At 40.7% G+C, this 261,568-nt stretch overlaps 8 protein-coding genes across 9 annotated transcripts; 2 read left to right on the top strand and 6 right to left on the bottom strand.

The window, feature by feature from the left end:
- Nucleotides 1-32,277: 32,277 nt before the first annotated feature.
- LOC137291097 (uncharacterized) lies at nucleotides 32,278-34,590 on the bottom strand. The gene is made up of 2 exons (XM_067822379.1): nucleotides 34,284-34,590; nucleotides 32,278-33,605 (listed from the first exon to the last, which is right to left on the bottom strand). The coding sequence occupies exons 1-2, from the start codon at nucleotides 34,588-34,590 to the stop codon at nucleotides 32,278-32,280; spliced, it is 1,635 nt and encodes a 544-aa protein (XP_067678480.1).
- Nucleotides 34,591-42,288: 7,698 nt separating this feature from the next.
- LOC137291801 (uncharacterized) lies at nucleotides 42,289-52,749 on the bottom strand. Of its 2 annotated transcripts, none has more exons than XM_067823332.1 (2): nucleotides 52,060-52,749; nucleotides 42,289-45,738 (listed from the first exon to the last, which is right to left on the bottom strand). In XM_067823332.1, the coding sequence occupies exons 1-2, from the start codon at nucleotides 52,367-52,369 to the stop codon at nucleotides 43,394-43,396; spliced, it is 2,655 nt and encodes an 884-aa protein (XP_067679433.1). In that variant the 5' UTR covers nucleotides 52,370-52,749; the 3' UTR covers nucleotides 42,289-43,393. The 2 variants fall into 2 exon arrangements, with proteins under 2 accessions (XP_067679433.1, XP_067679434.1); XM_067823333.1 differs by having other exon boundaries at nucleotides 52,056-52,610.
- A 2,861-nt stretch (nucleotides 52,750-55,610) lies between these two features.
- LOC137290943 (uncharacterized) lies at nucleotides 55,611-58,488 on the bottom strand. The gene is made up of 2 exons (XM_067822162.1): nucleotides 57,625-58,488; nucleotides 55,611-57,068 (listed from the first exon to the last, which is right to left on the bottom strand). The coding sequence occupies exons 1-2, from the start codon at nucleotides 57,887-57,889 to the stop codon at nucleotides 55,636-55,638; spliced, it is 1,698 nt and encodes a 565-aa protein (XP_067678263.1). The 5' UTR covers nucleotides 57,890-58,488; the 3' UTR covers nucleotides 55,611-55,635.
- A 3,869-nt stretch (nucleotides 58,489-62,357) lies between these two features.
- LOC137291799 (uncharacterized) lies at nucleotides 62,358-67,250 on the bottom strand. Its single transcript, XM_067823328.1, has 3 exons — nucleotides 67,088-67,250; nucleotides 65,463-65,925; nucleotides 62,358-64,992 (listed from the first exon to the last, which is right to left on the bottom strand). Exons 2-3 carry the CDS (start codon nucleotides 65,890-65,892, stop codon nucleotides 62,933-62,935), a joined length of 2,490 nt encoding a protein of 829 aa, XP_067679429.1. The 5' UTR covers nucleotides 65,893-65,925; nucleotides 67,088-67,250; the 3' UTR covers nucleotides 62,358-62,932.
- A 9,808-nt stretch (nucleotides 67,251-77,058) lies between these two features.
- LOC137291770 (uncharacterized) lies at nucleotides 77,059-88,721 on the top strand. The gene is made up of 2 exons (XM_067823288.1): nucleotides 77,059-77,710; nucleotides 85,596-88,721. The coding sequence occupies exons 1-2, from the start codon at nucleotides 77,353-77,355 to the stop codon at nucleotides 86,345-86,347; spliced, it is 1,110 nt and encodes a 369-aa protein (XP_067679389.1). The 5' UTR covers nucleotides 77,059-77,352; the 3' UTR covers nucleotides 86,348-88,721.
- Nucleotides 88,722-90,315: 1,594 nt separating this feature from the next.
- LOC137290873 (uncharacterized) lies at nucleotides 90,316-93,862 on the bottom strand. The gene is made up of 2 exons (XM_067822035.1): nucleotides 93,468-93,862; nucleotides 90,316-92,812 (listed from the first exon to the last, which is right to left on the bottom strand). The coding sequence occupies exons 1-2, from the start codon at nucleotides 93,781-93,783 to the stop codon at nucleotides 91,881-91,883; spliced, it is 1,248 nt and encodes a 415-aa protein (XP_067678136.1). The 5' UTR covers nucleotides 93,784-93,862; the 3' UTR covers nucleotides 90,316-91,880.
- A 7,920-nt stretch (nucleotides 93,863-101,782) lies between these two features.
- LOC137291234 (nucleolar protein 4-like) lies at nucleotides 101,783-223,467 on the bottom strand. The gene is made up of 10 exons (XM_067822531.1): nucleotides 222,826-223,467; nucleotides 193,485-193,628; nucleotides 174,460-174,726; nucleotides 133,447-133,552; nucleotides 112,653-112,828; nucleotides 108,833-108,976; nucleotides 107,381-107,584; nucleotides 106,809-106,928; nucleotides 105,508-105,826; nucleotides 101,783-104,389 (listed from the first exon to the last, which is right to left on the bottom strand). The coding sequence occupies exons 1-10, from the start codon at nucleotides 223,138-223,140 to the stop codon at nucleotides 104,229-104,231; spliced, it is 1,956 nt and encodes a 651-aa protein (XP_067678632.1). The 5' UTR covers nucleotides 223,141-223,467; the 3' UTR covers nucleotides 101,783-104,228.
- Nucleotides 223,468-248,619: 25,152 nt separating this feature from the next.
- Nucleotides 248,620-249,006, top strand: LOC137291964 (probable basic-leucine zipper transcription factor E). Its single transcript, XM_067823515.1, has one exon. The coding sequence runs from the start codon at nucleotides 248,620-248,622 to the stop codon at nucleotides 249,004-249,006; it is 387 nt and encodes a 128-aa protein (XP_067679616.1).
- Nucleotides 249,007-261,568: the final 12,562 nt, after the last annotated feature.

The raw sequence follows: 261,568 nt of genomic DNA, 5'->3' as shown, positions 1-261,568 counted from the left end.
GCCAAGAGCTTCTATGGATAAATCTCCCATTTAATTCTTTGAAACACACACTTTCATTTCAGGACTGCAGTCCACCTTATGAAGGGGTCTGAAATGGCCCCGAAACGTTGTGTTTCAAAGAATTAAAAGAAGATTTATCCATAAAAGATCTTGGTCATACATACAACTTCTAAATGCCGCTTAAAGACATCATGGTCCGTTGTAGTTAATATATTATGTTATGGCAATGGCGGCACCAATATTGGTGATGTCGTTCATGTTTACACATCGTGTTATTACCGGTATACTGATAAACTGTCAACTAAGTAGCTCAATTGTCGGTGCTATAAACATGGATTATCTACTCAACGGTGCGCGTGCGAAGGTTGAGGTCACGGTGACTTTTAGCATTCACTTACCATAAACACTTTAGTCTCGTGTTCTCGGACAGTGATGTATCGTATTGTGCGTTCTTAAGCGTTTATGTCCTAGCCGGTGAGGTATTAATTACAAGGTACTCTAATGAATTCCTTTATAATCCCTTTTCAGTTTCTTGATGTGGGATACATGTCAGTGTATCGCTGAATGTCGGGAGATGGGTATGACTAATGTAGCCTGATGTACCCTGGGGTAGCCTAGGGTAGTGTGCCCTCACCGACACCCAGTCAGTATTGCTGGCAACACGCGTTCTTAAGCGTTTATGTCCTGGCCGGTGAGGTATTAATTACAAGGTACTCTAATGAATTCCTTTATAATCCCTTTTCAGTTTCTTGATGTGGGATACATGTCAGTGTATCGCTGAATGTCGGGAGATGGGTATGACTAATGTAGCCTGATGTACCCTGGGGTAGCCTAGGGTAGTGTGCCCTCACCGACACCCAGTCAGTATTGCTGGCAACACCCTCGGGTATATACACGTAGGATGGGTTGAGAGATAAACATGGATGGGGAGAATCAGATTTCTTAGGTATGTAAGAAGAAAGAAGATAAAGCAGAGGAATGTGGAGGAAAGAGAGCAGGGAGAGAGAGAGAGAGACAGACAGAGAGAGAGAGAGAGAGAGAGAGAGAGAGAGAGAGAGAAAGTATGGGCGAATAGATGCGCACAAATAGAATGTCCCAGAGGGGTAGTTCCCTCCAACCTTTGGACTCCATGATTTATTGTGCACCTTCTTCTCCAAAATCCAGGATCCGCACCTGGAGAGGGGGACAGGGGGACATGGTAGTCCCCACACAAAGTTAATATGAAAAGTTGTTCTTATACACATATACTACAGTACATGTTGACGTCTGTGTTCGAATGTCCCTCCACTTACTTGGTGCATGTCATCGTATTCCAATCGTTGGGTTCGATGCTCATGATGTTAATCACTGGATTGTCAGGTCCAAATTCGAATATTTTTACAGTCATCATATAGCTGGAATAATGAGCGCTGCATTAAGCAGCAAACAAAATCCAAACAAACAAATCACCTTCGTTACACGGTCTCAGGTGACAGATATATAATTATGTTTTCGGATATCGAAGAAGAATCATTGAAAAGTAATGGCTTAGCCCCTTTCAGATCATCCTCCCGTCCGTACCAGGGGTCCCACGCCCCAAACACCCTCACACCTGGAGCTATCTCACAGGTAAATGTTTATGTCCCTACTTAAGAGGCTATTCCCACTGAACACGGCCTTTTGGACCACTGGTCATCCATCCTTTCATACAGGTCATGATCTGACGCCGCGACAACGGCTACCTGCGGCCACTGTCCAAATCAAGCCGGAGATCACACACACCGACAGCCTACATGTTCCACTTGTAAGACGCAGGGTTAACAGGTTAACACGTTAACACGTTGTTGTAGGAATGTAGGCCCGGAATTAACATACATGAGCATAATTGGAATGAACGTATGCCGGAAGACACTCAGAGGTCACTGCACACCGGTCTGCACATACTTGATTCTGAATGGTTAAGATGGGATCATATTATTTATTAATGGCAGAATTTAAACTTAAAACTTTACAGTTCTTAATGCCATTGTGTATTAAATTTGGTAGGCTCTCCGACATTATTGGTGCTGTATGTATGGTATAAGCGTATATTTCATGCTGCACTATCATCATACTCTTGTATGCCCTTTTTGCAAAGAAGAACAATGAAAAGTAATAATTGAACTTAAGTAAATGTCGTTTTTTACATGTACTAAATCAACATGTCAACAAGAGAGTCATTATTAGAGGTTCAGTAAGCTTGATTGAACATAGGTGTTAATATATTGATGTGACAGAATGTCCGTATCGAAAAAGAATTCTGGGAAAATATTACAATTTTCGAATAATATCTATTGAGTACGCACACGAGTACATTTCAATTATTTGAACTCTAATCCGTTAGAGTGATGTAATCCTGAATCATCTTCACAGCCTGTGGCATGTAGTAGATTGGGAAAAAGCGACTGAATGCGATTTTCATCTAATGGCAGGTCTTTGCAGTTAGGCTAAACGATATTTACACCGTGGGCTACATGAGTGAAATGTACATTTGATATGGTCTTTAATTTCTATTTTGTTAAGAAAAGCAGGAAAATATGAAATGGGCTTACTGTTAATGCCTGTTATTACAGTGAATCCTCGATCAAGCCAGCTATTGGAGCTGTGTCACAAGAGCTGTATGACTATTCGGCTTGCGAATTATGCATTAAAGTTGTTTTTACACAGTATTTGCAATGTGTATGAACAACGTGTGGCCTTAGATTTGCATGTTAATAGTTTCGTTAAGGTGTGATCACATTTAGTCTGTCAAGGGATATGATCATTGTTTTAAGGACTTGTGTTATCGTGAATTATGTATGACAACCGTCTTGATAGTCCGAACTGACATATATTATTTGAAGACCCCCAGACGGAATACCCAGAGAGAGAGAGAAATATCATGGGTCTAGTTAAATATTTAAATGCGCACAACTCGCTACAAAGAGTGGCATGGAAGGATGCGATTTGTCTGTGTTACGCATTACTGGGCTCCGTCTCCTCTGAATTATCATTCCCAACCTTGGCATAAAGTATTCATAGAGTTATGTGGATGCGGTGTCGATGCGTTCACAATCACGTTCCAATGGGATGGCGCTGTTTAATGGTGAATTCGGCGATGATATGGTATAATTAATACCCGTGAATTCTGTCTGTCCACATTGTCTCTCCCTGTCTTCTTCTCGACCTCCATCTGTCGGTTTAATGTTCTCGTAAAATATTTTTTGTCATCCTCATTCTCCCTTTTATTGTTTGTCTGTGTTTTCAGGTTTCTAATTTACTTTTCACGTTGGACGACTGTCTCTTGTTTGTTTGTCACTACGTGTCTCTTTTATAAATTTTCTGCTAACCGTCTCCTTCATCGTACAACGATACCCTCCTACGTTTATGACAGTTATTCAAGATTCAAAAGGCATGAAATATAATTCCAGATACGCACATGGAAATATCAATAATTTAAAGTAAAAAAGAATCAAGCAGAAACGAAGAATTGTAATAGATATGTCATGTATGGTTTGAACAAGGTGAGCTACGGAAGAATAGGTCACACCGACTGTCATCCTCATCCCCATCGTCTCTTATGTTGTGTAGTTGTGTAGACCAGACACTGCATGGTGTATGCATAATGGCCATGAAAGGGGTCGCACGGTGTCACGAAAGGTCAGTAGAGTAAAGGCCATTATGCGATGAGATTATAATACTAAGCATGTCTCATGATGTACATTAGATTGTTAGTGGGGCAGAAAACCCATAAAGTGTTAATGTAGGTTATGGATAACGCATTGTCACCTGTGAAGTTCATGGTTGATGGCTGGATTGTCTGGTTCAGACTCCATTGTTCTGGGACCTATACATGTAAAAGTGCGGCGTAAAACTAAGCTCATTTATTCATTCATTCATTCATTCATTCATTAACTGACTAACTCACTGTCCTCTGAACGAGTGTTGGTACTGTGAGGGAGCATTTTAATACACAAAGACCCGATGGCCTGATTTCATACCATATCCGAGTTTTCCTCTCAACCCGAGGAGTAATGCTTCGTACCACAATTTCAATCATAGTAACGCGCTATAAAATGTTCAATCACCTTCCCAAACGCGGATGAAAACAAGGCCGTTAAGCCAGGTGAAACTGTTGTTTCCAGAAAGCAGTGTCGTTTAAGAGGGCGTGACTGAAACGTGTGGAGGACAAACTATAAGTGCGCCAGCACCTTATACGTTCCAAATTGTCCATATCGCTAAAGGTAAAATGAAAAACAATTCCCGTTTCGTAATGTAGTTATGTCACTTCCTTTATGCATTTACGTTACGTATTTTTCCTGTAGATACATTATATAATGCTATATTCTCACTTACGTACTTTCTGTATTCTCATTTACGTGCTTTTCCTTCTGTATTCTGACCCAAGTACTTTACTTTCTGTATTCTGACCCAAGTACTTTTCTTTCTGTATTCTCTTCCACGTACTTTTCCTGCCTGCTGTTTCTCGGGTACGTACTGTTCTCTCTATTCTCTTTATTGTTTACACTTATTTGTTCCCTCTGTTTTATTGTCACCCATATTTGATCCCTCTGTATTATTGTTTACACATATTTTTTCCCTCTATTTTATTGTTTACACATATTTGTTCCCTCTGTTTTATTGTTTACACATATTTGTTCCCTCTGTCTTATTGTTTACACATATTTGTTCCCTCTGTCTTATTGTTTACGCAGTTTTCTTGAACTATTCTCAGTTACGTAATTTTTGTTCTGTATTCTCCTCACATATTTTTATTTATATATTCTAAACAGATATTCCTTTTTTCCAGCATTGGTTGACCCAGGAAGGTTCCAGTCTGCCACTAAGTCGACGATGTCAGGTGAATGGGGTTCTTCCGACATAAACTATGGTTAATATACAGCAGAAAGATGGATTGACTCAGACATTAAAACCGTATCAAAACCTTACTGCCGAAAACAGAATCCGAAACACCTAAGGTCTGAACACAACTGATACCTGTTTTACATACATCACCATCGGATACTGCTTTCATGGTACTTTCTCTCTTACCCACATTCAAACATGGGTGTGTACGTCGTTTGGTCCTCAGTTTATGTGGATTTACGAAAAGGTACCTGAACATATTTACATAGCAAATACACCATGTTGTGACAACAGCCATCATCAAGAATAATTACACAAAGATGTACGAATATTACTCTTGAGTCTGCGTCAGGTTTCGCAAAAAAGTTGTGCAGTCAAATTCAATTAACATATAAGGGTAGAAAAGCTCTCCTAACCAAAGGTCGAGGTGTGCTTGTTTTCAATTTGTTTAATTTCTCACACCATGAATCAACAGAGTGCGGTGCCGTCACATTGATCAGCTGAGTAACATCCTCACCGAAATGTCAAACTGGAAAACACAACTACAAATACAGGTAACATTAAGCCTATAATTATCGAGCGGATGACTCCAGGCCACGGCCCCAGTCCGCTAATGAAGACGTACATTGAGCGATGTCACTCATCAGAGACATTTACTTCCCCTCCCGCCTCAAGTGTCAATTTGTTTCCATTTTTAAATACTGGCCTTCGCCGCTTTTGCTTCAAATGTTCAAACATTGGTTAACTGTATCGTGTCTCCCCGGCTGTCGACGTGGTGCTTCCATGACTTGGCCTGCTACGGTATTGCCTACATTGAGCATGCGCCAGGTGTTCTGGCGGCAGTTGTTGGTGTTTATAGCAAATAGGCGATATACAGAGAACACCTTTAATCCGTTAATCTCATGAAACTGTTTGGATTAACAAAGGAAGGGTTTGATTCGGCTTTGCTTTTGTCAACTTGAACTGGTAAATATGAAAGATGATTAAACACCTATGACATTGCCATGATGTGGTTCCAAGTGTTTGTTTCACGGTGAACAAGACTTTGGTCTTTTTTAACAGTGGTACTGTTTTTCAAAGCATTTGTTGCTTTGTAATCTTTGATCTTGAGTTGGTATCTCAAGCCGATCTGACGTAATGTAAACACAGAGATGAAAACAAAATGTGACACAATTGTCCTTTTATTCACGTTTTTTCCATATGTCTGATTCGAGGCAGAATTGGTCCCAAAGATACTCTGTGTTCCTTAAAAGGGACAAAAGTAAAGTAAAGATGAACGAAAATACACTATACTGGTGGCAAAGCTGGGATCATTGCTCATATAAGCGCGTTTTGGCCTTCCCAACCTCAACTGTATTGACATTATGATTTCTGCCACATGTTTATCCGGTCTGTAAATGCTTATATTTCCACATATGTGTTTGTGAATTTCAAATGAACACCTCTCCTGTAGTATTTATAGTAATAATATGCCTCAAATGTGGCATGTCTGATTATGTGAGAGAGTTTTGTTTCCATCCATTTGTCTCAATAACCCAGCACTATCATTTTGCGCATCCCAAATAAATGCTCCACCTTCATGTACAGCATCTCGATTTCCTGTTCTGATCCGTCAATGGCTAGACCACTGTCTTGCCCGCACCCGAAAGCTGTACGCTTGAAATATTGTACTCGGTAACTGTCAAAATATAACATTTGAAAATCAGGACTCTTTTGCAATTGTGATGTTATATATTAGCTAATGCTGATTGTCTGTCAATCTTGATGTTACTAACTTGGAGGATGCATGTACAATGATGCTCATGATGTTGATCACTGGATTATCTGGTAAGGAGTTGATTGTTTTTGGGACCTCTTTCAAATAGCTGAAATATTTCTTAGTGCAGCGGTAAACAAGAAACAAACAATTCTAAATTAAATTCGGTGTTCTAAAATTGTTTTTGTTTCGTGTTGTTGTGTTGGTTGAGATGCTCTTTAAGCCGGTTGCAAAGTCACGTGGATATAACCACCGAGAAAGTCACGAAAAACTCGAATTTACAAAAAGTACACCGTCACAAGAGAGCTATCAAATGTTTTTTGTATAGTTGATGGCGGGTGGAAATGACATCAGCCTAATAACAATACAATAATGATATACAGAGGTCACCCCATGTTCTTTTGTACTATCACCTGTTGAGAGTGCCCAAAGACCTCAAGCTGCTGGAATATTGTAACACAATGTGACACAGTGTAACACAATGAGAACATGCCGTCATGGTCAAACAGTCAATGTGACCAAGCTACGTCACAGTCAGAGGTGGCCCACCATTGACAAAAGCTTGTATCCAGTTACAGATGTTGATCATCGTTGTAGAGGCACTGTAGAAATCTACAGTGTACATGTATAGAGAAACATTTACAGAAATATACTTATACAGTTTGCACGCATCTTGAAATCTTGAAGTTGTAGAGGCACTGTAGAAATCTACAGTGTACATGTATAGAGAAACATTTACAGAAATATACTTATACAGTTTGCACGCATCTTGAAATCTTGAAGTTGTAGAGGCACTGTAGAAATCTACAGTGTACATGTATAGAGAAACATTTACAGAAATATACTTATACAGTTTGCACGCATCTTGAAATCTTGAAGTTGTAGAGGCACTGTAGAAATCTACAGTGTACATGTATAGAGAAACATTTACAGAAATATACTTATACAGTTTGCACGCATCTTGAAATCTTGAAGTTGTAGAGGCACTGTAGAAATCTACAGTGTACATGTATAGAGAAACATTTACAGAAATATACTTATACAGTTTGCACGCATCTTGAAATCTTGAAGTTGTAGAGGCACTGTAGAAATCTACAGTGTACATGTATAGAGAAACATTTACAGAAATATACTTATACAGTTTGCACGCATCTTGAAATCTTGAAGTTGTAGAGGCACTGTAGAAATCTACAGTGTACATGTATAGAGAAACATTTACAGAAATATACTTATACAGTTTGCACGCATCTTGAAATCTTGAAGTTGTAGAGGCACTGTAGAAATCTACAGTGTACATGTATAGAGAAACATTTACAGAAATATACTTATACAGTTTGCACGCATCTTGAAATCTTGAAGTTGTAGAGGCACTGTAGAAATCTACAGTGTACATGTATAGAGAAACATTTACAGAAATATACTTATACAGTTTGCACGCATCTTGAAATCTTGAAGTTGTAGAGGCACTGTAGAAATCTACAGTGTACATGTATAGAGAAACATTTACAGAAATATACTTATACAGTTTGCACGCATCTTGAAATCTTGAAGTTGTAGAGGCACTGTAGAAATCTACAGTGTACATGTATAGAGAAACATTTACAGAAATATACTTATACAGTTTGCACGCATCTTGAAATCTTGAAGTTGTAGAGGCACTGTAGAAATCTACAGTGTACATGTATAGAGAAACATTTACAGAAATATACTTATACAGTTTGCACGCATCTTGAAATCTTGAAGTTGTAGAGGCACTGTAGAAATCTACAGTGTACATGTATAGAGAAACATTTACAGAAATATACTTATACAGTTTGCACGCATCTTGAAATCTTGAAGTTGTAGAGGCACTGTAGAAATCTACAGTGTACATGTATAGAGAAACATTTACAGAAATATACTTATACAGTTTGCACGCATCTTGAAATCTTGAAGTTGTAGAGGCACTGTAGAAATCTACAGTGTACATGTATAGAGAAACATTTACAGAAATATACTTATACAGTTTGCACGCATCTTGAAATCTTGAAGTTGTAGAGGCACTGTAGAAATCTACAGTGTACATGTATAGAGAAACATTTACAGAAATATACTTATACAGTTTGCACGCATCTTGAAATCTTGAAGTTGTAGAGGCACTGTAGAAATCTACAGTGTACATGTATAGAGAAACATTTACAGAAATATACTTATACAGTTTGCACGCATCTTGAAATCTTGAAGTTGTAGAGGCACTGTAGAAATCTACAGTGTACATGTATAGAGAAACATTTACAGAAATATACTTATACAGTTTGCACGCATCTTGAAATCTTGAAGTTGTAGAGGCACTGTAGAAATCTACAGTGTACATGTATAGAGAAACATTTACAGAAATATACTTATACAGTTTGCACGCATCTTGAAATCTTGAAGTTGTAGAGGCACTGTAGAAATCTACAGTGTACATGTATAGAGAAACATTTACAGAAATATACTTATACAGTTTGCACGCATCTTGAAATCTTGAAGTTGTAGAGGCACTGTAGAAATCTACAGTGTACATGTATAGAGAAACATTTACAGAAATATACTTATACAGTTTGCACGCATCTTGAAATCTTGAAGTTGTAGAGGCACTGTAGAAATCTACAGTGTACATGTATAGAGAAACATTTACAGAAATATACTTATACAGTTTGCACGCATCTTGAAATCTTGAAGTTGTAGAGGCACTGTAGAAATCTACAGTGTACATGTATAGAGAAACATTTACAGAAATATACTTATACAGTTTGCACGCATCTTGAAATCTTGAAGTTGTAGAGGCACTGTAGAAATCTACAGTGTACATGTATAGAGAAACATTTACAGAAATATACTTATACAGTTTGCACGCATCTTGAAATCTTGAAGTTGTAGAGGCACTGTAGAAATCTACAGTGTACATGTATAGAGAAACATTTACAGAAATATACTTATACAGTTTGCACGCATCTTGAAATCTTGAAGTTGTAGAGGCACTGTAGAAATCTACAGTGTACATGTATAGAGAAACATTTACAGAAATATACTTATACAGTTTGCACGCATCTTGAAATCTTGAAGTTGTAGAGGCACTGTAGAAATCTACAGTGTACATGTATAGAGAAACATTTACAGAAATATACTTATACAGTTTGCACGCATCTTGAAATCTTGAAGCTGTAGAGGCACTGTAGAAATCTACAGTGTACATGTATAGAGAAACATTTACAGAAATATACTTATACAGTTTGCACGCATCTTGAAATCTTGAAGCTGTAGAGGCACTGTAGAAATCTACAGTGTACATGTATAGAGAAACATTTACAGAAATATACTTATACAGTTTGCACGCATCTTGAAATCTTGAAGTTGTAGAGGCACTGTAGAAATCTACAGTGTACATGTATAGAGAAACATTTACAGAAATATACTTATACAGTTTGCACGCATCTTGAAATCTTGAAGTTGTAGAGGCACTGTAGAAATCTACAGTGTACATGTATAGAGAAACATTTACAGAAATATACTTATACAGTTTGCACGCATCTTGAAATCTTGAAGTTGTAGAGGCACTGTAGAAATCTACAGTGTACATGTATAGAGAAACATTTACAGAAATATACTTATACAGTTTGCACGCATCTTGAAATCTTGAAGTTGTAGAGGCACTGTAGAAATCTACAGTGTACATGTATAGAGAAACATTTACAGAAATATACTTATACAGTTTGCACGCATCTTGAAATCTTGAAGTTGTAGAGGCACTGTAGAAATCTACAGTGTACATGTATAGAGAAACATTTACAGAAATATACTTATACAGTTTGCACGCATCTTGAAATCTTGAAGTTGTAGAGGCACTGTAGAAATCTACAGTGTACATGTATAGAGAAACATTTACAGAAATATACTTATACAGTTTGCACGCATCTTGAAATCTTGAAGTTGTAGAGGCACTGTAGAAATCTACAGTGTACATGTATAGAGAAACATTTACAGAAATATACTTATACAGTTTGCACGCATCTTGAAATCTTGAAGTTGTAGAGGCACTGTAGAAATCTACAGTGTACATGTATAGAGAAACATTTACAGAAATATACTTATACAGTTTGCACGCATCTTGAAATCTTGAAGTTGTAGAGGCACTGTAGAAATCTACAGTGTACATGTATAGAGAAACATTTACAGAAATATACTTATACAGTTTGCACGCATCTTGAAATCTTGAAGTTGTAGAGGCACTGTAGAAATCTACAGTGTACATGTATAGAGAAACATTTACAGAAATATACTTATACAGTTTGCACGCATCTTGAAATCTTGAAGCTGTAGAGGCACTGTAGAAATCTACAGTGTACATGTATAGAGAAACATTTACAGAAATATACTTATACAGTTTGCACGCATCTTGAAATCTTGAAGCTGTAGAGGCACTGTAGAAATCTACAGTGTACATGTATAGAGAAACATTTACAGAAATATACTTATACAGTTTGCACGCATCTTGAAATCTTGAAGCTGTAGAGGCACTGTAGAAATCTACAGTGTACATGTATAGAGAAACATTTACAGAAATATACTTATACAGTTTGCACGCATCTTGAAATCTTGAAGTTGTAGAGGCACTGTAGAAATCTACAGTGTACATGTATAGAGAAACATTTACAGAAATATACTTATACAGTTTGCACGCATCTTGAAATCTTGAAGTTGTAGAGGCACTGTAGAAATCTACAGTGTACATGTATAGAGAAACATTTACAGAAATATACTTATACAGTTTGCACGCATCTTGAAATCTTGAAGTTGTAGAGGCACTGTAGAAATCTACAGTGTACATGTATAGAGAAACATTTACAGAAATATACTTATACAGTTTGCACGCATCTTGAAATCTTGAAGTTGTAGAGGCACTGTAGAAATCTACAGTGTACATGTATAGAGAAACATTTACAGAAATATACTTATACAGTTTGCACGCATCTTGAAATCTTGAAGTTGTAGAGGCACTGTAGAAATCTACAGTGTACATGTATAGAGAAACATTTACAGAAATATACTTATACAGTTTGCACGCATCTTGAAATCTTGAAGTTGTAGAGGCACTGTAGAAATCTACAGTGTACATGTATAGAGAAACATTTACAGAAATATACTTATACAGTTTGCACGCATCTTGAAATCTTGAAGTTGTAGAGGCACTGTAGAAATCTACAGTGTACATGTATAGAGAAACATTTACAGAAATATACTTATACAGTTTGCACGCATCTTGAAATCTTGAAGTTGTAGAGGCACTGTAGAAATCTACAGTGTACATGTATAGAGAAACATTTACAGAAATATACTTATACAGTTTGCACGCATCTTGAAATCTTGAAGTTGTAGAGGCACTGTAGAAATCTACAGTGTACATGTATAGAGAAACATTTACAGAAATATACTTATACAGTTTGCACGCATCTTGAAATCTTGAAGTTGTAGAGGCACTGTAGAAATCTACAGTGTACATGTATAGAGAAACATTTACAGAAATATACTTATACAGTTTGCACGCATCTTGAAATCTTGAAGTTGTAGAGGCACTGTAGAAATCTACAGTGTACATGTATAGAGAAACATTTACAGAAATATACTTATACAGTTTGCACGCATCTTGAAATCTTGAAGTTGTAGAGGCACTGTAGAAATCTACAGTGTACATGTATAGAGAAACATTTACAGAAATATACTTATACAGTTTGCACGCATCTTGAAATCTTGAAGTTGTAGAGGCACTGTAGAAATCTACAGTGTACATGTATAGAGAAACATTTACAGAAATATACTTATACAGTTTGCACGCATCTTGAAATCTTGAAGTTGTAGAGGCACTGTAGAAATCTACAGTGTACATGTATAGAGAAACATTTACAGAAATATACTTATACAGTTTGCACGCATCTTGAAATCTTGAAGTTGTAGAGGCACTGTAGAAATCTACAGTGTACATGTATAGAGAAACATTTACAGAAATATACTTATACAGTTTGCACGCATCTTGAAATCTTGAAGTTGTAGAGGCACTGTAGAAATCTACAGTGTACATGTATAGAGAAACATTTACAGAAATATACTTATACAGTTTGCACGCATCTTGAAATCTTGAAGTTGTAGAGGCACTGTAGAAATCTACAGTGTACATGTATAGAGAAACATTTACAGAAATATACTTATACAGTTTGCACGCATCTTGAAATCTTGAAGTTGTAGAGGCACTGTAGAAATCTACAGTGTACATGTATAGAGAAACATTTACAGAAATATACTTATACAGTTTGCACGCATCTTGAAATCTTGAAGTTGTAGAGGCACTGTAGAAATCTACAGTGTACATGTATAGAGAAACATTTACAGAAATATACTTATACAGTTTGCACGCATCTTGAAATCTTGAAGTTGTAGAGGCACTGTAGAAATCTACAGTGTACATGTATAGAGAAACATTTACAGAAATATACTTATACAGTTTGCACGCATCTTGAAATCTTGAAGTTGTAGAGGCACTGTAGAAATCTACAGTGTACATGTATAGAGAAACATTTACAGAAATATACTTATACAGTTTGCACGCATCTTGAAATCTTGAAGTTGTAGAGGCACTGTAGAAATCTACAGTGTACATGTATAGAGAAACATTTACAGAAATATACTTATACAGTTTGCACGCATCTTGAAATCTTGAAGTTGTAGAGGCACTGTAGAAATCTACAGTGTACATGTATAGAGAAACATTTACAGAAATATACTTATACAGTTTGCACGCATCTTGAAATCTTGAAGTTGTAGAGGCACTGTAGAAATCTACAGTGTACATGTATAGAGAAACATTTACAGAAATATACTTATACAGTTTGCACGCATCTTGAAATCTTGAAGTTGTAGAGGCACTGTAGAAATCTACAGTGTACATGTATAGAGAAACATTTACAGAAATATACTTATACAGTTTGCACGCATCTTGAAATCTTGAAGTTGTAGAGGCACTGTAGAAATCTACAGTGTACATGTATAGAGAAACATTTACAGAAATATACTTATACAGTTTGCACGCATCTTGAAATCTTGAAGTTGTAGAGGCACTGTAGAAATCTACAGTGTACATGTATAGAGAAACATTTACAGAAATATACTTATACAGTTTGCACGCATCTTGAAATCTTGAAGTTGTAGAGGCACTGTAGAAATCTACAGTGTACATGTATAGAGAAACATTTACAGAAATATACTTATACAGTTTGCACGCATCTTGAAATCTTGAAGTTGTAGAGGCACTGTAGAAATCTACAGTGTACATGTATAGAGAAACATTTACAGAAATATACTTATACAGTTTGCACGCATCTTGAAATCTTGAAGTTGTAGAGGCACTGTAGAAATCTACAGTGTACATGTATAGAGAAACATTTACAGAAATATACTTATACAGTTTGCACGCATCTTGAAATCTTGAAGTTGTAGAGGCACTGTAGAAATCTACAGTGTACATGTATAGAGAAACATTTACAGAAATATACTTATACAGTTTGCACGCATCTTGAAATCTTGAAGTTGTAGAGGCACTGTAGAAATCTACAGTGTACATGTATAGAGAAACATTTACAGAAATATACTTATACAGTTTGCACGCATCTTGAAATCTTGAAGTTGTAGAGGCACTGTAGAAATCTACAGTGTACATGTATAGAGAAACATTTACAGAAATATACTTATACAGTTTGCACGCATCTTGAAATCTTGAAGTTGTAGAGGCACTGTAGAAATCTACAGTGTACATGTATAGAGAAACATTTACAGAAATATACTTATACAGTTTGCACGCATCTTGAAATCTTGAAGTTGTAGAGGCACTGTAGAAATCTACAGTGTACATGTATAGAGAAACATTTACAGAAATATACTTATACAGTTTGCACGCATCTTGAAATCTTGAAGTTGTAGAGGCACTGTAGAAATCTACAGTGTACATGTATAGAGAAACATTTACAGAAATATACTTATACAGTTTGCACGCATCTTGAAATCTTGAAGTTGTAGAGGCACTGTAGAAATCTACAGTGTACATGTATAGAGAAACACCTACAGAAATATACTTATACAGTTTGCACGCATCTTGAAATCTTGAAGTTGTAGAGGCACTGTAGAAATCTACAGTGTACATGTATAGAGAAACACTTACAGAAATATACTTATACAGTTTGCACGCATCTTGAAATCTTGAAGTTGTAGAGGCACTGTAGAAATCTACAGTGTACATGTATAGAGAAACACTTACAGAAATATACTTATACAGTTTGCACGCATCTTGAAATCTTGAAGTTGTAGAGGCACTGTAGAAATCTACAGTGTACATGTATAGAGAAACATTTACAGAAATATACTTATACAGTTTGCACGCATCTTGAAATCTTGAAGTTGTAGAGGCACTGTAGAAATCTACAGTGTACATGTATAGAGAAACATTTACAGAAATATACTTATACAGTTTGCACGCATCTTGAAATCTTGAAGTTGTAGAGGCACTGTAGAAATCTACAGTGTACATGTATAGAGAAACACTTACAGAAATATACTTATACAGTTTGCACGCATCTTGAAATCTTGAAGTACAGTGTACATGTATAGAGAAACATTTACAGAAATATACTTATACAGTTTGCACGCATCTTGAAATCTTGAAGTTGTAGAGGCACTGTAGAAATCTACAGTGTACATGTATAGAGAAACATTTACAGAAATATACTTATACAGTTTGCACGCATCTTGAAATCTTGAAGTTGTAGAGGCACTGTAGAAATCTACAGTGTACATGTATAGAGAAACATTTACAGAAATATACTTATACAGTTTGCACGCATCTTGAAATCTTGAAGTTGTAGAGGCACTGTAGAAATCTACAGTGTACATGTATAGAGAAACATTTACAGAAATATACTTATACAGTTTGCACGCATCTTGAAATCTTGAAGTTGTAGAGGCACTGTAGAAATCTACAGTGTACATGTATAGAGAAACATTTACAGAAATATACTTATACAGTTTGCACGCATCTTGAAATCTTGAAGTTGTAGAGGCACTGTAGAAATCTACAGTGTACATGTATAGAGAAACATTTACAGAAATATACTTATACAGTTTGCACGCATCTTGAAATCTTGAAGTTGTAGAGGCACTGTAGAAATCTACAGTGTACATGTATAGAGAAACATTTACAGAAATATACTTATACAGTTTGCACGCATCTTGAAATCTTGAAGTTGTAGAGGCACTGTAGAAATCTACAGTGTACATGTATAGAGAAACATTTACAGAAATATACTTATACAGTTTGCACGCATCTTGAAATCTTGAAGTTGTAGAGGCACTGTAGAAATCTACAGTGTACATGTATAGAGAAACATTTACAGAAATATACTTATACAGTTTGCACGCATCTTGAAATCTTGAAGTTGTAGAGGCACTGTAGAAATCTACAGTGTACATGTATAGAGAAACATTTACAGAAATATACTTATACAGTTTGCACGCATCTTGAAATCTTGAAGTTGTAGAGGCACTGTAGAAATCTACAGTGTACATGTATAGAGAAACATTTACAGAAATATACTTATACAGTTTGCACGCATCTTGAAATCTTGAAGTTGTAGAGGCACTGTAGAAATCTACAGTGTACATGTATAGAGAAACATTTACAGAAATATACTTATACAGTTTGCACGCATCTTGAAATCTTGAAGTTGTAGAGGCACTGTAGAAATCTACAGTGTACATGTATAGAGAAACATTTACAGAAATATACTTATACAGTTTGCACGCATCTTGAAATCTTGAAGTTGTAGAGGCACTGTAGAAATCTACAGTGTACATGTATAGAGAAACATTTACAGAAATATACTTATACAGTTTGCACGCATCTTGAAATCTTGAAGTTGTAGAGGCACTGTAGAAATCTACAGTGTACATGTATAGAGAAACATTTACAGAAATATACTTATACAGTTTGCACGCATCTTGAAATCTTGAAGTTGTAGAGGCACTGTAGAAATCTACAGTGTACATGTATAGAGAAACATTTACAGAAATATACTTATACAGTTTGCACGCATCTTGAAATCTCGAAGTTGTAGAGGCACTGTAGAAATCTACAGTGTACATGTATAGAGAAACATTTACAGAAATATACTTATACAGTTTGCACGCATCTTGAAATCTTGAAGTTGTAGAGGCACTGTAGAAATCTACAGTGTACATGTATAGAGAAACATTTACAGAAATATACTTATACAGTTTGCACGCATCTTGAAATCTTGAAGTTGTAGAGGCACTGTAGAAATCTACAGTGTACATGTATAGAGAAACATTTACAGAAATATACTTATACAGTTTGCACGCATCTTGAAATCTTGAAGTTGTAGAGGCACTGTAGAAATCTACAGTGTACATGTATAGAGAAACATTTACAGAAATATACTTATACAGTTTGCACGCATCTTGAAATCTTGAAGTTGTAGAGGCACTGTAGAAATCTACAGTGTACATGTATAGAGAAACATTTACAGAAATATACTTATACAGTTTGCACGCATCTTGAAATCTTGAAGTTGTAGAGGCACTGTAGAAATCTACAGTGTACATGTATAGAGAAACATTTACAGAAATATACTTATACAGTTTGCACGCATCTTGAAATCTTGAAGTTGTAGAGGCACTGTAGAAATCTACAGTGTACATGTATAGAGAAACATTTACAGAAATATACTTATACAGTTTGCACGCATCTTGAAATCTTGAAGTTGTAGAGGCACTGTAGAAATCTACAGTGTACATGTATAGAGAAACATTTACAGAAATATACTTATACAGTTTGCACGCATCTTGAAATCTTGAAGTTGTAGAGGCACTGTAGAAATCTACAGTGTACATGTATAGAGAAACATTTACAGAAATATACTTATACAGTTTGCACGCATCTTGAAATCTTGAAGTTGTAGAGGCACTGTAGAAATCTACAGTGTACATGTATAGAGAAACATTTACAGAAATATACTTATACAGTTTGCACGCATCTTGAAATCTTGAAGTTGTAGAGGCACTGTAGAAATCTACAGTGTACATGTATAGAGAAACATTTACAGAAATATACTTATACAGTTTGCACGCATCTTGAAATCTTGAAGTTGTAGAGGCACTGTAGAAATCTACAGTGTACATGTATAGAGAAACATTTACAGAAATATACTTATACAGTTTGCACGCATCTTGAAATCTCGAAGTTGTAGAGGATATACACTGAATAGCAAAAGAAAAGTTTTAACGCAAATTTCGAAAGAAATGAAGTCCCCAAAAAGTAAGGGGTCATGTTTGTGTTTCCTATTTAAAAACTTGGAAAAAAGCCAGAGTTGCGTTTCTTTTGCTATCCAGTATTTTTCCTGGCTTAAATACAAAACTGAGAAGGTCATTTGAGCACATTTTGAAACATGCTACACATGAGACCTTGAATAGATCGTGAAGCACGAGACACCGTACTGATGACATGCGGCCTTGAGACTTTTATATACAAGCTATTGAATTGGCGCTGATGATTTGCAAACGTAAGATATATTGCGTTGATTTGGAACGAAAATATCAACGAGGGTGGGCACAGATAAAAAAATATATAAAAAAAATCAGAACGTAAAATCGGATTGACGCCTTTCGTGCGACAGAAATAAGATGTGCCACAAACATATTTAAACATGAGACGTACATTGACACGTATTAAGGGTATTTTGTGACAGTGGTGAGACAGTGGAAGGTCGTAACACATCGACTAGCTTGAAAACTTACGATCTTGGTTATCGATTATTATGTCCTCATACTATCAGTCACCTTTATCTGGTCCCTGCCCCCCTTCACTCGAATAACACTCATCGTATCATAAATATGGCCTATGACTCAATACAAACACCTGTTCTGTGTAAATGACAGGTTATCCAGCCACTGTCACAAATACCCAGTCTGTGTGGAACGTAACCTGACAACATAGCGTATAAATCTTATCGCACTTGTCGAAGACTGAATAGTATTGTTAAGGCGCAGTTGGCATTGTGTTCATGACGGCCGAAGAGCGATCGAAATCGGGACAAGAAGAAAGTTACAGTGAGCATCCAGCAGCAGCAGCAGCAGCAGCAGCAGTAGTAGTAGTAATAATATTAGTAGCGGTAGCGGCAGCAGTAGTAGTAGTAGCAGTAGTAGTAGTAATAGTAGTAGTAGCGGTAGCAGCAGCAGTAGTAGTAGTAGCAGCAGCAGTAGCAGTAGTGGTAGCAGCAGCAGTAGCAGCATACGTAGTAGTAGTAGTAGTAGTAGCAGTAGCAGTAGTAATAGTAGTAGTAGTAGCAGTAGTAGTAGCAGCAGCAGCAGTAGTAATAGTAGTAGTAGTAGCAGTAGCAGCAGCAGCAGCAGTAGTAGTAGTAGTAGCAGTAGTAGCAGCAGCAGCAGTAGTAGTAGTAATAGTAGTAGTAGCGGTAGCAGAAGCAGCAGCAGCAGTAGTAGTAGTAATAGTAGTAGTAGCGGTAGCAGCAGTAGTAGCAGTAGTAGTAACAGCAGCAGTAGTAGCAGCAGCAGCAGTAGTAGTAATAGTAGTAGTAGCAGCAGCAGCAGCAGTAGTAGTAGTAGTAATAGTAGTAGTAGCAGTAGCAGCAGCAGAAGCAGCAGCAGTAGTAGTAGGTGTAGCAGCAGTAGTAATAGCAGTAGTAGTAGCAGCAGCAGTAGTAGTAATAGTAGCAGTAGTAGTAGCAGCAGTAATAGTAGCAGCAACAACAGTAGCAGTAGTAGTAGTAGCAGTAGCAGCAGCGGTAGCAGCAGTAGTAGTAGTAGTAATAGTAGTAGTAGCGGTTGCAGCAGCAGAAGCAGCAGCAGTAGTAGTAGCAGTGGCAGTAGTAGCAGCAGCAGCAGTACTAATAGTAGCAGTAGTAGTAGGAGCAGCAGCAGTAATAGCAGTAGTAGTAGTAGCAGTAGTAGCAGCAGCAGCAGCAGTAGTAGTAATAGTAGTAGTAGCGGTAGCAGCAGCGGTAGCAGTAGTAGTAACAGCAGCAGTAGTAGTAGCAGTAGGAGCAGCAGTAGCAATAGTAGTAGCATCAGCAGCAGTAGCAGTAGTAGTAGTAGCAGCAGCAGCAGCAGTAGTAGTAGTAGTAGTAATAGTAGTAGTAGCGGTAGCAGCAGCAGAAGCAGCAGCAGTAGTAGTAGCAGTGGCAGTAGTAGTAGCAGCAGCAGCAGTAGTAATAGTAGCAGTAGTAGTAGGAGCAGCAGCAGTAATAGCAGTAGTAGTAGGAGCAGCAGCAGCAGTAGAAGAAGAAGGGGTGGTATTACCGTTAGTGCTCGGGACAAGCAGTCAAGGCTTTTAACATTAGGCCATAGTAGTACAGAAAAAGGATGTTTGTTATTTTTTGAAAACAGAAGAGGTTGTGACATAGCTAGTTGATTTCACCCCACCTCTGATGACTCTCTTCCGTGAGATAATTAGAATCGTTATTATCTATCACACATCCTCACCAGATGATCATCTTAATAAATGCTTTTGACCTTAATCAGTTAATAAAGGTATTTAGAAGTTGATGTAGTAATACAGGACAAATCTTATGGATAACAACTTCTTGAATTTATTTCTCACGACGTTTCAGGGCTTGTTCTGGTCCTATCATCAGGTTGAACTTAACAGTAACGCTGACCTGTTAACTCTGGTGACGTCACGGGCAGAGCTGCCCTGTATAATACATTATCAGTTTGCTTATTTTATCCCATTAAGGTAACAAGTGACCATATTTAAAAGGAATTCTTGGTCATCAGAGACAACTGGTATCTCCCTATCGATGCCAATAGCTAAAACTTACATTCCCTTCACCACTCTAACTAACCGCGAGCATACTGAAAAGTAGAAACTTGAACCCAAAATTGTCAAAATTCGTGTGTCTTGCAGTAGCTATGTTGCTGGTTTACATCGTAAATGACGTAGATTCATTACTCCATATCAAAGAAAATTTGATTATAGTTGCTTTTTACCTCAGGGGATCCAGAACGGTGGATCATGTAGGTCATCTTCTGTTTTCATGTACTATGGACAGGAGCTCAAGTGTAAAGGTCCGATTGACATGGGATGGGGTAGCCAGTCTCGAGGTCAAAGCGTTGGCGCGTAATGCCGAACAACCGGGTTCGATTCCCCGCGTGGGTACAATGTGTGTAGACCATTTGTGGTGTCCCTCGTCGTGATTTTGTTACAATGTTGATAACAGCGGCGTAAAACCTTACTCACTCACTCCTATCGACATATTTCTAATTTATTAAGATTCACTAAACATATCAATAATTGTTTATATATTATTTTATGATCATATTCATATCTCATCATATTGTACGCAATATTCCTGATAGCTTTTTCTGTGAAATAGCATTGTTTCATAAAACTGACAATAAAACATGGTATTAACATTTACAAATCCACAAACAATATGAGAAAACTCCAACCTTCTGAATGTCAATCGACACATATCAAATTTTATTGGTTTACGAAACACACAAAACATGCCCACCGCTCACAATACATAAATTATTTTTTCCAGAATAATGAAAATCCTGTTGTAAATATGGAAAAATATAGAAATACATATAAAAAGGTATATAAACAGATATAAAAAGGTACACGTCGAAGAACATCATAATCTATTCCAAATACGAACTTGACCTTTGGAGCTTGGAGCAAGGAGTGGTTAAACAGACCCCAGTTGACCAACGGAGCCAACAAACAGAAATATCAGCCATGGTCAATATCTGAATATGAAAACATTTCTCCACACCCTACACAACACACAAACATGGAATATAAACAATATTTTCTCCACAGAAGTTCCTTGTTCGCCGATTTACTTTACAGATGCCACGACAGGTGTCTGAAGATTTCATGTTATAAAAAATCGCAAACAGCGCAGAGCCATTTTCATAAGTCCATCTCCGAGACTACGTTCACCTGTCGTTACGAAAGGTATCCAGTGGGATCTAAGTCATTGTGTTTGAATATCGCATCTGAACACAGTCCGTCACTGTCAATATACACTAGAAATGTTAATACCATATTTCTCGGAGTTTTCAAACATATGCGGTATGAAAGTTATGATATTCCGAACGATGCAAGGTCAAGTGTAAAGGTCAACAATTGTTTCAGGCCTTTGAAGCACTGGTTTGAGGCAGGTTGGTGATTGTTTGTAAATTTACAATGAGAGGACATTCCTGGACATCTCAAACACGGACGGTGGTCACCACATTGAGCTTCCAGAATGGTCACGATTTCGAAGATTAGTGTCCAACATGAACTGCCCTTGTTTGCTTTTTTAGATGTATGATGAGAAACTTTCACCTACTGCAAGCGGTCTTAATATCAAAGGTTGTTAAGATTAACCCTATTATTCCATGAACTGCAACACGTGTGGATCTGTTCATTCATGTTGGGCATTCACACTTTGTTCCGTAATGCTATATGTATCATCTCACCCTGAAATCTTATCTGAAATACATATCATTCGAACATATCTAATTGTACTATTGTATGTATCTGTGAATAGACTAATAAAGAAATAGCTTCATTACAGTCTTAATATTGCTGTTACTACTACTCCTGCTTTCACGGTGCTACTATTACAGTCTACTAATACTATGTTTCTACTGCTACTGCTACTACTGCTGATACGTCCGCTTCTACAACTACTTCTACAACAACAACTACTACTACTACTGCTGCTGCTACTCTATCATTTGTGCTACTATTACAACCTACTAACACAATATTTACATAGGTACTTCTATTACTGCTGTTACGGCTACTTCCACAGCTCCTCCTCCATCCCCTCCTCCTCCTCCTACTACTACTACAACTACTTCTACAACAACAACTACTACTACTACTGCTGCTGCTACTCTATCATTTGTGTTACTATTACAACCTACTAACACAATATTTACATAGGTACTGCTATTACTGCTGTTACGGCTACTTCCACAGCTCCTCCTCCATCCCCTCCTCCTCCTCCTACTACTACTACAACTACTTCTACAACAACAACTACTACTACTACTGCTGCTGCTACTCTATCATTTGTGTTACTATTACAACCTACTAACACAATATTTACATAGGTACTGCTATTACTGCTGTTACGGCTACTTCCACAGCTCCTCCTCCATCCCCTCCTCCTCCTACTACTACTACAACTACTACTACAACTACTGCTACTGCTGCTGCTACTGCTATCATTTGTGCTACTATTACAACCTACTAACACAATATTTACATAGGTACTTCTATTACTGCTGTTACGGCTACTTCCACAGCTCCTCCTCCATCCCCTCCTCCTCCTCCTACTACTACTACAACTACTACTACAACTACTGCTACTGCTGCTGCTACTGCTGCTGCTGCTACTATTACTACTACTACTACTACTACTACTACAACTACTACTACTACTGCTGCTGCTGCTGCTACTGCTACTACTACTACTGCTGCTGCTGCTACTACTACTACTACTACCACTACTGCTACTAACTACTACTACTACTACTCCTACTACTGCTGCTGCTGCTGCTGCTACTACTACTACTACTACCACTACTGCTACTAACTACTACTACTACTACTACTGCTGCTGCTGCTGCTACTACTACCACCACCACTACTGCTACTAACTACTACTACTACTACTACCTACTACTACTACTACTACTGCTGCTGCTGCTGCTGCTACTACTACTACAGCAGTACTACTACATCAATTACTACTACTACTACTACTACTACTACTGCAACAACTACTACTAACTACTACTACTACTGCAGCAGTACTGCTACATCAACTACTACTACTACTGCAACAACTACTACTAATTACTACTACTACTACTGCAACAACTACTACTAATAACTACTACTACTACTACTACAACTACTACTACTTCTACTACAACAACAACTACTACTTCTACTACTACTAACTACTAATTACAACTAATTCTACAGTACTACATTTTTCATTATTCCAGCAGGACCTTTTGTCTTTTCACCACCACAACTTTTATTTCTTTATGTGGCAAATGACCCAGCCACTACCACGCCGTATGTTTAACAGCAAGTACAGACATGAGTGACAAAACCTGTGTCTTTCACATTTCCTCACAAACATGAACACGTGGTACCAATACGACCAAATTCTTTATTCGTTTGTCACAGGAATATCACCAAGCATTCAAGAAGAAATTTAACGCTAAATATCGCCAATGGGTGGTATTACCGTGAATCGACACGACTGACACCTCGTTCTTACGGTCGGTATACATAAGAATGACAAAATATTTAAATGGCAGCCAGCCAGGTTTAAATAAATACACATCGTTCAAATTCTGAAGCCGTAAAACTCGATTTAAAATCTTCCCTAAGCCCGTATGGCACATAATTACCAGAACACAGCCAGAAACATTATTTCCATTTCCAAATATCCTTCAAAGAACTTTGGTGTCAGTCTTGGAGGCGTGGAGCCGTGTAGGCCAATATTTTTGTGTACATTTTTTCAGCAATTGGGAGCAATATTAGGTGTTTAATCCACGGGCCAAACAAACTAGCACCGCCCGGTCGACAACAATGGACGACTCAATGAAGGAACCGCCCAGTAGAAATCTCCATGGCTGTAAATACTTGGACGAGGTGCGAGGGCTGGCCGGACTTCACGGGTTCCCCAAGACAGCTGGCACCAAACAGAATTTTGACCTGAGCTTGGGACCACACCTTAATCACGGGAGCATTCATCCGGATTTACTGCCGTTCAGGTGTTTATCTTAACAACGAATTTGTCCAATAATGTTGACTTGAGTATACAAAATACTAGTATGTTACTGTTTGTCTGATATTATTGCTTCAGATAAATTGGTCAGCATGGAGTCGTCTTTAATGAGCCCATCATTTTGTGTCACTCTTTTATACATATCAATAATTTCTTTGCAAATGTTGAAATCGTTATTTTATCTTATCTGATATATTATAAATAAATACAATGTAAAGTATGTGTTCGGATACAATCTCTCAGTTCAGGGGGCGGTGGCGTGGACATGTGGTTATAGCGTTGGCTCGTCACGCTGAAGAGCCGGGTTCGATTCCCCACATGAATACAATGTGTGAAGTCCGTTTCTGGTGTCCCCTGCAGTGATATTGCTGGAATAGTGCTCACTCCCTCTCTCTAAATCATGGGTTTTACAGACTGGAATTCGATTTTCATGAACTTTCGCTTGTCTCAATTTAAATTATATCACATGTGATTGTGACTGTAATGTCTTAGCGTTGGTATTAATCACCTGTGACTAATTTGTTGTTTAACCGTTTACTGTTAGAATAATCTTGGTGATCGAATAAGCGTTAACTGACGACTCTTGAATTTTACCATTTGAATTGTCTGTCAGTTGAATTCTCTGCTATTTGACTTGTCTTATCATCCAAAGCGGAGTATCTTTAGGATGCCATCAACACATTTCATGCCATATAGAACGCAAATGGTTTCAACAAACATGAATGACATATTAATTCAAAGCGACACGTGCCGTCAAACCCGACTTGTGCTCTTCGATGTGATTTCACTTTCTGCTTGTCGTTACAGCGTTTGATACCCAAGATGAAAACAATCTTTATTTGTTAAAGCTTTCTCTCGATCTTGCATGGGCCACTACTGACGGATCGGAGCAAATGTTTGCTGAGACTTGCATTAGCTTGGCAAAGAAAAGGGAGATAACTTTACTAGGTAGTTTGTTAGGTATTGCATGTTTGGTGATTGTCGCACTTCACGGCAATATTCGTCTAAGTTTAATCGACAATTCAGTGATTGATAGCATGAACATGGACCAAACGATTCCCACAGGACGAGTGAGTGAGTGAGTGAGTGAGTTTCTTCTTTAAAAGCATGTTGCACCCAGTGTGAAGTAAAAGCAACAGGAGCGGGTAAAGAATTAAAATCACGCTGGTGAATGAGTGAGTGGCCTCAAAACCTCTGTACCCTTGTTTGAGAAGGGTACGTGGTGGGGGTGATGATGAATCTTATGGGGAAGCATGCTTAATGTGAATGACCCCCCTCCCCTAAATTTCATGTAAAAAGTGCAGGACCACCCGCTTGCCATGTAATAAGGCGACCACCCTACGCCCCTACCACATAATAGGTGACAACTAGTACTCCTACCATGAAACTTAATGGAACACAAAATACAACGAGGACGATCTCCTGATGTTAGATCAGTTACAGTATTTCGTTTATCCATCCTGATTTTGTGGTGGCTTTTAACTTCAGAGAAACCATGAGTGTTTTTAAGTCAAGTAGTTTCCTCCGATCATTCCCTTAGTTAGTGAGTGAGTTTAATTTTACGCCGCACCCAGCAATATTCCAGCCATATGGCGGCGGTCTGTAAATAAGCGAGTCTGGACCAGACAATCCAGTGACCAACAACATGAGCATCGATCTGCGCAATTGGGAACCGATGACATGTGTCGACCAACTTAGCGGGACTGACCACCCGTCCCGTTAGTGTCGCCTCTTACGACAAGCATAGTCGCCTTTTATGACAAGCATGGGTTGCTGAAGGTCTGTTCTACCCCGGGACCTTCACTGGTAAGATCATTCTATTAATGGTATAACGTCTGTTTGTTGGTTAGCGAACGTAAGAAGTATTTCTGTTGATTATATTATTCAGTATTAACGGTGTTAGCCATACTCGCACGTCTTAACTGACCTAACGTTCTAAATCTGCTCTGTGATTTCCCTGAGCTATATTTTACAGTTAAAGTGTGATTGTATTGCCGCTTCTTTCATTGCGTTATCTTGAAACATCGGATATTTGTTGTGTCTCAAGCGTCCTTAAAAGGTCAGGAACCTCGGTAATAATTACAGAGCAGTTGAGTTGAATTTTACGTCGGATCGGCATTTTTCAGCTATACATGTATAGCGATTGTAATGATTACAAGTGTAATTGTCTGTCAGTTTGTATTGTCTTCGCTGAACAACTAGCGTTAAGCTCTCACCAGTTCTGTTAAAAACACCTAATATATAAAAATCTTCACGAGGCCCGAGTAATGGTGTCTGTGGATTGCCACGGTAGAGGGAAATATTCACAAGAGTGAGTGAGCTAGTTTCACGACGTGTCAGCTACATGTAGGAGGACAGCTTTCAACTATAATCATGCACCGAATTAAGATGACAAATCAATAACACTTTCTGAGCGACGATGGAATTCAAGATCTGGAGGAGTGATACCTTTGATTTCAAGTGTTTTCGTGTCTCTCCTCAAGTTAGAACTTGTTTTCCAACCATATTATTTTTTATTATTACTATTAAAGGTTATTCACGCAATTCACGCAATTACTGCTTGCTCAAGGCGTTGGTGTACAGTGATATCGCCAAAATTACAACTGATTTACATGGTATTACGTTTGGTGTTTTTGTCCAATCATCGTTGAAATGTGTCTGCACAACGGAAGGTCTAAAAAAGCCTGTCTAAGTAAACTTGGTCTCAGTGTTGTTCGTTACGCTCCTCCACTGAGTGTAACAAACCCCAGTAGAAGGTCGCGTCAGGTAACCTTTGAGCTATCTATGACCGTCTAATCAATAGCGAGACGGTTAAATAGATTTAACCAATCAGACAACGGCTACTACTTAGGGATCGGAGGGACTTAGAAAATATTCAGGTCTCTGACACTGATCTCTCCACAAACCTAAATCAGCATATAACATACTTAGTTATTTGACCTGCAGTATCTACGCTTTCGTGTTTCTGTTGACATGGTTTCTATTAGCTAATACGTTCGCAAGGTGGTATCTTTGAAGATTGCCCAAACGCTATTTTCAGCGACTGTTTACTCACCGTTGTGTGTTTGTAACGTGCGCCGTGTACATCACCCGGAAGCGATCGTACGTTAAATAGCATTCGGAATCATTCGGGTACGAACCTTTTTCGAGACAAAAAGTTCAAAAGGTATGTCCGAATGTCCACTTTCGCGATTTGGTAAACATTATTGATATACATATGACGGTCAATAAATTTACAGTCGAACGTTGCAACAGTGTTGGTAGTTGATGGACTGACACTTTAGATGGTTCAGTTTACGAAATTATAACCATGTGTTTGGTTTCCATATCACGAATGACTAGTGTGTTGTGTTAAACACAATCTTATGGCGTGGAAATGGGTGGTGCTTAATTGATGCTCATGCATATATATAACACGTCAGGGTAAACTGATATTTTGGTTATGCGTTTCTTTTTTGGGGCCACTTTATTCAGAGCCCATGTTGCTTGTATTTGGATTACGTGATGTATGCAATTGTGCCGTTATCTTGTATGTATATATTTGTAAGATTATAAGTAACAAAGATGTTGACACAGATGTCAGATGTCCCGTATAGCTATGGATATGGATCTTTGATAAATTCAATAGGAGGACACGTGCCCCTACTCGAGAATTGAGGCGGGGAATGGCATGAGGTGCAAACTGAGAGGGTGCGAATTAGATCAAGAAGGGGCTGAGGGTGTTCTTGTATCAATCTGAATATATTTCCTCCAATTCTCCTTGCAGAATTCATTTGATCTTTTTTTAATGTACAAATTGAGATATATCCGTTTTTTCCGTTTTAGTGTGTTGTTTACCCATCGTGCACGGAAGAAGCCCATTTACGTATACCGTCTTCAAGTGCAGGAAGGCAACAGCCAATCGCACCCAGTTGACGGTTAAAGCAGTAAACACAGGATATGTTCACTACCTGTATGGCGAGGACAGGATTTCCTATAAACTGCCATGTCGCTGTCTGAGTGTGTAATTAGGATTAGACACACGGACACAGTTTACAGTTAAAACCCAATCAGATGGGTATTTGGGCAAATGAGTGATCAAGATCACGTTGGTAGTATACTAGACACATAAGGAAACTGTGCATACAAAATTTTAAAATCTAAATTTATCAATCCTGTGTAAGGATTATAAGGTCATATGAAGATGGAAACTCGGAGATTAGTCACATGTATCCAACATGTATGCACGTACCACGTTCCGTAACGTCAGTGATTTCTTCCTTGAGACGTGCAGTACGTTGTTGCACGTGCAATCCGGGAAAGAGAAACAGAACAAATGCATGCCACACAATACTGTCACTTTGGAAAGCTCAGCCCCTGCCCTTGCGATCGTTAAAAGAATTAAACGGCTATTGAAACGCATTGCATGACAAGTCTAACGCCTGGGCGTCCTCGTGTAACAACGCCAAGACAGTACAGATGGACAAGGGTGACCCATCTTTGCCACAGGTTTCAGACTGTAGTGATGACTGACCATCCCAGGACTTCGCCGTATTCACCCCAAAACAGTTCGACAACGTTCACGTCATCACGGGATCAGACCACGACGTCCCGCCATACGACCTATCCTGACACAACGTCATCGACAAGCTCGCCGAATGTGCTGCCGAAATCATGGCCACAGACCCCTGTTTTGGTGGAGAAATGTTGTGTTTACAGATGAGTCCAGGTTTAACATTCCCCATAGTGGTTGACGTGAACGTGCCTATAGACGCGTGGGAGAACGTTATGCACAGGCTTGTGTCTTGCAGAGGAATCGCTTTGGTGGTGGTTCCGTGGTGATTTGGGGTGGAATAACAGCACGCCAAAGAACTTCATTGGTGATTGTTCAGGGCAAGTTAACTGCTGTGGGCTACTACCGGGATCAGATTCTCCGTCCTGTGGAAATTCCTATCCTGCAACGTCATGGACCTGGCCTACCATTCCAACAGGGCAAGGGTTGCTATGGTTTTCTTGCAACACCACAACGTTGACTTTCTGCCTTGGCCTGCAAATTCACCGGATCTCTCCCCGACTGAGATGGATCAACGTCTACGCCGTCTTCCTCATCCACCAGATAATGTCCTTGACCTTGCAACATAATTTAAGAGAATCGGGCGTGACATCCCACAAGCTTTCCTTGCACGTTTAATAGGCTCTGTGCGTCGTCCATGCACTGCTGTTCTCAATGTCGATGTGGACATACCCGCTATTGAGCTTGTGACGTGGTAATCTGTCCAGCTTGTGGACTCGTGACGTCATTGTGATTGACTTTTCAAATGAAATTCTCCCAACATGTTATGGCCCCATGATCAGTCCATTAACGTTTATACGTACCTTTGACATTGTTACTGTACTTATCAACTAGGATAATATTTTGACAAAGGACAGTTTCTTTATCGCTAGTATGCTTAAGTCTTGTTGGACTGAACACCTGAGAGAAATACGCATTATGTTGGAAATAGCAAACTGAATATCAAAATCATCTGATTTCCTCGGTGACATACATATCTTACGAACACACAAATCCTCTACTGATAGTGTAACTAGGTGTGTTTTTATTTCAAGGAGAGCATAGTAAGCTGACTGTAAAAACATGAATGATATACAATTGTCATGCTATTATGTGGGCTATAGATCACTGGCAACAAAAGGCTTATGCTAATTTCACTCGATGGCGACTTACGGCGTTTGTTTAATTGTAAAGGAGGCTAAACCAAATTACAATGATGGCAATAGCTTACATATTAAGTTGGCAGGTGCAACATGACAAAACGCACGGTACATCACGGTGTGACCGTACTTTCCTACACAACCATTACCGGTTGTTGTGGAAGCCACACCGAATGGATCAGCGATGATTACGTTGTTTAACGCCAATTACAACATGTACGTGTAATGGCTTGCGTAGTCATCACAAAGTATAGGTAAAATCCTATTTTCAAAGAAATGGGGAACTGTACAGGGACTACAACGTTAGAAATCAAGTTTTACGCTTCATGCGAAACCCCTTTTGTGAGCTTCGATAATACTGCTGTATAGCCACGAAAGGCTGTTTCTCCAGACTTCTCCCTCCCCAACATAACAAGGCTGGGATGAGAAAGAATGACACCAACTACAAGACCAGAACAGTCGGTAAACACAGGGAATTTGGACAAATCGTCGGTTCACATTGGGAACAAGATCCCTGTGGCTTTTCAAAATCCCCAGGTGTCTACAGAGCACCGTTGTTGCCTAGACGATGTTACTGTAAATGTTGGTTATACCCTATAATGACATTGTTCATCGAGTCGATATATTAACCCTCTTTTAGAGCAAGTCACTGTTGCTTCTGCCCACATATCTATAAGGTGTGTCAGTGAAAATGTAACGATAAACCTTTAAGCTGACCAATGATCGAAGTTTATGGCGATAGTGTAAATAACATCATGATATTCACATCAATGTACATGTAGCGAAGTTACTTTTCCTGGTAGTACATGTAAAATACACACACCTGAATATATGTAACATTTATGGAAATAACTCCCAGGTACGACAAATCAATAAAGTAGTGTTCTAACATTTCCCAGAATATAAAATAGACATGATGCACTAAACGTGAATGGTTATTTTTTGTTTGTGTTTAGCAATATTTCTATCTACTCTAGGTATTTCAATGGAATCGGGATATAAATTCTATTTGTCAATATTTTCTAATGCCGATACAAACAACAAATCCAAATTATATGATCAGTAGATAAGGAAAGTCGTAACCAGATAAACATTAAATACACGAATTCACAACGGCAGAGGAGATCAGTACTAGGACATCCTCATTCCTTACAGAATATTTGCGATATAAAACTAAACTTAATCTATTCCCGTGTCTTCTCCCGGACGTTAAGCGATACTGATGGCCAGGATCTGATCGCGGTTGGACTTCACAAAGTGGTGTTATCCTCAGCACACTAACTTACTTCGTATTATAAATTGTTCAACACACTAAAGGCTTAAAAGCCACCACAAAAAGCCCTGAAAACATCAGCATATACTTGTTATGTGACATGTTCTGTGATATCTTGACACTTCGAGGGGTTTACATTTAGGTTGGCATTTCAAGGATCTATTGTTCCATATGTGAAACTGGTCGAACTAATCGAAAGGTATAATTTCAAGAAATCACCCTAGTATTGTAGAAGATACTCTATATCCGTTTTTCTTCATTTCGACGAGTCCATGCGTGTCAGAACTAAGCATTGAGCGAGCGTTGTGGTTGAATCCTCAGATGTGGGCGGACAGATTTCCTCCAGGTTTCTCGGTTGAAAGTAACAACTTTTACATGCGTTGTTCATATGCTGTCCCATTTAACAATCCATTAAAAATCCATCAGTTAGGACTAGATTCTTTACAACAGAGTACATATCGATGTGTTTTTATCCTGAACACACCAAAATTTCCCCTCTCCATATTCAACTTATATAAAAAAATCATTTCCAGGTTGAATCAGTTATGTGCATGTTACCCTCTGTCTTCATTACAAGGGAAGATGTCGGATGCATTATATTATTATATAATCGTGTCAATTTAATATGTTATTAGGCTTTAATATTTTGAATACAACTGACTAACTTCAGAATCTTCAGAAGATTCGGGAGAAAGAGGCGCGGAAATCGTTTCTTTAACACTTCGGGTGAGAAAATATGGTGCTGTGCTGCCTTGTATCGTCATGCCGAGGAATAACAGAAATGCCCATCATCCATAGGGAAAACTTTTACCGCTCTGATAGCCTTCCCCTTTGATGGATAATCCCTTTGCCGCGTCTCGATGACTCACGGCGGCGTCCCAGTCCTTAAGTTCCCCTGCTTCTGAGTATGTGAAGCTGGCTTTCATTTCAGGTATACTGGCACTGTCCTCGGAATCAGAAATGAAACCATTCATGCGCTGCCATAGGTTGATCTTGTCCACAAGACTGATGACTTGTTGTCTGTCCAAGACTTCAGGGTCACAGGGATTCATCGGTACGGTCATGTATCCGTTACTTGTACTTATGGTTATCGAGTTTTGTTTTGCAATCTGTGGATGAGAAATCCCTGAATGTTCTGATGTTGACGATCTAGGCGTATGTTTTCCAATCCACATTGGTGTGTAATCACCATCACTTATGGGAGAGGCAAGAATAGACGCAGATGAGGAGGATCTTCCTGTGGAGAACAGATCAACTGAAGGCAACGACTCGGATGTTTCTGATTGCCGATCATATGTCCTTCCACATGCAAGTTTAGCAGATGCTGGCACTTCGGGAGGTATGGAATGAGTAGTGGTTTTCGGGTGAGCAGAAGTTGGAACTTTCGGGAAAGATGGCTGCGATTTGTTTGGGGTCTGAACTCCAGCACTCTCGCCCTGAGATACTTTAATGTTCCTCATATAGGTCTCCATGTCCTCTCGGCACTGCCTTAACGCATTATTATATCCACCACTGTCTACAAGTAAACTGTCGTTCTTAGCCACTCTGAACATTAAGGGAATTGTAACTGGGATCTCCAGAAGTACGTTCTTCAGGTTGAAGACAGATGACACAATGACTGATGGCTCTTTGTGACACTCCTCCAACTTCATTACTCCTGTAAATATACACGGAGTAACAGGAACTCGCCCGTATACTAACTTGACTATACAAGGGAGTTCGATATCAGCTATGATATCCTTGACAAGCATGATAGGAAATTCCTTTTTTCCGCTCTTTAGAGGATAGAAAACTCCTGTGGCTTCAAATGGAAGGAGGAGCTCTCTGTCAGCATAATCCATGCAACGAAGGAACTTCTCTTCTTTAGAGACCGATTTCATGAACAAACTCTTTTTAACTTTAGTTGTTGTGACATGCACGTTACCAACTTTGAGAACGTCGCCAGGGTAGAGAACTCTTGGTCGAGGAAGGTCACCCTCTCTGTATACCTGCAGTGCATTCACATCATGTTCGCCACCAATCAAAATTGTGTCACAGTTGGAAGAAGCCAGTGTCCTAACCCGGCAGTAGTGGAACACTGACTGGACGTGAGGCTTCAGCGTCACTGCAAACCACCCTGAAAAGATAAGCATCATCTAATTGTCACCAAGGAGTCAGTTCTTCTTGTTTGTAAAGCTGGTCGAACTTTTGATCGAAATCTTTTCATGAAATCACGATCTACGTCTCCGGAGGTAGAAGCGATTTTATTTTACTGACACACATTTTATAAAAGGTCTTTTTTCAGATTTTTATAAAGGTTTTATTTATTTTGACATTTGGAAGATGTCGTATTTCAGTGAATTTTTTTTAAACTACATGGAACATATCATGAAGATATCAACAATTACAGTGTAAGTAGCTATGAAAGAAAAGACCACAAACGAGTGAGTGAGTGAGTGAGTGAGTTTGGTTTTACACCACCTTTAGCAATATTCCAGCAATTTCATGGCTGGGACACCAGAAATGGGCTTCACATATTGCACTGGGGAATTGAACCCGGGTTTCCAGCACTACGATCGAACGCTTTAATCAGTAAGTCACCACACGCCCACTCATAACGGAGAGATTGCCACCAAAGATAACGGATGATGTTTACTTACAAGATGTTGTGAAAGTATTATGCATTATGAAAGTAAATGTCAGTCGAAATCCAAACTGGCATACGTTTAATTATAATCATGCTAATTTCAGTGCACAACAAGATTATTCAAGGTCTTGTAGACTCCATTCAATCATTCCAACGTATTGTACCTACCTTTGTAGTCTTCAGGTATGAGAAGGGGACTCCCGACCTCCACAGTGTTCCCAGTTTGAGGATCAGTATTAAGACTGGTTGCTGTCACCTTGTTACACACGCGCTTCTGGTACAGCAACAGAGGCTGGAGGAAATCAAAATTCTCTCTGGATATGTCATCATTGAGAGTATAGGCACACTGCACCACACGAGGGAGAGGGTACTTCTGTAGAATGTCCTCCAAGGAATATACTCCATCCTCCCATTGCAGGTTCGGTCTGGTGACAATTTCCTGAGGACGGATATTCAAAGAAGGTTTGGGAAACATTATGAGATCTGCTGTCCTTAACGTTTCTGACGCGCCCAGAAGTACGCTTTTCTTCTGTTGCTAGGATACATTGTGTCACTAGCAAATATTGCATTTCCTTGTTTACATTTTCACACACGAGACGAATGAACTTGCTGTATAATAATAGAAAGCGCTTCCTTTTACAACCTGAATCTAAATGCAATCTAGAAAACTTGCGTGCATCTTTCATAACTAGTCACGATGATGTTAGGATGTATCTGTGTAAGGTTCACTCGTGCAATATTGTGTGTGTGTATGTGTGGACTGTTTGTTTTGCGGAATAAACACTATTCACTGCCCTGTTCCTGGTTGAGTGGATCTAATGGTCACGTGTGATTATAGATCGTTCCGGCAAAGGCTGTCGTCAGCACCATATTGACCATATTGGTGGGTTTCACCAAAGGCGTAAACCTCTATACGTAACCTCGGACCTTCCTCTTCTAACATTAAACCGACTAACAGTAATATTTGCTGAATTCTGCTCGAAACCCTTGTCAATCAATCTATTCTTTTACGTGCTGTCTTAGTAATGAGCTATGAAAGACATGCGAAGAATTGTTATGCACAGCTTACACAGATTATAGGTGCTATATCACACCACTCCAAAAACGAAATAATGCGTTTCTCTCAATAATACTAAACCTGTCAATCATCAGGGAGGCTACCATTTAATTTATTCAAAAAATAATTTTGTTCTTTGGAGTGCTCAAACTGTGATTAAAACCATTTCAGCAACACCGGCAACACCTCATGCTATAGTTTTCGATGAACGGGGCACTTGCTTATATTCCACAGATAGCAAGAGTTCTCTGTTTTGAAACTGCTCGCCTCGAAGTTTAAATTATCAATTTCATACAAGTCGTAAGGGATTATAAGTGTTTTACTGCATCAATAGGAAGCTGAAGTCAGTTCAGATTCCATGATATATAATGAAGTAAAAATATTGTTATAATGGAGGCCAAAATAGTGTGGAAAATGTGTGATATTGTCACTTAAGAAAATGAAAACGTCGTCAGTAAATCACTCTTTTGGATAACCGCTGATGCTGCAGTGCCGGGGGTATATTTTCGTCTCCGTATTTATGACTGTATTAAGTATATTTGTGTAAAGAAAGGTATGTAAGATGTTTAGACATTTTCTTTATTTTTATGCTGCCGCCAAACGTATTTTTGCTTCATTCAGTTATGAATGTATGAATATATTAGTGCTACTACTTCAAATGGCATTTGTGTTGTGTTGTTTGTCAATGCAACTAAAATATCAATAGACAAACATTGTGTATTGTATACATCGCCTTCTTGCTGAAGTGGGCGGTGTGGTCGCTTTATCGCTAAAGCTTCGGTTCCCAACATGGATACAATCTATGACGTTCTTTGATATTGAAGGAAAATTGCTAAAAGAATCGGAAAACTCTACTCGCTCACACACCCTTGATGTAGGCGGTTACCAGGCTCTGCAATTTAGTCTGCTTGCAGCGGTCCTTCGTTGTAGTGCCTGAGTCTGAGGACCGATGTGTAGAGGCCTCTGTAGAGCTCTGTCATGTGATGGTCATGTTACAAGTGTCTGTCATCTGTTATCAGGGATACGTCATGTATATTGCTGACAATGTTCATAAAGCCTCTACACAATGTTGCAACCTAAAAAAATAATCTGCAACTGGAAAAAGTAGTGACTTTTTTCATGGGTTTACGTTTTTATCCCCCCGGCATACAATGCCGGGGAATTGTATGCCGAGGGATATAGTCGACGCCTCGTCTGTCCGTTCGTTCGTCCGTCCGCCCGTTGTGTAAATTTAGAATATCATTGCACATTTTTAAAATTACCTCGTTCCGTCGGAGAAAATGCAATGAACTTAGAGATGATGTTTGTACAAATTGTAATTCAGGTGATTTGGAAGATGAGTTACACATATTTAAGTATGATGAATATGCACAGTTAAGGCTGAAATACCTTCCAGAATTAAAAACTATTACCTGTTGTAAGCAGTCAATGGCAAATATTTAAGCTCACAAAATATGCATAGTGTGCGGTCTCTTGCTTTGCATTTAAAACACGTATCTAAAATCCACGAAAGCTGTTCAAAAGTGTAGTAACATGTGACTGTTTATGTGACAATCAACCTCAACTGTACTGTCTGATTGTCTGTTCATAAAGCCTCTACACAATGTGTCAACCAGAAAAAAGAATCTGTAACTGGGAAAGTAGTGACTTGTAATGCGGGGGGATATAGTCGATGCCTCGTCTGTCCGTTCGTCCGTCCGTCCGCAATCATTTTGTTTAAGGAGCATAACTCAGAAACCTTTCAATATTTTTAGACAAAGCCTGATAGATATAATAATCTCAGCATATGCTTGTGCCTTTTGCTATTTACAGTGTTTTGGCATTTTTATTTTTTGTTTTCCCATGGAACATTTGATGTTAGTCTAATGGTTGGGTGGGCTTCGTGTCCGGAGCAGAACTCAAAAACCGTTCAATATTCTTCTGCAAAACTTTGTAGATATGTAAGGCAGACCCTAAAGCGGTGCCTTTTGCTATTTACAGGTTTTTGTAATAAATTATTAGTTTCTCGGTTTCCATGGAAATGTTTTGGACTTAGTCTCAAAATGGAGAGATAGGTTTCGTTTCCGGAGCATAACTCAAAAACCGTTCAATTTGTTTCTGCAAAACTTGTTACATACATCAGTCAGAACCTAAAGTGGTGCCTTTTGGTGCTTACAGGGTTTTGTGATTTATAATTGTCTGGATTTCCATGGAACCGTCTCGGACTTAGTCTCAAAATGGAGGGATGGGCTTCGTTTCCGGAGCAGAACTCAAAATCCGTTCTTTATTTTTCTTTAACTTGGTGGATATGCCAATCAGAAGCTAAAGTGGTGCCTTTTTGCTATTTACGGGTTTTTGTGATTTCTTGGTTTCTCGGTTTCAATGGAAACGATTTAGACTTTGTCTCAAAAGTGAGAGGTGTGTTTCGTTTCCGGAGCACATCTTTAAAAGTTCCTAATATCTGTCAGCAAATGTTGGCAGACACATGTGGCAGACCCCAACGTCGTGCCTTTTGCTATTTACGGGTTTTTGTGATTTATAATTTTCTGGATTTCCATGGAAACGTTTCGGACTTAGTCTCAAAATGGAGGGATGGGCTTCGTTTCCGGAGCATAACTCGAAAACTAATTAATATGTTACAGCAAAACTTGGCAGATATTTGAGGCAGACCACAAAGTGGTGCCTTTTTCTATTTACAATATTTTGGCATTTTATTTTCCCGGTTTCCATTGAAACAATTCTCCAAATGGAGGGATAGGCTTCGTTTCCAGAGCACAACTCGTAAACCATTTCATATCCTTTAACAGATCTTGGCAGATATATGAGACAGATCTTGAAGTGGTGCCTTTTGCTGTTTACAGATATATGGCATTTATATTTTTCATGACTTCCATGGAAACGATTCAAACTTAATCAAAGAAACATCAAGTAACTGTCAGATGATTTGTCCTTTCAAATATGTGGGGGCCGGGAGATATGTCGTTTTCTGATGACTCTTGTTTATCTAACTTGCCACCTGAAGCTTCACACGCCATATGATTACAGCCGAGACAACCTGGCAGCTTGTAACCGACGTGCCGCCTTCCATGTATTATCGGTACACTTATATGTTATGATGATTCACTGTTATTACTATTGACTACTAATTTATTGATATACGTACATGAAATCAATTTTTTCTTTCACTTAATATTCACGTTTTGCTTGTTTGATACAGTTAACCGGACGTCTCGCTGTCTGGACGATCTTCGAGTGAAGCCAAAACGTCCGGATAATCGGGGTTCGACGTTATTTACCTTTCTTAAAAAAACCCAGTTGCTTAAATGCAAGGACTGGCTGAGCGTTCGTATATATTTGACAGGTGTCAACGAAGGGGCATAGAACGCTCTTTTGTCGCCAGCACCTGATATCACAGTATTTTCATACTGGTTTAAAAGCACATGCTTATGATATAGCCTGAACTGTACAGTGACTTGGCTTACGCCTCATGTTGACAAGATACGTGCAGTGTTTGCCCTTAGGACCCAGAGCTAGTGTGGCTCCAGGGCCCTTATTCTCCAAACGTTCGTAGCCATAAGAATTCGTAACTGATCGTAGCCAATGTCTTAAGAATGGACTTACGAAGTTTTTAAGGTTACGAACGTTTCGAGAATAGCATGGCTGATCAGAATGTGTAGGCCCTTTACCTTAATGTGGAAATATTGCTCTTAGTTATTGGGCATGAAAGCTCTCGGCCATAATCACCTGCCGAAAACAAAAGCTGTGGGGCTGAGTGGTTTTCGGGACGGACGTTAATTTCGAATGCTGGATACGAGGTGGTGACGTTTGGAGGGGAATTACGGCATTTGGAGGAATTTCGGCATTTGGAGAGGAATTAAAGCATGCAAGGTTCCATCTCGGTGGAATGCTGGTTAGAATAGATCCCTAAAAGTTCATTATTTGTTATAAAAGACAAGAGAATGATGATGCATTCTTTCTCGTGCTTCCTTGCCACAGATTTCCGGGTTGTCAAAAGTCAATCATATACATTTTACCATAAATTGACTGCAGTTGGAGTATTGTCCAGTCAGAAGTCAGTCTTTTTGCATTTGTGCAATCTGAATATTGAATGTCAACAGTCAACCAATTACGGGCTGTCATTTACTTCGACTACAGTTGGACTATTGTTAACAGTGAGACGTCAAGTACACCGATACAAGTGAAATATTTTCCATAGATGTTCTCTCGCTACACATCAGCCTATATCTTTATTTGTTACGCTTTTTCATCTACACACATATTTATGCTTTCACTAACAAAAAAATAACCCAACAAAACGAATAATTCATTTTTAAATGAAATAGCATAGTTAAAGGTGTATGCGTTGTTATTATTGTTATACCTGTAAACACATTAACTAATAGTTTCTGCACGACTTTTCAACATAACTGAAATGAATAACATTATGAAGTTATATAAAAATTGTCTCAACCGTTTGCATTAGGTTGGTCAGCATAGCCATCACCGCTTATCACAACAATGCTCACACAGGTCAGACCGCCTTGATGTTATATTTGTGTTCCGAGCTAAGGTGAAAGCCATTCACTCACCAGTGAAGGCTGGACTCTTTGAGCAACATGAAGTTAGAAACGGATTGGGGATTGGGGATTGGGGAATCGAATCCCGAGTCTGATTTTTTTGTTCACATTCGGGATTCAAATCCTAAATATGAATTTCTCCTCGCATTCCGGATTTTTCTTTCCTAGATTCAGCATTGCATTGCATGCATATATGTATGTAGATATGTATCTATGTATCTAGATATGTATCTATGTCTCTAGATATGCATCTATGTGTCTTTCTATCTATGTATCTATGTATGTGCCTGTGTATCTATGTATCTATGCATCTATGTATCTCTCTCTATATCTATATGTATCTATCTATGTATCTATGTATCTATGCCTGAATGTATGTACGTCTGTAGTATGTATGTATCTATGTATCTATGTATATATGTAGTAATACTGGGTATCTTAAAAACATGAACACCAAAACCTATATTGTTCCATATTTCAGCCTCAACTTGGACTTTTCTTCATATTCAGGTTTCGGCATTTGAATCCCGAATTTAAATATTTTTTCAGATTCGGGATTCGAAACAACCATAAACAACCAGCGTACAGTTTTCCATATTTGAACCTCATTCAAATCCCGAATCTGAAATTGTTTTGCAAATTCTGCATTCATATTTTGTTACTGAAGTGTGTGTGCGTGCGTGCGTGCGTGCGTGCGTGCGTGCGTGTGTGTGTGTGTGTGTGTGTGTGTGTGTGTGTGTGTATGTGTGTGTATGAGTTAAAATTTCAAGTCACTCCTGCAATATTTCAGTCTTATGGTGACTGATGACAGACTACATCCTTACTATAGATTAAGGTAAATTATGAAACTCCCTGAACAAAGGACAGCAAAATAACTAATTTAATTTAAAGCTAGTGATGAACTCTAAAATATTTGACTATGTACAACAATTGAATAGAAAGGCAGGCTACAGCTGAAGGTAAATCACCACGCTTGGGACCAAGGGGGCTTAGAGTACTTTTCCTTCATGCATGGACCCAAGCTGGATTCAAACCGTCCCTTCAGCTAGTAGTAAATTCGATAATCTAGCCATAACTTTAAAGAACATATATACCACAATTAAAACTAGTAGTAGGTTTAAATTTAGCTTGACTACTTTGGGTCTGACATGCAACCAAAAACTCAAGCATAATTAAAACACAATTATCACTTGTTCATGACATATAATATACATTGTGAACAAAAAAACCAACCAAATAATAAAATTATAAGCGTACAATTGCGAATCAAATGTGCAATATTTTGTAATTGGGTTTACGTCCCTCGAAACGAAACATCTGTGAGACAGAACCCAGTCAGAGCAGGTGGATGTGTACTCTAGTGTGTCGAAGTCTGGTTCATTTGCCAATACACTGACAGTTCACTGTGTGTGTGTATAGAGACGATCTGTTTGATTGGCATTACAGAAGTATGGTGAGTTATAAGATAGTATGATTCTCTATGGGTAACAAATCCTTTTATTGTATACGATGCGACGTTTCGATGTGGAATCTTATACCGTTGTCAAGCAAGAGTTATGTTACGGTTTGGAAATACATGCTTTCTTCATTTACGTTTCAAACCAGTTAACAAATACCAAGATGGTGAACTACTGCGTGGCTCGAACCTGTCGTTCGTCCAGGTAAAAAAGCAGGACTTGAAAAGGACAATCTGAGTTAGCACAGTTTTCCACTTGATTCAGTCATCCGAGAAAAAATGGATGCAGTTCGTTTGCAAACAATAAACATCATAACATGCCATGTGTACAAGTATCACATCTGCCTGTCTGTGTAATTGCATAATGTGACAGAGACATACAGAAAGCAGTGTGTTTTGCTTATGGTGTATAGCCTGATGTGTGTTAAGTTCAAATTGCGTGGGGTCAGTGAGTGAAGTTCTGGACTGCATATTGTCGTTAGCAGACAGGCAGGCAAACACGTAGGCGTCTGTAAAACAGATATTGAGTATTGTCTGTGATGGAGTCTTCCTATTACTATCAACATATTATTCTGTCTTACGCACTGAAACCTTTTAGTTTTCACATATGTCATATTTGGGATTACACTTTCTTGTTAAAGTACAAATTCTAGTACTTGTTTGGTTGAGTCCCATCCGGGTTTCGAATTTGCACCCTCAGAGTCAGGCACCTAATCTCCAGCACACAAGGTCACCGGCTTAACCCCAAATATGGCACATGTTACATTTGACCACTTTCTAAAATGGCATTGTGTAATGTACAAATTTCTAGATTTGTTCTTCCAAAAAATAATATACTCTCTCGATTAAAACCACGATTAATACTAGTAGTAGGTTTAAATCCACCTTGACTGATTTGGGACTTACGTACCCTCTCAGGAGGACAATAATTTTACAATATTTCAACACCTTTTGATGGTACAGCCACTAACCATTCTTTAGTCAGTTATTCATCTAAACTACCAATGATAACATATTTATCTTTTTACAAACGATTTATCAAAATTATCTAGTACTTCTATGTCTTTTAAAGGTCACGTGCAACAAAAAACTCAAACATAATTAAAACACAATTATCACTTGTTCATGACATATAATACACATTGTGAACAAAAACCCCAACCAAATAACAAAATTATAAGCGTGCAATTGAGAATCAATTGTGCAATATTTTGTAATTGGGTTTATGTCCCTCGAAACGAAACATCTGTGAGACCAAACCCAGTCAGAGCGGGTGGATGTGTCCTCTAGTGTATCGAAGTCTGGTTCATTTGCCAATACACTGACTGTTCACTGTTCATTTTCATTCATAAACAAACAGAAGCTGTCAAATATACAAAACTTTCTGAATCGGAACCAGTCTTGCCCTCCCTAGGATTTTGGCGATGTCATCGTATTTGATACTGATTCAGGGCATCTGTTCATAATAAAGTCACTGCCGCACATTCCACTTCGCTTTGGGTGGATATGTTACATTTTTTGTGCTGGAAGGGAAATATGAGTGAATGGGTGATTATGGCTGAACTGAACCGCAAAGTAAAAGAATGAGTGAATGGGAGAGTATGGTTTCACGCCGCTTTTAGCAACCACAGACGGGGACTCGACTCTAGAAACTGTCTCCACACATTGTATTCATGTGGATAATTGAACCCTAGTCTTCGACGTGACGAGCGAACGCTTTAACCACTTGGTATCGCCCTACCGAGGAAAAGAAAATGTACGCTGGGAAACTGTTTCAGAGTTATATCTGTGAAATGGAGATCTGACGAACAGAAGACTGAAAGACTAGGAATTACATACTACATACTTAAGGTACACAGCAAAGACAGGAGTTTCAAATACACTACTATTGAATAACCATTCGTTGTTTGTTAATCCGTAGTCACCATACACAAGGTCGTATACCTTTGACGGACAGGATGTTCAAAGTGTTGTGCTGCCGTTTTGGCAAGCCAGAAACCTGTAAATGTGTGTTCGAATCCAGGTTCACATCGATTATGTCACTCTCTGACTTTGTCAGCAATGTATCCAAGTTCTTGACCATGACGTGACATGAATCATTTGGGGTTCCATCCAATATTAAGCTGAATACTGTCTCAGACAGGGCCATATGCTAAGTCACACTCACTGTACACGTAAATCCATGCAAGTCAGCAAACGAGAAATGGTGTCACAATTTAAATACCCCAGTTTTACAGTTTTGCATAAATAAATCGATCATTCTCTTTTCAATGTTTGAAATGGAAGGAAATCTCTGCTGCAAACCATCTTCACCCATGTCAGACAGTTCACGGCCGTCTATGTTATTTTCTAACAGGAGAGCCAATGTTTTTTGTTTAACGCCTCCTGCCTGCTTCAGCTTGTCATGCACTTCTGTAGCAGACATTGCAACAATGGTGGGACTGTCATCTGCACCGCTGTCCATCATGCTGGTCCTCGAGTCTGCAGAAAAAGAAGCACACTGCCCTTGCCCTATACTGTCAGGAGCTTCATACGTAACATCCTCTTTTACGTCTGGCTCTGATGGAATACTGGTCGGATTCAAAACAAGATCATCAGGCCTTTCATACACCACATCATCTGTGCTAGACCTGAGGGATTGGAAACCAGTTTCTTTCTTCTTCTGCCACATTTGCTCTACTGGTTCGTAAACGTCATTTCTAACTTTGGAAGGTGGTGAACAAGTAACATGCTTGATTTCATCAGATGATTCGTAAATCACATCATCTGTTTCAACGTGATGCACTTCCTGAGGGTGAGATACATCCCTTTGTTTCTTTGGTTTGAAAAGAGGGACAGGAATCTGATTCTTCTTCCATTTATTAATGGACATATCCTCATCTGTACTCATTTCCGGCCTACCAAAAGTCTTGAATTCTATCTTGATATCATCACCCAAATGCCCTGAATGACTGGAAGGGGAAGCAAGGGCTTCCGAAACACTGCCACTGTCACCCATTTTAAGCTGCCGGAGACTTTGTATGTTTTCATACTCCATGACACGCTCTTCTTCTGAAGGCAACGTTGCTGATGCACCTCTCTCAGCGAGGCCACCTGTTTCAGAGTATGTAAAACTTCCTGCCCTTCCTGCTTTAAGTCCATCAACACATGTGTCTACTTGGCCCTCACTAGAAGCACTCAGGTCGGATGTGCTTACACGCTGCCACAAGTTAATCTTGTCTGCTAGGTTCATGACCTCTTCAGATTCGGAATCATCGCTATTCAAATACACCGGAACTGTCAGATAGCCATTAGTTGTGCTTATTCTTATTGTCTTTCTTGCTTGAACCTTTTGATGTCGTTTTGGATTAACATAGCCGGGACCACACTTTGGTGGAGTAGACGGTGGAGTAAATGGTGGGGTAGATGGTGGTGTAGTAGACGTTGGTTTAATCCAAACAGGCTCATAGGCCGCTGATTTGGGTTTGTTAGATGCTGGTGGGGGAGCAGGTTTCCTGGGTGCTGGACGGACAACTAATGTAGGCGCGGGACTAAATCCAACTGCTGCGTCTAGGTTCCGATCTTCATGTTGCAGAGATTTAGCAGGGTGAGGCGTGTTCGGTTTTGGTGGTGTTCTAGGTGGAAAAGCGGGTGTCACGTTATGACTTGCTAGATTGTCAGGCGTACGTCCAGTTGGGTTCTGTGGTTTCGGAAGGACTTTTGGAAGAGATTTAACCTCTGTGGGTGGAGAACATTTGTGTTTGATTTCGCTTCCTTTAGAATCAACAATGATAGCAACATCAGATTTGGGTACAGTAAAAGTTTCGCTGATTTGTTTATTCCGAGACATAGGAGGTGTTGACTGGTTTCTGGTCTCTTCCGTAGGTAAACTCTGAGCTACCTTGATATTCCTCATATATCTTTCTGCATTTTCTTGACACAAGTCTAACGCATTTTTATAGCCACTGCTGTTTGTGAGTGAACTGCCAGATTTGGCTACTCTGAACATTAGAGGAATGCTGGTTGGAACTTCCAATAGTATATTCCTCAGGTTGAAAACTGAGGAGATGATGGCTGAAGTTTCAAGATTACATTCGTTTAAGTTCAAAACTCCAGTAAATATACATGGGGTCAGAGGAACTCGTCCGTACACTAACTTGACCTTACACGGCAATGAGTGGGAGTCTATGACATCTTTAATCTGCATTATTTTCTGTTTTTGCGTGTTCTTGTACTTGACGATGTAGAAAACGCCCGCTGTATCTAAGGGAAGCATCACCTCCCGGTCTGCCTGGTCTGAGCATAACAGATATTTTTTTTCACGAGTAACGGATTTTGAAAATATGGATTTTTTCACTTTGCTTGTGGCCACGTACAGGTGGCCCATTCGCAGTACATCGCCTGGGTAGAGGACTCGTGGTTGTAGGGAACCAACGTTTCTCTGTATCTGCGCTGCTTGCACTTCGTGTTCTCCGCCAATCAGAAATGTATCACAGTCCGAAGAGGCAAGGTTCGCCACACTGCCATAGTGGGGAATAGGCTTCTCAAAAGACGTCAGTTTAACAGCAAACCATCCTGTGAAGGCAAACGAAATGTCGTTATCAAAAGTATACATTCAAGGAACAGATGTTTATATTTATAACTGCAAACCATCCCATGGAGTTAAGATAATGGCGTGATCAAAATATATATTCAAGGAGAAAATGTTTGTACTTATTTGCAAACTATCTTGTAAAAGCACAGGAATTGTCGTTATCAAAGCTATACATTCAAGGAGAAAATAACAGTACTTAACCGCAAACCATTTGTTGAAGCAATTACAAGGATCGCTGTTATCACAACTGTACATTCAAAGAGAAAATTATATACTTAACTGCAAACGATTTCTTGAAGGCACAAGGATCGATGTTATCAAAACTATACATTCAAGGAGGAAATAACATAACCGCAAACCGTCCCGTGAAGACAGTTACAGCATGGTCTGAGAGAGTAGAAGCGAAAACAATATGGTTCAGAGACTGTTTTGTCGTAAACGTCCCTGTTGACGCTTTGCATGGGTGCCCTAACATCCCTACAATTTTAACGAAGATTCAAAAACACATGTTTTCTTGAAACAGTCGGTATCGTACTGTCCACTCAGCCTTTATCAAACATTTCTTCTGGTCATCGATCCACCATCCCCCAATCCACACCCCGCTCCTCCTGACATCATCCTAAGAAATTTGACATCTAGGCTTTAACCAAACCATACAGAATTGCGGTAATTATATTTAACCATACAGAATTGCGGTAATTCCATTTAACCAAACCATACAGAACTGCGGTAATTCTATTTAACCAAACCATACCGAATTGCAGTAATTCTATTTAACCAAACCATACAAAATTGCAGTAATTCTATTTAACCAAACCATACAAAATTGCGGTAATTCACTATAACCAAACCACACAGAATTGTAGTAATTCCATTTTACCAAACCATACCGAATTGCAGTAATTCTATTTAACCAAACCATACAAAATTGCGGTAATTCTGTTTAACCAAACCATACAAAATTGCGGTAATTCACTATAACCAAACCACACAGAATTGTAGTAATTCTATTTAACCAAACCATACCGAATTGCAGTAATTCTATTTAACCAAACCATACAAAATTGCGGTAATTCACTATAACCAAACCATACAGAATTGCAATAATTCCATGTGAACCATGTCGTGCTGTTTTACACTGATAAATGACCTGAACAGTCCGAAGTTACTCACAATCCGTCAAAAACAATATCGAAGGATTGCTAATGTCACTATGACACGACAAATACTAGCATAGTGAGTCACTTTATAACGATCTTTGCATGACACATTTTCTTTATCGCGTTTACTTACTAACCAGTTCAGCCCAAAGCGGATATAACGTAACGCTGTCTGTGTTAACCGTTACGACAGTGCCCATCGGTACAAACGTACAACACCAGAAACAGGGTGCAGAGGTAAACAGCGCCAACATTCACATCATGCTTACCGTAATGTACTCACCATATTAGTAACCAATGCATGCCCCAGGTTGTCGTAACGGGTGAGTAACGGGATCGGGTGATCAGATTGGGGAACTCTATCTTTCTGTATCTTTCTATCTTACCCCTGCTCAACCCTGAATCCTTCTCTCCCGCCCCTTCCCCCTACCCAATGTCACCATAACTGGCTACCCAGTCCATTCCGACGCCTAGTATGAACGGCATAGGTTGCGTGCGACCAGGTCCACCCCGATATCCAAGGGACGCTAATGTCGTGATTGACATTGATTATAGCATCGCACGGATCATGATTACAATAGCAAACGGAGTTGTACATAGCTTGATGCCTGTGATATTGGTCACGGAAACCAAAGCTCGAAACATGTACGCCCAAAACAGGACGGAAGACAGCTGGCATCTTAACACGACTAGGCTTTTTACATGTGGGTGTGGGTGTGGGTGTGGGTGTGGGTGTGGGTGTGGGTGTGGGTGTGGGTGTGGGTGTGGGTGTGGGTGTGGGTGTGGATGTGGGTGTAAGTGCATGCTGCCTCTCAGCCCATATACCTTTACCGTTATTACCAGTTAACGGTGTACTGGAATACATTTTAGCAATAAAGTGCAAACGTAATACTAACCAGAAGACGTTATAGAACGACCGCTTGTTTCAAAGTATAACATTAAATCATTCATGGTATGACGAAAGCACTCTGTCGATATGAAACACTTACATGACGACATATGTTGGATTATGTTTATGATTATGTTTATAATCCCACCCCCCACCCCCACACACACCACCACCACCACCACTTCTCTCTCTCTCTCTCTCTCTCTCTCTCTCTGTGCAAGCTTTGTGTTACTCGGAGATGCGAAATTTATACTAGCTTATGAAAGCATGACGATGCAAAACACAGCCATCTGCGTTATGTTCATTGTCACCTTTTGGTAGTAATCGTGTTTTCTTACTTCAGGAACAGGCTAGAGTGGGGTGTAAGGGACATGATTGACCGAGTCGTCGCGGGGACCTCTTATGCAGTCCAGACACTTATTGTGAATTTGAAACCAGGATCGCCTGTGTGCTCACATCAGACGGTTCCAGACCCGCGCTCACTGGTTTCAACACGATGCACTGGGGTACTTTTAAAGGGGTCGCTCGAAGACCCGCGTGAAGCTTAAGAAGCGGTTACCGTGTAAAACCATAGGTGGTAAACGCCTGGGCTTGCCCTACATTATAAATGGTACAATTTTGAAAGGCATTTGACTCCTCATTTAACATAGAACACTAAATCCATGCATTACCTCCCAACATCTTCGCTAACACCTCTCACCGAATTTACATGCGGAATATTTTGTCATCATGGTTAAGTCATAACTTAAGAACGGTATTTGTTTGAATACATGTAGATCTCTGCTTTCGGTCCAAATTAAACTGAGCTGTAAAGTCTACGGTACCCTCACATGCAATGTACATAACATTTAATTTAATAGACATCTTATGCACAGTACCTTTCCTTTAAAAAAATTGTATACATTTAAGATTGTATGTATTTCTTTTGGAACATTATTATCTAAATGTGGACGCAATTTCAAATATCTTTTACGTTTTAACCAAAGGGACGGGCGATTTTAAAGCCGTTATATGATAATGTCGTATTTATACGACATCGCATCGAGTGTGGTATACGAAATTGGCGTCGAGGTCAAGGTCATTTCACTATTCATAGCGACACGGATTATGACACACAGGCGCCTGTTATATCAACATGTTCCAGAAGAGTCTTAAGGGTTCATTGTGATATCAAACAGGAAGTACTTAAATCTGCTTGAAAAGTCGGCCTACTTCATAGAACATCTAAGCCTCTGTACTCTGCTTTGGAGTATACATGTGTTTCAAAACACACCGCGTTGTCATGTGGTCTTGCAGATGGACTGTCTGCCGAAAGATGGGAAGGTCAATGGTTCGATGCCCAGTGAGTGAATGAGTGAGTGAGTTTAGTTTTACCCCGCAGTCAGCTATATTCCAGCTGTATGGGGGCGGTCTGTAAATAATCGAGTCTGGACCAGACAATCCAGTGATCAGCAGCAAGTGCTTAGATCTACGCAAATGGAATACGATGGCACGTGTCAACCAAGTCAGCGAGCCTGACCACCCGAACCCGTTAATTGCCTCTCACGACAAGCATGGGTGACTGAAGATCAATTCTAACCCAGATCATCGCCGGGACGACTCTTACCAAAAACGTTAAAATGTGCTACTTTTTGTCACCATGCCTGGCTATCGGTCTTAATGGCCAGTGTGAAAATCCATTCATTCGTGTACTCCTCGATCAATGACACCAACACATATTCAGTGAAACCTGCCTAAACCGAATTCTGCCAATACCGGACCAAATGTAAGATAAAAAATTGACTATCAAATTATAACTGCATATTTTTGACACCAAGAGACATAAGTCTCTCCAGAATCGGTCTTGTAATACGGACTGTTGTGCTATATAACCAGTCTAAAATGCCGGTCTCACGCCAGTCCTGTTTAGACAGTGTGTGTGTGTGTGTGTGTGTGTGTGTGTGTGTGTGTGTGTGTGTGTGTGTGTGTGTGTGTGTGTGTGTGTGTGTGTGTGTGTGTGTGTGTGTGTGTGTGTGTGTGTGTGTGTGTGTGTGTGTGTGTGTGTGTGTGAAATACTCGTAAGTCTCCGTTGAACAACGGGCAAATGTATTTTGATATATTTAACCAATCGGATGGCCCGAATAAGTTTTTGCGGGTCTCTTCAGATCACTTGAATGTCAAGGTCATCTATGGCCGACAAGTGAGGGTGATTACCGGTATTTTTTGAGAAAATACCTGCTTACTGTCGAAGAAATGGTATGCAGATGTTGCAATAAGTATTTGGAATACTGCTGCCGGTCGAATCTAGCCCTCTCCACAGGCGCTGTCAACGTGGCATGAATTAATATTATTAAACGAATTTATACCTGTCTTGGGCGATTCATGATTTTGGCGTGAAATTGTGGAGGTAGTTGTTTTCGATGAGGCATGGTGTATAACTTTTGAAATTGTGGAGGTAGTTGTTTTCGATGAGACATGGTGTATAACTTTTGAAAAAATGATACGATTGTGACCATTTATAGCTCGTTTTTTAGGAAAAATCATCTAATGTTCGATCCCCAGGCTTTGGCGGGGCCTGTAAAATATTTCACGAGGTGAAATCTAAGTTTGATTAAGAAGGGTGTGGTTTCGTCGTTACATCCCTTCCCTTTTATATGGTACTTGGGTAGGGTCTATACATCTATATGTCTTTCTAACACTGTTTCTTAGCAATGCAAGCCACAGTATCAACCAAGTCAGCGAGACCACCCGATCCCGTTAGTTGCCCTTACGACAAGCACGGGTGGCTGAAGATCAGTTCTAACCCGAATCTTCACGGGTATGTTTTCACTATTCAAATACGGGGGTCACGTGTGTAGGCAATGTGTGAAATAAGCAATAAGCCAACCTTACCTTTACTTTGGGTCCATGAAACAATATTTTAAGTAGAAAAACATCAAGATAGTTTAAAAAGCAAGGGTCAGTAAATTATTCATCTACTTTCAATACCCAAGGAGATTGTAAACGTGAGGAAACACGTAACGGCTCAAACAATTATCCGGAAACCTGCCCTGGGCCAGACAATCCAGTGATATCTTATATTTTGGAAGTCGCACAGGGTGTGTAAAAGAACGGGCACCTAGTGACGTCACCGTAACTGGCTTCTAAATCCAATCAGATACCTCTTACGAACGGCAAAATTCTAACCCGGATCTCCAAGGGACACTAATATCGCGACTGACATTCATTATAATATTCCGCAGATCTTGACAACAATAAGAACGTGAGTTATACATAGACTGACGCTTGTGATATTGATCTCGGACACCAAAACTAAAAAAAAAAACGTACGCCAAAAACAAGACGGAAGACATCTGGTATCTTGACACAAGGCCTTTTACGCGTGCGTGCGTGCGTGCGTGCGTGCGTGCGTGCGTGCGTGTGTGTGTGTGTGTGTACAAACTTAAAACTAACCAGAAATGAAAGAACGATCGCGTGTTTCCAAGTATGGAACACCTACATGACATGATGTAAGTTATGACATGTATGATTATGTTTATAATTATATGTATGATTATTATGTTTAGGATTACGTGTATGGTTATGTTTATGATCTATGAAGTAAACGATTGGTTCAACAGGTATTGAGGTCACCTAACGTCAGAGGTCGTGAGGTAACCTAGCGATGAGAATGTTCGATTGTTACGCCGAAGACATCAGGGTTCGGCTACTGAATTAATACTGTATGTGAAGACCATTTCTTGTGCTTACCGTGGTGATTAGATGACCCACAAACTACCTCAGTAACCCGCCCAGCTAAACTATGTTTACTCTGCCTGACCTGAACATGTATTATTAATATCTATTACGGATGTGTGTAGCCTAGTGGTTAAAGCGTTCGATTCCTTTTATAATAAGTAAGAACCAGACATTTCCCTCCACGTGATATATCTGAAAGACTGTGTTAATGCTTCCTTCTCCCCATGTGTAATATTCTTCAGCAACAGCTTAATTTAACTTCCTTTCCCTGTGAGACTATGGTCAGACAGTCAGTCAGTTAATCAGTCAGGCAATAGTGCTTTCACTCACACACAAGAGGCGACTGTGCTTGTCGTAAAAGGCGACTAGCGGAATCGGGTGACTTGGCTGATACATGTCACCGGTTCCTAATTGCGCAGATCGATGCCTATCACTTGATTGTCTGGTCCAGATTCGATTATTTACAGGACGCAGCTATATGGCTCGAATATTGCTGAGTGCGGCGTTAAACTAAATTCACTCATTTACTCACCTACCTTTGTAGTCTTCAGGTATGAGAAGGGGATTCCCGACTTCCACCGTGTGTCCAGTTTGAGGATCAATATTAAGACTGGTTGCTGTCACCTTGTTACACTTTCGCTTCTGATACAGCAACAGAGGCTGGAGGAAATCAAAGTTTGATTGTTCCGTGGACATGTCATCATTGAGAGTATAGGCACACTGCACCACACGAGGGAGAGGGTACTTCTGTAGAATGTCCTCCAGGGAGTAGGCTCCAACTTCCCACTGGAGGTTCGGCTTGGCGACAGTTTCAGGAACAACAACCTTTGGAGTTTTCTTCGGCATTGTGAGAACCAAGGCAAACTGTAACTGTCAGACACAACTCCGTTGTATGTGTAGCTGTTCACGTGAACCACACCTCCCCTCAACGTCAACCATAAATCTGCGTTTTTTTAAATCGATTACATCTGCATAGTGACTGTGGAATCTCCACCTGCCGTGTATGTCTGTGTCACAACCTCTGTGTCAGTATCTCCGCTGTTGTACGTATGCATCTACTCTGTCAGGAAGCAGAGCTTGTAAGCACGCTGATATCATCTTTCACCGGGTGTACGTATCACAGCACTAACCCGTTTATTTTTGTAGCTTCCACAATCTGTCCAAGCTAGAGAGGCTTTGCCTACACGAGCGAATCATTGAAATATCGGGAGGTGCCTGCATAATGTATCGTATTTGTATTTATGTTACGCATTTATCTACATACAATCGCAAGTCATGTGATGGCTATAGTTCTCTATGGGATATACACGTACTTATTGAGAGGGACGCGATTCAGTTCCTGCTTCGGTTGCCCACAGTCGTCTCCACGCTTGACATTCCGACCACGTCACAAAGACACGCTTCTCGGTTTGGGTTGGCAGTTTAGAGCGTATGGCCCCTGTCGTGGATTGTCAGTGGTTAGATTGCTCAGCGATCTGATAACCAAGTAGGTTGCATTTAGCAAACCGGTCTCGTCAAGTCTCGAATACTTATCAACCTAACAACCATTTACAATGGCGGGCGCCTATCAGATAGTCTTGATATACCTGTAACTCTTTAGTGAGTGAGTGAGTGAGGAACAATTGGAACAACAGACATGGGCTTCACACATTGTATGCATGTAAGGAATCGAACCCGGGCCTTCGAATGACGAGTAAACGGGTTAACCACAAGACTACCCCAACATCTGCCATATAAAACCATATCGTTTCAATATTCCTGTAAAAGGCATAATCTGCTGGTTGTTTACAGCAGTGTTACACCTACATGATGGAGAACTGTACATAATAGCATCAACGAAAATGGAATGGCTTCCACGAATCAATTCAGGGAATTTGACCATCCTATCCATTAGACGTCTCTTTTTACAAGCATGGGTTGGTGAAAACCGATTCAAATTCGGAATCTACTCCGACGGAGTGTTTTAAGTGAGTGAGTGAATGGGTTCGGTTTTACGCCTCTTTTAGCAATATTCCAGCAGTATTCCAGCAATATCAGGGTAGGGGACACCAGAAATGGGCTTTAGACATTGTACCCATGTGGGGAATAGAACTCAGGTCTTCAGCTTGACGCTCTACCCTCAAGGCTACCCCAGCGCTCTGAGTTGTTAGAGACTACATGTATGACAATGTAGGTTAATACAATTTCCCCTGAAGTGGTAGAGGTTAGTGGAACATGTAAAGCGTGACACTACAGGGGACTACCAGGAAGTTGAATGACCCAAACCAACACAGGCTAACATAACATAGTGTACTGAGATCGGCTAAAGGGAAGTGACAATTCTCTTATGTGCACAGATTCTTACAGGAAGACACGAGGCGGATACAAATATAGACAAGTGGGTAATGGTATACAATTAATATGACAAGGCAGAAGAATCAGTAAAGCTGGTACGAGGAGAGACTATCAAGAGGACGATTATCTGACAATTTGTAGGAGATATGTGGAAGGAAGTATAGCTCAGAATCGTACTTCTTGGGGCCAAAAGTAAGAACATAGCTTATAGTATACTTCTAGAGCTAAGAAGTATATCTGATATTCAGATAGCCTAGAGGGATGAAATCTATCTGATACGTTAGGGCTTAATAGGAGTAATTATAGCTTGTACTTCTAGAGGTTAGTTGGATGGAGTATAGCTTGTACATACAGGGGCTAGCAGGAAGAAGTATAGCGTGTACCTACAGGGACTAGCAGGGAGACGTATAGCTTGTTCTTCTAGGGGCTAGCAGGAAGAAGTATAGCGTGTACATCATTGTTGTTGTAGCTCTACTTAAGTATCATCTATGACAAACCTGCATGTCACCCCACACACGAACGCAACTCAACATCGTGGTGTTTGGATCCTACTTAATTGTTGAGACTGTGTTCATCTCGATCTCAGCAATGACGGTGAATCATTCTTGATTCCGATTGGTTTACTCTTAGAGTCAAGACTTGCTCATAAAAAACATGAGGGTATCCACAAACATCGATACATGTGCTATAACCCCATAGCATTAATTCTTCTACGTTTGATGTCAAGAGAACACCTAATCAAGGACGATCTGTAGAGGGTACACTTCATTTTCACTATAGTTTCAAAAGTGTTTTTATATGAAGCCTTCAGGACAAAGACACTCCTGCACAGCAAGTCAGCTCACTTATCAACCTAGCTATATATAGACAGACTACGGAAATGTGCTGCAACAATATGAAACACGTGGTCAATTTTATTATTCACTGTGTCTAGGTTTTAAAGGGTACACCTCCAAGATGATGGTACATAAATATGCCATATATATATATATGTGTGTGTGTATATATATGTATATATATATATATATATGTATATATATGTATATGTGTGTTTAGATATATATATATATATGTATATATATGTGTATATATGTATGAATGTGTGTGTGTGTGTGTGTGTATATATATATATATATGTGTGTGTGTGTGTGTGTGTGTAAAAATGCCTTAAATTGTATATGTTGCATATATGTGTGTGTGTGTGTGTGTGCGTGTGCGCGTGCGCGTGCGCGCGCGCACACACACACACATACACGTTATTTTACAAGCTGCTGCCTGTGGTACATATCTCATGATAAATTATCAATGTGTGTATATACAAAGATCTTTGCCATGGGTCCCCTCAATAGATAAATGCTATATCATAGTTCAAACCTAAACCGGGACATGAATGGAATTTACACATTTCCTTTTCCACTCCCTTCAGTGAAAAGCGGTTCTGAGAAATATCTGTCCCAGTCTGCACTATTTCCTTCAAATCAGTTCACTGTTCTCTCTTGACTTTGTTAAAAATAGAGATTCAGTCAGGCATTTGTTGTGGGTTGGCCTGTAACAAAGTCTAGAGATGCTAGCCAAGGTCATTCTGCAGAAGGAACTCCTAAAAAATGTCTGACACTAACATCTGTACTATACACTGCATCTTGAAGCATATGTATTGAACATAATCCTTTGAAATGTACACTGAGCAAAATTAGAAATTGTTTCAAAGAAATGAGCATCTGCTTCCGACCTGATTTATTTATTTATATATATATTTATATTTATATTTATTTATATCTTTACGTTAAGCTGTCATCTCCGAATCCAGAGTCTGCGACAGACACACGGGGACATTCCTTCGGGAGGTGGTAGATTCGGCGATGGCCATCATCGAAGTAGAACTCCTCCACCATGGAGTCCTTCTGTACTGGGACTTCATAATCAGAACTTGTACTGTGTATTGACAACTTTCTCACATCCTGAAAGTCCTCGTCGCTGTCGCTGTCGCTGTGTAGACCCCATTTCTGCAGATTAACATAGTCATGTCCATCATCGGATCCTTCCGACTCACCCGTTGCCTGATTTCCTGACTTGGATGATGCATCTTCAGATGTGTTCCTCATTGTAGGATTCCCATCCTTTTGTGAAGACTGTCCCACTTTAATAATGGACACATGACGCGGCTTTGATTGAGAATACGACTCGTGAACTGGTGTCAAATAGTCAACACTTCCTCCTTGGTTTGTTGAATGGAATGTCGGATGAAGATAATCATCCGCAGCACTGCTTTCTTTGACACAGGGTCTAGGTGCAATATCAGGAATATCATCCCACTCTTCAGAGTCATAGCTGCAATCCCATTCATCGTCACTGACAGGATCCTCTGGTACAGGCGGGGGCCGGAACACTTCAGGTAATGATGGTCTCTTTGTGTAGATAGGTCGAGGTTTAATATCTGGACCTTGAAATGCACCCTGTCCCGATGTAACTGACCTGTCCAGATGGCGCTTCTGGGCAGCTGCTCCAGGAGCATCTTCAGGAACTTTCCAGCCTCCAGGAACAGACACGGTGCATTTAGGATCTCTTCTGTCAGTTCTGCGGATCTTGATGGACTTCATGAATGTTTCTGCCTCTTCCTGACACAAACGAATCGCATCCTTATATCCCTTATACTCTCGCCATCCACTGTTCATCGTGGCAATATGGAATCTCAGCAGAGATGATTTGGGTATTTCTAACAACGAGTTTCTCTGGAGGCTGACTGTGGAGCACACGATAATAGGATCTCGACTCTTGTGCGTCAGTTTCATCCATCCGTGGGAAGAATCCTTTTTCGCCAAGCCTTGACCAGCCACTATTTTGACAATGCATGGTATCTTTCTTAATACATCTTTAATCTGGAAAATGGACTTTTTGTGTTTCTCGATCTTGCTGGTGATGATGTAGAACAAACATTTGGTTTCAAAAGGAATGTATATGTCTCGATCTTTTCGATCTCGGCATTGCAAATAGGTTCTCCTGCCAAACTTGCATCGGCGTCCCATTACCAAAACGTCACACGGGAAAAGTTGCTTCGGTGAAAGATAGTCATTCTTCTTCTGCATGACTTCCAGTTGTTCCCGTCCACCAATCAGAAAGGTGTCGCAGTGAGACTCGGCCAGATCTGATGCACTGCGGTAGACAGGGACGTTGTAATCCTTCCTTGTCTTCACATCAAACACACAAAACCAGCCTAAGACAAAACAAATCGGAGATTTCATGATTGTCATTGAAAAGATTTGAAAATGAAATGAAATTTGGGGTTTTGTGTGAATATATTGTAAGTTGCAAACGCATGTCTTAAATAGGGTCTGATGATAAGAGTGAATTTCCAACATGACTGTTTCATTATGAAATGGAAAGCTCTATCTGTATAATGATCTAATCGAGAAAACACGCAGACTAAAAGTAAGTGAGTAAATTTAGTTTTACGCCGCACTCAGGAATAGTCCAGCTATATGGCCGCAGTCTGTAAATAATCAAGTCTGGACCAGAGAATCCAGTGACCAACAGCACGAGCATCGATCTACGCCATTGGGATACGAAGACATATGATGCCAACCCAATCAGCGAACCTGACCACCCGATCCCGTTAGTCACCTCGTACAACAAGCATGAAAGTACTAGTAAGACAAAGGGTTCATAATGAAAACACATTGTACAATAATTTAGTGACCTCTTACGTTCTTATTTTCCTTCCCTGAAAATGAGTATACCTGTCAACGCTCATTTGGAATAACAACACAAACCTTCATAAGACGCTGGTATTTGGACCTTATCTCCGGACTCTGCCATGAACATTCCTCCTTTGCCCCCCTTCGACAACCTCATCCCATGGGCTACATGTACATCGGCGCCCTTATACATGAGACACGGGGCCCCGCACCCAGAGTCACCCGGTTTACAGAGACTGTGATCACACACGACGATCTGCGGAGGATTCAGATTCCTTAAGATGTAACTCATGGAATAGCTCCCGGGATGCCATGTCAGTTTCTCTGGTTTCTTTGCCATTCTCTTGCAGATAGATGGGTTATTATCTGTACACTCACTTTTGGAACTCAGATTATACACTGCCCAATAGGAACGCAGCCGTTGTAAGTGATAGCCAACGCTGTAATATTTGGACCAGACCTTTAATCGAGTTGATGATTTAAGAAACAGTCCTACGGGTATGTCACGTGATCAACTGTTTGTCTTTGAAACTTGAATACATTTCAAAGATCCCGGTTTCTTAAAGGCAGTCAGTTTCGTATGATGACATTCAACTCTCTTCAGGAATCTTTCCGCTTGTTTCTGTCAGGTTCGAGTGGAAAGTCTGTTCCTCCAGGGGCCTTCCTCCAGTTGTCACTGGGGTACGGACAATTTTAGCAAAGTCAGTCTGTAGATCTGCACAAAAAAGCCCTATCACGTCAAACTCCTTTCAAGTAAGACGGTGAAAAGTAAACAGTTAACACAATGGTATGGTGGATCCAGCAGGAGTCAGTTCTTCCAAGTCCTAACCTCGTCTCTTGGTGTTCACACGTACTTATATGACGTGAAACATAAACGCTACACAAATGCGTAGCTAAATATGTGATATCCAAGACACGAAATAACACAGGCGAACCGCGGCGCGTCCTCGTTGTTTAATGAACTGGTTTTGTAGTTTTATGGCATTCTATAATTCTACTTCCTGGTCTGTATTGTATGCAAATGAGACAGGCTGTGGAATGGGCACCCATCTGTAACCGGCGTCTGCCTGTACCCATATGTCCGGGTATCTCTCTCCCATATATATCATAATCGCCTCTGCATTGACAGTGAATACTGGATAGAGTGAATATACCTGTTGTTGCATGAGGTGGTTGATAAATGGGTTCAAACTTAAAACCATACTCACTCACACTCTCCCAAAGGTGAAAGTGGCAGATGCATATTTACCATTGCATCTTGTCATCATAATGGATCCATAACATATTTCCAAACTTGTCCATAATCAATTTGCATACCTCGAATTGCCCAAAGCTCCCCATGCTTTCCATTTTCCCATACCTCCGGGTTAGAGGAGACTTATTATCATTAAGCTAGACATAAGTAATTTTCGACACGGAGCCTTGAATTAAAAATGTCTTTGTTTAAGCGGTAAGACTTTCCTTTGTTTTCTAATGCCGAATACAACAGGTAATAGCATAGACTTCATGAAGTGGAAGCATGTGGTTGTGTGGTGTGAAACTTATCAGCCCTTTCACCATACCTGGTATGTACCCACCCACATATCAGTCCTTTCGCCATAAAAGGTATGTACCCACCCACATATCAGTCCTTTCGCCATAAAAGGTATGTACCCACCCACATATCAGCCCTTTCACCATAACTGGTATGTACCCACCCACATATCAGTCCTTTCACCATACCAGATATGCACCCACCCATATATCAGTCCTTTCGCCATTAAAGGTGTGTACCCACCCACATATCAGCCCTTTCATCATATCAGGTATGTATCCACCCACATATCAGCTCTTTCACCATACCGGGTATGTATCCACCCACATATCAGCCCTTTCACCATACCAGGTATGTACCCACCCACATATCAGCTCTTTTCATTACATTCCAGCAAGTCAACAACCTTTTGACTTACTCTAGGCTAAAAAGAATATATGAATTGCTGGGATGATTTATTATTTCGTGATGGGTTTCCCCAGACTAGGAGCTGCAGAGAGATGTCGTGACTCGTACACAATGCCCCGTTAACGGTGCCTAGAGACGGCGTGACCTACACGTATGTGTGTGTCCGCCTCAGTTACACAATACATAGTCCTTGAGTCTTTCAAAGGGTGTTATTTCAAACTTGCTTTACTTCGTTGCTCTATTGTAGGTGCTCGCGAAAACCTGTTTGCTTATTTGTTGGATGTGAGCGCCGACATGACGGCTGAAAGGACGGAGTTGGTTTTAGATTGCACGCATTTTGATTTGCTCTAAACAGTAGGAGCCATACTGCATATTCGTAAGATTGATATTGAGATCTAAGTCGCATAGGAAAACGTTGTCACTTTAGAACGTTGGTACAGACATGTCGCCGTACCTGAAGATGTGATTTGGGCAAATATTAAGTAATGGGTAATGGAGAAAATAGTAACTGGGTGGTGAATATGTGGTACTTGATCCTGTCTGTCACGAAGTAACAAACGGGGTGGATAGTTCAAGTCGGTGGTATATATAGGGTATAGGGATATATCATGTGGGTGGTGGGTATGGGGTATAGGGATATACCAGTTGGGTGGTAGGTATACGGATATATCATCTAAGTGGAATGGATGGGATATAGGGATATATAAACTGAATGATAGGTATGGAGTACAGGGGTAGGTCATCTAAGTAGTAGGTATGGGTGTATGGGGATAGATCACCTAAGTGGAATGTATGGGATATTGGGATATAGCAACTGGGTGGTGGATATTAGGTATAGGTATAGTAGCATATTATCTAATTGGTAGGCATGGGATATCGGGATATATCAACTGGGTGGTAGGTATGGAGTAGAGGGACTGATCATCTAAGTGGTAGTTATGGGATATTGGGGATATATCAACTGGATTGTAGGGATGGTACAGGGATATACTTGGATATACTTGCATGTCAGTCAAGGTTAACTCGCCGTATGGCTTGCATGAAGTACTGGGAGCCAGAACTCCCTCGAAATAATCATGGGATAATTAGCATTGGGTTCCTTATACTAGGCACAGGTTTTCCAACTTTCTCAGTATGGAATACTCATGGGTGATAATTATGGGGTATTGGAAATATGTATATCTTGGAATACCCAGTATGAATTTGGTACAAAATACTCAGGGCACGTTGGAACATCTGTGGGGCGAACTGAGGCCGTGTATGTCTTGGAACACCCACAAGTACCTGAATACACAGGTGACAGTTACGTGGTACTGGTAAGATGATGGGTATGGTTGATGTCCGGCAGCCACAGAATTAGACCTTAGAACTGGTCTAGCTGGAGTACACTCGGGGATGCATATATCGTGTATCGAGTTATAATCTCGATATAGAGAGGAGTAAACATGGGTTATTAAGGAGCTAGACTCGGCCTGTACAACTGAAGGATAAGACTGAATGATGGTTCGTCTGGGTGGCAGACACCGGAAAACAATCCAAGGGACGTAACTCCTGTTCAGCAGTAACCAAGCAAATCGTCCCGCCTTAACGGGCCAACTTTTCAATGTCTAATCATCACCTATTACCGTACAACATATTGCTTGCATTTTGGGATTTAGATTTTAGATTTATCAATAGTTCAGCATTTCTTTGTTATGTAACACCACACACAGTTCTGACCCAGCCAGATGGCAGTCTTTTTCTAGTCCTCCAACGCACAATTTTCAGGAACGATACCCCTTCAAGTGACCCGAACACCCTGATTACCCGAGTTGCGACATGCCGACACTATACCAGTAAATTAGTCATCGAATGGGATGCTGACTGGGTGCTTGGTCCGTCATAATGCTGCTTATAGCTGCCAAGAGCTGAGTAGTATCTCAAACTACACAGTCTGATAATTTGATTTACCTGAGCCAGAAACAAAAGACTACGGTTAAAAAGAGACCACTCATTCTGGATCAATGTTTTCTCTGAAATATACAACCAGTCTAAAACATTTCTTAATATCTTCCGTTCGTTATAAGCGTGTTGGTGTATAGTTAGTTTGGGTGGAGGATAAATCAAATAAAGAGATTGTATAGTTTCTTACATTCGTACCAAAGATTCATGCTTCTCATCAGTGGATCTCGTTAACTAGAAGGGTGCCTTTGCCACTAAAATCCCTAGATAGACAAGTAGGTTTAGAAAATGTTGTTTGTCTGGGGAGCGAATGCTTAGTGTTTTGATTCCTGGCTGTGTGATATCAACATGCGTTAGAATACGCTACTTGGTCTTACGCTGTCTGGCAAGGGATGGTTGACAGGGAGTCTATGTACCAGTATGTGTCTATATTAAACTGTGATCTCAGTGGATCTCCTATGTACACTGGGACGGTGTAAACAGCTACCCCTCCTCCAACCCCAAATCCCCACCCCTCCCAGCCTCCATCCTTCCCCATACAAAACCCTGCACCGAACGTTAAATACGCTTTAACCGTACCTCGCCTCCAATGTTAGACAGAATCATCCTGAAAATATAGGCTTCACACACTGTATCAGTGATCACTTCAACCCGGGCTTCATATTGTTGAGCGAAGAATGAGTGAGTGAGTTTACTTTTACGTCGTCCCATTATTCCAGCAACATAGCGGCAGAGAACATCAGAAACGGACTTCATACATTGTACTCATGTGAGGAATCTTTGGGAATCGGATCTTCGACGTGGAGAACGAACGCTTTCACCGCTACCCCACCGCCCCTTTGAACGAATATACAAACTGCAGGACGACTCAATAATTATGTTTCCTTATTCGTGAATCCCCCAAACCCAGTACCATTTGCAAGTATACTATATAAGGTTTATTCACTTTATACAATCATCATTCATCATCATACTGAGACATTTGTCTTATGTGTTGACAATTTCGAGAAACGATATGTAAAATGAAGCATTATTCTCCTGTCTGTAGTTTATATACAACACATAATATTGCACGGTGCTATATTGGAATGTTATTCTCTAGGTGTCAGCCAAATAGGTATCATTGGTAATATTGTAAACAAAACAATGTTTTAGCATCATTAGGAATACATGAGTACGTTAAGCGTAAGTAACGATATACTGAATACAATTTGTCAATTAAAATACAATGAACTGATGAATCAGTTAGTCATGTCTCGTTATACCGAACTGTTCCCATTATCGAAGTATACCCACTGCATATTGTCATGTCACCTCTTGTCTCGAAATAAACGATATGAGATGACAACTTGTCTTCAAATGAGGCTCCACTGAATATGGACACAGCCTTATGGCAACCACCACTGCATTAGGAAGGCGACACGTGATATTACTGCTTACGTTCCTCTGAATATGAAGTCGTCATCACGGCAGTCAAAGTGCATCACAGATCACACACTATCACCACAGAATATCTGACTCATCAGCTGAGAATCTATGCTCCATTTCTGGTTTACCTGTAGACCCAACAATTTTCATACTGGGTAAAGAAATCCTCTTAGCGATGTCCTGGTGAACACTGGGTGGACCTGTTTGCGCCTTGTGAATGTCTCTCTCCAACTTAACGCGTCCCTTTCTGTCCAATACAGGCTTCATGTATCCGTTATCATCTTCACTGGAACTGGAGTCAATCATGAAAGATTCCCCAAACCTACCAGCACCTCCATCTGAACTGGATCCTGAAACAGAACTTGAGCTGAGGCTTCCTCCCGAGTCAAATGTGTCTTCCGGTGGATCAAAGTCAGGGATGTATAGTGAGTTAAACCCATCACTGAAGTCACGCAGTTCTTCAATGTGTGTGTTCTTCTTTTCGCTCACATGTATTGTTGTGACATGAGGCTTAGTATATGTATGTACATCTAAAACCTCTGAGAAAGTTACCGATTTTGTTTTGGACTGCTTAGGATCTTCTGTAGGAGTGGCTGGCTGGCTGTCCTCAATAATTTTAGGGTCCCCGCCTACAATGTCTATGGTGGAATAGAATGATCCTGATTGTCTAGTTTGTCTCTTATCAATCTTTTCGCGGTTTTCTTTTTGTTTCAAATCAAGGGCTTGTGTTGGTGCCGGTACTCCACCCGTGACAACCTGACCACCGATTCCTTGGTCCAGATACACGTGGGTGTCGCTCAAACTGCTAGTGGAGGAACTGTCGTCATCTTTCCCTGAAGTTGCAGTCCACACCTCTTCATATGCATTCGGGCGAGGAGGTCTACTTCTCTTTGTGTCAGCTACATGTGAATTAACTGAAGGCTTTGGTGACTGGATCTTCTCATTTCCATTGGATGGCTGTGTAATTTCTGAAGGGACACTGCTGAGCGAGTCGTTTCCTATAACACCATTTTGTTGTGGAAGAGATCCAGTTTTTTTCCCGGTCACTTTAGAGCTTGCGACATCCAGTGATAATTTGTGAGAACCATCAACGGGTTTTGCTGCATCTGCTTTGGGCTCTTTTGGTATGGTCGGCTCGGGCATTCTTGGGCGATTGTCAATTGAGGATCTTCTGGGATTCTGAATTAGGTTAGTCTGTAGTTGAGGGGAGACCACTGGTGCTGATTCTACTTCTTTCTGAGGCTTGCCATTAGTGGAAGCTTGAACTCCTTTGCCGTCATTTACCGTCTGTGCCTTCCCCTGTTTGATCTCTGCTTGCCGCTTTGGTGTAGTAGGAGTTGATTTACTTTCAACAGTAGTCAATGCGACAGCTCGCATAAGAGTTACGTCTGTCTTTGTTGGAGTGTTAGTTGGAACAGGAACAGTATTTACTACCGGTGATGCAAAGGAGATTCCAATCGCTGTCACCTTTTCTTCTATGGGACTCTCTGGTTGACGAAACATCTTGATTCCTCTCATGAACATATCACCTTTGTCCTGGAACAGATTCAAAGCGCTGATGTATCCAGGATTCTGGCACAGCTCCTTGCTCTGAACAGCAACGCGAAATTTGTTAGGGATATCCACTGAAAGTTCATGCAGTGTATTGCTGTGTTTAAGAAGAGTTGAAGCGAGAAGCGAGTGATGTTCTTGCACATTCTCCAGGACCATGATCTTGGTGAATACACCTTGTCCGGAAGGCTCTCTACCGTACACAAGTTTCACAACACACGGGAATTTATGCTTCAAAAGGATATCTTTTATTTGCATAACTGGAGTCTTGTTGGGTCTAGTTTTATTGCTACAGACGTAGAAGGTCCCTTCAGCGGCCACAGGAAGTAGAACTTCCCGGTCATTGTCATCCACGCAGTATAAATACTCCTGAGGTCCGTCAAGCACTCCCATTTTCAGAATATCTCCAGGACAGAGGTGCCTTGAGGTTGCCACGGTACCGCCCACCTTCTGTGCTGCCTGCACGTTATGTGTACCACCGATAAGGAACGTGTGACAGTCAGACATCGCCAGCTGGCCCACGTTCCGGAAGTGGGGGATAGCTTTCAGTGACAGGTCGGATCCAAGAACTGCAAACCACCCTATTGGTGAGAAACAGAAACTATGTAACCTTGACATGTTTCATGTAATAACATACATTATATATTCAGGGATTGACCTTATTTTTATTTTTATTTTTTGTTTATGAAATCCAAATCAAGGTAAAAAAAAACCCCTCCTGCTATGCACTCCTCACAAGTGTTTATCTCAGTATGTCTTGGTCGATGTCTTGTATTCCGATAAACGGAAATATTTCCAATTTATATGAAGACGTAAAGTACAATGTGGTAAAAGGTGGGATTTCAGAACCGAGAGCCTGGTTCAGCAAGGTTTGGAAATTAATTCATCCTTGTTTTGACTTAGTGGCAACCATATTGTGTTTTCAATTTGACATTTTTTTACACAGCTATGTTAATTATTTTGCTGAGCACTTCATATATTGGATTACACTCAGCCTGCAGTCCAACATAATAAACATGCACTTTCATGTATGCGTAGCCATTTTACCGACCTTTGTAATCTTCAGGAATAAGCAGTCTGTTGTCCGTTTCCAACAGAGTCTTGCCATCTCGTGAGTCAACAGCCAAGCTGCCAGCAGCAACCTTCAACCCATCCTTCTTACTGTGAAGCATTAGCAGCTGTCCACAATCAAAGCCCATGGTCCCCTTTCCAAGGTCGCAGAAGGTATGGTCGCACATGACCACCCTGGGCAGGTACAGGTTCCTGATGATGTAATCCAGGTTGAACATCCCAGGCTCCCACGTCAGGTTTGGCTTCGGGACAGGGAGTGGTACCTGAGGGGATGCAACCTTGGGTTGGCCGCCGTGCCACGTCTGGCGGTTAGCATGGGGCTGCTTACCTCCCTTCAGTGCATTCAGCCTCGCGCCTGCCTTGCTTCGTAAGGAACTTGGAGCTTTGGTGGGTAGTTTGATATCCTCCATTTTGATTTACATCATTCGCTGCTGGTTAGGATCCTGAAAAAGTAAATAGTTATGAACAGTATTGATTGCGATTCGTTTGATTGTTTCGATTTGTTGACGCCACACTCTGCAATATACCAATTGTATGACGGTTGTCTGTATAATAGCAAGTCTGGACAACCCAACCAAGTGATTCGCAGTATGGATACAGTGAGTGGAATTAGTTTTACGCCGCACTCAGAAATATTCCAACTATATGGCGGCAACTTGGTTACAATGACACGTATCAATCAACCAACCTAGTACGAGAATTGTAGTTTAATGAAGTTGATCTTTAAGTGACATAAGTTACATGATAATCTTCATGCCCTGACGCGACACATGAGACATATCGTCCACAATACCAGACTGGTCAAACTGGCTTTCTCAGCTTCGTCACTGCATGCCAACATTGTTATTACTGTGTTATTGTTAAATAACTGTTATTATTGCTCAAGTCCACCTTATATCAACACACTCGTTTGGATATATTAAGTTGCGATGTTGGGTTTTATCGTAATGAATGTTACAATTATGAAAATGATGTTCTGCATTCTGTAACATGTCTTAACATTGGTGAGTTGTTGTTTTCCTTCATACCTACATACATTCTAAAAATAGGTAAATGGAATAACAGTTACGGCTAATATTAGATATGCTTACATGTGCTGTTCTTTTCACTTATCGCTTTAAAGGGGGTATTTAAGAGACAATGTTTAGATTATTATAGTAATGTCAAGAAAGTACCGCAGAATGTAAAGAATAATATACTTCGTGTCATATCTAATAGGTGAGGTCATTAGTTTTGGCATATTCGTAACTAGAAGAATATAGAAAATATCATTAATCAATATTTTCCAACGTGTGATAATCGAGTTATGACATGACAGGGACTGTTCAAGTTACATTTTGAATTTATCGACCGTCAGGTTTTCAGCACCACACAAGTTTCAGATTGTGCTCATTTGATGTGGCCGATACCAAACTAGTCATAAAATACTACTTGGTTATGTGGCAAAAGGCCGCGAGTTTAAGATACAGAGACCGACTCCTCATCCACTGAGGTATATCAGAATGTCTTGTGTATAAACAGGTGACTATGACACATGATATCGCCGATAACCTCCCCCATCCCTATTCACGCCTATGAACATTTGCTGCATATTTAATTTCTTACCTGGTTACACCGCAGTCCTACCCGAGCGACAGCATCACCTGTCACTCACCGACAAAGGGAGATAATCACCCATTGTTTTGGCAAATGAGCGCTGTATGAAATGGGCCACAGGACCTGTTCGTGGATTCACAGACTTGCCTGTCTCTCCCGTGACCCGGGTGGTTGACGGGATAATAATACCCCCTGCACACCTCTGCTCCTTGTCACGCTCTGGTTAACCGCTGCTCCTCGAGTACATATTTTCAACCAACCTGAACTTGCACAATGAGATGGTGACGAAGAGAAAAATATTCTTTTCAGCACATGTATTTTGAGCGACCATTAAGACGTCCCTGCTGTATCTTGTGAGATAAATATTGTGCCGTTCTGAATCAAACTAAATCGTGTACTACGATGTACACCCTTTCACTGAAATGGGCATCTAAACGTGATGCTGCGAAGAACAACCATGGAGCGCCGTTCGACCGTTTATGTTGAAAGACACTATCGCGTGAAAAATGCAAACTGAATGTCCCTGTGGTTAGGTTTTATGTAAATATTTTAAAATTTAATTTTGGCTCTTTTCAAATATTTATGCAGCTTTCATCTCCACGACTCAACGACTGCCGGGCTGGTGTTCAGGAAATGATTCAACCTGAATCGTTGAAAAAAATCATATCGTATTTTCAGTACTGTTAATTCTTGTTTATCCAAGGTCGTCCTCCTAAACATTGTTTTGAATAAGACACCCTCTGTTGACATTGCAAGAGGTAGTGCTAGCCAGGACACTGGGATGTGTGTGTTTGTGTGTGCCCGCCATGATGTACTAGTTCAACCTTAAATGAGGAGATACTGTACCCCTGAATTTCAGTCAGGAATGAGATGTATGTCTGTCTTGATGCTGAGCACATAGTATGGGCATCAAGAAACATCAAGAAACCTTGCTGTAAGGGAGTGAGCGTGTTGGTGTTTCATTTCTCGGAAATCAAATCTCTTGGTGCTGTGGCCTCAGTTCAACGGGAACAATCAACATCGTTGAGAACAATAACAGAAACTTTACCCGACCAGTCGTTTTTGATCCTTTTCTTCGCATGGGTACTCCAAAGGAAGCAGGAAGGGGGGCTATTCTTCCTATTTTAGACAGAAGTAAAGAGTAATGAGCTCTTCATACGCTTGAATCACAAGAACGGGATAGACATGGGGTAGTGAGGACATGTGTCATCAGTGAAGCCTACAGGGGCGTGATTGTGGAAATTACCTCAAGAATATTTGCACACGATATTGGATGCTTGTGTCATCAGTGAAGTCTACAGGGGCGCATTTGTGGAAATTACCTCAAGAATATTTGCACACGATATTGGTAATTATGGAAATTAACACAAAAATATTTGTACATCGTACTAGATGCTTGTGTCGTCCGTGAATGACATATCGTCATTAACATAACGTAAAAATATCGGAGCTGATTTTAAAACGGCCGCTAATTAACTTGACATCGTTGGAAATAACGCGGTTACGGCCGGTTGTCAATGAGGGATGTACCGAGATTTTATGGGGATCCCAGCCTCTCATTATTTTAACACGTTTCCGGATAGTGATATTTAACAAACTAACAAGCCATTCTCGGTAACAGCGCGACCTGATTTACACCCCTGAGTCACCACTGCCAGTATGCATCATGTTATTTTGACCCATGTCTGAGTAACTTGCTCAGTCAGCAGGTGGATCTACGTATCTCTTCTGCCAGTAATAGATGATTAAAATGATACAGTAATGATGTTCTTTGCGCTGCAGTAAAGCAATATTAAAGCTATAACAAGTGTTCTGTGATTAGATGAGTTTGGTTTAGGCAACTCAGTGATTGATAGCATGGGGCACGATCTAGGCTACGATGATATACACAGAGATACTCATGGTAAAGCTCCATCTGTACTATAGGCTATTGCAGTTAGCATTTGCTTCTGAAGACCTACACTACACTAGAGATAGATTTTGGTGTGACCACTCCTCAGAGGTCTTTATCAAACACACATTCCTCACTGTAAACAATACCAAGCTGTATATAATCTTTAAGTTTCCCATTGCAATGTAATAATGAAAAAATAATAAAACGTATTTTATGTGGCGAGTAGGAATATGCGTGACCAGTTATGTGCAAGGGAGGTTACTCGTGTGAACTTGTTGCTCTTCTCTTAAGAATCGTCTGCTAAGGGAACGTCGCTTAACATACACATGGCAATCAGACAAAAGACACTGTAATGCACAGTCAAGTTTATTTGGTTAGTTTACTACAAATGGTTAATTATGTATCTACTGGGTTCATTAACGCATTTAACGTTTATTAGTTTTCAACGTTTCCAAACTGGAAAGGTTGTAGGGTAGCCTAGTGGTTAAATCATTCGCTCGTCACGCCAAAGTCCCGGGTTTGATTCCCCACATGGGTACAATGTGTGAAGCCCATTTCTGGTGTCCCCCGCCGTGATATTGCTAAAGGCTGCCTAAAACGCGATTCACTTCAAACTGGATAACAGTGATATTTGTTTTTAGTTATGAATACAGATATTCTTGTGACCATTAACCCAGTTGTCTACTGCTAGACAAGAGATACGTCTGTACTACATACAGTTTCGTTGGATGTGACCTTTCTTCTGTTGCTATTTATCACTGATTTATTATGTCTGTAAAACATTATGCAGTGCTATTGATGGACAATAAGGTGAAATTACAGCCGGTGTTGGTCTGATTGTTGACAGTTATACAGGCCTCAGGTCCACCACACTCGAAATGAAACTTGGCTCGCCGCGTTCACGATTAATGGATAAATGTAGCGGCGTGCATGCGGTCTAGTGTGTGTACGGTTGTGCGTGCGTGTGCGTTTGCGTGTGTGATTGCTTTTACTTGCCTGGTTAATTGTACGGTCCTAGTCCCCCATACACAACCCTGCACCGAACATTAAATACTCTTTAACCGTACCTCGCCTCCAATGTTAAACATAAAAATCCTGAAGCTATGCGCTTCACACACTGTATGAAGGATGACTTCAATCCGGGCTTCATACTGTTGAGCGGAAAATCAGTGAGTGTCTTTATGCCACTTTTAGAAATATTCCAGCAATATCACGGCTGGGAACACCGGAAATTAGCTTCACGCATTGCACCCATGCTGGGATTCGAACCCGGGTCTTTGGCGTGACCAGTAAACGCTTTAACCACAAGACTACCCCATCGCTCCAATGAGATGCTATTCTATGTTCAACATAGTTTTCCAGCTATTACATTTACACTATACACTCAAACTCCCCAGCTGTTTTAGTATTACGCCATGCTGCAGGAAGGGTAACACCAAGTACCTTATTTTAACGCCATTTGATATGAAGTGTCCGAGAATTAAACCGACTCCCGGGCAGTTATACGAAGGCGTTATTGATGTTTAATATCCCGCACATCTAAGAAATTGGGCCTGACCTAGTATTCATGGATGAGAAACGTATCTCTCCCCCTTCTGATAACACACACGCTTCTTCTCAATCATATAAGGATGTATCTACATACTTTTATCTGGAACAACGTCAACCAACAAACGTCAAACACCCATTACCCGTGACCTTACCTGATTTCAATTTGTATCTTCACACTAACAGAAACCATGTTCATAGCTATAAATGTTAAGCCGGTACAATAAATGTCGGCATCAGTGATGTATACCATGTGTCCATTGATTTGAATGGAGACTGTTTAATACCTTGATTTATGAGGCAGCACATTCGTCTCTTTCTCCCAGAGTCTATTGATACTGTCATATCGTCTTCAAGAAGATGTATTGATAGTGTTTTATGATTTATTCACATATCCCCAGCCAAGCAAGTGTTTGCTATCTTTGATAGAGCGTTAGGTAAAGATGGTTTCACGTGAACCTGGGTCATCAGTCTAACCTTAGTGCTGGCGTTCGTGGCTCCTTTCTGCATAGCTATAGTCTAAAATTAAATTTTCCGTGTCCATGACCTCCCGTGTACAGTGACTGTGGGGCAGCCTAGTGTTTCGAGCATTCAATCACGCCGAAAAGCCGGGTTCGATTCCCCACATGGGTAAAACGTACGAAGACCACAACTCCTGTTCTCCGGGGTCAAAAAGTTCTAAGTCTACAGAACTTCTAGACTGGTGACCCCAACTAGTCTTAGGAGTGTTGTTGGAGAGTGTTCTTCATCAGCCTCTCCAGTTATTTTACTCAAATACACCAACTGGTTCGAAAGCAGCAGGTCCTTGATGCATAGTCGGGTATACATACCCGTGATGATCCGGGTTAGAATTGGTCATCAGAAACAGATGCTTGTTGTAACGCGACCAACACGGCACGCTATATATGATGCAGGTATGCCGTTTATTCTCAGACATTGTATCATAACAACATAGTTTGTAGTAACTAGTTAGTATCAAATGAAAGAATTCACGACGTTACCCTCATCGTTCACGTTCATTTGCTCAGCATAACAGAAACAATTAATTGTCTTAAAATAGGATTGCATTAATCCATAAAGAATATAGGGTCCTCGCAGTCTTTTGCCCGTCCAATATGTGTTTCACAACCTCCACTCGTAACGAGATTTATACACGCAGGGGACGCATTCAGTAAATGTCATTGCAATGAAAACCATCGTTCCAAATATATGTAAACATATAAGACTGGATTTCATACAGAATGTGTATGTATTCTCACAATGGGTCATTGTGAGGGGAACCTCATTTGTACTTACACTATAAGATAGATGCGATACAAATCATTGCTACACACGTGAAAGCTGCTTGGCATAGTGTTATCTTACACTCCTCAAGAGCAGCCAGTCTGTTACACATATTGTACAAAAGCGTCAAGGTAAGTGTAAACATGTTTCCTCACACAATCTGAAGGTAGTGGTTGAAACATGGCACCTTTAATATATTTCATTTCGAAATAATGTTGTTTTTTCTGAAGTTCGTGGACCAGAGCGTGACGGTTGTGCTTGACGATGAGTTTTATGGAGAAGCATGGAGTATGTAATGTGTGAATGACACCACTCATAAACTAATGGTGATTCTCTAATTCCAGTGGGAATGCCAACAAATAAAGTCATTTTATACCTCTGTATACCTCTTTTTCTTCTTTCAAACAGAAGAGTCCCGTTTCATAGGAGTGATGCGTTTATCATTGCGTAGTCCCCCCACCCCTATCCTCACCCCCACACTCACACATACGCCAGACATGGGTTCAGTTACTCTGAGATGCAATTGATTAGATTACAAATACTTTGATTTTCTCCAATTGCAATTATATATACACCTTAAATTAACATGAAATTAATTAGATTACAATTGTTGTACCATTAATTACATTGCAATTACTTTGACAAAGACAACAAAATCAAAAGAGCTATGTTTCTGTATTTCTTTCATCAAGAAGACATGGATTTTAGTCATGAGAAGTGATGCAAAATGGGGATTGTTTACTATGTATAAACTTCAGTAAGAATATCTTATCCCATGAGAACTAAACAAAGAGGCCATTTTGTTAGGAACTTGACTAACAGTACAGTTAATCTCCCATTTTCTCACATACTAACCTACATTCATGCGTTACTGATTCACTTTGTTTCACCAATGTGCATATAGTGATAGGTACATGCCGTTCACATAGCTTGAGTCAACGGCAGTTTCATTTATATCTAAATATTGATCAGGAATTTATTAATATATTTAGTTTTGAACCAACTACAATCCAGATATTTGACTGATGTTTAATATTCTGGTGTGTGGTTTGATGTATGTATTTATCATGTACATGATGGAAGCAGAGTTTGCCTCTGTTGTAAAACTACATTGATGTTAAACTGATAGTACTAATGCAGCAAATGCCGGTCATCCAAGCTTGGAATATGACAAGGTCATTTGTGTGACAATGAGTGATATTTACAGCTCAAAATAACAAAGGGTGTTGATCTAATGTTCAAAGGGAGTATACCTGGGCATACAAAATGCTGTGAAAATAATGTCTTGTTCTAAAAATGTGAAAGCTTAGACATTCAAATCTCATTCTAAACGTAACACCTGCTAGAGCGTATATGCCGACAACAAGCATCTAATTTCGAACTCTACTTTGTTCTCCTTATTGTACAGACCCGTGGAGGTCCCATGGTAGAATGGGCCTTCGGTGACCCATGCTTGCCTAGACTAACATCGTCTCTGAAATGATCATATTTTACTGAAAAAAACGTTCATAGTGAAAGAGAATAATACAATGAAATGGAGCCCTGAGACTTTCTTCATTTTCAGAGACTAAACAAATCTGCAGAGCGATAATTTCTTGGAATTTCTCAACACGTGCAAAGATTCTTATCACCCATTACTGTCACGCCACTGAAGGTGTATGTGACAGGACTTTTTATTGCCGCCAACATCACCCTACCCTTCCCTACCCAACCCTAGACTAACATCTAGTCTCTGAAATGAACATATTTTACTGAAAAAACGTTCATAGTGAAAAAAATAATATAATGAAATGGAGCCCTGAGACTTTCTTCATTTTCAGAAATGCTATGGAAATCTAGACTTGCCACATTTTCTAGACTTGCGTGTGCTTTCTTGGATATATATACTTCAGGGTCTGTACGACAGACTAATGCTTGCCATAAAAGGAGACTATGCTTGTAGTAAGAGGCGACTAACGGGATCGGGTGGTCAGGTTCGCTGGCTTGGTTGACACATGTCATCGGTTCCCATTTGCGCAGATCGATGCTCTGATCACAGTGATCGATGCCATGATCACTGGATTGTCTGGTTCAGACTCGATTATTTACAGACCGCCACCATATAGCTGGAATATTGCTGGGTGCGGCGTAAAAATAAACTCACAAACTCATCCTACAGAATATAACTGCATGGGTTGGCCGATCAAAATAAAACAGTGAGATTTGATGTAATTGAAAAAAGAAATTTATAAATTCAGTTACATTGAAATATTAATTGATCAAATTACGGCGTGTCATGTACAAAATCAGTGACCCCCTTAAGCATAATTATGAAATATTTTAATGTACAAAATTGCTGACCCCATCCCTGGTATATGTGTACAGCATTGATGACCCCCTTCCTCTCAAGAACAAAATGGGTGATCCTCTCTCCCTTTAAAATCACCATCATTACCCGTATCCATAAATCATGAAGAGATGTTTTGAGGTGAATAATTGACTTGCCTTTGCGTGCATTCTGACAACTGACATCGTTGGGTACGTTAATAAATACCGGGGGCTGTGGGGTATCGTTCGCTCGTTATGTTGAAGACCCTGGTAAGATTCCCCAAACTGGCACATTGTGCGGAGCATATTTCTGATAATCCCGCCGTGATATTGCTGGAATTTTTCAAAAAACGGTGTAAAACCCAACTTACTCCCTCACGCATAAACACCGGGTTCACTTTGTATCAAGACTTTCTTTGATTATGGAAATGGCATTGTCGGGTTTAACATGTCTGTAACGGAATTGGTATAACCGCGGAGAGGCTGAAGGTGAGCGGCATTTGTTCAGGCTGCCATGTTGCCATATAGGCAGCTGAGATAAAGATGCATGGATGCCATATTGTCTTGATACTACTGAGGTCATCATAAGGTACAGAGTTGTAAGAAGCCAATGCGTCCCAGGGTTCGCAGTGACATTTATATGACTGAGATAAGGTCGTTGGGAAACAACGTGATCTTGCCATCAGTATTGACATCACAGTGACCGGGGCACGGGTGTGGGAAGGCAACGTCGTAAGGGCGTACATGGTGCAGTTTGAGTGGCTGAGACACGACGTGAGAGGAACTACAAAAGTCCTGATGTCAGTGATACGTCATAATGATGTTGACACAGATGAATATAACGGCGTAAAACAAAACCCAATCACGAAGCTTTGATTGACAAAGAAAACAGGGGCTCATTCACTTCGAAGTATTATATTTTCTGTGACGAGATGATTTCAAGCAAGGATTCAATATTCTATGGTATGCCAGTTACGATCTGAATTTCTTCAGTTGTCAGAATGTACTGCCACTCTCACGTGACAAGGATAACATTTCAGCATCACTAATTCCAAGTTTGAATAAAACCCCTATCAAAGGGCAACAGGTCATAAACTTACTACAGTGAACACATCTTCCCTTGGTGGGGAAGTCAAGACAAACAAACGCTAGTTATCTCTGAGGGTTTCACCAGGTCACTTACGATTTATGGGGGTGGGGTCGGGTAGGGGAGCTGGTGTCAGTCCTGTCCTGAACTCGAAACAGAAATAACTCGTATCATTTGGGCAAATATCTTTCTTCATGTGCCTGTTACCTGACAATTGACGTTTGTGGACGTGTTAGTGTCCTGTGACACTTCCCATGCTTTATGCATGTAGATAGATGTAGATAGCAGTTGGTTACATAACTATGTAATACATTATTTGGACATGAAATTACGCATAGAACACTTTTGGTGTCGCTCGTCATGGTTTTGCTGGAATATTGTTGAAAACGGCGTAGAACGTCACTCACTCAGTCACTCACGCACTGTGTCATCTTAAAAAGGTATCCTGCGCACTTACAAAGGTATCCTTTCTTGTTTTTAGAGTAGGCTGTTGACAGACTGTTGTTACATGTTTCAGCGTCGGTGGTTCAAACGCAACATTCTATGTTGCAGAATGTTTCAGTTTAGAAACACAACCGTTGACCAGGAGTATGTTCGAATGCTTTGTCTAATATCAATAGATGGTTTCATGCTCGGACTATGGAAGACCTTCTTGCCACGTGATGTTTGTAATGCTTTTTTGTGAGATCAAAAAACAATTGTGGAAATCAAATTGTCATCAGAATTGTCGTAATGAGTAACATAGCTGTTCCTCATCTAGAGAATTCTTCATATCCGATGGAACAGAAACGAATTTATTCTTTGATAATCTTAAAAGGATTCCAATAACATGCTATCTAGTTCAGTAAAGATGTCGATAGTTCTGTTGTTTGTTTTTGTCCCGGGACATCTAATATTCTTCTTATATACAGAATGAATAAAAGGGAACCAGATGATGTCCACAATTGCAAACACACTGAAATATCCATAGTGAGGACAAGTATGTGTAGCAGAGTAGCGAGCTTCCGTGTACAATGCCTTAGTCTGACTTCAGGTCAGTGAGTGAATATTGTTTTACGCCGTATTTAGCAATATTCCAGCAATATCATGGCAATGGTGCCAGAAATGGGCTTCACACATTGTATCCACGTGGGCAAATGAGCCCGAGTCTTTGGCATGACGAGTGAACCCCTTGTCCGCTTTCCCTGGTCGTACGAAGGCCGTCCGTGTTAATGCCGAGAAAATAACAACTGCTAATCCGCATTTACGAGGATTAACTAAAATGAATTCCGCAACTTATATAACTATGCTAATTTGGGGCGTAGGAGAAAGATATATTGAGCACGAAAATCTAAAAAGAAATATAGACAATGGTGTGGTAGCCAGGAACGTCAAACTACATGCTGGTACGTGATTGACCCCGAGCCTGAATGAGATCCTTTCAATCCTGTGACAGTGAAGGGATCTCAACACCAGATATTATTAACATAGACAAGAGTGCTTTGACAAAGCACAGCGCACCTGCATCTAAGAAATTCCCATGCGTGTCTGTAGGTGGTTCTATACGGGGCCGGTGAGAGAAATCAACAACAGAGAGACCCATAGAAGCTATTTAAACACGATTGCATTGACGATAAGAGTAAATATAGAGCCATGACATAAAGGCAGTCCAGATCTATGCAAGGGAAAGTGCCTCGTGTGTTCTGTCAGCTATATAATAGACCCGTAGGGCGGAAAGGATAAAAAATATGACGCGTTCTGACTACCTTTAATTTGCATAGCCGCGTTTCGTCTGCAGTTGTTGAAGGTTCGGAAGGTTGATTTGATAACAAACAGCAGAGCTGCCGAGCGAGACAGCACAGTGTGATTTACAGGGTGTCGCAATCCGGGTGTTGGGGTGGGACAAGGCGGTCGTCTTCTGCCGGTCTTGTTATGTATAACTGCGGAGATCGTACGCATACCCGGCACTCGCACTTCTTGTGATGAAGGGGAAAATAGCAGTGTCTCGGTCGAGTAGTTCCCCGGCTGTTAAGTCGTCAGAGTAGCTTCAGGGACCGGATTCACTGATAAGGACGGATAGTTACTGTTAAAAGTCGAGAGGGCCATGGTAATCCGGCTGGGTGACTGTTCATGATAAATAGTAAACACGGCGTGAGGTGACTATAGTGCAGGAATATGCATCACGCGGGGGACGCTGTGAAACCCACCGCAGAGTTATCGTCGTTTGGGAACAGTTACATGTCCCCTACCTCCCCCGGGTCTGGCTTGTCCTGCGTGTGGGGGAACCACAACCAGAGGCTAAGGGAGATCCTAGCGGACAACCGGCTACCCCAGATTGTGAAGATATGCGAGGAGGATGTGGTTCAGAGTAATCGTGACGGAAGTGAAGGATTCAACTTCCAGCAGCCTCTGCTCCTCTATAAGGAAATGAAGCTGACAAGGGTGTTTTCACGGAACGTGCGTCGAGATCCGGGACCCAGAGGAAGGGAGAGGGAGGTGGGACCCTACGTTGTGATTCCGGAACATTATCCAGGTGGGTTTTCTTTGAAGGGCTGGCCAAACGGGATGTATTAGAAAATGCACCGTTAATTATGTCGATACATCAGATAAACGCATCAGATCAATAGAGATTTTGCCGAAATATTTTGCAAAGAAAATTGATGAAAGGGTGAGCAGTGTCTGCAGGGTATGATTCTAGTGGGTAGGGGTGTGTGTAAGAGGGTGCCATGGCATACTTGTGGACGACAGCGCCCCGGAGAAGATGTGGTGGGATGTGTTGGGTAGCATTCTTACGGTGTGGCCTATAACTGCACGTCGTTATAGAAGGCAGATGTTATAATTTACGTGTTAGGATGCACTGCTTAACTATAGATACACGAGTAATTCTGGTATTTGGTAAGTGCACGAGGTGTCCGAGGGTGCTGATCCAGACATGTTACAGAGGAGGTGTGTGTAGTGGGTGTGTGTGTGTGTGTGGGGGGGGGGGGGGGGGGGGAGGCAGTGCTCATAGTGGCAGCTATAATCATTCCAGTTTTGCAAATTGCAAACCACCTTGGTCCACTAATGTGTGTACCTGTGTGTGTCAAGACAAGACAAAGCAGGACAAGACAATCGTTTATTGTATTTTAGGCCACCAGCCCTTATACAATGGAGTTGCATACAGCGTTGACACATGTTGTAGGGATATACATTAGGACATGTTTAATTGTAAGTGCTCGTTAAGACGAATAAACGCATGTTTAGCATAGAGAGCAAGGTTACTAGTGCGTACCTGTGTGTGTTTGCCATGACTCAGGGATGTTGTTAAACTACATGCAACACCCATACATAATCGCTTCCGGTGAGATAAAATCAATTACTACACATCGATAAAATTCTAATATAAACTATGTAGGATCAACAACCTGACGTGTTAAGTGATCGATTAGTATGTTTATTGAACTTCGTCGCAAGAAATGCTGAAATGAAATACTAATACGCCCTGACACGCTATTGCACTGGAGGACTATCTCGTTAATTGCAGTACGCTGATTTTCCGTGATCGATATACATGTCTGTAAAGTGATGTTTCCCAGCTTCGTTTCCTCTGTCAAATACCCGTAAACAATGTAACACACCCGTATGTCCGTGATACCGAGTCACGCTCATGAACAAGACAAATGGGAAACCAGACAAAAAAAACCCCCGCGATCCGATAGCATTGGTGTTTCGAGGAACGTATGGCAAGGTGACAATGGCTTATGACAGGTGTTGTGTTTACACCTGACAAAATACGTAATGTGAGCATGAGCGGACATGAAAATAGGAGGAATTCGGGGGAATCCGGCTTCTCTTGGGGAACTGCGGGGGTAACAAGACCCCATAATCTCCCTCACAATGTGGGATCGTATCCTGTAATCATGCCTCATTAACGTGGGTAAAATCTGTTCCACTTAGTTACAACGTACAATAGACTCAGTGACTGTGTGAGGATCTTCAGCTGGAACTAGGGTTTGAATTTGTTATTGATTATTATATTCTCTCATGTTTCTATCGAGTACAATGTGTGAAGCCAATTTCTGGTGTCCCCCGCCGTGATATTGCTGTAATATTGCTAAGAGCGACGTAAAACTAGACTCACTCATGTTTCTATCTATCCATCCGTCTGTCCTTTTCATATCGGGCTATCCGTCTGTATAATCTGTCCATCATGTCGGTGAAGTACATGTATTTCACCACCTATGCCCAACTCCTTTTTGTCCATCGATCCATCGAAACCTACACATTGTTTTGTGTGTTCATCAATACATGGTTAACTAACTAACCGTGTCTATTTATATATTTGTCATCCAGCCCACCTACCTGTCCGCCTTTATCATTTATGAAACGGAAATCGAACTAATGGATACACTTAAAATATGAAACACCAGAGATTTATCAGTATTTCTGCCCAAACAGATTCCCTTCAAAACATCTAAAACAATTAAAATAATGTGACTTGAACACCCCAGTAATGACACCAGGTGTAGGTAAACAACATAGACATGCATACTCTGCATGTAAGACCATTGAATATTAAAAGAATCAGTTATACATGTTCAGGAGAGAATAACCTGACACGAAATATCGAATCTTTTATAATGAAATCATTCCATCGCACGCTCCTCTTATTTAAATAAACAGAAGACATAAACGTAAACGCTTACTGATATGAGATTTCATTTTCTCGAAAGTTGCGTTTCTTTTGCTGTTCAGTATATATTAATGGCGGCTTAATTGATAAGCAAGAAAAACCTTAATTGACAGTGATGGACCTGATATGATAGCTGCGGTTTGTACCTGGACTTTAGAGTGTTTCGTTGTCTGCGTTCGGGTAAGTAACGATTTGGTTAGACTTGTCATTATTTGACCACTTTCATGATCCACGTGTATAGTTTCTTTTGTCCGTCAGTATAGTTATTAGTCGGGATTGACATAGGTGGAAACGCCAGTCTGAATCAGGAATGCCTCAGGTAACACCTTTTGACATGCTTGTTTTGATCCGCAGATTAGCAGAGTTCAGACGAGGTCAGCGAGTTACCCAAGCCCTTGAACCTCGAATCACGTGTCGGGGAGGGTATAAGTTATCATTGTAAAATACGATACCATAAAATCCCGGGGTCTTTTCATTACTCTCATGAATCCCAAACTCCAGTGCTTATCTATAGTATATGATGGGTAATCAGCAGAAATAACGTCCTGTAACGACCTTTGCCCCACATTGACATCAGGTGAATGTTTTTCAGTGCGCGGAGGACTGACAAATTCACACGATTGTTAGACGAAGATCATGGTGACAAATGCTTTCTCTTCTCAGTCCCACTGAACAATTTGGACAATATTTGACAATATTGTCTCTAATATCCTTCCGTCTGGCGAGCCGGGTCAGCGTTTAGCATCAATGGGTGAACTATAATTTGTCAGAGCGTCCTTAACAAGTGGAGTTAATAGCTGAGGCCTTTGTGCTGGTCATGTTCACAGGTGATTTTAAGCTGACCACTGTCAGTGAATGCATGACCTCCTTGTGCGAAACACCATTGTGACCATTCATGTATTCTCTCTATCCACCCCTCCCCACCTCTTTTGACCCTTCACACCTTAATACAGATATTCAAAGGTAACGTCTGTCGGTGACCTCACACCTGTGTGGAGCCCTGTGTCTGTCAACACCTGTCCCAAACATCCTCCCCTGTGGTGCTTTTATCAGCTCTCACATCACACAATATAGCATCACTCAATGGTATCTCATGCTTGGTGAGAAACGGATTAGATACAGTATTGCGTAAATAATGTCTGAAATGTATAGCGAGCTCACTTCATTGTCGGGAGCTAGCGCAAAGTGTATGTGAGCTTGTGAGCAAGCAAATGTTCCTAGCAGTCTTCTAACAGTAACACACTCGAAGGTGAAGTCTGGAACTGGTCTTTAGCACTCATGCTTGTCGTAAAATTCCGCTAACGGGATCGTGTGATCAGGCTCGCTGACTTGGTCGACACATGCCGTCGGTTCCCAGTTGAGTAGATTGATGCTCGTGCTTTTGATCGCTGGATTTTCTGGTCCACACTCGATCATTTATAGACCGTGGTCATACAGTTGTGACACTACTAAGTGCGGCGTAAAAGTAACTCATTCACTGTAACAGTAACTCATGGCCATAAAAATAAAGACGCTAGTGAAACCAGTAGATGGCAGCATGAATAACGAACCAGGATTTCGGTTCGCAATTATATAGACTGAACCCGCAGAATTGAACACTGAAATACACTTTCTCGGGTTGTGTCCCTTTGGTGCGTCAGTAGCCGATCCAGCAGGGTTGTAACCATTGGCCTCTTAGATCACATCGTGCTTTTCCCCTGCATCAGAAAGTGGGGTTCATATTTTTCTGAAGGAATGGTTGCTGTACAGAGAGTGTGTATTGTGGTTGATCGGTTTAGTTTCACGCCGTTTTCAGCATTATTCCACCAATATCACTGCGGTACACCGGAAATAGGCTTCACATATCGTACACTATTCCTACACGTGACGGGTGAACGCTTTACCCAATAGGCTACCACCCACAAGGCTACCTGCGAGTATTGCATATATTGGGTATACAACTATTTTGAAGAGAGCATTATTTTGATTATGCTTACAGTGTAATATATACTAAACGCCAAAAGAAACATTACACTTCTACCTTTGTGAATTACTGAAAAACTATCAAAGATACGTTGGAAGGTATTGGAAATTTGTTTACACGAAAGCTGAACAACACAGCTTAACACAAATCACGAAAATAAATTTTCAAACGCTTTCATATATAGATGAAATGCACTTTTCAGAGGTAAATTGCCCTATTTTCGACTATGCCGAAATAAACCAATAACAGGGATCAGCATGTTCAAAAGAAAGGTTGAAAGAAAATTCTGCTTTGAGAAGATAAAGCATTTCAAATCACCATTTTCAGCTATTAAAACATGAAACTACTGTTGTAAAGCATGAAGAGTACAATGCGTGATATGATACACAAGTACGAGAAATAAACCACGATTAATAGCTGAAGAGAGAGACAGGGCCACTAGGATGGTGTAGATGGATTTGACATACAAAGTTGTTGCCTACGCCACCGTATCACTGTTTAGGACTTATTCAGCGCCACAGACGGACCGGGAGTCACCGTAGAGAGACTAGGCGGTAGAGGTGAACGCATTGAAACGATGACTGACGATAGGTACCTGCTTTATTGAGGAAGGAGGGTAATGTTACATTTGGCGTTTAGTGTATATCTAGTGAGAAAAACATTGCACAGATATTTATTCACTAAAGTAAATTGTAAATATAATATTATCCATTTTGTTAACTGGTACCGATGTGGAGACGAAAGTACAAGATGGACTGAATCATGGTTCCGTCTCGCTAAGGTACGATATGTTTCTGACCAATGATACCAACTGACCACGAAACAATGTACGATGGAGATAATTTGGGAAAATCAATTACCACAGGTATTTGGCGTCAGTATCAGTAAGTGATTTCGACAGGTGACATATCATCTATCACGGAGGCTCGTCTGGTGTCATCAATCAATTTAAGATGTGTGCTACGCCCGCAGTGCAAATACTTCACAACTGTCAGTTACCCTCCGTGATGCACCTGACGGACCCATACTGATGTAAGTTACATTTAACGCTGAAAATACAGGTAAACACCTTTATGTCGATCTTATGATCGTCTCGAAGTCATAACTTGGTCCACTGCGTAGTCTTTACTTCATTATGTTGTGTCGAATCTCGGATAACACAAAGTAGTTACGTAAGTCCCCCTACTTCTGTATGTATCTCATATATACCGTTATAAAGTAGGGGATATTGGATACAAAAAAATGATAACATGCAAGTGATGACGCCAAGGAGAATGCACAGATAAGCAAGAGAAAAAAGTGTGACGCTTCATCCATTCCTTTGGAAATGTTTCAGATGTATGGTTATACATTACTCTTTCTCACATGCACCTACATTGGCTAGTGGTGTGCTCGTAAAATGGAATATCCCATCCTGTTTTGAATTGTACAACATCAGAGGACGGTGGTGCAATGCATCGAAATTACTCATACATACTGAGCGATATCATTCTGTTATATCAAAGCGGAGAGATCAAAGGCACCAAAACCATCAAAATTGTCTCTTTCTTACAGACCCTAGAAAATAAATTAACATTGTATTCAACGCGAGAGAAGCGTGTCTAGATTGCCTCAGCTGATTGTTCATGGTCCCCATTTGGGTCGCATGTCATAGCTATGATCCGAAGAACTGAGTTTCAGCAAGCCATGCTTACCGTAAGAGTTTACTAACAGGAGCTGGTGACGAGTCTCGCTGACAGGATCCGCACACGTCATCGGTTCCCGTTTGCGTACATTGATGCCCATGCTGTTGATCACTGGATTCTCTGGTCCAGACTCGATTATTTACAGAACACCGCCTTACAGCTGGAATATTAAATACTGGGTGTGATGTATAACTAATCTAGGTCACTCACTCACTCATACTCTGGAGACGTATTTGTGAATGCTAGTTTAACCTTCAACAAATGTACAACTACTATACTGCTACTAAATAAACCTAGGCGGTGCAACGATCCACACTGACAATTATAATATCGTGAAATTTTCTGTAAAACTGTCACTCGGTCTGATTGTTTACAACCCGTTCCCTCTAACTTTAACACATGTTTTTAAGAAATTGTGCCTTAGACTGAAATATATGTCATTTATAATAACCATATCAAGGTCACTGTGTACTTTCGTTGTGTGGTGACATTTGAGGTAATATTTTTTTCCCCGATTCTGAAAGTCCTCCCAAGAATGTTGATACCATCACGTCAGCTTAAAACAGGACAGAATCGTTACCTGCAACCGATGGGGCAATTCGTACAACAAAGTCCTATCGTGTGCATTTACGTTCAGACTGAATTTCAGTACATGTGTGCATGGTGAAATAGACATGGTATCCAAGCTGTGCAACTGGACAGCCTTTTCACGCCCACTTTGTGACAGCTGGATTATGACAGTGATGTATGAGGTTGTCTATAGCAGCTGCGCAGTCCAGAAGTGCGACTCGCATGTATCTGTATGTCACGTGAAGAACAACTTTTCGTTTAATAGTGTTAACATGGGCAACAAGTTAAATTTATACCAACAGCCCGTGCAGTATCAAGTCTATATATATATATATATTTACCAAGACTGCCTAGTCCAAACGAACGCGGTTATATACTTATAAACCACCCCCATAAAGCTGGTTTATTGCTGAATGGGGCGTACACTATATAATCTACTGAAACATGCAACAAGTTGTCTGACATATACATAACAGTGTGTTCTTGTTTGTTGAACGCCCCACTCTGAAATAATCTCGCAGTATGACGGTGCTCTGTGCATAATCGTGTCTGGACCAGACAATCCAGTGACTCTCATCCTGAGCATCGATCTACGTCTTGTATCAACCATATCAGCGAGTTTGACCACTCACCCCTCTACAAATTGGGGGTGCTGAGGCTGTGTTCTTTAACTTTTGATTGATATATACACGCGATGTGTGCTGTGTACCTTGATACGAAACTAAAGAGACGAGGGGGAATTATCGATCACTTATTTGGATCTTGAAATGTGATTTTCAAATAGTAACAAGCATTATTGAACCTGATCTGGTAAATGCGATCTGCATCATTTTTCTTTTAGCGGAGGATAGGCTAGTAAACTCTGTCATTAATGTGTTCACAAACCATGCTAATGTAATTATACGTATGCGCATTGTGTTTGAAATGCAGCTATGTTTATTAGTTTATTACACCTTTATACAATGGGAAACCAGCACACCCAGCGATCAAGGGTTTAGAACAGAAGTTTAGAACACAAACAAACGAGGCTCTGGTCATTGAATAAATGAACCCTAGCTTGGAAAAGAAACGCATATAAAATCTCTATCGTGCTGTGCGGTCAACGGTGAGTTTGACCTCGATTTTACTGCACAAGTTGAGGGTTTCATTACTAATACAGAATCAGTTGTTATCAATATGCATACGTTGACATGGAGCTAGCACAGTGAGCCATCTGTGGTGTGATATACAGTGTTACGTTCTGAAGTCCGTGGTACAAATCTTCTGTTTCATTTTATGAGGACTCTGTCGGCTTCTTGGGATTTCTAAGATGCTAAACACGTCTTTCTTTTCTAAAACCTTTTTCGATCAAAGTAATTTTTCTAGGCCGAATTATTAGCTTTAAAGTATCGTTGTCAGAATGACAACGAATTTTATACAAACAAAAAACCCCGAAAAAACAAAAACAAAAACAAAAACAAACAAAACAATAAAACCTAAAATACACAACAACCCCATGTTCAGTTAATAATTTTTCACATCTTTGCAGGTTTCTTCAAAGTACTGAACAACGACGGTAGCGATGACATGGCCTTGACCTCCTTGTCCACGGTCGCCAGAATTATGCCAGCGTCTTTTCTGTGTCTCGTAAAACTCAAAGCCTACGTATCGCAACACCAACGGAAGGATACACTAGTTTATGAAAAGAAGGAGATCCCACCGGGACTACTTTATGTTATGAATATTCATGAGGATCAGGTGACGTACATCAATAGCAGGAAGTCTGAGAAGCAGAAGTTGATACTGTCCCTACGTTGCACAAACAAAGACCGCAACGTCGAAATACTTCTGCCGTACGACTCAACCGGACAGTTCTATATCGTCGACCTGAAGAAAAATAGTGCCCGAAATTGTGTGAATGCTGGCGCCTTTGCACATACAATTTCTAGCATAATGCAAACGTTGGACAAAGACAGTGCTACGAAAGTACAACTTATATTCGGTGACCCTCCGTCTCAGGACTGTCAGTTTACGGGGGTTCTAAGAATTAGTCACGTGACCAAAGAACATACTGTGATTGCATGTACTTTGAATTCGGAGGAGCCAAAAATTTTAGAGTTATCGGTTTCACCTCATCCCAAGTTCAAACTGGCTTTGCAGACAGCGGATCAGCACAGCGACGTCGTCAAGAGGAAGTGTTTGGCGTTTATGAAAACTGCCTACGAGAAGTTCCGACGAGATCTGAAGGTGCGACGAGATTACGAGATTGAGAAACGAGACTTGAGGGAGGATTACGACTAGGGCAAGGGGATTAAACTAATCCCTTGTTTTTGTCGTCGACACTTGTTATTAAGCATGCGATCACTTTGCGCAATTGGTCTAATTTGCTATAGTAATAAACTACTGGAATAACATTATTGGTTCGAAACTGACCTGATCCAGGTTAGAAATGGTTATCAGCAACCAATACTTGTCGTAAGAGGTGACTAGTGGGATCGGGTGGTCAGTCTCGCTGACTTGTTTGACACATGTCATCGGTTCCCAGCTGCTTAGATTGATGCTCATGCTGTTGATCACTGAATTGTTTGGTCTAGACTCGATTATTTGCAGACAGTCGCCATATAGCCGGCATATTGCTGAGTGCAAACTCATTCACACACTCATGCGAAACTAAAGGGAGCTATCCTTGGTTCATCATAATATAATTCCGATTGTTTCGATTGTTCGTCTGTTCATCAAGATGGAGAACACTCCTGTCCTGCAACACCCGCCTTCCTGAAACATTCTACTGAGTCAACAAGCTTTAATATGTGCTGCAAACAGGCCTTCCATCAAGCCATTTACAAATACCTACTGGTCTGAATCATTAGGGAAAACCCCGGATTCATATTGACACGTTTAGATATTATTAGTCATCACAATAACATGTGTCTCTGAATCTGTTCTCATGCAATTTAACTTCTCATATATTGTTGTAACTGACAAACAAAAGAAAGTAGACATCTGGTGTTTTGGTATTAGTTTCCAAAATATAAAGTAAATATTTGGAAAAGTGTTTTGATCGTGACATAAATATCAGAAAGGCTTTGTAAGTGTTGCCCCAACACCCCAGCATGCAAATAATCCAAAAGCACAAGGTGTTTACTCTCTTTTGACCGTCGGTGTAGTATCATCATCCCAGCGTGCACGTGAGTACCCGGGTCATTCTAGAACACAGATACTCTCCTGGAGAAGGCATTGATTGCCTCCCTACAAGTGTTATGTCATAATAAGATGTGTATGTACTGATGGTATTCTGTGATTTCATTGTGTATGTGTGAATGCAGTTTTTCCCTGCTATTAACAATATACTTCCCGCATATCAGGAGTTTAGATGCCAGGCAACATTCATTACAGATTTTGACAATCGAAACAGGCCCAGGGTCTTCGTGGTGACACATCAAAACAACAGCTACACGGTTACCCCCACCGTCGCCTCTTTGAATGGTAAATGTTTCTTTCCTGTAAACCTGAAACATAAGTCCTGTAATACGTTCTTGGTGCAATTAGTCAACTTGTGTTCTTTCATTTTTTCTGATTTTTTCCTTAGAATATTCTGTAGCTATTTTGTTATTTTTTATTTGGTGAAACTTGACATCCACCATTGTCTTGACGTTTTGACTGTGCATGTGTTTGTTTTGGGAATGGACATAATTTCTTCACACGAGTTTAATCAAACATTTGATATCACTCACTTTATGGACGCTTGAACCCTCCACACTAAACAGTAGTACGAATCTAAATTACGCATACCATCAAACATATCTGTAAGGCCTACAATGTGCTATTATTCTCTAATCTTTTAAGACTACAGTGAATTTCGTAATGTTTCAACAGGACATTGCTAATGACTACAACACTGTTTTCATATTTCGACAACCCCTTAAACTATGCAACGCAAAAGAAGTTAACCCTCGACTTTGGCTTCTGCACAACATAACATAAGACATGGGAGAATAGCTATTGAGAAACTGAAGGTTCTTGTTTTCATTGGAAGGAATATCTTAATCTGTTCCTACTGATTTGATATGGCTGTACGATCAGTCTGTATGGAAATCTTTGCTGGTATTTGCGCGGAAATTTGTTTAATTAAGGGAACTAGTATGATTAATATTTAATGTTGCATGTTTTTGTACATGAATGTACTGAACCATTGTTTCAGAAACATAGAACGCCATGAACACTTTAATAGTTTGATTAAGGTCACTGCACAACGTGCAAACAATGAGTTACATGTGTAACAGTGACTGACCCCAATGTATTGATGTAAATTTCAGCATTTTAAGGTTAACCTTTTCCAGCGATAATCGAAATTCGACTTGAATATTCATGTTTGTTAACCAGTGAAATGACGAAGAACACTCAGTTTTGACAGTGAAGTTAAAACGACCACATGTTTGCTTAACCGCTGTAAGTGTCATTAGATTGAGTTAATGTAAAAGTAATGTTTCTGTACTGCGCAGACAGGTGATATACTCACATACACATGTTATATCATTCATCGTGTTATAGGGCTGTTACGATTTCAAATGTTTATGAATTTTGAACGTATATTTCTACTGTAGTGGTAGGGTAAACTGAATACATGATCTCAGAAATACGTGTTTCTAATGTTTCAAATAAAATGATATTTTCAATGACTGTGTTTTGTGGAAAGAATAAAAACATTGGGACGCGGGATGATTGACATTTGATTGCATTGACAAGCCGTGATCAATGAATTAATCAGTGTTAGCAGGATAATTGGAGTGAGTGAGAAGGTGCGTGAAATAGGTTGAACGTGGGTTGAACCGTATTTCTCAGTTATATTAGTTTATGTATGGAATGGGCAGTAAAATGCTAAACACTAAGGTGGGTATGATAAGGTTCAACAAAGACAAAGGTTTTCACGGGTTAGGTATGTTTGATACAATGAGCTAAATGACATGCTACTAGGGCTCAATCATACACTACCCCTTCAGAACTACTGGATTTATATTGTAGGTACGAAACTGACTCTTGAAGATCCGTGATGACTTTGATCTTCACTAAACCATGCCTGCCGTTAGAGGCGACTAACGAGATCGGGTAGCCAGGACAGCTGACTTGGTTGGCATATGCCATCGTATCCCCAAACACACTCATGATGTTGACCACTGGCTTGTCTGGTCCAGACTGGAATACTTCCCGACCGCTGCCATATAGCTGAAATATTGCTGAGTTCGGCGTTTAACAATCAATCAAACCAACCAAACATAACCCTTCATGTCTGAGAACTGTAAACGTAAACGCCAACTGCGTCACGTTGAGGTGCCCTTGTTCGGAATAAATAGCACAAGGTTCGATATTGATTACATACAGAAATACATACAGACAATTGATGACGTTCTTCATCAGGTCTTTCAGCAGAAGACACATTACCACACAAAGGTGTTATATATAAAACATCGACAGAGACGGCACACAGATACACGTGATTCAATCACGTCAATTTCACGTGTATATTTTGCTCGAGTCCAATCAATGCAGTCATAGTCCAGAACGTGGTTCGTACACTGGAGATTACAAAACGTGCATTAATTAAAACAGCCTCCTGACCTCTACTTTCTTTCGCTCATGACTGATTTTGAAAATTGTACGTGAAATGCCTAAAATGGCAAGAATGAATTATGCCTGTCTTGGTTGCCATTTTCGAAGATTCAACGTCAACCTTGACCTGGCCTCATCTTCGGTGTGTGGGACCGGGTGTCGAAACCAGCGAGCAAGGTGGAACAGTCAGTGGTAACTTAGATTTGTTTACTGTTCATGAAATATACCCAATATCGGCACTCCTCCTCGTGAAATGTGTTTAGGTGCATACCTTATATTAACCGTGCAAAAACATCTGGCCCAGAATCGTCTATTTCTATTTGTAAGGGGAGTATCATGCTCGCACCACTCTAGCGTTTGTTGCCGTTAAGCGACGTACGAGATACGGGGATATGGAGGATGTATAATGTATTATTATTATACAGTAATGACCCCGGCTGCTCCGGACATGGACCAAGGAGTGGAGATTCCAAACCACAACAGGGCTTGTTGGCTAGCCATGAGGTTAAAGCATTGATTTCGCTAGCGTGCTCGATTCTACATTTGCAACTCAGTTTCCTCAGTTTTGTCAAATTTTAAACTTATATGGCGTTATAAATTGAAATGTTCTTGAAAAGCGATCTTAAACTGAATGCAGTTCATTCAAAACGAACCCAAACTCCTTTTCTAATAGTTTATTTCATATACACACATACTGGTTATTTTAGATAAATACACTCCCAATAGCACCGGACAGTAAGCACACAAATTATTCACTCATTCATACCAAAGATTAAACGAAAATTCAAAATAAATAATGCAATATAATACGATCACAGTTACCCCCTTTTCGTGTTCTTTGCAACCATGGCTACAACAAAACACGAAAAGCAACAACATGCTTGTAAATCATAGCACTAGGATATCAGATTTTTTTATGTCACTGACACACTGTGATGGCTAAATATAACCTAGACATATAAAACATAGGTGTATAAATTCCTTATTCCTTAAGGCATATGTGGCATGAAAAGGCATGTGTATCAGCAATTCGCTGGGCAGTTTTGCCTGTCTAGCATGTTCAAGGGCCCGCAGATCTAGGATTTGATTTCGTAATGAAACCCTGTTGTGATATTCGGTTTAATCGTGTTAACCCGTGTTTGTTGGTTTCAGTCTCGTGACTGTGGTTTAACTGCATACCATAACTGTGTGTCTCTGCCAGTGGCAGCTTTGCTGGTTTTGATTCTATACTCGTGCCTGATGGTGTCCATACCTCTGTGTGCAAATCACTCACTCACTCACTCAACACTTTGTTATTCGACTCAGTTATCCACAGTATTCATGCAATTTTCGGCAGATAAGAAAAGATAATATATATGTTTGGCATTAAAAACAAAATATTACATGACGCTGAGACAAAGGTCATCTGAAAAAGCCTTCCATATGTTTTGAATTCCCCTTGTCGTAAGTATTTCTATACTTTTGAGTTAAAAATAGAATGAAATCTGAGGATATATAATTCAGTTATTGTCCTTAATTTGAACAGTATACACCAAAACCGGCTGACAAATATAGATAACTACGATACACAAAGATATTTTTACTTCAACGCGTCTATGTATGAGACGGTATCGACCAACATTTTATCTTTGCTGTAATTGTAAAGAAATACCGATCGTTAAGAAATATGAAATGACTATTACAAATCACTAGAACTGGTGGAGTAGTTCCTCTGTAGGAAACATTAATATCATTGTGGTTATCTTCGTGACAATGCAATGTTCACAAATATACGACCAGCAGTCAAATGTTCTATAATTCCATTATCAATGGACTACTGAACAGTCTTCCTATGACTGTATATGGCATCCTATTCCATGACTGCTGACAGCCAATTATGACACTCTCTTCTGACGAGGCGTCTTCTTCATCCCACTTGAGGAGTGACTGGTTAACCGACTTTTTTAAGCTTTCACTTGCTTTTACCGTGTTCGATTCTCCACACCTACACTGTGCGAAGTCCAGCTTTGACTCACTCAAACGACCAGTCCAATGGGATGAGTTTGCCGACGCGGTGCTGTCCGAGTTTATTAAACGTCCATTTCTCATACCAGCCCCCTCTGCCTCCCAAATCGATCACGCAGTAGAGATGGCTGTGAACTCACCAGAAGCAGGTCGTACCATTTTCTCCTTTTACTAATTGGAATATACCCTCTCTTATACTATCCCACATAACGCATACACTCACTCACACGGTCGTGGTTGATTCCATATTCTTAAACTCCTTCAATTCCAGTAACGTCCCAGTGAAGAGCGGACTCTGATCTTCGCTCTGGACAGAATCCGTGTCCGACTCCATCATCACGCTGACTGGGTCATCGGTCAAGCTGATGTCCCCAATGAGGTCCAGCGACAAGGTGTTTCCAGTGGAAGAGGTCGGAATGTGCTGGATCACCTGCTGATTCGTGTCCATCTCAGGACTCAGCTTGATCATCATGCTGTATAGCGTTGAATACTTCCTGCACAATCTCTTAGCATCCTTGTAAGAGTCCAAATCCCTGTACTCCTCCTCATCAGCCGACTCCGTCACATAACAAGGAGCAGTAAGTGGCACTTCAAACAAAACGTTTCTCTTATACAAAACAGTACTAGAGATAATTGTCTCCATCGATTCGGCAGCCTTTATAACCATCATTCCTGTAAATATGCACGGAACCACTGGAGCCTTCCCGAACAACAGCCTTGCTTTAACTGGGAGAGATACATCAGAAAGGATATCCTTCATGCTGTATACTGAGTTCTTGTGTAGGTTGCCCCGCTCGTACAGTGCATTAAACTTTCCTCTCTGGGTGAGCGGGATAAGTATTTCCTTTTGGTCGTTGTCTATACATTTTAAGTATTTGACTTCCGTTGTAACCCATTCAGTTTTGCTTTTCTTGAACACACCTGTCACTGCACTCGTTTTCCAAGTAGCTGTGAAAATGCTTTCAACTTTAAGAACAGACCCAGCTGGTATCTTCCTTTCAAAGATCTTCTGGTTCTCATCCTCTTCCTTCTGGATCCGGATGGCCTTTATGTTTGACCTTGTGAAAAACTTCCGGGGCATGACTTCAGAAACTTCCGCTATAGACCGGAAACACGTGGCACGTCCGAAATCAGAAGGGACCATCTCAAACCATCCTGGAAAATAACATTCATCTTAAATCTACAACCAGTTAATATATTGTTTATGAAACAAGTAGTTATTTTACCTTTGACATGGCCCTGGGCGGATAAGGTAACATTATGTCTGACTATATATTGAGACTATATAATGTAAGATGATATTGTTTCAAGCTACTGACGAATGCCGCCCAATGGTGTAGAATTAATGTAAATTCTGTAGAAGACAGGGAAGAACAGCATTTTCATGAATATTTTAGCTTATGGTAATTGTTATTATGAAATGTTTCCGTTAATTGGCTAGGTAATAAAAATGTGCTACGTGAATCTTGACATAGTCTCATGGACACGACAGCTGAACAGTTCAACTCGTTTTAGAAATACCACCTTGAATAAGATCATGTAAACAGGGTCCTCTAGGTAAGTGTCATTTTGACACTGATACTATCACAGAATCTGTTAATCTGAACCTGCCTTCGTTGCTCGTTAGTCACTTCACGTTTACCGCATGTTCCGTGACTGTGTCATGATTTTATCAGATAGTATTAATGACATGAATCATTAAAACCATCTGACAACGAACCGGAATGAGTTCACGCACGTGTTTCCGGTCCAACTAGGGCTTTTCATTCGTTGTAAACCAAAACCGGTTTCAATATCCATGACAACTCACCTTCATAGTCCTCTGGTAACAGCAAAGTCTGGCCAACCTCGAAGTACATCCCCGTCTCCTTGTCCTTGTGAATGGTCCTCGCACTGGCAACCCTCTTTGAACTTATGGCATGGAACAAAACTGGCTGTTTACTGTATATTTTTAACCCGGGACACAGCTTTCCGTCCTCGTTCTCCTCAAATTTAACGACTTTGGGCAGACGTTCGCTGTCCGTAAAAACACCAAGCGTTAGGGTGTCGTCTACCCAGGTGAATTCCCTCGTCTGGGATCTCACAGACCCAGAATCACTTGTCCTACCCGTCTCTGATTCCGCCATGGTTTAGTTATGTCTTCTCCACATTATTTCTGCTATGAGTTAGTCGGCTTGTTGATAATTCCTCGCTACAGAGCACGCCAGTTTGCTATTATTGGAAACACGGAGAACCGGTTTGCCGGCCAACTCGGATTAACGATTATTCTCATCAAGGGCTGTTGGCGATAAGCTAAAGGCCCGGGACATGGTTAACGTTCGTTCATTTCACTACTCCTGTACCTACCGTGAATCACAGTACAGCGTTTGAAGATATTCATTGAATATGTTTACATTTGTATTCACACACATATCTTTTCTTGACACAGAACGTCTTGCCCAAGAAGGCACGACTGTTGCATTCCTAAACACCCACAGAGCCTTACAACCCACCGTTAGTCAAAAACACTCAGTTTTTGTAAGATTATCAACTTCCGCACATGTTTGTTTGATTTAATGATCGTAAATGTAATAAATCGACAGAAATGTACTCCAAGTGATGTCAGAGCATGAAGCAAACGTTTAAACCTCTTAAAAAAGATTAATTTAAACATTTCTCCTGCCTTGATGTATCGTTTTGGAAAGATAAGTAGGGTGTTTATTTGCACGACACAGTATTATCGACATGTTGCCGCGTGGGTTTTATCTGTTGTTGCAAGACAATAGGTTTACTCAAACCAACGCCGTGAATGTTTGATATTGTTCTTTGACGCTATGCATTCACGGTAACTGTATGTCATGTAATCACCTCTGGTCGAAGCTTCTTTCTGTTCTGTAGATGGTCGGAGCTCACAAAAACGTTTTCCGGTAACCTAAACGATCTACAGCTAAATTATTCTCTTTATCACAGAGCTGTTTCGGAATTGGTTAGACGGTAGAGGCGTAGATATAAATTTTAGTTTAGCTCATTACAACTATTCAGAACTTGCACGTATTAATTATTTCATTTCTTAGAGATATTTCTTTCTGTATTTTGTTATGCAAGTCCGCATCACAATTCACAGTTTGAAGATCTTTAAGCAAGAAGTTGATACATCAATTATTTTGAACAGTTTTTATGATGGTGTTTCCAAGAATGTTTTGGTTGATTCGTGATCGGTGAAATCTTCAACCCTTTACAATTTATTCGTACGCATCCCATTAATTATGTAATGGCTGGCGAAAGGTGGCTAGAGTGTATCAAATAGATACATGTACGGTGACAATCATTCTGTATACAAAGTGGAACGGTTACTAAGCTTTTTTGAGACCAGGACTAATGACAAGTGTGAGTGAGTGATCCTAGGGAAGAGAAAGCCGCAATAACTCGACGCGCCTAGTGTCTGCAAGAGCTGTATGGCACCTGGGAAGTTGAGATTGATAATACAATATCCCGTTGAGATTGATATCCAGTGGTCGACGGAAAAAAAAGTACCAGCTCCTTGGGTATGTACTAGTTTCGTGGATATGGGCGTTGTATATATAGCCAAAAATAATAATACATAATGATACACCAGTGTTGCGTCGCTTTGACACGTCAGGATTTGATCATTGACTGAGCACAATGTCTGTGATCAGTAACTGAGCACAATGTCTGTGATCAGTATATTAACGTCAACTTGACTGCCATCCTTGGCCTGAACCATTATACCGTTATGGCTAGATTTTAATAAAATCTTTGAACGGAACAATGCGCTCTGCTGTTGGCGTGTAGCTAAGTCAATAATAAACTTGATCTTTTAACTAGTAGAAGCGGAATCAGTAGTGAGTTTAGTTTTACGCCGCACTCAGCAGTATTCCAACTATATGGCGGCTGTCTGTAAATAATCATGTTTAGACCAGGCAGTCTAGTGATCTACAGCATGAGCACAGATCTACGCAATTGGGATGCGATGCCATCTGTCAACCAAGTCAGCAAGCCTGACCCGTTAGTCACCTCGTACGACAAGTATTGGTTGCAGCAGATCAGTAGTACTGATCAGTAGATCAGTAGTAGTAGTAGTAGTAGTAGTAGTAGTAGTAGTAGTAGTAGTAGTAGTGAGGGGGTGAGTGAGTGAGTTTAGTTTTACGCCGTACGCAGTATTCTAGCTACATGGCGGAGGTCTGTAAATAATCGGGTCTGGACCAGACAATCCAGTGATCAACGACATGTACATCGATCTGCGCAATTGGGAACCGGTGACATGTGTCAATCAAGTCAGCGAGCCTGACCACCCGATCCCGTTAGTCGCCTCTTCTCTTACGACAAGCATAGTCGCCTTTTATAGCAAGCATGGGTTGCTGAAGGCCTATTCTACCCCGGGACCTAGTTGTAGTAGTAGTAGTAGTAGTAGCAGCAGCAGCAGCAGTAGCAGTAGTAGTAGTAGCTGTAGTAGTGATGGTTGTGGTGGTGGTGCCTAGTAGTAGTAGTAGTAGCAGTAGTAGTAGTAGTAGTAGCAGCAGCAGCAGCAGTAGTAGTAGTAGTAGTAGTAGTAGTAGGAGCAGCAGTAATAGCAGTAGTAGTAGTAGTAGTAGTAGTAGTAGTAGTAGTAGTAGTAGTAGTAGTAGTAGTAGTAGTAGTAGTAGTAGTAGTAGTAGTAGTAGTAGTAGGAGGAGGAGGAGGAGGAGGAGGAGGAGGAGGAGAAGAAGAAGAAGAAGAAGAAATGAAGAAGGACTGGAAGTGATATATTTAGTAGCAGAAAAATACATGGCGTTACCTCCCCTTAACCGTAAAGAATATAATTCCGTGGTCAGAATGCGAGTTTTGTTGACAGTTACTGGTTAGCCTTTAACTCTTCAGAATTATGAATTTAGCTGAACAGTAGCCAAAGTGATGCGGATACTGAAAGCCTGTCAGCGACGTAAACTTAAACGAACCTATTATTGTTAAAGGAAGAATAGTTGTCCATTTGATATGAAATATATTAAATATCCATATGATTTTAAGGAAAACACACATAAGGTTTGCAGGTTTTCATGAATTTATACATTTTCCAAAGTTAAACTATTTCGATTCGTTCTTGTGCACACCCATCGCCTCAAACAGCCAGTTATCTCCCTTTGTTCGAAGTACGGCGTCTGATGGCTCTCGTCTCTGAAAGCTGGTACGTATCTTTAGAACGCTAGAGGGGATGTGGCAGAGATTAATGAATGCCATCTTTGCAATTCTTGAAGACTGCACCTCGCTTTACCATTTACAATTACATTTATTCGGAGTCTCGTAAACTCGGTCCTCTTCTTTTTTCTCCTTGAAGTGGCCATCCCGTGTGAAGATAAATATTTTGCAAGAAACAAATCGATACTTAAATGTCATATACTGTAATATTGCATCTATGTTTACGGGAACAGGTTATAAAGACAGTATAATTGCAAAGGGAAACGAGTATTTGCTTTGTCGCAAGAGGTTATTTTTTCCGTGTAATTACTGGTGATATTTCGCTTCAATAACCCATCCTCCGTCACAAACCTACAGCGTGCGTTTAGTCATCGGCAGACGGAGTCAGTATCCTTGGAACTGATTAGTTTATGCGTGGAAACAGGTTGTGCTACTTGCAGTGTGAAACCCATTTCTGGTGTCCCCCCGTCGTGATTTTGAAAGGAAATATTGCTAAATGACGGTGTAAAACTAAACTCACTCAGACACACAGGATGTGAGGGGACGGGAGGGCCAACCGTCAATTCTATGAACTATTTATGTTGTGTAGTAACACTTATACACTCACAGACACTCTTGGACCACATACAGGAATTGCTTTCACAAATCCTTGAATTATGGTGCACTGGTACGTGTAGAGCATTAAGTAGCATGAACACAATTATCAGGTACCTCAGTAACGGGAACAGGTACCTCAGTAACGGGAACAGGTACCTCAATAACGGGAACAGGTACTTACGCGCGTATGTATGGAATCCTGGAACAGACATCGTCTTTCATACAGAAATAAACAAAATGTGTCCGAATTTACAGCGCGATAATGTTTTGATTATTTCTACATTTATTCCTCAGTACATATAGGCGACATCACCACGGTTTGAAAGTTAAATTATTATTTTATTATAGGATGTTTATACAGCGCACTAGTGCTCGCTCTTGGCGCTGTTATTTGTACCCCTCGATCATTGGATGCAATCTCTCCGTCACACCGTATTATCAATCTCAACTCTAGGAAGTTTACAACTCCTGAAGCCACAGGCGTACCAAGTTTTTTTGTGGCTCTCTCATGAGTACGAGGTACCCAATTTATAGCTGGGTAGACTGGGACACCTAGTCACAGCACTTTGTCCAAATTTACTGCACGTTGCTGTATTCACAACTAGGTGTTTGCATGTGTTCATGTGGCCACCATCTGGTATTATACCAACGGATTCGTTGGTCCTTTTAAGTGCAGAGGGTTGTGGACTGTTGCAACAACACTTGAGTCTGCACACAAATTTGACTCTAAGGTTTTTAACACCCGGTCACAGGATCCCGACACCTCAATGTCGCTGGATCAGTAGCCTGGCGCTTTAGCCAGCTTGCCCACCGCGCCCCATTGTAACATAATATCCCGTGTGATGCCAAACACACGTAAAGGCACGCACGGACGCCCGCAGGCTCTCACGTACACATACACGTAAGTACACGCACACGTACACACGCACAGACACACATACACACATGTGCACATACGCGCACGCACACACACACGCACCAAACACACAGACATTTGGAGCTGCAGTAAAAGATGTACTAGAAGCAGAAGCAACAGTAACTATAGCAGTAGTAGTAGTACTAGTAGTAGTAGTAGTAGTAGCAGCAGCAGCAGCAGCAGCAACAGCAGTAGTAGTAGTAGAAGTATTTGGTTGGTGTGTTGTTTAACGATACACTCAGCAATACTCCAGCGGTGGTCTGTATACGAGTAATTGAGTCTGAACCAGACAATCCAGCGATCAAGTGCGTTATAATTAGATACGATGGCATGCGTAAACTAAGACAGCGAGCCTGACCACCCGATCCCGTGTTAGTTGCCTCTTACCACAAGCATGGGTTGATGAAGATCAATTCTAATCAGGATCTTCAAGGGTCACAGAAGTGGTAGTAAGTCTACTGGTAGTTCTACTTACTAGTAGTAGTAACAGTGGTACTAGTAATAATAATAGCATATAAAGAGTACTTAGAGGGCGTTGCGAAATCACACTGTATTACTTTGCAGATATTCGGACATCTATATTTGATGACACATGCACAGTCGGGAAGCTTATGAAATGTTTAAGAGAGACTGGTAGTGGCTAAATAAATTGCAGTCTGGAAATGATAGCGAAATATCGATTTACTGAAAAGCGTAGGAAATTAGATGATGAAATTTTACGACATGCATTACCCTACGGGGTAAAACCAATTAAGAGACTGGAAAAGCGTGTCTAAGCGAAATATATATTTTAAGAAACCTGACGTTCAGTTTGAAGATTTAACAGTAACGAACTTACCATTCAAAGGCTTTTTGGTTTACTATCGTATCTTCCAGTTACTGACCTCTGGCACTATATTATAGATGATGTTCAGGCCATAAATTAAATTGCAATCGGGCTTCAGAATTCTAATCAATGCAGATAAACATTCTCGGGTGTTCACGCATGTCAAAAGCCAACGGATGCACAATTTGGTGGTGGTGGTGATATACTTTTAGTGCGACGTGGACCAGAAGTAGGGTCTAATTGCTATCTACACATTATCTGAACTGTATTCACTATCTAAATACTTTGATGAACTGACAGGATCTTAATGATAGGCGTCAAAACATCGAACAACAAATTTTGGATTTGAAAAAACAACAACCCACAAACACAAAAAATATGGTGCTTGTACGGTAGAAATCAGAATATATCAGAATGTTTCAACGGTTTAAAAGTAATACATATGCTTGGTTTAATGTTTACTGAACGACCTATGCTTAGATTGTCTACAATTTGCCTGGTGCAGTAACGTTCAATACGTACAACATGACCTGATCTACTCTACATATGCATGACCCGGAGGTCAAATGGCACGATCGGCAGGTCGAAAATACGTCATTAAACAGGGGAGCAGAGAATGTTAATGAACGCTTCGTTCTTGCGAAGCATGCACTCATCGGAAACATTAGACCGTCTGCATCTTCGTCCGATCGTGTTCGGACATGTTGACAATCAACCGACAAAGGTGCACCCCTTCATAATAACAGACCGAACTGGTTATGACGCGGTCCGATCGTGTTCGGACATGTTGACATTCAACCGACAAAGGTGCACCCCTTCATAATAACAGACCGAACCGGTTATGGCACGGTCACGAAGTGAATTAGAAATACTATTTACTTGATCAGGACACGCTGAACAAGCTGTACTCTAATATAGCCCTAAGGAGATTCACGACGCCATGTCTGTAGAGATTTGTCTCCCTTTACACACAAACACAGTTATACGTTCGTTCAGGCACATTATACCTGTGCAACCAAGAATGACTCATTGACTTTCAATGTCACGTAGGTAACATGTGGCGCTTGAAATAATATGATATTTATTTAATGTATGTAGATAAACCAAGACGTCCGTGGATATTCCGACCCAGACAACAGTAAAACCCGACTGAAGCCAATTTAGGATCATCTTGCGCTGACGGCTGACACTAATGTGTTTTGATATGTTCACAACCAATGTTTTGTCTGAATAACGCTACAGCATGCAGCGTTATTGCCTTCCGATTCGAGACCTAGGTTCGATTCCCAACATGGATACAATGTGTGTAGCTCAGTACTGATGTTTCCCGAAAGTTACACTATCGCTTACGACGCAGAACTGTTCCATCGCTTTATATTATTTACAGGTTACTGTCCTGTAGCTGTACTAGCTCTACGGCACAAAACAATACTCACTCACTTTGTTTCATGCAAACATTTGGTGTGTTCATTTAAAAATCCACGATCAAGGATGCGTGAGATAGATCACATTGTTAAGATGCAGATGGTGACGAAATGGTGAGTACTCATCGATTAGACATGCCTGTTCTACTACACGAGTCTAACGCTGACAGTAAGAAATTGCAGTAAACACGTATATCACAGGTTACCTTCGAAATCTGGACACTTCGAGAACTCATGTCCAAAGTTCACCTCATTAGACGCTTTATTGTACCTGCAAAGGACACTTTAACTGGTGAAGCCCAATGCCGAGGTCCCAAGTTCGATTCCCCACATGAGTACAACGTGTGGAACCAATTCCTGGTGGCCCCGTCATGATATCACTGGCATTTAGCTAAAAGTGTACTAATACTATACTCACTCACTCGACATGCCGAGGTTCAGGTTCGGATCAATATATAGCTGTCATGAGTAAAGTCATTTCTGGTGTTTCCCTGTAATGATATAACTTGCTGTAAATCGGTTGCGGCATTTATTTTAAAAACAAAAAGAAAAGAAAGAGGGAAATCTTTTAAAAGTTTCTTCTCAAGTTTGTTTTGGGGGGGATTTTTTTTTTAAAAAGTCCATTTAGCTAACTCCAAACTTAAGTTCTTACTTGCAGCTTAAGTCAATTTTAAACTTAAGTGATTTTAAGAATATCTTTCCAGACTTACCAGTGGCAAACTCGGAGTAAGAGTGATGCTTAATAATCACTAATACGCCATGATCAAATATACACCATGCCCGTCAAAAACGTATGAGACCCGTTTCATCTGTTTTAATCCCTAGATGTCGGGACATCAATAAAATACCATTCAACTTACTAAACCAACTAATTCTCTCGTCGAGATATAAAACACTTCTGACTAACGTCATGTTATCCCATGTCACAACAGGTGGTATGGTATTTTTATTATCCAAAGTGTATTTGAAAACTGACCAATTCTATAACTCTCACTATTCTTTAGCTTTAGCTGTAAATATTCCAGCAATATCATGGCGGAGAACACCAGAACTGGGCCTCACACATTGTGCCCACGTGGGGAATCGAACCTGGGTCTTTGGTGTGACGAGGGAACGTTCTATCCATCATGCTACCCCATCGCCCCCACTTTGCTTAACTCACATGAGTCAAATAATTTTTCAACGCAACCTTCACTCTGTAAAATGTTAACTTTATTCATATATAAATAGTATAACAATTACAGACATTATGTATACATAATTACCATGCTAGCGCTCCGTCCACACGAGAGGCTGACAATATTGCACGAAAGTAGGGTGAAATATCAACATAATAAACAAACTAAAACAACAAATAAATAGAGTGTAATAAATATTAATACTGAATTATCTCGTATTCAGTAGGACATAACTGTACTCAGCAAAATAAAAAGTGGGAATGCACGTGCCTGTGAGTAACAAAAATACGCACTTCGTACGGAATGGAATTTACGAAAAAGTGAATATCAAACACAAAAAACCAAAAACATCTCACCAAAATGTTACCACGACTATACATACTGAAGAATTCAACACTCAGTTCACAATCGCATCACTTGCACGTGTCAACACAGTAATATATTAATAAATATGTCAATTTTGGGTAAGAAAGAAACGACTGGATTTTTCTATTACACAAAGACGTAAACCGTATTTTAATTTATCAATTATCAAATTTAATTTCTGTACAAAAATATGTGTAGCTGCACCATTGGAAATCCTTCACAGTACAACACTCAAAATGGTCATAGCATATATTTCAAGAAAATGCAATTTTTATACAATGTTAAAAAACCAAAACATTTAGTGAAACCCTAAACTCTAACGAAGTCTCAATAATAGATCCATGGTGCTGTCTATTATGTCAAAAAAATCCTTTTGATCACAAAATAAAACCACAGATTTTTATCCAGACTGGCGGATTTGATTTCATCAATAAATCGTCTGCAAACAATACTCATTATAATAAACTGTTAAATAGACAAATAACTAGTTGTGTGTACAACTATGCCGTAAATGGCGGCCAAGCAACCGTTATTTCATTGGCCAGTTATCAGATTATGTCACTTCCGGTTCACATACCGGTAGGGAGAAACACGACTTAGCACCTTTAGATAAGGAAACGGGGTACTGCTTGCTTTTCCCCCGTTGAGATATTTGTTATTACGCATTCATATATGCTGAAGGAACGTCAATAAATTAACTAATAAATAATAAGTTAAATAAATACGGAAGTGTGTTCTGGAATGTCTATCCAGAAAACTAATAAAAAGGAACTAAAGCGCCTACACATTTAAGTTGAGGTAAGAGGTGGAAAGAATGGGATTTCTTGACAATATCATGAAATCATACGAGAAAAATTGCACTTTAATCATAGTCGTGTGCATTGAGTAATAGGGGATCGTCTCAAAAGCTAGTGTGCTTCATAATGGCACCATACGTTCATTACACTACAAAGTTTCACGTTTCGATCTCACTCTTCCATAAATCAGACTGTTATATCTACGTATTTGAGATGATCAACATTCAAAGTGGAGTTTTTGAGACGATCCACGATAAAACAGTATTTACATTTCAATATATATCTATGCAATTCTCAAACACACAACGTTTAACATATCGGCTACATACAACCACCATGGCACGTAATATTGTCCATTTCACTAAAAGCCCGTGCAAGTCGTGCAGTGAAAAGTTGTATATATCAAAACCTTCTAATATGTCTATCCCAGATACAAGTTTATCGAATAAAGATTTGCACAACAAAGAGAGTTAACCATTGAAAATACCTCTTTGAAGATACATATATGGTCCCTGCACACTGCGTGACTAGGCGAGAATGTACGAGAAGATACCAATATGAAAAATATATGAAATATATGTATGAAGAGATAGTTGACTAGAAAAATATATCCATACAACCAAACACAAGGCAAAAAGATGAGATTCATCCAAAGTGTCACGTGATACAACCAAATCTCGTCGAGACGAAGCAATAACTCGTTTTGAGAGATATTAAAAATGGCGGCTGTTCCGGTCAAGGGTCTGCTGCGAAAAATGTTCTGGAATGCATTTACACGTAAAGTTTGCAACAGCCTCTGCCCAGGCCAGGTCAATGCACACGCAGATTGCGCCAATCAAGTCACTAATTATCAGTCACTGTCAGTTTGATGAAGTCTTTTGATAAGGTTACTTGACTAAAAGTCACAGGTGATCAAGTTACACGCATGGCTATCAATGCGCATGTCAGTTCCTGAGATGTCAGTCATTTGCATTTCATCACGAAGACATCGTATATCATGGACTGAGAGGCAGTGTAGTTTTGCCAACGTCACGTAGAAAGTCAAAACCAAAGCCGTTTAACATTCAAGGCCAGAAAGTTCATTCTCGTCCATATCTACAGATGGACCAAAAGTCGTCTGCTTGACGCAGTTCCCGCAAAAACATCCAAACTTCTCCATAATTGGGATAACACTGCAACGTATTATATCCTCCACTGTCGACCTGCAGCTTGCAAGCAAAACGCTCTTCTTCATCCTGCTTCAGAGTTGCTATTGTTTGACCGCGGTAGAAGTCCGTCTGCTCACACCGTTGTCCTCAGTTTTGTTGCAGAAGTAGCTGTTCCAACTCGTCTGCTGAGCGATAGAGGAACGCTGCGGACTCTCTGTAGCCTGCAATCAGCTGCTTGATAGTGGCAACCTCGGTTGTACTCAGTTGATTCTTTGAGTTTTGTTTCTTCATACTCAAATCTGTAGGCCCTGAAAATACAATGAAAAGATACAGGCTCATCACAAGGAATGCCCAATGGGTATGTCGACGGAAGCAATAACCTCTAAAATACGCTCCAAACAACAGAGGTGCCTCAAACATCGGTTTCATTTTCTGCACCTGTCTATCAAATCTCTATGAACATGGCTATATCGACGCGTTTGACCCCAGATTAACTACGTACACTGCATATCCGTTCCTCAGCACCAAGAGGCTATAACAATCAACCCCAAAAAGCCGCATTTGAAATTAAGAATCGTCATTACTGCTGAGGTCTCCGATGGTGAGGACACCTTCAGGACCGTGCAATTCAAAGGATGGAACGTTATACCGTTGCTTGACCTTACACTTCCGGGTTCGGTTTAGCGAATGAAACAAAACTGCCCATATTTGAGTACGGTCACCACTCATTAACAGATATAAGAAGTAAAACCCGTCTGAATTGTACTGTGCATTTCCAAAACATAATGCATTTGCATAGACTTCTAGCTTATCGACAGAGGAAAATAAAAGTTGAAAACTTGATTAAGTGAGTTGTGAATGATCTCTTTTTGAACAATAGTTCACATTAATGTGGGTAATTTATAGGGAAATGCCGCGTAATGTTGGCCTAAGACATTAACAACGTAGAGGAAATCCACGTGCAAGTGTACCAACTACACCAAGAAATATTGCGTTGAAAAAGTATTGGTTACTGCTTCGCCAACGGGACGTAACTTCGCACTGGCAATCGTAGGGACCTCTCGTCGTCCTAAACGCGCACAGTTCCTGTGCTGACGTTTAACCGCTATCGTATATATCTATATATGGCTTGATAGGGCGCGCAGGGGTGGATTTGGATGGTGAGGTGGATCGTGGGGTGGAGGCTGGGGGCTAATGGGTTTAGGAATTAACAAAAACTAGCTTTCGGCAAAACGAAGTCGAAACATTGAGTCTGCTGTCATGGGCAAATGTAAGAAATAACTTGGTTGTATATATAGCAGATGGAGCACCTCTCAATTGAATATATATGCCACTCTATGCTGTTGTGCGTGACACAAGCACGTCACGACGTGACACTGAGAAAGGTCTTTGTTTGAAAATTGTCTTTATGTTACTTTGAACTTACCGAACTCTCCATTCTGTACGGCGTTTGTCTGGATAGAGTGTTGAATGACTGGCGGGTGGTGGTGGGCGGGGTGTTGGTACCCAGCTGGGAAGCCTGGCCGGAAAAGGCCGTTTCCATTAGTGAAGAAAGGTGGGTGGAACTCGGGTGGTGCTCTGAAGGCTGGTGGCGGTGGCTGGTGACGTAGAAAGTCATTGCTAGCAGGCACGTGACGGTCGATCTGTGCCGCCTGTGATTGGTTGCTCGGAGTGTTGGGCTGTGACGTCACCTGGGGCTGCGAGGATTGAGGGGAAGGATTAACGCTGGGTTGCATTGCGGAAGCCTGCAAACAGACCAGCAATTCAAACATCAGCATGCGGTGGCCATGACGTCAGGAATGAGATGACAACGTCATACCTTTATATACTTGGATATACGTCAGATATCAAACAGACATAAAGGTACACGAGAATAAATACTGCCACATCAGTTCGATTTTCACTCGACCGAAAGTAGTCTGACCATTTTCTTCATTCAAGGGGTCTGTAACGCACCGCTGATGATGAATATAGTTGCAAATATGAACGAATACTTGCATAAATAAATTACATACTCTAAAAGCGTGAAAATATAATATTGATAAAACCTGACACATAGTAATGGCTACAAGAATACACTACAAGTGACACTGAGCGAAAATTACATCTTAAAGATTTGATGAAGGTTTTCTTGCAACACTCCTCAAGGACCAATATGCATCTCATTGCTGACAGCTTATATTCAAAACTAATTTCTTCCATCATCAATCATAATATTTGGTAAGATTTACGACCCTGAGAACACAAATAACATAATTCATACTGTCTGAAAACGTCTGGGGGCGTTGTTCATTCTAATACACTGGAACCAGCAAGTAATGAATGATCGGACTGGCTGATGAGCTCAACCGCTATCTATCAGTTGCAGTGTTTAAACAAGTCTCGCGTAATCTCGTCATTATCCACGTGACTGATTGATGCAGAAGGGAGAGTAGGAGATCAGTAAACAACACCTGAATCAGGTAAATAGCTATCCAGTAATGGTCCCAATATCAGCTCATCATCAATTACCCGTGTTACACCTGGTCAGAACCCTCCTTAATCTAACCGAGTCTTCTATGTGCTACCTGTGCTTTTTCAAAGGCAGTTATTGACTAGCATGAACCTGAAAGCCTCCATGACAAATTGACACGTGTTTATTTACTCTGCTATCATTAGCCAGCCTCTCACTAGTTCAAATAAAGCACGACAGTTAATCCGTTTGCTTTGCCTGGCTTCACGACTTACGGGAAGAGGGTCCAATCCCATACGCATGCGCTTGGCGTTCTGACTCTCGTTTTCACACGCGGTTGCTAGGAGACTCTCGGCGGCTGCTGACGTCAGATGGGGCGGGGTTGGGCGGAGCTGCTGTCAACCATAAACGTCAGAGGTTAAAGATGAAGAATGGAAAGTTATAATGACAACTTTTCATTCATTTCACACTGTTCGTATTTACAATCCTCGTTATCCAATGACCTAGCATCGGTTACAGGAAGAAGACTCGTTTGGAGACAGAAAAAGGTTTGTAATTTTCCAAATATTAGGACACTATTTCATTAGTACCCAAATAGAACACCCCTTGAAAAATTTTCACCTACATTAATTTAATCCCTAAAACAATGGTCTCGTTTGCATTAATTTTACAAGTGAGAAAGGAGCTGCGTAGAACAACCTTGATCAGAACCATAAACCTATATTCGCCAGTTCCTGTGAAAAAATAGCAACTCATCTTAAGAAAAAGACTTGTAAACAGACGATTAAGTTGCATGTACATTACGGTTATTTGTTGCAGGTCTTTAGGAGAAGTGTCTATGGCTTACCGGCTCCCAACCGTTCTGTTCTTTGGAGCGACGCATTCGACGACAGGACTTAAGATAAGTGCGTATCCTTTTCCGGGATCGCTCATGGAATTCTGGGAACTGTCTATCGCATGCCTCGAGAATAGCTTGGATTTTGTCCTTGGGCTGCTTAGAGATGGGCACAGATCTATCTAGGTTCTCATCAACGAAGAGGCGGACGAACATCTGAAATCACAAACACCGACATGACAATAACCAGAATTTGCTGATGATATATATCACTGGGATTGTGACACATGCGTTATGGCTAATCACTGGCCGTATGAAACAGGGACGCCTCGTCGTCAGATTTAATGAGTGGTTGCGAAGAAACACACCATTACAGAGCGGGCGACGCCGTGGAGTAACATAAATTATTCCAGGAGTTCTTCAGCTTTGAAGTAAAGTACTGAAGACCATGCTCTTAGAACATATTCTCCGCATAGTTTTACAACAGAAATGTTTTTGGAGGATTTTTCTAATAGGATTTTCCAACAGAAGAATACATGGACAGCGCACCGTGATAGAAAATGCAAATGACTTTCTTCAGGAAAAAAACAACGCTGGAAAGTCTGTTGTTTAAACAGCGTTGTTTAAACAATCGATATCTCGTAACGGCCGTAATTGGCAATGCCGGCGAAAAAAAGGAGAGAATACAATTCAATAGAAGAAATATAAACATTAGCCTACATCCGTCGAAACGTATGATGTTTGAAGCTAAAAGGCATGAGAGAGATTAAAATGAGTATATATTTGAATGTTTTTTCATTGAACAGTGGTAAAACATGCAACAGCGCGGAGGATACATAAGGTGTTATGGAATACGTCATACTCAGAGGGATGAGATCAGAGGATTTGCAACAATATGTTCTTATTATACAGCGAGTGGGTTTCTTATGCTCCAAATGCAAAGACACTGTTTAACAGCAAAAATGCTAAAAAAGAATGTAATCTACATATAATACTATGTGTTTTTCAATTCAAATTCGTAACTTCTGTGTCAATAATAATAACATTTGATTTTCAAAGAAGTTTACTTTCACAAGAATATGGAAAGTCCAGGCCACCAACTTAAATACAACTTCAAAGTACTTTCGACAAAGCCAATAATAAACAGACCAAATATACTTAATGTGTTCTTGAAGGAACTCATTCCAGCTTTAGTCATGCTAAAACATACGACGCCAACAATCCAAGTCAGTCTTGAGATAAAGCGCACTGATTATTAATCCTTAAAATGCTAAGTAATCGAAGTTATTCGCCTTCCGTACAATAATCGTCCAGTTTTAGTCTCAAGTACGCATCTCCGGGCATTGTGTATCATTTAAAATTATGTCAAAGCAGAGTCGATTGTAAATTTACAAAGGAAATACTGTCGTCGAAACAGGGTCACCAAAACTTGACTTGTGGTCAGGTTGTAACACGCGGACTTACATTGAAAGCCTTGAGACGTTCAGGGTCATAGTTGTGAGCAGCTGCAATCTTCTCCTCATCTTCATCATCGTTATCATCCTCTTCGTCTTTCCCAACGTGGAGATCGTCGGTGTTGGCACCGTCACTTGTTTTAGTCACAACACTCTGGAAATAAAAGGTTATTGAATTAAAGGTTATTGAAAGGTTATTGAAAATCTACTGCAGTCATGTTTAATATTGTCGTGATTCTTCACACATGTGTGAACACCGTGATTGGTTTGTCCTAATGATTCAACATGTCGTGGTTTATGAACGGTTTACACTAACCCGTGTCTTACAACTCAAGGTCCCTTTTTGTCGTTTTAAACGTCCAATTTCTAGCACTTGGTTACTTCAAAGAATACTTTGAATTGAGAACTAAAGTAACTTTTTTTTTATAGTCAACTATATCTCACTTACTGTCCGTTTGCCCCAACACGTGTCAATATTTCCGTGAGAATTATGAACAGCAGGAACTATATAACAATTAAAATAAAACACACTGATATGGCAAGAACGTTGTTCGTGTAACTTATGAACTGTTTTCATTTTTCAACGAACCCTGTTCTTTTACATGGGTTTGCAAAGGAATTCCCACAAATTCTGCAGTGATCGAATTTATGTTTATGGCCATGCATGAGACACTCTTGCACTTGAAGGCGACACGGGGATAGGGCTATCAGTTAAACAGGATCTTTATTGTTCTTCGAATGCTCGGCCTCGGTTTGTATCAAAGATTTTATGTCTCATCGGTGTATTCTTCAAGCATTCGATGCCAATTAGACGCCAAGACACGCTTTCATGTCACCAGCAACAGGCGTCGGATCACTCTTTGGAGGATTTCTGTCGTCTGAACGCCAGAGATCGAGCTAAGACAATAAAACGCCAGCTAGGGCAAGGTTTTAGTTGCTACAAGCTGGTCAGTGTCGTATTTCTTGTGAGGTATCAGGGCCTTGCGAAAGGAAGGATTTATTAGCGGCCAAGAAGGAGTAATGAAAGTCTAGGTGTAAGATGGCATGCGGAGCCAGCTTTGGTTCCAAGCCGCGCTTCTGCGCGAAGTTAATGATGTGTTAAGCGAGACCACTCTCCGAGAACGGTATAGGTTAAGGCAGCAAACGTGTAGCCACTTTATGCTGGAGGTGAGAGCAAAATTGTCGGTTCATTCAAGGATCTCAAGACCGATCGATCACCAGATCCGAAACTGTGGCTCCATGATGTGTGCGCCTGGCTTCACCTTTTGCCACGGCAGTTGGCTCCGAGAAGCCATAGCGGCACCGAGTATCTGTCAACACAGGAGCTCTGGCGTGCCGATAGGAGAAGCCCAGCCAAATGTCTGATTGGTTTCAAGCCTTTTAACAAAGTTTATCCTGTCACACCGTTTCTCTCCTCTCCAAGTTAAATTACTGGTGCGAAGGGAGGGCGTCTAGACGATCTCGCCGCTGCTAAGCCAGGGGATACAATTAGACAGAGGTGAGGGACTAGGGAAAGGAAATGAGACGGGGTTGCCTGCAAACGGTTCCATACGATGGCTTTTGGAGCCTCTAATTTCCATAGTAACAACATGAATGCCAATTGCCAATCCCTCAGAGAGCCAATTAGGGCTGCGATGTCGTCGTTAGGTTTATAAGAAGGTTACAACTTTGTTCTATTCACTGTCCGTGTCGTGCCCTATTGTCCCTTGGCGCTCAGCTTCGCCCGCTCCACATTAGATGCTTTGACTTTCCTATCCCCAGTCCCGCTGTGGCAACTTCAAGGGGAAGTGCTCTCCCTTGACGAATTAAGTGATACTTGCTTCTACCCGTTGGCACCAACAAAACAAAAATCAGTTCGAAATCGCTTCCAGTTAAAAACTCTAGCAGCAAAATGGTAAAGATTAAAGCCAGATTTTAGTTAACGCGATGTGGCAGTTCTCCAAGTGGTTTTGACTTTTTACTAAAGTTATGGTTTTCCTTCAACGGGTGAAGTCTTAATGAATATTCCTTAGGAACGGTAACCCGTTGCCCTGATACGAGCAAAGGGTCTTGCAGGATCCAACATGTCGTTGCCAGTGAGAGGAATAATGACGCAATTTATCGGGCATGACGTTGAAAGTGCTCCGTTTCATTACAGAAGCAATGAACTTTGACCCTTGCAAAAGCGCACAAGTTGTCATGAATGTAATGTTTATTATTCGTTTTCGAAGATGTTCGCCGTAGTTATTGAGTTGCTAAGCAGCAAGTTATGGATGAGGCACTTGCGAATGGCAGTAAAATTCCATCTCATAAATTAGTTCCACGTTAAAATGGTTATGTAACTTCTGTTCCTTAAAGGAATCCAGAAGTGTTTTAGTTCAGTGACAGCCAGCCCAACCAACCTTAACCCATGTTTGTTGGTTCCTACATGACAACGATATTGTTATATAAGTCGAGTTCATTATTTTTGGGTACCATCCTAGCTGCTAAATTATTTCATGCAAGTCGCAAAAACGCCGGGAATTTAAGTATGGTCAAGTTAAGGAAGCAACTCTCGAATAAAACCTTGTATGTTTCTAACCAGCTCCGAACCCCATCCTCTTGCATGCATGTGTAGCCTGTTAGGAATTGCTGCGTCACGCTGACGTTCAGTCATATGACGCGTGAATGTGTGGACACCGGGGTCCTTCGCTGTTATGAATGCGCGAACATAAACTACATCAGTATTAAGTGTACACATTTTTTTCACATGGATACCTTGTGAAAAGATAAAAAAAACGCGCGTAAACAAAATGGATGTCGTTACCGACGCCGGACCTGATATAATCTAAAGACATTCGTGAAAATGCTGCCACACGTTCTATCAAATGTCAAATTTACTAATGGGTAGGTTAATTAGCTATTGTGAATAATAGCATAATCACACACGTGCTTAGCTTCAAGCCGAATTATTAACTTAACCATATTGATAGCATTGGTCAACTACTTTGCGCTGTGTCAAAGTGCACACGTTAAACATCAAATAGAGTTTTTAATATTCAAACAGCTCAGTAATTATGGTGTCATCATAATGCATTTTCAACTGAGATTCGCTATTCTGTGACATCGGCGAGGAATTAAATTACAGTGATAAGAATACGGGGATGGAAGAATTATACCAACAGACAAATGTTTTCGCGAAAATTGATTTGTTCGACGGGAAATCCATTTAAAATCACGAAGACACTCTCACCTTTTGAATATTTCGTTCTACAAATGTGGAGCAAATGACTGCCTTGTCCAAAATACATATTCGTGTTATGGTTTTAGATGCTAAAGTGATTTCCCTAATGACATATTTTGATGCGACGGGTCTTACAGGGTTTAACATCACCAAATGTAATCTAACGGAGCCATATATGAATCTCTTTAGATTTAGGTACATGTTTTTTAAGTAACCGAAACATATGGTAGTGATAACCGCTGTGTCGTAATTACTGACACTTCAGGCCTGTTTATTTTACGAACCAGCTGTCTTGCAGCTACTCTCGGCTCCATTACCAAGTGCCTCGACTAACGTCTTGCGATATGACGAGCGCACCGTCTCATATCTTTCCCGGAATCTAAACTATCAGCGCTATCAAGTCATCACTTAGTCAATTTGCAAGCGGACATTACGATCCAAAATCAATCAATCAACAAACATGAAAAGTAGATCGATTGCCAGATATGTACATGAGCTATGTCCAATCTGAAATCGATGATCCATCCATCAGCTCATTACATCATAAACGTATGCAACTAATAACATGATCAATGAAATTAACCACCATTCACAATCTATCAACACATGCACGTTTCATTTGACTTACATCTGAACTCTCGTTACTTGCTCTTCGTTTTCTTTCGGGATGCCCCCTGCTTTCCTTCTCGGAGGGTACGGGGGATTTGGCTACGGCTGTGGGTCTATCCTCGTCAGCACTCCCTGTCTCTGGGCCCGGGGGTGTGGCAAGGTTTACTGGTGTCATGACTATATCGCCTTCTGTATCTGAAATACAAAACACAATGTGAAAATTTCATATCGTCAGTTCGCACCTGTCGACCACCTGGCTCAGGTAAAATGAGACTACCTCAAGAAAGCCATCTCCCCTGATTGATCCATTGTGAAGAGATACTCTTCTGACGATGATTTGCAAAATGGTAAAGAAAGATTCATAAAGGTTAAATATAGGGAGACACGGCGTGCGACAGAGAGCTTAGTGGCTGGAGAGCATACGATTAACCTTTAAAAATCGATAAACATCTAACACTGACGAGAAACCTAACATGGCGATAGGTCAGTGGCAAAGACGAATCAACCACCTTTCAACATGAAACATTGATTGTCCAAAATTATAAAACTATGATGTCATCCCGTTATCGAGAATGGCGTCTCCTGATTTGTCGACAGGTAAAATTCAGGTAGGATTGTTACCTGCGTGATGATCACTGTTAAGAACACCTGACGATGTATGCTGCAGGTAATTGCGGATGTTCGCCAGTCTTTGTCTTAATATCGACATCTTATATTACAAGGGCCCTCGGGGGGATTAAAAACAAATCTCCGTCCGTTATTTCAGTGTGTCTACACAAGTTCAACACTGGTCTTGCAACAAGGGTCCGTAACCTCACTTCAGAGAAGAATCTCCAGAACAGTTAAAACCATGGAGGGAGGATTCCAAATTAAAGGAACTTTTAGTTCCGACGTCTTCCCAATCAAAGACACTGGGGTGTCTAATCCAAACTGAAGTTTGTTCAATTAATTTTTGACGGCGAAAACTTCGATCGAACGGCTTGTAAAGCTTGGTGGTAAAGAAACGCCTAATGTAGAAAGACAGCTACGAGTGCAGATTCGATCGTAGTTTGTACCAGCCCAGTCCCCCTACCACTCTTCTTTGAGGACGGCTTTCATCTACCTTACCAGGTGTGACGGCATGGACAAAACAGCCGCACGCTCGGAACAGTTTCCATGGAAACCAGCTCAATATGCTCGCCTCATCTTCTGCGGATCTGCAATTATATCAGGGGGTTCACAAGGACATTGTCTTTGAGGTGGTTTGAGGGTTGACAGGTCTGAGTTTGCTACAGGAACACAGGCTCCACCACGGGGTCGGGGGGCAAGACTGAGCGGCTGCTCAACGCCAACGGTGACGTCAGGCAAGACTTTAAGTCGTGTTTGGGGATCACGAATGTATGTGGACGGCAACTGAGAAGAAGATTTAATAGCAGGAGAAGGATATTCTCTGCGTGTGCTGGTGCTTCGTGGTGCTCAGTCCCCATTGTGTCGCCTCAGGAAGAAAAGGCAAGAGAGTATCGATCTACAGAGAGGAACACCGTCTCCACACCTTACATCCCGGCCTTAATTATCCAGCATTAGGTTAGGATTTGCCCCCGACAATTGATGAATCGCTAGCTCTTTCTCTTTGGCGAATGAAACGCACTTGCAAACAGAGGCAGGGAGGGCTTTTGGTCCGTGCATAACGCGAGAGTCACGCACGGGCAGATAATATCCTCCGTTTATAATATCCGATAAGAATAAAAGTCCCTTTCTTGCATGATAGATTCACCAACAAAACGTTCCAAAGATGGTTCCAAACAAAGCATCCATGAGGTCTTTCTTCTGAGTGACCAAGGGTTGCTGGCGATGGTTGGAGCAACACAATGGCTATTGAGATTAGCGAGAACCCTGAGCAGCAGTCTCAAGGAAAAGCAAACACTTTGGGGATGTGAAATCATTAGGACTCTCAACGGAACGGTGTGACGAGTCTTACCTTGATACAAGCGCCATTAACAAAAGATTACCCATATTGATTCTCATCACTCAGGGTTTGGATAAAATACAATACATTCAAGCCAGATAAATAATACTACAGCACCGACCTGGCAGACTGTAGTTTCTACCAGATATGAAAAGGATTAGTAATCTCCCAGCGTTGTTCGCTTGTAATAATTTAATTTTTTCCCTCATCGATATTTCGAAAGCGTCAACCAGTAGGAGTTTCGTCATTATGTTCGCATAAAGTGACCATGTAAAAAGAGTCAAAATACTCTAACTCAACTCAAACTAGAAAAAAAGTTTAATTGCATTCTTTGAAGCATCACGGCGGCAGAGAGACCGAAACAGTTGTTTTTCCCTCAAGGACAAACCATGCTCTGCACTTGAATAGTTTGTTAATTTTGAGGATATGTTTCCATGAAAAACTTCATGAAATCCTACAAGAAGGAAGATGAGTCATTGTTCGCGTTTGTATTCTAATACGTTTTTGGTGTTTTTTTCTGCTCAGTATTCCATATAAAATTTCGTATTACATTACGTTTCGTACGGTGTATCATTAATAACTGACAGAACCAAATGCATCTTTCTAGAAACTAATTCTCATCAATTCTAGAAACTAACATCGATGTACCTCACCCATATGTATCCAGGTGTTAAGTTCTGAACATGTCAACTGTCTGCATGTATCATTATCTGCCTTTAGGGTATCGATACATACTGCTCGGGGTATGGAGTACGCAAACTGTTCATATTTATTAATGTTCGGATTCATATATGGTTTAATGAGATGGTTTGTGTTGACCAGGTCATGTTCACCTGGGAGTATTTTGGGAAGTTGGATGTTTGAACCATCGTTATGCTATCAGTTTATGACACGCATACATTCTCATTAGTGTAAATAAAAATGACAAAATATATATGGTCCATAAACATGACAAATTTACTTAAAGCATTGTACGATTCTAAATACAATAACTATCATGTGATTGTGGATTACTGTTTGATACCATGTGCTCGGGTAACGGTTAGCCTTCCATGCGGACTGGGTAAGTTGATATGGCGCTTCTATCAGTAACGCTTTGCCAGGAATCTTTCACAGATATAGCACAAGGGATACTGACAGTGCTTGTGGGCCTGTCGGGATCCTGGTTTCATGGTATACTACTCGTGGGTTCAAAGTGTATAGGGGCAAGGCTTGTATACCCTAGTCCTCTCCCACACATTACGGGTTTGTCACCACCATGTCCCATGTACCGTCGGTTGAAATGCCTAAAATATTCGCCAGAATGAGTGAGTGAGGTTTAAAGCCGTTTTTGCAAAATTCCAGCTACATCAAGGCGGGGCAACACCAGAAAGTAGCTTCACAATTTGCATCCAATGTTGGGAATGGAACCCGGGTAGTGAATGTGACCAGCGAACGCTTTAACCACAAGGCTACCTACCCCACCGCCCCTGAGTTGAAATCGAATTATAGACACTGTGTACATATTTTCCTTGAAAGATTGAACTCATACATCGGGGCCACATGGTTGATGAAATGATGGGTCAAAACGAAGGATTCGTATATGACTGACGATTTCTTTACTTATTCCAAACGCCCTTGACGAAAAGCCATGGTCAAAATCAAGTATGTTTGGATTGGATTTGCCAAGGACACAATGGTGAGACACACTGGAACCACGAAGTTGAACTTCAGTGCCTTCAGCGTTTGATCGCCATAAAACTAACACATCATCCTGTTACTAATCAGCTCACTACATGTCATGTACGCTGGTTACATGTAACGGTAAACTGGGGAGGGGGGACGATATGACAATTACCCCCGTCGTAATCTCGTCCAAGTGACATGACAGCTCTCTTAACAGACACAGGAGTCGGCGGTGTCAAGAAAGTGGCGGTGACCAATGGTGGCAGTAGTGGCGACGCCATTGAGACACCAAGTTGTGATTATTGGGCTTATTGTGCAGGCACTGTCTGTCGTAACTGTCACAATAGTTCTGGGCTAGGGGTCTCGGAGCCGTTATATGACACTAGACGTACGTTCGGGTCGTCGGGTCGGACCTGAGGCACGTCTGTATTATTTACTGTCTTACTGAGGTTGTGTTAATGTTGGACATTGGTAAACATGTCTAAACAATTTCAACATGCTTGTCGGAAGAAGCGACTAACGGGATCGGGTGGTCAGGCTCGTTGACTTGTTTGACACATGTCATCGGTTCCTAGTAGCGCAGATCGATGCTCATGTTGCTGAGGACTGGATTGTCTGGTCCAGACCCGATTATTTACAAACCGCCACCATAGAGCTGGAATACAGCTGACTGCGGCGTAAAGCTAAACTCACTCACTCACCCACGTGGGCGGAGTTTACACATCGTTACATCCACATCCACCCCATCAAAACCCCTTTCAATGTTTCGCTTGTCTATTAATTCTTTATTTTCAGATATATCCTTTAATATTGTTATTTACGTACATCTACGCATATTAAATACCACTCTGGCTTTTTATATTTCAAACAGGTGTGCAAGAAAATAAATACACTTGTACATTTTACACCGAAACGCATTAAACCTCGAGGTCAACACCTGTATCAGAGCAGTATGCTAAGAATGAGCACAATGACTGATGATCGATAGTATGAGCACTGATCAACGACATCACAGAAAGAGTCACGGACTATGGATCTATCGACACAGAGCTAAGGTCTGTATATTTACGTACGTTCAGGATCCATATTGATCACCCGATCCTCAAATTAGTCACAAACACGGTGCATAAACGACCTGTTTTGTTCAAAAGATCCCGAAGGTAATAATCAAAGACCATCTGACAGCAATCAGATTAAATCAATCACAACACATCGTGTTTCCAGCAGCAGCACCTCTATTATGCCTCAAGAAGGTCATTCTCAACACCAGCTGAGATCTAAACTCACACATCAATACTTTAAAAATGACATATCAGCTCCAGAGAGGCTGATGCATTTACCTGTCTCACAGTGAGGCGACACACTTCGAAATGATGTATACCCACATAAGGGCTAATCATCAGTATAACTAGCCCCCATCGAGCACAGGTAACCAAAGCCAAGTCTCGCTACAGTGACATATTCCCCTAACCTTGTCTGCAGATCAATACTAGTGAACCTATTGTTGTATATACCATGCAGATGAAGGGCCAACCATATGTCACTATCCAGTAGCTCATCTAATTATAATTCAATATACATCGGTGAGCGCATCCATCGAGGTGTCAAGTTAAACATTAATGCTTTCAGCTTTCAACATATTAATTTCTCATTAAGGTAGAGGCAGGTTTTAGACAAAATCGGCACACGTTCATAATGGATCAGGGATTTCCTACATTGTATTATGATATTCCAGTCGAGTCTCATGGGCTTAGGTTCTTGTCAGTATTAGCAATCCTTCGAGTCGAACAGTAAACAACAGGGTTATCTTGATGATTTTTCAGTACGGTTTAAGGCAATATCTTATCGTTGGGGATCCGTCATAAACAGGGAAATGTGCTTCAGGAGAAACTATTCACAGGTTAAACAGTCATAATGTTCTAGCGCCCTCAGAACATACAAAGAAAGAAACTTCGACTTGTTAAACTTCAATCACTTCAAGAACTTCAATTATTCTTTGATTACAGGTACCACGCGTGATACATGCAACCAATTAGTCATTGTGTCCAAACTTCCTCAAAGAATATACACAACTGCCCAAATTTACACGGGTTAAGTATTGAGGGTAGAAGGCGACTTACCAGGGGCCTCTTGGCACTGTCTGAAAGGACCTTCTACTGCTGTCATACCTTGCCGGCGCTGTAGTGCAAGCTACTGCCAGAACACTTCACCGTGTACAGAACCCCTCACCTGTGTCATGGCTAGTAATATGGGCCTAGCAGTTATCTGAGTGGATCGAGCGTATTTCTGGCTGTTCAAGAGCAGCGTCTCGCTAACAGAATCCCATTGTTCTCCTCCCCATTAACCTCCTCCTCCTTGTCCCCGTTCCCGCGAGACGAGTACTACAGGCAACAAAAGTGTTTAGAGGTTACCATGCAACCATTCTGGCCCCACCCCGCTTGCTCCCCCGGCTAAATTAGTCCCGACTGTTTGCTTTGTCGTTGGAACAAGAAAGGCTCAAAATTCCATCCAAGCTTCCTCTTCAGACTCTGTGTACACCTAACCCCTTTGTTACCATGGCAACTGATGAAAGCGCGTGCTAAGGTGTTCTTCCTGAGAACTTCCTTTCACATGGTCCGTCAGCGCCTCTTCAGGTGTAGCATACATTGACAGTCGCCTCCTCCCGTCTGCTATTCAATGGAGCGAGGCACACGTATGAAATTTTAAATAGTTGATAATTTTTTATAGAGGGACATTATCGATTGGGTATAGTTTGGATGGTTGGGATAATTGGCAGAGATATGAATACCCTAGAAAGCGCACACAGAAGAAGCGAGTCGGGCACGGGAGCCGAGATGCGGCAGAGATCGATACCAATTTGAAAGCGACGGAGAGGCTGTTACAAAGGAACGCTACCTGCACAGGTAAAAGATGGGTTCTACATCATGAACAATGACTCATCTTCTGCGACAAGCTCTTTATTCTGATTTAACAGTCTACATCAAATAAACATAAGATGGAAACACTTGTTGGCCTGTTAGAAACTTCTGGTTGATGCAGTGTTTGATCGCTTTGCACGGGCCTTGCGTGATCGGGAAAAAAAGTCAAAGGAGTTAGTGAGTTATCAGCGAGTAGCTGTTATCTTGTTTCGGGAAGGCTGGTCCCTAAATGATTCGGTTGTCGAAGAGATATGGACCTCGCAGTAAGAATCCCACGTTCCCATGGTGAAATCTCTTCGCACAGCGTAAAACTATACTCCACTACATGAATAAACATCACGGTCGAGACGGGAGCCAGGGTATTGATTTTTCGCTTTAAGAGGAAGCAGGAGTGCTCTGCACGGTCACCACCAGGCTGGGTGAGCCCCTTGCTTCATTATTTATGAGGCAGTTATCTCGGTTACCAACAGTAAATTGATGAATCGCCGAGACAAAGGCTTACAATGGCTTGGCAGCACACTGAGTAGGCAATGAAGGTGGGAGGGTTGACTTGGCACTAGGAACATGAAGTAGACTGAGATGGTGGCCCAGATGTACTTCCAAGTTGCTTATCAAATACACCTATCATCCCAGTCTTGCCTGACCTAGTTCATATACTGAAAGCTGTTGTCAGTTTGAAGATAACAACGGAACATTGATTTGAATTAATGAAATGCCTCTGTGCTCAGTCAGAAGGCAAATTAAGCGTAGGTATTGGGTGGATCGCCTTTGCTGGTTCTCGTTACGTGCACATCTGTGGCGGACGGGGGCACAGATGAAGCAGACCTATCAGTAAGGGTAACTGGTGGCGGGAAAATCGATACCCATTTTCCTGCTCTGATCCTAAAGATGCTTGGCCAGTGTAAAGTTTGACTCAACTTTTTGTAGGAGTTATCTCCCTTGACGTTTTTTCTCCAAACTGTTTGAATAAATTGGATTTAGTTGGTGGAGCAATGTTTGGTGGGATTGAGGAGATTAATACGAGAATGGTTAGACTGAAATTCTAAACGCAAATTTCTTCAAGTCTCTTAATCGCTAGTATTGATGAAGTCCCTGGATGTCCGTTACAGAACACTGTGCGGGGAAAGAAAATAACGGTACAACATGATCAACCAATAAGCAGTCCCAAAAAGAAGGGTGACTCCCACAATACCCTGTCAACATGGCGGACTTCCGGTCACCTGTCCCCAGGCTGTTGATGACGGTGGGTGAGTAATGGGAGGAAATTGCTCGACGCCCGCACTACTCTAATTACCTGTCTCCTCGCAATAACCATTTGTAACCGGCTGGTGATGAGTGTCGACCTGACAGTAGCTTGGCACTAGCCTTAGCTTGCATGCAAGCCTGGCCCCTAGGGAGGCCAAGCGGGAAGCGGGAGTGGGAGACAGGAGAATAACGAGTGAAGCAGGGCGCCATCTTTAGTGGCACCACAAGTCACCAGAATCGGTGGACACTGGGCCTGATGTATTGTCACATTGCCCTGTGAGCTCTGGCTGAAGGGCATGTGGAGGCCGAGCAGAGTGGTGTGTGAAGTAGGGCGTGGGTTGATGTAAAATCAGTCTGTCATGTGTATACTTTTATTGATGGGGTGAAACAGGGCTAAATGGTGGACTGTGCTTAAAATATTGCAACTGTCTTTATGTTTTGATTTTGTGGCGACTGCATGTCACGTGCGGTTTTGTTTCTACATTGAAATCACAATATTAACATATATTCGTCCATCTTAGCGTTACCGCTCACATTAAAATGAAGTCAGCTTGAATGGTACAAAAGAAGGAACATTACAGTGAGGCGTCAGGTAACACTCACCTTTTTATTGCAAACTCCGCGAGAGGTGGGTGCAAACGGTAAAACGGGGCATACTTGTACCCTTTTCGCGATCCATTTCATTTCAGTTATCCGTGCATGCATTTTTCACTAATATTTGGAATTAGTCTTGAGCCTTTCTCTGGCGTTAACACAATACACTGATATTACTATTTGTGTATGTTTTGTTGTTCTTGTCATAAATTATTAATAAATTATTAATCATCTCCAAAAATGTGACAACAGTTCTATGAACATTTCAGGTGAAATCGGGATCCAGTTCATCAGGTAACATTTATCAACAACATCCACGATATGAACATGTTGAATCCAACAAGAGAACATATCAAAGTTACCATTGTGATCTGGTGGCACAAACAAATTACTCTGGAAACCATTAGCATGATTCTGGGAATAGAATCGTCGGTGCATGACAATATACCTCCAGCAGTTCCACACAGGTAGATGTTGTGAAGCATCTAAAGTGTTCTGTCGCCAGAGGACTCGAGGTTAATCAATGCAGGACAATGAAAACCTCCTTCCCATGTTTCTTTTACGATTCTTTTGACACGAGGCAAATTAGATTACACCATGCTAGTAAACAGTCGCTGTTGTAAATAATAAATAAAGGCGATTTAGTGACGGGGTTGTACTCAAAAGAGTTACTGTGCGCATTGTTCTGTCGGGACTTACTGACTCCATAGTGGTTCTCGGGTTTCAGCAAAATGCTGATGTTCGAGAGGTTTGGTTTCATCAGACTAGAACCATAGAGGCGTCTTTTGAAAGTGGTGCATTTATAATGGAGGATTAATATATAAGTCCCCGTTTCATTGGTCTTTGAATACAATGAATTATTCACGTCATAGTTATTGATAAAATTGTGACTGTCGCTGACAAGAGGCTGTGAATATTCTCAAAAACTATGGTCATAAATATACCGGGTTAATATTTTGCGAGACGGCAGTCTCAACATGGCCATACATCAACTACAGGTAAATAATGTTTGTGTAGGTAGATATCTGACTTAGAAACATTAGCCCGTAATCGTTAGGGTATTAACAAAGAACAGAAATGATGAAGACAGAACATTAAGATAATAATTAGTTAACTAAAGTGAACACCGAAAACGGAGCCAATAATGATATCGATATTGGAACTATGAAGACAGAAAGAAGAAGCAGCGCTAATTGGCCAATAAAAGTGAACAACAAAAATCGGGCCTCTATTGACATAAAAAGTCATCCTAACAGTTAGAATCATATTCTTCTTATATCAACAACATTCTAACCATATGACGCCGCTTTGTAAATACTCGTGTCTGCACCCGGGCATGCCAGTGATTGACATCATGAGCATCTATCTGCGTAACTGAGATACGATGAGCTCAGTGTTAGGAGTAAGGAGAGAGCCACGGGCTAATTTCGTTAGGCTCTGTTACAATTTCAGCTCTCTAATAATCATCACGGCCTCAGTCTCCCTTACTATCTCGAGGTAATGGCCGACTGGTTGAAGTGTTTACGTGTTACGCTTATGCACTGGTTCGATTCCCTACCCAAGTTTAATGTGCACAGTGCGTGTCTGATGTCTCTCATTAGGACATTGCCTGACTGGCCATATGTGGTGGGTTAAACAAGAGGAAGCTTTTGCTCGTCACACATACGACCATGATTCTTAACATGGACACAAATTGTGAATCCATATCTGGGTCCCTATCGCCGTGTTATTACTGGAATATTGATAAACGCGGCGTAATACTAAACTCACTCACTCACTCATTCATGTATATCGTAAGTTTACGTTCAGCACCATTTGAGATAACTGGTAAAACTCACTCTCTCACCAAATGTAGTCTAACACTGGGTAAAACCATACTCCATCGAACCACCAAGGTTTAGAGGACAACTCTGATGTCAAGATGACTACAACACCAAGACAACTACATCTTCACTACGGGGATGCTCCACTATGTGTCCCTGTCAATAATGTGTCTTCATCGTTCAACGACAATACGAGACAGATCCACCTCGTTAACGAACCAGGTATATGGATTAAGCCAAGGTTGCACCTTCATCATTCTCAAACATTTCCTTCAATCGTAGCTAAACGAAAGCAAACTTTGATACCAACACCCTCCAGGCTTTGATTGTTATCAATTCAATACCCAACAAAGACATTTTCTATCATTTATTAAGGCCGCCAAAGTCGTCGATAAGGACACGATACCCGTCTCATATAGACAGGAGCAAGTGTTTGACTATCATCTACTCGGCAAGGTGAAGGTATAGTGACTTGGCGCTGTGACGGTTTGTGTTAAAATCTGTCGAAGAGAAAACTGATTGCATCTGATGGAGGTTTTATACATGTTTATGCCCGGTTTTCGATTGATTTTTGGGGATACAGCTTGATGCGACAGTTGTTGCCGTTTGTTCAGCCTCTCGTATTTGATAAGGCATGATTGTGTCGAGTCACGTGATCAGCTACCCGAGCTACCGCGAGATTACAGTGGTAAGTGATGAAGATAACAGGTCTCTTGCCACGCCGTTCATTGTCAGCCCGTGTATCGTCTGAGAACAGACTTCGATATTTTCCAAATGGGTTTTCGTTCCTCCAGCTTTGAAACACCTTCTGCGGTGGTGTACACATGTTACGGCGTACACAAGAAGAGAATGAATAAAGAATATTACAGTTCTTCGATATTGCCCACGTAAATAAGACCCCCGCCTCTTGACGCCCCCATCGACATCTTGAAAATCCGCTTTATAGATTATTCATCCAAATTAAAAACATATATTCCCAATCTATATAAACCGATATAATTATCTTAATGCACCGTTATCTTCAGTTCTCTAAACATCCCCATGCAGTCGGGCTGTGGATGTCCCAAGAACCGAGCGTATACCGTTATATCGAAATGTTTGAATTCATAGTTGTGCAACAGGATATGATAAACACCGAACCATTTGAATTCCCAAATCCTGTTTTTCCTTCGCCGAAGACACGTTGCTAGGCGACAGTTTAGCATGCTTTGTAACCCATTGTAAACCGCGGGACCTTTTCACGACCGAGTTTACGATATTAGAGCAGCGTAATATTCCGTCAGTCCGACAGGTGCATTTGACTAATTAAGACTTTTCGCTATTCACACTTATTGAATGTTATTACACATCAACCAGACCCTCTCTCTCCAACAGGGTAACAGGTGTTCCTCTCTTCCCAGATGGCGCTGTCAAATACAATAACGACGTGAAACAGACACGCTGAAATTTACAGCATGGAGCATTCCCACTCCACCGCAAGTCGACTTAGTCGCTTTAGCACTGCCATTTAAGCGTCAACTTATGCAGCGATTGAAATTTTCCGCGAAGTTACTGTTACATTTATATTTCCGCGAAGTTTTACAAACTAATTGGCATATGCTACGTCTTTACTCAGCGTATTCATACTGCGTATTCATACTGCGTATTCATACCTGACTCATTATGTATTTCTTTCCCCGAGTCGTAAACACTTTTTAAGATAGACTTGGTATTGAGTGTGCGTTACAATGTGGTTACACGCTGTTGAAAATTGTGAACATTATTTTTTAGATCAAGTTAACTTTAATTATTTCTGTTCGTTACATATCCAGTTGGCAATGCTTATATTGAACTAACAAACTGCTTAAGGATCATGAATACTTTTAGGGGATTTGCTTTTTAAAAACTGTAAAACTTCAAGGACATATCCCTAAAATATTTATGATCCATACTCTGATCCCCATCCTTCGTGTTCTGTACATTATACTTATACATAGTTTCTTGCTGAAAAAGGGGCGGTAGGGTAACCAAGTGGTTAAAGCGTTCGCTAAACATGCCGAAGACCCGGTTCGATTCCTCACATGGGTAAAATGTGTGGAGCCCATTTCTGGTTTCCCTTGTCGTGATATAGCTAGAATAATTCGAAAATAGCGTAAAACTAAACTCACTGATTCACGTTTATCTGAAAAGTCCACACCAGGTATGTCAAGATGGTTGAAACCCATTCTAACCGGAATTAACTGTGTGCGGTGTGTCAAAAGATGTTCTTGTACAAAAGGCCCCCGGCCCATATACACTGGAGCTATTCATATACATTATACATATAGTACAATATGTAGAAATTACTGATCCATGATAGAGGCAGTAAAATATGTCCAAGCAGTGATATGCGATGGAACTACGAAACTGTATATATAGCAGATTTCCAAATAGTTAACTGTCATTCCGGTTACTACGTTTCAAAAGAAAACAAAATGAACCCTATTCCTCCCTTAACACTGTGATTTATCCTGACAAGGTGAGCGATTCGTACATCCCATTGTCCCATCAGATAACACAGTTTATGATATGTAAGCGTGTCGCATCTATTGCATTACAAGGCGCGCGCGCGCACACACACACACACACACACACACGTACACACACACACACACACACAGCAGTCAAAGATGCTATCATCGATTTAGTCGGTTTAGTAAATCATCCTAGCAGCAGGACATTTGTTTAAATATATATCGAAGACAACTTGTACGCGAGTTTAGTTGGTGTTTACGTATTGAATTTCAAATAAATTTACAAACTGTTAACTCAAACCCACATTCACTGTTAAAATCATTTTCTTAAAGAAAAAAATCCAAAGCGAAATCACCTTTGTTCCAAATTGGATATCGAAACTTTTTATTTTCAACAGCCGTTGACAGTTTCATTAGAACTCAGGTTTCACATCAGTAACCCAAAAGCCGTGATCTGGATCTGGGTGTCACCAAGTATTATAAAATCCGGTTAGTACTAATACTGGTGCCCCGGACAGGCATTGTCTAAATTCATTACCGACCGGAGTTCGTTCCCTAATTGCCCACAGTTGACTCGCGGCCTCGTCCAGCCAGGTAATACAATATCCTTGCCCACCCTGCTAAGCTCAGCGGGCCTGGAACATTCGTCACTGCAAGCCCCACGTCTAATACCTTTCAGGCAATCGATCGAGTAATTCTGGGGGGACCTAGTCGGCAGGATTCCTAGATTTATCACCTTCAAGCTCCGGAACGGGTCAGCAGAAGGCTGGGGTTCTTGTCTTTGTCCTTCGTTGCCATGGGAGTCGCGTGTCCCCCTAGCAACCAACTCTGTGGGTGTCGCGAGGGGGGCACACGTCTACAATTATTCCTCGGACAGGTGAGTGCGGGGTCACCACAGTGCCATCTGCTGGTGAGGACAGCTTCCCCTGCTCTGTCACCCGTCAATTACATTGTGGACAAATTGAGGGGTGACCTTTGAATAATACACGGGTGAAGGAGGGAGAGAGGGGCTTAGGATATGGATAATATAAAAAGGGATGAATGGACGGAGGGGTGGGAAAGGGGAATCAATGCATGGGCACAGAGCCAGTAGGGGTGGTCATTAGGGCTAAGGTAGATCGAGCCATGACTGATCTTTAACACGAAAGGTCGGGATGTATAGAATATGATAAAGAAGCAGGGTAAGATTACTGGGCAAGGGGGCCGTGTGATGAATCGGCTTAAATATAGGCTTAGGCTGATCGCTTTAGAGGTACAAGGCATTGTAATCGGATATATTCAAGGATAAGCGGGATCGATTCGTGGTCACTGGACATAGTCAGGGCGGCTCCTTCTTCTAGATGGCTTAGCCTCTCGGATTTCGGCGTATTGTGCATCCACGGTCCTAGGACCACTAGTTCTGGGTACAACTTAAAATTTCCAAACCATTCTATTCCTTAACCTTGTCTTATCGAAAGTATTTCCACTGTCTTAGCTTCGTAATAATATGCGTAAGGTCTGAGCATTTTGAATTTCACGACCGCGAAAAAACCCATTTCTGTTGGCAGTCCGTGATGGGATTGACTAAGCATGGGAACCACAGAGGCCATGTCTGTGGCACAACTCGAATTTTCTGACTGTAAAAAAGTCCCGCAATTCAGTGATAGAATTGTCTTAGCTCCGAAGCATCAGGAGCCATGTATCTGACAGTTGGTCTCTGAAGCATTGCGAAATGTATCAGGGTTACAAGAATACAGATTAGGTCTGTATTTCCATTACGAGAAGCCCTGCCTGAAAATCATCACTTGACCAAACCCAGATGCCAAGCGTGCCTGGACAGACCAAAGGATTTGGAAACGTGATCTCTAACATAGGTCTCTTCACTGCGATAAACACGGTCTATCCTTTTAATATTTCCGAAGGTAATGGCCCGTGAAAAATATTCAGGTTCATATCGGCTAAAACAAGATATCATTTAATAGCTTTCAGCCTTATTTCAGAAAGGCAGTGGTTAGAAAAAAACACCAAAAAAACCCAACAACACCGAACTACTTCTGCTGGTTGGTGTAAGTGGAGCGATTGCCCAGTGAGTCACTGTTCCACCCCCATTAGATATCAGACAACAGCACGATGCATGAAATCTGCTAAAGCAACGGTCATCCTCTCTGAAGAGGAATACGTGATTATACGTGTCAGGTTCACGGGCACAGAAATGGAGTTGTACGCTCTCCAAGCTAGAGTAGCGTCTCTCAGCTCTGTTCGTAGCTCTGTTTGCAGCTCTGGGCTCCAGAGCCCAACATAATCCTTCTCCGTCTCTTTGATGTGCGGGCCAAACAGTGCCGCGAGCGAAGCGTTAGCATGATTTGCATTTTTTTCTCTCCTTAGTTGAAAGTTAATCAAAAGACAGAATAAAACACTAAAACTGATGCAGAAAAATAATTGTGACTTGAAGTCGTTAACAATGTGTTATAAACTAAGATTCAGTATGGGGGGAATCCCGGTAAAGATTAGAATGAGGGACAAGGATGGGGTTTTGAGGTTTGAGAGGGGATACCAATTACTGGCACCTTCATGCTGGCATTTCCACTGCTCGGAGGGACACTACAGCTATATTTGTGTAAAGAAAAACTATAAAAAGACGATGTCATAACAGGCACCCGACAGAGTCGTTGCTCCAATTATGTCATCAGGACTACAGGGGGCATGCGCGTAACGTCACGAAACTCGTATGTGGTTGGTCAAGATTTGTACTTGTGCATTTGTATTTATTTTTGTTGCCTTCAAGTATCTTATCCCAGGTTCTAAAACAATATGGTATCTTACTCTCGTGAAACAAAAAGCGACATGTTCTTTACAATGTTTAACCACAAATGCCCAATCCCATATTCACTGAGAAAAAACACTGCCTGAAGTGTTCACAACACGACAAACATTTCACCTCTAGACCAAACGTTTCTTGATTTGACCTTAATATAGCACACGGTTTTTATACAAAAATAAACAAAAAAATGGATACTTTGTCTCTGAATGAACATTGGGGCCGATACTCTGAGGTAAATATAATTTCAGGTTGCAGTTTTTATTGTACAATTTCTTAACATCAACGGTAATATTTAATCGATTATGAGTTCCTTAAAGGCAGCAAATTTAGTTTAAGAATATTTCTGCAAATGCATTGATCTATCATAAAGGATGAGCGTGTACGTTCACAACGCGCAAGAAGTCCCTATAGAAATGTGTTAAGACCCAAAATAAGATTTCTGATAATAGTCACGAGCACGACCAGTCAAGATGACTTTCATATTCATAAACCCATGTCAAACCAGTCTTAATCCATACAGTAACGGGGCGGGATCGAATAATGAATCCATATTCAGGAAAAAACAGATAAAATCATATCAGTTATTTCGATGAAACATAGGTTCAAAACATGGCCATCGCTTACGCCTGAAATCTTCAGCATCAAGCACGTGTCGAAACAGTCCCATAACAGGAAGGTGTGAACTGGATGGAGTCTTGTTGACGGCTAATGTCGACGTGGAAGAAATGCTTACGTTCTCCACAGCCCCAGGCCTGGCTAGCCAGAATGACCAGGAATAAGTGCATCGTTACCAGGGCAGTCTCACTTGATGCCAGACTTCACAGACGAAGATGGTAATGCTACTTACCGTTGTCCTAGCTGTGATGACACAATGCTGTCTCATTTAGCGGGAGATTCACACATAGGAACCTCTCGTTCACTCGGAGCCATATTGAAGGAGACTCGTCAACTGTTTGTCTAGGTTTGGTCCCGACTGACGAATTACAGTCTGTTAATTAGTGACGGGACCCCGAGAAGATGTTACAACGCGGGGACACTGGTAACTTGGAAGTGTTCAATAATTTGATATTTCAGTTTAGATTATTTTATGACGCCTTTCAGTTCATGTACGAGAACTTAGCAGCTTGAAATACCCTTGATCACTTCATAGATTATTTACAGGAACGACTGGTTGATTGTAAATTCAAGTTCGAAAATTTTAGATGAGAACTAAAACAATTTGGGAGAATTGTCTGGAATTCTGAAGAGTGGTTCATTCTTAGTACCATTAAGGCCTGTTCACCTGACGCGCGGGTGTAAAACTTGCTCTGTAACAGTTGTTGTCAGGAACACCCTACGTCAGATGAGAAGCTGGAGATAAGGCGGTTTAAGTAGTTGTCTCATGATCTCTTCATTAAGGATGCGTTAGGAGGCACGAACTGCCAGTGAGTTATAGAAACATCAATAGGCTAACATGAAACCATCCAGCGAGTCCGCCGGGACAAGACGGTGTTTACATCCACCATAGACAGGTGTTTGTTCAGAACTCCACTATATTAATCTCCCATTAGAGACGACTGCCTTTAGATGTTCCTAGTGAAGGACCTGAAGGGCACCAACTGGCTTGACCTGGGCCATGAAGACTCAACCATCGGCCCCAACTAAGGATACAGGAATCCTAGTCTCATTTCACTGGGACTAGATATTGCTTTGTCAGAACGATGTGCCATGTTTCCACTAAGATGCTTGGGTGTTCAATATGGTGGTTCATCAAAATGGCCACAACCATCTACCACAAGAAAGACTGCATAAATTGGAATCTCCACGTGCGTGCGTGTTTCGGCGTGTGTCTGCCAGAGGGCACGGACTATAAGTGGGATAGAACATCTGCAACATCCCCTGCCATCTTTTATTCCTTTGATTGCTTTTGCCTGTTCCTCAGTATAGCCGTTACTCATTTGCCACGCTAACTAACTGAAATTCAATAAAACACCACCAGAACACCAGACACATGAAACACATTCACAAGATATCAAATAATTCAAGACTTTACTGTAAATACAAATTATCTCGCTTGCACACATTTCGGAGTCATATGGAATGAATCCAAGCACGGCGTTGTTCCAACTGTTCCCCTCGACAACGACCAATGGTAAGGAAGGAAGCGAACACCTCATATACAACACGACACGGAATTGCCTGTATAGGCTGGTAAGGAGAGCAAGGTACAGGAAATGTTTAACTCTAAACCTGGTATCGTAGATTAATTAACGACAAGTAATAGCCCAGTCCTGTTGTCCTGACGTATCATATCCGGAACACAAACCATCGAGAAGACGTACACTTCAAATTCTAGACCGTATTGATATTACGTCAATGGGACGAACTTAGCATGCGCTATAATCAATCATGGGAAACGACGAGTATTAAAGGATGGATCGGTATATATGTACATCTCGAAGTAGGCAGATACCTGCTCCAGTGCAGCTATTTAATTAGACTTCACGTCTCCGAGGGGAGACAACTGCGGTTGGTTTTGCTAACGTTGTTTGAAAAGGGTTCAGTATATTTGGTAACTTTGTTTTGTTTAGATTCATGTATTATTTTATTGATATAATCACGATGGGATGTTTTCTTCTATGAGGATGACAAAGAATATATGGCACTATCACAGTAACGGGTGTCTGTGATGCGAACCCAATATCCTATTTACTTTGATGATGCTTTGAGTATGACTTTTCGGAAATTAAGACTGCATTTAATTTAAGTACAAATTCGAATATTATTAGCTGATTAAAATTAAGGCGTTTCGACTTATGCTGCATTGACTCAAGGTTTCCAGATTTACTAACTTTCCGATTAAAGAGGGTTAGCCATATTCACATGCAATGTGAGTAAACTGCTGCCACGTCTGATTAAAGTCGCCCGTGATACAAATCGTTTATTCCTATGTTCAGAAATAGAATGCTGTATATACATATAGAATGCAGCTTGAATTGTCCCAGAAATTCCTTTGTCCCTCGCTATCTGATATGTGTAGCTGTCCCCGCTGTACCTCGTCGGTGCACCAGATGGCGTTGTTGCTTCGCCTCCACGCTTGTTTATCACCCGCTGATGAGCCAATACGATGAAACTGCACCATATAACACAATGCTGAAAATATACAGGTGTCACCACCGGTGAGACGAGGGAGAGCGCCTTATAGCGAGGGGAGGGAAGGGTGTCGCATGCGTGGGACATACTGTTAATGGCTTTAATAGGAAATTGATACATCACTTACATTTTAAACTTTTTCTGCCATGAGAGCAAATAGTATATAACGCACCATTTAAAACACGGGGGTCGTTTTGTGTGGTGTGTATAGTATATTAATCTGTCAACGGTGATGGACTGGTGACTGAAATGCATTTGAAGCACATGGGCACTTGTGACGTTATCTGTTTGCCAAAGATTGTATCATTTGATCTTAGATGTGAATTTGACATACAAACGTGAACTCCAGCGTTTATGTTTAACAGTGAGTGAACATTGTTTTAAGCCGCTTTTAACACTATAACATTCTTGGGAACACCGGAAATCTGCTTCACACAGTGCACCCATTTGGGGAATCGAACCCGGGTTTTCGGGTTCCTCGATTATAAGGCCACCTTACCGCCCATGCTTTCACAGATAAATGGTTCACTTGCAGGCGTGGCACAATCCACTACTTAGGTCTCAAGTCCAAATAAAATATCCATTTACACGTGTGCAAAACGCTGCATTCGATATTTTCTGCAAGTTGTTTACAAGGAACGACACTTTTCCCTTTCATAGACTAAAAATCCACAGTTGCGTTTCACCCACGACACCAGGTACAGACAGAACCAGTTTAGTAATTGTAACGTCAGCAACAACAGAAACCATTTGAACAGTAAGCGCAGACTAGGAACCGTCGTATGTCTAAAGGTCAGCTCACTAGTCTCGTATCACCCACGACATTACATTACAACCGCGGCTACGCAGACGGTGGTGTATGTATTTACTGTTGCAGACGCTAGCATTTATCGTATAACGAATGTTAAGGGATTTCTGGAGACGTGGCACGACTGGCGGATATTGCGCGACTCCACGAGACTGTCCAGGTCGAGACGTACGGTTGCCTATACATATGTATGGGGACCATGCACAGAGCGGAGTGATGTACGCCGTCTGTTGTTCTATGTCGACTTCTCGTAACGTACGGTTGTATCCATACATGTGGCTTCTCTATGTTTGTGTTCAACTATTCAACATATTCATTTACTTATGCAAATTAACATCAACAGCGTTTGATGTTTGCACAATCTGTACTTTTCCTGTAATTCTTGCAAAGCAAACATCCCCCAATTACAAGTTCATGTTGTATATTCAGATTTTATGTTACTTTTCATATTTATTTTCTTTTTCATGTCAAAATTGGATCCTATTGTGGTTTATGTGTCATACCAACACATGTCCTTGTGAAAATCAGCACGAGGATCGCTAACTTGTGAAAATATAGCCTATTTTGTATAGTCCAAAGAAAATCAACAGTCTTCATGCTTTCGATCACCTGTTTGTCAGTGCTCAATTATCGGCACGCAGCTGTAAAATCGCGATCTTGTCAAATAATATCAGAATCATTCTCATACAAATGCAGTCGTCAAAGTTGTACATTCGTTATTACAACCTAAAACACGCCAACTGATACAACCGCGTCACGGAACGTTATGTTCAAGTCTCAATTGTACAGTTTGGGGGATTGTGGAACTTGTTTCATTGGAAAATTGTATACAAACAGGTCAGTAAGGAAACATGGTCGGGTCTCCATCTGTTTGTAGGTAGTGTGATCTGAGGTACTACTTCCCTGTAGCGGAGACGGGGATGGATCAGATGGTCGTTGGCTTACATCCTAGATGTCTAGTTCGTCAATGACATGCCCTGTCCCGTGCGTTTCAGTGGGAAGCATCAGGCATTGGCACCTCCCATGCACATCAAGCTGACACGCCGGGGAACACAGTGTAAATACGGAAAACTTCGTCCTCTGCAGTGCCGTGTCAACTGCCATTGCATACCACCGCTCGACCCAAGACATCTACATCAGCCTCGATCTACAACTACTGAAGACTCGGGCTCTCAAACTTAAATAACGATACTCAAAGAAGCTGATGTCTTCCCGCTTCATCCGAGACCAGCGGATCTAACGTTTTGTTTGAATCTTTGCAATGTCTTGTAAATGCAAAACATAAAACTAAAGACTCTTCCTGTCCCAGCCTGAACTTCTGAGCTGCCTTATAACTGCGAAACATCCATCTAAGAGCACCTGTCTGTGTTCTTTCTCAACCAATGTCTTACCTTTTCGTGATGTGGCGTTTGGTCCGTTTGGGGTGTTGTCGGCTTGTGGGGAGGGTAACGGGGAGGGTTCCCGGCTCAGCTCGCTGTCAGCGCTGGACATGCTCTCCTGGAAACAAAAGCGAAAGTACAGTTTGATGAAGCGTACGTAATCCCAACTGAACGTCATCTCATTGTCGTTTTTGCCCGCATCGTGTTCAACCGTTGTTTTCAATTCCCGTTTGAGGATCAAGCAGTACTACAAACATAATACGGGAGGAACGTTGGGCGCGTTACAGATATATTATTCATTTCGTCCGTTTTCCGATATTATTTTTTCACTTGTTTCAGTTTTGTTGTTAAGATACGATTCATATTCATGATTGGCACTAATCCCAAATTTGGTGCCCTGATCGTGCCATCGTAAAAGGTTTCCATAGAAACAGTTATCTGTGACTGATTATGGAGTAATCACAGATCTCCAAAAGTCACGAACTTGTTGAACTACTATCGGACAAAACACAAGTGTATTAGGGGCAAATTAACAAGAATGATGGCACAAGTTTGTGACTTGTGTCCACAGAAGACCACCAGCCGTTGTGGTCTTCAAATTAACGTTTTCGCTGTTGTCTGAATGCGCCGAGAGGACGGGAGGCCACTTTAACAGACTTCGGGTCTGGAAATCTACAGCCTGGTCATCGCTCTTAGCAGAATTTATATGGATGCACAGCAGGGTCAGAGGACGCACAGCGTCCGCATCGACCAAGGAGAATGTATGGAAACCTGTACCTGACGCCGCCGCACTGTAGCTGTGTTCGCGTCGCGATGGAGTAGTGTGACCCTCTCGTTTACTCCTGACACCTTATATTACTGTCTGAAACACGAGGCAGAAGCGAATCCTACTCCGAGAAAATTGGATTGGCAAAACTTGTTTACCACGAGTCCAAAAACAAATTTGCGCATCTCAAATGTTTGAAGTCCTTTCCCCTTGCTCTGATTTCTTCAGAAGTCGACATTGGGGACTTCAGGAATAGACAGCAAGAAACCAAAGGGTTTCATTGCCATGGTGATTCCCCAACTAGCGTTCTTTTGGGGGAACCACGAGAAATGAACAATCAGAAAAGTGAAAAAAGGAAAAAGAAACTTTTTAGAAATTAAATTTTGAAAGAAAACTGAAAATTTCAAGGCATCTGACTCCGTTTGCTTCAGCAACAGACCTAGTCGCGTCATCTAATTAGTTTTTAAATAGTAGACCTGCTTATTCGGGCGTCTCTTAGTTTTATTTAATTTCCTCTTTGAAAATCGCAATTAACTACTTGACATGTTAGATTGTTTAATACTGACAGCGCTGAAACAAAACAGTAAGACAGCCTGACACGACACAGAGCAACAATAGAAATTACAAAGTTAATTGTCTTAAATTTAAAAATAATTTAAGTTTAAACGTCACAGCCGTCCCATTCACTTATGTGACGACGTTGTGACAGGAGCGGTTCTCGGCGCTTCTTAAAAACACAATGCGGGCATTCTCATTATCTTTCAACTCGTTTTGACTAAAAAGTCCAAAGAACAATTAAATAATCAATATTTATGTCCTCGCTGTTGAACTTATGTTTGAAAATATCGCCAGTCAAGACGTTCACCTTCACACTCAACGTCTATTTCAACATAAAATGGATTGTAATTGTAATATAACACAACATAACTAGCAACGCTTCAAAAATCACGCATCTACCTTCACTGGAAGTACGTTATTGTATGACACACACGAAAGGACAACACTGGCATTTCAAAATACGTCTCAAGGGCGATAATGATGCAGAACCAATCCCCCTGAAAATGTATATGGAACATTATACAAATGACAGATCGATGATAAGCATTAAATAACAAACACAGGGAAGTATTGTCGAGTACAGAATATATATGCTTTCGTTACGAGGAACGACACTGACTATATGTCATAAAACATTTGTGAGTAAAACTACCACTAAAATTTAAATCCACGAACGTCTTCACTAAACACCACTGTTTGATTACGACATTAATGTGGCTATTACTACAGGCAAAACTGACATAGTGTTCTGAAGTCACTTTATCTTGGCTAGAGTTACAGAGTAGTGTATGGATACAAAGACATAACAGGTTTATTCGTGACATGGTTCAAATATCTTTTTGTGAGTTGATTTTCATGTGTTTCATTGCGTTTGATTATGCGTGAAATGTCCACGATACTTGTCTTTAGGTGCACATTTTAGTATAAAGTTTTAAACTCGAACTGAAATGCCACGTAAAGCGCTCACTGTCACCCATTGGCTGGGTTGCTTACAACGAAGCTAGTGTTTACTATCGCTGTGCCGAGCGCTAGTTTCATTGTTTTGCATCATTGCTCCATTGCTATTTACTCTGTAAGACAACTTATGCAAATCAAATTAGAGTATAACCTGAAGCCAGTAACAACACACACTACGTTGGAAATGACATATCCGCACAAACCAAATCGAGCAATAGAATAGATAATAGTAATATAATATATTAATAGTTCGTAATGGCATGTCAAGGTATCAGTAAGAGGAAATACTGTATATTAAGTGAGGTCCATTGTAACCTCGTCCTTAAAACCGTAACCATACTTCATAGAATACTTTCCATTAAGATGTAATCAACACATGCGATGTCAAACACCGAGAAATGCAGTCAACACTAAGGTCAACCGCAACCATCACTAAGGTCATCTACAATCAACATGGAGGTCAACTACAACCGTCACAATGGTCAAGAACAACCGTCACAATGGTCAAGAACAACCAGCACAACAGAACAACCACACTAAACTAACAATAAGGTCAACTACAATCAACACTAACATCAACTGCTTAACCACATATGAGAACACTTGACAACTACTTCACGTTTTGCTGGTTATAATTGATTTACTCAGCCAACTTCTCACATGAAACTAAAAAATGTGAGGACATAAACACACAAAGACGACCAACTTTGCACATTGCCCACAAAGCCATATACCAGGTACATATCACTGTAAACATAACTTTCCTTCTTTGACGTAGCTACACCGCATGAAGGTACATTCTACATCATAAACATTATTTCAGACACTGCCTTATGTAGTTTATATACTATACCTTGTTAGTGAAAACGTGCACAGACACCTGAACATAATCACTCTACTACTAAGTGCGTTGTGGCCAAATAAGTGTTCCTTTCTTTCTCACATTCTTTTCCACGTTGAACACTGTGACCATCCTTTGATATCTACAACCATTGACTTGTGCATCAAGGCAACTGTCACACAGTCGTGGGATTTCCTCTACATCTTGGTCCTGTGGTTTTCAACGCTCTACAAGTCTAACAGTTGGCTTGTCTCACGTATGGCGCCCTGGTCTTTGATGTAAGGCGGCCTGTTTTTTACCGACTGGTTTATGACTTATGATATCATATTAAACGTGACAAAAACGCATTATCAGGGATTGTAATAACATGACAAAACGAAATCCTTCATTATTCATAACTTTTGAACTATAATACCTACTTAGGCGCTTTGAAGCGTACGACCTTTGCTCTTCGACATACTAATTAGTATGGATTTAAAATATTAAATGACCTCATTGATGACTTATTAATTAACGAAAACGAATTAATGTAATCCCTTTCGTGAGGTAACGCTACACGGTGTGCATCTTTATCGTGTAACTAGTTGTGATAAATGGTGCAAAGATTTTGCACCGAGTGTTATCATACAGAACCATCACCCATCTTGTTGAGAGCGTGTTCAGTATTCGAGGCAACAGTTTCAGAGACGTGAAGTCAAATGGACCAACGAAAACAATGGTTACCACCAACACATATACAAACATATGCGAATGAGTCACATTGGTTGGAGAATAAATGTAACAATAAATTATCACGGAGAAGGAGAAGGAAAGATTTTCAGATCCATTATGGACAATACAAAGCCTTCACGTAAATTATTAATGATCTTCAGTATTATATATATATATATATATATATATATATATATATATATATATATATATATATATATATATATATATATATATATATATATATATTGATGCTTCGTAGTAAAACGGTTTCTAGTTAACATTAACGTACTGTCTGAATCAAAATTTGCTTTCATATGTAGGTGGAGGTTCTAAGATAATTACGTGTCTGTCGGGGAACTCCTCGTGGATGCTTGCCACTGATTACATTTCCACGAGTCAAAATGGCGGCTCAACCTACCATTTCATCGAGCGAGAATCCCCCCACACCTGTGTCATTCTCTGCAAGGGAACGCTCAGCCCTCCCACTAACCCCCAACCATCAACGCACAGGTAAGTTGAGGACGAAAATCAATAGCGCAGCTAAATTAACTAGGCTTTGGCCAGAGCTGGAAGGGGATGCTAGCTTAATAGTATCTCGGGGAGAATATGGGCGAAGGCTCACTGAAAATAAATAGCATTAGAGAGGACTTAGTTTGGTATCTTCCTAATCATTCCCCTGTGTAAGTCAATCAATAGGAACTATTACTGAAAATATCCAAGAAGATATTTCTCTGAAGAGATTTCCAAATTTGTTTGGTTCTGAGCACCGAAACGCACCCGATTTAATCCCGTTACTTGTGCAGGTTTTGCATCATCTGGAGACCTGATCACGAGAACCAGTGGTCTCATGCTCACAGAGGAGGTCTCCTTTGTGGGGTATGATTTCATATCATTATCCGAGTAATCATCATATCGAATTCGTGAAGTTCAACACGCGTACCTTCCGATGTAGGAAGGAGGCTGGTAATTGATACTTTGTATCACAAAAATATTTATCACTTTCGGAATACTACCGTCCCTTTTAATCCCATGGTCTCTGGTTTCGTTATGTGATTTAGTTAGTGTGTGTTGGCCCTTGGCCATAGATAGTGAAACGCATTAGGCATGATTCGTCTGTAACGATACGAGGTTTTGTGTGTACCTCGTTCGTCTAACTCAACGTTAAATACATCGAGATTCAGCTCTCTCAAAGTCATTGTTTTGCCTCCCGAAGAGAGTTAGTATAAGGAATTATATCTAAATGCTTGTGTATCACCTCTGGGGACAGACATTATCTTTGGAAGCGGGCCGCATGAATTAGCCTACGCTTCGCGGTGGAAGAGAAGCTCTCATTGGTTTAAGCATACCTACATTTACAGGCAGATAAGGAGTGATGTATGTTCGATTAAAGTCTAATGTAGACAAGAACGTCCTAGTAATTTAAAGTACATATGTATTATCTTGTCACAAGCTGGACAAAAAAAGCACATGGGTATTAGTGAGTGAGTGAGGTTTTATGCCGCCTTTTGTAAAATGCAACACGAGAAATGTTTCATACATAATCATCATGTGTATGAAGATGTATTCTTATTAAAAGTTAGGCTGTGACGTTGTAATTACCCTATAACCTGATAAACAACAAAAGAATGGAGTGTAGACAAGGCGAATGGGAAGGTAACTTGCTCCATAATAGAGTATTCAGTTAAATCTATCGTTGAGAATAGACACGTTTGTGATTTATTATAAGTTCAGGACTTGCTGTGATTCGACAAAAATACGGGCAGGTACTCGTTACCCGTTTAGTGCTTAGTTGTAGATCACTCCCATCATATCTAAATTGTGTACTCTCAGTTTTTCATTGTCGTGTGTACGCATGCACGGCTTTAAATAGGGATGATGCGCATTTTCCCACCGCTTCAGTTAATGGAGGTACACGAAACAAAGAAAAGACAAACTCGTATTTGAACATGTCATGCTATCAAAACATGAAAAATATATTTTCGCTTGTTATTTGGTTTAAAGTATTATACCGTGTTAAGCTTGGGCGATTTTATTTAACACGGGTACGTGAAGGAGAACGAAAATTTGTATTTTCAATAATATTCGTTATGCATATGAATGACATAATTGATTTTATTACCTATGTCTTACATACCCCTAAAACATACTTACCCAGTCATTATCTTAAATCAGTCTTCACTCACTAACCCCTCTTACGATCACAAAACGGTGACACTGGTTAAATGTGTTGTGAGCCACTGTCAAAAATTATTATTAACACTAATATCATAATTCTGCCACACTCCCACAGAAATTCTGCAATAAACCATAATACCATAGCGCACATAGTATCACCCTGCCACACCACTAATTAAGGGTAATATGCACGTGTTCTGGACGATGTATACCTCCGCCGATGTGTCACCTGTATATTTATGGTGGAGTGTTGTGACATGCCACTATGTGCTATCGACCAACTTGGTAGAAATACGTATGTATGGGTTGTCCCATCCTGGCACGGAGAGGGCCCGCGACCGTGACGTGAACACAATAGCAGCATCAGCGAGGCATGGTCGCTTTGTGCGACAACGACAACCCACTTGTTCACCTATGGGAGAGGCGACGGCTGGCTTCAATTGTTCGAGATGGTTATTGGAGGCACGTTGTCTCAACGACACAATGTTATACCGGGCCAGTTTTCAAGTATTTCGATCGATGAGTAATTAGGGAATGTGTACGCCAGAAACCGCCAGTGAGTTTACTAAATGGGCACAATGTAAACTGTGTCTTACAATCTTACTACGCAACCTACATTTTTATCATAAGAATTAATTTCAAGATCATATACAATGTATAAGATGGGACAGAGAGGGTTGACATACTTTGTAAATTAATCGCATAACTGAAACAATAGGACAAGCCAGTATGAATGTTAGTTAAAATTTAGTTTAATTTAAAATATATATGATCACAATCACATAAGGATATGGGCCTGCTGAATAATAAGAAATAACATTGTCCGCTACTCTGATAAATTTCACCAGAACAGTCGAGGGGTAACACGACATAATTACAGTTCCATTTAACGATAACACTAATAATATTCATGACATGTATACACGTACATACATTAGTGAGGAAAACATAAATATGTATGACGTGAAAGAAACAAGTGTGAAGGTAGAAGAGTCAACTAAGGGCACACAATTCTGTTTGTCGTGTGTGACTAAAACATCATAGTAACCTCCTTTCACGTGTTAGAGAACTGTTCAGTAAGTTTAGTTAATCAATAACGAAACGGGATTGTCTATATGTAACAGAAAATACATACCGTATCACCCTAGCTTATGAAATGTGATACCGACTGTTAAACCCTTCGTGCAGCTACAGGACCAGGTAACTGTTCATTATATATGCATACGCGGTTACTCTATAGCTTGCATACCACACTAGCCACATGGCGTCGTGGAACATCTCCATATCAAAACCTTGAAATAATGGCCCTCCACAAGAGTGCGTTATCGTTTTCGAACTATAAAGCAGACCTCGTGAAAAAAGTTCCCGTTTATGTGCATAACACCTGTGTAAGACTTACCTATGACAAAGCCAAACAATGGACGCGGTCCAACACAATTAGACCCGATTGTCGACACATCAATACGTGAGGGTATCAGCTGGGTGGGGTCTGTTATGGGACCGAGTTTGGCAGCGTGGTGATGAGACAACGGCACACGACGTCCTGACGGTAACAACTACCTGAACGATATTGCATGAACAGCTTGGGCTTTCACCCTCTCTACCACTGATGGACGACCGATAAGGCCCTTCGATCGCCCGTCTCGCTTCAGCTGTTGTCAAAGGGGAGGATAGAGGGACAGTGAAGCGGGGTCGGGGGGAGGGGACGGGGGTACTCCGGTTAATTTTAGACACTCTGCAACAGCTGTGACGCGTGCTACGACAGTGGAGTTTTTGTCCGACTGCAAACACCCAGGGCCTATGGAGGTTCGAGTTATCGATCGTGTCGGTCTTTTGTCATGCCCACATAGGGGATACGTGATTCAAGTATTTAGCCTGCGATAGACACAAGCGCATTCGCCATCCAGGCAGGGATAATTTGGTCCACTAAACCCCAGCTAGAGGCTGGTTGTGCCTCCGGAACATCTCAACCGATCCGGCTGCCCGACCAAATCCGCTTTCACTCGCTCTTGGCTCCCCATCCCCTCACTACCCTTGACATCAAAGGGAACAAAAATCCCTCATCAAAACAGGTACATAAAGTTTGTGGAAAGATGGAGGCCTCTATCATAAAATAGACAACGTGTGAATAAAGTCTAAATGAAAAGTACAAGGAAATACCTTTCTATATCCCTGTGATGTTCTAATCAGACGTACAGGTAAGGCCAGGTGAGACAGCGGTGAGCTAGGCGACCAGGTAGCTGTCGATCGACGCGTGTACTGTAGAGCACACCTTCATTACCTCTCGCAGCTTGGCATGTCTGTCGCACTGTTTCGATTAATTTTACCTGGATCGTAATTCCCTCTACATGCGTAGGGCAATCTCAAAATCGAACGAGCCCCGTCTTACCTTGATTCAAAGACGATTTTAACAGCGTTCTCGGACGTCGCACAATCCGATTTGGCAGTCGAGATTTTACTCCTCAGCCCCATCCGCCATTTTGGTTATCCCTGATCACAATAGTAGTAAGGCAGCGTGTGCCGTATCCAGCACCGACCCAGCCTGGCTGAAGATAACGGGAATGGGGCGCGGAGCACAAGGCAAGTAAACAACAACAAATAAACAATATCTACCTCTGGCTTGGCCTTGCTCTGTCGTGTTGATTTTTTGGACATCCTGAATATGATGAAGTAGGCACAAGCGCGGCACTTGTCTGGGATTAAGATCAGCCCAGTTTGGCACCGCCACAATGCAAGTAGATAATTGTCACTGCTTTAATTAGTCTCAACAGCCCTCTGTGCCTCGCTCTTAGTTTCTTTCAAAACTTGTTCTCCGGCTCAAGTCAAGCCCTCACACCGTCCCCTCAGCCAGAGAACCAAATTCAACTGCCGCCTAGCACCGTTCGTTCTCTCCCGGTCTCAACGCCTCGCATGAGGGTAAGGCAATTATCCAAATATTCCAAGTCGGGGTACCCCTTGTTCGGAGCATGCGTGGACTGAGTAATAATGGGACTATTAAAAGTGACAAGAGGGATGGTTTGACTGCGAGGGGGACAGACAGGGGGTACGAGCCAAGCGCTCCCTCTTTATGGATTAATGTTGTTTGGTTGTCAATAGCGGCCCAAGGGGTTCACGCGGGCCTCCCAGTTATTGATCGCGCGCGACTGGCACGCGCCACAGTTAGTTGGAAATGACTTTTCAAGCCCTCCTGTGCATATGTTGTACAGAGGGGTTCATAGACTCTTTGTATTGGTCGGAACAATAGAAAATTGAAAACTTGGCCATAATAACGGGCATTGCCACTCTACATTGGACACTTGTCTCACTCCTTTGTCAGTCAACATGCATCATTTAAGGGTAGGACTTGGTTGAGGGCTTGAAAGAGGCCCGTGCTTCTATTACAAGAATTACATTGAGTGCAAAATAATTTAAGTTCGGGTAAAATAGGCGTAGAATAATTTTACAACCATTCTCCCATTGGCTAGTGACAGAAACAGCTCGAGTTGGTTAAGAATAAAGAGGTATGTAATCAAACGACTAAAGCGTTGCTCGACGACATGGCTGGGAGTGCCATTTATATTTCACGATTGTGCTACAGAAGGGAAGACTGGTCTCCATCCTCCGCGCACATCGACCAGAGGGAAATAAGGCTTCTCTAGGCGATGGGCTTTGGGGTGCAACAGTCGTCAGTGTGACTGGGGAAAGTTAGGGTATAAATCAATACCGACTCTCCTCACGTCAGCGACAGTGCCGTGATCGTCCGCCCAACACCGACAACAGCGGTGCCATGGTGCAGTGATGGGGTCGGCTCAACAACGATGTACTAATGGCCCCGTGATAACAGACAGGGAACGCGCTCTCAACGTGGGGCCCGGATTAAATAAGCAGCTTCCAGAAGCAGGATTTTATGTTTTTGTCGATGCAACTATTCGTTTAGTTTAGTTTTTGTCCCCTCAGATATTTCATGTCTTAGTAATTATTTGACGGATCAATTTCTGTGTGCCGGTGGAGTTTGCACGGGAAAGTTGAGCTAAACGGGTTTTTAGGTTTATTTACAGAATATTGCAAAAAGCGCAAATGCTTTTCTTTAAATTTGAATAAATGATTGTGTGTATAGGTAAGTGATTATTGAATGAATTAAAGGCTCCTTGAGTAAATTATCAAAGTTTTATATGCCGCATTTGTTATATATACGAAATATAGGTGAGTTAAATCCACGTAAAGATATTTCATATGTTTTAGTTGATAATGTGAAGGAGCAAAGACGATGATTTGTCTGTGGTGTACGTCAGCGTTCTCTGTTGTAAGATTAAGTATCAAGGCGAAACCCCCTTATATAAGGGATAAAGATGTGATAAAGAGGGACAGAAGTCATAATGGAGGGAAAAAACGAGAGGAAGTAGACGAAGAGGATCCTACAATAAGAGAGGATGAAGACGATCGATCAATGGGAAGATGAAGGACTCTGGCAGAGAAAGCATTGCATCTAAAATGAATTGAGTGATCTGGAGAAACCGTGTATGGGGAGGAAAAGAGGAAAGGACTGAGAGAGAAAATGAGAAATATGATTAAGAACCACTAAAGGATAGTTATGAGATTTGATAAAAAGATAAAGAGAGAAGATCCGAGAAAAGATGAGGAGGAAAAGTGATAAAGAAAGAAGATATGATACGTGTCGAATCTGAAGAGAATGGATCACTGATCACCGATCACCGAATCGGCGAATAGTGATGGATGTGATGAAGGAATGTGTGATTGGTATGGGGGTGGGGGTGGGGGTGGGAGGGGTGATAGGAAAACGGGACAAATTACCTACGAAAGATCCCGTCGCACAAAGATCGAGTCTGCACAACGAGGATTAACTGTCATGCATAACCACCTCCCGCGAGAAACAGCGCAACATGTGTTGACGTGACGTCACCGCGCAAGAACAGGTTGTTGATAATCATTAACTTTCAACAGTTAACGCTCGCAAGCAGGTGCTTCTTGCTTCGCTCCAGCAACACGTCACGTGTCACACACCTTGTCAAATCCGTTAAAAATAACCTTCAGGCACTGTGGCCACCAAACAGCACTACTGTTGCCAGGAGTTAGTATGTGTGAACGTACGGGAGCCAACAGTTAGTTCACTTTTTATGGAAAACCTTCTAAGTAGTCTGAAAAAACAACTCGCCTTCAAGCCGAAATATGTTATTTCACGAGTGAATGGGTTTAGTTTTACGCCGCACTCTGCAATATTCCAGGCCATATGGCGGCGGTTGCAAATAATCGACGGAAAATCCAGTGATAAACAGCATGAGCCCCGTTCTGTGCTACTGGAAATTGATCACATGCGTCAGCCAAGTCAGCGAGTCTGACAACCCGATTCTGTTAGTCGCCTCTTATTACAGGCATAGTCGCTTTTGGGGGCAAGCATGGGTTCCCGAAGACCTATTCTACCCAGTGTTATTTCATGAAATCTGTAGCCGCTTCGTATACAAGCATCCGCCGGGTACCCTTTCTTAGCTGCTTGCAAATGATAGTATGTATTTGAGATTTGATTTAGGCCAGAAATATTACAAACACTATTGAAACGTCGTGAGGCGGGAAGCACTAGCTGAAATATTTATAACTTAAGGATCAAATACAGTTTTACATAAGTTAACATTCAGTGACTATTTTTTAACCATCATTAAGTGTATACCTACTGTCGCACGTCAGCTCTTTCTGGTTTCACATAAACGTAAAATACATATCAGAAGTTGGCACGATGTAAGCACATTTATACACCAATATCATGTTTGTTTTCATGCATAAAAATGTTTATTTCGGCTTCTGTGATCCTGATATTTATGACAACAAACACAATTCAGTACCAGTTGACATTTCCATCTTATTTTTGATGTTATTCAATATTTTAATTGTTATCGTTTACGGAGTAGCAAAATGACAACATTTGCGTGAATTCTCATTTGTCCTGAAGTAATGCGCGTTTACCCGTTTCTGAACACACAGTATGTTGCTATGGTTACACAATTATATGACCACCTGATGTTAAGATAATTACATCATATTAAAGTGTAAACCGTTGACTCTATTCAAAAAGTGTATTTGCAGTTTATTGCTCAAAACAAAATTATCAAAATGCTTGAAATGTTGAGTTTTCTGAAGTGACGGTCCTATTTAATTGAACAAGTCTAAGGCGAAATCATTTGATCTTTCGTAATGTGTCCTTTCTTGCCGATGGATGTCATGCGTCAAATACTTTAAAATTAAATTTGATATTAATAATAATTTGCAACTTTACAACCTGAGGAACAAAAGATGTTCGCGAAAACTGACAATTCTCCTCTAAGGGTAAACCTTTAACCTTTAACCCTCGGGGCAGTTTATCCAGCACGGTTTATCCGTGACATCAACGTTCTTGTAGAAATCAACGAACAATTACAGTCACAACGAGTAACAACATGACCCACTATCATGTCAAAACTAATTATTGCACATAAAATGCTGTGGCGGTTGTACGTACTTTCGAATGTTGCGTCCAGTGTCATTCAGAACCCAATTTTAAGGTCGTATCTCCGTGTCGTGCGCATAACCAACTACTGAAGTACTTTTTAATGTATGAAGCAATACAAGACAGGGTTAAATTCATCCTACAGGCAACACGAACGCACGCAAGCACGCAGTCTCTTTCTCTGTCCCCCCCACCCCACCCCACCCCCACTCCCCTCTCACACAGACACATACACACACGCACGCACACAGACAACTTTCTATCTGCCAATTTTATTGGCCACGCTCAGAAAACAGAATACTTCTACACTATGCAAAATATAATATTCCTAGGCAAAACAAAAACAATGATGTACGAGCGTGAAAGGCCACTCCCGATGTCATGCAGAGAAGCAGACTTGATGTGGAGCAAAGCCCATGGCAATGGAAACTGGAACGCGACAAAATGGACACTCTTCTTCATGAAATACCGAATCTCTTTATTACCACTAACTGCATTCCAAATCATTACATTTCCCCATACTTATGAGGGCAAGATCCCGTTCCGTGTTCACCTTGCCTAAATTCACACTCGCTTTCAAAATGCCAACGCTATATAATGACGTGTCAGGGATGGTAAAGTCAAATTGTGTCATTGCGTTCAGTCGAACTTGTTTATTTAATCTCCTATTAATACCGAAATTGTTACATTCAGAAGGATTGCTGATCAAACACCAAGAATGATGATGATGATGATGATGATGATGGTCCTGACCATATTAAAAGTTACGCGAGTCTCAGTGGGTTCGCAACATGGACAAATTCACCTTTTTTTGAAATATTGTCATTATTAGTTTAAAATATTCTCTAATGGGCTGAAACATCGCAAACTCCATTTGTAAGCATTCTCAGTCTGCCTGAAACATTTCCCGCTACAGTGGTCTGCCTGAAATATTTCCCGCTACAGTGTTTTTCTTCAGTTTTATTCACATTGCAGATTCTGAGGGTATCATATTGCTAATTATATTTACATGCATTTTCAGCTGCTCTGGAAAATCGTCCAATCTCGATAATTTTAGTGACTCTATTTATTGCTCCAAACAGGATTTGATGATAGGAATCCCCGATCATTGGTTTCTGACACAACTAGGTGCCGCAACTCTACAGCAGAGACTTGGTACACCTTGACCGATTACATGACCCCCGCTGAGAACAAGAAGTAAGCTGTACAAAATTAATTTCTGTAGCAGTTGTAACAGAGGTGAAAAACTAGTTTTGGTGAACAAGGAAGTGTCGACATTTGAAGCCTTTGTGCTTCGCTGAACAGGCCACCACGGATGTCGTGCTTCAAACAAAGCCAAGAGAAATGTGCATTTAGTCCTCTTTGACAAGGTCACATGTAAAAAATGACATCTACAGTCCTGGGAGGGAACAATTACACGCAGACATAGACGCACGCAGACATACAGACATACAGACACACAGACACACATGCAGACATACACACACACATTATATCTTACATATGATCTTACATATTATTATCTTCACCATTCCGATAGGTGGGAATTTTTAAAAAAATGTTTAAAAGTAGTACACTGCAGAGAGGATTAAGGTGCTCCTGACGGAGTCAGACTGGTAACACTCATCAACTCAGGACCCTTCTCCCATCTACACGGACCCCAGTTATTATTATTTACAGACTAAGAATGAAATGTAGCCGAGGGAGTGATTTTGGCACAGTCAGGTTGGTTAAGCTCATCATCAGCACATGCCCCATCCCCCTACACGCAACCCAGACAGCGAATGGGACGTCTCCCGGGAAACGTTGCCTAGTCGAACTCACCAAGAAATTTCCGGAGAATATGAAGGCTCCCCAACACTGAAGCCTTCTGCATTACCCAGATTGTCAGAAGGGCTGTGCTACCGGTGGAGAACCCGGGCACTCTCCTGAGATCAGGAGGTACCTAACCAAGGGCACCGAGAACAATGGGAGTCTGACGACAGTTATATTATTATACTTTCTATTATCATTAAAAATCATTACGACCAGACACGGTGGGCAGGAATCGGTTTCAATCAGTGTTTGTCTATCTACACAATATCTGTCACCCTTGCACTATACGCCATGAGATAGGGTGTATCTTGCAAGAGTCAAGATCCACAAGTATCAGGCGAAGCTTTTAATTACCTAACACCGTCTGTGTGATGCATGCCAAGTAAAGGCTCGCACCTCCACATCCTGGCTCTACGCGCGTCCCTGGGTCTCGCGGTCTACAGCTGCCAAGCTCACAAGGAAATACTGCCTCCATTTCTGCTAGAAAGTGGCGATTAATTACCTGTATCCGATCCCGTATTATCAATTAAATAAAGCCGATAGGCATGAAACGCGGATACAGGATAATACATACCATGAGAGCCGACTGTTGATATTAGGTATGGGATTGGTCAGAAGAGATGAGGAAGAGGAGAGAGGCGAGGTGAGGATGGGAATGGGTGTGTCTGTGTTGGTCAAGGCGGTCAGTTTAATATTTTATATGCAATCGTGTGGTTTGTTTGACGTTTATGTTCCTCCATTTTAAAGAATTTTCAGGGAAATATGAAAGCACAATTTTTAAACATATTGGACAAGATTCTGATCTGCGTGACTACAGACCGCACCTACCACAGGAACACGTGACGAGTTGGTCTTCAGTATCCCACATAGCTTGAATACTGCTGAGTGCGGCGTAAAACTAAACTCATTGACTCACCTACCACACGATTAATCAATTACATACTTAAAGGTAGACATCGAATGTTCATTCGGAACTCAGCTTATCTGCATGAGGATGCTTTGTCATGGTGCTACATGCTTCACCATTCTGTGTATTCTACCAATAACTATGAGAAATAACTTCCACTGCGAAGTAACTGTATTACTAAAGATCTACCCGAAATTCGTTATCGCTCAGTTATGTATGCGAACAAAAAGAGTATGAGAGAGCCTAATTAAAGAATGTTGCGTAATTCTCTCATACACTCCAGAGCCGTGAGACAACTTCGCATTTTCGGAGTCGTTTTAACTGCGTGTGTGATTAAAAAACACTTCATTCTTTATTAGGCTAAAGCTAACGATACGCCGCCCCATCTACTTGTACTATATCTACACAGAGTATGTACATGGATTGGGCACATTAACATGTGAGATTCGAACCAGTGCTTATTAGCAGAAACTGCGGAACCGACCCGTCGTCCCCTTGTCAGTTCTGTAGAGTTATATGCAACTAGTAGTTTTCTTACAAATGTATCAGCAAAGGAATCGAACCCTCACAGTCATCGCGAGCAAACACGTAAAATACCACTCTACTCTTTTTCAGGTAAAATGGTATGGAGAGATACACACACTGAGTGAGCTTGGCTTTACGCCATTCAGTAGTCATCAGCATCAAGGCAGCGGGACATCAGACTTACCCATATTGGTAAACGAAGTCAGGCCTTAGGCGTGAAGAGGCAATACTTAACCCATTATGCCACCCCGGGCCTCACTCAGACTCATACAGGGATAGGTTGAGATATATTGGAGAGGCGTACAGTGAGGGGGTTATTTTAAGACGTATTTACAACACATGTAAGACGTAAAGAGGCGCAAAAAGTCCAAGGGCAACGTCCCTATGAAGTAGTTGGTGCAGCTGTTGACGTTGACATCGTAGCAGTCTGTTTACCAGCGACGTGGGCAAATTATACAGGTCCGTTCAATTATTTATTTGTTTCAAACATGGAACGAGGTGGTGTCATTTCGAAAGAGTCCGATTGTGGATACTATGGTGTGTTGACATTTATATTAATTGGCAGGGATCTCGAATCGTTATGGGATGGGGTAAATATCACTATGTGGGGAAGTATCAGCGATGTGACGCCTGTACAGCCTGATGACAAGTCACAAGACACGGAGATACATTTGTGATTAACCGCTTGGAAAACAGTCGGAGAAAACTACAGCGTCGTTGACGAAAAGTGACAGTTTGGTTATTTTCAGAATCTGACGAGAACAGGAACCTCCCAAACGTTTCTCCGAATTTGTGTTCATGACCAGGGACATGCTCAGTAGTCATGGATGAGGGGCGATATTACACGACTACAGTGGTCATGAAGTCGACTGTCACTTTGCGTATTATAAAAATTTCAGTGTATTATAATGAATACGGATTAGGATTAATTCAAAATATGTCAGGAAAAGTGATTATAGTGTTGAAACAGATTATTTTGAGCGGGGACAGTTGGTAGGTGTGAAACATCCACCATTTAGGATCGAACCATGTCTTGTGGCGAACAGTCACACTACCCGAACCACCAACAGTGTCCTCCCTAGAGATATTGCCCTCCTCAAATATCAACACAACAAAGACAGAACGTCCCAGTGGCTTGTGTTATTACTGAAATAGCCTGCACTGAAATATGCACCCTTCATTAACCAAATCTAGCTATGATTACGCTCCTTCTTTGAGGGGAGGGGTAAGCTAATTCACACATAATGTTGCATCTATAATTACAGTAAAGGGCACCGTTCTGTTATTAGATGGGTAATTATGTAATTACATGACATGCTTGACCCACAGAGGTACTTATAGATAATTTGACTACAGTGAAATGATGGATGGTGGTAGGGCGAAAGCCGATGTGGTCTCGGATGCCGACGAACAACAAAAATACCGGAATCCACTTATAAATAGCCAATGGCTACGAATGAACAATTTTAGTCAAGTCATAGTTAAATATGGTCCACAAAAATGACATTTGTTTCTTAAAAAATGTCAGTGTGACAACTACCCGTGAGTGAACATATTGTTTTCATAATTTGTAAGTAACGTACATATTCTAGTAATTTTGGGATTGAATCCTATCCGGTATTCGAAACCACACTCTCAGAATGAGTCATCCAATCACCAGCAAAAATAAACAGAAATCATACCCACTCAGCCATCTCTATAAACATGAATGTGGTAGCCTAGAACGCGTATTCCTGTATGCGAGTGGTCTTGACATTGACATATTAAGTAGTCGATCAGTGCCAGAACTATGAACAATATGTTACAGGTAATCATGCTGCTGATCACTGGATTGTCTGGTCCCGACTCGAGCATTTACAGACTGCTGCCATATAGCCGGAATATTGCTGAGTGCGGCGTAAAACTAAATTCAGTCACTCCCCTACCACAGGATTAATCAACTACATCCTTAAAGGTAGTCATCGAACGTAAAAGAACAACTGCCTCCATCATATCGCTGCATGCGTCAAAAGAAAGAATGTGGATCTTGTGTTCTTCAATGTCCTTTAAGCAGCAAGTGTACCTACGCAACAGTCGGTGTTCTAACCAATGACAACCCATTTTGTAGACGTGACAGGACTTTCTTTCGGAATACTCACGGGCATCATAAAGTATTTATCCCGTAATCAGATGACGAGCCTTGAAATGAATAAAATCAAGTTTTGCAATACCGCTTTATTGTTTATTTTAAGTATATAGATAACTGATAATGTGAAGGCATCAGACTTCTGTTATCATTGGTATTTATGTTATCAAAAGTATTGTTTGGTTGCTTAGCAAGTGTCGTACTGTCACGTAGCTGAAATACAGCGAGTGCGGCGTTATACAACCACCAACCAAACAACTGTTTTGAAGCAGGAACTAATATTATATTTTTAAGCTTAATTATCTGTTCAACAAAAAAGTAAAGATTCAATAATATACTGGACAGAATAAGTTAGGGATATTGATCTTTTTATGATCGCTTTCATCAATGTGTCAATGAATAAAATGACCATTACAGTGGAAGCTGTCTAAACCGGCACTCATCGGGACTGAAGAAATAATCCATTTTAGACAACGTGCCGGACTGGAGGGCTGATGATAAGTGCAAAAGCCACAAACGGGACTGCGGTTTTATGCCGGCATGGGCAGATGCCGGTTTTGACAGCTTCCACTGTATTTATAATTTCAAAATTTGCATATATAACTTACTACTTGTGTCTAGTATATAAATGTATATTTGATGAAAGAATGTTTTTCGAGAAACAACATCAACCAAACAGCCCGCCTGGAACGTCGCGGGAATAACGTACGCTTGATCCACTAACGTCAATAACATACAAAGTGTCGACGTTGGGATTGGTTTTGCAGTAAGTGATGATTCTTAGTGAAAAAATCAAGTTTTTTCCCTCGTCTGAGACATATCTGGAGACCATAGTTTTATTTGCAAGGTAAAACACTAGTGTGAAAAAAGTAGAGCTTGTGTACATACCCTGAAAAACGTCATGTGATGCCAATATTTGATTTGCAAGTACCTGAACTTTTCCCCATAGTATCATGTCACTCAAGTCGCCTCGCCGAACACCACGTACAACGCGAGTCTCTATTTACTTAACGCTACGTCCGATCGATCTTAAGACAGAGTGTGTATATTCTAAACAATATCTATCGGTCTGGAGGCGATGTTATCCGCTACCGTTGTAGTCATTGTTAAACTGGTCTTAAAGGGACTCGTCGAAGTGGAAATCATTCACAATGTAATCAGGCTCACGAAATATATGCTGTAAGGTTCTTGGTTCTTGGTTCTTGAAGTGATGCTTTACGTCTGAACGATACCACCAGGTTTCATGATCAAGTAATGTCTCTGAACATGAAGAATGGTATTGGTAAAGAAATGTGTTTGTTTCATAGACAGAAATGATGATAAAACCATATTTAAATACACTCGTGGAGGGACATTCATAGATACCTTTACCACAAACCACTCTTCATACAAACTCCTAGAGGAGCATTCACAAACAAGTACCCTGGAAACATACTTATCTTCATATAAAATCGTGTAACGGCATTCACAAACATGTCCCCTGATCCCAAACCTATCTTTACATAAATTCATGGTATGACATTCACAAACAGATACCTGATGACAAACCCATCTTCATACAAATGTTTGTTGGGGCATTCACCAACAGATACCCTGTACGGAACCATTTTAATATTCCCAGGTAAAAGTGCATCCTTGTAGCGAGATACATACATGCGCACCTGCTAACATATACCTGCTAACGTTTGTAAACGTGATGACATAAGAACACAAATACCATAGCGACAGGCCTCCATAATTAATCAAGTCCAAAAGCCATTTACAAACACAGAAACTATGGACATATAGATGCCCATTAATATATTCGCCGAGGTATCACTGTTACCAAGAAGGCGAGCCTGACATTTACATTCATACTTACTTCCTTTGCTTTTTCTTGAATGTAAACAGAGTTGGTGGAATGTCTAGACAATGGTAATAGCATCGTCTCATTGGTCAACAAAGGTAGAATCTGCTGATACATGACACCTTGAACATATTCAGACGCGATCCTTGAGCTAACCCGATTGCAACTCTAGAAGTTTTTTTCGTACGATAGAAACTATATTAAGCTTGAATAAGGTGGCGAAAGTATACAGTTGTGCTAGTCGTTTTTGCAAATCGACCACGCGTAACCTGTTCAAAGGTGTTTCTCCAGCTGAAACGTTGAAAAGGGTAGGATCAGATTGGAATGGTTCAGATGGTTGTGGGGTTTGGTTACGAATCATCTCACAATGGTTCAGATGTTCATGACTTTGGGTTCAGATGCAGATGGGAATGGTTCAGATGCTTGTGGGTTTTGTGTTACGGGAATTTGGGGAAGTGGTGATGATGATGGAGGTGGAAATCAACCACGTGTAGCTGTATTCTCAGAAACCCGCTGAAAGATATTTCGTCTGCAGTCGTGGATGGGTTGGGGTTATACTGGGTTTTGTGGCAAGGAAATCGGGGACGTGGAGGTGATCATCGACCACGTGTATCACTGTTCTCAGACACGTGATCAAAGGTATCTCTGTTGGAATCGTGGATGGGATGGGTTGTGATGAGGTCGGGGTAAGAGGTTTGTGGTAAGAGAAGTTGAACAGGTAGTGGTGAAGGTGGAGGTGTTGGTAGCAGGAACGGCACTTATATTGCGCCAAACTCCATTCACGAAGTGAATGTTCATAGCGCTAAAAGTCAAAGCAGGCATATTATTACACTGGACAACCCAAGCTGCTCGTTAGGCTCTAGGAGGTTACGGTCATATGATTAACCCACCGGGTACCCATTTTCAGCTGGGTGAACAGAGGCAATTTTTTTATAAACTCACTAGTACTTGCCTAAGGTGAGATCACATGTATCAAATGTGCTTTGCTGACTCTCAGGAGTCAAGCTGCTTAACACGTTCGCCCATTCAAGTACTCACCGAGCACAACGTTGCTTTACTTCACTGATTTGTAACCTGATCTTCAAGCACAAGGTACAACTAGCGATACAACTAACTCCATTTGAAAGCATTTTCAAACGTGCTTACACATATAGGGAGGCTTCAATAACGTCTGTCAATATGTCGGGATCAAACAAACCAAGCAGTGGCATTTGAGATGTCATTAAATCGAAACGCTAATCTTAAAAAGAACCAGGTAGATTATATATACAAAATTATCCCCCTATACGAGAACATTACAACAATTGTTCTTGCAACATACGACATACGAGGATATAATTCGGGTCGTTCAATGAGGAGCATTTATCTGATATTGACAATATAGATACAACTCTATTTGGTCAAAAGGCTTTGAACATTTAATGAAGTACGTCTCAGAAATGTCAACAATGTATTAACGATGAGTTTAGAAACGTTTCTCTCTATTCTTCAACAATGAGATATAAGTGTTGAATAACTTAAGCCACTAGTTACACTATGAGTGGTATCAATGACTTTTCTAATGTTAGAGTCTAGATCCAGTTAAATTTGAGACACTAAATTAACAACCCAATGTCAAGTGCCATGGGGTTTTGTCGAATCGTATAATTTGGACCTCCTTCACCCACAAATAGTCCGACTATGCACGTGTTGAAACAACAACTGAATTCGAAACTATTGATCAGTGCTCCAATTCAAAGTGAAAACTACTTCAACTGGGGGAATATGCACTAAAATCCACGTTTCCAGCTGGGGAAATACCTTTGAGGCTACACGCTTAGTGTTTAGCTCAATATATTCATAAAATACACTCATATATAGTATTTGACAATTTCCTAAAAACAACTTCACTGAGGTGTGACAGGTGAATACACGAGTTGAAAGGAAATACGGCTGCTGAATGAGACTGAGAGAAGGTGACTGAACATATGTTATACGAGTCAATACAATCTTAATACTAGGTAGATGAGGTCAGGTTTGGTGTAGATCCAGCTGCGGTTGTTTCACAGATTCGGGGATAGTTTGGGAAGCTGTTTCTCGAACGTGGATGATTGATATTTTAACAATTAATGAATTAAAGTGAAGAATGTGAATGCTGAATGATCAGCTGCAGTTGGGAATAGTTCGTGCAGGGGTTGATTCTAGTTCAGATTTAGTACTGAATGTTTTATTTCGGGGTAGATTTTTGTTGAGAAGCAGCTGTGTTAATGTTCATAGCTTCATGTTCAGATGCGGATGTAAATGGTTCATTGGGAGATTGGTTTAGGTTCAGATACAGTTGTGAATGTTTTATTTCCGGGTTGATTTTAGTTGAGAAGAAGCTGTAAATGGTTCAGATCTTCGTGGCTTTGGGTTCAGATGCAGATGGGAATGGTTCAGATGGTTGTGGGGTTTGGTTAAGAATCATCTCACAATGGTTTAGATATCCGTTGCTTTGGGTTCAGATGCAGATGGGAATGGTTCAGATGGTTGTGGGGTTTGGTTAAGAATCATCTCACAATGGTTTAGATGTTCGTGGCTTTGGGTTCAGATGCAGATGGGAATGGTTCAGATGGTTGTGGGGTTTGGTTACGAATCATCTCACAATGGTTTAGATATCCGTTGCTTTGGGTTCAGATGCAGATGGGAATGGTTCAGATGGTTGTGGGGTTTGGTTACGAATCATCTCACAATGGTTTAGATGTTCGTGGCTTTGGGTTCAGATGCAGATGGGAATGGTTCAGATGGTTGTGGGGTTTGGTTAAGAATCATCTCACAATGGTTTAGATATCCGTTGCTTTGGGTTCAGATGCAGATGGGAATGGTTCAGATGGTTGTGGGGTTTGGTTACGAATCATCTCACAATGGTTTAGATGTTCGTGGCTTTGGGTTCAGATGCAGATGGGAATGGTTCAGATGGTTGTGGGGTTTGGTTAAGAATCATCTCACAATGGTTTAGATATCCGTTGCTTTGGGTTCAGATGCAGATGGGAATGGTTCAGATGGTTGTGGGGTTTGGTTAAGAAGCGATTCGAAAGGTACAGATGATCCTGATCGGAGGTTCTGATGCTGAAGTGAATGGCTCAGACGGGGAAGGGATTTCGCTCAAATTCTACTGTAGTGTTTCTAGTGGCAGAACACATTTGTCAGATCTGGAAGTAATGAAAGGATTTATAGGGGCTGTAGTAACCAGTTGCTCCACCTGCAGCATGGTAATTACACCTCGAGCTGAGTAAGTCTTGACTGATACTATAATTAGTGAGTGCCTTGCAATGGGCGAGTGTAATTAAGTTCTCTGACTACCCTTGTCTGATGGCACGAGTTCTGAAATGACTTTTTAAGTGCCAACTAACGGGAGTGGCTCCAACTACTGAATATCGTTGTAAATATTGATTGAGGTGTGTGGCATTACAAGAAAAAAGCACCCGAATCAGACCCACCAAAGCAGTAGCCTTTTATCATTGTCAACTCATTAACGGTATCATGCAACTTTGGAAATGTGGAAAGTAGACAAGCTAATGACGTTGAGGTGAAGCTGTTTAAGGACTGTACGCGTGCATGAAACGATGCAGATACTTGAACAACGGTAACTATCGACTGGTAGTACAACCCGCTGATTAAATCGGCGGTACAACGTTGAAATATGTTGCTGGATGAGTCAATGAGTCTGAGTTGCAATTATTGAAACATTCTGTAGACAAGTGAATGATTTTCAGATGCAACTGTTGCAACATTATGCAGACAAGTGAATGAGTCTGAGATGCATCTGTTGAATGGTCTCCTCGAGGACATCTGGGCGAAGGGACAGAGCGACTTGAAACGTTGACATGATGCGCGATCAGAGGGAGAGAACTTACTTGCCGGGTATCGATCGTTGAGGAGATCAAAGCGTTCCCCTGTTTGTGTGGCTGCGCGCAGTAAGCGCGGTCGTCTGCTCTGATTTATTTTGTTGGCAGACGTGGACTCCTCTTGCGGGGTTGCAGTCACAGCGATTGGAAGCCGACGCACCATACACTACATGACTAATCAAAGAGTGCTGGATGGGGTTGGCGATTTGATGAAATCACAAACATCAACTTTTTCTTCAAAGAGAGAGCTGGTTTTAAAATACCAAATAGTATTAACGTGACTCACGTCTCTTCTCACCTAGGGGAGGCACGCCAGGGTGACACAGACCTTTGCTGACACATGTCTGCTACCACTAATACCTTTTATGTTGCTTTAATGTTACTCGTTTTATGTCTTTGCCTGTTGAGACCTGTCACTGCGGTACCGAAGTTCACCCCATCCACGCCACTCTGTGTTATTGATGACGTGAAATATGACGTTATAACGTCAAATGGTTGAATTCACATAACATATCATTTAAGGTCAAGGTCAATGGGCTTCTCGAAGGACTCAGTAAGAACAACTGTTTCAATGTTCGTATTCAGATACAATGACAAATTATCACGGCGTTGGTAAGCATCATGACAGGAAACGTGTTCTGTGACGTTATATGCTTTACATTTATACCTGGAAATTCTTAGTGGTAACTAATTACAGCTCTTGAAAAATAGAGGGACTTCTCGTACCTGTTTACAATCCAAGATCAGCTTTAAAGATTGACACCTTTGAAGGTCCGTGGTAGAATACCCATTCTTGCCATAAGAAGCGACTATGCTTGTCGTAAGAGGCGACTAACGGGATCGGGTGGTCAGGCTCGCTGACTTGGTTGACACATGTCATCGTTTCCCAGTTGCGCAGATCGATGCTCATGCTGCTGATCACTGGACTGTCTGGTCCAGACTTCAATATTTACACTCTTCTTCCACATAGCTGGAATATTGATGAACTAAACTAAACTCACTCACTCACTCTCTCACTCTCTTCTGTTTGGACCTAGTTATCAAGAATACATTCCAAGACGGATCATCACATTCGGTTTACCTTGCGCGATGACACTTTACAGGACGTATTGCCAACATAAGTGGAAGAGGACGACGATTCGGCGCTTTCTGCGATTTGTCTTAAATATCATCGTCTACCATCACAATGTCGGTTTGATTCCTTTCAGACAGACATTTAACTCCGCTTCCAACACTGTTCCCTATTTATGAGAGGGGAAACAGAACTTTTATGAACTTTGTGTTTAAGCGAATATTCCAGTCTATTTTCCCAGGTTTACATAGTGTTACTATGAACATACTGTATTTATGGTGGAGACATTCACGTGGTTATTAGGAGGGGCTATTAGGGTTTTGAAGAAATCGAAATTGTTACCGTACAAGCCTTTAGTGAAAAGTGCGTTTGAGAAAATATGACCGAGGACAAATTCTTGGCGTTGTTGATTGAGGAGATATCAGAACGTTTTCAACCCCAAAAGTTGAAAATCGAATTTCATAGGGAGGCAAGATTGAACGAATTGCAAGTTTAAAAAGAGAGAGAACAGGCAGAGTTCAAATTAAGAACATTGGAATTGCAAAACAGATATAATTCCTCTAGACAAGATCAAAAATACTTTGATGTGACAAGGAATGTAAGGTTGGTCCCTACTTTTGCAGGGAAAGAGAGAGGACATATTTTTGTAAAACGTTCAGAAGGTGGCTACAAATTTGCCACAAGAGCATTGGGAAATGTTAATGTAAAGCAGTTTGAGGGGTAAAGCGCAAAAGGTTTAATCAGCACTACCAGTTGATGATGTTCGTTCAAACTTTGACGAAGAGAAACACTTCGTTTTGAAGGCTTATGACTATGTCCCTGAGGTGTACAGCCAAGGATGTAAGCAGTCAAAGAAAATGTAGGGAAGGACTTATGTAGAGTTTTCTGGGGAAAGGACATTTCCTGACCTTAGGTATTGTTTGCTGAGCTAAGATTTTGATAATGGAGTTGATTTTGTTGCAAGGTTTCATAGAACATGTGTACATAAGATTATGACTGAAACAATACTATAGGTAGATAGGTTTACCAAGTTGTCACCTTGGCAAATATTACATGGATGAAGATTTAGAAGATCATTAAAGCGTTGGGTGACCATAAATGCGCGATTTATTTCAGATCTCCTGTCCATTCCTTCCCACCGACCGAAAGAGATTTAATATGCATACAGACATAAATACACACATGCATGCAAATACATATACACATAAATGTGTCGGGTTACACATGGTAGGGTTAATATACAGAGCAACAGAACTAGGGAATACAGATAAGTACATTGTGGCATAGTGGTTGTACTGGGTGTATAATCAGCAAGACGGTTGTAACACTTACAGAAAAGATTTGTGAATGGCATTACAATGCATGAATGTTATGTTTTCCAAATACTCGACTACTGACAAGCGTAATTTCAGGGAGTACAGTCAGTCAGTCACTCTTCAAGGTACTTTCGGGTTAGGTAGGAAAATGTCAGTGACTGGTGGTTAGATACGTTTGAACCCCACTAAGTCGGGTATAGCATTCCAGCCCTGATCTGGTTTGAAACCTATTTACGTTTGTTGTCAGGAGTTAGATAACGTCAACAGGCAGGTAATTTGAGTTAAGGGTGTTATAAACTAGATGTCAGCATTCAGTCGCAAACAGCTTTTACGGACGTCATATCCGGGCCTATTTCTGATTGTTTTAACACTCTGTACGGTTGCAGTGTTCAGCTGTTTGTTGTCACCTGTTGGTTCCGCTCCAAAGGTGGGATATACAGTTTGCAACCCATTGTATTTTTGGGAAATCAGGGACACTCCTGACTGTGCTGAAGACAGTGGCGTACCAATTCTGGATCCGCCTTACTTGTGAAACTGTATTGAGGAGTACCTGTGGAGTTACAGTTTGTCATCTCTGAATCCCAGCGGGGGAGAAGGTTGATGACACAAATAGCTCCAGGCTTTTATCTGGTTATCACTCACATGACTAAACAGGTTCTAATGTTTTGGCGACCCATGTTTTTCCATTGAGTAAAGTACTTCAGAGAGCAGTTAATCCCTGCAAGAAGAAATTGTTCTTGCATTTCCTTCAGAGCTGTGACCTATCCTGTGGTTCACAAGGTCTCACGTGATATCCAAATTTGGTAATGCACCTTCTCGTTGCCTCTGTCATAGAATCTATGCGTCAAGACCCTATACTATCCAGAAAGCAGCTCATTTTGTCCGTAGAAACCTTGTAATCCATGTACTCTCTACATGTTTACTAATCTACTGATGAAGCTGCCAAGGTACCTGTTTCTGCTGAAATCAAGGTTGGTGAGAATGGAGTCGTCTAGACATTTCTCCTGTAGATGAGTGCAAGGTTTCTCCAAATTTGGGTCCCACGTTAATTTCAACAAGTGTTTTCATGATACTTATATGGCTGGCGATTTGGGCATTAAAGCAGTACCATAATCGACCCAGAATAGTCCCCATGTCCTTTAATGCCCAAGCTGCAGTTGACGTTGGGTCAGTACATACACTGTTGATCCCTTGCTGTCGGCCCCTGTTGGTCCCTTGCTGTTGGCCCCTGTTGGTCCCGCGCGGCATTTGGTGATAACCATGCGCACTTAAACCAGATCCCGAGAGGCCATGTCATTAGTAAACCTTCCTGGGCCAGTAACTGTCAAAGCCAGTGGCTTCACCTTAGTTGGCTTAATCCAAAGTATTTCCGCCTGATCAAGGGTCGACTTTCATGTGTCATGGGTGAGGAGTTATAATAAAGATTGGGTGAAATGACATCAGGCACTCGTGCTCATTATTAAAATTTACCGCTTTGACACTGGTATGAAGGCGTACGTTGTTGCAGATTTCTCTTGGTCATGCAGTCAAAGCCACTTAACCATTTGGGGGAATACAACTGCAATTACCAGTCAGACTTGAATTTACTTGAGTTTGAAAACTGAATTTGACAAAATGTCTAAAGACAGAAATTTCAGTCCTGGAGACAGGCATAGGGTGGCGTCATCTCTCCTCAACACTTGATGTCAAGATAACAGGTCCCGGGGCAATTGGCAATTGGCAATGTAATTGACAATGTAAACGACTAAATTGTACGAGCTCCAGGTCTCCGAAAACAGAAACCTTTGTGTTATCTACATCTGTGAAGAATAGTTATGACGTCATGTCTGAAAATGCAAAGTCAAGTGTTATCGCGACTTTTTTTCTTTGTGGATTTGCACCAGATGAGAGTCGTTGGTTTACCAGTGACGTTACATGGTTTGCCAGTCAGTGGTTTAACACGACTTATGCATTTGAGGTCTCTATGTGACGCTACCCTTCTTGAAAAAGCCAACAGCAAATGAACCTATTTTTAGACAAAAAGTTAACGCTTCTTTCGGATAACAACCACGAAGCCGGTTTTATTTGAGAGAACGTATGAATTATCTCGTCTTGAAAGCCATGTAAGCAGACAACTGCCCGACATTGGTGGCGGTGCTGTAATATAACAAGAATATGCAAAAGAGTGAGTGAGTTCAGTTTTACGCCGCTTATCGAAACATTCCAGCAACAGTCACGGCGGGGGACACCAAAAATGGGCTTCACTCATTGTACCCATGTGGAGATTCGAATCGGGGTCTTCGGCGTGATGGGCGAACGCTTTGACAACTAGGCTACTCCACCGTCCCTAAGATGATTCAAATGACATCGATATTAGGTTTGTCCCCTTTTAATGCAAACTAAAAATTAACCGAAAGTTTATTCTACAATGGAGAAGGAAATCCTTGCCCTGATTTCGAAATTGCAGCATTTTGTTTACGAAGTGTTTACGGACTACATTACTCTTACTGTTCTTTAAAAAATAAAGAACATTATTCACAGGCTGAAAGACTGCACTTTTGAATGTTATTTATTGGATCATTGAACACACGCAGTGTTAATAAGCAGGCATGTGTTTCATGTTCATTTAGAATGGGTAAAGAACATTCATTTATCTTTCAAATATCTCATTTTAAGGAAAGGTCCCACTGCGTTCAAGCTTTCTTCTTTTGATGGGCGAGAGTGTTGAATCTCAATATATTCTACACGTATATCTCAGAGTGTCAGTAGCTGCTAATTCAAGCACACAGAGTGACCACCCTTTTCTCGACCAAGCTCCATCTCAACACTTGTCACTTTAGTTATCCTCCATTGTGCACCGTTTTCGAGGAGCTTGTTAATGCCTGTGTGTTCACGTCCGGCACTGACCATTCTTTCAAACTATCTTTAGTATCAGTATCAGTTTCTGTAACTTCCTAGATACTGGGTATCCGGTGCCCTATCTGACCACGTGGACATTGCAATCTAAGTCGGACCTTGGAACATGTTGATTCGGGAACAGGACGTATGCCTCATCCGACGGTGCCAAACAATGGACATCCTAGAAATACGTATGGGCGTCTGTGATACACTGTTGCTGTTCTGTTCTGTATCCATTCATGATTGAAGTTTAAAACCTATTCTTTAGTCTTTCAAATGTAATCTTTATATTGTTTTTTAATCTTTTATGGTGACTTACTTATTTTTCAATTCAGTTCTGTACGAACCGATTTCTGGGATAAAATTCACGTCTCATCTAGATTAATCACATTACCCATGGGGCACCATCAGTTGCGTATGAATGGCTAACTGAAAACGATGGTGAAGAAAATCATAAACTGTAGAAACCGATGCGCAGTAACACATATCTTGCCAGTTTCCCAGTTGGCATCTATAATTCCACTTCATTGTCATTGTTTTTACGTACAATCTATTATATGCCGGTGTTCACTGGATTGTGTGATCCAGACAGCTTATTTACAGACCGCCGCGATACCGCTGGAACGCAAAACAACAACCCCAAACTTCATTGGATATTTTCATAATCCAATACCACGGTGTCAAGAACTATCTTGCCACATCCAAGTTGGGTGTGTGTGTGTAAGTCAAAGACTAATGTGCATTCACAAGTGGTTGGAACAGGCAATTCAGCGTCTAATGAATTACCCGACACGAAACGGATGTCGGTACAACTGCAGGACCTTTTCTACTCTGACAGTGAAACCGCTAACAGATTGACGATGAAAGCACCATAGGACTAATGTTATAAAACGATTCCGTACGATTATGAAGTGTTGAAACACGTCACCACAAACTGACTTGGGAATATTCGGATGTTTTGGTAAAATGGGATGAAACAGATGAAATAGAAATATACATTCACCAAACAAAATGTTCGAATTTTCCATGTTTGCATATGCTGTTAAACAATGCCTCTGGACATTAGTATCAAGTGACTGACTACCAACATTATTAGATTCATCTTTGTAACTTTTGAAAACATTTCAGATTCAGCGTAGAATGAATTAATGTGCATTTCAGTAGCAATATATCAATTCCGAAAATAGACTATAAAAGAGGGCCGGGCAAAAACACAGTGAATTTACACACGGTCAACCTGGAAGTATATTTATATATATTATTTTACAAAAATAGTACCTTTATAAATAAAGGTCATTGACAACAAGCAGATAACGTCATGAGGGAATTTCCAGCAGAATTTTCGTGACAAGAAAATGTACCTTAAATTTAACGTTGTACGATTGACACAAGATATAACTGGATATCCTTCTTTACACGTTGCAGAGAAGTAAAAATGCTCATAACATACAGGTCATTAGGTTTGGATTTGCTTTTCAACACAGCATTCAATAATATTCCAGCTATATGGCACTGGTTTGTGAATTATCGTGTCCGGACTAGACATTCCAGTGATCTACAACATGAGCATCTATCTACGCTATGGCCGATGACATGTGTCAACCAAATAAGCGAGTCTGACCTTCCGATCCCGTTAGTCGCTTCTTACGACAAGCATGGGTTACTGAATACCGTATTCACGGATACGGTCATCGTTACGGAATATGAAGGTGGTTGGTTGTTACACTATAACTATTGCCTGACAAAACAAAGCTACCCCCGATAGTATCTATGCGTGAAAGAAACAAGGATGGTTACTGATGGCGATGTTTTTAATACGGGTATCACAGATGAGTTGGGGACATAACGTCTACTACGTGGCTATACGCGGTCACATAAATTTTGATAAAGTTAGTAATCCAATTTTCAAGTGTAAAGTTTCTCTTACCGGGTAGTTTACATTCATTTTAAAGGCTGTGTACGACTATTTTAAAGACTGTTATGCTATTATATTGTGATACTGATGATATACACTCATGTAGAATGCTGGTTATCAATGCCCATGTATGTATAATGTAAGTGAAATAATTAAGTGTGTTGTCACAAATGATTCATTGAATCAATGACATGTGACTTACATGTAACTATGTGTATCATATTCCCCAGAATATATATATTATACAATAACAAAGCGCATTATTATGTCATCATTATACAATACTTATGAATACCATCAACAGTGGTGGCATTGTTCCGCATAATGTGTTCATACAAATATGAATGATTCAGTAAGGGCGCCAATACCAAAAAGTCATGAATAATGGAATTTCATAGATTTTTAAAAAAAATCTTTTTCACGATCACGTATGTCAAAAACAAGCCAGTTTCTTTTCTTATTACACAAACACATCAAAACAGATTTCGTAAAGCACAGAGGAAGTGGTTATTTTCAAATTAAAAATTGATATAAGATCCTTTTGTTTATTATCGGGCGGTTCGAGTTACACGTTATACTGTACCCCTGCCTTCTGTTGTTGCATTGTGAAATGTTTGGTCACAGGTGAGGCCATGTGGCGGACAACGCTTTGGGGTACAATGGCCAGTGTCCGGTCTTGTCCAAACATAAAGGGGTAGCCAAATTATGTGGCATGCGGGTCAAGCTTACTTTATGTCACATTTCAAAGGTTCTTTGTAACCGCTGATACTCATATTTGGTAGCGTTGGGTATTGTGAGCTTATTAATATCTGGGTCAGTCCAAATTGTCGGACATTACGACCCTTCAACTTAATTCATCCTTTAATTCAACAAGGGATTCAATAGAGGTGCCGATGTCCACTGTGGGGGAACCTCTAATGAGAACACGAGACCCGGTAGAGTTTAAGGGGTGGATGCGTGAATTGTCACGCTCGGAAGGGCTGACACACCCGGTATGGGGTCACGTGTCATGCGGACGCCTGGACCTTGGCATCCTCTACCCCTTTTAAAGGGCACGTGGCTGCTTATACCATAATGGTCTCAGCGTTTACACCTTTGTAGCAATACCCACAACGCGAGAAACGTTTTGTCCTCTAAAAGGCACGCAGGGGAGTTTGGGAGAACCTTTCATGCAAAGGTTAAAGTTAATTTTGAAATGAAAAAGTAATGGATCGTTTGTTACGAGAACAGGTGGCACCACGACCTGGGACCAATTCTTACTAAGCGCCTTTCAAACGTGGGCATAAAGGACTAGATGAATTTAGAAGCAAAGCCTTTCGATACCATTCATGCACAGTTCCGGTTGATAAGGGGCACGGGCTGCGATAAGACATTCTTAAAAAAGATATAATATTATTCATTGAGAGGAAAGCTGTTAAGAATTTGAAGTTTATGGATTATGCCTTCTTAGACTAGTATTGTGTTTAAGGGCGATAAAAAGGGGGTGACGCTCTCAGGTCACTAGTTGAGCATAAGGTCAAGGTGGCTTTGTCAGCCTTGTTGACCTGGGGTATCATTTAGTTGACTTCTTTGTCCGTTGTCGTGCTTCCTGGGGTAGAGGACTTTGAATAAACACGTTTAAATTGTAACCTCTTATCATGGTTGAAGTCCTCAAAGTGTGATGAATGAACTTCGAACTGACAGCTGTATACGTTCAAGTACAATTTATAGAGAAAAATATATTATAGACTATGGAAAAAGGAGCAATAGATTCGGAGTTCTCATAAGTTTGGATATGCATCAATATTTTTCAAAATCTATATTTTTAAACATTTCAAAATGTCAGATCATGATTTTATGATACCCGTAACATTGAATATACGACTTCAATATACATCTGAAACTCCTTTTGAAACGAGGATAATTTTCCTGATATTTGTATCTTATACACGTTCTTGCTTCGTCGACAGCATGATCACGATAATCACTGTTTGATGATTGTCAAACAAAGCACATAGCATCTGTACATGCTAACTGATCTTGTAAACGATATAATCGGTATTGTGCTCGCCCCTGCCTATACATAATTAAATCCACGGCGCAGACATTTGACTGTGACATTTGAAACATCGGATTAACAAGTAATGCATTAGGCATCTCTGAGAGGGACCAGTTTCATTCAAAGTGCGGGGGCCGCAGTAACTCTCCTTGTCGGCGACTAGCGGGTGTTAATGGTGTACGCTGTTTAACGCTAGCACGAAGGTCTCCGGCCAATGATGAAAGGTCGACTTATACGTAGATCGAGCTAAACAGAACAAAGACTTGGGACCAGAGAGTCGAAAAAGGGCTGAACGAGAATGGAAATTGAAAAGAGGGTGGGGGTGGGGGTAGGGGATGGGGGCGTTTAGGTGAGCCCGCGCGCGTGTGTGTTGATATTGGGGGAGGGAAGGGGAGGGTTAGGGGGGGGGGGGGGGAGCAATACCTTTTTACGTAGAGAATAAAGGAAAAAGTCAATTTGACTGTTGGTTCAGTCCCAGAGCGGATTTGAACTCACACTTTCTGATTCAGGTCATTGAGCTATCCAAACCACTCATCCACCGGAAGAAAGTCCATGTTTTTCCTGATTTTTGTTTCGTGTATTTGATGCCTCGATCATCTGTTCAGGCCTAAGCGATGTAGACGTTCGTCTCAATAATAAATATAAATTATCAATATTCTAGGCATGGTCGAACCTCATATCCTATTGTCACTATACAGTTATATTCTTGTATGTGGACAACTGGTTCAACCTGTGGAAAGGTTATAAATTGGTGTCTTTTGTGACAGTATGTTTTATTAACATATTTAGAGTAAGGTCGTAGCCAGTGTGCAGTGTTTTGGTGTAGTGGTGGGGTATAGTAATTTGCTGTTTTACTCTCTTTCAGCAAAGCCACGACAGACAGAGATGAGCATGTGAAGAACTGAAGTTAAGAATTTATTGTGATGATTGAACGGTATTACCACTTGGCCACCTATCCCCTGGTAGTAGTACTAGTAGCAATAGTAGTAGTAGCAGTAGTAGTAGCAGCAGCTGTACTACTAGTTGTAGTTGCAGTAGTAGCAGAAGTAGTAGTAGTAGTAGTAGTAGAAGTAGTAGTAGTAGTAGTAGTAGTAGTAGCAGCAGCAGTAGCAGTAGCAGTAGCAGTAGCAGTAGCAGTAGCAGTAGCAGTAGTAGTAGTAGTAGTGAATTTACCGAGATCAGTGGCAGTGTAGTAGTATTACGTAATGATAAGGTAGTAGACATGAGCAGTAATTTCCCGATTGTGTACACACAAACAGAACATAAACTGCTTCAATAGCAGTAATAGCTGACACTAGAGTCATCGGCATAAGTAGCTCGAATAGTAGCCGTAGCGTTTGATATTAACAACAGCGGTTCCGGAGTCATCAATAGCGGCATTTACGCCGTACTTATCCGTGGTACTGCTAGCCTGTATGCCTGTATGCCTGTAAAACTTCGTCACACCAAACTCCACAATACGTGTAACACTGCTTCAATATACATGAAACACTGCACCTAACAGCTGGAGCAGCCAGATTAAACCCGGTTACCTCCCTTTATCTCGCGACATGACATTTCCAAAACCTCGCAACGGTAGACGATATAGCAGCTTGTTTGAGATTATTTTTAATTCATGCCGGTACAGATTAGATCGAAAGTCAAATTTCCGCGTTACAGAAAGTGCATGCGTCTTATTCAATCGATGGCCGCGCTATGTGGCAGCAATATTGACTCCGATTAAGACGCATTCATGTGTAGGGATAAAATGTGTATAAAGGTTGTCGCACAAGGAAAGTGATTTGCAAATAGTGAAAAGGAATATATTACGCGTGGTTTATTTAACATATCAAAAGACATAACGTGATCTACTGCACTTCGTTAGACAAACAGGAACTCTTTTGAAGCTGTATGAAGGTACTGTCTTTAATGAGTGATGACCGTTACTTAGTTTTACCTGTGCTGAAAAAGATGACCTGTATCTTTGTAATGTAAATACATAGCTCATATGCAAACAGTCTTACTTTAATGTTTCTGTGCAGGTTTCTGTGCAAGTCCTTATAAGTAGCACGTAATTGTCGATAACAGCAAATCTGACGCTGCCGACACATCAATTCAAATAAATGCCATTTGCATTAAAGAAGCTAACAAAATATTGTTGGAGTATTTGGTCAATTGTGAAGATTCTTTATGCTGTGAAACATTTGGCCGTAAAAGCAACAGTTTACATTGTCGTTGTAATGTAGCGCGAGTTGAGTGAGTGAGTGAGTGAGTGAGTGAGTGAGTGAGTGAGTGAGTGAGTGAGTGAGTTTAGAACGTATTTCTTTTGAAATCAACTTTGGGTCCGAGGTGAGCCTGAAGTGCCCAGACGTTAGACGTATAAACTTTGAGTTAAACCTCTCATATAATCATGGAATTCTTCAGCGTGACGGGTATCAGACACAATTATCGTGTGTCCTCATCAAAATACATGTTTGTTATGCAAACTTGGTTTCGGTGATTGGAGGACTTGCTACCCTCTCTTCGCTGCACCTTAAAAGAGTTGACAACATACACAGTGCGTTTAATATGAATGGCGGTAGAAGCTCTTTTAGACGTATCGGTACAAGTCAAGCTGCGACAAGGGGGCTATTCGTGGGCCTTTTGGGGTGTTTTGGAGTGGAGTTTTGGGGAAAATGTGGATTTCGGCCCACTTCCAACACTATTCTGGATTCACGAAATGAAGGGAGAACACTTTCAGGAATTTCAACAGTGAAACTACTCTCAACATCTCATTTTCACTGTCACCTTCCCTCATTGCTGCTGACATCTTGAGTAATCTAGTGCGTAACGATTTTGGGGTTCACCCCGTTCTTCCAGTTTGCAAATCACGATGTTTCACATCCATAGTCATACATGAACAGCGACACATAATTATATATAGTCGTACTTATCAATACATATGTAATAAAATATATTCCGAAGAGACGCAACAATGCTCGGTGGATATATAATGATATCATATCTAATCTTTTTCATTTTCTCTGCCGGTATTCGCTGAGCAGAGTCGCCTCCCTTCTCTACGCCAGGAACCTATCATTGTGAGTTCGCATTCCGGGCCGCCCCGTATTGTCCTTCTTTCCTTGTCAGCACCATGCACAGACTAACGCTTAGTCTCTGAATATATGTAACCTTAATGGTAACAAACCTATTAAATTGAAAACGGGGCCAGAGAGACGAGAGATTCAGAACGCAAGGAAATCTAGACTTGATTCATTTAAGGTTTTAGGGTTTCAGGGAGGGCTAGGCTGAAGGGAAAATAATGTGGTTCAGGGATAGTGACTACATTATGCCCTTGCTAATGCTTACCTCTGAAATAGTGAACGGCTGACACCTCCATTGCTTCGGGCATGTCTCCCACACTGTTCACTGTTCCCTCACAGTGACACGTCATGCTTGTATTACTAATCTTGTACCAGTCATGCTCGTCTAATCATGCTCGTCTAATGCTACTACCTAGTTACCGTTTTATTGTATGGATGTGAAATCTGGGTCTAAGAACATGTACAAACACCTATCATGCTCGTCTAATCATGCTGGTCAAATGCTGCTGCCGAGTGAGTGAGTTTAGTTTTACGCCGCACTCAGCAATGGCGGGGGTCTATAAATAATCGAGTCTGGACCAGACAATCCATTGATCAACAACATGAGCATCGATCTGGGCAATTGGGAACCGATGACGTGTCAACCAAGTCAGCGAGAATGACCACCCGATTAGTCGCCTCGTACGACAAGCATAGTCGCCTTTTATTGTTTGCTGAAGGCCTATTCTACCCCCGGGACCTTCACGAGTTTACTGCCGAGTTACCGGTTAATTGTATGAATGTGAAATCTGGGTCTATGAACGTATAGAAAGTAATGAAACATTTCATCTTAAATTTCTAACGACTGCGTTAAGGAACTCTACAGAAAACGTCTTTATGTCGCGAGCTAGAGGGAGAACCAATGATCATTAAAATAGCGAAGAGGACTATCATGTTTTGGCGTAACACTTTGAGCAGTAATAAAAGGAAGATATCGAAAATAATCATTGATTATTTGATGTATGATAAAATAAATAATTGTTAGAAAATGTTTGGCTTAAAAATATGGAGGATATATTGAGTACTGGCGGGTCGAGTGACGTGTTCAGATATCAGCATAATTGTTCCTCCAGATGGGTTTCATTGTAAGTAGAAATTGCCTCAAGAGACCATTTCTATCAATCCTGGCGAATTTTCGTTATTAACATTTCTACAGAAATTTTAAACTAATTAAAGAAATCCCGTCTTTCTAACTGTAATTGCTTATCGAGAAATCACTGCTCCTCCCATTTGTGAGATTAAGAACAAGTAACCACAATTTTCCAGCAGAAACTGGCATATGGCGTGACCTGTCCCGAGGACAAAACATGTCCTCTCTGCAATTCTCCAGCCATTGCAGATGAAATACACTATATATTTCGATGTACAACCTTTGAAACTGGACGTCGTTTTCATATAAATGAATTTATTGTAAATGGTCAATGTACAATATAACGGTCTAATCTCCATAAGAGAAATGTCAGAATTGAAGAATCTGTAATATTGTTCATAAAAGGTTATGATAACCAATCCTCCTGATATCATCATTCTCGTCTGTTTATCTGCTATATGTATATCTTCATTCTCTTGTACCAACGTGGGTGGTTTTGAGAAAATAAACTTGTCTTGTCGTTTCACACTCAAGGCATAACTAGGCATTAGGGGCGTAAAGGTAGCCCAGTATTACATCAACTGAAGACCCTGGGTACATTGTGTGAAGCTCATTTCTGGCGTCCCCCGCCTTGACATAGCTGATATATTGCTAAAAGCTGTATAAAACTAAACACACTCACTCACTGCATTACCTGACACGCAGCGATATGACTGAGCCACTGAATATATGGCGGTGTGTGGAGCTCAGTCCTGGTGTCCACTGCCATGATGTTGCAGGAATGATGCTTCTGCGGCGGAAAACTAAACTCACTCACTCTCTACACTAGTCTTAGTTAATAATATGACTAATAATTGCCATGGCAATTGTCGGTCCTTTGAGCATTTCAAGAGACTCCTGTGTTCATGTTACGGAACTTCTTGCACGAAGAAGACTTGCAAATGATAATATTTTATGGTAGGGGGGACATAACTGACTCAACAAAATCAGAAATATTGATTTCCGATTCTCATAGTTACATGAATCCTAACCCCGTGGTGTCTTATTCCTTCGGTGTTCTTTCAACCGCCCCCTGCGTCCTTAATCAATTGGAAGTAGTGATTGGATGGAATACTTCTCTCCGAAATGGCACCATTGCAATAACGTTTTGCCTAATCATTCGGGCTAGTTAATGACAAAATACGTAGGCGTCTTATACATAGTCATATAATACACGGTATCAATAAACACTGTATCTTACGTAGGGTACTGAATAGAATACTGTAACCAACATCGTTGAATAGTTTATTGCAACCTATATCGCGGTATATTGTAACCTATATCACGGTATATTGTAACCTATGGTGTGGTATATTGTAACCTATATTGTGGTACATTGTAACCTATATCACGGTATATTGTAACCTATATTGTGGTATATTGTAACCTATATGGTGGTACATTGTAACCTATATTGTGGTACATTGTAACCTATATCATGGTATATTGTAACCTATATTGTGGTATATTGTAACCTATATTGTGGTACATTGTAACCTATATCATGGTATATTGTAACCTATATTGTGGTACATTGTAACCTATATTGTGGTACATTGTAACCTATATCATGGTATATTGTAACCTATATTGTGGTATATTGTAACCTATATTGTGGTACATTGTAACCTATATTGTGGTACATTGTAACCTATATCATGGTATATTGTAACCTATATTGTGGTATATTGTAACCTATATTGTGGTACATTGTAACCTATATCATGGTATATTGTAACCTATATTGTGGTATATTGTAACCTATATTGTGGTACATTGTAACCTATATTGTGGTACATTGTAACCTATATCATGGTATATTGTAACCTATATTGTGGTATATTGTAACCTATATTGTGGTACATTGTAACCTATATCATGGTATATTGTAACCTATATTGTGGTACATTGTAACCTATATTGTGGTACATTGTAACCTATATCATGGTATATTGTAACCTATATTGTGGTATATTGTAACCTATATTGTGGTATATTGTAACCTATATTGTGGTACATTGTAACCTATATCACGGTATATTGTAACCTATATTGTGGTTTATTGTAACCTATATTGTGGTATATTGTAACCAATATCGATGTATATTGTAACCTACATCGCCGTATATTTCAACCTATACCACTGTATATTGTAACCTACATCGCCGTATATTTCAACCTATACCACTGTATATTGTAACCTACATCGCCGTATATTTCAACCTATATCTCTGTATATTGTAGCCTATATCGCCGTATATTTCAACCCATATCTCTGTATATTGTAACCTACATTGCCGTATATTTCAACCCATATCTCTGTATATTGTAACCGTATATTTCAACCTCTATGGAGGTACTCAGTAACGTATACCGCGGTATATTGTAACCTATACCTCGGTATATTGTAACCTATATTTCTGTGTATCGTACGCTAGATAAGTGTGTATTGTAAACTATATGGAAGTACACAGTCACCTATATATGTGTGTATTCCGACCTACATCGCAGTAAAATCCAGATGTATACTGACCCCATGTGTTGACGTTTGACTAACGCGTGTGACAACATTTAATTCACCACACGTGCGGAGATCGAAAAGTGTAACGACTGTGCCCACATATTTCTTACAAATCCCACGAGAGAAAATGTTCACAGTTTAAGAATCCGTAATTAGAATTCAGCTTCAAATAGCAGCTCCATCTTACAACGAGAAAGGCTATTGGAACAAACATGGGTTCTTCTCTACTTGATGAAAGTTAATGGAATGACATCGAGGATGTTGACAGTTCTCTGATGATGATAAAGTCATTTTCCTCACCGGTGTATTCCTCTCCGATTATTCTAATGATGTAATTATTTGGCTTTGGATAAAACGATCAATGTATCTTACTTGGTACAACTGGTTTTACGCCGCTTTTAGCAGCAAATATTCCAGCAATATCACTACGGGGTACACGAGAAATGGGCAATACACATTTGTGCCCAAGTATAGAATCGAACCCGGGTCTTCGGCATGACGAGCAAACGCTTTAATCACTAGGCTACCCCATTGTATCTTTAGTAATCGGAATGTTCATACGTGTCAACAATTCCTCACGGGTTTTTAATCTGTGTATGAGACACTATTGCACAGGGATCCACACAGTGAAACAAGCATCCATTTTGATCTGTTTCCCCGATCATTTGCAACATGCATGGAAATATTGTCTTAACATATTCTTTAGAAGCATACATAATTTTTGTTTACCTATACCGAGGACGTTAATTTGAAAGCTTTGTGGGGAACTCGGTTTGTTGGAATAATGTTACATCTTTTAAAACAATCTGAATTTTTTTAGAAATATTTAGTCATATTTTACATGAATACGTTGAGTTGTTTAGAGACTGGAATACCAGTGTTTTTAGAATTAAGTGTAATTTGTGCACGCTACTATGTATTTGATGACAGTAGTGTTTAAATGAAACTTTTATATAACGCAAATTAAAATATTTTCTTTACAAAATCTTAAATATCGAATACCAGTTTTCAGTAGAAAAAAATCAAATTTGGAAATAAATATCTAACGTCATCATTCGGCTTTCCATGTCATTATCACGATCTCCACAATGAATACCTTTTCATGGGCTAAATACCTTAATAAAAAATTAACTGTTCCTACTAACAACAAAACAGTCACATAAATGGATTCTTTTTTTTTTCTCTTTGCTCCGCATGTATTCAAGCCAGGAATTATAATGAGTTCTTGATTATTCCAGACTTACTTAAATGCACCCTATACGTGGGTAGCCCCAGGGAGTGGTTTAATGGAGAGGCATACCCACATTTACTTAAAGTGTCTTGCGAATAACAATTATTAAACTAAATTAATACAAGACTTTTCATGCACAGACAAAGCCATTTACGGGCCAGAGAAAGCTGCTTGAAAGAATAGATGATAGGGGCTATTCGACCCCAAGACAAAAGAGTTGGGAGAAAAGGGGGATAATTAATATTGTAGGTATACCTCATCGTGACAAGAGAAATCTGACGCGTAGCCTTTGTTTCGCATGTGGTTCAGGTAGGTCTGGGTGATGGGGAGACTGAAGTCGATCATTGGTGGATCGTCCGTCACGTGACTTGGTGAGATCGTACTGCTGCCGTTCTGATTGGTCGCGCAGGTTGTGTTGTTGTTGTGCTCAAACGACAGGTGCATCCGTTTTTGGCAGTCTGCACACGACATGAGAAAACGTGTGACGGCCTCACGGGGCAAGAATGAATACGTTTCGGCGATCTGAAATGTAAAAAAACCAGCAATAAATCAACCGGAACAGTCCATAAAACTTGGCAGCATGGTGGGTGTTAAACACATAGGGGGGATCGTACAAAATGATACCCCTTGTTGATCCCCAACCCTCATTTTGGGGCTTAAGAAAAAAATGACGAGGTGTTACATGACACGACATTGCGCTAAACTGCGCGTGCAAAACGGTTGCAACAGCACCATCTGTGTCCTATACAAGGGAAATAATAGGCACAGGCCCTCCATCTTTAGGCCATATTGTTTGTGTCGGTGTCTGCCGTTTGGTAATAGCACCAAGGGATGACAAACGGTGGGGGTAGACGTATCTGCGCGAGGGAGGGTAGGGGCGATCCCCGTGGGGTGCGCTCGTTAAAATTTCATCCAGTTCTCCCTGATTCGTACGTGTTGTTAGAGTGAGGGTGCTGTCTTTGTTTGAGTGATATCAGTTTACAAAAGACGTTAACTCAATAAACGGATGGAAGGGTATGTATGGAAATGTACCCGTTAATCAAAATATCAAATATATAAGTCAGGAGAGTAAGGTGATGGCTAGAGCATAATCGCGCATGCGCATTACATGCTCTAGTTTTAGTTTTTGTAATTCATCATCCAAATGTATGGTGACTAAACTGAAACATTTCGTCACGACATTAACGGACGAACACGATACTGACATGCACGTTCATCGATGTATACCCCCAGCGTCATATCATTAGCCCCTGCCGTCGAATTACCTCTACCCTTACAAGTACACCTTAACCCTCCCCTCGAATTACCGCTTGCCTTACCCTTTGCCTTTTTACTTCTCCTCGTGGTACCTCAGCCCATACCCCCTGACTCACGTCTGCCCATACTATTACCTCTGCCCCTTGCCGTATCTTTGTCCCCTCTAGTACCTCTACCCCTGCCCCTGGGTCTCCCCTTCTGTATCCCTTGCCTCATTATCATTATCATTATCTCTAGCTCTACACCTGACACTCTATCACCTCTACCCCTGCCTCTATCATTACCTCTACCCCTTCTATATCCCCTGCCCCTATCATTGCCTCTACCTCTACATGTCCCTCTATCACTTCTACCCCTCTCGCTATCATTACCTCTAGCCCTTCTGTATCCCCTGCCCCTATCATTACCTCTAGCCCTTCTGTATCCTCTGCCCGTATCAGTATCTCTGGGCCTTCTCTATCCCCTGGCTCTTTCTTTACCCCTAGCTCTACACTTGTCTCTCTATCACCTCTACCCCTCCCATTACCATTACCTCTACCCCTTCTATCGCCCCTGCCCCTATCATTGCTTCCAGCCCTGCACCTTCCCTGCTTCCCTCCCCCCACCCCCACCAATACCTTTACCCTACTACTACGTTACCCCCTACATCCAACCCACCCCAAGCTCAACCCGCGCACCCCGTCCCCTCCTCTCCCAATCCCATCATTTACGACCTACCGCGACCTTTACCCATTACCCCGTCCGCCTCTTCAAATTAATCACTCCTGATGGAACCGCTATCCCGTCCAAGAGCTTCCACGGGACGCAGAGAGATTGCAAGTAAAGGAACTGATTAATCTCATCCTCGGGTTCCAGACCTCTGATGGTGATTGAGCAGTTGCATAATGGCAAGCTGGAATCAACGATGATCATTTTACAACCACTTCGTTCCACTGCCAACAGGTTTCTGGTTCGCCCACAACACGAGTTGTTTCCCTTGAACCACTAACAGCCAAACCGCATCCCCACTATTCCCAGTGAATTTCAACTGTCAAGTGGGACATCGCTTCGCTTTATTACAAGACATACATTTCAGCACCAAAACACGGTAGGTTGTTTACAGTTCGAAATGTCCAGACAATTAGGAATAGCTGCTGTTTGCATTCATCGCTGTTGAATCCACAACGAACTAAAATGTTTCAAATTTGATTGAATCTGGTTCCAAAATAGCCATAAAAAGCTTTTTAACTAAATCATTTTAATAAAATGATGATGCACAAAGAGCTAAGAGAACAAGAACAAGTAAAGGTTTCAAAGATAACAAGGAGTGAAACTGATGTGTTCCCCCACTAAGTGCAAATACCAAAGTTCATTTTACATTTGGAAACTAATATTTGAGTCATGACAGGAATACATTTTCCGTTTTAAGTGCGAAGATCAAAGTAAACTGTGAAAACAAAGCAAAAAGAAACACCACACCTTGCACAGAAAGTGCGAGGTACAGCTGTTGATAGGTTTTTATATATGGCTGCTGCGACAGCAATTTTAAATATCGCACTGGAACCCCTTGAACAAGCTGGAGAGTTATGATTCATGAGAGACGAACTGAATATGTGTGTATGCTTTTAAGCCGTTTCAGCAATAGTCCAGCAATATTGCCGTGGCTGACAATGAGCATACACATCACATATTGTACCCATCTGGGCCATATTGGGAATCGAACCCGTGACGACCTAACGCTTTAACTGCTAGGCTAACCAACTCAACCGTTAATTCAGTGTTTTGTGAGGATAAGGTGTTCAGGTGACAAAGACACACCTTTTTAATCGAATTCATTGATTTGAAATACGTCGAAACATATCGGTTCAATTGGTTCTTGGAAATTCAGTTGTCGAAAATTGTCCCCACATCATAATAAACAACGACTACACACACGTACACTACGTTACTGCATATTTTCTATTGTTATATTTTGTGTGGATCCGATTAACAAGTTCACATGACAACATCTTTAACCCACAAGTCGTTTCATTCCAGCCATGCTATGACGTAAACGGGAGACATATACATAATTAGGTGAATAGTGAATTTCTTCTTTACCACAACTTAAATACATATGGCCATATTGTAACTAAATTAGTTTAGCAAATCCACCATAAAGATCGATATCCTTTTGATAGGTTTACCGGAGATTTTCACGTGAGCCTTGGTCATTAAATGCCAGCGTTCGTTTTAAGTCGTAAGTTATTTTCGTATCAACCGCAAACCGTCCAACCAACCCCTCATCCCCACCCCCACCCCCCCCCCCCCCACCCCTTAGTGTAGGATATTAGTTGTGTTATTGCAACATATACAGAATATATGTTAGTCACAATTCAGTCCCTGCACGAAATATATGCTTTTTTCTGGATAACATTCCTAAAACACCTGTGCACTTTCCTTTATATGTCAGTTTAGTTGAACCGCCAGAAATATTCTTATTACACAGGGATCAAGCCAGCTTAATAATCATTGATTTACAACTGTACAAAATAAACTGACGGTGAAAAGAAACTTTACCAGTTTGACATGAAATTTCAAAACGTTAAAAACACAAATTCAAACAAAAGCAATGACATTCTCCGAACAAAAACAATACCCTATGCTATTTGTTTCTCTATTGTTGCTGTTGATGTTGTTTTGTTTTGTTGCTGTTTTTTATGTTCGGCAAATGTCATGCCAATATCAGTTGCTGTATGACCATCAGTTAAAAGTCTTTAACTTGGATTGATTTATAATTAAGGAAAGGTTTCATTTGTCTTGTACGCGATGACAGGCAGGCGTGCACATCAACAAAGTCAATGCCATTAGTAACTAAACGACATCGCTGCACATATTTCTTGTACAAATTATACATTCCGGGTTTGCGCTGGCACGACTTGAAACCTACAAGCAGTAGGAATATTACTACAAAGTTCCAAAACTAGTGTTACCAGTAACTAAATCCTAGTATAAAAGAATGGAAATAAGCCCAGGAATGAACTCGAGGTTAGAGGGGCGATCGGGTAGTCTAGTGGTCAAAGCGTTCGCTCAGCATGCTGAAGTCTGGGTTCGGTCCCTCACCAGGGTACAATGTGTAAAGCCCATTTCTGGTGTCCCCCGCAGTGATATTCGGCGTAAAACCACACTCATTCACTAGGGTGTAGACCTTTGGGTGTGTCAGGTGTTTTTCATGGCATTGGTCAGAGACACTTAGTTCAGGGAAAGCTGGTGTGGGTGTTATATGTTTTCTTGTTTGTTGTTGAATGACTGCAGTCTTTGAATAATGGAGCATGGTGCAGACAATCCAGTGATTTATTATGAGGGCAATGCACCACGCTGTCGGGATACCGTGATATGCACCAGCCGGGTCACAGAGTCTAACCAACTGACCCAACACGCGTCTCTCAATACCTAGCGATGGCTGTTTGGGGACGTTTCCGCTGGAGGTAGCTGATCCGTGGTGAGGGTAGGGGTGAGTGAGGATGAGGGTTAAATCAAAGCCTTCTCAGATTCCCTCCTGGGTTGGGGTTCATACTTAAGGATCATACTTTCCTCAAATGGCGCACATTTCTTTGGACATAGAATGTAAGAGTCCCTACCGCTTCCACACTTAGACGTGCTTTTATTAACTTTGAAAAGGTCAACTTCGTGTAGTTCTAGTCCGTAATGTCGAATTTATATGTTTAAGACAAGAGAGTCGATCTTTGAAATGAAATAATGATATGGGGAAAATGTTGATATTGCAATATCTTTAAAGTATAATCGGTTTTGTGAAAATAGCTCAAATGGGTTTTTTGCTGTTATGGAACAGATTAAGTTTCGAATTTTCTTTTGAACAATAACTTCTTCCAACCAATAATCTTCTATGTCACATATATTACGCAAAATGAATTATTAATCATTTTGTTGTTGTTGTGAAAACGCTTCGCGGTGATACAGAATATCATGTTGTGATCAAAGTAACTGATATATTCGTGTTAGAAATATTGAGGCGTGGAAATTGAGAGGATGAGTTTAGTTTCAAGCCGCACGCACCAATATTCCAGCTATATAGCGGTGGTCTGTAAATAATCGAGTCCGTGCCAGACAACCCAGTGATCAACAGCATGAACATTGATCTGCTTAACTGGAATGCGATGATATATATCAAGCAAGTCAGCGAGCCTTCCCACCCGATCCCCTTAGTCGCTACTCACGACAAGCATGAGCAACTGAAGACCAATTCTAACCCGGATGTTCACGGGCCAAATGCGCAAGTCATAGAGGGTGTAAAGAAATATTATTACTGGGTACATATATACATGAAAAGATATAAGCAACCATAATATCTACCCGTGTTTGCCATCCATGAGCATCGTCATGACATTTCCGACATGGAAGCACAGGATATCAAAGGCAATACAAGATGAGTTGCAACTCGAGGCATCATAGTGAATGAGCTGTGTTTTAACGTTAATTCAGTTATGTCACATCGTTGTGGCGTAATGTAGGGTGAAGTGAGGATGCTCCTGCTGCTGCTGCCCATGATGATGATGATGATGATGATGATGATGATGATGAAGGACTTTAAACCTGAGACCCAATACAATACTTTAAAATGCGAGACTGCTTTTTTCACCATTTCAATGCAAGAATGCATTTTTAGTTTTCATATAATACACAGATCGCGTTTATCTGAACATTTTTCATAAAAATACTGCTGGGATAGTGAAACGCACTACGGTGCAGCGATTTCATGTATAATGAAAAAATGCGTCCTTGTGCCTGTTGACATTGTTGCAAAAAATATAAAAGCCTTTTGCAAAACAGTTTTGCGCCAAAAATATTTCGTGGTTTTCGATATAATTATTTTTCTTGAAGTTAAACAGTTTAGTAATTTACATAATAAACTGTTTCGTGTACTTAATGGGTTAGCGATAGAATAATTTTCACCGTTGATTCTTAAAAATAGATTATGTTCACGCTAAAAAAACAATAGTCGAGTAAAAATGTATGACAGGTTTTCGAAATTCATGAGAATAAATCTAAAATAAATCTTTCTTCTGTTAGTGAGTAATGATTTCTGAGACAAACATATTTCGTTAGTTCAAGCAAAATCTCATGTTAATACACAAAAAAACACACCTGACATAAACGTGTTCTTTACACAAACGTGCAAAGACAAAACTCAAACGGATTCCAGTGGAAGTAACCAAAAAATACATTACATTTTACATAAAGTAAGCCGGTGTAAGTATTAGCGCTAATTAGGGAAAAATGTTGGCAGAAAAATGACAAACAGGCTCTCAACACTACAAAGTAGGCCCGGCGTCCGTAGCCCAAGTATGTAGGGACCCCTCTGCCACATTGGGGGACGCTCGATCCCCTTATTAGGAGCCCTCCGACTCAATTTATCTCACTTTTAAATCACGAAGTCGCTGTTTCAGAGGCACCGCGTCCCAGGCTCGGGATGAAGTAGCTCACTTGAGATAGTTACACGGTACATATAAGTGTGCTTAGACGGGGCCGTGAGAGGAGGCTGCCATGTGGCCATCGCCGGCTCCATCTCAAACGCCGAGACCAGCCAATTAGACAGGGACAATATTGAAATCCATCAAACGGTAAAAAAGCACATCGATATTAATTTCATGTGGGTATTTATTAGCAGCATATCCGAAGCTAAGACCTGGATTCGCCGAGTGTATGTGGTGGTGAAGCCTGTAATCTGACACGAGAAGACAACTTTAGTAAAAAAACTTTGTGTTCTAAGGACAGTTACCAGTGTATTTTGTTAATAAGACACTTACACAACGTTCTAAAATAACACCAGGGCTATAAAAGCACAATATGAAATGAAGGTTTCGGGGGTTTTGTAATATATTGTGAGATATGAGGCAAAGCAATCAATGTACCGAACAGAGGTAATACTGTTAGAAGCACTCATACAATCATTACGACTAAGGTCGCCACGATCAGCGTTGAGCTCAACGGAAACGAGGAGGATAACAGATGAGATATCTCGCATACGAATCGTTCCTAATGAATATTCATGTTCCATCTTGAAACAGATTAATAAAAGTTTATAACAATGATACGATAAATAAAAATTTAAAAAAATAATATTTAATCAAAACACAGTTACACTACTATATACTAATACGCTGTGTTGTCAACAAAGGCAGCCAGGTAATGATTGATTTTGTATTCCGTTGTATATTTTACAAAACGCATTATTCTAAAGCAAAACGTCCACACAACTATAGATAAAGTTCATTCTCTACCTAAGCGAAAAACACACCCTCTGCAGACTTCTTTGTTTCTGAAAGCCTTGGAGTAGGTTGAATTTAATGGCGTAGTGTTATATTATACTTTGTGTACTCGCGCTCAGACCAACGATGAAGTATACTTCTTAGGTAGTTTGAGAGTGATTTGTGTGCTTCTTTCATTGTCGTTAGATCAAATCAAAGTTTTTAATATATCTTCTTCACATTTCTTATTGAGCTCAAACAATGGCCGCAAATCCAATTTTAATGTGAAGGGGTCGGATTTCTCTGAGAATTACGCAATTTCTATAACTCGTTGAAGTGTACTGGGTTTATCTTCAAAGAAGTGAAATGTGATATTTTCTTTCATTGACGTCGTACAATATTAGATACACGGTTTGATGAGATTAAACAGGCGTCTTGCTGATGATGAGAAAGAGAAAACCTAGGTTAATGATTCATGTTTCACGTCCGATCATGAGAAATGGCTGCATTGTGAGGGTTGTCATTGTCACCATCTTTTCATCTTGTCCATTATCTTTGTTGTCATTGTCACCATTATTTCATCTTGTCCATTATCTTTGTTGTCATTGTCACCATCATTTCATCTTGTCCATTATCTTTGTTGTCATTGTCACCATCTTTTCATCTTGTCCATTATTTTTGTTGTCATTGTCACCATCATTTCAGCTTGGCCATTATTTTTGTTGTCATTGTCATCATTTCATCTTGTCTTGTTGACATGTTTATGGATGGATTGCTAACAAATCAGAGTTTTGATAATAATTTTTGAAGAAGACCTCAATTTGTATATTTGTACAAAATAAATATGTTTCTATCACAAAAGTGCATGTACGATTTCACCGAAAACACATATTTGATGTTGATAATCATTACATATTTCCGAATATCGTTTTTTAGCTAATCCTAATAATGATGCAGTGATGATGGTGCAGTGATGATGATGCAGTGATGATGATGCAGTGATGATGATGCAGTGATGATGGTGCAGTGATGATGATGCAGTGATGATGGTGCAGTGATGATGATGCAATGATGATGGTGCAGTGATGAGAGTGATAATGATAACGTAGGGATGATAATAACATTGATATAGTGGTAATGATGCTGATGCTGATGATGATGCTATTGATGTAGTGATCATGATGATGACGATGACGACGACGACGACGATGATGATGACGACGATGATAGCGGACCATAGCCACGCCACAACAAATGATCATTTAACTCGTTATCAACTTTAAGAAGCACTGCCCTTATAACCCTTTATGACAAAAACCCAAAGATATAAAGATTTTATCATTTTTTGTAGAACTTCAGCGTTTTAGTTCACCGCGAAGTTAATGTAAATCGCCCTGCACGAAGCACCGTGTTGAATCATAAGTCGGGTTTAAGACGTGTTCGCAGATTACTACGTGAAAGACGCATAGACTGAACCGGCAAAGGATTTCAAGTGAATTCAAAATTGCCTCATTATTTAATAGCGGATACCACACAGCTCCAGTCTCACAACAAGACAACAAGTCTGGGATATTTCTCTACGAACAGTCCGACCACATGTTAATGACTTCAAAACCCACAATATCAAACAGCTTCTTTTCACCACGAGCCCTGATCAAGTATACCTATTATAAACCCTTGGTCGAACATTAAAATCCGGAAGATTATAATAAGAAAGGGACCGAGGTACACAAGCAGGCTGCCGACTCGGGACGCGACCAACAAGGCTTTGATTGACATGGAAGCGAAATTGTTTTTCATATTATCAAGGAAACTTCAATCTTTTGCATAACAACGGAAATAGAGGCAAATTTCCTAAAAATCGAATGATGAATAAAACAGAAGCCCATACTAACATCGCAACGGGATCTAGAAGCAGGCGCCAGTGTATCGGGCCCCCAGACTATATAACCCTACGTCTTGGGGCTAATGAACGGGGCTGATGGATGGGGGAGGGGAGGTGTTTGACCCCCTAGGACGGGCGGCACTCGGAATGCCTCGGCCGAAGCCGTAAGGGACCTTTTGTACAGCTGCATGACAAACATGGCGACGACATCGACGAGTTTCCAGGACGATGTTGGAATTAGAGTTCATTACGGAGTTCTTCGTGAATAATTGTTTGCAGACAATAATCAATTATCTTTGGGATTTTTTTCCTCGGAAAAATGTTTTGCATTGTGAATACATTGAACGTGTTCTAAAAAAACAAACATACATGACTACAAACAGAGCGATTTAAATTTATTTTAAGGTAAAATATTAGCCATGCATCATTTTATCACATGTGACGTCGAATAGGCCACATGATAATGTTTACGTGCAGGATGTTCCGTTTCGTGAAATGTATTTACATGTCGGTGGATACAGTCTATAACATAAACCGGTCCAAAAGGCATACTTCAACGCTGCATAAGTTACGTATGAGGTATTTTGAATGGTGTATCAACAATGAATTATTAGTTCAGCGAATACCTTTGAAAACTTCTCTCTCACCTAATCGCGTTTTAAAGCTTCAGATTCGTGAAGCTGAATGAACCAGTCGTTGTGTCCTAATCATAATGAAACCCTGTTGTCGCGTAATTCGCCGTGTGAGTCCGCGTGCAGTATGCTGTTTTGCACTCTGTCTACTGTGCTAAGGATTAACTCGGCAGGGATGGGGATAACAGTCCAATGATTTTATTGCTGAAGGGAATTATTTTCATTATCATCTCTGAGGTAAAACAATTCAAAGACAAATATCAGGAACTCTAATAATAATTATCGTAATCGTAATTATCGTCCGGTTTTTGGAACCGAACACAGAATCCCCAAACTCGCGATACAATGTAAGACACCCAACCGTCGTAACATAGGGGGAGTCTTTCTGTTCTCATACAAGGATTGAATTTGTCAAAGTTTGAGGTGAAATGTGATATTGCTGATTTGTATTGTCCTGAAGGTCGTTTAGTGTGGCATGATTATGTTTGCTCCTGCGAGAGAATTTAGTTTTATGCCGCACCATGTGTTGCAGCTAATCATCGGACAACTGGAATCAACTAAATTGTCCACGAACCGCTTAGGTGAGGAGCGTCCATTATATCAGCTGAAAGCTTGTGTTTGTATATTTCACAATAACATTTCTTCCCGTTTTATTGTGAAGAAAGAATGTCAAAACATGTTCTTTTATAACATGTGAAAACAGAAAAATAACGCCAGTGGTGAACTCGTTCTCATAAATCATTTGAGAGACTGCACCTACTTGTGCCATATGAAAATATCAATACATTACAACAAGCTCTAAACTAATGTATTTAATGAAACAATAAATTTGAAATATGAGACGTTTCATCAACAGTAAAAGACAACACATCTCTGCTATAAGGAGAATAATCCTTGCCTCAGAATAATAAAATTCCACTCTAAGACCATCATAATATAAAAAGAAAACGTAAGAGTGTTTGTTTGTCAGTCAACAAATGAAAAATCTCATACACTTGATATCTTCATGTAATTACAAAGTAATGTCAATACTTAATCCAGACATTTTATAAGTGATATTCCGCAACAGTCAAAAATAATGATTCATAATGTTATTTGGTTTCAAAGTTTCGAAAATATCATGACAGAAAACCTTCACATTTCAAAATTAAAAACACAAAAATTACAAATACAAAATCAATACAAGTTTGTAAGAAGACCAAAAAGGAAGGTTATCGGGAATGAATGACGCGACAGGAGCAGATATTGACTACCTATGATCTTTAACGCTTTGACCTGAAAGGAATCATGTTTGTGTCCACCATATAAGGTCGAGTATAGAGTTATCTACGCTTGGCCCACTGAAAAACGTAAGGCATGTCACTCTAATACTGTGGAAGTGAGAAACGTGGAGAAATACGACAAGCTGTCATCACAACAAAATGTGTCCCTCCCAAAATTAGTCCCCAGTGCTTCGAAGCGCGCCAAAATGAGCGATATGAAAACGGAAGTGTTCCAAAATGATACGAGCTGGTCCCGGGGCAGTAAGGTCTAGCGCTTGACACTGCTGCAGTCGACGTACCCAGCCAAAATGAAGATGTATGAACCGGAGGGAGGGCCAAGTTGACAGTGCCATGGCCGTCTAATCATATGCTGACTCATAGCTTCTGGTCTCGGAAACGGATCTTTCACGAATTTAGCCTAGTAATTTGTTTCCATTAATGAAAATACCATAGGCTAGAAAGCAGGGTTGAGGGGACGGAGCGTGCGTGCCATGCGTTCCGTGATTGAAAACATAAATTGCGCGGTCTTGCAGTCACCAGTGGAGGAATTTTCCTTTCTTGTGCAATTTTTAGTGAAACGAGAGCCCGTCGTGCAGCAGCCGTCATTACAGACTGAAGGTGTGATTTTCTGCCTCTTTTCCCATAATGCCATGGGCTGTCACTGGTCGTTGCAAGGTCACGTGACCCAAACTGACGCGCTCCGTGCAGCAGTGCTGAAAAAAACAACGCACGTGCAAAAATTGGTGGAACTTTACGCCATCGGCAATTATCTGGTGACCATGTGATAGAACAGGAATACTCCCTTGGCCTCCCTCGAGCGAAGCGCGTCTATGCAGCCAGTTGATGGGAACTATCATTGGACATTAGCTTACTGAAAGTCTGTTGCTTAGTTCAGACGTATATTTCAGCCAAACAGTCACTCTACATCACTGTCCAGGTCAGCATTCGACTCGGACTCTAGTGAAAGGACTACAGAGTAATGACCAGGGGATTATTATTAGTTGAAAAACAATGTTACTTAAATGAATATAATTCAATAACATCCAACCCGAAGTGACACTTATTGTATTCCACAGACAATATAGTTGAAATTCTTTAATTTGGTGTCCGCTTTCAACCTTTCCGAGGTACCTTGACTGAAGATTTCAATATTGGTTTGTATTAGATTTGTAACTGCTACAGCGTGGTGCAAACCGTTGTACATATGAATATTTGGATGTTTTCTGCACACAAATGTTTGATTCCGACAATCTTGAACAATCTGTATCGTAAATATATAGTTAGAAAGTTTATTATTTAGCTAATCTACAGAAACACTCCTCCCCACTAATCCGTTGGATGTTTGAAGGGGCATTTTATAAACACACATACTACAAGGTAAAAGTCTTAACACAAAGAAATTCTAACGCTAACTCCGATATTTCAAAATTTCTTAACAAACTCTTTCAACAAATTTAACATAACGAACTCCAGTATGAAAGTTCTCAAATGATTGAAATGTCAAAGATTCATTTCCCTTGAATTTGTCAACAGAACAATTAGAAACATGTTCCGAATTCATAGATCGAACAAATTGTTTCCACGTTACACATGGTTCGAGCGGACGTGTTCGTGTAATGAGGAAAACTGCCCTTTAAGGATTCACAAGTGAGTCAGACTTTTCGAAATGATTTCAATTGGTTCATAATTTCAACAAAACACCATCAAAATGCCATTATTTCTGTTCCAACTGTCTTTGACTAAAAATGTATCTTCATCCCCATTATGACGCTCTATCAAGACGTAATCCGAGACCGGATGCTATTTGATTCAAAAAGACTTAGATGTTTAGCTTCCCTTAAATCAGGATTCTGATTGGACGCCTCAAGTTCCAGTTCTTCATGAACTAAATATAAGTTTAAGGGGGGATGGAAAGTGACGTTCACACTGGGAAGCTGAGGCTACTCCTGAAGTCCTCTCACAAACTTCACATGCTTATTGTGGCGTTAGTAGTTTAGCCTTTCCGGAAGGCAAGAGAGAGGTGGATTTCTTGAAAAGAAATGGCTGTTTTCAAGGATGCTTCTTAACTCTTTCAAAAAAACATATGATGAAAATCGATTCAAAGTTAGAAAATCCCTATTAGATATCCCCAACTTCATATTTCTAATGTCGTCCCCTCCTTGATTAAAACCTGGATGCTAAATGATACTGCAATCATACAAATTGTTCCAGATCAAAGCCGCAAGTATAATCACTGCTGAGCTGCCTCAAGAAGACCGGACGCGCGCTTCATTCCACTAGTTAAATTGAGCCTTCTCATATCACTGCAAGTGTAAAGCCCAAGACCAACTACTAATTTAATGGCAATCAGACTGGGTCTTGGACCAAAGACAAACTTCAGATCAGCTTATGCGTTGTAATAGGGACAAAGTCAGCTCGTTGTACCTGGCAGGTGAGAAGAGAACAGAGGGATGAGCTTGAGGTTTATAGGGCCCCGTAATAAACCACCAACCATAATCAGACGGCGAAAATGAGCTATCCAAGCTTCCCACCTATTCCTTGCCAGTGTCGTCAATTCCGCGAGTTGTAGGTCGGCAATTATCGCAGAGCTCCCCGTCCGATATTTTGTCCGCCGATGTGGACCATTTTTCACACCTGCCTCAGACCCGATTAATTGGTGGATAGCAAAATACCGTTACCGTCACGCGGTCTAATTAACGTTGGAGTCCAGCGAGTGGTGCAGAAAATTGAGAAGTGAAAGAACTGCCGTTTCAAGAAAGAAGATCCATCTTGCGTTGCCTTGTGACTTAATGGTCTGAACATGAACAGCACATCAAACTAATTCGTGCTGTGGACTTTTGACAGGATTGTCCGTATTTTAACGATCCTCTACATCTTGCGTTTGCAAGAGTTCTTCTCATCAATGGTTTGAGTCAAGAGATCCGGGCACCACCAAACAGTGGGCAACGTTGATCGGGAAAACTCAATGGTCGACAAAGGAAATGACAGAATTGAGAAAAGATACGGGGCCAATACTCTGGAGTGACCCAGGATACTACTTTCAGGAATAATTAGTAGTGAAATTGGACCTGAATAGTCACAGAGAATCGTATGCTGCAAGTTTTTAAATCCAAAGCCTTTTCGATTTTCTGCTTTCCTCGAAGTCTCCCATTTCTGAATTACCAGCGTCGTGATCTTCATATGGTTGAACTGCAGTTAGTTATATGTGGAATATCTGGTGCGGAAGATATGGTAAAACTGATGTTTAACATTTAGGATCGTTTATTTTGGTTAATCACATACAGCATTATGAAGCTTAAATCGTGATTATGTTCACGACGGTAAATGAGTCGTACATGTCTTGCACTTAAGAGCTTCGCATTTAGTAGTGTGTGACCTGATCGATACAATGCATCTATGTTTATACATTGAGGTTCCAATGCATTTCAAATGCATACTTTTCTAATCATTTAATAGTACAGCTGCACTTTGACCATCACTTTCAGGGTGAAGAAAATGAAGTTGTAAGATTAAAGAGTTTGCGTGTTTTTAAGGTACTGATTAGTATTCTGTTTTAGTGATAGTTGTACATTAAAAATGTCCGGCATTTGCTACCGTGAAAATATGGGTAGATATTTTTAAACATAAAAGAGAGCCCCTCAGTAATATGAGTTTAAATATACACGGCTGATTTGTGTCTTTGGCTGCTTGAGGTGCAAATCTTAATTCAGGATCAGTCACGTTTTCGTCAGTTGTCACCCGTCATTTGTTACTAACATGAATGTGATCATCCTTGTGTCTCCAGTCAACTAGTACCGTTCACGAGTGAAACCACACACACCTGATAATGGCTTTCAAGTACACAGACACACACGCGCACGCACGCACCGTCAAAACCACCCTCAAAAGTAGATGGTCGTCTTTGCATGCTACAAAAACATCAGCTATTGGAATAATTAGCAGGTGCGACCTTGAACTCCGCTACCCCTACAAAATGCCAGGCTTTGTTCTGCCAACACCAAAGCTCCTGCTAGCTGAAAGTACTTCATAGCCTGCCTCCCAGAACAGCAACAACCGGCGACAGCTACAACCACATTCACCGTGGCCCGCGACATCCATACCAATACACCGTATTTCCAACAGTGTTGTTTTCCGTTAAGTTATAGAAACCCCTTAATTACACCGCGCGTCCTAATACTCTCCTTAATAGAAGTCCCGCATCGTTGCGTGCGGAGTGGAGGTAAAACGGGACGCTTGCCTCGGCCGAGAAATTATTGGGCGTATCACTTTGACAAAAGACCCGTCTTTCATACAGAGAGAGTCTAAAGATTGGACTTCTAGAACGTGTAGATAATAGAATCTTTGTTAGAGCCAAAGACCAAAGCCATAAGACCTTCGTTGCGTGAGTTTTGTTTCTCTCTCCAAAAGGGCAGAGCTCTGTTTTTTGGGTGTTCTATCAATTCCCGACCTGTGTATATTTTTTCAATGGTTTCCGAGTTGGACAGGCTTGCAAACAAATGTATCTGTTGTAGCTTGTTTGGTCCGTGATGCGCATGTTGTAGTTTCTGTGTGATATGAATAAGAGAATTACAGAAAGCCTTCATTCATATCTTCACTGCGCTACACACTGAAATGAAATTTGCAAGAATTAATCTTCAAAAGTGGGAATTCCAGTAATGATATTTTCACCAAATATCTTCCGCGTATATTGGAGAATGTATTTCTATTTCTGTAATTGCATCGTGTCCGGTATAGGGGTACTTTTCAAGAAGTAGTAGATTGAATATTCATTTCTCAAACAGGAAATGCATTACTTGTCGCCCCACAAATGCTAACAGCTGTGGTAATGCTATTCAGAAGCTATATACCGATATATGGTCTCTGTGATGTTCTTGAGGCAATGCATATTGGTTTAATAGTACTCGGCTGCAGCACGTGTGAACATGAAGGATTCTGTGAGAGCAGTGCGTGGAGTAGTTTGTTCATGTGTTTGTATACGATAGTATGGTGTTAATTGTGGAGTACATTCACAAGGAGCTGTGTCACATCTAATATGAGCGTGTTATCGTCCGATTGTAATCATCATTATTATGACAGTTAACTCTTTGATTCTCAACACTGATAAATGCCAAAGTGCACATGCAAAATGAGCAGAGTTGTGGGGGAGCCGCTTGAAGTGCAGGACATTATGTGGGGAGACACAATAACAATGGGTATAATCGTAGAAGACTTACGTTTCTTTGATTAATGTTCAGCGTAGCGATTGCTTTTACGCTGATTAAACACCTCAGTCATCAACACTACTTTTGTATGACGGGAGTCTGTACATGATAAGGGCGGAGGGCTAGCCTAGCGGTTATACGTTCGCCGAAGTCTAGGGTTCGATTCCACACCTGGGCACAGTGCGTGAAGCTCATTTCTGATCCCCTCCCCTTGTCGTGATACTGCTGGAATATTGCCAAACCTGAATACTCACTGTACATGCTATAGCTGGGACCATACTATCCAGTGATTATCACCAATCTCCACACCTGGTACACTATCACACACATCCAACTCTTTAAGAGAACCTGACTACCATTAAATATAGGAACGTGAAGGTGAATTCAAACCCTGCCCTTTATACCTGAGTAACAGTGGGTGAGTAGATTGGGTTTTAACGTTGCTAACGTTTCAATATGGCGTGGAAGCCTGAAGAGGGAAGCCATCTTTGACGTTTAGCACTGGTGGATTAAAAGGGTATGGAACTGGTAAACCAATGAACGTAAAAAGAATTCGAAATTAAGGTTGACCCTTAGACCCGAAGCCGACTGAAAGCCACTCGGACCCACATCATTTGTTGTCTGCAGGTCCTTTTGACCAGGTTTTTCATCCCCAATAATTAGGAGTATTATTTATCAGAAAATATCATTCAATACTTTGTAGTTTTTAATCTCGATCAGCAGCTGTTGTCTGCAAGTGAAATGACTATCATTTTCGAGGAAGCAATTCAGCAAATATTGTCACAATTTTTGTTTGCTGGGAATTACTTGCTTTGTAGCAAGAATATAGAGCCTACATATTCTGATCAGGACTCAGAACTTTTCATGTTTCTGGGTCCGTGGGGCCTGCTGCATTTCAGGGTTAAGGTCAAACACTGATCAGGACGAATCTAAGATTCTTAAGCTCCTGTCATGCATTAGGGACGCAACTCTGTGTAGCAAATTACGACCCCTATGGTGCCTGGACTACCGGCACCCCGATATAGTAGCGGACGTGGTAACAGTTAATATCTGGTGTAGCAGTAGAGTGGCGGAGAGGCAAAAGTCGAGATGAAGGTATTGATAACTGAGTTACCTAACTTGAAGCGGTTTTGTGAATATCATGATCACACAGGATAACACTACATTACGTTAACACAAATATAATGTGGCAGACAATCCAAGGAAGATTGATATATCATGTACAAAGGCGATAAGGTGCGGAAATATAATCCACCTAAGTATTTTAACCAGCTAACAAAAACGTCTGGGTCGGCAGGACCTAAACTGGGGCGCTGCCGGTGCAGCTACTCCAGCCCAGCCCGACGCTGCTACCGCCGTCTATCATACCAAGATGAGGGACTATGTGAACAGTCACATCATTCGTTCCTCACACACTCTGAAACAACCATTATCTTGTTACGACGTTCAGCACGGAGTAGCGCCCCTTAGCTGCCAGGATCTGGATTCAAATCACAGTCGCTCCACTTAGGTTTAAGCTCATCAGTGCGTGTGGATGTATGTATGCATATTCGTCGCCGTGTATATAACACAAGCTCTTGGCGTCTTAACACTCTGTCCTTAATTTGGTTTGAAAATTGTAACGGAATATTAAAGATCAAACCCGAGAATGCTTCTCGGTAAATAGGCCATTCACAGGCCACAGATTTAGCAAGACAATGACATGCACTGACGCCACGTGTGATCACTTACTGTAAACACGGGTGATCACTTAATGTGAACAGAGACGTATGTTGTGCACGATTACAATTCGTCTTCAAAAGAAACATATTTGGCGTCGAGCAAGACACGAGCTTGCCAAATATCATTTTCACAGCGTGTTTGTTTTGCATTATATAGAAAATAATAAACTTCATTCTTTGAAGTTGTGAACAACACATCATCAAGTTTACATGGTGTCCATAGGTACACTTTAGACAAAAGTTAGGCACTATGGACATGGAGTTATTCAATGACCATGCATATTATTTGGTTGCGATCAGCTAAGTAAAATCTTTATGACGCTTAAGTATAGGAGAAAATCTAAATCTAAATTTCAAGCATATTCTTTGCCAACGAATATAACAAGATAATATTTCCACTTCTTGGAGATAGTGTTTCAGGTGGTGCCGTACTTGCAGAGAAGTCCTGCGTCCAATATTAAAATAAAGCTTGTAAAACACAAAATATATCTCATGGAAACCAAGGAACATATACTCATGGAAACAAATAAGGAAATACATGAAAGTGCAAGCGTGCCTTTATTCTTTTCTAGGTTTCTTCACAAGATATGTATTGTACTGAGAATGAAATTCTGGAAAGGAATAGATGAACAATTGTACTTTTGTGTGTTCCCTTATTAGTTTCCATGAGTATAAATAGACTTAGTAACATTCCCACATTGTCTACATTTAGCTGCTATATCAGTTTAAGTGTCTATAATAATCCTAATATATTTCCAAGTAAATTATTCGGCATATTCGGAATAAAAGTCCGCCTGTGTGTCTGTGTGTCTGTTCACTTTAGGTTTACGGGTCACACAGGGTCAAAGTGACGGTCACCTCGTTGTTCAGTGGTGTAGCATCGGGATTGTTCAGAATGGTGAGGGCAAATTTCGGTTGAACACTGAAATTCTGAGTTCGAGATAACCACATTTTCACACCCACGGACGGTAACAGGCACTGCATAAAAAGTCGTACCAAGCTTAAAGTGTCATTTGTGTTATAGTCATAGTAAGGTTAAGACGACACTTTCACCGTCCCTGCCAAGTTTTGCCAACATGTCCTTTCTTTACTCACCGCCCTGTATGTTCGTTTCTGTCCGGCATGCTTGCCCCCTCTGCCGTCCATCTCAACGTGCACGCTGTAGATGATGTCGAAAAAGTCTTCAACAACTGCAACCTTCTTGTAATCCCGCTCTGCATCACTACACAGGGGGTCGTTCTGGAAGATATGCAGAGATAATTAAAAAATGACACCAATACACTGGGGATGTCACGAACTAAACAAGTACGAGGGGTGTTCAAAAAGTAACTTAACTATAGTCTCTATTTTCAATGTTTGAAAAGCTTCCACTTTATTTGGAAGGAATCACTAGCAAGTCATATGCGCAATGGGTTAATGAGATATTCGTCATCATAGCACATTGGAGTAAAATGTTTCTAAAACAAAATGCAGACAATGAAAAAAAGAACGATTCGGTATCTCTTGAATAAAAGCATTCCTTCAGATAATATCGTGTAAAATATGTTCATTATTGTATTGGATGACTCCCCGAAGTAACCAACATTCAAAGATTTGGATTGCTTGATTAATATATAGATGGGGTTGTTTTCTAAGAACAAACCCCTTTTAATGTTTTATAAACATTGTGTCCAATGGTTATTGAAGCGGGCACTGCTTACAATATGCTGAAAGCTGACACTTACGTGAGCATTCAATATTTAGTTTTAACTCATAAGAATAAATTATGTCCTTATGATTAAGTCATCTGAAAATAAGAGTGGATATGACTCCAAAACACGCTCTTTCAGTGAACATGAGGGCAGGAGTCACTTTAACAAGCCATTGCAGTTTCAGATAGCTTTGTTATGCACTTAAATATCTAAATTTGATTCTAGCACACTTTTGCCCATCTCCAACACACAAAGCGTTTCTTGCATGTTTTGTTTCCCCCCAGTTTGTGATGCAGATTTTGCGGGTCTTGTGAGTAACACGATAAACAAATGGGGATCGAGAGGCTGGAACACAGCAAAACCAATTTGCTTGCAGCTGACAGATAATGTGTAGAAAAATAAAATATATAAATAGCTGCATTTGTTTCATTTCCTGACTACTTTTTGAACGCCCCTCGTAACTATTGTCCTATACTCTATGGACGAAATGACAACGTATAGTTGGGATACAATGCAGCCACTGCAATGATGACAATTTGACTATTAAGTGAGTGAGGTAATTTACGCAGTTTTTGGCAATATTCCATCAATATTCCATCAATATTCCCACATGGGCTTAACACATTCCATCCATGTGGGGAATCGAACCCCGAAACCGACAAGCGCCATGTAGAAACCTAGATGATCTTACATGATACGTGCCAGAGGCAAGGGGCGATTGAGTGAGGTTTGACTGTATATAAAACCAAACAGGTATTACGGACAAACAAATAACAATAACCAACAACACACTATCAAATTGCCCATTTGCCCGCCTTGCTTTTCTGATGTGTTACCCACTGCGTTTAACGACAACTGAAGATCGTTGTGAAATTATTCCAGATAACAACACTTGTGTTACATGCAGAATATACAAACATTCAATGAGTCGTGATTTAGTTATTATTTAAATTGGCAAAAGAAAGTACGACGGGGCTAAACATACAACTAACAACTACTGGCTGATGATGGTTAGGTTTTGTTTGTTTGCCTGTTGTTTATCCGTCCACTCAGGAATGTTCGAGTCGTATGACAGACAAGACAATCCAGTGATTGGCATCATGAACATCGATATATGCTACCTATATCATAACGGTGCTATGAGCATTGCAATACTTCAGCCAATGTTTTAATTGCTATTGTGATATGTTTGTAATTTTGACGTCTCCCCCTTTTTCAGTATTTACGGTCTCGTCCACCGGTTTCGTTTCCGCTGCCAAGAGTTATACTTTCCTAAATCTTTTTAGATAGTTCAGATCCCAGTTAGCCCATTTCAGGTCTTTTTTGACCAACGTACGCTTACTCCCAACCACTGGTTTATCTCTGATACAAATACTTCTTTAAAACTTGTAAACATTAATTTTCTTTGCCGTCATCGGCGAAAAACATCTCCTCCGCTGACTAATTAACTCAGCTAAATAATATTTCAAAGGACACAGAACGCTGCTATTCAACACTGCCACATTCCTTCACGAGGCTTGCTCGCCATCTTTATCGGATTCCAAAATTGGCTTCTACAGCTACAGAATAAACCGAGCTAGTTGTGTCTTGTGAACATCAACGGCATAAAAACGCCCCAAGATATTTTCATTGTCTTATTTCAGCCTTATAAACTGGAAAGACCACAACGAGTCTGTTTGGCTCTCAGAAGTTATCTGTATCCTTATATGAAAACAAATACCATCAGACACAAATGAATTCAGTTTAGATTTGTGCAATCTCTGAGCGCATGTTGGAGTCCAATAATCCAACGTGGAGACCAGGTATCGCATTACAATAATGCAACTCGTGTTGTGTTCAGGTTAGAGATGTTCACGGAACTCTGTGTTGGCGTTCATTGGCCACAAGATATCGTCTAGTTGGCTGTAATGTATCGAAATGTGGCATTACAAAGAGCGTGTTATTGGTTTGATATCTGTTTGTTGAACCTGTGTTAAGTAAATCGGCCACATACTGAAAGACTGAAACAAAAGCTAACCTTTGGTATCTACGGTGGATATCCATAGGAAGGATGAGGGTATGGTTTGAGATTAAATGTAATGTCTTAATTGTTTGCTATTGATCTGTTTGTTTGTCGCTTAACGCCTTAATATTCTTGTATATTCTCGTTTATGATGGAATCGGAACCACTAAATCCAGGTGCTGATTTATAATTGCTACAAGATGGATACATCCTATTTTGTTGTCGTTTGTATATGTCCAGATACATTATCAAAAACGTATACCCGAGAGCACTATACCCGGTAAAGTATATGAAGCCACGTCGTGCACACTTTCAGGTGAACAACTGACTTCCGCGACACAAACACACACACGCGTATCTATCTTGTGATATGATGGTCCGTGTGGTTATGGAACCAGACACTGACCATTACACACACTGCCGGTTCCATGACGTTCCAAATGCTCGGTTTGCCAAGGTCTTCGGATGAACTGAACAAACCGAAGTGACAGATATGGTGTGTCATGAAATTGCCCAACTCACTGGTTGCCATTTAATGCTTGACACCGCTCATGCTTGACACCGTTCATGCTTGACATCGTTCATGCTAGACACCGCTCATGCTTGACACCGTTCATGCTTGACACCGCTCATGCTTGACACCGCTCATGCTTGACACCGCTCCTTATGCAGCCCCAAGCCCCCCTATTCTATGAAGCTGGGCAGTGGAAGCAGACTGGTGGTTAAAGTGTTCGCTTGTCATGCCGAACACCATGGTTCGCTTCCCCTTTGGTACAATGTGTAAAGCCCATGTGGAATATTGCCATACTCACTCACATTCACTCTACGTAGGACCTGATTTCGACATGGTAGATAGTTCTGTTGGGAATAAACCTTTAATTATCTTCAGCCAGCAAACTATCCCTTCTACCACAAGATGGCAGCGAATGTAGGATCTCAAATACCTCAGGTGAAATCACTTACGTGCATGCCTTTCGATCTCATGTGATCTCCTGCTTGTTGTATCACCCGAGTATGTTTGAGCAAATCGCTGTGAGTCTCATCTTTGAATCCGACAATGCTACGGCGTTCAATGTGGAAACCTAACACCCTGCCGTCCACAGACAGTGACAGTTAGGCCCGTGATAAAGCGAATCCAGCAAGGGATATTATTACTCCTTAATTTCCAGCCGCAATGGATCACCTTTAGTTTTTATGGTACTAGCTCATCTTTCATACACGGATCGGAACAGGGAAACATGCATGATGCAGTAATACAATGCCTTTGGTAACTTCAAAACGACAATCTTGGACCCATTTTTTGTGTGAAGATTATAAAACGTTTTCTGGACCGTGCTCTACAATCTCAAGTTGTCTTCAAAGCAGTTGTTTTTTAAAGGTCTCGTCCGGATATCCTTTCCTCCTTGAACTTGATCGTGTCCGGATTTTTTGGCCCGGCGTTAATGGCGGAGACGAAGAAATGGCTAGGAATTTAGTAGAGATATGATCCCAAAGCAATAAGTTGAAATTTTAATGAGCGCTAAGTTACTTCCAGCGTCAGGATCAAGACAAAATCTCAGTAAAGCCCCGCAAGAGATAATTTATTAGATTAAATGAGTGTTTTTGCTCTGAGATATATGATAGTAAACTTTGAGATAGGGAACTGTAACGCCAGCCCACAAAACCTGCATGTAATGACGTCCCTTGAGCGGTCTAGGATTATGTTATATTACACACTACCTTTATAAATCGAATATGTACTAATTTAAAATCCCAATCGGAAGAAAATTTAATTCGTCAAATATATACCAAAAAATACTTCCATCAAGGAATTTCCATTTTAATGCAACAAAATATAAGCCGCAGCCTTCCTAGTCTCAGGTCCCCACTTCCAGACACCTCTTAACGACATTACGTCTCAGATTTATAGCAGTTCCAGGATGACTATCAAAATGTGGCATTTCTATGAACATTTTCGATTGCAAAGCGTGTTCCAGTACCGCGGGTCATGTAATGCCATTGTTAATGAAGTCGAGAGAGTCGCTCGTTTTCAATACGTATCACAATTCTTGAATATAGTTTTAGTTTTATCGCCAAGAATGCCACAGATTTGGCGTTTGAAATGAATAGAAGACTTCCAACGATATGCGAACTGAAACAATGAAACACTGTGCTCAAAACCCACTGAGGTCTTGCAGCTGGACTGTTAAGTTTGTCGTTGACATATATGTCGGTGTGATTCGTCACTGAGTTGACTATCAGCTTCATAAGTAAGTTTGTTCATTATCAAATGTGGGTCTGTCAGTAGACCAAATAACTCAGCTCGTGTAGTGAATGTTGACATGTGTTGTATGATGCATCAGGTTTTTAATCAGAACATTTCACGTGAAGGTCGGTGTTACGTCATCTAGCATGTAATCGGTCATGCATATACGATTTATATTACACGTAGTTGGAAATCTAACCACAGGTCTCCATATGAACATCGAGGGCTTTAACCACCATCCCACCGCAGTCATGCTTGGTATCGACAAGGTTTACACGAAAAACACGTTAAACAATGAAAATGATACACAAGCTGCAGACATTACTTAAAAGAGCAATGACACACCATTCTCCCCGTAGAGCAACTTTTAGTGCTCATAGACGTCGGAGGTAACCTGAAAAGATCGAGATATGCGGCCCCAACGAAATCTCCCATGACCTGTGTGTTTGTAAAAGGTAAATATCTTCTTTGTTGTATGTCACAATGTTTCAAGGTTATTCCCTGCCCCGTTGTCAGGTGAACTGATGAAAGGACAATTCACCCAACCCAGAAACGTTGTGACATACAATAAAGAAGAAGTTTTCATCCATAATATTTGCCTCTTATTTAATACGAACTTCTAAATGCTTCTCAACAACCTCACTGTGATTTAGATTCGATATTTGTTGAACCTGAACAACTAACAGTTACTTTTATGTCTGTTATTTTAAGAACTGGACAAATTTAAAGTAAATTGTAAATGAATGTGGCCTTCCAGGTGGTATGCGTTTCTTGTGTTTTTATGCATTCCGAACGTAATGAAGACGTTGAGCAATATACCAAATGGAAATAAGCCTGTCCTCGCGGTTTCGCGCCTGGTCGGCCAGCCTGCTCATTACTACTTCATTAGCGAGGAACGCCGGGCAAATAGTCGGGACAAGCCATGATAGAAGCACGTTTACATCGTGCAAGGCACGTGCACAGAGACCAGTCAAACACAACAGTTATTCTGTGATGGTAATGTCTCATATGCAATTCATTCACATGGCAGGGCAAGGCTTCCTGGCACGATGGTCGTTTTTCGGACTTCAAATGAAAGGCAAATATTAGCGTTGTTCCTCTTTAGTGAATCATTGAAGCACCGTTTAGCTCCTTGGTCTTGCCTTTCAGTGTGGATCATTTTCTACCCGGTGTTCAATGGTGACGACAAAGTGAGAAGACCTAGAATTTGGCGACTTGAAAGACAGGAGGGAAGACTGGAAAGTCTCGATAGAAGCATTTGCTGCGGGTTCACAGTGAACGGTACATGTGAGAAGTTGATAAGATGGCTGAAGCCGCACAGGTGGCCACGATTGTGTGGGTTGAACAAATGTGGAGAAGGGGAGTCCACTAGTCATGGCCATCTTGTTGACTTTGAGAAGTCAGTGGGTTCTTGGGTCCGGTTTTCATTCAGATGACTGGAACTGGTTCAAATCATTCTGGTATAATTGCCTTAAAGGAACTACAATGTTGCGACATACATTTTCTTATTCAAGTATCCAGCTTGGATATATCAAGGACACTGTGGTTAAACGGGGTACGCAAACCACGTCAGTGTTGCGGTAGTCAGGAATACCAACCGTACCAACGAATGAAGTTAAAAGTGAACAGCCAGTGGTTATACTTACATTCGAATGTGAACCTTGATGTGTCGAGCTAACACTTGTCTCGACGTAAATCCTTCGTCCCAGTGCTGTCTTTCAGGAAGCATCTGTTACTAAGGTTAACCTTAACGCCCATTCCTTAACATCGCTCTAAAGCTTGATGATCTTCGATCACCTTAGTGCTTCATGAAAGGGGGGCTTGGGCATTTCTACTACATTACATCATTTTCCGCTGTGTCAGGAAGTCTCGGATAACTCGAAGTATTCACACACACACGCACACTCACACACGCACAGACAGACAGACACACGCACACATACGTTTAGATATCATCTGAAGGCCTTACTCATCACCCAATTTGCCGTTCTCTATTACCCTTGGTTTGCCCTGGATAATACTAACGCTAAAATACGCACGTCCCTGCTTATAAAGTAATCAACACTGAGTAACTGGGCATATCTGTTTCTTTCAGCAAAATATATGTATTACCAGCAAAAAGGCACAAACACTTAAATCCGCAGTTTCTTCACCTGAGGAAAACACCGTATCCCAGAAGATTGTGTCCCGTGCACAACGAAATGCCGTATCACGAACGTTATTTCACATCGATAAAACAATTACTTGGTTGCAATACAAAACCTTTTTTCTCAAAATAATCATTTGTTTTATGAAACGTTCATGATGTCAGCGAGGTGCTGTCTTTCTCTTCTGATATTACTAGAACAGATTAGGCACATATTCTTTCCATACACTTACGAAGAAGCTCTGTCCTTGATATTATGAACGCAGTGGTTCTCTCTGCTGAAATTACAACCGAAATAGTTCTCTCTATGATGTTATTTTGGCATTGGTTCAATCTAAGGTATTGACTTCTATCAAACATTCTTACTAGTGAGTGAGTGAGTGTGCGTGCGTGTGTGCGTGTGTGTGTGTGTGTGTGTGTGTGTGTGTGTGTGTGTGTGTGTGTGTGTGTGTGTGTGTGTGTGTGTGTGTGTGTTTGTACACCGATTTTAGCAATAGCCCAGCAATGTCACGGTGGGGGACACCAGAAGAGGGCTTCACATATTGTAACCTTGTGAGGACGTGTGTGTGTGTGTGTGTGTGTGTGTGTGTGGAGGGGGCGGGGCAGCCTTGAGGTTAAAATCTTCTCTCGTCACGCCTAAGACGCGGGTTCGATTCCCCAGATGGGTACAGTGTGTGAAGCCCATTTCTGGTGTCCCCGCCGTGATATTTCTAGAATGCTGCTAAAAGCGGCTTAAAACTAAACTCACTCACTCTGCTGATGCTATTTATATAAACATTTACTTGTCTCTGTCTCTCCACGATTTTCTGGGTTAGCTCTTGCTCCTTTTAGGTGGGTAATGATACCTGATCTGTCCTAGCTTCGGAAAGCAGACTCGGAACTACAAACGGGGTCATCATGACAAAAACGAATGCCGAATCAGCAGAAAAACCCTTCAAAGGGCACACAAAAACATTCAGTCATCATATTTATGAAGTTTCGATGCTGTATTGCGTGAATATTTCGATAAACATGATCATCAAATATGTTCCTAAACTTTCAACGCAAGCCATCGTCTTTGTCATGCGATTATTAAAGAATACAAACATGGAGAATCCCGCCAGAGGCACAGCTTCAGACAGAGAAAAGCCGGACGTCTCGATGACGCTGATAAACTGAGAGACTTTATAGCTCAATTCACTGGCTTCTGTTTTTTAGTTAGTTCATACAACCCAGAGTTCGCTGATGAAGTCTTGACAGTCTGGCGTTCAGTAATGGCCTTGTTCGATACCAACATGCACCTCTTGCCTTTGCTGACAAACACTTAAAGACCGTCAAAAGCTAACTGTCAAATAATATTTGAATGTATGTTTTATTACATTTTACCTGCTATGAAAACCAATATATGGCACTGGATGCTGCAGTTTACCGTCTCAAAATATATTACCGTCGCTTTCACCAATTAAAGCCTACATACTTTTGGCTTCGAAGAATTTCGCCATGTTGGCTGAATACTTTTTGTATCCGGTCTGCTTGGCGCACTTTAGATGAAGTCACGTGACAAAAAGCTACTTTGTCAAAGCCAATTGTCCCCTAGAGAATTCAAGTCATGTGCGAGTCAATTAGCACCATCTTAAATTTTGCGTGTCCCTTTTCACACTGCGAATTATGAGTAGAAGAACTGCCTGTTTGTGATCCGACTCGAACCCCCAGGTTCACGCTGAATGTTTCAGCCAATCAGAAAGCGCCTAGCTCTCTGCCCGATATTACGACATTCACTGCGGGATGACATGTCAGTTCGGCTTCCATTTTTTTCCTCTTCAAAATTGAATTTTCGCTACTGGAAATGTCGTGTCTTGGGACAGCCCAACACACGGGTAAACCTTCTCCGCAACAGTTAATTTTGTTGGCGAACAAAAACGAACTCGCAGTCACAGACATTTCTTGATAGGCTTATCTTACCCTGAAAACATCTCTGTTATCTTTTGCCTGATTGTGATGTATTGTATCTAAACCAAAATGATGTAGTTGTTGCGTTTCCAGCCATATAACCATTAGGAAACTGGGAAACTTGCGTGTCCTGGTAACAACCTTGGAAGTCTAGCACCAGGCGCTGCAAGCTACAAAACATGGCCTCGCTCAGTAGCCCAACGTAAAAGGTGTCTCTCGAGTCCTGTCCGATCTGCCATTTACGTGTAACTAGTCATGCACAGGCTGTCGGCCAAATGCTTTGATACTTATTCGATTTGTCTTTACTCCTGAAGTGATGCTTTTCATTCAGGTGAAAATTTACCTACTCTCTTTAACCTTTCGAGTACGAGTCATTTGGACCAGATATATTTTGTGTTCATAGGCTGTTTTATTAAAATTAATTCCGATGAGATATTTTACGATCACTGCGTCAGAATATACACTTTCAAAAATTTAAAACAATTCATTTTAGGACGCCCAGCTTGAATCTTTAGTCATGTGTAAAAAGGTAATGTCAGGAGCACCTTAACAATTTACAATTACAGTGATAGAGATTTGTAAGCCATATGTTCCAACGCCAGGAATAAACCTCTAATATTTCGGTTATCCGTCTACAGATTTTCAGGAATAAATGTACCTTCGATTATATGTAACAGACAGCTGATTGAAGTAGGCAAATGCATATACGACATCGGCTTTGCGATATGTGTTGACCTAAGCGGTTTAGTACTCGTTTAAACGGACACAGATCAAAACAAGGTATCAGGCATGTCTTATAGCATTAGTTCAGCATTAACGTAATGATTATTGGGTCTGTTTGGGTCAGTGATCAGATCTGATGGTATTGCTTAAGGTAATGTAGCTTACCTTCATATGTTTACGGTGAAAGAATAAAATATTACGGGTATTTTGTTCCATAGAAAAGGATTCAAAGAACAAAGAATTATCGGTTTTCGAAGCCATTTTTACTTGATTAACGGTATTAGGTTTCACCGAACGGCGTAATTTATGTAATTCAGCTTACGTTTGGGAAAACCTGTCTACTGATATAACAAGTATTTTAATGATGTTTGGACTGAGGTGTGTGGGGACGAGTTAATATTAAATACACGCAATATGTACCTAACCACCTTCCCGTATAATTTCCAATCATCTTCTCATTCAAATTTAAATAATTTTGACATTGGTATCAATATTAGACTGGCACTCTTTGGAATGGCACCACAATGATTAAACATTTGTATCTAACCAAGGCAAGAGGTTCAGATGTCTTGTGAAAGGAGAGAGAAAGGGTGTGTGACCAAATTATCATGTTAAGCCTTGTCCTTCAAGCTTTGTTTTGAAAGGGTATTATGTTTGAAAACCATGGTCTATGTTTCCCACCGTTGAAGAGGCGTAAAACAACAACCCTTCTAAAACAAAGTGCCGTTTTCACGTTCAAATGACGATACATTGGTAATAAAAACAATTAACACACTAGTCCAGAGGGTTATTGCCACATGTGTGCCTGTGCGTGTATGTCTGAGCGCGCGGGTCTGTAACGCACATTCCATTGCGTGTTAGTTTATCTTTCTCCACAGATCCCATGTAAGGAGTGTTTTTCTTTATCTGTAACACAAATTCATTTGTCTCAGTATAGAGACACCTCCTTAACCACGACTGTCGTGAAACGAATCAGTGGTAAGTTATCATTTTCCATATGCTTTGTTGTTGTTTTTCGCCTCACTCAGCAGTATTCAAGCTATATATGACGGCGTGTCTGTAGATCATGGCAACTGAAGCTGGACGTCCATGGGCTGACATCAACACCATCGATTGTCACGCCATTAGGAGACAATGACATGTATCAACCACGTCAACGACCACTCCATAGCGTCTGGTGTTTCTTATACGAACATGGTTAGATGAAGACCGATTCTGTTTGCAAATCAAACAGTGGTCGTCCGGATAACCGAGTGTCCGGATTAATGGTATCAACACTAAGTAGGTTTAATTATGGATTAACTATATGAAACTGTATATTTAGTCATCTCGACTGTATAGATTAAAACGGCTGATATATTTAATAAAAGTCCTCCTAATACTTCGGTTCCCGACGCTTCATTTAACATAAAATGATTTGATGTTGAAATCTTGTGTTATTACGAATATCATCCTGACTATAGACATTAGCTTCCAATAAAACCATCATTTCCCGATTGTTTCATATTACTATGGGTAATGCCATGCTGGATTGACTATGGTAATATGTAATGATAAACTTGGGTTTTCCCTAACGGTAAATGTCATCTAGGAGTGAGTTAAGTTTTACGCCGCTTTTAGTAATATTCAAGCAATATCAGAAATGGGTTTCACACATTGTATCCATATGGGGAATCAAACAAGGTCTTCGGTATCACAAACGAGCAGTTCAACCTGTAAGCTACCCCACCACTCACAGAAGTGTAATGGGACAGGTTATGAGTTTGTCGAGAATTAGTCAAATAAATTAGTCATTTGTAAATCCGGATTTATAGTTCCAAGCGAGTGTGAGTATTAACGCCATATGGAACACAAGCAGTAACATCACCACGTGTCTCCTTGCTGCGAGAGCTGAACACGACCTGATACAGGCCGTTGACAAAACTTTCCTTCCACGTAGTTATTGAGCTGGCAAAACTAGAAACATGGCCAGAATCTGACTAGAGGCTCTGACAGAAGAGATAATCTCGGCATAACTGAGATTCTGATTTATACGGTATTGTTTTCAAGCACTACATGTTGATAATAAATCTCATGACATAATAGCGACACATCGCAGTCACATGCGCAATCTGTATACTAACATCGTACAACTAATTAAAGAAGAAAAATCTATCGGCCGTTCCTAAACGTTTAATGTCTCTACAGTACTTATACCCATGACGAAAAAATCTTTTAACCCCTCTCGGCTTTTCTACGTCTGGAAAAAATGCCCATAAACATATGGGAGAAATCTCGCTTGAATTTCAAGCAAGAGGCTTAACAAATATTGGAAATGATATAAAAATCGATAATGAGCAGCAAATCTGTTGCACACTGAAAGACAATACGGCCCATGTCAATCCTGTGGCGCGAGAGAGAATCTAATCTAATCTACGCCAGAATGTTCAGCGAGCGAGGCTATGTTTTGTCCAATACTGAGGGAGAATGGTTATACTGTTATTATCGTTGTCGGCTCACGCACACATTTGCTCTAACATTTGTCATCAGGAAAGTAGTATCTGCATGTGAAAATGGCGGAAATCATAGGTTTTCAAAACGGAATTAATCTGCAAACATGTTATCTGCTCCGTGAGACTGTGATTGCCAAATATCTGAACTGTATCATGCATTATGGATAAAGAATCGTGCGCCAGCAAGCAAGGCTCTGTCAGGTTTATTCACCATTTGGAGAGTCTCACAATAGAAAATTATCTTAATGAGGTAATCTCTCACGTTTGAAACACAGTACATAGTTCTATTGATGTAAATTAAGCCATTCTCGACAGTATTAATATAATATTCGACAGGTTGAAAGGTTGCATAAATATTGTATTTTGTTAGGTTAACGTTCACTGGTGGCTCCAGATGTGGTATTTAATAATAATTAGAATATTCTGTTAATATATGAATGATATAATTTTATACCCTAAATATTAGAAAGAAAGGAATAAATTTATTTTGCTACATTTATCAATACAACGAAACAGTCGTTCAGATAGTGTCTGTGTAGAAATTCTGCAGACCTGATATTAATCTCGAAAGATTATTCGAAACCATGCAAGAGTGTGTCCTCAAATAAATTTATACGAAACGCATGCTTTCACATTACGGAAACGTGGTTCTTCTCATTTTGTCCGTCAAAGCATTAACAAAGTGTCGTTAAATCTTAATTTAACTTCCATACCTAATGTTTCAAAGTGTGCTCAACTTTCTAGGAACCATCGGAGCAGAATCTACCAATGTTGGCAAGTTTTCTCGGGCGGAGAGACACAGTCCCAATCCTACTTGAGATCGGCAAACCTTACCCATGATTTACCAACAGTCGCATCTGGTCTGCCTTCTTTACAAGAGCCCGACCAGAGCCAAAAAGACCTCTGCGTGGTCCGCGCAAGCCCCCAGGGGTTGCTGTTGTGAGGGGTGAGGACATTTGCGAGTGGGCTCAGCAGCTGAGGGGACAGTCCAGCCGACATGTCATATCTCGCAGGCTCCCCCCAGTCCCCAGCTTCACATGCTGCTCCCCGACAGCGTTCCATCGAGACAACCCTGAAGAAGGGATCATTATCCGTGAAGGAGGAGGAAGCATCTGTGCACTAGGGGATCTTAAGAAATCCCACGAAAATTCTCGATCATGCGAAAAACCTTCTTTATTTTCAGGTTCCTAACGGCGTTTGTAAGGCTTATTGATTGGGAAAATCCGTGATAAATTTTGAAAATGTACCACAAGCTTCGTATCTCGAGGCCGAGGACCTGATATGCGTTATCGTGACTTTGAGTTGCGGGACTTAGTGAAGGGAGATGTCCCTCATGCCGTTGCAGTAATATGGTCCATGACGAGGCAACAGCGAACAGGCTCGGGTCAATAGAACGAAATTAGTCACTTATAATGTAATACTGATTTGAAAATTGGAATTGAAATTCTAAAGCTTCGTTTGAGCTCAGCGATGTCGAGAACACAACCGTGCGAAAATGAAAACTCCGTTAAGATCATACATTATTAAAATTCAATGTACATGCTAAATCTTTGGTGCTTAGAATCTGGTTGAGGTACTTAATAAATCAGAAATATTTTCTGCTCAAATTTATATTTAGTTGAGCTTGCTGCTTCGAATATATTTTCACTTGCTGTGATGTAAACAAGGTGTGAGGCTTTAACAACACGGTTTTACGTTGCACGGCATCTAATCATCACCATCCGTTCTTCAGTTAATAACTGTTGTATGAAGAAATGTGGGCTGAAGATTAGTAACAAAGATTCGAACCTACTTAATCTAGCCATTGGTGGTTGCAGACACCTCAGTGTACCAGTAGTTACTGACGGAATGGTTAAAGTATTTAGAGCATCTGGTCTGAATGAGTATGGTTTTACGCCGCCTTTCGCAGTATTCCAACAATTTCATGTCGGTTTGTAGGAAACATTTTGTTACACACCTGGGTAAACAAACAGTGGCTATTTGCCTTTACGGTCAACGTCAGTAGGTGCGAATACAGGTGAGGTTTCTGAAGCAATTATTGATGAAGTGAGATTACAGGTACGGGTTGGTCAAATTAGTGTGTGGGTCGAATATTACATTTAGCATCATTCCAGCAACATTACAGTGAGGAAAAACAGAAATGGACTTCACACATTGTAACCATATGGGGGATCGAACCCGGGCTTTCGGCATGACAACGGCTGTGTCAGCTGACGTAGCCTGAGGAGACACAATAGTCATCAGGTGTAATATTTAAGAGGTGTCAACGGCTGTGTCAGCTGACGTGTCCTGATAAGACACAGCAACCATCACTTGTATTATTTGGGAGGTGTCAACGGCTGTGTCAGCTGACGTAGCCTGAGTAGACACAGCAACCATGAGTTGTATTGTTTGGGTGGTGTCATCGCTGTGTCAGCTGACGTACCCTCATTATAAACAGCAACCATCAGTTGTATTGTTTGGGAGGTGTCATCGGCTGTCGGCTGACGTACCCTCATTACAAAACAGCAGCCATCAACTGTATTCCTTGGGTCAGCTGAATGGAAGGTGTGGAACCCTGGTTTAGCATTCAATACACAAAACCACAGGGGCCTTCAGATGTATTGTAGGGTAGGTATGTAACCCTGGTCCATTCTAATACACAACACCACATTGGGATCTATAGATGTATTGCAGTATGATGTGAAACCCTGGATCAGCTCTAATACACACAAAAAACCCAAAAAAACAAACACTGGGGCCTACAGATGTATTGTAGTGTAGGTGGGTCAGCTCGAATAAAACACAGGGATCTTGACATGTTTTTGTAGAGTAGGTGTGGAATCACTCTAATACACAAAACCACACTGGGGTCTACATATGTATTGCTGTAAAATGTGAAACCCTTGGTCAGCTCTAATACTCTAAACCACACAGGGACCTCCAGATGTATTATAGGGTAGGTGTGAAACACTGGGTCAGCTCTAATACACAAAAACACACCGAGGCGTACAGGTGCACTCTAGAGTAGGTGTGGAAACCTGGGTGTTATTCAACTCGCAAAAACACACTGGGAATCACAGATGCAATGTTGAGTCTGTGTGGAATCCAGGGTCAGCTCTAATCAACAAAAAGCACTCTGGTTCTTACAGATGTATTGTTGGGTAGGTGTGGAACCCTGGCTCAGCTCTAATACTTGGAAAACACAAGCTGCCTTCAGCTGTATTGTGGTGTATGTATGAAACCGTATGTCGGCTCTAATACACAAGACGTCAAAGTCATCAATATACTCTTCATGAATATGTCCACTAGTTATGATGATGTCAAATGTTTTGGTGTGTTGATGTCAAAGTGGAAGGAGAGACCCAAATTTGTTGGCGTGGAAGCTCAAAAGCAATTTATTCAAAAATCCAAAAGTACCAACAGGTATCAGTACACCACCCGATCTATCTTTGTGCCATACTTGGTGAAATAATAGTGTACAGTTTTAAGTTCTGCTTCGGAAAAGAGAAGTACCGCCCATTTATGTCGAGACCGAACTTGCTGCCATAAAAAACACAATAAATAATTTATCCAAAACTACCAAAAGGCACCAACACACCACCAAATCTATGTGAAACGTTTGGTGAAGAAATATTGAACAGTATTACATTTTTGTTCCGAAAAAGAACACAACTACTAAATTCAAACTCGAACTTGTTGCCATGGAAACGCAAAAATATTATATTCAGAATTCCAAAACTACCAAAAGGTATCAGTATATTACGAGATCTATCCATGTGCCAAGTTTGGGGAAGAAATAGTGAACCGAATTGGAGTTCTGGTCCGGAAAAGAGCACATCCACCAAATTCAAAGTAATAACATATTTTATTCAGAATCCAAAACTACCAAACGGCACCAGTAAACCTCCAGATCTACCTATGCGCCAAGTTTGATGAACGAATAGTGGACGGTTTTGAAGTTCTGGTACGGAAGAGACGAATGTGCACGGACGGAGCGCATTTTAATATCCCCCGCAAAACGCGCTGCTGGGGGTAAAACACACTGGGATGAACAGATGCACTGTGGGGTAGGTGTGGAACCCTGGGTCAGCTCTAATACACAATAACTCACTGGGATCTGTAGCTGCATTGCAGGAAGGTGTGGAACCTTGGGTCACCTCTAATAAACAATAACTCACTGGGGTCTGCAGATGCATTGTAGTGTAGGTGTGGAACCTTGGGTCAGCTCTAATAAACAATAACACACTGGGGTCTGCAGATGCATTGTAGTGTAGGTGTGGAACCTTGGGTCAGCTCTAATAAACAATAACTCACTAGGGTCGGCAGATGCATTGTAGTGTAGGTGTGGAACCTTGGGTCAGCTCTAATAAACAATAACTCACTAGGGTCTGCAGATGCATTGTAGTGTAGGTGTGGAACCTTGGATCAGCTCTAATAAACAATAACTCACTGGGGTCTGCAGATGCATTGTAGTGTAGGTGTGGAACCTTGGGTCAGCTCTAATAAACAATAACTCACTAGGGTCGGCAGATGCATTGTAGTGTAGGTGTGGAACCTTGGGTCAGCTCTAATAAACAATAACACACTGGGGTCTGCAGATGCATTGTAGTGTAGGTGTGGAACCTTGGGTCAGCTCTAATAAACAATAACTCACTAGGGTCGGCAGATGCATTGTAGTGTAGGTGTGAAACCTTGGGTCAGCTCTAATAAACAATAACACACTGGGGTCGGCAGATGTATTGTAGTGTAGGTGTGAAACCTTGGGTCAGCTCTAATAAACAATAACTCACTAGGGTCGGCAGATGCATTGTAGTGTAGGTGTGAAACCTTGGGTCAGCTCTAATAAACAATAACACACTGGCGTGGCGTCTACAGATACATTGTAGTGTAGGTGTGGAACCTTGGTCCACTCTAATAAACAATAACGCACTGGGATCTATAGATGTATTGCAGTGTAGGTGTGAAACCCTGGATCAGCTCTAATACACAAAAACACACTGGGGCGTACAGATACATTGTAGGGTAGGTGAGGAACCTTGGGTCAGCTCTAATAAACGATAACACACAGGCGTGGCGTCCACAGATGCATTATAGTGTAGGAGTGGAACCTTGGGTCAGCTCTAATACACAATAACACACAGGGGTCTACATGTACATTGCAGGAATGAGAGGAACCCTGGGTCAATTCTAATACACAATAATACATAAGGTTTTACAGATGTATAGGGTGTGAAACCATGGGTCAGCTCTACTACACAATAACACACAGAAGCCTTCAGCTGAACAGGCAGAAAATGATGAAGTCATTCAAGTTTTCAAACTCCTTTCAAATTAAAATTCGCTAACTCCAATCCCAGTACGGTTTCAGGGTTCAACTTTTTCTACTGGCTTTGCCTTTGGCCTAGTTGTCTCGATCTCAGATATCAGTCGACCGATACAACAGAAATACCAAACATTCATTTCCCATATTCGACTAATCAGTGACAAGGGCTTCAGGTACAGGACTGAAATCTACATCCACAGCCCAGGGAGAGTTTTATACAGTCTTGGAAATTATGCCTGTTGATTTCATAATCGACTAGACGAGGACTAAATCGTTTCTTCAGGCCACAGAGGGTGAATAAAGTTTAACGCCACTTGGGACGGATTTTTAGCTATATCACCTCGTGTACGTTCAGTGAGGGAGAGAAGCCCGATGTAATGCATATTTCAGCCGTTTACAACCAAGCACGGGCATTGTGCTAACACGCCAAGAAACGAGAGAGTGAGTGAGTATTGCTTAACGACGCACCAGCAATTTTACAGCTATTCGCGGCGAGAGAGTGTCTCATATTTTACACAATACGCTGAACAATATAAATGTGATGTTGAAAATCACTAAATATAAGTCGTATTTCACATTCTTAAATCTTTTGTTATTATTTTTAAAAGTTCTTAATTTTTATCTAGAAACGAAACTGCATCCAAATTCACAACCAGGGGTGTCAATTGTGTCCAATGGATAGCAAGTGACGGCACCATAGACCAGTGGGTCTGTGCTCGTGCCCCTCCCAGGAGTGCTTGCATAAAATACACCTGATCAGATCAAGGAATACCTTTGAATTCAGTTTGGATTGTCAGCTCTTTGAAACGTTTACACATGAAACTGTATGTTGGGGGCGTTGAAATTTTCATCACATTCTACCGGGTACCCATGTGCAGAGGAAACAACGCCTCCGCTGGTCTCATGAGCAATGTACAAGCCGAGAACGCGAAATTCATTCAATTTCAGTTATGTTTTGACGGGTTTTACACTTTGAACTTTCGAATAGAAACTGAACAAGTGCCGACATTTCAAAAACAAATGTAAACCCAATAACCACTGTCCAACTATAGCTGTATAGTTTATATGAAATAAGAACGAGCCCCTTTCAATAACTGACAAGAAACTTGAAACTAAGATTAAGCAAGCAGTTAAAACATAAACCCAGTGAAGCCGCAAGTCTGCAACCAAACAATAAAAAAGAAAACATTATAAATATTTGATAAAATAAACAGCTATCCAAATACATTGGAACATTTATCAACGGAGGGAAAATATTAACTTTTCGATAGTCACACGTACCTTTTGGAATCCGATTTATGTTATGTTATGTTATGTTATGTTATGTTATGTTATGTTATGTTATGTTATGTTATGTTAAAAGAAAACATTATAAATATTTGATAAAAATAAACAGCTATCCAAATACATTGGAACATTTATCAACGGAGGGCAAATATTAACTTTTCGATAGTCACACGTACCTTTTGGAATCCGATTTATGTTATGTTATGTTATGTTATGTTATGTTATGTTATGTTATGTTATGTTATGTTATGTTATGTTATGTTATGTTATGTTGAATGCACATGTAGTTACCTGTCAATGTTATTTCTAGTTGTTTTATTTTTACGTATAACCGACCGCCGAGGTCCAGATTCAGGTATCCGAATTATTCGGTTGTCCGAACAATTCAATATGAAAACCAAAGTGTTCAGATAAACGAGGTCTGACTGTATGGATGCATCGATTAATTACTACCAGAGACTCAACAATTGCAATCTATCGATAATTCAGTGCATCGTTACAGTTTATTCTCGGAAATGTGACAACGCTGAGAACAGTATAGTTTACTTTAACGGGGTTCCAATGTATGCAAAGTGGGAGATTTCTCATACCCTAAGGCTTTATTCCGTGATCCAGACTGGTGTTTATCTTAACGTATACTACCCATAGACTCATTGGAGTAATTGTAGCCACTTACTTCTCTCAACTGTACTGAACTGAAGTTTGCAAAATATTCCATACTGTTCAAAAGACCTGTTATGAACTGATGTATTGGAAAGCAAATTCGTAACGTTGAAAAGATTATTGTCGTGAGTTCAATTATAAATGATGAAAGTCAGTGAAAATTGACGAATCGTTAACAAAAATACACCAAATCCCAGTAGTTCACATGCATGATTTTTGCACATGCTTTTCGGCAATCGTATGCATAATTCTCGCGTAGTTCATCTGCATGAAGTTTGCATTTGGTTGAGAAAAGCATCTTCGGTACAAATATATATATGTCCAAAACATATTGTGGGTGCTTTCAGTGAGTCTAAACTTTTGATGGGTAGTATATTCACTTGAAACGTCACAATGTCACGTATTCAGTGACTTGTTTTCAGTCAAACGGTACAAAAACCCGTGATGTATTCGCATGAAATGATGTTTGTGATTATTGTCTGAGCACCATCGACCGACATGTTTCCACGATAATCGAAAATCAGATCAGCCATAGTAATGTACACCATAAATTATACCGTACGTGTGTTGACAGCCCTTACTCCTGCCAGGATCAGATAAGTCTAATATACATGTATCAACTCCTAACAGCGCTCGGTGGCATCTCTTAGGTTTTATATTTCCACCGTGTTCATTTAGGTGGAAAATGACATATGGTTCAAGACAGGGGTCATTGTTGACCGGCCAATCGCTAATGACCACTGGCTAATACCGAGAGACAATGCAGACTTGGGAGAAGCCGGCTTGTCAGACTAACTTACATCAATGTGTATATACTAAATCTGTTTTGGGGCACAGATATCAATATTACTCACGTTTAATTCGGACATGAACGAGTGGGCTACCGTTTGCTGGACAGTGGAGGAGATAGGACTGACTATCCCTGCACAGAGCTTTCAGCCCGTGAGATATTTAAAGGCATTAGAGTCCGTCTCAAGAATAATCCCCGAATGTGCAGAATCTGTATACACGATAAGTCCCTTTGAAAGACAAATTACTCGCGAGGTGGGATCTGGCTTGTCGCGAGGTCATGTCCATATATGTTTGTTTTCTTCTGTTTATTTCATCTCCCGATTAATCTAATCAGACGCTCGACTAGAAAACAACTTCATCCCTTGTTGAGTTCGATTTCTGAAAGCTTTCATTTTATGTATCATTGGATTGAGTGTCAGTGCTTATACAGTCGTACCAATCCACAGCTGAATTTAATAAATAACTGTTTGAATGAAAGAAAAAAGAGTTGGCTCTTCGACGATATTTTATTTATTTATTTATTTATTTATTTATTTATTTATTTATTTATTTATTTATTTATTTATTTATTTATTTATTGACGGGATATCCCTCACATATATACATTAACACGCACACGCACACGCACACGCACACGCACACGCACACGCGCACACACACACACACACACACACACACGTGAAGCCGCCATCCCCAGTTCCACTATCATCCCCATCCCTCCCCACCCAAAACTGTACCATCTACACTACTACTATTTAGTCAAAGACAATCATAGTTATTTCGAATAATGCTTCCATGTAAAATAATATTCTTATCGAGTTTCAAAATGAGCCTGGTAATTGTGTATCAAATTCCAATAGATCATTTTGAGGCATATCTTCAAATTCACAGCTAATGACCATGTAAGACTGGAAACTACCTGACAATCTGATTACTAATTGTGTCTCATCTATCGCGTGTACCATAACGTATTGACCGTGTCGGGTCCACGCCAAGCATGTAATTTCTCTTCGCATTATCACTTTACGCAACTTTCAATGTGATATCAATAATTCGATTTATTGAACTTTGGACCTTGTACATTATCGATGCAGTTTATTCTATAGCAAATATTATTGTTGCTTCACTTTATTTATCAATTTCTAACTTAAATAAGCAATAAACACGTACAGTCACTTTGAATGTTGTTATATGTTATATGTATTACATACCATTACCTCAACTCGCACCTTCAGAGACAATGCTATCATGTTATCTAAACTCTCGCGTGCCTGTTACATATATTATTTATATTTGGATGGGAGTGCTTTCAATGTTCTTTCTGAGGGATAAGGGTATGGGGGTGTCTGTATATATATCTGACCTTTTTCAATTAGCAATATATTTTCTACATGTCCGAGTTGTAGAAGTTGTGCTCACTCGCACAAGCGCGCACACATACACGTGCAAACAAATTGATCATAAACATTCACGGTATCAGAAGGCACTCAAGTTCACATGTGTTTAATATGCAAATATGGACATCGTCCATACACACTTAACCATATAGACAAACCACTATAATAACATTGCTGTCTGTAGATGTGTGAACAAAATGTGTGTTGGGTAGACTGGTGCTACCTGAGTCGGGAGGCGAGTGGGCCTACACCCCTTTACCTATAGTCTATAACACTATGCAGTAGCATGCGATTTTAGGCTTAGAGGTATGGGTGATGGAGCTGGTCGAGTGCCAACTAATAGAAAGCATGACGGCTCTGAGTCTGTCATGCAGACCCAGAAGCAAATATATCCAAGGAAGCTCACGCAAGTCTAGCAAAACAAAATGGCAAGTCTAGATTATCACAGCTTAAAGCTTCCCGGCTCCTTTTGAGTATTTGTTACTTCTTTTTATAAGAGTTAGTCCTGCAAAATATGTTTTCAGAGACTAGATGTCAGAGACTGAAGTAAAGAAAGTCTCGGGGTTCCTTTTAATTATACACGTGTATTTTATTTCTTTTACTCTGAGAAATATGTTTATGTCAGAGACTATTTGCTAGTCTACACGGCTCTCTTTCTCTGTCCGGAGAACCTATTAATCCTAATGTATAATTCATAATTGGTATGAAGTTAGATAGACGCTTAGTGAAATATCCACGTGCGTTTTATTTCATTTACTGTGAGTTTTATTTTTTCTTTAAAATGTGTTCATTTCAGAGGCTAGTTGCTAGTCTGGATTGCTTTCTCTCTCTGTTCGGATAATCTGTTAACCCTAACTCATAATTCATAAAGGTAGACAGACACTTGGTAAAATATAAAAGCGTCCAAAAGGCTAGTTTGGGGTGTGGGATGGGATGGATCTGTAACATGTCAACGTTGTCATTTACACGCGACTCAGTCGCCCGGTGCTATCATCCCCACAACATATCATCGCTTCACCTGAACTCGAGAAAACTAATCGGAAGACAACTGATCCCACTCATTCCTCACGTTAATCAAATTACTTTTGCTTTATTTATGTATCAGTATCGTCAGGTAACGACGGATAGTTTCAGGAAAATAGTGTCATATGTAACTTAGCATTCGGTGATATTTCGTTTTGCCTTGATGCGGTTTGCACTGTTTGTCCTATCTGTTGAACCCCCCTTCACCGAGTCTTACAAAGTTCAATTTCATTTTATACTTAAATTCAGATTTCGTATGGAATTTAAGTCATAGGTTCATCGGGTAGTATCAAACCAATTTTCTCCTGGTGGTTTTATGAAAGAGCATCATTTTGATCAACCTAGTCTCGTTGATCTGACATGACAACTTCAATAGACAAAAGCACGAGTTAACTCGAGCCAGATTGGTTTGTTATGGATAATGATATGACAGTAACTTGTATATTTGATGATAGATCTTGGGGGTAAATAATGTCTGAAACAAACTTATAACACCAGTATACAGATCATGTCTTGTGTATGAAAAAATATTTTAATCTGAAATTTGATTGATGATGTTGCAGGTAAACCGCTCTCTCTTTACATTCCGTGTTCATTACCAGTGTGCACTGTCTTGGTTTATGTTGCTTAATCTGGAGCTGATGCTTCAAGACGTCATTATCTGACTCCGTGATAATTTATCACAACTTCACTTCCCTAAAAATATTTCATTTCTGCTGATGACCTTTAACTACACTGGTGTCAATGATGTTATCTGTACAAGTATAGAGAAGTAGAGAAATGTACAAAGTGTTCTTTCGGAGATTATTATTATTATTATTATTATTATTATTAAGTATAGGACATGAACAACATCTGATATTCACACTGTTTCGGCTCAAAACTTTAAAACGATATTTACTTGTATGTAAGATTTAGAATCAACAAATTACCACCAATAAATGAATTGATCTTGTTTTATCGTATTTTTTACAGTTAATAGAAGTTATCAATTTATTGATATACTTACATTCTTGCTTTGTCTATATTTTTTTAATCTGAAACATTTTGTTATTTCGTAGCAATGTGTGATACTGTGTTCCAAATATTTAAGTCAGTCACCGGAAAGCACATGTCTTTGGACTGGCGTTTCACAATTACTACTGTCGTCATTTAATGCAAACTGTGAAAGGAACTTTTACAGATTGTGTCAACTGCTAATTTTAGCACGCATATCCATGTGTTATCCACTGATCGTTCATGATGGTTTTCACACGTCTTAAAAAAGAAAATGCTAAAACCGTTGCTTAGTTACAAGCTGAATATCTAGACACCTCAGAAAATGTGAAACGGACATTTATGAAATATCAAACAGCATATGCTAAAGTTTTCTTTTTTATATTTCGCTAATGCATATAATTTGATAAGATGAACATGTATGCGCTGCTTATAATATTCAAGCAGGAATGGTTGTAGCTTTTATTAATCCTTATTCAGTAATTATGAATGAATGTGAATATGATATCTGAAGAATAATTTCCCATAAATAATTTGATGATATGAAAACGTAAAGAAATTGTCAGGTATATGCTTCAACTCAAACACATCCTAGCTCAGATATAAAACTTTTCGTAAATGCATGCTCTTTTTGTATTTAATTCAAACGCACTGTTAATCTTCTTCTCCACCCAATGTTGAATGAAATAGTTCAATCTTTGCTGCTTCATTCATAGCTGTGGCAAGATCACTGTTATTGAAAAACTGCCTTTGTGTGGCCAGAGATAGGTTCTAGCCCTTCGTGTCCATTTGAAAGATCAATACGCTGATAGACAATGATTCCCAGCTTACCGAGAGTACAATGCCCAATGTCCACCCAACACAGCACTAATTTGGGAGAGACATTATTTAATCACTCTTTTACATAACCACTATCGATCGGATCTTTTGGTCAGAGTCTCCAGTTTGGGATAACACCGGCTTGTGATTAGCGTCACAAATGCTCAGACCTCCGACTCGGGAGTGACATTGTTTGTTAGGTAATAAGTGATAATTAGGTAGGGACGGTTATTACAAGACGATAAGTGCAGTGAGAAAATAGGACCATGGAAAACAGCACGTCGATGAACCTCTGTAATGGTGCCACGTAGAAACATGGCAGAAGCGAGCTCCTGATTACTTTTGACAATAGATAATATAGGTTAGGCCAGGACGAGGGGTGTTGTGGGGTCGTCATACACCCATGAGGTCCCAAAGATTTTAATTCTGCTTGTCAAAATGTGTAATTCAGTGAACAGATGCTGTGTTCTGTTTAAAACTGGGACATATTTGTTAAAATATAAAAAATATCTTGCATTTTAATTTGGAAATGGGGAAAGATACAGCCTGAGATTGATGAAATTGAAACAAATTATTCTGCGATGAGATAAGGATGAATGCAAAGTTTATGCTGAATCTGCCGGCCGATGAAAGATAGTGGTAGACACAGTATCAGCTACATGAACTCTTTCAGGGACTCATGTTTCATCATGCCTGCCTCGAATCAGAAACATTGTCAGACGTCGTGCCTGCGTTTATTTGTGTTCATAGGTACAGCCTTTAAATATATAAATAAAAACATGTCGTCCATAATTAAGATCCTGGTTCAAGGCAATAAATACTATTAGTAAACAGCCCCGTGTGAGTTTAAAACATTCGCGGAAATTAGTTTTACCTGTGTATTTAACATAGTCGGTCACTGGATAAAACATTACGATAACGTGATCTTGGAATTGTCGCAATTATTATTGACATGCCATTTTGGCATACAATAATAAGGAGTAACTCCGGTTATTAACCAATATTATCACCATGATCATCACAGTATTCATCATCATCATCATCATCAATACTATTATCATTATCATCATAAGATATAACTCTTTGTATATTGTTATGTGTGTAATTTATGGTGAAAACTGTTTTATTGAAATCTGAGAAAAGATTTGAGCACGGAAACGAAAGAAATGTTCTGCCTATAAACACGCGTATGTATATATTTTCTTGCTTCGTCAGCTGATGACATGAGATGGGCACACGGACATGAGAAAGCTGCATTCAACATCGCTCGAAGTCGTCTCAGATCATTATGACTATTTATGCATCCCCAGTTCTACATGTCAGATCCGTCAAACTTCCGACTCGGACAATCGGACATACAGATGTTTAGAATTTTTGGAACAATGGATGACATCCCTTTTTGTTAAGTGAAATAGGCAGCCGACGACGTACATGTGGAGTTCGTTCAACGTTTACTATACCAATCCGCGCAATGTGGAATGTATTGTGATATGGACACCTAGCGTGGAGTTTCATTAGTGTCAATAAATCTTGAAAAGGCCCAGAAGCGTTTAATATGAGATAACATAATCAGAAAAAGTGTTTGTATATTTGATATAATACGACAAATTATAATATTTTCTGTTCGTGTATTCAGGTTACAATGTGCATTAATTTTCAACTGCTTTGGGTGTATCTAAAGCGAAACTACGAAACGAAATAATTGGTCATCCTTCTACATTGGCCGTCAGCATTTATATCCATCGCTAATATTACATTAGGTTTTAAAAGATGGGGTTGACGTTATTTCCTTCCCTCGAACATTAGGAGGTTTATTGTCTACTAAAGCCTTAAAAGGTTATATAATATTGTTCTTGACCATGAATTTAGTGAAAATTCGATTTCACATTGTCATGTTTAATTGTTATAATCGATATCATTTAAAGCTGCCAAATGTAAAATTAAACCTCACTTTTTGTTATACATGGACAATTTAACCTTTCTGAAACAAACACGACTGTTTTTGATATTGAAACCCCAGTCATTTCCGATATTTATAATAACCCGTTATGACTAATCATTTACTGCAAGGGTTCTTGCATTGACATAGAAAATGCATGTATCTTCGTTGTAGGAAACGTATTCACTCTAAAATCCATGTTCAGTGCGATATTTCAAAACCTCCTGTAAAAATTTGTTTTATCTCTCTGTTCATCCAATCTTCAGTTTTTGGACATTAGATGTATTGGTAATATTTTTCTTTTTCTAATTTCAAGAGTTTCACAATAACTCACAATCTAGATACCGGCAGAATGATTGCTTTTAACGTTTTTGTGAGTTATTTGTTCCCTGGACGTATCCCGCGGCGGGCGACTACAACCGTCGACCATGTTCTCCTGAAGTTTAAAATTACTTCGACTGTATATTATAGATCCTTAATAACTGTCGACAGTTGAGTAGTTTTAAGTCAATTATCAGCCAATTTTCCGTTCATTTTAGGAACATTTTGAACTTAAAAAACGCTACAGCTGTAAGGAGATATAGATTATGAATGCAAGCCTAGGTTTAGCCGAAGGCAGCGAGTTTCAAGTTAATTGCACAAATCTCTAAATGCTGTATCGTCGAGATTAAATTGAGGACCCTGTCGCTAACGAAGCGGTGAGAGTTGGGACATAGGGGACACATCACTTGAGCGGGATGGAATAAAGATGGAAAATATTGTTGTAACGAGTCGTTGACAGGAATTCTTCAGGGAGATTCTATTGACATTTTGGACGAACCTTATCAAAGCAGACAAGGGCTGATCTGCGGGAGGAGAACGCTTTCAACCGCAGAGAAAATACGATTTATCCATTCTGTGAAATGGCTTCTGTACTATGGGTTCGACCTGCAATTCTTCGAACACTGAGATTCCTGCTAGTCCCCCATGAAATCGGCCGGATGACGGAACTCTCGTTGCCATGACTACTGAGTGACGATGCTTGGAAGCAAAGCAAGTTACATTATACATCGTGACAGTTCGAGATGGGATAGTGCTCTCTGTCCAGCCTGCGCGTTACATTAAGGGGACACCGTACCCGTACAGTCATCGTCTCTCAACTAATAGCTTTCTCAAACATCATTGGGAATGAATCTGTAAATGCTAAAGAAACTTCCCCATCCTTTGGTGTTTCATATCAACCAAGATAAGGGCTTCGGTGCTCGTTTGTGAGCCCGTATGAAAGATGAATCGAAGCGAGCAACACAATCGTTTATCTCTCTCGCACAAATTACCTACAAGCTATGTGGCGAAGAATTATTCACATGAAACAATAACACACTCATCAGGGCATGTCTTATGTCAGACAAAGACCCATGATTTTGCTAATTAACTTAAAGCCACGAGATTCGATGGGCGTATGTTGGTGATTCTAGTTTCTATGGAAACCTTAGTTATATGAATTTTATCAAGACGTTCCCCAGCCTTCGTGTGACACTGCAGCAGTCAGACTGCGGGGCGGGGGGAGCAGAGATGAGAGAAGGGGGAAAAACTACCTGGTCGTTGGACGCGCAATTAGGGCCGACTCGGGACTCTTCAATAATCCGCTGCAACCTGAATACTGGCCTTTAATAGGACGTATCTGTGCTCGGCCTTTGAGGCAATGCGATCCCAGTTATCAGAGCTGGAACATGGGTCAATTTTAGTCAATTCGATCCTCTAAAATCTGTCCGAGACTGTCTCCTACGAGCTCGAAATAAGCTCTGTGAAAAAAATAGAATTAGCATAATTCTCCGGCAGCGCGATGCCCATGTTGGTGATGGGAGAGGTACGGTGGTTACAGATGGAAGCGTTCTGTCTTGATTGCGACCTATCGCCTATTCAGTTTTATTACACCTTGTCCTCTATCATGCTGTTACGTCACCGTAAACTTTCTCAGCCTCCGACAGAGTTTATTCAATGGAACCTACACACTTACGGACCCTCTCATGTTAAGAAACTAGAACCGCTGCCCTAATAAGTCCGGATACGACTCCGGGAATACTTGTCGGGTCAAGGGGGTCGCCAAACGAGACTTGTGAAGTGCGGGGCTTCCTGAGTTTGGCGATTGCCGGTCGGTGGCCGGTCGGCCGTCTTGCCGGGCTGGTTAGATGTCAGAACGGGCTAGAACGGGAGCTTTTACAATCGATAGTAGTGGAGAAGGGTTTACGCTGCCATCACCCACCGTCAGCCCCTCACTGACTGATAATAGATTCAAGTCCGTAGTGCGTGAATTCAATTTCAATTCATGGGATCCCTGAGCCCCTAGAGAATCCCCGTATTTTACGGGACATACACCAACGGGTGATTTCAATCTAGCGTTTATGAACAATTCTCACTATCTTTATTACAACAAGCACTTTGCATATCATCTTTTTGCCAATTGAGTAGCTTATCTGTCCTGTGTCATCTGTGGGGTGACCCCGGAAAAGGGTCTTCCCGTAGGGGGATAGAAGGGTTCGGGGCCAGAAGGACAACACAAATTACTATTCTGTTCATTATTCCTAGCAATAACACTCGAATTGAGCTCAAACTTTTAGTGCGGGGTTATTGTGATTTATCAAATAGCGTGATTGGGACCTGACAATCTGCAGTCTGTGGCGTATTCTACAGTGCCTGTCCCTGTCAACCGGCTTTATGGTCGCAAGCTCGGAACTGATCGGGACAAAAATTAAACAGGGAATTTGAGGAGATCGAAGTGAGATGAAGTTATTAAGATTGAGGAGCTAACGTCTTCTCCAATCTGCTCTCGCCCGATATGGGGATTGACGGACTAGCGGCGAGCCGATATCAGCCCTACGCTGGTGTAGTGCAGCCTATCTGAAAATCGAAGAGATAATAAGTACTGTCATGCAAACAGTGCCGCGCTAGGTGGACACAGGTGTAGGGGGTGGGGGTGGAGAAACAAACATAGACTGATTGCCACTTACCTGTACGCGTGATGGGACGTATAGCACTTTCTCGGCATTGTTGTAAGACAATCCATTTCCAGGTATGGGTCCCAATCGAAAACCTTTGGCTTTAACCCAAAATCTAAATTTGGAGTTCTCAGCTGTTGGTGGTTCCTCCCCGGCCAAAATATGCACAATGCGGGTATATTTCTTCCTTGTAACCGTCTTGGTCTTACCGCTGTCTCCATAATTCTGCAGTGCCCAGGTTTGGAATGTATCGTACATTATGTCTTTGTTAAGATCCTGCCCGCGTAATGCAGCAGACGACACACTGGAAAGAGTAGCAGACGACATTGTAGAACACAGGGCTAGACTGTTGTGATTACGGCTTCATAAGCATTCCTATTCAGGTATACACACACAAAATCGTCCTTCCTCAGTTGCTCGTCCAAATGAAAAGCTTCCAGTGACCACGACGGCAGAACACACGCGAGTCCGGAGTAATTAGCGCATTCGGCAAGTCTGACACCTAGGTAGCAAAACTGTGTACCAATCAAGACCCTTCGGCGCAGCTGTCCCATTTAGGAATACAGGAGACCCGGCATGCACACAATAATGGATCATTGATCTGGGGAGGAGGCATCGCCTGGAGAATCGTTAAGAAGAAGTGTGAAGTTTGGTTTTGTAAGTTGGCATGGCAGTTGCGACGGAGATCTCCTGCAGGTCGTGGTGATGTCCCGCCTGCTTGCCTTGACGACGGCCGGGATATGCGAATGTCGTATGGCGTCCCAGGCTGAGGGCGGGACTTAGGGGGAAGGTTGTGGGAAGCTGAGGGGTCACTGGCCACCAAGCCCAAGGCTCATTTCGCGTCGTTTCGGGGTTGAAGGGGTCGGGCCTGGCCAAGAGATAATTTGTTTTAATTTAAATGCATTACAATATATGTTTATTCATAAGCTGCTCCGGAGAGGAAAACCTACCCACAGAAATTAATTTTTCCACACAGTATGCATATGTTGTTCTACCATTAGAGTTGCGTAATACAAATTGATGTTCATTAAGCGGAGGTAATCTTCACGGAAGGGGGTTAAAGTGAAAATAATGAGATGGTAGTTTGTGTAAGGTAATTGCGTGGACATATCCCGATTCTAAATTCTACAGAGTAACATTTGTCAATTGTGCGGGTTATGCGTCGAAAATTGGAAGCTTTGAAGCGTCTAACCTGTGTTTTCGTATTAGAACATGTCGAATGGGACACTTAAATCTACCTTTATCGATTAAGTGATTTGTTCACTAGCTGGCTGCTATGGAGGCTCGCGTTGGAACAGACTAGTGTAATGCAAACTATCCCAGCATCAACTGCATGAATGTAAGCATCCCCACCGCTATTGGCCCCGATACCGTCAACAGCATGCCCAATTCAACTGCATTAGCGACATCTTCCCATGGGTCATCAACTTTAGTTAATGGTCAGTTGAAAATAAGTGCTTTAAGACTTTAAGGTCATGTGTATCTATTTGTCATTTTTTAAAAAAAAAACAACTATTTATAAATAACGCCGGAACTGCATGCTGCAAGTTATGTTTAAGTACAGATATGAAAGGAAGTGCATAATTTTGGAATTATGTGGCCATTTCTTCTCAAAACCTTTAAGGAGAGTTGTAAACATGTTTTCTCATAATTTTCATAGCGCCGTTTCCTGTGTAGATGAAGATGGTTTGGTGTATATAAATCCTTCCTGGAGAAAAACAAAAGACATGCAAATCGTTTTATTTCTATAAATAATCGATGCCTTTGCAATAGATGAACATTTGTCTTAGCATGTAAAAATTAGCGAGTTTATTAGATCGCCAGTGCTACAAGATGGATTACGAGAACGGGCAAGGGCTTTTTTTTATCTTCGCGCGAACTACCGCGAATACAGCTAGTTGGAGTTAAAATAACCCGTGCTGTTTGACATGGTTAAGAGGCAGGAATACTTAATGGCCCGTTAAGGCAAGGAAGAACTGGAAACAGCACGCAACTTCGTTAAATATTGTAACTAAGGCCCCGTCACTTGCTAATTACGAAGAAATCGCTTAGTGTGTTATACGAGTAGAATGGTGGTCTATGGTGACAGTAAAACATATGACTGACAGCATCGTAACTGTAGACGATGGGCTTTTGTTGTGACAGGAAAGTCGGGGGATGCATGGGTTTTAAGTTTGATTTGTTGCGGAGGATACAGCTCTGTCTGTAAGCGCTGCATGGGATTACAGTCTTGAACCGCCCCCATTAACCCGTGCAGGGACTAGCGGGGGGTACCTCGGGGAGCAGGTGGTCAGAGCTGGCCGGTGACAGTGGTCATTATTACGGCGAGTGATCAGATGGGCCGTTAACTGACTTCGTACGTGTGTCATTGACTCCGAAGATGATGCCAGTACGTAGGTGGGCTGGTCGCGCTGTAGATAAAGGTGTCATACACAGAGTGCATGGTTTGTCATACAGTCGATGTGTGGCCACACTGGTAGACGAGGTGATCAGATAGTCGATGTTGGGTCACACAGTAGACGGGATTGTCATGCATGAGGCTAGGTTGTCACACAGATGGCGTTGTTTGTCATACCGTCGATGCTGGGTCACACACTAGACGAGAGTGATATACAGAAGGCATAGAGGAGGCTAGGTTGTCACATAGAAGTCATGGTTTGCCGCACAGGGGGGTAAATTGTCCTACACAAGGCGTGGCTTGTCATAGAGTAGGCTAGGTTGTCACACAGTAGACGAGATTGTCATACAGGAGGCGAGGTTGTCACAGAAGACGTGGTTTGTCATATAGGAGGCTAGGTTGTCATACACAAGGCATGTTATGTCATACAGGAGGCGAGCTTGCCATACAGTAGACGTGATTTCCACACAGTAGACGAGATTCACATGCAGAAGACGTGACTTGTCATACATAAGGCTTGGTTGTCACACAGAGAGCGTGGTTTGCCATACATGGAGGCTAGGTTGTCATACACAAGACGTGTTTTGTCATACAGGAGGCTAGGTTGTTATACACAAGGCATGGTTTGTCATCCAGGATTCGAGGTTGTGCGGTAGACGAGATTGTCATACAGCAGGCATGTTTGTCAGAGAAGGCGTGGTTTGTCATGCAGGAGGCGATGTTGTTACACAGGTGGCTCGATTGTCGTACATAAGGCGTGGTTTGTCATACAGGAGGCGAGGTTGTCAGTAGACGAGGTAGTTATACAGATGGCGAGGTTGTCACACAGAATGCGTGGTTTGTCATACAGTCGATGTTGGATAACACAGTAGACGAGACTGGCATACATGAAGTTAGACTGTTACACAAAAGGTGTGGTTTGTCATACAGGAGGTGAGGTTGTCATGCAGGAGGATAGATCGACATACAGAAGACGTGGTTTGTCATACAACAGGCGAGGTAGTCATACAGTTGACGTGGTTGCTATACAGGAGGCGATGTTGTCATACCGTCCATGTTTGGTCACAGTAGGTGGGATTGTCATACAGGAATCATGTTGGCATACAGTAGGCGAGGTTGTCATGCGAAAGATGGAATTTTCACTCAGTAGGGGAGATTGTCTTTCACACAAGCCAAGATGATAGGCGTGATGTTCATGTTATGTCACACAGACGATGTGGTCATACAGCAGCAAAAACGACAGTGTCATAAATTGTACAGTACGCAGATAGTCATATAATGGATGGAATGGCCACACAATGGGCGAGATAGTCATACAGATTGTCATACGATAGATGAGATGGTCACACAATACCCGAAATGGTCACACAGTAGATGAAATGGTGTTACTACAGGCGAGATGGTCAAACAACTGGCAAGATAGTTTCACAGAAGGCAGATGGGCACACAATAAATTAAATGGTCAGACTAAAGGTGAGATGGTCACGCAGTAGGCAGATGGTCACACAGAAGGTAGATGATCACACAATCGATGGAATTGCCACACTTCGGGCGAGACAGCCATACAGTAGGCAGTCACACAAGAGATGAAATGGTCACACAACAGGCGATACGGTCTCACAGAAGGTAGTTGGTCACACAATAGATGAAATAGTCACACTTCGGGCGAGATCGTCATACAGTAGGCGAATAGTCACACAAGAGACGAAATGGCCAGACAACAGGCGAGATGGTCATGTAGCAGGCATGTGGTCTCATAGAAGGTAGATGGTCACACGGTAGATGACATGGTCACTCAGCAGACGAGATGGTCACACGGAAGGAAGGCCGATAGTTACACAGTAGATGAAATGGTCACACTTCGACCGAGATGGTCATACAGAAGTAAGATTTTCACACAATAAAAGCAATGATCACACGACTGGCGAGATGGTCACACAGTAGGTAGATAGTCATACAATAGATGAAATGGTCACACAGTAGGCGAGATGGTCTCAAAGAAGGTAGATGGTCACACAGTAAATGAAATGGTCACACAGCAGACGAGATGGTCTCAAAGAAGGTAGATGGTCACACAGTAAATGAAATGGTCACACAGCAGACGAGATGGTCTCAAAGAAGGTAGATGGTCACACAGTAAATGAAATGGTCACACTTCAAAGGAGATGGATATGCAGTAGGCAGATGGTCACACAGTAAATGAAATGGTCACACTTCAAAGGAGATGGATATGCAGTAGGCAGATGGTCACACAGTAAATGAAATGGTCACACTTCAAAGGAGATGGATATGCAGTAGGCAGATGGTCACACAGTAAATGAAATGGTCACACTTCAAAGGAGATGGATATGCAGTAGGCAGATGGTCACACAGTAAATGAAATGGTCACACTTCAAAGGAGATGGATATGCAGTAGGCAGATGGTCACACAAGTGATAAAATGGTCATACGACAGGTGAGATGGACTGCTATATGTGGAATTTCTTACACAGAAGACGATATTGAAATAGATGAGATGGCTTCATGGTCATACAGTGGATGGAAAGGTCATACAAGAGGTGAGAGGGTCACATCAAAGTAGGCGACATTAACAGATGGCAATTCATTGATTTTCATGCACTTGCTGCGATGACTGATGCTCATACAGTGGTTTAAGTGCTTGATATTCACGCAACAGAGTATCAAAGAAGCTTGACGCTCTTACGGTAGGTAAAGTGCTTGATATTCACGCAGTAGGGGACCTTACACAGTAACCAAGACGCGTGAGACATATACAGTAGGCAAACTGTTTTATATTCACGCAGTAGAAGACGTTACACAATAACCAAGATGTTTGACACTCATACAATAGGTAAAATGCTTGATATTCAAACAGTAGCGGACGTTATACAGTAACCGATATGCTTGACGCTCAAACAGTGGGTAAAGTGCTTGGTATTCACGCAGTAGGGAACGTTACACAGTAACTAGGACGCTTGAAACTTACAACATGAGTCAACCGAGACAACTGGATCTTTACAGACCATCGAAGACGCTATGACCCACTGAGAAAACAATTGACTTGAAAAAGATCTCGAGAGACACCTAAACTCAATCACAGAACAAAAGATCTTAACAGATTGTCTAAGACGTCGTGGCACAACCATGGAGAAATCAGATCTTGTCAGTTTGAACAATAGATCGCACTAGATTGTTCAAGGAACCGCAATTTAAGCAGAGACTCATAGATCTCAACAGATTGAGAAGCCACGACCCAAACCAGAGAACAACAGATCTCAACAGATTGTCTGAGAAGCCAAGATCCAACCAGCGAACAATAGATCTTAAGAAATTGTCTGAGACGCCATCACTCATCCAGGGAACAGTAGGTCTCAGCAGATTTTCCTGAAAGTAACAACTCCACAAGCGAACAATAATTTAGCCAAAGATTACATATTAGTATTTTTATCCCACAGCAAAGTGAAGGACATACACAGGATGTTGCTGATGTTATTACAAATGTCAGTGTTCTTAAGGATCATAATAAAGATCACGTTTTAATAGTCATATCACGAATGAGAAGAAGAAGAATGATATATATTTCCCATGGCTATAGTTCTTCATCATCGTGTAAGCATCCGTCGGCAAGACTGTCCTAGTTTGGGTGTTGTTCATATGTCGGAATCATGAACATGTACGAAGCTCTGATGTCAGGTACGATTCCGTCGAACAGAGGACAATTGAAGACATCATATCGCCTTGCAGCCTGCATGAATCACCGCACACCTGAGGTTCAAGCCATCTTTTCATGATAGCGACTATCACAAATTAATCGCTAGCACAGACCCTCCAACATAGCCAGCATCGTGATTGTCGTCTATTAATATATCGAGTCACAGCCATTGAGAAGAGTCGACGACAACTATCAGTCTAGAATGGACTCATTTATTCTTTATTACTTTCTCGCTCTATTCCAAAGGGCTATATTCGTTAAATGATATATACACTAGAAAACTGACAACACAGTAAGTAAGGAAGTTCAGAAGAACATCGGATGTAGATGTCAAACTTCCAACAGCTAATTTCTATAGTCTGGCTCGGTAATCCCTCGACTTAGCCGTATTCTTAAAGTAAACTAATAAGTAATGAATGTTTGTCTGTAGAACGTTTGTTTTCCATGGTTCTTCGTTTTTCTGGAGATCTGAGGTGTTCGGCTTCACAATCCTGTATTATTTACGGTTTCTGAAAAATGACTGTCCTATTTTGTATCTTATTATCTGACAATAACATGAACTTAAAAGCGCTCTCTCCGCACAGCGAATGATCATAGAACCCAACATTAGCATTTTAGTCAATGGATCGATGATTGTTCATATTTCAGTTTCTATTTCCTTTACGCGAACCATGCAGCCAGTGATGTTCTTCAGGTACAGTTCTTCCTCATCTTACCGCCTGTACCCGAACTACAGCATCAGGACCATGTACTGGTTCCGTTGTGCCGATATTCGTATCCATGTGGTTTTGGTGAACTAATATTCGTATCAGCGTGTCACAGTTAAGCGAATGTTCGTATCAATGGACCACCCTTGAGCGTATTCATGGTCCATATCAGTTGTAACCCAGCCGAGCAGATGTTCCTATCCTTATGGGCCATGTGACCGTTTGTACATATCAACTGTAACCCAGGTGAACATATCTTCCTAACCTTATGGGCCGTATGTCCATATCATTTGTAATCAAGGTGAGCGTATGTTCCTATCCTTATGGGCCATGTGACCGTTTGTACATATCAACTGTAACCCAGGTGAACATATCTTCCTAACCTTATGGGCCGTATGTCCATATCATTTGTAATCAAGGTGAGCGTATGTTCCTATCCTTATGGGCCATGTGACCGTTTGTACATATCAACTGTAACCCAGGTGAACATATCTTCCTAACCTTATGGGCCGTATGTCCATATCATTTGTAATCAAGGTGAGCGTATGTTCCTATCCTTATGGGCCATGTGACCGTTTGTACATATCAACTGTAACCCAGGTGAACATATCTTCCTAACCTTATGGCCCGTATGTCCATATCATTTGTAATCAAGGTGAGCGTATGTTCCTATCCTTATGGGCCATGTGACCGTTTGTACATATCAACTGTAACCCAGGTGAACATATCTTCCTAACCTTATGGGCCGTATGTCCATATCATTTGTAATCAAGGTGAGCGTATGTTCCTATCCTTATGGGCCATGTGACCGTTTGTACATATCAACTGTAACCCAGGTGAACATATCTTCCTAACCTTATGGCCCGTATGTCCATATCATTTGTAATCAAGGTGAGCGTATGTTCCTATCCTTGTGGCCGACGTGAGCGATTACCAGGCCCAGGTGAGCGTTTGTCCATATCAGTTGTAATACAGGTGAACATATGTTCCTATTCTTATTGGCCAGGTGAGTGATTGTCCATATCAGTTGTAACCCTTATGAGCGTGTCTCCTTTCCTTGTGGCCCAGGTAAGTGTTTGGCCATATCAACTGTAACCTAGGTGAGCGTATGTTCCTCTCCATGTGGCCCAGGTGAGCATATGTCCATATGAATTGTAACTCGGGTGAGCATATGTTTCTATCCTTGTCGCCCAGGTGAGCGTTTATTCGTGCCAGTGTCCTGACAGAATTTGGGATATATCTTTATCCGGGTCCCCGCAAAGCTGAACATTATACAATTACAGACTGGTCATGAGGTCAATACCTCGGTCAATATGGGTTGTCGCGGGTCCATAAAAACAGGACTGGTATTGACCGAATTCACCAGACTGTAATTGTTTTATTATGTAATTACCGAAAAAAGCTTCTAAAACCAAAACATATCCATTTAGTCAACGACAAAAAATATTTTCACTGCAAACCAATAACGTTATGTCAACAATACTGTGACATGGAATCAATAGAATGACGTCATATAGCCTGACGCCATAGTAACTCGAGTCAGTATGAGTTTTAGTCGGACATGGGTTGGAATCAAACTGCTTTTCTGTCGACGGTAACGTGACCGTCTAATGACCAATCACTTAGTAGGAAAAATATACTTACATAATGCATGTCCATATCATGTTGTCACTAAACCGGTCGGACACTGCCACACGCTTGTAACATTGAAATTACCCAATGTCTCTATGATGGTTTAGCTTTAATTTTAATAATGTTTGTGATTACAAAAAAGCATACGACGTTGTCCCTCGTGAATGGATTCTGAAGTCTCTTCATTGTACTGACCTCCCTGAGCGACTACTTGATTTACTCAAGTCTGTAATGAGTTGCTGGTTGACTCAACTTGAGATGTACTCGCAAGTACAGGTGCACACGTGGAATCTATTCCTATCAGAAGGGGAATATTTCAGGGAGACGCCTTTAGTCCTTTGCTTTTCTGTCTGTCTTTAAATCCTTTGAGTTATCTGCTGAATAAACAGGAGGGTTACCACCCCGGACCTCCTCAGCATCGATCCCTAACGTCTGTTACTCATCTCTTCTACATGGATGACATTGAGCTCCTTGCCAAAGGAGATACCAATTTGAAAGTAAAGGTTCTCCTTGTCGAATCCTTTTTTAATGACATTGGCATGGCATTTGGACTCTACAAATGTAATACTCTTCATTTGCAACGTGGCAAGGTAGGTAATTATGAACTGAACAAGTTACAAGAGGGAGGAGTTATTCAGCATCTTGTAGAAGACCACGCCTATACCTCTCTTGGAATGCAAGTTCGAAACAAGCTCCAGCATGCCCAGATTCAAGATAAACTTCTAGTCGAGTATAAATCTGGTGCAAAGTAAATCTGGAGCTAAGAACTATATGCTCGAAAAAAGTCAAAGCCACCCATGGTTTTGCTGTGCCAGTCTCTTCCTGTTCCTTTGGAGTTAATTGGCTAGACAAAACAAGATATCCAGAGTCTTGATAGCCTGAACAGAAGGATCATGTCTGATAACAGTGCCCACCACCCACGTTCCTCTCTTAATCGTGCCAATATATGCCAATCAGTTCCGGGGTTTGATTAATGTGGAGGATGATAGAATATTATAGTGTACTTTTGCACATATTCATTTATTGGATGATTCTCATGCTCATGATGAAAGCAAGGAATTCCATAGCTAGTTTTCGTGTGCCAAGGCTGTTGGACAAAATCTGAAATTTGAAGTTGGTTTTGTTGACGGCGATGTACTGCTGGACTGTACAGCCATGGGGCATACTGAGTGAAGTCCTTCACAAAGTCTGCCCAGACTTGGAGAATCCTGACTGTGCCAGGATCACCCGCGCCCTCTCTGTAGAATTTTCATCTTAGTCTGTTAAAAATGATACGGCTGGTCTAAAATGTGAAACTGAGGGCTTCCTTTTCGATGCTCTGGACCAGGCATTTCCGACTCGCAATCGCCAAAGTGTGCTTCTTATTATAAACAAAATGTTAAAATGAAATGTTGAATATGTAATGAATTTATAGAGACTGTCCAACACCATGTCAGTGGATGCCCTTCCTTGTCACAAACAGCATATCATAAAAGACATGATGGCATGAATCGCTGTTTCTACTCCGCCATGTCTGTGGCCTTGGCCCCGAGGTCCATCCATTGTACGACGTGGAACATGTCCAGGGCGTCATGGAACATGATGTTTCTAAACTGCTATTGAATAGGCAATCATACACTCTCAGAAGAATTCCTGCTAACAAACCTGATGTTTTCCTTTTTGATAAAGCCAATGCATATCATTGTGTTTTGTCCCTTGTGACAGCAACGTGATTGGCAAGATTCAGGAAAAGCATGAGGTACTGGACTTTCAAATGTTTCGCTTTCACCCCAAGTACACTGTCGTCAGACTCCCCATTGTTGTCGGTGCCCTTGGTTCGGTACCTCCTGATTTCTCAGTGCAGATCAGGAGAGTGCCCCAGGAGAGTTCTCCACCGGGAGCATAACCCTTCTGACACTTTGTATGACTAAGAATGTTGCACTGTCGGGGAGTCTACATATTCTCCAGAAAGTTCTTGGTGGGTTCGACTAGGCAGCGTGTCTTGTTGGAAGGTCTTATTCGCTGTCTGGGCTTTAGAAGGGACAAGGGCCCTGAGCTGATGGTGAGCCTTACGCAGCCTGACTGCGCCAGGATCACCCGAACCCTCTCTGCTGGATACTATTTTCAAACTGTAAACCCCTTTGGCAGACAAACTGCATCTTACCCTTGATCATATACCAAGACAAGACACTATTGCGACAGTGCGCCTGGGTGTACACAAGACAGCATCCTATATGATATTTGTGCTGTTGATGCGGAGGAATCCCAATCTATATACAAATTCCTTCCAATGATTTAGATTTTTTCAGAAGCCCCCAGGGCTTCATTCAGGAGTGTAAGCTTCCTGATGACTGATAGATATTGCATTGCCATTTACCTGATCACAGTATCAGTGCCTTTACAGTCAATTCCCGGTCCTGTAGAGCTCACAATACGGCAGTATCAACTGTCTTCAACGTGGTGTGATTCGCCTCGGGATATATACTTAAACCAATTTACGATGGTGTGATTCGCATGTTCTAAGACTTACCTAGATTTAGAAAGACTTGATCTCACTCATTAAAATATATTTTAGCTCATTATAATACTTTTCCTTTTTGATCTGCCTCTGCCATAGAGGTGCATGGAATCTTATCCCCAACATAGGTCAAGTCACAATATAGCCATTATTTCAGTTGCAAAACGGTTAGCGAAAGCTTCGTTGACAAAGTATGGACAGAGGGGTAGAGGGAGGAAATAGACCTCCTGTCCACAAGTCGTTCTGCTAGCCCATAACATGTTAATGTGAGCATTCCATCTGGAGCTTAATCCTCAACTCGCAGGTCCTAAGAATGAGGGAGTGTGGTTTTACGCCGCTTAGCAATATTCCAGTAATATCACAGCGGGGACACCAAAAATTGGCTTCACGTATTGTACCTATAGGGGAATGGATCCCGGGACTTCGGTTTGACGACCGAATGTTTTAACCACGTGGCTGCCACACCGGCCCTGGTTTACATAAATATAACTCAATACTAAAAATGTTCCTTAAATAACTAAACTTACTCTTGGCCTTGCAAGACCAAAGCATAAAGCAGCAATCGCAGAATGTCCAAGAACATCTCTGGCCACCCCCACGAAGGTAACGGTAAACCACTTGCCCACCAGTACACATCTTACCTGTGACTTCTCTACATACCCCTAAGTGATATGTTGTAGCTTATGGGACGGTGTTTGCCTTCACTGGTGGTGGTGGTGTCCAATAGTTTTGACTGCTGTTGGCACTTCAACTGGAATCCAAATGTCAACGACAGTGGCAAAAAAACCCCTTTCTATTTCATCTTAGAACAGAACAAGATTATGTTGAGTCAGGTTCTGCCATCTGCGTTGTTGTTCTGTAGCTGATACTTTCTTCATTGCCAAAGCGACTGTGTCAACAGTCTGAGGAACTAACAGCAGGAGATGAATTCGCCAGCCAGTCGTCACCACAAATTGGATTCTCAGGATATATTGCTGGTGGTGCTGAAGGCACAGGTCGGTGGGGATGGGATCGTCTTCAAAGCTCTCCCTGCCAGAACTCCGCCCAGAACTTTCAGTGACACATGAAGGGTGATACTCATCTAATGTTGCACGGACATCTTTATGGCTTTCTGTGTTCTAAGCCTTTTCTACAAGCACAGTGACCGACCTTGTGTCCATTCTATAGAGGTCACAGCCTGTCCATTACACAAAGTGACATGGAACAATTTTCCCATTAGAATGAAGACTTTTCGAGTGAGCGAGTATGCTTTTACGCGGGTTGGAGCAATGTATCACGACAGGAGGCACCAAACATTTGCTTCAGACTTTGTATCCAGGTTGGGAATCGAACCCAAGTCTTCAATTTGATGAGCGGACGCTTTGACCACTAGGCTACCCTACCGCCTACATAGTGTATTGTCAGCAACGAACTATTTCACTATTAGGCTTAGAAGGCTTAGAACATTTATCTTATATGGTCCATCCACTATTTTGAGGTACAGCACAAAATGTAAAAAAAATCAATTAAAACGGCACGTTAGTTCAACAAAATCTACAATATCGTATTAACTGATGCCCGAAGGAGAAATCTTTAGATGCTGCACGTCCTAATGGATTCTGTACAGCCTTTTCCAGTTAGCCTCAGTCGGACAGTCTGAACATATTGGTAGTGCGAAAATCAGTTCCTACACTCTTTAAATGTGAAAAAAACAGCCGAGGACAAGTGTGGCGCGTAAAGATCCGGTCAGAATGTTTCTAATGTAACCAATGGTTGTCGTTAGAGGCGATTAACGGGATCGGGGGGTCAGGTTAGCTGTCTTGGCAGACACATGTCCTCTGTTCCCATTTGCGTAGATACATACTCATGCTGTTGGTCACTGGATGGTCTGGTCCATACATCAGGAATATTGCTGCGTGTGGCAAGGACTATCCACTGGTCATCAGAGATTATTTACCTAGTATGTTTTCGTGGAGCATGTGCCATTCGTTAGGAAGTACATCACGCGTGTGGTACGGAATATATAATATGTAATTTAACTTCATATCAAGAATATTCCACATCTGAAGTTAAGCTGCCATTGCACATGCGTTTGCACCGACACAGAAATATGGAGAAAACTCTATCTAAATGTTTTAGGAACGTTATACAAAGGTTTCTGTGCCAGAAGGTGTCACATGGAAAAGTAGTTCAGTAATGGATGGTTTCTTTTGCATAATTGTCAGATAGCTTTCTTCTATTTTCACATGGCATTCTTAATTTGTACAATGTTATGATAACAAAGGGCTACATCCTACCTTGAGTTGCTGTTAAGTGGATGCTGATATGGTAAAACGGTTGTTCGTCTATCTAATGTGTATTAATAAGTTAAAGGGAAAATCGACTTAACGATTAAATCGGTTTTTGGATCGGACCTAGAACATAGTGCCAGTGATATGCGGGAACAAGCATGACTGCGCCCAATAGTTTGTTGCAGGTTATTTATTACACGTTACCAAACCTATATCGTAATGTAATATGTATAGGTTAATCACCCTTACTTTGGTGGTTATTTAAATAAACTCTGAAAGGGCTTTGTCCGAGCAGGATTCATGCCAATAACTACCGAAGTAAAGCTTTGCCGAGTTTATTCAAATAGCTACCGTAGTGAGGTTGATTAAACGATTTACTCCACGAGATTCATACTTATTCAATCCGGCAAGATGGCGATTATCAAAATAACAATGTTACGGGTTTTTTAAATAGAAATAATTGCCTAGGTCAGTTAATCAGTTATGCTAATGAAACACTTCCAAGAACAATGGACACAACTTTCCCTAGTAGTTTAACTACAGGTGTACATGACATGGCGACGTTGATTCTAGTCTGTGACATAAAACAGCACTCACTCACATAACGTGAATTTCACACAATACTCATTACCAAGCCTTTTTGTTGCCTTAATTATATTTTGCATTATTTGTGTTTGGCCTAGTGCTTGTTTTACTGTAATTCATGGCTATGCAATAAAAAATGAAAAATGAAAGAAAACCAAAAATGAAGAGCTTCCGTCTTTGACTGGTTCATGGTAGTATTTACGTTGAGTTGCTTTGATAAGTCCAAATGAGTTTGAAATCTATATTTGCATTTTCTCCTTGGTTTAGGTTTTTGTTTTCTGTACACAGACCTTATGACAATGTCATATTTCTTGATAATTCACTGGTATTCAGATTTCAATATTTTTAATAACCAAATTGGAAATTGTACCCTACAACTCAAACTTAAAGGCGTAGTATCCGGTTTCATACAATCTAGTCTGCTCTAATTCATGATCGTTGGGCACACATCAATCCGCGTCGAAAACAGTTGATTCCGGATTCCGCGAAGTGTCATTGTTTAAACTGAAAGTGAAGATAGTGCTGATTTACACACCTAAAATACTTTATTGTGTCAGTATGACGTTACAGTTGGTCAGTACTGGAAGAGAGAGTGTAAAGAGGACACAGAGAGGGACAGCACGTAGGACAGAGTAGGAGAAAGAGGGGCGATAAAGGGTAGGACAGAAAGAAGGAGGAAGAGAGAGAGTGATAGAGAGAGACAGAGCAAGACAGAGAGAAGGAGGAAGAGGGTGACAGTATAGGGCAAAGATAACCTTATAAAAGGGGATCTATTGGAACACATGGTCAGAATACATCTACATACCCCATTAATGGGGATCTATTGGAACACATGGCCAAAATACATCTACATACCCCATTAATGGGGATCTATTGGAACACATGGCCAAAATACATCTACATACCCCATTAATGGGGATCTATTGGAACACATGGCCAAAATACATCTACGTACCCCATAAATGGGGATCTATTGGAACACATGGCCAAAATACATCTACATACCCCATAAATGGGGATCGGATGTAATAACACGTGTTGTTCATTTTTATTAACCACGATCGTCGTGATCGTCATGGTCGTCGTGATCGTCGTGATGTAGCTGGAATAATACTGTATACAGTGTCACTCACTCACTCACCTTGGCCTACCGCCCTTCTCGTAGACACCCGGTGTCAAAACGTAATCTAAGCTCTCTTTTCAGTTAGTGCCATATCCCCGTTACTCTGGTATTACGTTTCACATTAAACAGCAATAAAATTTTGAATATACATTCATTTCTACGATAATGTATTGTCTTCAGTCGCGTTATGCTTGTAAGATCAATAAATTTTCACTATACCGAGAATGGACTCAACAATTTGTCCTCGTGAGCCCCGGATGGCATCGACATTACAACGCAAAAACTTCTTCCCAGGAATATGTATAAATGTTTCACATCAGCCATACGTTCAAGCTCGAATAGTTTACCTTATATCACGTTAAAGAACAAACGGCATGGATAATGTGTTTCGCTAACGTGGTGTCATTTCTTATGTCTTCCGATAACGACGCCACTGCCAATGGCACGACTGCAGCTGAACCCGATGAAAGGAACATCAGAAGTAGTAATACCCCCAACTCCGTGACTGGTGCCGTCCCCGAGTAAAACGTTTAAAACATACTCAATTTATGCGTGTTTTCATCTTTAAAACAAGATTAGATTTATCCGGAATCGCGATTTTTTAACCCAAGAGGATCACCAGAGCTAATACTACAAATGAAATTATGTATTTACCTATCGGCAGAATGTCTTCGCCTGTCATATGAGTTTTGATTGATATTTTCTTTGAAACGTAAATCATTTCGTAGTGTATGTTCTATAGTGTATGATATGGAAAGAAGCCATGCCGCGAGCATATATACTCTTTCCTGAAAGCTTAAATTACATTGAAATCACGAGTAGTATATTTCAAACGATAAATGCCACGTCCATGGGAATAAAAGCAGGGTGTTTCAAATTCCTGAAAATATGCAGACAATGCTGTTCAAAACTGTTCGAAACAAACCTGTACATCTCTAATTGAGAGGACCATACTTGTATCGTGCATAAGGCTGTTGTTGATGGGTTTGGTTTGGTTTGGTTTGGTTTGGTTTGGTTTGGTTTGGTTCTTGTCTAACGTCGCACTTAGTAATATTGAAGTGGCGACGCTCTGAAAATACCCGAATCTGGACCAGAAAAGTCAATGATTAACGGTGTAAGGATCGATCGACGCAATCGGGATAATTGTACGTCTCAACAAGACAGCAAACGAAGCCACCCGATCCTGTAAGTCGCCTGTTACCACAAGCATGGGTTACTGAGGGCCAGTTTATACCCGGATCTTCAAGGGTCTCTAAGAGGGTCTAACAGGGTCTCGACGAACTTGCTGCAGTTTTGCGAACAGAGGTCGATGTGTCAGGCACGATTTGAACCCCCTGAGCTAGGTATACTATTAGCTTTGCTGGTTTGGCCTGAAATTGTGCAGATATATGTGACACATTATTGACTCATTCTCTGAATTTGGTGAGTAACGAAAAGTGCCACTTTACACCTAGTTTAGCGTAAATACATTTATTCTCTTGAAAGTAATTGTGCTTGGAATTCCCTTCCCACAAATTCCCATGTCTGCTCAGTACGTTTAAATAATGACATACAGAAACATGTATACGTTGATTATTGTTTAACGTCGCAATATTCTACTTATTTGAAGGCAGTCTGTGAATAATCGACTCTGTTAACTTTGCAGGATTCCTGATTCTGTTTGCAGCTTTGGCGGCGTTTCCAGTTTTTAAGTGTATACGATTTTTGTCCGACAGCTAATGGAACGTTCCCTTTTGCAGTCAAATACAGATACAGTTTCATGCGTTTCCTCTGTAATGTCATTACACTATGTAACGTAAGACGTTACAGATGGCAAGAGTTCAACTCTAGTTTTGTCTTGACGATATGTTTCTAATTAATTGACCAGTGTGAAATCTTACATTTAGCCATGAGTTCAATTGAAGCAGTATGTAAATCCTTTGAAGGTGATATATTAAAACATGTTCTGCCTGATGTATATGAATACCGTCTCTGACAGTAAGGTATCTCAATCCTTAAGAATGAAAAACAGCTTGAACAAAGATGATTAATATGGGATCGAGCAGCTTACCTTGGCATAAGCCAATTTATAAGCATTTGCAAAATGTCTCGAGAACACTCGACTAACCTTGCAGTGTCTCCCGAACCTTTCCCAGGAAACGTATTTATTTCCTACAAAACCACGACAAGAACAGTGTTGTATTCAGATTCCTGAATTTGTTGGGAACTACATTTCAGTCTGTCTTTGTGATGGAATTGGTAAGATATATTCTACCACAAGGGTATCAGCAAGATGAACGGGATGTGACTCAACAAGTAATAGCAAATAGAAGTGTGGGATTTGCATTATGTCCAGCAAAGCAAAGGTGACAATTGCTTAAAAACTGAGTGGGCTTGCCATTGTTAATGTGATTTCATTAGTTTATCAATATTACAAGAAGTGTATTCTGTTGATAGTGTTTGATTTCGGTTCATTCTGACACTTTCGGTTCACTTTGACAGCTGGGTTCAACTGCCTACAATTTTTTAAATGTAATATCCCCTATATGAGGGTTTATGACTGGTTCTTGAATCTATCAAAATAAATAAAGCCCAGCACCTGCTCGTGTATTCCAGTTATACCAACATCAAGCTGTGTCGGTATATCGTAAATATCGGCAAAACCATCAGCCTCCTTCCGTTGGTGGCCAGAAAGACATACAACAGCCGAAACCACCGACCAACAGAGTACCCGCAGTACCTGAAGTACCTTACGTAGAGCTGTTTGTTATAACTGATGATGCAGTCAAGTTCAGTTCTCGCCCCTATTGCCAACATGCTGGATGCAGTTGCGTGCGAGAGTTACAGACGTAACGAGAATTCACAACGAGACACAGACACAACCGCAACTGCAAATTCACAAGACTCAGTGACGCAATTACATCTGCAAACTCAGCAGCAATCATTAACACAACCGGAATCATCCCTGCAGCAACCACAGACACAGTCACAACTGTAAACTCAGCAGCAATTAGAAACAGAACAGCAACCAACCCCCCAAGTACAACCATTCCTACACCACCACAGACACAACCACAACTCCAAGCTCTGTAGAAGTCATTCCTAAACCTACAACTGCAAACTCAGCAGCAATTATTAACACAGGTGCCACCAACCCTGCAACAATATACACAACCACAACCACAAACTCAGGAATCACACCACAGCTGCAGCCATCCCTCCAACCGCAAACACAGCCACAACTGCAAACTCCGGAATCACACCACAGCTGCAGCCATCCCTCCAACCGCAAACACAGCCACAACTGCAAACTCCGGAATCACACCACAGCTGCAACATCCCTCCAAACGCAGACACAACCAAAACTCAACAGTAATCATTAACACAGCTGCAACAACCACTCCTGCAACAACCACAGACACCCAGACACAGCCATTGCTGCTGCAACATGAACTATGCAAAGCAGCATCTAAAATAAGATCGTATCTGCTGGTCATGGCGAGGAATGAATGCATGGACTAATGCAATGGTATTTAAATTTTCTTATCTAAATGTCATTCTTCCCCAGTTCTGCCGGCGCGATCCCAAGCCTGGAGTAAAGAATATTACTGACATACTGAACCTACAGACCAGAATCTATCAGCCCATCGGACAGATATAAAGCTATCGACACACTTTAACACTACGCTTGTCAAATTTATAGAAAAAATACGAGTTAATTAAAGAATCAACATTCAAGCACGGGCGACACATGTTCAATCAATGATCCGGTTGTAACACTGGGCCCTCGCAGACATGTCGAATAAAATCGCATAGGTCTTGTGTCACATCGCTTGAAATTTCGTACTTCTCCTAATTAGTTATTCGTCTTCTCTGCTCACAATGTCTTGCTTTTTTTACAGAGTGAGGATTGAATGGATTAAACTTGTACAACAAGAATCCGTTTGTTTAGAATGTAATCTTGTGTGGAACAGGATAACAGTTGTGAATTAGTCGTGTCAGGCAAAGTTGGTGTTTTTGTGATGTAGAATCACGTTTTTACTTTACCAGAAGTATTCCAGTAAAATCTATCCAGGGTGACACGTAAATGGGCTTCACCCGTTGTCTTAATTATTGGGATACGAAACCGGGCTTTCGGCTTGACAAGCGAACGCTTTAACCACTAGTCTACATCCCTGCTTGTGGTGAATAAGGAGTAGAAATGGTGTGTGCGTGCGTGCGTGCTTGCTTGCGTGCGTATGTATGTATGTATGTATGTATGTATGTATGTATGTATGTATGTATGTATGTATGTATGTATGTATGTATGTATGTATGTATGTATGTATGTATGTATGTATGTATAAAGTAGTATTCAATTCTAAAGTTATTATGAACCAAGTCGAATAATAAATATGCTCTGACTAGTTGTAGAATTAGTGTGTGAGAGTGATTATGATTCACGTTGTTCACGTTGTCCCTGGTAGTATTCGAGAGCATCTCGTGGGGGGACACCGACGGCATCAATGTGGGGAACTGAACCAGAGCGTCCGAGGTGATCATTGATCAATTTTAAAATAATAAGAAATACAATTTGTTTAGATGCTTTCAAACTACAGACAATGGACACACCAGAAATAACTTCACCCTTTGTAAAAGCCAGTTAGTTGGACTTGGTGCAATATTATTGCAAACGGGCGAGTTTCCTTACATTTCACCGAGAGCTTATTTTTGATCACCTGACCCGTGAACATCTGGGTCAGAATTGACCTTCAGTAACCTTAACAGAAGGCGAAAAAACGGGATCGGGTGTTCAGACTTGCCGACATAGTTGACACACGTCATCGCACTATCAAATATCGTAGATCGATGATGCTGTTGATCACTGGATTATCTAAAGCTGGACTATTCCAGCGTAAAACTACACTCACTCACTCTTTCAATGCCCCACTCACTCTTTGAGCATTGTTCCAAACTGATATTTTCATTACAAATACAGTGTAGAGGGATGTGGCAACGGGGATTGTGAAGACTGTAGTATGTTATGCCCTCGAGATATCATCAATCTCTGAACATAATAAGTCAAGGGCAAGCTTGGTCAAACAGAACTTGATAGTTGGATAGTTGGATCACCTGATCGCGTGTCCTCTACCAAACTGGCATTGAGGTAGCTGTGTGGTACAAGCTTTCGCTTGTCACACCGAAGATACGGGTTCGATTCCAAAGCACAATGTGTGAATCCCATTTCTGGTGTTCCCCACCGTATATTGCTGGAATATTGCTAAAAGCGGCTTAAAACCATTCTCACTCATTCGTTTAATGTGCATCTAGTGGTCTAAAGCAACACACATTTCTGGGTTCAGGGTTTATGGGTTCAGAACTGAAATATCAATGTTTTAAAGAGGATCGTGGGATAAAACAGTGTAAATACAAGCTTCATAAGAAAGTTTCCAGCTTCATCATTAGCGTGTGAAACTTAATAATGTAAGGATGACAACAGATGCTGCGAACAATTATCGGTATCGTAAACGCGCGCAAAGGCACGTCAAATGCTCAGCCAAAAACAGCAACATTGGAACGGGTTTTGCACCATGGATAATTTTGGTCAGCGCCATCTCAGATTTGGATCTGTCATAAATAGTTTTTAAGCTATACCATGGCCAAGGATTTTATAGCCTTGATCAAACATCTCTTTGTTCAAAGTCTCGTGAATTCATCCCTCTTCTCATGTAATATTGTGCCTCTTTTACACTGAATTATAAGACTGTGACCTGGTTGTTTCACTTGGCCTATTTATCTGGTTCAGGAGGGTACTGTATAATTGTCCAAGCAACCTGTAAGAATAGGTCTTCATCAACCCATGCTTCAAGTAAGAGTCGGAATCAGATGGTCAGACTCGGTTGACACATGCCCTCGCATCCCAGTTTCGTTGATCGATGCTCATGCTGTTGATCACAAGATTGTCTGGTCCAGACTCCTTTATTAAACAGACCACGATATGCATTCACTCACTCACTCTTCGAAAAATCACTAATCCACTAATTCCCAAAGTGACTCGTTAAGACTAAAATCCCTAGCTCACTTATTCACCATCTAATCAGTGGGGAGTGGTTTAAGTTATCACGTTCTATCGGGCCATTGTTAAAGAAGTTGATTTATTAAGGTTAACACAATGCAATACACCTAAAATAGTACGTCCTTCTGGGGAATCGAACCGTGGACCCAGATCTAAACATCAGATATCCTGTCATGTGGAGCAAAAGCTATGACTGCGAAATATTTTCTACTCTGTCCATTTTTTTTTCACGACGCAAAAATATATCATGTCATATCATGATCAATGTTCAGGGGAATGACCATGACCAACTCAACGCTGACAAAAGCGTATGTCGAAAATAACACACTCACGGTTTAATTTCTACAGGTACGGTGTAATGTAATTCTGTCGCAATAACACACACACACAATACTGGAAACATCCTGCTCTTGTAATTGTGTCTGCAGAGCAAAGATGGTAAATGATTATACTGTTCCTTGTAACGAATGAGTGTTGTTCGTGAAGCTTGTCCATAAACGCCCGACGCTAAACAAGCCGTTTTCCGTCGAGGTAGGATGATAGGGCTAAAACTGCTCCCGAGAGATTGTAGGTGATAAATAGGAATATTTTATTCAGTTTTGTGGTTTTCGAGCTAATTATGAATTCTTTAAGTGAACATCACGTTATTGCAACACAGGACAAGGCGAACAGATATGTTTTTCATCACATAAAATTTGTACTTCTTCTTTTGTCTAAGTATTTACTTGATGGTTGTTTAGGTGAATGTACATTTTTGTTGAGCGCTTCTATTTGAAATGCAAAAATATCATGAATCTTATGAATGTGTTCGACTTGGACCGAATCCAGCCTAATGTCATTTTGTAATTTATTGATCGTTTTATAAAGTAAAATAAGGTGTCCAGATGAGTTGGGGTTTCAATTCGTTTTATTTTTTAATTTAATTTTCTGGGATCTAACGGCTATTATTCGTCTCTTTGTAATACGATAAGAAAAAGATTTAAACGAAACGCAAGCTATCTTCCGGTACATCGTCGATTTCAGTACATTGGCTTGCAGTCGTTATTGTAGTGAAAGTAAAGGAGAACAGTCTGTTAACTTTGATGAAGTTACTGCTAGTATAACAATCTAATATAAGTAAAATGGCGAAATACGAGGCTGTTACTATAAGTTTATGCGCGTCTCGGTGATATATCGTAACTCTTCAATATTGTTTTTCATTCCTAGCTAGAGCTGTTTTGCTTTGTTAATAAAATATTCCCATCATGAGCGAGCGAGTGATCTGAGTTTAACTGTGCATGCATCCCCATTGTGCCACGTGTCGTCTTCATGTAGAATGTCCGAAGTGATGCCGGTCTCGCTTATTTCTTTGATGAAATCATGAAACACTCGCTGAGTGAGCGAGTGAATGAGTTTTGTTTTGCGCCGCTTTTAGCAATATTCCAGCAATGTCAAGGCGGTGGACACCAGAAATGGACTTCACACATTGTACGAAGCATTGTTGCGAATCGAACCCCGGTCTTCGGCGTTACGAGCGAACTTTTTAACTATTAGGCTACCCTTACAGCCTAAATGGCGCTGACGAAACTACAATCATATTCCGACCGAATCCGGAATCGAACCCTCATCTAAGGTGACGTGCCGGGGTTTATTTGATAAATCAATCCTAAATCAGTAACCTATCCACACTTGTGTTACGTACTGTATTATATCAATAGCTATTTGATTTTTTGACGAGCGAAGTAGTTAGTCAGTTGGTTTCTATGACACGATATTGTCTTGGACACATTAAAGGGATTTTCACGAAATCAGTTGTAATCTTTTATATATTGACGAAATAAATACATGCTGAAATTTTCAGTTTACTGACAAATATGATTTTATTTTTTATGTGGAATTAATGAATATCGTAATGTATAGATAACCGACAAGCCAATGCCTCATTGCCAGGGGGTTAAAGAAGTTGAGAGTCCCGCTTAATCCAGGTCTAGACACTGTAATCATTGCTCTGCTTGAAACAGAGACGGTCTCGTTCTTATTCGAGTAAAGTAGTATTGCTTGATTCAAGTAGATAATAAACCAGTTGAGAGAACAGTAAAGTGTTCTAGATTAATTTCAAGATATATTAGATTACATTCTTGGTTACCAAACACCCAAAAAATAATTTTGTTACGAGGTAAAGTGAAAGTTATATGCATAATTTTGCGAACAAAATGCATGCATAGTTATGATGGAGAGTTTTACATTTAACCACAACTGATCATATGTTGGTTATGTTTGAACAAGATCGTGAAAGCATCATCATCATGCACACACATTTACCGCGAAATTCAATGAAAAATTCCCAATACTCTCTACATGACTGCATCACGATCTCTCACTGGTTCCATGTTTTATGTTCAGTTTAACGAAATGATCATCTGAAAAAAGAAACCTGTCAATATTAGCCTCATGACAAAGCATGTAGTTCATGTTTCAGAATTCCATTGTCATTAAATCGTGCTATTGTGTATCTGCGATAAATATAATCAAACGAGTGTTTTCATCTAATTTTGCTGACGTTCAAAGCACATCCCTCAACTTTTGTTTGTGCGTACCTACAACATTACAAGGTCAGTGTCGATAATCTGAAATCTGTTTCGTGTGGTTTAAAGTGACAACTGTCACTTTCTACCAACAGAAATCTATTACCATCGCGATTAAAACAGAACCATTGGCAAACGAAAAAAGCCATCCGTCATTTTACATTTAAAAACATAAATATTAATCATCAGTCTCAATAATCCTGACCCGAAACACTATCCTAACGGTTTCTATCTCAAAGAAAGGAGACCCAAGAATCGAATCTTTGCCCATTGTAACGGACCCGTATCATGTTCCTCGGTTTAAAAAACGCCAGACTCTCGGACGAGCAGACCCTTTGTCCAGTGCTCTCGGCTTTCAATACAAGTGATGTCATTGTATTGTCCCTGCACGTATCAGGTGTACGAAGCTCTGAAGATGAGCCCTGTTGGAACTCTATACTCATTATATCGCACCATTACCAACATAAAGAAGTGTAATCGCTTTTCAAGGCATGGCGGTCGCGGGACTTCCGCCCAGCTACAGAGGTCAAGAGGGCAGAAGGACCTCTTTCCGGCACAAGATTTTGGCCGTTTAGAAGCTGAACAGAGGCCCGGCCGGGTAGGACATGGCGAGTTTGAACGAAGCCACGTATCGATCCCACCACACAGGGCTAATGAGAGAGCGGCGGTGTAGAACGCCACAAGCTGGTAACTAGCTTCTCTGGTCGTCTGCTCGCGCCGGAGTTGTTACCATTAGCAGCTGTTTTTGACACTGTTCACACGCGCTGTTTTGTCTCAAGGTCACGTGGGTTGAACCATTATTTGCCATGGAGCCTTATTTCATCAATAGGACAGGAACATTTTATCCCGGAAAGTCATTCAGTAATTTGTAATTACTGATTGAAATACTGCTGATGCTTTGTTCCTTTTCGGGATGTCTTAAGACACAAGCATATAGTTGGTTGTGTTGCTGTTTATACAAGGCATCCCCAGAAGGACTATTGGTACAACTAAACGCATTGTAAAAGACAATACAAAGACACGTTAGAGCTGACGTAAGCATGTTTACATCACCGATTTACAAGATCTGTGGTAATGGTTTCCAAACATGATGGTGTCACTTGAATACAACGAGATGAATGTTTGTTATTTATATCTTGTTGACTGTTTACGTTTGTACTCCATCATGTTCTTGGCATTAAATGAACTAGAATGGAAGAGCTATTTCTTGCGTATAAAATTTCACACTTTCGTGAAAGGTGTTGTGTGTATATATTCACCAGTTTGAACTTGAGAGGTCGCAAACAATTGCAATAAGCGATAACGAGCTCGAGTAGTAACAAAAATAGAGTTAGTAAAAGTGGTAAAGGCCGCTTTTAGTGAGGGCAGTAACAGCAGTACTAGAGACGGCAGATAAAGTATTAACAGCTGTAACATTAACTAATACGAGAGACAATTGTACAGCAGTACCAGACTAATAGAGATAAAAGACAAATTGGGCATAGCAGTAACACCAGTACCAGCGATAATATATTAGGGACAGCAGTAACACCAGTACTAGCGATAATAAAGTAGGGACAGTAGTAACACCAGTACTAGCGATAATAAAGTAGGGACAGTAGTAACATCAGTACTACTGTTAGTAGCTATTGGAGTACTAGAGATAAGGGATGGATTTGTTAGAGCTGTAACATCCCTGCTAGAGATAACGGGTGGGGCTATAACAAGAAGAACACCAATACAAGCGACACAAGGGATAGCTGTTAAAGTACTTCAGATTACAAATGGAGCTGGTGAGATACTAGGTGGAGCTGATGTAGCAGTACTACAGAGAACAGACGTAGTTGTTAGAGCAGGAACACCAGTGCTACAGATAAAGGATGGAGCTGTTACAACAGGAACACGAATACTAGAGATGGCAGAATGAACACCATTAATGGAGAGAACAGATGAGCATCAGATATTAGTCCTGTAAATGCCGTCTTGTTGAATGCACCAATAACCGAGGTACACTTCCACTATCTGTCAAGAAAAAGGAGAGTGAGTTGCGGACAACTTTGTAATTTTGATGCCAGTGTCCCGTTTCCTAATCTTTATATTTGCATTCGTGTTCCTTAATCATGTCAGCGACACTTGTGTCAAAAGTGGGAGAATATTCAATGGAAACAATAATTTCCTTAGATTAAAGAAGCTAGCTGTTTGTTGGCTTGCATACACGCAAAGAAGTATTCTAAAGAGTTTACTGCTGCCATTTTCGATGACGCCATCTGGACAATGGATGAATCATGGAGTCCAAGCTACCAGTATGGCAGTCCAAACCACCACCAACAACAACAGCAACAACAACAACAACGTCAACAACAACAACAACAACCACACTACCAACACCACTAACAACAACACCAGCACCACTACCACCACCACCACCAACAACAACAACAACACCAGCACCACTACCACCACCAACAACAACAGCACCAACAGCAGCAGCAGCACCAGCAAGAACACAACACAACCACCACCACCGCCACCAACACCAACACCAACACCACAAGCAGCAGCATCACCACCACCAACAACAACGAAAACATCAGCAGCAGCTGCACCACCACCTTCACCACCACAAACAACAACAACACCACCACCAACAACAACGACACCACCACCACCAGCAACGCCAGTGTCAATATAATAGTCTGGACTTCAAACAACAAACAACATAAACATGACAAGTTTTATAGATCAAATGCCAAGTTTGTGTAACAAACATATGACATAGTTTGCCACATACAGTATGAAAATAGTATATTTTTCAAACCAAAGCAAATCGCAAATTATCAGTGATCTTCTCACTTTCCGTCTCTCTGACTTCACAAAAGATAGTACTAATGATGGTTAGGACATGTTTCATTCCTGTTTCAAAATATCACACTTTTCTATTCTGTAGCTATATTCCGTTTCTGATCATGTTGTTGTCCGTGATGTTATTAATCTTTGTTTTAAGTAGAAGTGAGTCCTGTTTCAAGTGATATTGTTGAGGATTTTTCTTATTTCAAAAGATGTGCAGACGATGATTCTTGTAGAAGTGATGTTTCTAACAATGTTTCGAGAGATGATTTTGACGACTTTTCTTGTTTCAAGAGGTGTTTATGACTGTGATTCCAGTTTCTAGTGATAATTGTGATGATGTTTAAAGTTTCGGGTGATGTTTTTGACGATGTTTAACGTTTCACGTGATGTGTATGACAATGATGTGTATGTTTACTGTTTCAGGTGATGCTTTTGAGCAAGTTTCAGGTTTCAGACTATATTCGTTGTGGATGCCCATGCTTCCTATTATAGCTCATGTTTCTAATAATGAACGAACACAGGGTTAGGGGATTTAGTTTATATTCAGTTGTGATGTGTGTGTGTAATTTTACGCAGCCTCAGCAGTATTCCAGCTATATGGCGGCGGTCTGCACCTAATCGAGTCTGGACGAGACAATCTAGTGATCAACATCATGAACATCAATCTGCGTAATTGGGAACCGATGACATCAATCGTAATGACGTAACAACGCAATGCCATACGCAATGGCAACCAATGCAACCGTTGTATCAGAATACAGACACGGTGTCCATCAATATAACAACTCGTGAAGATCCTGGTTGAATTGATCTTCAGTAACCTATGCTTATCTTAAGAGGGGATCGGGTGGTCATTCTCGCTGGCTTGGTTGACATGTCATAGTACAATTGCGCCTACTGTTGATCACTGGGTTATCTGGTCCAAACCGAAGCCATATAGCTGGAATATTGCCGAGTGAGGATTCAGACTAAGCCCACTTAACTCACTCACTGAAGTAAGTACTTATACTTACAACCTCATTCACTGAGGCATGGACGTCGCTGTAGAAACGAAATAATCTTCAGCGCTTAGTTAAACGTATTTCGCCACAACAGTATGACATGTCATATACACTGTGTGTATACATACATATATGTGTATATATATATATATATATGGATTGTCAAAACAAATGCTGAAAATTTTCATCTTAAGTGTTTCGATCGGTGTGGCGATTGTCTGATATCGTTCAAGTACCCTTGATTTACACAGTAGAACCCTGATATAATTGCAACCTGTCTGTCTGTCTGTCTGATATTGCAACTGCCATTTATACATAGGAATGACAAGTGTTTATGGATGTAATTCCTACTGAAGACAACTTTTGGAATACCTATCAGGCAGACCATGTATAGATACATGTATCAGTAATTTTAAACTTGAGACGACGTCACATCGATTCACAGACTAAATGGGTATTTCAAATTGCCGATCATATGAAGAATACGTTTCTTCGTCGTCCTTCACATTGCGCATGTCGTTCAGAGAGGGGACGGTGGGATAACCTGGTGGTTAAAGTGTTCATCCGTCACGCGGAAAATCCGGGTTAGATTCCCCAGATGGGTACAATGTGTGAAGCCCATTTCTGGTGTCACCTGTCGTAATATTGGTTGAATGTTGCTGAGGGCGGTGCAAACCAACTCACTCACTCACTCTGATAGAGCGTTATGTTTACGTGACGAATAAGGGCATTTTCAGATCAAAAAACCACCTTGTCTGCCATATGCGCTAAGGTCACACATATATTTGCTTTGTCTCTCTCTGTCTCTTTCTCTCTCTCTCTCTCTCTCTCTCTTACACACACACATACACACACATACACAAACACACAAGTAAAACAGTATAAATCACATGGTAGTTGAAATATATGCCACTCGTTATGGTACAATTCCCCGGGTATATTCATAAATGCAGACATATAAAACAAATGACATTCCTGTAAATGTCATTGCCCCCGATTCAAGATGTTTGCACGTAAATACCATTGTTCGGAAAATCAAAACTGAATGTTAATCGGTTTGTTGTATATTTTCAAAAGGACACAAAGAAAGTCGCGTTATGAATACTTGGTGTTTTGGAATATCAAATCAAACAGGCAAATGAAAGGTTGAAAATCTTGAAGTTCAGCTCAAAAATAAAAACAACACATCAATAAATGCCATCGAGACAAAAGATGCTTTTTCACCAGACACTCAAAAACCTAAAACCTAGAATAATGCGAAACCGCTGTGCTTTGCAATGATCACGGTAAGGTTAAACGTTACCTAGGTCTCGGATTAAACCATTATTGTGCCATTTATGGCCTTTCCTACCAGCCTGGTATGCGATATATCGTTGTCGTTAGTGCAAAACAGGCCCGCATCTCGTTTCTTGTAACAGGTGCCTCTAAATTACAAGTCATACAGGTAATGCCAATTTCAACTAAATGTATTGAGTTCGGTGGTGCGTAAAGTGTGCAGATTATATGTAATGGTTTCTTGTTAGTTACATCAAACATTTTGTGTAGGGTTTCGGTCATACATGTGACTGAGTCACTCATCGGTAGGTAAGGAATGTCGAACCTTTGTTGTATCCGGATCCGCTGATTTAGATAATTATGAATTAGTCTCAGGGACATGGTGCTCTTCAAAAATATTATTCGGTTTCGACCTTTGTCAGCTTTTGTATTTTCTAAAGTGGCCATACGTTAGGTGATTGAGTGAGTGAGTTTAGTTTTACGCTGCACTCAGCGATATTCCATCTAGACATCGGCGGTCTGTAAACAACCGAGTCTGGATAAGACAATCCCGTGATCAACAGCATGTGCATTCATCTATGCAGGCAATGGTTTCTGAAGACCAGTTCGAGCCCGAAACTATACGGGTTCATCATTACGTAGGCTACATTAGTGGTATTGCAACACATTACTTCACATTCTACATTCCGTCATTATCAGTAAGTACATCAACGACATAAGCCATATTTCACCAGGGTTAATCATTACATACATTAAGGTGAAATACTGTCACATCTTGACATAGCTAGCGTAAAGATCATAGCGCTCCCCCAGACGGAGATACAGCACAAGGAGTCTGGATCAGGCAATCCAGTGGTCAATAGCAGGTGCTTTGATCTGCGCAATTTGGAACCAATGGCATGTGTCAGCCAAATCAACGACTTGAAGTTTGGGGATATGACATTTAGCCAACAACGTGACGTAATATAACATCAGACGTTAACCAGGTCCTCACGTTTACCCCCACTAGTTGAAGCAATGGCATGCCATAACCACAACCACCATGTTACACCGCCTCACTTTAAACGGATTTTTTTCTTTTGTTCTATTATTATTTTTTGTTCTGTCAGTGATATAATTAGATAAGCATTCGTTCAGTGTTGCGGGTGTGTTTTGACAATATGGATGGAAGTTAATTCATTTTGACCCTAGTATCACTGTCATTGTGTATGCCTCCTTTTGTGGAGTGACATTCTCCAAATGTCACTCCTTGGTGTTAAGTGTTATGCACCTGAAATAACCACATGTGGAATTACATCGTTTATAATTTCACAATAAATTAGATTTATATAAAAGAGACTGAGGTTAATAAATATGCCATTTCTTACCTACGAAATGATTTAACATGATGTTACTATTGGCTACATTTTAACTGCGAAGACATTAGCAACCCTTGTAACGGGATTGTTGTTTGGCACCAGATATGGTATATATATATATATATATATATATATATGACAGGTCCATAAAGTAACATCACATGCTGAATTCATAAAAGCAAACATAATTACTATGTTTTATATAATCCACAAATTAAAAAGACCAAGGAGTTTGTGAACAGTAATCCACATGCAATGAAACATGATTACCACTTCTTCCCCATGTAGCCAACATTTAAAGTGACAGATATTAAAAACAGACATATTAAGCAAAATTATTTCATTCATCCAAACATGTAGGTATTTAAATCTTTGCTAAGCAGTACAATCCGAGATACACTGCAAAATGCGTCGTTGTATATCTATCATGCAACGCATATGCCTGTCCAATACTCATTATAACTGTGTTCATTTCAGTAAAGGGGCTACCGGCCCATTATATACATTATTAATAAGAGACATTTTGTGAACAGTTGTACAAATTTATAGAGATATGGAGAAGAGTAAGAAATAATACTTATGGAGCAAGGCCTGACGTAGATTATTATAAAAGTTATATTCTAAGCAGAAGTGGTATTCAGACTCGATAGTAGGTACAACACAGAAAGGGCATAATCTTTCGCGGTGTGCTAGGCCGATTTTTCGTCCTTCTTCAATTAGCAATTGATGACTAGCGCATCGGAACTTACAGAGTGCAATAAGGTACATTACTGGTACAGTAACTAACAGTACATAATTCTCACATTTAACTTCACTTTTGATGAATTTTTATAACTGAAGTTTGGAATAACTGGATATGCTTTCAAAGAAAAATTGGTTATGGGTCACGACACACCTTAATACTGTTTACATCTTCATTAATCCATACGAATCCGTAACTAATCAACTATTTTATAACATTTAATGCTCAACACTTCCTTCCAGCCTCTGCCAAACTATATTGAAACTTATAGGCTTTGCTTAAAATATCATTATCTTCCTGGGACAACAGCATCGCCCAATATTTAATAATCTTAACGTTCTGATTAACACGAGTAGAATACCTACCAAGTTCACCACGAGCTACCAAACTTGTTCTCTCCAAGTGTAAAACGTCCTTACGAAAGGACTTCTGTGCCATACATAAGAATAGGTAGACTTTTAACATCGAAAATATGATACAGGTATATTATTATGTTAGACGACATACACGCTGGTGCAGTTATGGTTGTGTGTGGTATGAAAGACCACTGTATATATCTGGAAAGTAATTTCGTTGTCAATCAAGGTGTGTCCTACAGCCTTGGAGGTATATAAGAACTGTTTTGAAAGGTGAGAGTTTGCAAGCAGTGGGAAATTGTATGTGAGAGTCAGCTTGGCTCCTTGTGTTGTATCTCCGTCTGGGGGAGCGCTATGATCTTTACGCTAGCTATGTCAGGATATGACAGTATTTCACCTTAATGTATGTAATGATTAACCCTGGTGAAATATGGCATATGTCGTTGATGTACTTACTGATTATGACGGAATGTAGAATGTGAAGTAATGTGTTGCAATACCACTAATGTAGCCCACGTAATGATGAACCCGTATAGTTTCGGGTTCGAATTGGTCTGCATAGATGAATGCACATGCTGTTAATCACGGGATTGTCTTATCCAGGCTCGATTGTTTACAAACCGCCCTCATATATAGATGGAATATTGCTGAGTGCGGTAAATAAGACGAGGGTGAGTTTTGTTTTGTGCACCAATATTCCAGTTATATGGCGGTGGTCTGTAAATAATCGCGTCTGGACCAGACAATCCAGTGATCAACAACATGAGCATCGATCTGCGCAATTTTGAACAGATGGCATGTGTCAACCAAGTCAGCGCGCCTGACCATCCCGTTAGTCGCCGTTTCTGGTCTAAAGCTTGACCTTTCATCAGGTGTATCAGAGTATTGAGCTTTCAGAGACAGAGTGTGTGTGTGTGTCTGTGTGTCTGTCTGTGTTTGTGTGTGTGTCTCTGTGTGTGTGTGTCTGTGTGTGTCTGTGTGTGTGTGAGAGAGAGAGAGAGTCGGTCGGTCGGTGTGTGTGTGTGTCTGTCGGTCGGTGCCTGTGTGTGTCTGTGTGTGTGTCTGTCTGTGTGTGTGAGAGAGAGAGAGCGAGAGAGAGAGAGAGAGAGAGAGAGTCGGTCGGTCGGCCGGAGTGTGTGTGTCGGTCGGTCGGTCGGTGTGTGTGTCTGTCTGTGTGTGTGTGTCTGTGTGTGTCTGTGTGTGTGTGAGAGAGAGAGAGAGTCGGTCGGTCGGTGTGTGTGTGTGTCTGTCGGTCGGTGCCTGTGTGTGTCTGTGTGTGTGTCTGTCTGTGTGTGTGAGAGAGAGAGAGCGAGAGAGAGAGAGAGAGAGAGAGAGAGAGAGTCGGTCGGTCGGCCGGAGTGTGTGTGTCGGTCGGTCGGTCGGTGTGTGTGTCTGTCTGTGTGTGTGTGTCTGTGTGTGTCTGTGTGTCTGTGTGTGGTGGGGGTGTTGAATAGTAGTGTATTTTATGCGTGGTCACATGAGTTATATGGGAGGAAATGAGCGAGCAGCTAGAATGGGTCTGCGAATGGTGGCATGTAGTATGAAGCTTTAGGAAGCACACTCAATTTAAAATTATAATTTGTGTTTGTAAATACCGTAATATGGGCCAAATTTGCATAGATGAAAGTTTCATTGTATATATTTATAACTGGTATATCATAATGTTCGAAATATGCTGTATATTGTTTTTTCTTCAGTGAGTATCATTTTACGCTTCTATTAACAATAGTTTTTCAAATAGGTAAACAATTATAGTTAAAACTCGGTAAATATTAACACTTGCATAAAACTTCTTAAATAACACATGTAAGTGTATTGTGATACTTCTAGGAACATCACTATTTCCGAAACAATTCAAATAAATAACTGTACCTCTTAAACGTCAGATCCAATGTACGTTTCAGAGGATGGAGGAGGTTTTTCTTACTTGAAAATGCTCTAAAATGCCTCTTAATGCAGCAATACCTTCTTAAGGAATCCGACCCGTGAAGATCTGGGCTAGAACTGGTCTTCATTAACCAGTGCCTGACGTAACAGGCAACTAACGGGATTGGGTGGTCAGGATCGCTGACTTGGTTGGCACATTCGTTGATGTTCATGCTGTTGATCACTGATTCAATTATCTGCAGACGGCAAAACCAAGGAAAAATAGAAGTCATCCCTTTATCTTCGTTGTAGTGTACGCGCTCACCTTAAGGTTGTGTGTCTTGAATCATCATGTTCATTCTATTCGGAAAAAAAATGCTTATCTGTATTACCAGAGGGAGTTCGTAGTGTTAAGTTAAATCTGCATCAAAATCAAATCATCTCGAGTAAACATATTTACGACATCGAGAAACAGAAATTACTAAGGTATTCATATCCTAGTTTTAAGTAGAATTTTGTATGTTGGTAATTTGATATAACAGCTACTCAATCGAACAATCACAATGAGAGAAGAGTTCGGTTAACCGTACATCATGGAATGTGCAATCACGTATACCAAATGACTGCAAGCTTGAGAGCGGTTCTAAAACATTTTATTGTTGCAGGATTGAAACATTAAACGGGCTGATGCATGGAAAGTTTTGAAATTCGGTTTCTCCACATTCACTACAGCCCATTAATTGTTGTAATATAAAGCATGAAGTATGTATTTGGATTTCAAAACCATTTAAAAGTATAAATTTGAGTATTGTTTAATGTGCAATGAATGTTCCTTAAACGTATTTGTCTTTTTCATGAACGTTCTCGACCTTTATCCTCAGAACAACTTCACAAACAATTAGCTAGCTGTCGTACTTTTTGGGAAAGGAATGTTAGCGGAGAATGATATTTTGTTTTTCTGAAATACTTTAAGTATCCTGAAGTCACCAAGACAATTGGAAACTTGAAGCAGTAATATTGTGAATAACTTGGAGTAGTAAGTGATTTATCATTTGTTCCTTGAAGTAGTGACCATGAAATATAGTACATGTCTTCAAGCAGTGAAAGAAGAATGTAATGAATATGTGTTATGATAAAATACTGGCCTAGTACACTTAACCAGTGATCGACAGCTTAGCGTACCAAGAAATGTAGTCAACATTCTGAGACAGAGAAGTGCACTCAATATCTTTCTTCTGTGGCCAAGACGTACTCTAAATACCTTGCACCAGTCACCGTGAAATACATTGTGCATCATGCAACATTGACCTGGCAATACACTGCGTGTCCTGCATCAGTGACCGTCCATGAAATACAGTGAATATCTTGCATCAGTGACCGGGAAAACACTGAATATGTTGCATCAGTCACCGTGAAATTCACTGTACATCTTGCATCAGTGACCGGGAAATACTGTGAATATCTTGCATCAGTGACCGGGAAATACACTGTATGTCTTGCATCAGTGACTGTCCGTGACATACTGTGAATATCTTGCATCAGTGACCGGGAAATACACTGTATATCTTGCATCAGTGACTGTCCGTGAAATACTGTGAATATCTTGCATCAGTGACCGGGAAATACTGTGAATATCTTGCATCAGCGACTTGGAAATACACTGTATATCTTGCATCAGTGACTGTCCGTGAAATACTGTGAATATCTTGCATCAGTGACCGGGAAATACACTGTATATCTTGCATCAGTGACTGTCCGTGAAATGCTGTGAATATCCTGCATCGGTGACCTGGAAATACAGTGACAATGATATATAATCCATACCTTGAGGCAGTAAACGAGAAATACAGTGAAAATGGCGAGACTGTGAAGGGGAATGTTCAAGTCAACAATACTTTCAGCCTTGAAAAGATCCAAAGCAAAGTCCTTTACACGCCATACTTTGAAGCATTGCAGTGGAATTGTCTTGGAGTGCGTGTTGTTTTAAAGTATATAATCATCCCTTTAAATGTGAGTGCATGATGTTTTGCGATGAAAATTGGTAAATTTAGTAACAAATGATTTTCAGGTGTTTAAGATAATTATATGTTTTTATTGCATTAAAAGTAAATCAACGTTTGACATGAACTATTTCATGATGTTTATATTAAACCTCCGACAGTAAGATCGTTGTGGTGGTTGAATGTGGAAAATGTAACGGTACAATATTCTTTCTTGAAATCTCCTACACCAGCCAGCTAAATTGAGACCGTTGTTTACGACCTTTGCAACGGCCCTAGGAACAATACTCTCACGATGTCCGAAGATACCAATTTGACAAGTAACTGTGACAGATTCCACATACTCCTGAAGCAAGAAGACAACGGATATAAGGTTCAGGATCATTTACTGTCGTCTGAAATTAACAAACGGGAGTAAATTGTCATGTGGTTGTGGCAGGGAAGGTTAGCGTCAGCCTATTACTTGTCATGGGATGGTTCTCGCTTGGGCGTCCTGGGAAACAGGACCTGAGGCTGGCCACTCAACACAGCATGGAGCCAAATTACATATTGCAGGAATTATCACAGAAATTAGTCGCCATTCCTCCTGCACGGTTCCTGGGGACATGGAGATGAAATCTCGGGCAGAAACCTGAGCGTGGTGATGAGACGAGGAAACGCTGCCTTGGAGCGCCATCTTACGGATTCTGTGGATGGTCGTCTGCTCCCCGGACTGAGCGGACACAAAGGAACGGGCCTAAATGAGATGCCTTGACGACCTGATATGGGACGAATCGTGAGCCTTAATGAGGCCGCAAAGACGGTTTACCTGATCTGGCCGTGGCTCGAGGAGACGTGGTGACGGGGCAGTTGAAGATGACGTTGAGGCTGTCGGCGTTACCTGGCTGGTCCTATCAGAAGAACGTCAAGAGGGTACTGTTTCACATCGTTAGCGGCCGCGGAGAGGCAGAAAACTCGATTAAGTTCTAGCGTGTGATTCGTTACTGAAGGTCTATAAATATACTACTCAAAACATGTCAAGAATTTCAAACCATATGTGACTGATATTATATGGATGTAGCCATATAGTTAGAGTTCAGACCAGTCTGTGAGATAAAAAATACATGTCTGAAATATTAGAATTAATTCATGGTAACTTTGTAACTGCAGCCAGTCGATGAAGCTCACAATATGCGTCTGAACACTGGACTCGGAAATCACAACTCACGTAATGGTGCCGCTGTCGATTGAAATTGAGATCGAGAGGTTATATAATTAAATAACAAAATGTTTCTCATGCCGCCAACCTCTTTTTGGCCTATTCGATCTATTATTTACAGGCTGAAAGGAAACACTACGACAACGATTTTTTTGCTGTTGCGATATAAAACAATATGCATCGATTTTCCCCCAGGTCAGATCTGTTCTAAACAAACAAACAAACAAACAAACAAACAAACAAACAAACAAACAAACAAACAAACAAACAAATAAATAAATAAATAAATAAATAAATAAATAAATAAATAAATAAATAAATCGAACTCACTCACTCACTCATAGTATGTTGTTTCTAATGGAATCAGACCTTACGAATCATAAATACCGAATTGTGAGCATTTGAACAATATACCTTTCATGTATCCACAGATCCATATTTGTGTGTACGGTACCTGCATGAACCTGACTGTACGGACTCTTTACTCGAGTCAAGTGAGGAAGCGCATTCTCATTTGCCAATGGCGATTCATTGCTAGAATCCATACGAGTGTCCGCTGATAATGATGATAATATTTATGTGTTGTCGGTGATATATCTGGTCTCTGATGATCAATGGGCAGAGAGACGGGATCGCATGACAGAGGTTGGGGATTTCTGCTGTAGCTGTCTAAGCCATACGTTACCATACTTTGGTTCCTCGTTAGTTTTTATGTGACATATTTTTCATTCATTAACGTCAGCGTGTTCATTTAATGTCCTCGCGGTAATCGGACAGTACTATGTGTACATTAAAGCAACGACCCGGGAACAAGTAATTCTTGAATGGTGCGTTATATTTCGTCAAATTGATATTTTCAGCGAAGCAAAACCAAGAGTCGAGGTGTCATTCTTGTGTTCTCGAAACCCATGGATTTGATAATATATGTAACGGTTTATAGCACACATTTTTTTCGGGAAATACATGCATATATGATAAACTGTTACAGAATGTAACATCATAATAAGCATTAGAATACTGTCATATATTTATCAAATTATGAAGCTGGTGGATAGCATGTCACATTTGGGATTACACTTTCTCAGTGAAGAACAATTTAGTACTTGTGTTGGTCTCAGTCACATCCCAGATTCGAACTCACACCCTCAGAGTCAGACACCTAATCGCCAGGATAGGACTCACACCTACAAAGGAGCTAGAATCTGCACTTTACTGAGACAGTGTAATCCCAAATATATCATGTATTACGTTTGACAACTTTCTAAACAGCATATGTATTTCATAGTAGAAGTAGTGGCATCAGAAATATAGTAGCACTGAGTAAGTCATTATAGAAGATAGATAGAAAGATAGAACCTGGATCTTCGGCGTGATGAGGGAAGCCTTTAACCACTAGGCTACTCGGCTGTCTTGAAGAAGAAAAAGAAGAAGAAGAAGTGACCACCATGTGACCACCTTATACTAAGCATTTCCTTTTCACTGATTTGAGTAAGGCAGTGACCCTTCAACGCGGCACTGTTCCCAACCTAAACGTATGAACTGAGATAGCACCGGATAATAGAATTGGTCAAGAATGAAAAATGTCGCTCTCTCTCGAGAGAGGTCACGTGGCATGGTGGGTTAAGTGATCGTTCGAGAGTTCGAGTCTCCAAATAGGAACAACGTGTGAAATCCGTTTTCCAGATGTTTCCAGAGGCGTGAATATTGCAAAAAGCGACATAAAACAATTCTCACTTATTGCCTTTACGTAGATGTTACGTTCCTCAGAAATTCGGAAGATGGGCTACCTGGTTTCCCGGTACACCGCAGATCTCAATACGCCAAGCGGCACTGACAAACCCGGGGCAATGGAATCAGAATCGATCCCTGCCGTCTAGGAATAATGTCAAACGACCAAAGCCAGGTCAGAGCCGTGCTGCAAAGTCTAACAGGGTGACATGTCAAAAGTCCACAACATCAAAGGTCATAAAAACTTACAAGAACATTTAACAGTTCCAATCGAAGACCGAGCTGCATGTTTTCTGCATTGTGTCTCCGTTTGCATGAGAATCGAGTTATTTTTTATGGATTTTATGGCAAACCGATCTTCCATTCTCACATAATGCATTAAATTAATAACAAAACTGTGCAGTATTTATGCACTAAACAAACGAGAACGGTAAATGAAAGGGAATGATAAGTTTAAAAAAGACATGTGTCAATATAAAATACATGTGTTATTTCACAATGCTCAACAAGAAGTGAGCGACTCCAGTCACGTACTGAATAATCAAGAAACATACAAAATGAAATGAAATACTAAATAAAAACACACAATAATTCCTGAGATCTTTTACTTGGTTACTCCGAAACCAGCCTGTCTTTTCAGGATGTATTTGTTTGACGTTTCGACCGTATGTGCTACGGAGTCTACGATTGGTATTTAAATATTCGTGATACACGTCAGAAAACTGCGGCGATTGTCAAATTATTTGACATTGTTCTGTCCCGTGGAGTGTTTTTACCCATGTATTTGGATTAGTCTGAAAGCTCTTCATTCTGATACTGGAGCAAGTGTACTTGGAAATTGTATTAGGTTGCGTGCATGTAAACAAGCTTTCTGGTCTTA

The sequence above is a fragment of the Haliotis asinina genome, chromosome 7 (assembly GCF_037392515.1).
Source record: "Haliotis asinina isolate JCU_RB_2024 chromosome 7, JCU_Hal_asi_v2, whole genome shotgun sequence".
NCBI lineage: Eukaryota > Metazoa > Mollusca > Gastropoda > Lepetellida > Haliotidae > Haliotis > Haliotis asinina.
The sequence above is the reverse complement of the archived record's forward strand: the minus strand, read 5'-3'. Positions and strand labels throughout refer to the sequence as shown.

Bases quoted from the DNA above. Each gene is read 5' to 3' on its own strand.
- LOC137291097 (XM_067822379.1), bottom strand. From the start codon at position 34,590: ATGTTTCCCAAACCTTCTTTGAATATCCGTCCTCAGGAAATTGTCACC. The intron at 33,606-34,283 runs GTAGGTACAATA...TTATCTTTTCAG, and splicing joins CATACCTGAAGACTACAAAG to GGTGGTTTGCAGTGACGCTG.
- LOC137291801 (XM_067823332.1), bottom strand. From the start codon at position 52,369: ATGCCGAAGAAAACTCCAAAGGTTGTTGTTCCTGAAACTGTCGCCAAG. The intron at 45,739-52,059 runs GTAGGTGAGTAA...TTGCCTTCACAG, and splicing joins CATACCTGAAGACTACAAAG to GATGGTTTGCTGTTAAACTG.
- LOC137290943 (XM_067822162.1), bottom strand. From the start codon at position 57,889: ATGGCAAAGAAACCAGAGAAACTGACATGGCATCCCGGGAGCTATTCC. The intron at 57,069-57,624 runs GTTTGTGTTGTT...GTTTTGTCTTAG, and splicing joins AATACCAGCGTCTTATGAAG to GCTGGTTTTGTGTGTTTGAT.
- LOC137291799 (XM_067823328.1), bottom strand. From the start codon at position 65,892: ATGGAGGATATCAAACTACCCACCAAAGCTCCAAGTTCCTTACGAAGC. The intron at 64,993-65,462 runs GTCGGTAAAATG...TCTCACCAATAG, and splicing joins TATTCCTGAAGATTACAAAG to GGTGGTTTGCAGTTCTTGGA.
- LOC137291770 (XM_067823288.1), top strand. From the start codon at position 77,353: ATGCATCACGCGGGGGACGCTGTGAAACCCACCGCAGAGTTATCGTCG. The intron at 77,711-85,595 runs GTGGGTTTTCTT...ACATCTTTGCAG, and splicing joins GATTCCGGAACATTATCCAG to GTTTCTTCAAAGTACTGAAC.
- LOC137290873 (XM_067822035.1), bottom strand. From the start codon at position 93,783: ATGGCGGAATCAGAGACGGGTAGGACAAGTGATTCTGGGTCTGTGAGA. The intron at 92,813-93,467 runs GTGAGTTGTCAT...GTTATTTTCCAG, and splicing joins GTTACCAGAGGACTATGAAG to GATGGTTTGAGATGGTCCCT.
- LOC137291234 (XM_067822531.1), bottom strand. From the start codon at position 223,140: ATGTCGTCTGCTACTCTTTCCAGTGTGTCGTCTGCTGCATTACGCGGG. The intron at 108,977-112,652 runs GTAAGTCAAATG...TTTTATTTCCAG, and splicing joins CAAGTAACGAGAGTTCAGAT to AGTGTTGTGACTAAAACAAG. The intron at 105,827-106,808 runs GTAAGTCGTGAA...GTCTGTTTGCAG, and splicing joins TGGGATTGGACCCTCTTCCC to GCTTCCGCAATGCAACCCAG.
- LOC137291964 (XM_067823515.1), top strand. From the start codon at position 248,620: ATGGCAGTCCAAACCACCACCAACAACAACAGCAACAACAACAACAAC.